Source organism: Eschrichtius robustus, chromosome 3 (genome assembly GCF_028021215.1).
Source record: "Eschrichtius robustus isolate mEscRob2 chromosome 3, mEscRob2.pri, whole genome shotgun sequence".
Taxonomy (NCBI): domain Eukaryota; kingdom Metazoa; phylum Chordata; class Mammalia; order Artiodactyla; family Eschrichtiidae; genus Eschrichtius; species Eschrichtius robustus.
In genome coordinates this window covers 91,519,984-91,808,341 of record NC_090826.1, presented here as the reverse complement: position 1 = coordinate 91,808,341, position 288,358 = coordinate 91,519,984, and the positions used below count along the sequence as shown (strand labels likewise).

At 34.6% G+C, this 288,358-nt stretch overlaps 2 protein-coding genes and 1 long non-coding RNA gene across 15 annotated transcripts; all 3 read right to left on the bottom strand.

Moving 5' to 3' along the window:
- Positions 1–137,038: 137,038 nt before the first annotated feature.
- On the bottom strand, positions 137,039–195,648 carry LOC137761188 (uncharacterized). Of its 4 annotated transcripts, none has more exons than XR_011073400.1 (5): positions 195,465–195,648; positions 163,103–163,249; positions 158,828–159,008; positions 155,226–155,405; positions 137,039–137,474 (listed from the first exon to the last, which is right to left on the bottom strand). It is a non-coding gene; the product is annotated as an uncharacterized lncRNA (long non-coding RNA). The 4 variants fall into 4 exon arrangements; XR_011073402.1 differs by lacking the exon at positions 137,039–137,474 and adding an exon at positions 152,910–152,990; XR_011073401.1 differs by lacking the exon at positions 137,039–137,474 and adding an exon at positions 172,933–173,005 and having other exon boundaries at positions 154,722–155,405; positions 195,465–195,614.
- Positions 195,649–198,728: 3,080 nt separating this feature from the next.
- LOC137762455 (pancreatic alpha-amylase) lies at positions 198,729–206,574 on the bottom strand. The gene is made up of 10 exons (XM_068540416.1): positions 206,407–206,574; positions 205,897–206,043; positions 204,858–205,055; positions 204,240–204,470; positions 203,348–203,481; positions 202,451–202,573; positions 202,273–202,372; positions 200,497–200,615; positions 200,265–200,390; positions 198,729–198,934 (listed from the first exon to the last, which is right to left on the bottom strand). Exons 1-10 carry the CDS (start codon positions 206,572–206,574, stop codon positions 198,745–198,747), a joined length of 1,536 nt encoding a protein of 511 aa, XP_068396517.1. The 3' UTR covers positions 198,729–198,744.
- Positions 205,986–276,878, bottom strand: RNPC3 (RNA binding region (RNP1, RRM) containing 3). Of its 10 annotated transcripts, none has more exons than XR_011073553.1 (18): positions 276,375–276,876; positions 275,166–275,213; positions 270,953–271,071; positions 269,694–269,777; positions 269,169–269,280; positions 268,053–268,121; positions 265,048–265,190; positions 262,069–262,194; positions 259,226–259,377; positions 257,105–257,266; positions 255,931–256,025; positions 255,784–255,842; positions 253,568–253,700; positions 252,786–252,857; positions 251,039–251,745; positions 250,138–250,216; positions 227,055–227,140; positions 205,986–206,043 (listed from the first exon to the last, which is right to left on the bottom strand). XR_011073553.1 is itself a non-coding variant. In XM_068540415.1 (15 exons), the coding sequence occupies exons 1-14, from the start codon at positions 276,564–276,566 to the stop codon at positions 252,798–252,800; spliced, it is 1,554 nt and encodes a 517-aa protein (XP_068396516.1). In that variant the 5' UTR covers positions 276,567–276,876; the 3' UTR covers positions 250,082–250,216; positions 252,786–252,797. The 10 variants fall into 10 exon arrangements, 1 of the variants encoding a protein (XP_068396516.1); XR_011073556.1 differs by lacking the exons at positions 205,986–206,043; positions 227,055–227,140 and adding an exon at positions 206,443–206,549 and having other exon boundaries at positions 251,039–251,116; positions 251,702–251,745; XR_011073554.1 differs by lacking the exon at positions 205,986–206,043 and adding an exon at positions 222,752–222,912.
- Between the last annotated feature and the right edge of the window lie 11,480 nt (positions 276,879–288,358).

Genomic DNA, 288,358 nt, shown 5'->3' with positions numbered 1-288,358 from the left:
TCCAACAGCATTTGTTTACTTTGTATTTCTGTATCACATTTTGGTAGTTCTCATGGTATTTCAAACTTTATTATTATTATTATTATAATTGCTATGGTGATCTATGATCAGTGATCTTTGATGTTACTATTGTAATTGTTTTGGGGCACCATAAACTGCACCTATTTAAGATGGCTAACTTAATTGATTACTGTTGTGTGTGTTTTGACTGTTCCACCAACCAGTCATTCCCCCATCTCTCTCTCTCTCCTCAGACCTCCCTATTCCCTGAGACACAACAATATTGAAAATAGGCCAATTAATAATCCTACAATAGCCTCTAAGTGTTCAAGTAAAAGGAAGAGTCATGTCTTTCACTTTAAATCAAAAGCTAGCTATGATTAAACTTAGTGAGGAAGGCATGTTGAAAGCTAAAAACAAGGTCTTTTAGAGCAGTTGTTGTAAAAGTTGTGAATGCAAAGGAAAAGTTATTGAAGAAAATTAAAGATGCTACTTCAGTGAACACACAAATGATAAGAAAGCCAAACAGCCTTCTTGCTGATATGGAGAAAGTTTTAGTGGTCTATATAGGAGATCAAACCAGCCACAATATTCCCTTAAGCCAAAACCTAGTCCAGAGCAAAGTCCTAACTCTCTTAATTCTATGAAGGCTGAAAGAGGTAAAGAAGCTGCAGAAGAAAAGTTTGAAGCCAGCAGAGGTTGCTTCATGAGCTTTAAGGGAAGACACCATCTCCATAACATAAAAGTGCAAGGTGAAGCTGCAAGCGCTGATGTGGAAGCTGCAGCAAGTTATCCAGAAGATCTAGCTAAGATCATTAATGAAGGTGGCTACACTAAAGAACAGATTTTTCAATGTAGATGAAATAGCCTTCTATTGGAAGAAGATGTCATCTAGGACTTTCATAACTAGCAAGGAGAAGTCAATGCCTGGCTTCAAAGCTTCAAAGGACATGCATACTCTTGTTAGGGGCTAATGCAGTTGGTGACTTTAAGTTGAAGCCAATGCTCACTTGCCATTCCCAAAATCCTAGGGCCCTTAAGAATTATGCTAAATTGGTTCTGCCTATGCTTTATAAATAAAACAACAAAGTCTGGATAATAGCATATTTGCTTGCAATATGGTTTACTGAATATTTTAAGCCCATTGTTGAGACCTACCGCTCAGGAAGAAAGATTCTTTTAAAAATATTACTGCTCATTGACAATGCACCTGGTCACTCAAGAGCTCTGATGGAGATGTACAATGAGATTAATATTGTTTACATGCCTGCTAACACAACATCTATTCTGCAGCCTTGGATCAAGGAGTAATTTCCTTCAAGTCATTCTTTAAGGAATACGTTTTGTAAGGCTATAGCTGCCATGGATAGCGATTCCTCTGATAAATCTGGAGAATGTAAATAGAAAACCTTCTAGAAAAGAATCACCATTCTAGATGTCATTAAGAACATTTGTGATTTATGGGAAGAGGTCAAAACATTAACATAAACAGGAGTTTGAAAGAAGTTGATTCCAACTCACATGGATGACTTTGAAGGGTTCAAGACTTTAGCAGAGGAAGTAACTACAAATGTGATAAAAAATAGCAAGAGAACTAGAATTAGAAGTGGAGCCTGAAGATGTGGCTGAATTGCTGTAATCTCATGATAAAACTTTAATGGATGAGGAGTTGCTTCTAATGGATGAGCAAAGAAAGTGGTTTCTTGAGATGGAATCTACTCTATGATGACAATACTGTGAAGATTGATGAAATGACAACAAATGATTTAAAATATTAAATAAAATTAGTTGATAAAGCAGTGGCAGAGTTTGAGAGTATTGACTCCAATTTTGAATGAAGTTCTACTGTGGTTAAAATGCTATCAAACAGTTTTACATGCTACAGAGCAGAAATCATTTACAGAAGAGTCAATTAATGCAGCAAACTTCACTGTTGTCTTATTTTAAGAAGTTTCCACAGCCACTCCAATCTTCAGCAGCCACCACCTGATCAATCAGCCACCATGAACATCGAGACAAGACCCTCCTCCATCAGCAAAAAGATTATCACTGGCTGAAGTTTCAGATGATAGTAAGCAATTTCTAGCAACAAAGTATATTTTACTTAAGGTATGTACATTGTTTCTTAGACATAATGTTATTATACACTTAATAGGCTATAGTATAGTGTAAATATAACATTTATAAATATAACTTTTTGGAAATCAAAAAATCTGTGACTCACTTTATTGTGATATTAACTTTATTGCAGTGGCCTGAAATCAAACCCACAATATCTCCAAGGTATGACTGTATGGACTTTATTATGTCGAGGTAAACTCCTATTCCTAGTTTTTTTAGTGTTTTTATCATGAAAGGGTGTTGAATCTTGTCAAATGCTTTTTCTGCATCAATTGAAATGATCAAATGATTTTTTTTTCATTCTGTTAATATGGTGTATTACACTGATTGATTTTCAAATGTTGAAACACTCTTGCATTTCAGGAACTAGTCCCACTTGGTCATGGTGTATAATCCTTTTAGTATGCTGTTGAATACAGTTTGCTAGTATTTTGTTGAGAAATTTTGCATCAATATTCATCAGACTTATTGGTCTGTAGATTTCTTTTCTTGTAGTGTCTTTCTTTAGCTTCATTATCAGGGTAATGCTGGCCTCATCAAAGAGAGTTAGTGAGTGTTCCCTTCTCTTCAATGTTTTGGAAGAGTCTGAGAAGGATTGACGTTCATTCTTCTTAAATGTTAGGCAGAATTCTCCGCTGAAGTCCTGGGCTTTCTTTTGTCAGGAGGTTTTTGATTACTGATTCAATCTCTTTACTAGCTATTGGTCTGTGCCTATTTCTTTTTCTTCATGACTCAATCTTGGTAGGTTGTGTGTTTCTAGGAATTTATTCATTTCTTCTAAGTTATCTAATTTGTTGGCATACAATTGTTCATAGTATTCTCTTATAATAATTTTTATTTCTGTGACACTGGTTGAAATGTCTCCTCTTTTATTTCTGATCTTAGCTATTTGAGTCTACTCTCTTTTGTTCTTAGATTCAATTTAGCTATGCGTTTGTCAATTATGTTATCTCCAAAAAATCAACCCTTAGTTTTGTTGATTTTTTCTATTTTCTATTCCATTTATCACTGCTCTAATTTTTATTATTTCCTTTCTTCTTCCAGCTTCGGGTTTAGTTTGCTCTTTTTCTAGTTCCTTAGTGTATATAGATTGTTGATTTGAGATCTTTATTCTTACTTACTGTATACATTTACAGATATAAACTTTCCTCTTAAAACTGTTTTTGTTGCATCCTATAAGTTTAGGTATGTTGTGTTTTCATTTTCATTTGTCTCAAGATGTTTTCTAATTACTCTTATTATTTCTTCTTTGACTCATCGGCTGTTTAATAGAGTGTTGTATAATTTCCACAAATTTGTAAAGTTTCCCAGTTCTCCTTTTGCTATTGCTTTCTAGTTTCATTCCATTGTGATTAGAAAGGATATGTTGTACAATTTCAATCTTTTTAAATTTGTTAAGACTTGTTTTGTGGTCTAACATATATGTAGTCTACCCTGGAGAATGTTTCATGTGCATTTGGGAAGGATGTATATTGTGCTCTTGTTTGGTGGAATATATATGTATATGTATATATGTATATATGTGTGTGTGTGTGTGTGTGTATATATATATATATATATATATGTATATATTTAGGTCCTATTGGTCTATAGTGTTGTTCAAGTCCTCTATTTTCTCACTGATATTCTTTGTGGCTGTTCTGTCTATTACTAAAAATATTGAAGTCTCCTACTTTTATTGTGTGGATATCTATATCTATGCCTATGTCTTTCAATTCTGTCAAAATTTGCTTCATATATTTAGAAGCTCTGATTTTGGGTGCATACATATTTATAATTGTTTTGTCTTCTTGTTGAACTGACTCCTTATCATAATACAATGTTCTTGTCTCTTGTAATAGTTTTTGACTTAAAGTCTATTTTGTCTGAAATTATTCTGCTCTATTTTTCTTTTTCCATTCTTTTCCATTCAGTATTTGTGTATCCTTAGATCTAAGGTGAGTCTCTTGTAGATAGAATATAGTTGTATCCTGGGTTTGTTTGTTTGTTTGTTTTCAATCCATTCAGAAATCGATGACTTTGGATTGGGGAATTTAATCATTTGCATTTGTGGAACTTACTGACAGAGAAGTAATTGCTATTGCCATTTTTTTCTAATTGCTTTTTGTGTGTCTTATAGCTTTTCCGTCTTTCATTTCCTTTCTCACTGCCTTCCTTTGTGTTTCCTTGACTATTTTTTAGTGACAAGCTTTTAGTACCTTCTCATTTCATTTTGTGTACACTCTATAAGTGCTTTCTTTGTGGTTACCAGTTCAATTATATAAAACATCCTAAATATATTACATTCTATCCTAAACTGATGATAATTTCAATCACATGGAAAAACTGGACCTCTTTATAGATTCACTCCTTTTTTTATGTTATTGATGTCACAAATTACATCTTTACATATCATATACCTGTTAAGATATACAGTTATTTTTAAGTTTTTTGTCATTTAAATTCTATACAATAATTAAAAGTGAATATATACAACAAAGTTAGAATAGTGCAGGTTACTATATTTTGTTCAGGTATTTACCTTTGGCTGTGTTGTTGTATTCTTAACTGTCTTATTTAATGAAAAATATTCCAATCCTTACAAGGCTACATTTTCCCATGTGTTCTTATAATAAATTCCCTCTTACTGAAATACTCTGAGAATATATTTAGTCCTTGAAAATTAAGCATTCAGAAAGTAAAATATTTCTTTTTTAGTATTTTCCCCCAAAAAAACTGGCTTAAAAAACAACAAATAACATAAATACACAAATGTTTTATTATTGTATAATTGTCATGGTCAAAATTAAATTTTATCCTAATTTTAAAACTTAACTCATTAACAGCAGTATAGGCTTTTGAGAAGGAACTAAAACAGAAAAACCCCTCGTTTAGAAGTTTAACTGATAGAAAAACAAACAAAGTGATCAATATTGACACATAGAATAGTAAAGCTTGGGAAGGGAAAATCCTTGAAATGCTACAGGTTTGATGTTTGTTTTCTTCTAGATAAAGTCTCTGATAGCTGTCAAGGTTTGGGTCCGGCAGAGGCAAAAAAAATCCCTAAGAAATACTTTAATCTTAGTGACTAACTTTAGAAGTAGGGAAATAATAATATACTTTAGAAAGTTGGGTGGTAGGGAGAGGTAAATCAACAGAAAAAAATTAACTCTGTGCAACTATGTTTTTATTTGTGAGTATTAATTTTTATTTTTATAGTCTTCTCCACTGAAAAAGAAGAATGTCCTGGAGCACTGCAGTTTGTGTTAGTTAATTGGATTTTTTCAATATAGTATTCAGAGGACAGTGTCTCGAAAATAAATTTTTATTCAGAATAGGCATCTTCCAAGTAGAAAATTAAAAGTATGTAATTGAGATATAAAACTGTCATGAATAAATACACCAAAATACCCTCAGAAAAAAATTTAATCTTTTTTGTGAATTTCTGCTTTAAAGATGAATGTATGTGACTTTTGATCTGGACTAGTAGAGTATCTACATGTTTGATCCAAATATCCAATTCTTTTTTTTTAATTTACAAATTTTGTCATTTTCAGTTGATCTAAAATACACTGAATAGGTCTTGAGGTAATTCCATGAAAGTGTAAAATAATTGACTTCTGTGTTTTAGACATGTTTGGGCAAGAATTTAACCTTAATGGACTGGACCACCTAAAATTAAAGGGAGAGATTGATAATACATCCAGATTCACTAACTCTACTGAAACCTCACTATAAATACAAAGACCTAAATAAGTAAAAACTAAAAGGATGGAAAATGATATACCATACTAACACTAATTTTAAAAAATCCTGTAGTGGCTATATTAATATCAGAAAAATATGAGGTTTCAGAAGAAACTGTATTATCATGGATAAGAAAAGTTTTTTATAATCATGAAAAATGAACATAATAATCCTAAATGTTTATGTGTCTCATAACATAGCTTCAAAACACATGAAGCAAAAACTGATAAAACTGCAGGGTAAATGCACAGATCCACAGTTATAGTCAGATTTCGATACCCTTCTTTCAATCATTAATAAGACAGAGAGAAATTCAGTAAAGGTTATACCCTTCTGCACTATCATCCAGCATGACCTAACAGAAATTTGTAGAACACATCACCTAACAATGGCAGAATACACATTCTTTACAAGTGCAATGAACCATTTGCTAAGATAGACCATCTTCTGTTCTGGACTATAAAACAAGCCTCCATAAACTGAAAATGACTCAAGTCCTATGAAATGTTCTCTGACAACAATGTAACTAAATTACAAATTAATAACAAAAATAGATCTGGAAAATTGCTAAATACTTGGAAACTAAAAAAAACAAAATTCTATATAATCCATAAGTCTAAAAATACCTGAAAAAGGAAATTAAAAAATATTATGAGCTGAATGAAAATGAATGCACAACATATCAAAATATGGGGTATGCAGCTAAATTATTACATAAAGAAAAATTTATAGCATTAATGACACGTATTAGAAAAGAAAAAAGATCATTAACCTCAAATCAGTAACTTTAGGGTAACTTCAGAAACTAAAAAAAGAAGAGCAAATGAAGCCCAAAATATTCAGAATGAAAGAAGTAAGAGCAGAAATCAGTGAAACAGAACATAGATACCGTAGAGAAAAATCAGTGAAATTAAAATCTAGTTCTTTCAGAAGATCAATAAACTGATAAAACTCTTGCCATACTAATCCAAAAATGATGTGCAATGACACAAATAACCAATATCAGGAATGAGAGGTTGTCACTCCAGATGCTACAGGTATTAAATGGACAATAAAAGAATGTTATGAACAACTTTATGATAATAAACCCCACAACTCAGATTAAATGAACAAATTACTTGAAAAATACAAGCTACCAAAGCTTACTCAAGAAGAAATAAATTACTCGACTAGCCCTATGACTATTAAAGAAATTGAATTTGTTATTATATTTCCCATAAAGAAACTCCAGGCTCAGATGGCTTTGTTGTAGAATTGTACCAAACATCTAGAAATAATACCAATTCCAGAAGAACTCTTCCATAAAATTGAAGAGGGAATACTTCTCACCACATTACAGGAAAAGAAAACTGTAGGCCAATACTCCTCACTACCATAGATAGAATATTCTTAAAATTTTGGCAAATTAAATACAACAGTATATTTTAAAAAGTTATGTGTTATGAGCAAGCAGGATTTTTCCAGGATACGAGATTATTCTATCATTTAAAAATCAATCAATGTAATTAAGACATTAAAATTTTCACATTTCATCAGATTAGTCCCTCTGTGACCATGATGGATCAGGACAAAAGCAATTTAAATCCTCAGTCATATCTGAACGTGGTGAGAAACATGAACATCATTCAAATCACAAAAATGATCAAACTTCTTCCTACTGCAGCTAATGTGTGTGACTACTGCTCCTTTACCACTTACAGATCTAACCTTGTTTCATTCATCCTGAATTATAGATAAAAAATTTTAAGATACCCAATCAGAGACTTGCCCCTACTCACTAGAAATTAAAAAATAAATAATTAGTATAATACCAATAAAAATTGTGTTGAGAGATTATTATGCAAACACGAACTCTCCGTATTTTTCCTTCTAATGTTATGAAAATTTTAGATATTATGTATATTACTCAGAGTAGGCTGAAAATATTACAAGGTCCAAACACAATAGACACTTATTTCCTACTCACATACAAACAGACAGGACCATTCAAGATCCTCTGCCAACATCAAATGGAATCTTCGAAGGCCTTGTTGGGTGTTTTTTTTCTTTTTAAAGAATTTCACTTTATTTATTTATTTATTTATTTATTTATTTTTTAATTGGCTGTGTTGGGTCTTCGTTTCTGTGCGAGGGCTTTCTCTATTTGTGGCGAGCGGGGGCCACTCTTCATCGCGATGCACGGGCCTCTCACCATCGCGGCCTCTCTTGTTGCGGAGCACAGGCTCCAGATGCGCAGGCTCAGTAGTTGTGGCACACGGGCTTAGTTGCTCCGCGGCATGTGGGATCTTCCCAGACCAGGGCTCGAACCCGTGTCCCCTGCATTGGCAGACAGATTCTCAACCACTGCGCCACCAGGGAAGCCCTGTTGGGTGTTTTTAATACAGTCATCTGAAACAAAGAAAAAGCATGGAGGACCATATTTAGGAAATATTTTGCGCCATGCCATGGAGTCCTACATGTCACGTCCACTCATATACTACTGGCTAGAATGCTGTTTTACACCCATCCTTAACTGCAAGCAAGTCTGAAAAATGAAGCATAGCTATTAACCAGAAATGAGAGAAAATGGGTTTTGCTTATCAACACCAGGTACGCTATGGATTTTTTAAAAATTTAACTGAAATATATATGCAGAAACATACATATATATATGCAAAGTTTAAAGATAAAGGGAATACTCATGTCACCACCACCCCATTTAAAAAAAAAAAAAAAGCAATGTCAGATATGCCTTCTGTTTATGCCTTCAAGATTACAAAATTCTCCCTCCTCACAAAGGTAAACACTATATTGGCTCCTGCAGTAATATTTTCCTTATTATTATTATTTTTTAATATGGCAGTGCCTATGAATGTGTTCTAACAAAATAGCTCTGCCCAGTTTTGAACTTTATATAAACAGCATCGTGACATATATATTTATACTTACACATTATTTTTATTTTTATGAGATTCATTCATGTTTTAGTGTATTATATGTCATATTAAGAATATAGCCCATTTTATTTCATTCTATCCATAAACCGTGATTGTTTCTAGTTTGGGACAGTTATAAACAAAGTGGCTATGGACTTCTTGTACCTGCTTCTGGTTCATGGTGAAAAGTTTCCCTACCCAGGTAAGGACTTGATGAACCATGTGGTATATTTACATTCAATTTTACTAAGTAATATCATACTAGTTTTCCAAAAACATTGTAACACTATGTGCTCCCATAATGGTATGATCATGGTATGAGGATTCCCATTTTGCCATATCACTGACAACAGTATCATTACATTTTCTTTTTAACTCTTGTACATCTAATAAATGTGTAATTATATCTTATGTTGTTTCAATGTGGATTTCCTTGATCACCTCTGTGTTTTCCTGGTGATCAATGAAGATGAGTATCTTTTGATAAGCTTATAGGCCATTTGGAGTTTCTTTTTATTCAAGTGCTTGTAGAAGTATTCTGAGTTTCCCAGTGGATTTTCTTATTCTCATTAATGTATAAGAATTCATTATATACTGTGGGATTTTTATCAGTGATATGTGTTCTGAATATTTTCCCATTCAGTGATTTGTTTTTTACTTATCTTTTGATTTGCTTTATAGTGTCTTTGGTGAACAGAAATTTTTATTTTTAATGTAGTCAAATTCATTATTTATTGCTTTATCAGTAGTGCTTTCTAAGCTCTGTTCCATCATTTCTGGCAACCAGTAAGGCAAGCGCAACCAACCTCTTCTTTTCTGAAGATTACTGGCTTTATATTAATTATTTTCTTTCTTTTAACATCTTTATTGGAGAACAATTGCTTTACAATGCTGTGATAGTTTCTGCTGTATAACAAAGTGAACAACTATACGTATACATATATCCCCATACCCCCTCCCTCTTGCGTCTCCCTCCCACCCTCCCTATCCCACCCCTCTAGGTGGTCACAAAGCACTGAGCTGATCTCCCTGTGCTATGCGGCTGCTTCCCGCTAGCTGTCTATTTTACATTTGGTAGTGTATATATCTAAATGCCACTATCTCAGTTCTTCCCAGCTTACCCTTCCACTACCCCATATCCTCAAGTCCATTTTCTACATCTGCCTCTTTATTCCTGTCCTGCCCCAAGGTTTTTCAGAATGATTTTTTTTTTTTTTAGATTCCATATATATGTGTTAGCATACAGTATTTGTTTTTCTCTTTCTGACTTACTTCACTCTGTATGACAGACTCTAGGTCCATCCACCTCACTACAAATAACTCAATTTCGTTTCTTTTTATGGCTGAGTCAATATTCCATTGTATATAGGTGCCACATCTTCTTTATCCATTCATCTGCCAATGGACACTTAGGTTGCTTGCATATCCTGGCAATTGTAAACAGTGTTGCAATGAACATTGTGGTACATAACTCTTTTTGAATGATGGTTTTCTCAGGGTATATGCCCAGTAGTGGGATTGCTGGGTCATATGGTAGTTCTATTTTTAGATTTTTAAAGAAACTCCATACTGTTCTCCATAGTGGCTGTATCAATTTTCATTCCCACCAACAGCACAGAAGTGTTCCCTTTACTCCAGACCCTCTCCAGCATTTATTGTTTCTAGACGTTTTTATGACGGCCATTCTGACAGGTGTGAGGTGATACCTCTTTGTAATTTTGATTTGCATTTCTCTAATGATTAGTGATGTTGAGCATCCTTCCATATGTTTGTTGGCAATCTGTATATCTTCTCTGGAGAACTGTCTGTTTAGCTCTTCTGCCCATTTTTGGATTGGGTTGTTTGTTTTTTTGATATTGAGCTGCATGAGCTGCTTGTATATTTTGGAGATTAATCCTTTGTCAGTTGCTTTTTTTGCAAATATTTTCTCCCATTCTGAGGGTTGTCTTTTCATCTTGTTTATGGTTTCCTTTGCTCTGCACAAGCTTTTAAGTTTCATTAGGTCCCATTTGTTTAATTTTGTTTTTATTTCCATTTCTCTAGGAGGTGGGTCAAAAAGGATCTTGCTGTGATTTATGTCATAGAGTGTTCTGCCTATGTTTTCCTCTAAGAGTTTTACAGTGTCTGGCCTTACATTTAAGTCTTTAATCCATTTGGAGTTTATTTTTGTGTGTGGTGTTAGGGAGTGTTCTGATTTTATCCTTTTACATGTAGCTGTCCAGTTTTCCCAGCACCATTTATGGAGGAGGCTGTATTTTCTCCATTGTATATTCTTGCCTCCTTTATCAAAGATAAGATGACCATATGTGTGTGGGTTTATCTCTGGGCTTTCTGTCCTGGTCCGTTGATCTATATGTCTGTTTTTGTGCCAGTACCATACTGTCTTGAGTACTGTAGCTTTGGAGTATAGTCTGAAGTCTGGGAGCCTGATTCCTCCAGCTCCGTTTTTCTTTCTGAAGATTGCTTTGGCTATGCGGGTTCTTTTGTGTTTCCATACAAATTGTGAAGTGTTTTGTTCTAGCTCTGTGAAAAATGCCATTGGTAGTGATAGGGATTGCATTGAATCTGTACATTGCTTTGGGTAGTATAGTCATTTTCACAATATTGATTCTTCCAATCCAAGAACATAGTATATCTCTCCATCTGTTTGTATCATCTTTAATTTCTTTCATCAGTGTCTTATAGTTTTCTGCATACAGGTCTTTTGTCTCCCTAGGTAGGTTTATTCCTATGTATTTTATTCTTTTTGTTGCAATGGTAAATGGGAGTGTTTCCTTAATTTCTCTTTCAGATTTTTCATCATTAGTGTATAGGAATGAAAGAGATTCCTTTGCATTAATTTTGTATCCTGCTACTTTACCAAATTCATTGATTAGCTCTAGTAGTTTTCTGGTAGCATCTTTAGGATTCTCTATGTACAGCATCATGTCATCTACAATCAGTGACAGTTTTATTTCTTCTTTTCTGATTTGGATTCCTTTTATTTCTTTTTCTTCTCTAATTGCTGTGGCTAAAACTTCCAAAACTATGTTGAGTAATAGTGGTGAGAGTGGACATCCTTGTCTTCTTCCTGATCTTAGTGGAAATGGTTTCAGTTTTTCACCATTGAGAACAATGTTGGCTGTGGGTTTGTCATATATGGCCTTTATTACATTGAGGTAAGTTCCCTCTATGACTACTTTCTGGAGGGTTTTTATCATAAATTGGTGTTGAATTTTTTCAAAAGCTTTTTCTGCATCTATTGAGATGATCATATGGTTTTTACCCATCAATTTGTCAATATGGTGTATCACATTTGTTGATCTGCATATATTGAAGAATCCTTGCATTCCTGGGATAAACCCCACTTGATCATGGCGTATGATCATTTTAATATGCTGTTGGATTCCGTTTGCTAGTATTTTGTTGAGGAGTTTTACATCTATGTTCATCAGTGATATTGGCCTGTAGTTTTCTTTCTTTGTGACATCTTTGTCTGGCTGGTATCAAGGTGATGGTGGCCTCGTAGAATTAGTTTGGGAGTGTTCTTCCCTCTGCTATATTTTGGAATAGATTGAGAAGGATAGGTGTTAGCTTTCCTCTAAATGTTTGATAGAATTCACCTGTGAAGCCATCTGGTCCTGGGCTTTTGTTTGTTGGAATATTTTTAATCACAGTTTCAATTTCAGTGCTTGTGATTGGTCTGTTTATATTTTCTATTTCTTCCTGGTTCAGTCTCGGAAGGTTGTGCTTTTCTAAGAATTTGTCCATTTCTTCCAGGTTGTCCATTTTATTGGCATATAGGTTGCTTGTAGTAATCTCTCATGATCCTTTGTATTTCTACAGTGTCAGTTGTTACTTCTCTTTTTTCATTTCTAATTCTGTTGATTTGAGCCTTCTCCCTTTTTTTTTTTTTTTTTTTTTTGATGAGTCTGGCTAATGGTTCATCAATTTTGCTTATCTTCTCAAAGAACCAGCTTTTAGTTTTATTGATCTTTGCTGTTGTTTCCTTCATTTCTTTTTCACTTATTTCTGATATGATCTTTATGATTTCTTTCCTTCTGCTAACTTTGGAGTTTTTGTGTTGTTCTTTCCCTGATTGCTTTAGGTGTAATGTTAGTTGGTTTATTTGAGATTTTTCCTTTTTCTTGAGGTAGGAATATTGCTATAAATTTCCCTCTTAGAACTGCTTTTGTGGCATCCCATAGGTTTTGGGTCATTGTGTTTTCATTGTCCTTAGTTTCTAGGTATTTTTTGATTTTCTCTTTGATTTCTTCAGTGATCTCTTGGTTATTTAGTAGTCTATTCTTTAGCCTCCATGTGTTTGTATTTTTTACAGATTTTTTTCCTGTAATTGGTATCTAGTCTCATAGTGTTGTGGTCTGAAAAAAATATTTGATACGATTTCAATTTCTTAAATTTACCAAGGCTTGATTTCTGACCCGAGGTATGAGCTATCCTGGAGAAGTTCCTTGAGCACTTGAGAAGAAAGTGTATTCTGTTGTTTTTGGATGGACTGTCCTATAAGTATCAATTAAGTCCATCTTGTCTAATGTGTAATTTAAAGCTTGTGTTTCCTTAATTATTTTCACTTTGGATGGTCTGTCCATTGGTGAAAGTGTGCTGTTAAAATCCCTTAGTATTATTGTGTTACTGTCAATTTCCCCTTTTATGGCTGCTAGCATTTGCCTTATGTATTGAGGTGCTCTTATATTGGGTGCATAAATATTTACAATTGTTATATCTTCTTCTTGGATTGATCCTTTGATCATTAAGTAGTGTCCTTCTTTGTCACTTGTAATAGTCTTTATTTTAAAGTCTATTTTCTCTGATATGAGAATTGCTACTCCAGCTTTCTTTTGATTTCCATTTGCATGGAATATCTTTTTCCATCACCTCACTTTCAGTCTGTACGTGTCCCTAGGTCTGAAGTGGGTCTCTTGTAGACAGCATATATATGGGTCTTGTTTTTATATCCATTCAGCCAGTCTGTGTCATTTGGTTGGAGCATTTAATCCATTTACATTTAAGGTAATTATTGATATGTATGTTCCTATTATCATTTTCTTAATTGTGTGGGGTTTGTTATTGTAGGTGTTTTCCTTCTCTTGTGTTTCCTGCCTAGAGAAGTTCCCTTAGCATTTGTTGTAAAGCTGGTTTAGTGGTGCTGAATTCTCTTAACTTTTGCTTGTCTCTAAAGTTTTTAATTTCTCTGTCAAATCTGAATGAGATCCTTGCTTGGTAGAGTAATCTTGGTTGTAGTTTTTTCCCTTTCATCACTTTAAATATGTCCTGCCACTGCTTTCTGGCTTGCAGAGTTTCTGCTGAAAGATCAGCTGTTAACCTTATGGGGATTCCCTTGTACGGATTCTCTTATTTGTTGCTTTCCCCTTGATGCTTTTAATATTTTTTCTTTGTATTTAATTTTTGATGGTTTGATTAATATGTGTCTTGGAGTGTTTCTCCTTGGATTTATCCAAGGAGTATTGGACTTTCTGCATTTCCTCGACTTGATTGACTATTTCCTTTCCCACATTAGGGAAGTTTTCAACTATAATCTCTTCAAATATTTTCTCAATCCCTTTCTTTTTCTGTTCTTCTTTTGGGACCCCTATAATTCGAATGTTGGTGTGTTTAATGTTGTCCCAGAAGTCTCTGAGACTGTCCTCAATTCTTTTCATTCTTTTTTCTTTATTCTGCTCTGCTGTAGTTGTTTCCACTAGTTTATCTTCCAGGGCACTTATCCGTTCTTCTGACTCATTTACTCTATTGATTCCTTCTAGAGAATTTTTAATTTCATTTACTGTGTTGTTCATCATTGTTTGTTTGCTCTTTAGTTCTTCTAGGTCCTTGTTAAATGTTTCTTGTATTTTCTCCATTCCATTTCCAAGATTTTGGATCATCTTTACTATCATTACTCTGAATTCTTTTTCAGGTAGACTGCCTATTTCCTCTTCATTTGTTTGGTCTGGTGGGTTTTTACCTTGCTCCTTCATCTGCTGTGTATTTCTCTGTCTTCTCATTTTGCTTAACTTACTGTATTTGGTGTCTCCTTTTCACAGGCTGCAGGTCTGTAGTTCTTGTTGTTTTTGGTGTCTGCCCCCAGTGGGTAAGGTTGGTTCAGTGGGTCATGTAGGGTTCCTGGTGGAGGGGACTGGTGCCTGTGTTCTGGTGGATGAGGCTGGATCTTTTCTTTCTGGTGAGCAGGACCACATCCAGTGCTGTGTTTTGAGGTGTCTGTGAACTTATTATGATCTTAGGCAGCCTCTCTGCTAATGGGTGGGGTTGTGTTCCTGTCTTGCTAGTTGTTTTGCATGGCGTGTCCAGCACTGGAGCTTGATGGTCGTTGAGTGGAGCTGGGTCTTAGTGTTGAGACGGAGATTTGTGGAAGAGCTCTCGCTGATTGATATTACATGGGGATGGGAGGTCTCTGGTTGTCCAATGTCCTGAGCTCGGCTCTCCTACCTCAGAGGCTCAGGCCTGACACTCGGCCAGAGTTCCAAGACACTTACATGCAGATGGGTTAAATTCTCTAGTCCAAAGGCACAGGGTGGCCAGCCTTCCGTACTCTGCTCAGTCCTCTAGCCAGGCGTTGTCCTTCAGGACTTCCATGTTCTGCTTTGTAATGGTGCCTTGCGATGGCATGCTGCTGGGGCTGCAACAGTAGGTCCCCCGGGTTCATTTGTTGTCGGTTCCCTGCTAGACACTGAGATTAAGGCTATATTAATTCTTAACTGCTAATGCTGTTACTCTCAGGCAACAGTTTTAGGATTCTTCACAGGCACCTATCAACAATTTTCTTTGCACCATTATGTAGCACAATTATCCAACTGGTTGCCTAAGACTCCACTAACTGTTCCTTTTTATGGCTCTAACCCTTGCTCTGGCAGGTCTGAAATTATGGGTAGGGTCCATTCAAGATAATCCATGCCCAAACACTCAAACACTTTCATAATATTTACTCTGGCCCATGAGAAAACATAGTACTTTTTTCTGCCAAACTCTTGAAGCTCAGTCCTTCCCTCTTGTTCTCCTAACAGGGGCAGTTCCAACTATTTCTGGCCTTTAGACTTTTCTACTAAGAATCTAGTCTTGGTTCTTCTGAATTCCAGAGAACAGATTTTATATTCTCAGAGCCATTCTCTTCAAACTCCTCTTGCCCCATTTGCTTTAAGATGAATGTCAGGTTGGGTAGTGGGAAAAAAGGGATACACACCTTTAAACTCATAGCATTCCAACCAAACTCTCCAAAGAAATTCTAATTATTTCTTTCTTCTTGATTATTCTTTCTCCCCTTATATAACCTGGAGGTGGGTGCAGGACTACAAGTCTCAGAAGCACTTTAGTGTCACCGCGATGGTAGATTATCTGAGACTTCTCTTTGGCATGTGAGGACATTTAACCCCCACTCCTCTTTGGAATCACCATCCAAAATCTTAAGGCACGAAAGGTCATATTTAGCAATATGTTTCTTTCTCTGTATCATTTGAAATTTTAATCAAAATCATTAACATATTACTTCAGATATAGTCAATTGAAACCAATTAAATCTATAAGAGGTCATAAACATTATGTTAAAAATAAACATGTTTAGTATAAACATAAAAATATTATATCCACTAACGTGAACCAATTCATTTGATTTTAATTACAGAAAAAAAATGGACACACTTTGTCTAAATACATAGCCAGCTATTGAATAAAAAGTAGTTTGAAGCACTTCACAGTCAAAGCAGTTTTTGTACAAATGACCTAAAATATTGTCTCTTTTGTAGCATAGCTCTAGCATCCAGTCAAATTAAAATAACTTGAAACCTCTGTTTTTCTTAGTGTCATCACTTCTTTGCTAGCCAGTTTTCCATCATTCTCTAAAATAATATGGCTCTTTTATAACCCCATAACTATAATATCCCTCCGCCCAAAAGTCTCTTTTTACTCCTTATTTACTACATATTTATGTTAACTCTAGCATAAATGTTATGGCTTCTATTAACCCTCTCCCAACTCACTAAAGAAGTGTTATCTACCCTATTGTTGATGTCACAGCCTTAAATTCATCGTCTATTATAGCACAGTAGAGATTGTATTATTAGTTATAACAATTTGATTGTTTCCCCTATTAAACATGGATGATATCTTCCCCAGAGCAAAGCTGCTGGAATATAATTAATTCCTTAATAAATATTTTATAAATAAATGACAGTGTCATATCTCCTCTATTTGAAGGCCAGAATTAGGGAAACTGCTATCAGGTTTTCACTTCTGGGTCATGCAGCATAAGACACAGCAGCTGAAAGTTTGTGAAACCAGAGAATATTGAGGAGTTTGTTTTAATTTGTGACTTTCAGGTCACAAGGAAAAATAGGTATACTCAGGTTTTTTCCAGTGATGTGGTTTATTAGTAGATAAAGACAAAATGTATGGAAGGAAACAAAGAAAGCGTATCAAGAGCCAAGCAGTTCTCATGAAGATTCAAAGCAATTGCCACTGCTATTTTGGATCCAACGGCAATTGTAGTGGATCAGCAGTAATTTCACTAACTCAGCCATGGCTCTGGTGACCCAACCCATTTGTCTAGTGGACACCTAGTGCTTACTACTCTAGTGACTTCGTGACCCAGCTCCTCTTACCTCTGATTTTTCTAAATCTGCTACGCTATATACTTCCTTTGCTTCAACTCTGGGTTTTTCTCTAATCTACTTCTGCATCATCTGTCCTCTTTTTGTGTACTTACATTCTACATTTTTCAAGATTGTATTTTAGTGAATTTTTTCTAATAGGTAGAATACTTAATACCAGGTCTCATATGTTACAGGACTTCTTGCACCTAGCCTGTAGATGGTTCTCTTTACTGCGTTATCATTGCTAATTCAATCAGTTTTGGTCAATATAACAAGATCATGAAACACTAAGTAGGCAAAATAAGGCATGATTTCTGTATGTATGATAATGAAAGTGTGGTTATGTTAAATACTCTTATTCTGGAGATATGTGTGCTGAAATATTGGGGGGATGCAAGGTTTAGGTTTCTGCAACTACTTTTTAATGTATCAGCAAAGATATATGTGTGAGACAGAGAATGTTAATTAGTAGGTGATATGCAGAGAAGTGTGTATTATTCTATTCATTTTTTTTCTGTATGTTTGAAATTTTGCATAATATAGTTGAAATAAAAAAGGAAAACGTTAAGGAAAAATGACTAAACTGGATTCTTTCCATGCCAATATTTTATAAACGTTGTTCTTTGTGTTTTAAGACATATATTGGAAGAAATTAAAAATGTAAGGTTATTGCTGTGGTTTTATCATGTCTTATATGAGTTTGGATCATTCCATTATTCTCTGTAAATATTGAACATTTGTTGCCTGTTCAGGATGTTGCCAGAATTAAGGTGTTAATATCTCCATAATTCTCTGAACTCCTTAGATGAGAAATGCTATGCAATTGAAACATATTGTTGTAATGGTGATCATCATTATTAACCTTGTATGGCACCTTGTATTTGAAAGTGCTTGGTAACCATTTTTATTAGTCATTATTAATGTCTTTTTTAGAGTGCACTTCAGATTGATTAATCACATTCCTGACCTGACTATTCAATTTATGTTCAGGATTTGCCTCTATGTTCAGTTACAATTTATTGTTTTAAGCCTTCTATTTGCTTTTTATACCCAGAGATTTTCAAAAGTTATCTCTGAGATCAAAATACTTTCAAGTAATTCCATTTTGTTCTCTACCAGATTTTTGAAGATAGCGTTATTATTTTTACATGAAGCAATGGTCCTTTAGAGGTTATACAATTCTGTTTGTGAAGAAAATTGCCAAATTGTATTCAAATTTTATTCATATCTTTCAAATCCATTGCCTTTTTTGCTATCCTTAAAGTGGTAGATCTAGTTTATTCATTTATTAAGTCCTTGATTATTGCTTTTACACAAAGTTAAAAAACAAAAGAGAATGTCTTTGGTGTAAGAGAGTTTGGTATGATTCCTGAAGCCATCATTACCTTACCATAACTCTGTAAATCAGCTTTGATGGTTCTCAGTTTTCTTATCTACAAAAAGGAGAATATCATTGCTTCATAATTTGTTTTGATGATTTAAGGAACTGTCCATTATAAATTACTGTTACAATATCTGACACATGGTAAATAATAATTAGTGCAAAACAATTTACCATATTTCTAGTTTTTTCATCCAAATTTGTGATAGGGTGCTCTTTCTAAACTGTAAATTCCAGAATATCACCTTTATTAATTATAATTAATAAGTTCCATTTTCTTTTTAGGAGACTGCAGAGGTCTATATGGTCTTATGTGAACCCCATATTCTACCATTTCTGCTTGTACTCATTTATTTTCAAAGAATTCTAAACTATATGGAACTAAATAATACTGGCCACTCTCTTGAGCAGTCATCCTAGGAACTGCCCATTTTCCTAAGCACTAGATACCTTGTAAAACCTTTGCACATGCCAAGTGTACAGAACTGCCAGAATGTCCTTTGCAAAACCTTATTTAGCCAGCATAGTTTAACTCAAATGTTACCCTTCAGCAAAAGCTTTCCCTGATAATTTTTTTCTTCATTGTTCTCTCACAGCAACTTGACCCCGTTCATCCCTTCAATTTCTATAAATACATATCTCTCTTCTCCTTTCCCTGTCTCTTCCCTTGACTATGAACTCCTGAAGGATAAGGCTATATTACATCAAACTTCAGTTACCAAAAGAAGTAGCTATCAATACCTGATTTCCCCAGTATTTATCTAAAGTCTACATTTCAAAAAGCATCACTACTCTCTAATTGTCTCAAAATATCTGTTTCATCATCGTGAGATGATGCTATCTATTTTCTTTTCCACGTTACCTGGAATTTCTAACAATGACCCCATTGACCAAAATGGGGGTATTTTCTTAAAAATGGGCTACATGCTTAAAATGTGCTGCTTGCTTAAAAATGTGGTATATGCTTTAAAACGTGCTACACGTTGCTGAAGGGTCTATTTTACTTCTTACTTTTTTCCAATCACAAATTAGTTTATCAGATTAGCCAGTTGTGACCTGAAAAGATGTAGAGAAATTTTCTCTAAAGTTAGAACAAGTTATGGAGAAAAATAATTATTTAATTGGAGGTAGAGAAGAAATATAAGAGAAAATTCAGTGCATATATTTTGTGTACAGCAAGGTAAAGAAATCTTCAGGGCTGCAGGTCAATGTTTATAAAAAGCTCATGTTTTTATATTGCATTCGTGAGTTTTCATTATGTACAGCATAGTGTTACAAGCATGGGCTTTGGAGTAAACTGGTCTAAAGTTCCATGTCTAATATTTACTAGATCTGTGACATGAGACAATGTAACTAACCTATGAGTGTCAGTTTTCTCATCCACAATGTGTGTGTAAAAAATACCATTCTTAACTCTCACAACATGACTCTTACAACGTACATAATTGTTGTGAGAGTTAAATAAGATGTGTAAAGTATTCACCACAGAGGCAGGAACATAATAAGATTGCATCATGGTAGGTATAAGTAATAATATAATTATCTCCCCATACAAAATTCGAAAAGCAAGTATGATTCCTTACAGATAAGGATATCAACAAATGTTAATGACTTGCCTATAACGTAAAGCTGTTATTAATTGAAGGACATATGATTCAAATTTAAGCTTTCTGATTCTCTTTACATCACACTTTACAAAACTCACACTGCTTCTAGCTTGTGAAAGTCTCAGGCAAGGGATGAATGAACATTAGTAGGTTCCCAAGGCCAAGTATCTGAGAAGAGGAGACAGGAAAGAATAACTCTAAAACAAAATTAATCTGTTTCCTAGATATGCCCTTTCTGATGTTATCTAAAATTGATGCTACTAAAAAACACCACTTGTAGGGCATCATGCTAAGAGTGGATGTGGAAAGACAGAAAAAAATTAAATTAATTTTTTTCTAATAACTTATGTCTAAGAAATAACAAAGCTCAAATAATGTATTAGTAGCATACATCCGTAACTGCAAAATAAGCATAACTGAAGATGCTTCTATAAGTTAAATGAAATTATTTTTAAGTTGACATATAATAAAAGATTTTATGAAAAAAAATTTTAAACCGAGTTTCCAAATTGTTATAGGAAAAGAGGAAAAGATAAGGGAGAATAGTCTAAGGAATGTGACTCTTCTTCCACTTTCCTTTTTCCGTTGGTTCATTACCATTTACCTTCCAACCATCTATCTTTATTCACATTCTGTCATTTTTCACAGTTGCTTCTTAAAATCCTAGCAACACATGTCCTATTCATTTCACTTTCTTAGCTATGAAGACAGGTGATAAAATCCCTGTAAAAACGTCCAGATCATTTTCTTCAAAAACAACCACTTACCACTGTCACTTTCAATATACTAACTAAATACATTTATTGATATTACAGTGTAACAATAATATTTTGTAGGTGTATAGGTTTCCATTTCAGTTGAGAAAATTCAAGCATTATATAATGAGTAGTTCATTGACTTGGTAATTTTCAGGTTTGGTAATAAGGAACAGAGACTAAATTAGTTGCCCCCAGTCAAAGCATGAATCAGGAGAAAGCCACTCACATAATCTCAGATATAGTAAGCCTACAAATAGAACTCTTAGAAGAAAACATATGAAAAATTTGACATAATATATCACTCTTTTAAATTATGTTAATTTACAATAATTACTTTAAGAAACAACCTATTTGAAAGCAGAATTGTAACAATTCTATGCAATTTACTAATTTCCTTTTCCATTCTCCACCCAGGATTTTGTTGAAGAAAGGAAAAATCATATTGTTAGACTCAAAAATCTTGCCATATTAATTCCGTATCTAATATGGTTTTGGTGAATACTTTCTTTGAGTAATCTTACATTCAAGTCAATCTGATTAACTGGTTAGATTATCATGTCCAAATCACTCTGCTAAATACTGAGGACAAGTGTTCAATAAGACCGCATCATTCAATGAGAATTTTACAATCTTCTGGAGAGAAAAATACACACATAATTGAAATCAAATGTGTTAAGTGTTAGAGCTACACAAAATGCCCTAGTTTAAACTTCATTATCTCTCAACTGGAAAACTGCTAGCATGTAATAATTGTTCCTCCTGCCTCTGGTCTCCTCCCACCAACCAGCTGTTTAATCTCTTTTCCATATTACTGCCAGAATAATCTATATAAGACAGATCTGATTTTGTTACACTAGATGTAAAGACCTTTGATGGCTCTCCATTATACACAGAATGCAGCCGAAGCTCCTTAGCAGGATACCGGAGACTTCCCTAACGTGGATGTGTTTTTCTCAACCCTCACCTCTACCACCTATTACCAATTTTTTGGTGATAGATCACAAGCATCATCGGCGCTACACCTTTCTGGCTTCCTCTTTCTGGTATGCCCTTCATACACTTTGCCTAAATCACTTTATTTTTGCTCTTCCTTCATGATTCATTTAAGGTTTATTTCTTCTAAGAAACCTTGCTAAACTGAGGATTCTTCCTTTGCTTTTTTATAACACACTGTGCCAATTTCTATTTTACCACCTTCCATAATATTTTTGGTTATGTTACATGCAAAAGTGTAAAATCCTTGTGGTGAATATGGTCCTTTTCCACCCCTTCTAGTGTATCTTCCTGCCTTGCAGACTTAGGTATGTTTCTGGATTCAGATTAGATTCTGCCACATTTTAAGTTGCATTTTCATGAAATTTAAAGGAAGATAAAGTAGAAATCGTCTTTATGTTTCTTTCACTATTTTCTCCTGGCAAGCAAGAAGTTACTGTGCAGCAGTGTTCTAGTTTCCAGTCTTTATCTTTGCAAGTGTTGAAATAGAGCTTTGGCAGAGGCAGAAGCCAGACTTTAAATCTCAGCTACCTATTCCATGGGATTGAGATGCAGTTGCAGCAGGATTGCAGTGGCTTCCTGATCCCAAATTCCTGATCTCTGGATCATAGCTACAACTGAGTGTGTTTGAACCCAAGTGTTCCAGGGCCAGGCTCCCCATTCCCCACCTTTCTGATCTTAGCAGAATGAACAGCAACCTGGCAGATCAGTTCTGTACTTTATCGGGAATCATTTCAGGAGGTGCAGTCTTGAGTCCAATCCTCCATCTTTCCAATGACTTTATAAGTGCCTGGTTTCCTATATTCAATTTCTCTTTTCGCATAGAATGCCTAGAGTTGTTTCTGTTTCCTGTACTATGCCCTGACAGAGTTTTTATAGCAGAAATGTTTGCAGACAACATATCCTCAAGAAAGGGAATCTTGGATTGGTTATCTAGCGACATTAAATTTAAAGACAGTGAAGATGAGAGTATGACTAGAGAATGGATGGTGGTGGTCTGAATAAAAACGGTAAGTCGGTAACTTAAGTTATCTGGAATGAAACACCTACTGAATAAAAGGGCTATTGTTTCCCGGAGTGAAACCTGACTGATACACTCTCCTAAAGGCAAAGATTCTCATCGCCATCTTATAGCCACAGCTCCTAACACAGAGCCTGACACATAGTCACATAGCATGTAACTGTATGGAACTGAAACGAGTGATACGTTCTGCCAAAGTTATCGTAGTATCTTCATGAAAGAACTTGTATTCGACTTTTTTGCAGTATTTCAGTTGTATTTCAGACAGAAGAGACAGCATGTTCACAGGAATAAAAGACAAAGCAGGGCTTCCCTGGCGGCACAGTGGTTGAGAGTCTGCCTGCCAATGCAGGGGACACGGGTTCGAGCCCTGGTCTGGGAAGATCCCACATGCCGCGGAGCAACAACTACTGAGCCTGCGCGTCTGGAGCCTGTGCTCCGCAACAAGAGAGGCCGCGACAGTGAGAGGCCCGCGCACCGCAATGAAGAGTGGCCCCCGCTCTCCGCAACTGGAGAAAGCCCTCGCACAGAAACGAAGACCCAACACAGCCAAATTAATTAATTAATTAAAAATGCAACTGCGGGGGGAAAAAAAAAAAACTTAAAAAAAAAAAAGGCAAAGTATGCTTAAGAAGTAGCAAGTAATTCAGTAATTATATCAGCAGGCTTTAGAAAGATGTGGTGAGAGATAATACTAGACAAATTCTGAAGGAATTTTTCTGAAAAAAACACAAAATTTGGAAGTGCATAGTATATCATCATACTTCATACTAAATCCACTACCATACTTAATAATTGTTATTATTTTTCCCAGAACTAACTTTTAAAAATCTCCTACTCTGTTATTTCCAATCCTATACTGGGAATAAAATTGTAATAACATTATTATACCTGTATTATCTATTTCAGAGCACTGCTATTTTTCATCTGTTGTCATTATATTTCAATAAATATAAAACAAAACAAAATTGAAAATGATCCTTTTCTCTTAAAATAAATCTTATTTAGCAATCATTTGTAACTTATTTTTCTTAGATAAAATATCTATATCTATTTTTACCTTGTCCTTTTGAATTATTAAATCAGAAATGACTTCTTCTTTCTATGACTTTGATCTTTTCTCAAATGTACCTTTAACATCACTATTTTAAAAGTCAGATAGGGAATTAACTTTCATACATCTACTTTCACCTATTAATCATAACACCTAGCATTTCCACAGACTAGAATATTTATCTAAATTTGAAGAAAGGTTTTTTTTTTCTTTTTTTGTTTTACAAATAAGATGATTATATTATAAAAAGATGAAGGAGTGAATATTCTTTTTTCTAAAAACAAAAATTCAACAAAGCAAGTGAAGTGTTCTAAATTCCCAGTTCTTCCACATGTGAAATACTAGATATAGTAGAAAATGAGACAAGTCTTCATCATGACTGCATCAAACCAGTACTACTCAGGAATCTATCATTTGGTATTCTTTAGATAATAAAAGTCACTCTTTAGGTACAGGGCTTATGAAATTTTAAAGTGCACTCCCTTTGGAACTTATTTCATGCCATATTCCTCAGTCATTCATTCAATAAATATCTATTGAGTGCCTACAGTATGCTTGGAAATATCAGCAAACAAAGCAAAGACCCTTGTCCTTGGGAGCCAATGTTCTAATATGGAGAGACAAAAGATACATAAAATACCTAATAAAATTGTTACTAATCTTAATAACCACTGTCTGGGATTAAGTGACAGATCTGTGAAAAGTGCCTTAGTTCTTAGAGGCTAAAATATGATATCTCCTCAAGTTGTAAATATAATTGCCCCTGACTTCTGAACTATAAATTCAACATATAAATAATATTCATGGCAATAAACAGAAATACATAAAGGAGCAGGATAACTCAGAACTAGCAGGAATCTAATAAACTTTATGTCTTACCAATAGTAGCCATTTTTATCAGCCACTATATGCCGGGTACTATGATAACCACTTTGCATGCATTTCATTCTTTAACAAAACATTTTTACAAAAATAAATAGGTCCAGTTACTATACCCAATTTATAGAAAAGGAAACAAAAGCAGAGAAGATTCCCATATTAAAAAGCTTAAGAAGTGGTCTGGGTGGGACTAGAGCCCAGGTTATCCACTCCTGAAGGTACTAGACTTAACTGTGACTAGAATGCAGTAATGATATCTACTTAAACAACAACAACTGTGTTAATCATAAAGAGACATTGGGAGCTATGGAGGAATTTTTTTTTAAAAAGTGAAATAACTGTTGCAGGGCACATCTAAATGCTATTTAGGAGAGAGCAAGCCTTAAACAAGGAAATTAAAGTTCTATTCTCAAGACCATTCTAATGTGTAGATGGTGTCTCAGGCTAATTTGATGTGATGAGAAATATTTGATTCATCTAATTAACTCTTTTTGTTCTAATTTACTTATCAATCAAATTGCTGATTATTATTTGGGGTTCCAAGTTTAATACCAAGAAAGAAGGTACTGGCCATGTCAGTGTGAGTTTTATGATGTATATATGACATTTATGGTTCCTTTGAAATATGATAAATTTGACTCTCGTTTTATTCATCTGTCTCATGATCTTGGCTAATAACTAATAGTATTTCATAAACTCTTTGATATGCAAAGGTCTATGCTAGAAATCTTATATGCCCTAAATATTTTTGGCCACAAATATTTATTGAATGAATTTACTCTCTCTAAATAGTATGTCATTTGTCAGTGACATACCATTTCGACAAAAATTTTTATTTTGAAAAGCAGTTTACCATACCCCTGTTAAAACTTGCATTTAGGATGAGCACTAAAACTAATGTTTGCTCAAAATAAGTTTTGCTTTATACCTTTTGTATTAGTTTCCTATGACTGCTGTTACAAATTACCACAACTTGGTGACTTAATAACAGAAATTTATTCTCTCACAATTCTAGAGGCCAGACGTCTAGAATCAGTACCACTGGGACACAATCAATGTGTCAGTAGGGGTCTTGTTCCCTCTGGGAGGAGTAGGGAAAAGTCCTTTCCTTGCTTCCTCCAGCTTCTGGTAGCTGCCAGGATTCCTTGGTTCATTCTTCTGATGAACAAGATTCTTATGTCAATGTGCAGATCATTGCTCTATTCCAAAGGCATGTATAGACCGTAAGCCTTTCCAATACTACTCTATAAATTACAGTTCAGACTTTATAATATTTAGAAAGAGTCTGGGATGTTTTTAACTCTAATATGAATTTTGCTATTATTAATGCCCATTTTAATAAAGTAAAATATTATTGGCAATTCAATGTCTTTATTTTTGTAAAACGAAAATGCAGGGTCTTAAGACATTGTCCTTCACTTTACAAATACTAGATTTGTTTTTGTGATAGCCATGAAAGCACATTGGTCAAATCTTCTGCTGTAAGGAATGCAATTTACTGATGACCTCTGCTGCTGTTCCTACGGATCGAAAACTATATTTGTGCTGATGCCACTCTTCCCAGGGACTGCTCCCAGGCAATGACTGAGCAGGATAGGGGTATTAATGCTGGCCCTTTTCTATCAAACAGGAAACTGTTCAACAAATTTGGCTTCTCATTGGTCTGGCTAAACTTTTCTAGGCACTCGTTATGGGCTAAATTGCATTCCCCACAATATGTTGAAATCCTAACCCACAGTACCTCAAAATGTCACTGTATTTGGACTTAGAGTCTTTAAAGAGATAATTAAAATAAAATTAGGTCATATGGGTCGTCCCTAATACGAAATGACTGGAGTCTCTAGAAGAAGAGATTAGGACACAGACACAGAGGAAAGACCATGTGAAGACACTGGAAGAATGTTGCCATATACAACTCAAGGAAAGAGGCCTCAGAAGAAACTAACTCTGTTGACACCTTGATTTTGTATTTCTAGCCTTCACAACTGTGAAGAAAGAAATTTCTGTTGTTTAAGCCAGTCAACCATAGTACTTTGTTATGGCAGCCCTAAAAATCTAATATAAAACTACACTGCAGGGGCTTCCCTGGTGGCGCAGTGGTTAAGAATCCGCCTGCCAATGCAGGGGACACGGGTTCGTGCCCCTGTCTGGGAAGATCCCACATGCCGCGGAGCAACTGGGCCCGTGCGCCACAACTACTGAGCCTGCGCGTCTGGAGCCTGTGCTCTGCAACAAGAGAGGCCGCGACAGTGAGAGGCCCGCGCACCGCAATGAAGAGTGGCCCCCGCTCGCCGCAACTGGAGAAAGCCCTCGCACAGAAACGAAGACCCAACACAGCCAAAAATAAATTAATTAAAAAAAAAAAAAAAAACTACACTGCAGTTCAGTAATCTTGTGATCTTTCTCCTTCTGACTCCTCTTCCACAGGTGTCAGACCTGAATCATGGTCTGAAATCTCACCCCAACAGCTTCTGCTCCCTCCCACTTTATTCTTCACAGATTTTTTTCCCCACAGTATATTTGCATGTGTAATTCCATTTTGGTTCTGTTCCTCATTGAAGCCAAACTAACACAATCTTCTAAATAGAATAAAATATTATTTCTAGTTCCCGTAACAGAGACATTAACTCATCATGGTTCAATTGTTCTTTTTTAAAACTCCAATTAAATTCTCATCTTTATTTCTTCTAAATATTTATGCTCCATTATCAGAAGGCATTCAGGGAGATGCCATTTTTAAAAATTCATTTAGTGGATTTTTTTCATCAAAATATGTTAAAAATAAATGGGAAATGAGAATCTTTACATTAAATTATTTATTGTAAAAAAATTTTAAGTGAAGTTTTCAGTGTTGAGTGCTACAAAGGAAACATAGCAGGCACTAAATCAGTGAACTGAGAACACATGGAAGGCATTTTATCACTACAAACCTTTTAATGTTCCCTAAAATATTTGCCGGTATTGTGTTACTAATGGAAAAGTTCAACCAGAAGATCAGGCTTATGAATATTCTATTTTCAAAATATTTATGCTAGAACAAATTTGAAACTTTGAAAAATATCCTACGTTTCCACTGTAGATATTTTTTAAGATCACGGAATTTTATTATTTGAATGAGATTATGACCCTACTAGTATATTTTCAGATTCTCGTTTTATTGCAAAAGGGGCAAAAAGGGAAACTTAAAGTGGGCATACCTTCCTCCACATCAACATCAAATATTTATCAAACCAGAAGCTTCTTTCTGCTACCAAATCTCCATGCTTACCTGTAACTGCAATCACTACCTTCTTTCCAAGATCCAAAAGACAGATACACGATTTTGTCTTTAAATGTTCTCTCATCTATTCTGGGTCCTTCTCCTCACTATCTAATTTTTTCAACTATTTCCTTTCTGTTCCTCTCTACTGACTCTTTTCTAACATTTTAAAATGTTCAAGTGTCTTTCATTAAAAAAAAAGTCATTCTCTCAAATCCTTTTCAAAACCAGCTGTCTCCCCCTTTCACAAAATTGCAAGAGTGCTATTTACCAGGGATCAGCAAAATTTTCTGTAAAGAGCCAGTGTGTAAATATTGTGGATACATGGTCTCTGTTTCGACTACTCTTCTCTGCCATTTTAGGGTGAAGAGTTATAGATAATAGGTAGCCAAATGAGTGTGGTTGTGTTTTAATTAAACTTTATTTTTGGACGCTGATATTTAAATTTAATATAATTTTCACATTTCACAAGATAGTCTTTTGATTTCTTAAGCTTTCAGTAAGTGGTTTCTCTATGTGTTGAATTTCTCAAGCCAAAACTCCATGAGCTATTTCTTTTCTTTCTCTCACAACTCTTCCCATTGATCAGTCAGCAAGTTTGTGTCAGGTATTCCTACAAAAGACTTCCTGAACCCATTTAAACCTGTCCAAGCCACTACGTGCATCCTAGCCCAAATCCTTATTGTCTGTTACTTCCAACTGCTCTCTCTTGCCCTTGTAATCTAATCTCCATTTTGCAGTTAAAGTGCCTTTTTAAAACATAAATTAGGTTACATCATTCCCTGACTTATTCTCTCTGATAGATCCTTATCACATTTAGAATATAATCAACATTCTCTACTTTGGCTTACAAAGCCCCAGGCAATCTGGCCCCTGCTTACCCGCTGTGACTTGTTTTGGCTCATCTACCATCATTTCATTGCACACTGCCACCATACTGGTTTTCTTTCTGTTCTTCTGACGACTTGCTCCCACGTTGGAATATTTCTGCTAGGTTTTCCTTCTCCCTTGAATTCTTTCTCCAGATCTTCATACTACTAGCTCCAGGTATCAGCTTAAACATCTTCTCTGCTTTGGGATCTGTGCTGGCCAAAACTCACTAATCTAATGTAGCTAACCCTTATACTGCATAGCACCTATAACTACCAGATATGCTTCTTGTTTACACATTTAGTTATTTTCCCAGCACAGGACAGTATCTAGTTTGATTATATAGTTTATCGTCTAAACTAGGACACCTTGGGAGTATAAGAAGGAACTATAACTAGTTATGCTAAGAGAACAGGCATGAAACAGGGCTGTCCCAAACCAAGAAAGGCAATAGTCACTCTACAAGTGCCTGACATAAAAGTGGTCTGGCAGCAAATGTTTTGAATGAATGATCTCTCCTGCCCCTTTTCTTCCAGAAACTACACATTCTGATAAAAATGAATTTAAATTATTCTGACCATAACATATAAGGAAGTTTCATTTTATGGGAAATGAGCAGGGATTGTGTTTTCTTATGTTTATGACCATAATTCTTTTTATAAATATTAGTCATTACATTATAAAGAAAAATAGAAAACAAGATTCAAGAAATCCTTCTTAACCACCAATTCTTTGTCTTACAAAAAGAAAATAGGTTTTGAAATTGAAATTTTTGACATTACCTTCATTACAAATAGATAATATTAATAATGTCATTTATGTCACTTAAGAATGATATACAGGGCTTCCCTGGTGGCGCAGTGGTTGAGAGTCCGCCTGCCAATGCACGGCACACGGGTTCGAGCCCTGCTCTGGGAAGATCCCACATGCCGCGGAGCAGCTGGGCCTGTGAGCCACAACTACTGAGCCTGCGCGTCTGGAGCCTGTGCTCCGCAGCGAGAGAGGCCGCGATGGTGAGAGGCCCACGCACCGCAATGAAGAGTGGGCCCCGCTTGCCGCAACTAGGGAAAGCCCTCGCACAGAACCGAAGACCCAACACAGCCAAAAATAAATAAATAAATAATAAATAAATATATGTGAAATTCTTAAAAAAAAATTTAAAAAAAAAAAGAATGATATACAGAAGTTTTAAGTGTTTAAATTTAGCATTTATTCTGCTAAACTTCCAGTTATCAATAGATGTATTTAGCTATCTTCTTTGATATACAATTTAAGTGGTTTTTAATATTTCAATAAAACAATGCACATTGATCACAAAAATTTTTATGTTCTTTGCTTGTGGTGATTTTCCTTTTTGTCTTCCATCCTCTAGAGGTATATTTTGTTTAAAAATGATATGAAAACTTTGGTTGAAAATTAATCTTACAAATTCATTAATACAACTGAGCAAAGCAAAAACTGAGAAAGCAACCCAGAGGGTTTGTTTTATTTTTCATGGTCTGTTTCTTGAGTAGTTCTGCTGCTGCTTCATTGCTAAATAGCTCAATTTTTCTGTGCCTCTCAGTCACATGTAGATTCATACATTTTTGCACTTTACATTTGTTTCACCCTGGTAGTTATTAAAATTTTAAAACCCAGGTGGTAATACCCAAGCTCTATAATTCATAAGATGGAATTCTTTTTCCTCTTCTTACTAAAACTGTGATTGAAAAAATACAATATTGTCTCAATTATTTTTCATTATTAATTTAGAATTATAATAATGCCATATTTATATAATATAGGTTAAATTTTAGAAAAATATTTAACAGTATTTCTAAAACAAACAAAAAAACTTTTTAAATGCTAATTTAGCCCGAGTTCTTCATAAAGTAGAGCCTGAGGCATGTGGCTTTTGTGTCATTACTTTATTGGGGAGTACCATCCCAGGAAACAGGAGCAAAGGCCAAGGGGAGTGAGATAGTGGATGAGGGAGGGATGCATTATCTAGTTAGAGGCCCCTGTGACTGACTGTTCTCTCCAGTGGGATCGTCATCCTAAAATATCGTATAAACTGAATTGCAGGCATCTTTATTAAGGGCAAGAAAGAGAATAGAATGTATCCAGTAGTTTCAAACTGTAGGCAGTAGTTCCCAAATCTTCATGGTTAGAGGTTTGCCCCATTGATATTTAGTTCTTTGCATGCTGACAGCAACACCAATAGGGAAAGCTTAGTGGAAGGAGATGGGCTTGTAGGCAAGGTGCTGTCCAGCCTCAGATGTTAGGTTTTGGTTGAAGCACACTCTGCTGGTCATTACATCCACAATTGGAATGGGAGACAGGTAGAACCAAAAAGCGACTTGACATTTTTCTGAACATTTTTAATGTATTCAATATTTTATCTTGAAAAATATACTTTGAAAATAATGAGTAACTAAAGGGACTTTATTTATCTGATACAAAATATATTATAAAACTATAAATTAAGTAAGAGCATAGTATTGACACGCAGGAACTGAACAGAAAGTATAGAAACAAATTTATGTATATACAATATTAATTCATATGATAAAGATATTTTTCAGGTGCAAACTAAAAATAGATTGTTAAATTAATCATGTGTTCACAGCTAGCTAATCTAAGAGGAATTAGTTTAAACTTTTAATTTACATCAAAATTGATTTCACATAAACTATAGATTTAAAAATAGGGGAAGAAAGAAAGCACAAAAGTACTAGAGGAAAATAGAGTAAATATTTGTGATATTGTGATTTATAATAAACATATATTTGATCTTTGTCCCTGTTTATGGCACAAACTTCAAAATCCTTAGGATTTTCTAAGAAATGAGAGCAAAAAAGCTGGCTTTTGTTAAGCTGAGGAGGTGACTTTTGGAACATACCTGAGGATGAAGGCTGGTTGTCAGGAGAACCAAACTGGAGAGTTAGAAATTTCAGTCCCAATCCAGGAATGGGAAAGGACCTGGAGGTTGAATCAATCACCAATGGTCCTTGACTTGATCAATCATGTTTATATAACAAAGCCTCCATAAAAACATACAAGGATGGAGTTTGGAGAGCTTCTGGGGTGGTGAACATGTGAAGATATGGGGAAAGTGGCTTGCTCCAAGAGAACATGGAAGCTCCAAGCCCTTTTTCCATACCTTGCCCTATACCTGTCTTCCATCTATCTGCTCCTGAGTTATCTCCTTTCATAATAAATCAATGATCTAGTGAGTAAACTGGCCCCCTGAGTCCTGAGAGCCACTCTCACAAATTAGCCAAATACAAGGAGAAGGTTATTGGAATCGCTAATCTATATCCTGGATCAGTCAGAAGCTCAGGGGACAACCTCGAATTTCAATTGACATTTGAAGTGGCGATGGGAGCAGTCTTGTAGTACTGAACCCTTAACTTGTGGAATCTGATGCTAATTCTGTGTAGGTAGTATGAGAACTGAGTTGAATTATAGGACAACCCAGCTGGTGTCAGAGAACTGATTGTTGGGTGTAGGAACATCTACCACCACATATTGGTACTATGATCAGAACCTAGTAATATATATATAGTCTCAGGAGTGAGAAACAGAACAGACTGATTAATTGAATGACATTAAAAAATTGTTCTTTAACCTCAAACCATCAGAAACAAAAGCAAATATTAAGGAAACTATTTGATCTGCATTATAAAACATTGTTATCCTTAATATATAAATAATTATTTTTATTTTTTTTTTTTATTTTTTATTTTTTAAAGGAATTCCTTATTTTTATTATTTATTTATTTATCCATTTATTTTTGGCTGTGTTGGGTCTTCGCCTCTGTGCGAGGGCTTTCTCTAGTTGCGGCAAGTGGGGGCCACTCTTCATCGCGGTGCGCGGGCCTCTCACTGTCACGGCCTCTCTTGTCGCGGAGCACAGGCTCCAGACGCGCAGGCTCAGCAGTTGTGGCTCACGGGCCCAGTTGCTCCGCAGCATGTGGGATCCTCCCAGACCAGGGCTCGAACCCGTGTCCCCTGCATTGGCAGGCAGACTCTCAACCACTGCGCCACCAGGGAAGCCCAATAATTATTTTTAAAATTAGGAAAAATTAAAAACATTCTCAAAGAAAAGTGAACAGAGAACTTGGGCAATTCTCAAAAAACTATACAAATGTCCAATAAACATGTAAATATGTTCACTATCACTAAAACAAAATAATTGCAAACTAAGAGCAAGAAATCCTTTTTCTAAGTAGACTAGCAAAACATAAAATAATGAAATATGAAATTGTAATGGGAAAGTACCCTAACAATATTTCTGAAGTTGGGTTTTTTAAATATATATCAAAGCCGGGGGGTGGGATGGATTGGGAGATTGGGATTGACATATATACACTACTATGTATAAAATAGGTAACTAATGAGAACAAACTGTATAGCACAAGGAACTCTACTCAATGCTCTGTGGTGACCTAAATGGGAAGGAAATCCAAGGAAGAGGGGATATATGTATATGTGTGGCTGATTCACTTTGCTGTACAGCAGAAACTAACACAACATTTTAAAGCAACTATGCTCCAATAAAAAAAAAACAACAACAAAAAAGAATAAAACAAATTGTACTAAGTAGTTAGGAAATCTAAACACTATAAAACTTGCTTCTTAAACTTTCCCCTGCATACAATATCCCCTGGGCATCTTGTTTACATACAGATTCTAATTCAGGAAAGCTGGGGCAGGGCCTGAAAAGAAAATTCATTTCCAAGCCATTAAAACGCAACACATTCTGATCCAGTAGCTTTCTTTAAAATATATGGGAACAAATATAAAATGATGATGGTACGTTCAGCTGGCATGTGCTAACCTGGGGATACCAGTTATATAAAAATATCACTTATTCTCCTTAATTACACATTTGTTTTGCTTAGTACATGTAGATTGGATGTTAAAAAGCTTTAAGTTTTGCCCCTTTTCATAAGGATACTTATTGTGGTGCTCTTTATAAAAGAAGAAAAGGTAAACAAACTGAATATGTAATAATAAATATTGGTAAAAATAAATTCTAATATATATCAAAATATATTACAATGCAGTCATTAAAGGCAATGTTATCAAACAAAAATAATAACATAAAATTATACATAATATTCTATTAAGTTAAAACTGTAAAATGGTATTTTGTAAAAGCAGTTCATACATACACAATACAAAGAAAGGAAAAATGTACACTACCATTTTATGACTAGCTACAGATCATGGGATGGTGGTGATTTTCATTTCTTATTTTCCTGTTCATGTTGTTTAAAATCTCTTCAGCGTACTACTTTTGAAATATTTAAAAGATCTTTTAAAATTGTTCTGACACATTCCCAACAGCATAATTATAATGTGATAGATAAAATGGTCACACAATTTTAGGGCTAGAGAGATCATCAATTCCAATATTAAATAAAGTGCACTAATTATAAAATGATTCCTTGTTTGTGCTGGATATCTTGCATTTGCCCCTTGAAATCCACTCTGTATATGTCTCTGTGCCACAGGAGACTTAACTGTAAAGATTGCATCAGCTACCATGCCCTCTAGTTGTGTTCTACCAATAGATAGCATCACAGGATGTCAAAGGAATACAATGTTTCCTAGAGAGATTTGGTTACAGAACTCTTTCTTTAAGCATTATCTTGTCCAGCTAACACACTCTGAGTAATTCCAGTCTAGTCTAGTATTATCCATGCAAAATGATTAAACCGGGACCGAACACCTAAGTTAGGTTTAATCAGAGCAGTAGAGCTATAATGAATAATAGAGAATAAGGGACTTACAGAGATTTGATTTTACACAGTTGCTAGAGAAGTCTATTGAATGCTGTTGCCTCTGCATCTGGTGACAATCTTAAAGCTGCTAAAAGTCAACTGAACTAGCAGCTGAAAGAGTAAGTAGGTGCCTGTGAAGTTAGGGAGAACAAGGACAAACTGGAATCAATGAGAACAAAGTGAAACTTGCATCTTGTTTTCACCATCTTCAATCTTGATGATGCAGGTGACTTGTCTAAACTGACATTCTAAGCTAGAGTGGCACATTTACTTAGTTCATGACCATTAGGTCATATGCAAATCTGGGGGGGGGGATTATTATTTTAATGTACATATAAGTACAAAGAATAAAAGCCATAATAAAATTTTGGCTATAAATTTGTTCTCAAAACAATTTTTAATGTTAACATTATTTGCAAATATGAGGAAATCTCCCAAATCTTACTAGGTAGAACTGAACTTTATTAAGCATAATGACAAAACTTTTTTATCCTTTATGAGATTTAAACAGCTGCCAATGTAAATCCTGTACTCAACTGCTAAAAGTATTCACCTTCAAATCTAAATAACAGGTAAATCTGAACATTAGTATTCAGGTCATTTTTCTCCAGAAATTAAGTATGCAGTTAAATTAACATGGTTCTCACTAAGATAATGAAACTTCATTAAAATATGCATTATATTTTTTCAGGGAAAGAGAAACTTGTATGTGCAATATATAACTTATCTGTAGTTTAAAATGATTCCACAAAACAATTAAACTTCATTGAATATTTTTTTCTATGTCATTTTTACTTTTGCTATTTATTTTAAGACAAATTTTGATTTTCAGTTTAAGTAAACTCTGCTGTAACAGAATGTTTCACATTAAAGATATTTGTTCTTTGGGGAAAATAACTGATTACTGAATACTTACTGTATACCTTGTACTATGTCAGATAGATTACCACATTTTCTTATTTAAATTTTTGTCAACCTAATGAAATACATTTTTGCTATTACAATTTATATATAAAGAAAGTTAAGCATGTTAGAAGTTAAATAACTTGCAAAATATTGCATAAATGGTGAAGATGGGAGTTGAAATATGAAATCAGATGATTCTACCTCAAAGTCAATGCCTTTAACAAAGCAATTTGATGAATTAGAAAGATAATGTAGGGATTAAAGGAAGGTCATGTCATTAAAACATTAGCACAGCATTTCTATACCCTATTTACAAATGTGTCACCAAATATTAATGAGGTACTACATTTATTTTTATTTGTAAATGTATGATTAAGAAATTGACTGTCAGAATACTGGACAGAAAAGTTGAAGTAGTGCAGTGTGGAAGAATTACAATTTCTAGACATATCAGGTCAGGATAAAATACAAATATGTTCATTGAAAAAAAAAAGAAAATTCTTCCCTAGTATGTAAAAGAAAACAGTCACAACATAAATTCATTCTACTCAATAGTGACAAAGAAAAAGATGAGCAAATGAATAGTGTAGATGCTTTTATAGGCTTTATAAGAATGTTTTGTGTGATATAAGTGGTCACATTATTATTATTATCAAAATTATTATGATTATGATTATTGACTTGTTTGGTATAATTTTCTTTCTTTTACTTCTTCCAAACTTGTAACATCCATAAATATGCTGTAGGTGTTCTGCTTCCAGTATGGAGTAGTAAGTACTTAAAAAACAGATTCTTTGGCATGTAAACTAGACTCAAAGTGATTCTAAAGTTTATTTGGAGAGACAAAACACCCAGTATAGCCAACACAATATTGAAGGACAGGAACACATCTAGAGGACAGATGCTACCCAACTTCAATAATTACTATAAAGCTGCAGTGAGCAAGATAGTGTGGAATTGGTGAAAGAATAGACAAATAGATCAATGGAACAGAATAGAGAGTTCAGAAATAGACCCGCATAAATATAGCCAAGTGATCTTTGACAGAGGAGCAAAAGTAATACAATGGAACAAAGACAGTCTTTTCAACAAATAGTGCTAGGACATCCACATGCCAAAAAGAAAGAAAAGAATATAGACAGAGACCTTACACTCTTCACAAAAATTAACTCAAAATGGATCACATACTTTAATGTAAATTGCAGAACTATAAAACTCCTAGAATATAAAATAAGAGAAAACCTAGATGACCTTGAGTATGGCGATAACATTTTAGATAAGACACCAAAGGTATAATCCAAGAAAGAAACAATTTATGAGCTGGACTTTATTAAAATTAAAAACTTCTCCTCTGCAAAAGAAAATGTCAAGAGAATAACAAGACAAGCCACAGACTGGGAGAAAACATTTTCAAAAGACACATATGATAAAGGACTATCATTCAAAATATACAAAGAACTCTTAAAACTCAACAATAAGTAAACAAACAACCCAATTTAAAAAATGGGCCAAAGACCTTAACAGATACCTCACCAAAGAAGATATATATAGATGGTAAATAAGCATATGAAAAGATGCTCCGTATCATATGGCTTCAGAGAACTGCAAATTAAAACAATGAGATATCACTACACACTCATTAGAATGGCCAAAATCTGGGACACTGGCAACACGTACTGACAAGGTTGCAACAGCAAGTCTCATTCACTGCTGGTGAGAATGAAAAATTATAGAGCCACTTTCGAAGAGATTGTTTGGTGATTTCTTACAAAACTAGACAAACTCTTATCATATTATCTAGTAATAACACTCCTTGGTATTTACTCAAAGAAGTTGAAAAGATGTCCACATAAAGCTGCAATACATGTTTATAGCAGCTTTATTCATAATTGCCAAAACTGGAAGCAGCCAAAATATCTTTCACTGGGAGAATGCATAAGTAAACTGAGGTACATGCAGATAATGAAATATTATTCAGCACTGAAGAATAAAAGAAATGAGCTATCAATCCATGAAAAGACATGAGAGAACTTTAAATTTATACTACTAAGTGAAAGAAGCCAATCTGAAAAGGCTACTTTCTATTTGATTCCATGTATATGACATTATGAAAAATGTAAAACTATGCAGACAGTGAAAAGATCAGTGGTTGCCAGGGGCTGGTGTCGGTGGGAGGTGGTAGGGATGAATAAGCAGAGCACAGAGGACTTTTAGAGCAGGAAAATAATCTGTATGATCACATAATAATGCATATGTGGCTTTACATATTTGTCCAAACCTATAGAATGTACAACATCAAGACTGAGCTGTAATGTAAACTATGGACTTTGGATGATGATGATGTGTCAATGTAGGTTCAACAATTGTAACAAATGCACCACCTTGGTGGGAGATGTTAGTAATGGGGGAAGCTATATATGTGTGGGGGCAGTAGGTATATGGAAAATTTCTATACTCTTCCCTCAACTGTGCTGTGAAACTTAAACTGCTCCACCCCACCAAAAAAAACTTCAGAAAGGCAAAAAAAGATAAAACTATGAGCTCCAAAGGGTACCCCCCTCAAAAAAAACTAAAGAAGACAGAACCAAATCATGTACATTTAAGTGGAAATCTAAAACTTAGAGGAAACAATCTGTGAGGACTAAGTTCACTATGTTTGTTGCTTTGATTTTAGAGCATCAGCAATCATCAACCACACTGGGTAGTTAAAATAAAAAAAGAAAGTCAATTTTTTTCTGGCTGGAAAAACCAAGGAAAGAATCCTGGGGCAAAGAAGGCATCAAGAGAATGAGGGGAAGTCCCAGAAAGGAAAGAACCAGAAACAGGGAACCAAAAATTATGTGTGCAATCTCTGCCCAAGGAACTGATTGATTCCTCAGCCACACACATGCAAAGCCAACCTAAAACCATTTGAACTGAAATCTGAGTGACCATCCACCACAGACTGGGTAGAATGTGGAGTTTGATTTTAATCAAGTTCAGTGCATGCTAAAACAAAAAAGTAAACTCCTTTCTGAGGTCTATAACAGAATCCAGAGTATGAACAACACTAACAAAGTCCAGAATACAATCCAAAATTATTTGATATATGAACAGAGGAAATGTGACCTATTATCAAAGAAGAAGAAAATCAACAGATAACAATGCAGAGGTGAACCTGATGTTGGAATTTTCAGATAAAATCTTTTTAAATGGAGGATATAAGCTGTTCAATTAGTTTAAAGAAAATTAGCTCACAATAAATAAAAAGGTAAGATACATGAGCAGAGAAATGGATATTATAAAAATATAACCCCCAAAAAATTAGAATTGAAAAAATATACAAAATAAAATAATTCACTATATGGGCTGAAATAGAAGAGTGTACATGAAAGAGGAAATAATAATTAGCATGAAAAATAAATCAATAGAAATTATCCAATCTAAATAAGAGAAAAAGAATACATGCCCTCAGTACCTTTGAGAAAATATCAAAGTTCTGAAAAATAGATCACTGGAGTCTCAAGAAAAAAGGAGAGAGAATGGAATAGAAAAAGTCTTCGAAGCTATAGTGACAAAAACTTCTGAAATCTGGTGAGACATATAAATTCATAGATTCTAAATCTCAGCTAACTTCAAATAGCATAAATATAGAGAAAATTATGCCAAGTCATCGTAGAGTCAAACTACTGAAACCACAGATACAAAGAAAACTTGAAAGAATTCAGAGGAAGATTACCTATCACATAAAGAAAAAAAAAATTAACATGACTGTAAAATGCTTATGAGACCATAGAGGCAAAGAGAGGGAAATAATATCTTTAAGTGCTGAAAAAATAAATTTCCAACCCAGAATTCTGTACCAACTGAAAATATTCTTCAAGAATGAAGATAAGGGTTTCCCTGGTGGCGCAGTGGTTGAGAATCCGCCTGCCAATGCAGGGGACACAGGTTCGAGCCCTGGTCTGGGAAGATCCCACATGCCGTGGAGCAACTAGGCCCGTGAGCCACAATTACTGAGCCTGCGTGTATGGAGCCTGTGCTCCACAACAAGAGAGGCCGTGATAGTGAGAGGCCCGCGCACTGCAATGAAGAGTGGCCCTCGCTTGCCGCAGCTAGAGAAAGCCCTTGCACAGAAACGAAGACCCAACACAGCCATAAATAAATAAATAAATAAATAAAATTAAAAAAAAAAAAAGGATGAAGCTAAAATAGAAACAATTTATGAAGAAGGAAAACTAAGAGATTTGTTGCTAACAGAAGTGCACTATAGAAATGCTAAAGGGTATTTTTCAGGATGAGAGATAGTGATACCAAAGGGAACCATTTATCTTCAGGAATGAATGAAGAGCATTAAGAATAACAAATATCTGGGGAAATATTCTTAAAAAACATTTTTTTGTCCTAAATATTTTAAAATAAAAAGAATTGTTCACATCTTAGGTGAAAATTATCTTGTAGGTATAATACATATGACAACTATATCATAAAGGATAGGGAAGAAAATAAACAGAACTTTATGGTTACAAAGTTTCTACATTTTTCATAAAGTGGCATAACATTATCTCAAAATACTGTGAAAAGATAAGTATAATTTTTTTAATCTCAGAGCATCCCCTAAAAGTAATGTAAAGAGATACAGCTAAAAAAGACAATAGACAAATTAAAACAAATTCTACAATATATTTAAATAATTTAAATACAAAGATGATTGTTCAGAATAAGAGACATTTTTGTAACATAAAGGTGCAAATTCATCAGGAAGACATAATATTCATAAATGTGCTTGTGCCTAAATAAGGGAGCCTGTAAGTACACAAATATATAAATGCAAAAACGGACAGAATTGAAGTCCGAAACACAATTCCACAAATAAAATAGGAGATACTATCATAGAACAACAATAATAAAAAATAATCAATCAATATCTAATAAATCTCTATCATACATACTTAATTTATATTTATAAAAGACTACTCCCAAAGAATGAAGTAGGACACTTAACACCATATACAAAAATTAACTCAAAATGGAGCCATGGCCTAAACGTAAGAACTAAAACTATAACTCTTAGAAGAAAATGTAGGGTAAAACTCCTGACATTGAATTTGGCAATGTCTTCTTGAATGTGACACCAAGGCACAGGCAACAAAAGAAAAAATAGGCAAATTGAACTTCATGAAAATTTTTTAAAAACATTATCAACAGACACTAGCAAAAGACACTACCAATAGAGCAAAAAGGCAGCCCAACAGAATGGGAGAAATTTGCAAATCATTAATCTGTTAAGGGATTAATATCCAGAATGTATAGGGAATTCCTAAAACTCAACAATAAAACCAAACAACTCAACTCAAGAATGGTCAAATGATTAACATAGACATTTCTCTAAAGATAATCAAATGGTCAATAAGTTCACAAAAAAATGATTAACATACCTAATCATTAGGGATGTGTAAATCAACACTACAATGAGATAATACTGCATACTCACTAGAATGGCTGTTATCAAAAAAATAAACAAACAAACAGAAACAGAAAATAGCAAGTGTTAGGATATAAAGAAATTGGAATACTTGTGCACTGTTGGTGGGAATTTAAAATGGCATAGCCACTGTGAAAACAGTATGGTGGATCTTAGTTCTGCAACCAGGGATCAAATCTGCGCCCCCTACATTGGGAGCATGGAGTCTTGACCACTGGACCTCCAGGGAAGTCCCTCTTTTGTCAGTTTTTATTTGGGTTATTTATCTTTTTATTGTTGAGTTGTAATAGTTCTTTATTATATTCTAGATACAAGTCCCCGATCAGATATATGATTGCAAACATTTTCTCCTGTTCTATGGGTTGTCTTTTTTTTTTTAACATCTTTATTGCAGTATAATTGCTTTACAATGGTGTGTTGGTTTCTGCTGTATAACAAAGTGAGTCAGCTATACATATACATATATCCCCATATCCCCTCCCTCTTGCATCTCCCTCCCACACTCCCTCTCCCACCCCTCTAGGTGGTCACAAAGCACCGAGCTGATCTCCCTGTGCTTATGAAGCTGCTTCCCACTAGCTATCTATTTTACATTTAGTAGTGTATATATGTCAATGCAACTCTCTCACTTCATCCCATCTTACACTTCCCCTTCCCCGTGTCCTCAAGTCCATTCTCTATGTCTGTGTCTTTATTCCTGTCCTGCCCCTATGTTCATGAACCATTTTTTTTTTTAGATTCCATATACATGTGTTAGCAAACAATATTTGTTTTTCTCTTTTTGACTTACTTCACTCTGTATGACAGACTCTAAGATCTCGCATGCTGCACAGCACAGCAAAAAAAAAAAAAAAAAAAAAAAATGGCAAAGGATCTTTACAGGCATTTTTCCAAAGAAGATATACAAATGGCCAGTAAGCATGTGAAAAGATGATCAACATCATTATCCGTCAAGGAAATGCAAAGCAAAACCACACTGAGATACTATTTCACACCCACAAGGAGGGCTGCAATCAAAAAGGCAAATGATAACAAGTGTTGGCAAGGATGTGGAGAAAATGGAAACCTCACACACTGCTGGTGGGAATGTAAAATAATGCAGCCACTTTGGAAAAAAAACTGGCAGTTCCTCAAATGGTTCAACATAGAATTACCATATGACCCAGCAATTCCACTCCTCAGTCTATACCTAACAGAAATGAAAATATATGTCCACACAAAAACATGTACACAAATGCTCATACAAGCATTATTCATATTGGTCAAAAAGTGGAAACAACCCAAATACCTATCAAGTAAAATGTGGCATAGCCATACAATGGAATATTATTTGGCAATAAAAAAAGGACAAAGTACTGATACATGGTACAACATGGCTGATTCTTTAAAGCATTAAGAATGAAAGCTAAGTGAAAGCAGTCAGTTACAAAGAATCACAAGGTGTATGAGTCCATTTACTTAAAATGTCCAGAATAGGCAGATCTACAGAGACAAAGTATATTATTGGTTGCCTAGGGCCATTGGGAGGAGGAGGTAAAAAGGGGAATAATTGTTAATGGGTATGAGAGTTTTTTCAAGGTGACAAAATATTCTAAAATTGTAGCGCCACTTTTATGGATTTTGTGAGTTAATAGCATTTGTCATCTTTTTAAAATGTATAATTTGTTGTGATTTGTTCTCATTCTAAATAAATAGTCTCTTCTGTATAAATAAATAAATAAATAAATTTCATCCACAAAATCAGAAAAAATAAAATAAATTTAAAAAAAAAAGAAAGAAATAGAATTAATATATGATTCAGCAATTTTACTTCTGGGAATACATTCAAAAGAATTGTGGCCAAGATCTCAAAGAAATATTTGTAGACCTATGTTCATAAAGTATTATTCATAACAGCTAAAATACAGAAGCAACTCAAGTGCCCATTAACAGATGAATGGATAAGCAAATGTGGTATACACATACAATGGGATATTATCCAGCCTTAAAAAGGAAAGAAAATCTGACAAATGTAACCACATGAATGAACATTGAGGACATTATGCTAAGTGAAATAAGCCAGTCATAAAAAGACAAATACTGTATGATTCCACTTATATGTGGTACTTAGAATGGTCAAAATCACAGAAACAGAAGGTAGAATGGTGTTTGTCAAGGGACTCGAGGGAGCGGGGATTGAGAATTATTGTGTGATGTGTATAGAGTTTCAGTATTGCAAAAGGAAAAGAGTTCTGAAATTGGATGGTAATGATGATTGCACAATAACATGACTTAATGTCACTGAACTGTACATTTGAAAATGGTTAAGACAGTAAAGTTTATGTGTTTTACCACAATTTTAAAAAATTGGAAATAAGATACTAGAACATTATTATAAACAACCTTATACCAACAAATTTGAAAACCTAAATGAAATAGAAAAACTTTGAAAAATGCAAGTTTATCAAATTGACACAAAATAAAGTAGAAAAGCATATAGTCCTATATCTATTAAAGAAAGATTTTTTCCAAAAAACATTCCCATCAAGAAAACTCTAGGTCTAGATTGTTTCGCTGGTAAATTCTAGCACACATTCAAAGAAGAAATAATGCAAAACTTATATAAAATTTTTTGAAAAATAGAGGGTGAGGGAATACTTTCTGTTTTTTAAATCAGTACAATATGATACTAAAATCAGACAAAAATATTACAAAAATGTTTTTAAATACAGTCCAAAAGATATAAAATCAATCTCAACAAGAAATAAAAAGGATAACGTATCATGACCAAGTAGGGCATTCTCTACAATACAAAGTAGTTTAATATCTGAATATCAATCAGTATAATTCTCCATATCAACAGAAAAAAAGACAAAGATCATTTTCATAAGTGAAGAGAAAAGCATTTAACAAGATTTAATTGCCAAAATGATAAAAACTCTCAGCAAACTAGGATTAGAAGGAAATTATTTAACTTAATAGGGGCATATATGAAAAACTTACAGCTGACAACATATTTAACAGTAAAATACTGACCACTTTTTCCTTAAAAAAAAAAAGAACAAAAGATCAAGATGCCTGCACTCACAACTTTTACTCAATATTGTACCAAAGAACCAAGCTAGAGCAATGAGGCAAGAAAAAGCCCCAAAGTTATACAGATTACAGAGGAAAAATTAAAATTGTCTACATTTGTAAATGACATAATTATTAATAGTAAATCCTAAGGAATAAACAAAACTATTATGAGAATTAAAAAGCAAATTTAGTAAGGTTGCAAAATATGTCTAATACACAGAAATCAATATATGTCTATATATTAGCAAATATTTGAAAAATTGAAGATATTACATTTATATTAACCTTTACAAAGGAGACAACAGCATAACATTCTTAGGAATAAATATAAGATGTACAAGATCTCTTCATTGAAAAGTCCAGAACAATAATGGTATTGAAATACTCAGTACTGTTAAAATGTCAATTTCCACTAAGTTTATTTGTAGAATCAATGAATCTCAACTTAAATATCAAGAGATTTTCTATAGAAATTGACAAGTCACTTAAAAATTTATATGAAAGTTCATGTGACCTAGAATGGCCAAATCAATTTTAAAAGAGAATGAAGTTGAAGAAATTACTACTGATTTTTCAGACTAATTATAAAGCTACAGTAATCAAGGCACTGTCATTTTAGTATAAAAGCAGATAAATAGATCAATGGACTAGAAGACATTTGCAAGAAATAAAAAATTGTGTGTGTGTGTAGATTTTTGTAGCAGATTGCTTTATTTTTTATGGGTTGATAAATCAATGTGGAAAGAAAAGTTTTTCAATAAATGGCACTGGGACACTGGATATCATATTGAAAAATGTACATCAATACTTGTTTCACCCATATATAAAAATTAAATCAGAAGTATCATAAATCTCAATGCAACACCTAAAAGTATAGTATTTCTAAAATGATACATAGAAAAAAAATCTTTGTAACTTGAGGTATTGTTGGAGGAGGTCATCAAGAAGATGTGACCACCAGTTTGACCCAGGAGCTGGAGCCACGTAATTGAGACCTCCCTACCCCTCCCCTGGTCCTTGAAATGTGCATTTTGTTTGTTATTCCTGCTCCCGGAAGCTGTCCCAAGGATACAGCCTTGAAATAATAATGTGGTACTGATACTATCTGGACTGTGTATGTGACTGAACCCAGTTAAGACCTCTATGTAATCTTTTAAGATTCTGGCCAGCTGGTGCAGAGATATTCTCATCTTGTGGCCACCCAAGACAAGCCTTGTAGTAAGTTCCCTCACCTATTAAACCTTCCACCTACCAATCTGGAGTGCTCTGCTTCCTTCTTTGGTCTCTCCCTGTCCTCTATGGATGAGGACCAGTTGTAGATTTCACCCTGGAAGCTCCCAAGGAGGTTGCAAATCCACAGGTAGGCAATGTTTTCTTAGATAAAACACAAAAAGTACAAACCATAAAATATTAATGAATTTGACTTCATTAATATTAAAAACTATTTTAGACATACTGTTAAGAAAGTAAAAATGCAAGCCACTAGATGGGAGAAATATTCCCCAAACATTTATCTGACAAAAGACTTGTGCCCAGAATATATAAAGAACTTAGGTTCGATAATAAAAAGAAGACAACCCAGTGAAAAGTGGGATAATGATTTGTAACGACTGTTTATACACTCAGGAAAAAGATAAACAATTGTCCAATAAGAACATAATTCACTAAAGGACAATGAATTCCAAATTTGGCAGTTTTACCTACCCCCGCATTTCAATACACACAAACACATACACACACACACACCCCTATACATCAGTGTTTACTGACCACATACATGTAGCCTACCCATTATACACCTACTGGAATCACTAAATTTTTTTAAAAAGACTGAAAATAACATGTGTTGGTGAGGATATGGAGTAAATGGAATTGCTATTTCGTATCTTACTTCAATATATCCAATTGCTGGTAGGAATTAAAAATTATATGACTGCTATGGGAAATTATTTGGCAATTTCTTAAAAAGCTAGACATACATCATCCTTACACCCATCCTTTCCATTCTAAGTATTTACCCAAGAGAAATGAAAATATATGTCCATTTGTAAAGGAATGTATATAATATAGAATGGAATATTACTTGGTAATACAAAAAAGCCCAGATTATTTATATCTTCATGGATTCATAAAGCATGGATGAATCTTAATAATGCTGATTGAAGGAACCCAGACATGAAAGAGTACATATTATATGATTTCAATCTTAGAAAATTCTAGAAAGTACAACATAATTCTACAGTGACAGAAAGCAAATCAGTGGCTGTCTGGAGCCAAGAGCAGAGGAAGAAATAGATGCAATGGGGCTTGAGGATGTTTTGAGAGTAATGTTCTGTATCTTGATTGAGGCAGTTGTTTCTCAAATGTATGTAACTGTCAAAACTCATTAAATAGTTCACTTTAGTGGATGCAACCTATTGTATGTAAATTATATCACAGTAATGTTAATTAAATGTAAAAATGAATACTGTAAAACCTAAAATGTTGAGAACATACAGCATGAAGAATATAGATGAAGGTACTTAGAAGTCCCCCAAATAACTTAATGTCTTGATGTATATTGTATGCATTCACTTGGTGAGAGAACTTAAAATGTCCTTGTTTGCCTGCTTACCACAAACGTTTTATGGTGAAACACTGACACAGTAAGCCAAAGACCACCAAAATGCTCTGCTTTACTTTAATAGATGTTTTTTTTTTTCTTTTTATTACAGAAAGTAGAATGATATAATACAGTGTATAAATTTTGTGATTTTTTTAACAAAGAGAAGTTGCCACAGATTCCTCATAAATGAATTTTTTAAAGTGTAGAATCTACCCCCTAAAAGGAACATAGCAAAAAATGTAAATAAATTAAAAATATTTAAAACTTAAACTCTACACCACTAAAACAGTTTATGTTGCAAGTATAGCCAATATATTTTAAAGTGTGTATAAATTATACAGAATATAGATCTCTGAAATAATAGAATGCTACCTCAGAAACCATAAAAATCTTCCCAATGTATAAAATCATATCCCAATAAGAAATTTGCTCATTATATCATTTTTGCAAAAAGTACTTTTTCTGTCTTCATATCTATGTTCTTTTCTTTTCCATGTATCATTTATTATTGATATTTGAAAAAGTCTTCCCTATGAACAGGCTCAACATTAGCAAGAAATCACTATTTTCTTCTTGCTCTGGAGGTTGGTGATCTATTTTTTGGTCCTGAAATCCTGCTACTTTCAAAGCCATTCAATTGTCAAAGAAATCTTTGTTCCACTCTGGGATAGAGTACCTATATCTGGTTGGGAATCATTGAAAAGATAACAAAAAAATTTTTCACAGGAAACATAGAAAATGATAGGTTTTTCTCCAACATAAAAAGTATACAATTTAGCAAAAATTTAATTTTTGAAATTTTTCATCTTAGTGCTGTTAAAATACAATATACATAGTGAAGAATTATACACTTTTTGTTAAAATATAATTGTCATTTGACATTTGTGCTTTACATTTATGTATACTTACATATGATATAATTACATATTGTATTATAAATAATATTTATAAAAATTATGCTTTATATGATATGATAATAACTAAAAAAACGGATATTTTTTCATTAATTTATTTTTACCATTTTTATATATTGATAACAATGTCCTGGATAACAAAAATTTATATAGGTAATGGAGATCATCGTAGAGCAAATATTTTATTCCACAGAAAAGGAGACTAACATGGACTACAAAAATAATGAGCTCAGTTTGAAAGATGGAGAAAATTTAAACCACCTGAATCTAAGTGGTTCTCTTTTATAGTAGACATGCCTCTACTATACTTCTGCTAAGCCAGAAAAGGAGGAAAGCACAGTAGTTGAGAGTACCAGGTTTGAAATCAGATGAATGCATCATCTGCTAGCTTTGAGAACCTGAGAAATTATTTTTACTTCCTTGAACCTCAGTTTCTTCATCTGTAGGATAGAAATAATTCTAAGTACCCCATGGGACCTGCAGGGACTCAGTATCATCATATATGAAAGAATTTAGCAGAGTGACTGCCGACTGTCATGTAGTAAATGCTTAATAAATGATGGCTTTTAGTTCAAAAATTACTCTCTCTACAGAATTGAAAATTGGTTCTAATCCACACCTCTCTAAAAATTTTGAAACTCAGTGTCAGAAGGAAGACCTTTGAACAAGTAATTTTACTAATAAATTAAGAAAAATTTGGTAGCATTGTATAACCTACTCAAGATAGAACAATGTTTTGAAAGCAAATATATAATTAAGTTCCAAAGAAGAAGCCCTTTATTCTATATTTGAATATTTTTTTGAACTTTGTAATGACTTTATTTCAGTAGTTAGGAATGAAATCAACTTCAGCATATGTCCAACTTCTTAATCTAGCTTCGTGTTCAGAATGTCTTTCTGTGAATTAATTATTAATCCAGTTGGTTCTGTCAGGTATCGTGATGAGAAAATTTGAGAAATGTAGGTAGGCTATACCTCTAAATGGAAGCATGCCATTTGTCTCTGCTTTATATAGTTTAGTGAATGAATAATTTTCTTGTTTTCATTTCATTCTAGAAACTTTATATCCTTTTATTGGGTCTAATGGTATCTTTTTAGGAATCATATCATTTTTTAGTGAAAAGTCTATGCCACTAAATAACATATACTTATTAATTCAAAAATGCCTTATTACTTCCTCTTTTTCCTAAAAGCAAACAAAGATATTGGAAATCCTTTTACCCTTCAGTAAGAAAGCTTAAATAAATTACATTATGTTTATACCACAGTATACTATCTAGTTATTAAAAAAGATGAAGTAGAATTATATTTATTGACATGGTTATGATTCCAAGATAAACAGTTGGGTGAAAATAGTATTATATACCATATTATATATAGAGAGAGGTTGGTTAGAAGATGATAGATTAGAAAGATAGATGATAGATAGATAGATAGATGATAGATAGATAGATAGATAGATAGATGATAGATAGATAGATCTAAAAATACACCATTTTTCTCAGATTTTGTGATAATAGATCCAAATGCAGGAATATAAGAAGTTCAATGACAGAGTGGATACAGTTACAGTTTTGGGAAAAGAAGAAAGGCAGATTCATAATTACTACAGTTTGTTTGTTTGTTTTGTGCTTTGTTTTGTTCTACCTAATGGCATTTGAACAAACCCATGAATACACAGGGATTACATATGCCTTAATGGGAAACACACTATCGTCAGTTTTTTGAGCTGGTCCTCTAGCCTGAGAAATGAGCTCTACACAGATCTGTGGGAGATTGCCACCCAGCTCTAGTGCTCTCCTCCATGCTAAATCTGATTATTTTGCTTAAAAACGTAAACAATATTTTCTTTCTGCAAGGGATGTTTCTTTTGCATCCAAGCCTTGGGGCATATTTGGATATGCCAGACCTCATCTTTATTACCATGAAGATTTCAGATAAATTCTTCAAATGATTCTAGCATTCATCTGGTACAAAAGATCTTAATGATTCTGTATCTTCAGTAGGATATTGCTTAAGCCATCTTTGTCCCTGAAACAAAATTCTTTACACTTCGAGATATGGTTATAAATCTTTATCTTATTCTCTAACCCACCAAGGTCCCTGGAAAACTATCTGAATTATTTTTCTCTGTATTGTAGGAAGATTGCTCCAAAGATATTTTTGCAGTAGGGTTGTGCACTCTACTAATTTTTTCATTGGACTTGCCAGAGTGATACTCATAATTATCTGAGCTCTGCATCATATTTTCTTGTGTACACTTTTTCATGTGGAATTCTCAGGCATTTTCAAGCTTGCCTGTGTACAACAAAGGACTGAGAAGAAAACTGTGGTAAGCTTCTCAACTATTTACTCACTTTTAACATTGGTCATCTCATTTTATTTTTTCTTTTTTTGGCTGCACTGCATCTTACGGGACCTTAGTTTCCCGACCAGAGATCAAACCCGGGCCCCCAGAAGTGGAAGCACAGAGTCCTCACCACTGGACCACCAGGGAATTCCCAACTCATCTCACACAACAGAAGTAGGATACATACTATTATGGACTGAATTGTGTCTCCCCCCCAAATTCATGTGCTGAAGTCCTTAACCTCTAACTCATAATGTGACTGTATTTGGAGATGGTATGTACAGAGTTGGTTTAATTAAAATGAAGTCATTAGGGTGGACCCTAATTCAATATGACTTATGTCCTTATAAGAAGAGGAAATTTGGACACAGACATAGAAGGAAAATGACATGAAGATGTAGAGAGAATACAGCTATGTGCAAGCCAAGGAGAGAGGACTAAAATGATTCTTCCCTCATGTTCCTCAGAAGGAACCAACCCCTAAGTGAAATAAGTCAGACAGAGAAAGACAGAAAGACTGTGATATATTCCATTTATATGTGGAATCCAGAATAAATGATCCAAATGAACTTATTTACAAAACAGAAATAGACTCACAGACATAGAAAACAAACTTATGGTTACCAAAGGGGAAAGGGGGAGGGAGGGATAAACTAGGAACTGGGGATTAATAGATACACACTACAATATATACAATAGATAAACAACAAGAACCTACTGTATAGCACAGGAAACTATAGAACTATATTCAATTTATTTTGTAAAAGAATCTGAAAAAGAATATATATATATATATTTGTGTGTGTATGTATAATTGAATCACTTTGCTGTACATCTGAAACATTGTAAATCAACTACACTTTAATAAAACAAAAGAAGGAACCAACCCTGTGAACACCTTGACCTTGGACTTCTAGCCACTAGTACTGTGAGATAATAAATTTCTGTTGTTTAACAAACAAACTCATAAAAAAAAAAAGATCAGATCTGGGGTTATCAAAGGCAGGGTGGTGGGGGTTGGGGGAGGGGGAATTGGACGAAGAGAGTCAAAAGGTACATACCTCCAGTTATAAGATAAATAAGTACTAGGGATGTAATGTACACCATGATAAATATAATTAATTCTGGTGTATGTTATATATAAAAGTTGTTGAGAGTAAATCCTAAGAATTCTCATCACAAGAAAAAACATTTCTATTTCTTTAATTTTGTATCTATATGAGATGATGGATGTTCACTAAACTTATTGTGATAATCACTTCATGATGCATATAAATACAAATCATTATGTTGTACACTTTAAACTTATACAGTGCTGTATGTCAATACAACAAAAAAGAGTATTTACCTTAGGGTGTCAGACTTACAAAGGAACTTAAAAGAACTGGAGCAGTGCATGGTAAGTGCTACAAGAAATATAGACATGGCGATGGATTTTATGCCAAACTTTTTACTTGCTTACATTTTTCTTTATGAAATAATTAATAACAATATTCATTATGAAGTGCTATAACATCCTGTTAGCAATGCTGAGAAAAAAAAAGTTGTGTAGGTAAAAGTGATGGACTAGAGGACTGATGAAATTCTTCCAGATCTGATTCTATGTAAGTGGAGACTAATGATGAAAGCTTATAGAATCTGAGATAATAAAAATAAAATTGCCCTCCTTATGAAAAAATAATTCTGCTGTTTAAGCTGCTTAGTCTGTTGGAACTTGTTATGGCAGCCCTAGAAAACTAATATAGTTACTATGTGTTTTTAGGACAGGAATGCCAGGGAGTGTTGAGAGCTGAATCAACATTTCTGTTTAATTTGCATGTAGGTTTGCTGTGATCTTCTAGAAGTCTTTTGTTCTCTGTGTATTCCTTGAAATTCCTTCAATTCCTTGAAGTGAAAAGCTCACTTCAACCATGGACATATCAATTGAGTGGTAGTCTTTTAAAATTGGGCCTACTGTAATTCTTTGCAAATTTTTCACCTTCACTTCTAGACAGCTCAGTTTTTCCCTTACTCTCCTTCATAAATATTATTTGAGGTACAGGATTTATGCAGCTACTTAGTCATTTTTGCTGTTCTCAATTGTGTTACAGGCACAAAATAATAGGATTAACAATTGAAGTAGGATTAACATTTGTAGTAGGTGTCAAAGAAGATGGAGTCTAGCTGATTGACTCAATACTTTGAAAATTAGTTTCAACAAGTGGTGAAGAAATTTAATTTAGTGGAGTCAGTGAGCTGTATGACTTAATGGAAAACAGCTTGAATTATAAATTTTGTAGCCACTGACAGCCTGTGAAAAAGGTTCAGCATTTACATTGCTATGAGCTTTACAGGAGAATCTTCTATCATCTGGTTTATGTTGTGAGCACAGGATTTCCTTAGATCCCAAAGGGAAATTATTTTGGATTTCAATGTAAGCTGATAATGACCAAAGGGTAACAACTTCCCTCTGCAAAATTTGGTAAAGTCTTTGTCTTTATCTTGCTCACTCTTCAGTGTTAACCTGAGCTCATGAATGTTCTACAAGTCCCGCTCTGAACTGATGACCAGATAAATAATTAGTACATTGTGTGGAGCCCTGGCAAGGTAGACAGAGACTCTCTGAATGGCTGCCAACCCTTGCAGGAAAGGATGAATTTGTCCTGGCCCCACTTGCACTACACTGATAACCTGGTTTTTAAAAGTTGACAATTGAATTTTAAAAATAAATTATCTCCAGATCAACACTGTGCAGACCAAACAAAATATTTTTGTGATCTATAATCATTTGTGAGCTGCTAGTTGACAATCTCTGATTTAGAGGAAATGACAGGTTCTGGGAAGGAAAGCACTTGTTTCAAATGCTGGCTTTGCCTCAGTATATGTATGCTTGGGCAACTGTACCTCAGTTCCATCATGTGGTAAAAGGGAATCATCTGCTCTATCTATGTCTTAAACTATTCTGTTTTGATTTTGTGTTCTTTTGAGAAACAAATGATAATTCTGACTGAATGGAGAAAAGGTAAATAATCTGGGGGAGCAAGTTCATCAGAGACCAGCTGAGCTTCAAGTCAATACAAGCACATTAAGCACAGGATTGTTTCAGGACACAACCATGGTACCTACACCAACACCAGCACGGCTAAAAGCACTTCGATTCTTTTGTAAGGCACACATTATTCTGTTTGCCTAATCTCCTGATTTTCTGAAAATCATAGTAGATGATGGACTGTTCATTTTGTACAATGTTATCTTGCTCCCCAAGCCACATGATTGGTTCAGGGATGGGCACGAGACCACGCTGAATTGAAGAGTCCATTCACCAGGATTCTGAAATTGGGAAAGAAAGAATATTTCTCTTGCAGTAAATGTCAGGAGCTGTTAAAAGTTCAGTGCTAGTTTTAGTCTAAAAAGGCCAAAGAGACCACTAAGCAAGGAAAGGGAGAAGAATGAGAGGAATATATGAAGTATACAGGCAAGTGATAGAGAATAGAGGATCTTTGTCACCTCAGTGTCTACCCCAATACCTGGAGCTAAGTAGATAGGCAACACATCTATTATAAATAAATGAACTATATAAATTAGATAATAAATTTAAAATTTCAAGTGCACAAGTTTTGGTTTATATCAGTGCAATCTCTCTCTCTTGTCATCTTCTTTAAAAAAATGTTCCCATACAGAACCTATTCCATATGCTTTAGGTGTGGTTGACACTGACCCTCAACTACTGTCCATCGGGGAAAGCACATGACCCAGGCCAAGTTAATGAAAAGATTTCATATACCTGTCAACAGTCATTTTGATTCAGGGATGGTTCTGGGTTCAGGATTGTTTCAAGACACACACAAAGCCAAGCAGAATTAGGGTATTCATTGAAATTTTATATGTGGATAGAAAACCATAAGGATATTGATGTTATAGCTACAATAATTAATCTTTACCTATGTGTAGATCCAGTTTGGAAATTAAGTCAATACAGTGTGAAACTGGACAAAATGATGGAGAAAGAAACTTCCTCATTTGAATCTCTGAATGCAGCTGTTTCTAAAGCTGGATTTGTTATCTAGCATGAATCAGTAGGTTTTCTATTAAACTAGTTTGAGTTGGGTCTCTATCATATGCAATAAACAAGGCCTTATTATACAAAAATTATTTTGAGAAACATAGAAGAATCTATACAAATGTCATTTATTATTTAGTAATTACTCCCCTTTGACTCTAAAAAAAGTCTCCAGATAAAATTTTCAAAGCATTCAGAATGCTGAAGTATGTTGTAAAATTGTTCATCTATTGCTCTCAGGAGAAAAGTACTGGTTCAAGGTATTTGAAAGATCCACCCTGCCTCCTCACATAACCAGTCCAAACAACATGCGTTCTAAGTAAAAGAAATGGACTTGCTATGAAACTGCAACTTTAGAGCAAATATTTATCCCACTCTACCAACCAGATCCTTTTATAAAGAGATTCTAGAGCCACATGGTGAATTCAAATGCCAACTTCTCCATGAAGATTTATTAATTAAACTATGAGTCAATGAACATTTATTGGTTCAGTGTCTATTGCTATCTGCCACACACTGTATGAAGCTCTGAAGATATAAAGAAGAAGAAACTCAAGCCCTGACTCATGGCACTTACAGTAAAATAAGAAAGGTATACAAGTAAATAATTTCAATATTGTGTAATAGAGACTCTGATGGATGTCTACAGAGGGTGCTTCAGAGGAAAGTGTTTCACCAACCTGCAGTGCAGTATGTGTGTGTGTGGGTCTGTGTGTGTGTTAAATAATGAGCCAGGCTTTCCACATATAATTAGTTCCATAGTTGTACATAGTTGCATATAGCTGCACATTTCCATAAGTTGTATTCATTCTTGATCCCAAATGATTGGATATTCCCTAAGGACCTAGAAGTCAAAAAATAACCAGAGAACATATGTTTAAAACCTGTTTATTGGGGATTAGGAACCAAGATGGCAGAGTAGAAGGACATGCCCTCACTCCCTCTTGCGAGAACACCAGAATCACAGCTAGCTGCTGGACAATCATCGACATGAAGACACTGGAACTCACCAAAAAAGACACCCTTCATCCAAAGACAAAGGAGAAGCCACAATGAGATGGTAGGTGAGGCGCAATCACAGTAAAATCAAATCCCATAACTGCTGGGTGGGTGACTCACAGACTGGAGAACACTTATACCACAGAAGTCCACCCACTGGAGTGAAGGTTCTGAGCCCCACGTCATGTTCGCAACCTGGGGGTCGGCAACGGAAGGAGGAATTCCTAGAGAATCAGACTTTGAAGGCTAGTGGGATTTCACTGCAAGACTTCGATAGAACTGGGGGAAACAGAGACTCCACTCTTGGAGGGCACGAAAAATGTAGTGTGCACATCAGGACCCAGGGGAAGGAGCAGTGACCCCAGGGGAGACTGAATCAGACCTACCTGCTAGTGTTGGAGGGTCTCCTGCAGAGGCGGGTGGTGGAAGTGGCTCACCGTGGGGAAAAAGACACTGGCAGCAGATGTTCTGGGAAGTACTCCTTAGTGTGAGTCTTCCCAGAGTCAGCCATTAGCCCCACCAAAGAGCCCAGGTAGGCTCCACTATTGGGTTGCCTCAGGCCAACCAACCAACAGGGAGGGAATCCAGCCCCACCCATCAGCAGTCAAGCAGATGAAAGTTTTACTGAGCTCTGTCTACCAGAGCAACAGTCAGCTCTACCCACCACCAGTCCCTCCCATCAGAAAACTTGCACAAGCCTCTTAGATAGCCTCATCCACCAGAGGGCAGACAGCAGAAGCAAGAAAAACTACAATCCTGCAGCCTGTGAAACAAAAACCACATTCACAGAAAGACAAAAAGGCAGAGGGTTATGTACCAGATGAAGGAATAAGATAAAACCCCAGAAAAACAACTAAGTGAAATAGAGATAGGCAACCTTCCAGAAAAAGAATTCCAAATAATGATAGTGAAGATGACCCAGGACCTCGGAAAAAGAATGGAGACAAAGATGGAGAAGATGCAAGAAATGTTTAACAAAGACCTAGAAGAATTCAAGAAGAAACAAACAGAGATGAACAATACAATAACTGAAATGAAAACTACACTAGAAGGAATCAATAACAGAATAACTGAGGCAGAAGAACGGATAAGTGACCTGGAAGACAGAATGGTGGAATTCACTGCTACAGAACAGAATAAAGAAAAAAGAATGAAAAGAAATGAAGACAGCCTAAGAGACCTCTGGGACAACATTAAACGCAACAATATTCACATTATAGGGGCCTCAGAAGGAGAGGAGAGAGAGAAAGGACCAGAGAAAATATTTGAAGAGATTATAGTCAAAAACTTCCCTAACATGGGAAAGAAAATAGCCACCCAAGTCCAGGAAGCACAGACAGTCCCATACAGGATAAACCCAAGGAGAAACACACCGAGACACATAGTAACCAAATTGGCAAAAATTAAAGACAAACAAAAATTATTGAAAGCAGCAAACGGAAGATGACAAATAACATACAAGGGAACTCCTATAAGTTTAACAGTTGATTTGTCAGCAGAAACTCTACAAACCAGAAGGGAGTGGCATGATATATTTAAAGTGATGAAAGGGAAGAACCTACAACCAAGATTACTCTACCTGGCAAGGATCACATTCAGATTCGATGGAGAAATCAAAAGTTTTACAGACGAGCAAAAGCTAAGAGAATTCAGCACCAACAAACCAGCCCTATAACAAATGCTAAAGGAACTTCTCTAAGCGGGAAACACAAGAGAAGAAAAGGACCTACAAAAACAAACCCCAAACAATTAAGAAAATGGTAATAGGAACATACATATCCATAATTACCTTAAACGTGAATGGATTAAATGCTCCAACCAAAAGACACAGGCTTGCTGAATGGATACAAAAACAAGACCCATATCTATGCTGTCTACAAGAAACCCACTTCAGACCTAGGGACACATACAAACTGAAAGTGAGGGGGTGGAAAAAAGATATTCCATGCAAATGGAAATCAAAAGAAAGCTAGAGTAGCAATACTCATGTCAGATAAAATAAACTGTAAAATAAAGAATGTTACAAGAGACAAGGAAGGACACTACATAATGATGAAGGGATCAATCCAAGAAGATATAACAATTATAAATATATATGCACCCAACATAGGAGCACCTCATTACATAAGGCAACTGCTAACAGCTATAAAAGAAAAATCAACAGTAACACAATAATAATGGGGGACTTTAACACCTCACTTACACCAATGGACAGATCATCCAAAATGAAAATAAATAAGGAAACAGAAGCTTTAAATGACAAAATAGACCAGATAGATTTAATTGATATTTATAGGACATTCCATTCAGAAACAACAGATTACACTTTCTTCTCAAGTGCGCATGGAACATTCTCCAGGATAGATCACATCTTGGGTCACAAATCAAGCCACAGTAAATTTAAGAAAATTGAAATCATATCAAGCATCTTTTCTGACCACAATGCTATAAGATTAGAAATCAATCACAGGGGAAAAAACGTAAAAAACACAAACACATGGAGGCTAAACAATACGTTACTAAATAACCAAGAAATCACTGAAAAAATCAAAGAGGAAATCAAAAAATACCTAGAGACAAATGACAATGAAAACACGACGATCCAAAACCTGTGGGAGGCAGCAAAAGCAGTTCTAATAGGGAAGTTTATAGCTGTAGAAGCCTACATCAAGAAACAAGAAAAATCTCAAATAAACAATCTAACCTTACACCTAAAGGAACTAGAGAAAGAAGAACAAACAAAACCCAAAGTTACTAGAAGGAAAGAAATCATAAAGATCAGAGCAGAAATAAATGAAATAGAAGCAAAGAACACAATAGCAAAGATCAATAAAACTAAAAGCTGGTTCTTTGAGAAGATAAACAAAATTGATAAACCATTAGCCAGACTCATCAAGAAAAAGAGGGAGAGGACTCAAATCAATAAAATTAGAAATGAAAAAGGAGAAGTTACAAGACACACCACAGAAATACAAAGCACCCTAAGAGACTACTACAAGCAACTCTATGCCAATAAAATGGGCAACCTGGAAGAAATGGACAAATTCTTAGAAAGGTATAACCTTCCAAGATTGAACCAGGATGAAATAGAAAATATGAACAGACCAATCACAAGTAATGAAATTGAAACTGTGAATAAAAATCTTCCAACAAACAAAGGTCCAGGACCAGATGGCTCCACAGGTGAATTCTATCTAACATTTAGAGAAGAACTAACACCCATCCTTCTCAAACTCTTCCAAAAAATTGTGGAGGAAAGAACACTCCCAAACTCATTCTATGAGGCCACCATCACCCTGATACCAAAACCAGACAAAGATACTACAAAAAAAGAAAATTACAGACCAATATAACTGATGAATATAGTTGCAAAAATCCTCAACAAAATACTAGCAAACAGAATCCAACAACACATTAAAAGGATCATATACCATGATCAAGTGGGATTTATCCCAGGGATGCAAGGATTCTTCAATATACCTAAATCAATCAATGTGATACTCTATATTAACAAATTGAAGAATAAAACCATATGATCATATCAATAGATGCAGAAAAAGCTTTTGACAAAATTCAACACCCATTTATGATAAAAATTCTACACAAAGTGGGCATAGAGGGAACCTACCTCAACAGAATAAAGGCCATATACAACAAACCCACAACAAACATCATTCTCAATGGTGAAAAACTGAAAGCATTTCCTCTAAGATCAGGAACAAGACAATGATGTCCACTCTCACCACTATTATTCAACATAGATTTGGGAGTCCTAGCCATGGCAATCAGAGAAGAAAAAGAAATAAAAGGAATACAAATCAGAAAAGAAGAAGTAAAACTGTCACTCTTTGCAGATGACATGATACAATACATAGAAAATCCTTAAAATGCCACCAGAGAGCTACTGGAGCTAATCAATGAATTTGGTAAAGTTGCAAGATACAAAATTAATGCACAGAAATCTCTTGCATTCCTATACACTAATGATGAAAAATCTTAAAGAAAAATTAAGGAAACACTCCCATTTACCATTGCAACAAAAAGAATAAAATACCTAGGAATAAACCTACCTAGGGAGACAAAAGACCTGTATGCACAAAACTATAAGACACTGATGAAAGAAATTAAAGATAATACAAACAGATGGAGAGATATACTATGTTCTTGGATTGGAAGAATCAATATTGTGAAAATGACTATACTACCCAAAGCAATGTACAAATACAATGCAATCATTATCAAATTACCCATGGCATTTTTTACATTTTTACATTGTACATTTTTTTTACAAAAAATCTTAAAATTTGTATGGAGACAGAAAAGACCCCAAATAGCCAAAGCAGTCTTGAGGGAAAAAAACGGAGCTAGAGGTATCAGACTCCCTGACTTCCAACTACACTACAAATCCACAGTAATCAATACAGTATGGTACTGGCACAAAAACAGAAATATAGATCAGTGGAACAGGATAGAAAGCCGAGATAAACCCACACCCCTATGGTCAACTAATCTATGACAAAGGAGGCAAGGATATACAATGGAGAAAAGACAGCCTCTTCAATAATGGTGCTGGGAAAACTGGACAGCTACATGTAAAAGGATAAAATCAGAATACTCCCTAACACCATACAAAAAAATAAACTCAAAATGGATTAGAGACCTAAATGTAAGACTAGACACTATAAAACTCTTAGAGGAAAACATAAAAAGAACACTCTTTGACATAAATCACAGGAAGATCTTTTTTGACCCATCTCCTAGAGTAATGGAAACAAAAACAAAATTAAACAAATGGGACCTAATGAAACTTCAAAGCTTTTGCACAGCAAAAGAAACTACAAACAAGACGAAAAGACAACCCTCAGAATGGGAGAAAATATTTGCAAATGAATCAACGGACAAAGGATTAATCTCCAAAATATATAAACAGCTCATGCAGCTCAATATTAAAAAAAAAAACTACCCAATCCAAAAATGGGCAGAAGACCTAAGTAGACATTTCTCCAAAGAAGACATACAGATGGCCAAGAGGCACATGAAAAGCTGCTCAACATCACTAATTATTAGAGAAATGGAAATCAAAACTACAATAAGGTATCACCTCACACCAGTTAGAATGGGCATCATCAGAAATTCTACAAACAACAAATGCTGGAGAGGGTGTGGAGAAAAGGGAACCCTCTTGCACTGTTGGTGGGAATGTAAATTGATACAGCCACTATGGAGAACAGTATGGAGGTTCCTTAAAAAACTAAAAATAGAATTACCATATGACACAGCAATCCCACTACTGGGCATATACCCAGAGAAAACCATAATTCAACAAGACACATGCATCCCAATGTTCATTGCAGCACTATTTACAATAGCCAGTTCATGGAAGCAACCTAAATGCCCATCAACAGATGAATGGATAAAGAAGTTGTGGTACATATATACAATGCAATATTACTCAGCCATAAAAAGGAACGAAATTGGGTCATTTCTGGAGATGTGGATGGATCTAGAGACTGTCATACAGAGTGAAGTAAGCCAGAAAGAGAAAAACAAATATCGTATATTAACGCATATATGTGGAACCTAGAAAAATGGTACAGATGAACCGGTTTGCAGGGCAGAAATTGAGACACAGATGTAGAGAACAAACGTATGGACACCATGGGGGAAAGCAGCAGGGGGTTGGGGGTGGTGGTGTGATGAATTGGGCAATTGGGATTGACATGTATACACTGATGTGTATAAAATTGATGACAAATAAGGACCTGCTGTATAAAAAAAATAAATAAAATAAAATTCAAAAAAATAAAATAAAAAAAATAAAACCTGTTTATTCACTAGGTTCCTTTTATCAGCTATTTAAGTTGAAATTAAGTTAATAGGCTGAGATTCAATAGGGTTTTTTTTAGAATTTTAAATGTATTAGCACAAAGATTTAAATATTGAGTATTTCTGTAGAAAATAAGAATTACAGTTGCCATATCACCAAATACTACAAGTTAGTTTTATTTTTAGAAGGAAATTTTTAAATGTCTATAAAGTCAACGTTTTAAGAAACATACATTTGTCAAGCACTATTTTACCTTAACATTAAAATAAATAATAATAATAATTATAAAAAAAATTAAACAACGCCCATGGGAATTAAATAGCAATTAGCATATGGTGAACAAAGGGGATTTGTTGAAGACCTGTGCCCCACTGGAGAGTCTGTGGATTTCCTGATGTAGTGATGTGGCCCAATGTTCTGATTTCATGGAAATAAGAGGAGTGTGCCCAAGATTAGGGCCATCTGTAACCACTGTGTCACAGGCAGTTTCTCCTTCTCCCAAGAGAGGTGAAGGAGTTTTTTGCATACAGCATGCATGACAGCAAGCATCAGCAAGCCTGACCTGAGGCCAAGAAAAAAGAAATTGTCCCTCCAAGATGAAGTGGCAGGGAAATTTATGCCCCAGAACATGCCACCTATTTGATTCTTCATCTGACAACTCTACTTTAGCAAATTATGATGTTGGAATACGTCCTCCTTGCTCATAGAGTATCAGTGTGCAGAATGCTTAAAACCTGTGAATATGCTGTCTGGGGTACATCTCACTGCATCTGTCAGAAAGCTCCATCTGTTTCATGCCACCATAGGCACTGACCAGTTCCTCTCAACTCCCCACACACCAGTTTCTTCTTGCTTGCCTTACAGCATTTCACCTTCCTTCATTCACCTAGTTAATTTCACGTGGCTCTGATGATTCCTCCACATTGTTTTCATCTGACTACGTAGCTTCTCTACTTGCCATCCTAAAATTATCTTTTAAAAATCCCATTCAATTCAGAATAGCCTCATTAAAGAATTTAAGACAATTTTCTAAATGTATTTTACAGAAAGAAATAGGAAGGAATATGAATATTAGCTTTAACAAGTAATGCTTATAACTCTGCTATTGCATGCTTCACTAGTACATAGAGCCCCAAAAGCTATAAGCAAAAATATAAATTGTATATATAACAAAATCCTAATATAAAATAGCATGAAAACAGACATTAGCCTATCTCTGAGAAACTCTGTAAAGTGGTTGAACTGCCTATAAATATAATGATAGAATTATAACCATGAGCAGTTGTCACTGTCTAGACCTAAGAAATACAGAGTTCCATTTGTTGGCTTTGCCGCTGACGAATCATACACAGTCAATTAACCTCTGTGAAACATTACTTGGTACCTTTCTATTTCACAGTAATGTTTTGAACATTTGGATGAATATGAATTAGTAAAGTTTTGTTTATTAAGTGGCTACAATCCAAAGCATGGAGAATAGAAAATAGAACAATACATACCCAGGTGTGATAATCAAATATATTGCATTGTTAGTACCTTTTATTTATTGATTATTTATTGATTGCAAACTTTCTTTTAGGTGTTGCAGTTACTTGTTTTTTGGTTTTTTTTTTTTTTTTTGGTTATTTGTTATTAGATCAATCTTTTATTTTTTTAAAGTCTTATTGAATTTGTTACAATATTGCTTCTTTTTTATGTTTTGGATTTTTGGCCGTGAGGTATGTAGGATCTTAGCTCCCCAACCAGGGATCGAACCCACACCCCCTGCATTGGAAGGCGAAGTCTTAACCACTGGACTGAAAGGGAAGTCCCGAGCAATTCTTTTAGAAATGACTGTACTTATTAACGTCATATTAAACACTAGAAATGTTATGTTGAATTTGAATGAATATAGCAGGAAAATAAATTTTACCTCAAAAGAATAAGCATGGATTTACCCTTATATTTAAATACATCTATTGATATAAATTGCTTGGCAGGAAACATATGTTGTGTTTAAAACTGATCTCACATTTGGAAATTTGAGCTGAGCTACCCTGAACTTTTTAGCTAGGTTAACTTATATTCTTCAAAGTTGTAAATGGTTTCTTTCCACATGTACAGTCAAGGTTACTGAATACAAAAGTAAGACTTTAGTATTATATTTTCTTCTACATTAAAAGATATAGGGGTTGAGGGAAAGATATTTATTTTAAAATACAAAACTTTAATTAAAGGTGGCCACAAAAGCTTTACTTAGAAAGAATTTGTGGAATGTTATTAAATGTTGCCACCTTCAGGACAAATTTTAAAATAACACTGAAAGGACAGGATTAAAGATACAGTATTCTTGCTATGATTAAATATTCAGTCTACAATACTGATGCAAAATTATCTACTTAGACTTTTTTAAGGCATCTAAACTTCTGACTTTTAAAAATTATTCTCATACTCAAATAAATACCTAAAAACTTCAGCTAGAGTATGCTTATCTAATAGTCACCCACTATAGATATTTATTTAAGAAACATTGGTTGATTATTATTATGCCTAATAGGCACTGTGCTAGATGTTGAAGATACAGAGATGACAAAGACATATATATCAAGTACACTCAAGGAGTCCACATTCTAGAGGGGGAAACAATACGTGAATGGAATATTCCAATATTGTGATAAATGTTCTGATAGAAGTAAACAGACTGTTATAGAACATGAGCCAAACACCTCACTCCAGAGGATAAGAAAGAAGCAGTGAGGAAAGCGTGATGGAAGTGGCAACTGAGCTTAGTCTGTTATTATAATAACTTTGTTATAATATGTCACATGTTATATCTATAATTAGATTGTTTCCCTTTTGCTTCTTTCTATTAAAATAGAGAAAAAAAGAATACTCAAAAATAGCACAGTTATCATGTCTACTGGTGTGTACCTAAAACAGAGATTATGTTCATTGAAATAAGTTATTTCATAGCTTATGTAGATATTTTCATACCTTTCAAATTTCTTTTTGGTAGTCTTTAACAAATTTCCTATGGAGTCTTCATGGAGCAATCTTGGGGGAAAAAATACGCTGTCATTTCTCCTGCTCATATTCAAGGTCTGGACAATACAAACGAAGTAAAGGTACTGGGTTGATTGGCAGAAGCTGTCTTTCTCAAATGGTCCACAAACAGCAAAGAAATCCTCCTAGAATTCACCATGCTGTCTGTATTCCTCTCCATCATGAGAGAAATTTTTGTTCTAATAAAAATCAGTACAAAATTCCCATTTCCATTATCCCACTTTCCACATAAATGGCCTCTGAGACAGCTCCTATCTTTAATTTAAATGTGTTACCATTGTTATATATATGTGCAATGTATATGAGATGTGTCTATAGAGCAGTAAAATAATGTGGCATATGAGCCAGTCAGATGTGTTCTACCTGAAAATTGGCTATTCCTCCATTACCCAAGGAGGATTTTGATCTGCTCTTGACTGTAATAATTTCTCCAAAATGTCACTGCAGGACTTTTAAGTAAAAATTATTATCATCACTACCTTTGGAAATAATATTATTTCAGTCAGAGAAAATTGAAATAGAATCATTGATTGAAGGAATTATACAGGTAGATAAGTATCAGTACTTAAACTCACTATAGAAAACAACAGATCAAATCAAAGCAATTTCTACTCGAGTTTGAATTTGAAAGAGAACAAAAAAAAAAAAAGAGTAGAGTGTTGAATTATGTCTTTTATTTTTGCAGAATAATAGAAAAGAATCCAAATCTGAATAAAATAGTTCATAGTCTTTCCTGATGAAATGTCATTCAGGTGCACTAATTGGACTACAAGAGTACAAGAGCTGGTTATTTTTTAATGTTACTTACGAAACTTCTCTTCAAGTTGGAACACTAATTATAAACTTAATTGCACATGTCAGCAAGCAATGTTCCTCTTGAGGTACCACCTCCAAATGAAGATAATGAATGGGTGGCTCTTTTATCCCAGACTTAGCTTGTCTTCTATGTGACTGCATCTTTCTTTCCAGAAACATTCACTACAGAGAGAGGTTGCGCTCCAGTTTTATATGATAAATTATGTAAACAATTTAACCTTAAAAGTCAGTTCATACTGAACCAGAAATTACCAAAAAAATTCTTCATAATAATATCTATTACTTTTCTAGTGAGGAATCAAAGTTCCAGGATTGAATGGGTGACAGAATCTGGTGGTTTTGAATTTGAATTTTTTTTAGTTCAGTAAAAATTTTTAAAAGAGGAACTGACAAGGGGTTTCCTTCTTTTATGTTGCCAAAACAAGATAAAGATAGACACATACATACATATAGATAGATAGATAGATATAGATAGAACAACCATGATTTTACAGAATAAAGAAATTTTTTGACACCAAAAGTCAAAGATATGTAATCTTAAATTAAGTTTATTACATAAAATTAGATAAACTGGTCTTCATTTAACACTCACTACATTCCTTTTATTTTCTACTAACTTTACCACAGATCGGCAAAAACTTTGTTACAGATAGCCTCTGGTCTGTGTCAGACCCATGAGAACTATGATCTGTTTCAAGTCTAATTCCTCCCTGGTAAGGGTTTATCCAACATTTCTTCTTAAAAGTCACTTGTGCTTATAACTGCTGCTAATTTTAATTCATGGAAGATGTTTAATTTTTTTAAATAACAGCTTAAAGTTATTGTAACTATTTCCCATGTTTGCTATTCAGAAGATTTAGTTTAAGTATCATTTGAAGGCTGAAATGAATAAGTTTAAAATACTCAAACTTCAGTTTGTCCATTTGAAAAATGTTGTTTCTTATTCAATGAGAAACAAGATGATGCAGATGTGGACCTAGAGTGAAATTACATAATTTCTGTCATCAAGATTACAGTTTAATAAGGAAGACAAAAATATATCTCAGAGCTTTATATAGATTAAATGCAATAAGATTTAAGAAGCAGTTTGAAGACTATTAACTCTGATTCAAAATTTTGTAATTATATTGCACAAAACATACATAACAATATGGACAACAACTTAAGACACTTGGAATATTCTATGAAGTTTGGTTACCGGTTAAAGCCAAACAAAGCATAAATACATTTCCTGCTCCCTTTTCTGTCCCTGTTTCTGACATGGACACAGGAAAAATTCTCCTTAGATTCCAAGGCCATCTCCTTTCCTCCCCTATAGCTACAGTTCACCGTGGTTACATGCTTTTGAAGTCTCTTGTGCACACAAAGTCACCCCTTCTGTTCTTGGGCTTTCAGAGTTGCTGACACCATTTCCTGACACTCACAAACCTCCCGTTACCACATCAGCTCACCAGAGCCCCACTGTGTTCTCACAAATTGAGGAGAGTCCCCTCCACCAGACTCCTCCTAAAGTCACTTACTTGGGCCTCAAAACCCTGATTTCTACACAGCCAAAGTCTTCAGGAATTCAACAAAGTGGCTCATTTCAATATTTATATATTATTATGTAGTTATTGTATTATATAATATATACAAAAAGTTATACAAGGCATAACTGCATATACGAGCAGTTTAAAAATGAAAATAAAAAAATATACCAGTCTCCTGCTGGTCATGCTTCCTTGCTCTGGAACATGTTCTCTAGAGCATTCTGCTCTGGGCCTGCTCTAGCTACTACCCTCCCCAAGAAGAAAGGATTTCCGGGGACTAAGGGAACATGCCTACCAGAAGCCCGAGGGCTGACTTCTCCAGGCACCAAGAACCCTAAAGTTCCCTGCCACATGTCCCTGAGCTTAATTTCAAGGCCTGATTTGACTCTTCCTCAGGTCAGACACCATTGGATGTGTCACTATAAACTCCAAGGGGGTTCAAGAGGCAGATATTTAGGGGAGTTGTGGGCAAAGCCTGGATAGAGGCGCTATGAGATGCCTTGAAGTGGCACAGGCCTAAGGGTGGGACCAGACAGGGTGAGCCAGAGGTCATGAGTCTATGTACGGCTTGGACTGACTTTTTCTGAATCATTATGATCTATTATAGAATTTCTGAATTCAAACTTATATTTTATTTAATGGATAAGGTATATTTTTCAAGTTAGGAACATAGAAGCTATTTTGCTTAACAGCTTGTTATCTTGATACTGTTAAGCAATAAAAAGGCATGCACTACTGATGCATGCTAAAACATGGATGAGCTTCCAAATAATTATGTTGGATGAACATGCCAGACAAAAAAACGAGGACATACCATATTCCATTATTTAAAATTCTAGGATCAATAGGCTTTCACTTTTCTTGAGTAACTTCCTAGGAGTAGAATGGCTAGATCTTATGGAATATATGTTAACTTTTTGAGAAACTGTCATACTGCTTCCTAAAGCACTGGTTTCATTTTAGATTCCTGCCAGCAGTGTATAAGAGCTCTAATGCCAGTTCTTCCATGTCCTTGACAACATTTGACATGTCAGTCATTTCATTTTACTAGATGTATAATGGGATCTCTCTGTGGTTTTAATTTGAATTTCTCTAATAACTAATGATGTTGAGCATCTTTGCACACACTACAATATTAAGAAAAAGTGGTGAATAATTTTATATTTATTGAGATTTTTATTAAGGCTCAAATGAGATATATCTTAGTAAATATTCTGTGTCCACATGAAAAGAAGGTGTATTCACTGTTGTTGTGTAGAATTTTCTACAATGTCACATGAGGTCAAGTTGGTTGTTAGTTTTGTTTAAATCCTTTTTATCCTTAGTGGATTTTGGTTTCCATGGTCTATCAATTATTGACAAAGGGGTATTGAACCATATCTCTATAATTGTAGATTCATTCATTTATCTTTGAAGCCTATTAGCTTTTCCTTTGTATATTTTGAAGCTTGTTTTTCTGTCCATTAAAAGTTTAGGATGGTTAAAACCTCCTGATAAATTCATTCCTTTATCATTGTTGAATGACCTTCTTAATCAGTGGTAATATTCTTTTCTGTGAAATATACTTTGCCCAATATTAATTTAGTCACTCAAGCTTCATTTTTTGATAAGTGTTGTGAGGATATTTTTTTGTACTTTTAGTTTTTTTTTTTGTACTTTTAGTTTTAATGCATTTGTTTCCTTTTATTTGAAGTGTGTTTTTTTTGTTGGCGTTACATAATTGTGTCAGTTTTTAAAAAATCCAATCTGACAACTTCTGTCTCTTAATTGGAATATTTAGACCATTACATTTAGTGTGTCATTGATATGGTTAGGTTTAAATCTATATTGCTCCCGGTTTTCTATTTGTACCAAATGTTTTTTATTTGCCTTTTTCTTTTTTTTTTTGCCTTCTTTGGATAAATTTGTATTATTATATTTTATCTCTTTGTTGGTTTATAAGCTAGTATATTTGTTTTGTTATTTAGTAGATGCTTTAAGGTTTATAGTATACATTAATTGTTACTTTTTAGTGATATTATACCACTTGACATATAGTATAAGAATCATAACATTTTATATTTCCAGACTCATTATATTCCAATGACTATTGCTCAAATGGTATACATGGCATGTGAAAAAAATTAGAGATAAATTAAGGCTCTAGATGTTAAATTCTTCCAGAAAGGATTTAAGCTAGGGGCATACCTCCTTAACCCAATGAGATTGAGCTGATTAGAAGTTGACTTGAAGGTAGGTTAGGGTCTATTTCTGGTTGGCTTTTACTCTTAGAGTAGAGACTTGTAGGGGTCTCAACTAAATGTCCGGGAAGCTTATCAGTCCTCTATTCCTTAGTGGACTCTAAACTCTAAATTTTGACCCTCTACTCCACACCCTAGCCTGAAAAACCAAGAAAAGCTCTGCTCAGTTTCTCAGTCCCTTGGCTTAAGAATTCCCAACTTCCTTAGTAGGAAGTTGGAGCCAAATGTCAGGAACATCTCACTGTGCTTCCCTTCCTTCTAGAATCTTCAGTCTTCAAGTCCGTAGTGCCTTAGTAGTTCTTCAATATGTTCACACTTAAGATTTATTTTTTGTTTTGTTATGTTTTATGTTGTATCTAGATTTTCTCTAGATGTTTTAATTGTGCTCAGCAGGAGGATTGAGCTAATGAAAGCTAAACTGCCATGACCAAAAGCAGATGTCCCCTTTGTTCTGAAACTACACGATGACTTTCATATTTCATCCATTATGCTGGACACTCAGTGGCCATTTCAATATGGAAACTCATAGCATGCCATTCTGAAATTTTCCTTGTATAATTTTTATAATAAAATCCTCTTCATTTTCTATGTTTTATCTTTGAGTCTTCTATAACTCAGATGTTGACATCTTAAGCAGATCTTATAGTTTCCCTATCATTTCTGTAGTTTCAATCTCCCACTCATTCCAGAGACCATCTCTTGAACTTTTTTCAGTTACTAAATCTTCAGTATTTTGCTGTGATTTATAAAGTGGAGAATGTAGGGATATAACTTCTTTCTTCTTATCTATTTTCTTGGAATGTCTTTAGCTTTTTTTTGAACCCTTTTTTGCTTTGTTTTATTTCCACATTTTTTATTAATTTCCAAGAGGATTTTTACTGTGCATTTTTTATAGTTTTTGGTTTTTTTTTTTTTTTTTTTTGGTCCATGAATGTAATAGATTGTTTTGTCTCTATAAAATATTGCTAATAGGTGTGCTTTTTCAGTTTTCTTCTCCCTGAATTTTGGGGTGTGTGTGTGTATGTGTGTGTGTTTCTTCCATATAAGAAGATTTATTCAGAGATTTCATAATACTTGGTTTATAACAAGGAGTGAGAGAATTAAAAGCTGATTGGTAGTTTTGAGCTTGCATTTGTAATGTCAATTTAAACCTTCAATAAAGTATAAAGTAAACATGTAAGTCATTATCTAAACTTTTGAGATTAAGGAGGCACTGTTTATAATATACAAATATTTCAAACATGAATGAGACTGTGCCAGACAAACCAAAATGTGTGTTTATCCATTTAATTAGAGAACTCCATATCTGTAAGTATTTTCTTTGAGACTGGTGAGATTCCTCAGACAATAATCTTTAAAACTCTGCCTGCACTCAAGGATAAGGTAAGAAAACCCAGCTGAGTGCCCTCTATATTCACATTCAGTATGCAAAAAATAATAATAATAACTGATTTCCCTGTTTTTGAAATGGTACCCACAACCTTAAGTCTTTATCACACTGCAATCCCCTCAGTTTATATACTACCTGTTGAACTTTAGTTAGTAAAGCGTCAGATTTCTGTTAGGGTGTGTAAAGTGAGAGAAGGTAAGGATCTGACTTCTCCAATATCATTCACCGTAGTCCTCGTATTTTAGCCCACACCTCAATTCATTCGCAGTGCCACAGTATTGGTTGTCTCGGTCTCTGAGGCCTTTGATTATTCTTCAGTGTAAATCAAAATGATTTCACTTTTCCTTATTGCCATCATAGGAGGTGGCTTTATGTGGATGCTAGATCAATTAACACGCTTCCATCTATACTTCCTAGATTTCAAACTGTTGTTCCTGTTTTCTTTGTCCCTATACTTCTATCCTCATTAATTTATGTCTTTTTTAAAAACAATGCCTTCACTGTAGTTTTGGTGGAGTTTCAAGAGGGAGGAAAGTTTGATGTGCTCTCAATCTATGACCTTAATTTGGAAATGTTCTTTCCATTTTCGCTGCTGACCCTGCTTCTCAGGATCTGGATATGGACTTGAGAGAAATGGAACAAACAGCAGCCTGATTAAGAGACAGAATAGAGTTCTTTATTAAAATATTCACAATCCTCTGACCTTGAAGCACTTCCTTGGACCCAATTGCCCTCCTTTTAGAATGAGTCCTTTCTCAAGTACTAATCTGACTTCTTGTTCAAGTAGCCATTTCGTGGGTATACTCCACACATCCACCAGACTTGTAAGAGACTAGGATAACACAGATTAGGTTAGAGAAAAGAACACTGTTTATTTTAACAGTGTGTAGTTATACCCATAACCAGGTGATTTTCCCACAGAAAATCATTAATTCAGCAAATATTTACTTGGAGTTTTCTGTGTGGAAAACATTGCATTGGTTTTCATAATTTACAGTGTTTCTTCATATATTAGCGAGTGAGCAAATTACCATAAAGCTAAGAATTAATTGGAGACAACTGCATCAAAGCATTAGAGCCAGAGAGACCTCAGGGACTATGTAGTCTTCATTTTGCAGGTGAGAGAACTGAAACACTGAATGGTTTAATGATTCAGAGAGCTGCACCCTTATTGGGGATTAATGAAGTGTCCTGAGGGATTTCTCATCTAGTGTACCCAAATTGAGAGTCAATGGAGTAAATTGGGGAATTTCTACATTAAACTAGAAAATCAATTTCCTATGGTACATTAGCTAGAATCTTGAGTAAAATATAATCCTTATGTTCAAGTGAGTTATCAAATCAATTTTGAACCCACTCCAAATGCCTTGGTCTCTAAGCTGCTGCAGTCTGTACTGTAATAGTATAACTTCTGTATTAGCCAGAATGCAAATGACCATTTGAAAATTGCTCATCCTTAGTGAAAATGGCGAAATGTTGAAAGTTACGTTGTACATTACACAGGCAGAGAATTTTACTGCAATTTTGTCTGATTGAAGATTTAGATACGACTATTTCTTCTTTTCTCTTGCAGTCTCTAAGTCAATAAGCTTCACACTAAATAGTACTCATATATCATTTTAAGATCACCTTCTGGTACATGGTACATGATGCTTTGCTGGATGACCATGGGGTCAAAGGTAAGCCACTCTTCAGAGAGGTGCACAGCGCCACGAAGAGTAGCTTCTTCATTAATATCCAGACAAATGCATATCATCAGGTGGGAGTGTTGTGCAGAATACACTGGCATTGAGTAGTGAATTTGAATTAGATAATTCCTAGCTCACTTGCAACTTTAAGTTATAGGTTTCTCAGAGAATGCTAAAAGAAATTAAGGACGTACTCTTCATTGATGCTTCATTAAAATGTCTTTACAGATATATCATATTGCTCTAGCACCTACATCTTTTGTTTTGCTATCATAATAAATTTATATTATACTATATAACCAATTATGTACTATATATCTACACAGCATAAGTATATTCAATAGCAATGTGACTTTAAAGTATGTTTTAACACACACATACATTCTATACATCGTATCCACACAGGGAAAAACAAGTTCTGATGACGTTGGGTCAATAAATAAATGTGACAATGTTTAGGGGAATAGAAGTGTCCCAGAGAATATTTTATTCACTCTAGACTACATTGACATAGAATGAAAAGGCCTCCACTTCTTTGTAAAACAGATCACTGGCTTTAAATAAAGACCATTTGACAGTAAGAAGTCAGTCCCTTGAGTGCACTCCACAAAGTCAAGCCCTCATGGCTGAGGGCTTGATAGATTCCAAGTCAGCAGGATGCAGGAGCTTAGTGACCTTTAATTCCACACACAGAAAGAATTTTCACCTGGTTCCCTATCTCCATCACTTTCAGAAATGAATTCTTGAGTACTCTTCTTTGTGTCTCAGTTGCAACCAGAGCCATTATCTGTCCCTAGAATACAGTTTTTAGGCTGATTGGAAAGATAGTAAGAAATACTCCAGATGTTTCCATTGTGATAGCTAAGAACCAGTTGGCAAGTGCCCATTTAAATTGCTTTTTGCTGCACTGAAAGTTTTGAGATTCTTGCTCTTATAAAACATCTGCAGAAAGAAAGTATCATATTTCCGTCTGTGAAGCACAAAACAACCAATCAATAAATGTTAGTGAATTAACTAATTGTCATGCACAAATTGTCAAGCTAGGCTCTCAGCAGGATAGAGTGCCATTTAGGAGACATGGGCAAAAGAAAATAGAATTAATGTCATAAAGCAATAAGTGCATTAAGTGGTGGTAGTTGCTCAGTGAAAGAAAATAGAAAAGAAGCAGTTTGAAAGATTGAACAGTGTGAAGTATCTGAGTTGTACTTTCCATAAAGGAGGAATATCACTAATGAAGGAAGCAGAGGCGAGAAAATACAAGGGCTTTTTGATGGTCAGAGAAGGGAGGAAAGGTAAGGTGAACGGTCATGATGGAGAGGACCATAGTCTCCATGCGTGGAAACAATACAAGATAAGAGCAAAAAGGAACTGTGAAATTGGATTGACATGGCCTTGGCCACACAAAGGAAGCTGGACATCTTTAGGTAGATAATGTGACACTATTAAAAGATTTTCAAAGAAAATTCAAGATGTGATCAGAGCTTTGTTTTAGGAAGATCATTTTATTAGTGGTATGCAGAGAGGAGTTGACAGGGGAAAGAATAGAAATGCATCTTAGAAGCCCTTGCAGCATTCCAGCTCTCTGGAAACTAGGGCCTAAACCAGATATAGTGTAAATGGGGGATGAGATATGTGTGAAGACACCCAAAGTTGTTGGTTAATGACATTGTGAGAAATCAGTGAAAATTGAAAATGACATTTTAAGTCTGGCTAATTTAGAGAAAATAGAATTCAAAAAGAAACTGTTATGAAAAGCAATGTAAAATAGTTATTACAGTTGCAAGCTCTAGAGTGTAAATGATTTGAGTTTGAATTGTAGCTTCACTACTGATCAACTTTGTGATCTCAGTGAACTTACATGACATCTGCCTCAATTACCACACCTGTAAAAGAGGGTTAATCAAGCACCTACCACAAAGGGATGGCATAAACACAAAATGAGACTACATATGCAAATAATATTGCTTTGCACATAATAAATATTAGACACTATTATCAGCAATGTTATAATATTTCAAACACATAGGATTAATTTTATGTATGTTGACTTTGGAATAACGTATTAATATCAAATAGGCAATTAGAATTGTGGCATTGGCGCTCTGGAGGGAAGCAGACAAGAGATGAAGAATCATGTTATTTAAGCCTATAAACATTTGAAACTCTCAGAGTTAACTAGAGAAAAATTATAGGAGTCTCACTTTCTAGTCTCTGAGACCAAACTTGTACCCATTAGGTGAGTCCCTGGTGCCTTGCAATACCATATATATTTCGGTTTCACCAGGCCACAGTTGATTTGACATCTAACCCAAGCTTCATCAATCAGAGTTTTAAAATAAAAATTCAAAATTTGTTTGAAATTGGAGAAATCTTTGAAAATTATAGTCAGCTGTACAGGAGTTCAACAACTAATGATAGACAAATGTATTAATTGTCAAAAGAGGAAGAACGTTGTAATTTGAGAGCTATAAATCTGTAAGTCTGATGTTCATCCTCAGGAAATTTTACAAAAGATAATTATATAGAGGATTATTAAGCCTATAAAAAAAGTGATCATTAGGAGCCTGCATGGGTTTACTAAGAAAACAAATACCAGAAACATAATTTGAGATTTTTTTTTTAACATCTTTATTGGAGTATAATTGCTTTACAATGGTGTGTTAGTTTCTGCTTTATAACAAAGTGAATCAGCTATACATATACATATATCCCCATATCTCCTCCCTCTTGTATCTCCCTCCTACCATCCCTAGCCCACCCCTCTAGGTGGTCACAAAACGCTGAGCTGATCTCCCTGTGCTATGCAGCTGCTTCCCACTAGCTATCTATTTTACATTTGGTAGTGTATATATGTAAATGCCACTCTCTCACTTCGTCCCAGCTTACCCTTCCCCTTCCCCATGTCCTCAAGTCCAATCTCTATGTCTACGTCTTTATTCCTGTCTTGCCCCTAGGTTCTTCAGAACCTTTTTTATTTTAGATTCCATATATATGTGTTAGCATACGGTATTTGTTTTTCTCTTTCTGACTTACTTCACTCTGTATGACAGACTCTAGGTCCATCCACCTCACTACAAATGACTCAATTTTGTTTCTTTTTCAATGAAGTTGTCCAGGGAGTTTGCAAAGATTTCATAAGTTTGAAGATTTGAAAGGATTCACTTGAATCCACAAGATATGTATTCATGTAAGGCTTTAATATAAAGGCAGAGGTTACTGTGCAGCAAGAAAAAGAGAGTGCAGATAAGCACTGGAGATCTAAGAGACATCCCATGTGCAAGCTCCAAACGGTTCTTATTAGCAAACCTCTCAAGAGTGAACCTTCAAGATCATGCAATGAATCCTGACCTCAGGAGATCTCAATTTATCAGAAGATAAATTCTCATTAGAACCTTTTACGCCTCTCTGGTCACACAGTCATGTGAGGTTGGCTAACTGGTTGTACCAAGTGAAAACAATCAGTAAACAAACTGGTCCTAGAAGTTACCAAAGTAGTTTTGGACTTTAAATCTCACTGCCCCATTTCAATTAAGAATTAAAGCCAGACATCCAAGCATCTCCAAAGATAAGGCTAGAGTTTTCCAGTCAGCTACAAATCAACTCTATCCTACACACAGATCAGAGGAGTTCATATATGTGAACTATTCTAATTTCAATGAGAAATTTGATCTTGTGTTATATGAACGGTTATAAGCAAATTAGAGAAAAATAGATGACTCTATGATTAGGTTGATTTATAGTTGGAGAGGGAACTTACGCAAATAATGTAATGTAATGGTAGTTTTAATTTATATTTTCTTTAATGTGAGGTACATGGATCATATTTTTTATATGTTTAAGTCACATTTGTGTCTCTCCTCTGTGAATTCTCTGTATCTTTTGCAGGGTTGGATGAACTGTAAGAGGCAAGTGAATAAAGGGGTAAGCTGATCCAGGCAGTGAGAAAAGCACAAATGAAGGCAATGTTTGTATGATGCAAAAAAATCACAAATAGGTCTATATGTTCATAGCATTAAATGGGTAAAAGAAGTAGTGGCAGGAAGTGAGGCTGGAGAGGATGATGGGCATCTTATCATGGAGTGTCTTTTGTTCCAAGTTATTAACTTGGACCTTAGATTTATTCTAGATCTTTAATTATAAGAAACACCAGACATCTTTTTAAAGTAGTGTTCAGGATTTTAGTTCTACAGGATTAATGTAGGAACCATGGGCCTAGGGCAAATAGTGATCTATCTGAAAGCAATCTGAAAATCAATTCAATGGGCCATAATACCAGTGTTGGAGGTTTTTTGTTTGTTTGCTTTTTATTAAATACAAATATAGAAGAGAAAAGAACAGGGGCTGAGAATAGAGGGGAAGAGACTGCAGGAGAGGAAAGCAGAAGAGAAGAGAGAAAACTGAAGAAGAGAGAATATCAAAATGCATTGCAGATTACGACTTTGATTTTCTAATTATGTTTATACATAGAGTGAGTACATATTTTTACGTATTTGGACTGGTGTTCCAGGAGGTGATGTAAAAATGTAAAATGTAATTTTTGCTCTAAGCCATGGTCAGAAAGTTTGAAAATCACTGACTTAGGCTAGGTGGTACCATTGAAGGATTTTAATCAGATGAATGGCATGATCAGATTGAATTTTAGATTCATCTGTTAAAAAGCCTACAGGGCAGACAGCTTCCTTTTCAACAGACTGTATGCAGGCAAGATCTGGAAGCCTCACTTGAATATATCTAAAGCAAAATCCTTTTATTTGACATGCAAATGAATGTGCATATTTTTAAAATAGAAAAATAAGTTTTCATGAAGATATTTTTTAATTCAACATTTCGTCCATTAATTTACTTAAATATGTATCTAGTACCTACATTATTTCAGGCACTTTTGGAGGTGCTGAAAACATAGTAGTAAATGAAACAAAGTCCCTGCCTTTATTGGGCTTAGAGTTTAGTTGGAAGTGCCACACAGTAGTAAACTGTCTGTGGAAGATTTTATTTTCCAAAGATGGCAGCAACAATACCTCCCATTTCATATTCTCTTCCAACAATATCACTTTGGTATTTCTCCCATCAATTAATGACATCTATGTCCATTCTCCTTGAAAACAGGCAGGCTTTTGTAATTTTTTTGGTCAATTAAGTGTGTTGGAAAATTCTTTCTTGAGGTTTTTTAGCACACTGGAAATGATCAGACTGCCCTGAGGCATCCATGCTGTGAGGAAGCCCAGACCAGCCTTGCTGAGAGTTCATGCGAAGAGGCCATGAGACAACATGGAAAAAAGAGAGATACCTGACCAATCCCAAGATACATCCCCGCTCTTCCAGCTGCATCCACTCAGCTGCTGCAATTGCATGAGAGACCCACAGCCAGAATGACCCAACAGAGCCCTTCCTGAAATACCGATGCTTCAACACCATGAGAATTAATAAATTCAAAATCCTTATCTTGAGCCAGTAAGTTTTGGGGTGTTTTGTTAGGCAGCAATCGATAAAGGGAACACTGACAAAGAAATAAATATACAGTTAGCCAAACGGGATTAATTGCTAAGAAAATAAATAAATGTATAAGTGTAGAGCTTAGGAGGATAGGAAGTAAAGGGGAGAAAAGTAGCATGTAAGCTGGTCAGAGAAGGCCTTACCCATAAAGTGATGTTCAAGCAATGAGAAGAAAGCGGAGGAACAGCTCTGCAGAAATGTGGGGAAGGATCAATACAGAGACAGAAAACAGCAGGTATTAAGACTGAAGTCCAGAATGCTTGGTATGGGCAAGGAACCCTAGAGCAGAGTGACTGAGAGAGTGGGGAGATGAGGTCATAGATGAGGGAGAGGATGGGGAAGAGAGCAAAGAAGCCTAAATAACGTAGAGTGCTGTAGGTTGTTTTAATAATTTTTATTTTCACTCTGGTGAGATGGGAAGGTTTAGAATGGTTTCGAAAAGAGGTGTGATTTTTCTTAAAGGACCTTTCTTGCTTCTGTGTGGAGATTAAAAGGAGTGTAGGAGCACATACAAATGAAAAACAAGAGGCTTAATTCTCTCTGTTGAAAATAGAGTCCCCCATCCCTTTTCTTAGAGAAACTGTAATTGTAAATTCTTTCACTGTCTCCTTGAAATGTATGTAAATCTTTTTAAAATCTAAATAAGTCTCCTGCCCACTTTACAACCTAAGAATATCTTTCTCAAGGGCCTGGGAGCCATTTCTTTGAAATGTAATCATCATCGAGAATGATAGCACCCCTATCTCCCAGTTTCTGCAGTAGGGCAGGAACCTAACTTCCATAGGCTCCTTACTCCAAGTTGTAAAACAGCCTCTTGCCATAAAGACATGAGATGGGTTTTTTTTAATCACCTTTGGATAAAGCCAATTTGCTAACACAAATGGTCACACCAAGTACCAAGTGAATTTAGGATGAACTATGTGTGACAAATGATGCTGTCAAGTCCTCTTACTTGAAAACTAGTTGTTATTTCGGAAACATGTATGTGATGGGGTGTATCAGCTTGGCTATATAAAAGGGAGAGATTTCTTCTGTCTTTGCAATCTCCTTGTGGATTGCTTGTGATGTACATCAAACTCTGGTTTAATGCTTATTCAATAATAAAATTGTTTCCTTTCTCTTCTACCTTTGTGAAGAGATTTGTGGGCAGGAAGGATATTTTGTTTTTAAGTATATCTTAAAATATGTTTTTAAGTATATCTCCCAAACAAGGACAAGGATAGAAACAAAGAAAATAGTTAAGAAATCGGTGTGGTGCTCCAGGAGATAAGTAATGGAGGCTGGCAGCATGTGCAGCAGTGGACTGAAATATGAGTTTTATGATGGCAGGGGCTTGGTATTTTTTGCAACTAACAATGGAAGTGTCATATGTGACCAAAGTTATTCTTTCTCTTATTCTTTCATTCATTCAACTCAAATGTATCTAGTTCTTTGTTATCTGCCAGATATGAACATAGACCCTAACAGAAATTAAAATAAATAATACTGATACTATTTATCACATTTGCAAGTCTTTTAAATTTTTTCTGATAAGTCAAATTGCATGGTTTTTAATTCTTCTAGGCTCTCAATTAGTGTACATGATGCAGAGCTGATTTATTCAACTTTATATGGATTTTTTGAGTGTTTTCTTTTATAGGCTATCAAATCAAAGAATAAACTTCACCATTATGAATAGCATATTCAATATTAAAATACGTGAAACCATATATATGTGACAATAAAAATGACAATATTAAAATAATGAAACGATCTAAAAATTGGTTTATTAAAGTTTGTGTCCCCACTATTTACATAGTAATTTTGGTAACACTTCTTTTTGATGTAGAGAGAGAGATGAAAGAGAAAAGAGAAAACAGTAATATAGTAAAATATCTGGCATGATTTTTCCCAAGGTAGGAAAAAACAGGAATACTTGGTGATTTCCAATTTTGGTCTCACACTTTCTGTTTAATCTCTCTGATATGAGTCAGAGGGAGGATATCTGTACTGAAGTTTTAAAGGAGTGAGGGGAATCTGTGCCCATTATTTGGAATTCAGAAGCATCCAAGTTTTATCTAAAAATAAAATCCCATTAAAATGAATACTAATAAGAGTATTAAGCGAGCCTCATTGAAACCAATTGTTATCCAAGATATACTTGAGAATTTTGTTTAGCATAATGATCATTCCAGACAGTTTCTGTGAGCGCACTTTTGATTGGTGACAATCCAGTATTACTGAACTTCTTCAAAGAAGACAATTTAATATTTTCAGAACAGGGAAATCAAAATATCCAAGTTCTTTCACTGACTTCTGCACCAGCACTGGGACCAGCTTTTGGCAGGTTGAGTTGTGCCAGACATAAGGGAGTGATTTTTCTCTTCCTAACTAGCTTTATTTTACTTTATTAGCATGGAACATATTAAGAAATAGCAATTCTAGGGCTTCCCTGGTGGTGCCGTGGTTGAGAATCTGCCTGCTAATGCAGGGGACACGGGTTCGAGCCCTGGTCTGGGAAGATCCCACATGCTGCAGAGCAGCTAGGCCCGTGAGCCACAATTACTGAGCCTGCGCGTCTGGAGCCTGTGCTCCACAACAAGAGAGGCCGCGATAGTGAGAGGCCCGTGCACCGCGATGAAGAGTGGCCCCCGCTTGCCACAACTAGAGAAAGCCCTCGCACAGAAACGAAGACCCAACACAGCCATAAATAAATTAATTAATTAATTAAAGTAAATTAAAAAAAAAAAAAAGGAATTCCAAAGAAAAGCGAAAGTAAACATCTACATAGCTAAACCCAAACCTGAAATAATTCAAAAATGCCATTTTGACCTAGGAAATTCCCCCACTGAGGAAATTAGTTTGAGTTCCTAAATTATGTAGAAGGGCTGTCTACACTAGTTGAATCCACTCAATGATTGTTCAACTTCTTCGCACATGTTGATAGAGCTAAAATAATTCCTTCAGTTAAACGCAATGCTTTGGAATAGAAAGAAATCTGTATTTGAAATCAGAATACCTAGGTCCTTTATTTCTAGACCTGTAAACCTAGGCAAGTGAGCTAACATTAAACTAAGTCTCTCTTCCTCTTCAAACTCGAAATAATAACGTTTTCCCCTGTCTAACACTATTAGTATGAGTCAAATGAGAAGATGCAATCATAAGAACCTTGAAAACAGTAACCTATTTCTAAAAGTAAGGCATATTATTACTTCCATTGTTGAAAATATTGATTTTAAAGTATCAAATAAAATTATAAATGTACAAATAGAATTTTTTTTTTTTTTACTTCTTTTTATTTGGCATTTAGGGATGTCGTGATAATCTATAAAATCATTTAAAATGTTGCAATAACCCAAGTAACAACACTCATTCCTTTTAGAAAAAAGAACTGGGTGGACGAAGGTCAGTGTTTATAGGAACAAAGCATGAATTATTAACAACACATAGCTAATGCCTGCATCCTAGTTTATGATAAATTCATGTGGAAAATTTAATAAGTAACATATTATAAACAGCACTTTAGTGATCATGAATGTATTACCATCTTGTCATGCCCTTGCTTAAAGGGATTAACAAAGTAAATTCTCTGCCTGAAGAGGAGGAGTACATTGAAGAAGGTAGAAGCCATATTCACACTCCTCAACTCATTCATTTATTCAACAAAATATTTATTGAGTTCCTCTTTATGGCTAGGCATGAGGTAGCCCTGATAGAATGCTCCATGTCTGCATGTCTGAAAAGAATGAGAAACTGGGAAAATGTCGAAGACATATTTATATGTATTCATTCATTCATTCAGTAAAAATTAATTGAATCCAGGACCATTCTAGTCAAAAGAGACACAGCAATAAGTAAGATAAGCATTATACTTGCCATCTCAGAATTTACAAAGTGATCATTAAACAAAGGTTTACAATAAAGAAAGCTGATTGTTATGATTGGGAAATGCAGAATAATATGGGAACATAAACCTAAACTTAGAGTCAGTGAAGTCAAAGGCAAGAACTGATTCATAAATTGACACCTGAAGAGTGATTAGGTAAAGTGAGAGGTTAGAGTGTCCCAGGAAGAGAACACTTCTTGTGCAAATTATGGAGATAAGATGGAAGGTCTCTCCCTCCTCCTCCCACCTGAGACTAAGAAAGTTTCTTCATTAAACTTCACCATAGCACCTTGCACTTCTATAACACTCTTCATATTTGTAATTCTTTATTTTAATGCCTATGTTATCAATCATTTTGTAATCTCCACAAGGACAAGGAAACTGCCTCATTCATCATTGTATCCCACCTCTTAGTACACGGATGGTTATTTAAAAGGAGATTAATAAATAAAGACTAAATAAAATTAAGTCAATGAAAGAAATTTAGTGAAGCTAGATGTGAGAATGCTAAAAGTAGCTTGGAGAGAAACGAGATTGGAAGTATGGCCAAAGGCCAGATCTTCATTCTAATTTATGAGAAAACTATTGAATGATTTTATGGAGAGCACTAAGCTGACTACACTTGTGGGTTTTGCAAGATCGCTCTGGCTAGAGAATAAAGAAAAGTTTGGAGAAAATCTCACCAGCAGAAAAAGACACCAATTAGGAAACTTGCAATATCCTAGTGATTGATAATCGTGGCCTGGTCTAAGATGTAGTGGTAAATATGAAGAGTAGTGAAAAGACTCCGGAAATATTTATAAAGGTTTAAAAAAAAAGACAAGAGAGGTGAATATCCCTACTTCAATTCTGCCTTTGTCAGTCTCTTTATACAATAAAAATAAACTGGATATCTAATACAAAGTCAACAGTGAAGATATAGAGAAACTCACAGACATAATAACAAACCATTATAATACCATACTATAAAAGTTATAACGGAATAAGTACCCAAAACAAACAAACAAACAAATAAAAACAGAAGCATAAGGAAACTAACATTTGTTCAACAAATACTGATTGATATCCATTGGGTACCAAGTACCATGTTTGGACCTACCTTCAAGAAATTAACAGTATCATGGGAAACTCAGATTGGAACAGTAGTTAAATGGCTAAAAACACCTAGCATTTACTGAGTTCTTACTAAAAGTCAGTCACAAGGTTAAATACATTTCTTGCTTTATCTTGTTTATCCCTCCTGACAAACCTATGATGATAATGATTCTTCTCACTATCATCTCCTTTGCTGATTTATCTTCTTCTCCACTACTGTTTAAGGTTAAAATGTGCTAGGACTCAGTATTTGGTCCTCTTCTCTTCTCCATCTACACTAATACCCAAGGTGACCTTATTCTTTTTAGTGATTTTAAATACTTCTGTATGCTGTGACTCCCACATGCATATCTCCAATCAGACCTCTCACCCAAATTCCAAACTTCTGTATCAGCTACCTAGTGGACGTCTTCTCACATGGCCACAATGAAGTGACAATACTTTCCCAAAGGTGCTTCATTAACAACATTTCCCATTTCAGTGGATGGTACTGTCCCCTTAAAGTGGTTTTGGGTCATCTTTGACTCCTCTGTTACTCTCATAATTCATATCCAATCTTGTCAGGGAATCCTGCTGGTTAAATCTTCAAAAGATATCCAGAATCTTACTGTTTCTCACCTCCTGCATGGCCACAACCTTGGTCTGAGCCACCATTATTTCTTACCTTAAAAACAACTAATAGCTTCCTAATTGGAATCTTAACCTTCACATGCCATTGCTTCCTCCCTTATAGTCCACTCACACCAGAAAAACCAGAGATAACTTTTTTTATATTTTGATATTTGTATATATTGCAAAATGATCACCATAATAAGTCTAGTTAATGTTTGTCACCACGTAGTTATATAATTTTTTTCTAGTGTTGAGAACTTTTAAGATTACTCTCTCAGCAACTTTCCAGTATGCAACACAGTATTATTAACTATAGTTGCTGTACTGTATATTACATCCCCATGACTTCTTTATCTTATAACTAGAAGTTTGTACCTTTTGACTCCCTTCACCCATTTCATCTGCTCCTCACCTATGGAAAACACCAATCTCTTCACTATATCTATGAGTTTGGGTTTTTTCTTATTTTTTTGGAAGTATTTTGTTTGTTTGTTTTTAGATTTCACATGGCATTTGTCTTTCTCCATCTGACATTTCACTTAGCATAATGCCCTCAAGTTCCATCCATGTTGTCACAAATAGAAAAATTTCATTTTTAAGGCTAAATAATATGCTATATACCATATATATATATATATATATATATATATATATATATATATATATATATATATATATACCGTATTTTCTTCATTCATCTGTGGATAGACAATTAAGTTGTTTCCATATCTTGGCTACTGTAAATAACACAAGGAACATGAGAGTGCATATATGTTTTTGAGTTAGTGTTTTGTTTTCTTCAGATAAATACCCAGAAGTGGAATTACTGCATCATAGGGTAATTCTAATTTTAATTTTTGAGGAAGCTCCGTTCTGTTTTCCATAGTGACTGCACCAATTTAGATTCCCACCAACAGCGCAAAAGGCCTTCCTTTTCTCCCAACACTTGTTATTTCTTGTCTTTTTGATAATAGCCATTCTAATTTTCTAATGTGAGATGATATCTCATTGTGGTTTTGATTTGCATTTCCCTGATGATTAGTGATGTTGAGCATCTTTTCATGTATCTTTAGGCCTTCTGTATGTCTGCTTTGGAAAAACATCTATTCAGATCCTCTGCACATCTTTCAATTCGATTGTTTGTTTTGTTTTTTTTTTTGCTATTGAGTTGTATGTGTTCTCTATATATTTTGGATATTAACCCCTTATAAGATACATGATTGGCAAGTATTTTCTCTCAATCAGTAGGTTGCCTTTTCATTTTGTTGATGATTTCCTCTGCTGTGCAGAAATATCTCTTGAAAATAAAAGTCAGATCATGTCACTTGTTTGCTCAATATCCTACCGTAATTTTACTTTCTTCAGAATGAAAACCAGAGTCCTCTGAATGGCTTATGTACTGGATCAAATAGTGTCCTCCAAAAGTATATGTCTATTTAGAACCACAGAATATGACCTTATTTGGAAAATATCCTTGCAGATGGAATCAAGTTAAGGTAAAGTCATAGTGGATTAGAGTGTACTCTAATCCAATGATTTGTATCATAAGAAGAAGGAAATTTGGACAACAAAACATACAAGGAGAACACCATGTGACTATGGAGGCAGAGACTGGAGTGACGTAGTAATAAGCCAAGGAATGTCAAGGATAAGGACTGCTAGCAACCACCAGAAGCTAGGGAGAGGCAGAGAAGGATTCTTCCCTACATTCTTGAGAGAGAGCATGATTCTGCTGACACCTTGATTTTGCAATTCTAGCCTTCAGAACTGTGAGAGATTAAATTTCGTATTGTTTTAAGCCACCCTGTCAGAAGTAATTTGTGACACATCCCTGGGAACTAATACAGCTTAGAAGGCCCTGCATGATCTGCACTCACCATCCTCCAACCTTATCTCTCACTGCTTTTCCTCTTGCCTACTCTATTCTAGTCACCCAGCCTCCCTATACTACTTCTTATATATAACAGGCATGATAGCACCATAGGCTAATTGCACTGCCTGACACATCTTCCTGGAATGCTTTTCTATTAAGTGTCTGCACAGCTAACTCCCTTATCTCTTTGAAGCCATTGACCAACCAGAAGGGTTTTGATGAAGCTTATATTGTTCACCTTATTTTATTTATTTTTAAAATTTATTTTATTGAAGCATAGTTGATTTACAATGTAATGTTAATTTCTGCTGCACAACAAAGTGATTCAGTTATACATGTATATACTTTTTCAAATTCTTTTCCATTATGGTTTATCACTGGATATTGAATATAGTTCCCTGTGCTATGTGGTAGGATGTTGTTGTTTATCCATTCTATATATAATAGTTTGAATCTGCTAATCCCAATCTCCCAATCCATTCCTCCCCCACCCACACTTTGGCAACCACAAGTCTGTTCTCTATGTTTGTGAGTCTGTTTCTGTTTCTTGGATGTTTGTTTGTGTCATATTTTAGATTCCACATATAAGTGATATCATTTGTATTTGTATGACTTACTTCACTTAGTACGATAATCTCTAGGTCCATCCATGTTGCTGTAAATGGCATATTTCATTCTTTTTTATGGCTGAGTAGTATTTCATTGCATATATGTACCACATCTTCTTTATCCATTCATCTGTCAATGGACATTTAGGTTGTTTCCATGTCTTGGCTATTGTAAATAGTGCCTCTATGAACATAGGGGTGCATGTATCTTTTTGAATTGTAGTTTTGTATGGATATATGCCCAGGAGTGAGATTGCTGGATCATATGGCAGCTCTATTTTTAGTTTTTTGAGGAATCTCCATACTGTTTTCCATAGTGGCTGCATCAATTTATATTCTCACCAACAGTGTAGGAAGGTTCTCTTTTCTCCACACCCTCTCAAGCATTTGTTATTTGTAGACATTTTAATGATGGCCATTCTGACTGGTTGATCAACTAATTTTAAATTGCAGTTATTCCCAAGTCACAGAAGTCACAGAATGTATCAAATTTCACTGATACATTTGGCTTACCATATTAGTCAGGAAATATCGACTGGAACGTCTTCCAAGAGATTAACATAAAAATGTTAGGCCCTGTTTTTAAGGAATACCAGGACCTCTCTCTTGTCGACATCACAGAGTATACATACACATACAAAGTATTCAGAGTTCAAGTACTAAAGCAAATAATGTGTTTCCTTCTGATGAATAATTCATAGACATGAAGATCTCAGGTGGAGCAGGACAAAGCCAAAAGACTGTTGGAATTGTGGGACTTTGATGGGTTGCTTAACTTCTCTGGATATATGTTCCTCGTATTGAGAATGAAGAAGTAGGACCAGATGATCTGTAAAAAGTGTCCCACCCCTAACAATTTATTATCAACACTTTACCTGCTTAAAAAAATTTTTGCATGTAGTACTTTCTCCAGTAGCTCACATTTTGTATTATAATAGTTAAATACCCATGCCATAGATCCTTTCCAACAATTGCCTTAACAGTTTAATGTCCTAATGAGTAGACATTGTTCTAAATGCTATCTTCACAGCACAACAATATGAAAACCACAAGCCCTTTACTTAAAAAATGTCTTCCCCATTTTTGACAAGATTATGGAAGTTTATTGGCAACCTTTTTGTTTTATCATATCCAGTCTAATTATAAAACCACCAAGAAAGAAACAGTGAAGCATGGAGCAGTGAAGAATACAATATTCCACTGGAAAAATAAGGTATAGTAGTTCTGATAGAAGAGATAAGAGACTGAAGAAATGTTCAAATACTGAACTAAGAAACCACTAAAATATATCAAATACATTTGTTTGTTTAAATGAGAAAACTAGAGAAAGCATATACAGCAGTCCCCCTTGTCCATGATTTCACTTTCCTTGGTTTCAGTTACCTGCAGTCAACCACAGTTAGAAAATATTAAATGAAACATTCCAGAAATAAACAATGCATAAATTTTAAATTGTATCATCCTTCTCCATCCAGACTGGAATATGACTCATCCCTTTGTCCAGTGTTTCCCGCCCATTAGCCACTTAGCAGCCACCTCAGTTATCAGATCAACTGTCAAGTTACCACAGTGCTTGTATCCAAGTAACTCTTAATTTTACTCCAAAGCACAAGTAGTGATGTTGGTGATTCACATATGCCAAAGAGGAGCCATAAAGTGCTTCCTTTAATTGTAAAGATGAAAGTTCTTAACTTAGTAGGGAAAGAAAAAAATTATGTTATGTTTGCTAAGATCTACAATAAGAATGAATCTTCTATTTGTGAAATTGTGAAAAAGTAAAAAGAAATTTGTACTAGTTTTGCTGTGGTACCTCCAACTGCAAAAGTTATGGTCACAGTGCTTAGTTAAGGTGGAAAAGGCATTAAATTTGTACAACAAGATATTTTGAGAGAGAGAGAGAGTGAGATCACATACATAACTTTTATTACAGTATATTGTTATAATTTTTCTATTTTATTGTTACTGTTAATCTCTCACAGTGCCTAATTTATAAATTAAACTTTGTCATAGGTGTGTATGCATAGGAAAAAAAAATGCAAACATGTATATGTAGGGTTCCATACTATCTGCAATTTCAGGTATCCACTGGATATGCCCCATGGATAAGTATCCCCCATGGATATCCATGGATAAGGAAGTATCCCCCATGGATAAGGGCACTACTGTAACAATAAAATTTAAAAGTGGGAGTTGGAGTAACAGTCTTTAAAAAAATTTTGGAAAACCTGGAATAGCAGCAGGAATCACTACAGAGAAGCAATTTAAAATAAAAACTTATAGTCTGCTAACTCAGATCCACTTTATTCTTCAATTAATTACATGTTCTTCAAAATGATAAACTAATGATCTGAGAGTGCCCAAATAATTGAGTGCTCTCGAATTACATGGAATAAGAAGATTACATTTTTTTATTCCTTTACCTCTTCTGAAATTGGTGTAATGCTTATAAAAAGATATTCACTTGACAGTTCTAAACATGTAAGCCCTCCATTAACCCAGAAAGCAAGCATGGAATGCAAAGGAGATTCCAACAGTTTCACATTAACTGTGTGTATGCTAAACGCTGCTCCTATTGGACTGCTTGTAAAGTAAGAGGCTCATTCAGTTCACAGACCATTCAGCCCTTTCTCTGTTGCTGGTATATTCAGGGAGGAAGCTAATTAACCATAGATTTGTCAAATTATTTCAGCTCAGAGAGAATCTCCAGAGATATGTTCCTTAGCATAATGGTGAATTTGCTTCAGGTGTTATGTTGGCTGAGGAATATTAACTTGCTTCACCCAAGTTAATAAAATAATTTGACTATTTATCAATCTACTATTCCTATTTTACCTTAAATGACATATCTCTATTTCCATGATACATGACTTCATTATTTCTATAATATATGCATGACCTAAACATATGGTATGGGAAAAAGAGGCACTCTAAGCTGAAAGCTCTTGTTCAAGTAACTGGCTTCTCTTCTTTTAAATACATTTTTAAAGGTTTTACACTTAACATCCATGAGCTACCATTGAGACCTGCAAAATGCAAGACATATTTGAAAATTATATCAAATAAAGATATCATATGTTTTTATAAACCTCATTTTAAAAATAATAGTTAATGTGAAAAAAATACACAATTTAGAAAAGCTCAGCACCAAATGCATTACACATTAGTATTTCCCAGGTACAAGCAATGTTCCCAGATTTTAAAATGTGTCCTTGAAATATAGTCCACACTGCTACTAGTAAGCCACAGACTGTGGAGAATTTTATAAAACTTGGGGATGGAGATTCACAGATAAGGAAAAGTCTCCATGGTATCAGCCTCCATTTGTCATTTTAATCCATGCCAGTTTTCCAAAATTTATGACCCAAAGAATTTAAAATCAGGAAAAAAATCCCATTGATGTATAACGGTATTAAGAAAAGTTTTACAAAATTTGGAAATCACAAGAGAGTACAGCATGCCCTTTCAATGTCGTACTAGGGGATTCTTTAATTATTTTAAAAAGTTTATCTGTGTTGATGAGTTATTTTTAGACTCTTCATTTAGAACTTAGACATGCAGAAGTTACAGGTTAACTTGTGGACTTATGTCTAATAGAAAAAATAATCCCAAGGATTATGCTTTATTGCCATATAGGAAATAAACTATTTAACCTTGTAATCTTATTTTAACATTATTCTTCTTCAAAATGTCTATAGATAGACAGCTTCTCAATATGATTTTGTCCTACCGTTTGATCTTAGTTGTTACATCATGAATTAATACATTAAATAAGACTGTTGCCATGTTCTTTTTTTAAGAATCATATTTTAGCTACTTGAAAATTATATTTTGACAATAAAATAAAACTTTCAGAATAGAGAGACTTGAGTTCTACCTTTTCCAAATCACCTTCCTAGTTGCATGATCCTGGGCAAGCTACTTAATTGTTGAATCTCACTTTCTTTATCATCTTAAAGAGTATAATAAAAACCAAAATAATGCATGAAACACAAGCTCTAATGCAACAGCAAGTAGAAAATAAGCTACAGCAAATTATCAATATTTTGACACTTCAGAGTTTAAACCTTAAATCAGAGCTTCCAGACTTCAAAGAGTTGTATGTCATCTTCACAGTTTGTCACGTTTATATTCCTCCTATAAGATTTCTTTACAATTATTAATTTTAAGTATAATAATTATTTTCACAAAATTAGACTTTATTTTACTACCATAAATGGAAAGCTAATCTCAAAAAATCAAAGTTAACAAGCAGACAGAAGATCAATAAGGACACAGAAGACTTGAACAGCACTGTAGAACAATTGTACCTAACACACGTACAGAACACTCTACCCAATAATAACAGAATGCATATTTCTCTCACGTGCACATAGAACGTTCTCCAAAATAGAACATATGTTAGGCCACAAAACAAGTTTTAATAAATGTTAAAAGATTGAAATAGTACAAAGTATCTTTCCCAATCACAATAGAATAAAATTAGAAATCAACAGCAGAAGAAAAAGTGGAAAATCCACACACGTGGAAGTTAAACAACACACTCTCAACAAAGAGATAAAAGAAGAAATCACAAACAAAATTAAAAATACCTTAAGACAGTTGAAAATGAAAACACAACATACCAAAACTTATGGGATGCAGAGAAAGCAGTGCTAAGAGGAAAATTTATAGCTGTTAATGCTTACATTATAAAGGAAGAACAATCAAAAATCAAAAACTTAACCCTACAATTTAAAGAAAAAGATAAAGAAGAACAAACTAAACTGAAAACTAACTGAAGGAAGGAAATGATAAAGATTAGAGCAGAGGTAAACAGAATAGAGAATGGGAAAACAATAGATAGAATCAATAAAGCCAAGAGTTGATTCTTTGAAATGATCAACAAAATAGACAAATCTTTCGCTAGATTAAGGGAAAAAAAGAGAAAACTCAAATACCTAACATCAGAAATGAGCAAGAGTACATTACTATTGATTTTAAAGAAATAAAAAGGAGTATATGAGAGTATTTATGAACAATTGTATGCCAATAAATTGCACAACCTAGATGAAATGGATATATTCCTAGAAACACAACCTACCAAGACTGAATCATGAAGAAAAAGAAAATCTGAGCAAAGCTATAAAGAAATTGAATCAGTAATCAAAACCTTCCAACAAAAGGAAGCCCAGGATCAGATGGCTTCACTGATGAATTCTTCCAAACATTTAAAGAATTAATACCAATCTTCCTCAAACTCTCTAAAAAAACTGAGGAGGAAGAAAAAATCCCAAGCTCACTCTCTGAGGACAGAATTAACCTAGTATGAAAGCCAAAGTCACTATGAGAAATCTACAGACCAATATCCTTGATGAATATCGATGCAAAATTCCTCAACAAAATACTAGCAAACTAACAGCATATTAAAATGATTATACAGCATTGCCAAGTGGGATTTATTCCTGGAATAAATTTTTAAATAGAAGCATAAGGTTGGAGGTTTCACACTTCCCAATTTCAAAATCTACCACAAAGCTACAGTAATCAAAACACTTTAGTATTGGTATAAAGACAGACACATATACCAATGGAGTAGAACAGAGAGCCCAGAAATAAACCCTCACAGATATGGTCAAGTGATTTTCAACAAGGTTTCCAAAACCATTAACCAGGGAAAGGACAGTCTTTTCAACTAATGGTGTTGGAAAAATTGGATTTCCATATGCAAACAAGTGAAATTGGACACTTACCTTACACCACATGTAAAAAAGTAACTCAAAACGGATCAGATACCTAAATGTAAGACCTAAAACTAAAACACTCTCAGAGGAAAAGATAGGACAGAAGCTTCATGACATTGGATTTGGCAATTGTTTCTTTGATATGACAACAAAAGTACGGGTAACAAAGGAAAAAATAGATAAATTGGGCTACATCAAAATTTTAAAATTCTGTGCATAAAAGTACATAGTCAGGCATAACCAGGAGGAGGTTCAAGATGGCAGACGAGTAAGAAACGGAGATCACCTTCCTCTTCAAAAATACATCAGAAATATATCTACATGTGGAACAACTCCTATAGAACACCTACTGAACGCTGGCAGAAGACCTCAGACCTCCCAAAAGGCAAGAAACTCCCCACGTACCTGGGTAGGGCAAAAGAAAAAAGAAAAAACAGAGACAAAAGAATAGGACAGAACCTGCACCTCTGGAAGGGAGCTGTGAAGGAGGAAAGGTTTCCACACACTAGGAAGCCCCTTCGTGGGCGGATACTGCGGGTGGCAGAGGGGGGAAGCTTCGGAGCCACGGAGGAGAGCGCAGCCACAGGGGTGCGGAGGGCAAAGTGGAGAGATTCCCGCACAGAGGATCGGTGCCGACCAGCACTCACCAGCCCGAGAGGCTTCTCTGCTAACCCGCCGGGGTTGCCGTGGGCTGGGAGCTGAAGCTCGGGCTTTGGTCGGATCCCAGGGAGAGGACTGGGGTTGGCGGTGTGAACACAGCCTGAAGGGGGCTAGTGCACCACAGCTAGCCGGGAGGGAGTCTGGGAAAAAGTCTGGAGCTGCCGAAGAGACAAGAGACTTTTTCTTGCCTCTTTGTTTCCTGGTGCATGAGGAAAGGAGATTAACAGCGCCGCTTAAAGGAGCTCCAGAGACGGGAGCAAGCCGCTGCTATCAGCACGGACCCCAGAGACGGGCATGGGATACTAAGGCTGCTGCTGCGGCCACCAAGAAGCCTATGTGCAATCACAGGTCACTCTCCACACCACCCCTTCTGGGAGCCTGTGCAGCCTGTCACTGCCCGGGTCCCGTAATCCAGGAACAACTTCCCCAGGAGAACTCACGGCACACCTCAGGCTGGTGCAACGTCATGCTGGCCTCTGCCGCCGCAGGCTCGCCCCGCATCCGTACCCCTCCCTCCCCGTGGCCTGAGTGAGCCAGAGCCCCCGAATCAGCTGCTCCTTTAACCCCGTCCTGTCTGAGTGAAAAACAGATGCCCTCAGGCGACCTACACGCAGAGACAGGGCCGGATCCAAAGATGAACCCTGGGAGCTGTGCGAACAAAGAATAGAAAGGGAAATTTCTCCCAGCAGCCTCAGGAGCAGCAGATTAAATCTCCACGATCAACCTGATGTCCCCTGCATCTCTGGAAGACCTGAATAGACAACGAATCATCCCAAATTGAGGAGGTGGACTTTGGGAGCAACAATATATTTTTTTTTCCCTTTTTCTCTTTTTGTGAGTGTGTATGTGTATGCTTCTGTGTGTGATTTTGTCTGTATAGCTTTGCTTTTACCATTTCTCCTAGGGTTCTGTCTGTCCATTTTTTTTGTTTTTGTTTTTTGTTTTTCTTTTATTACTTAAAAAAATTTTTTTCTTAATAATTATTTTTTATTTTAATAACTTTATTATCTCTTATTTTACTTTATTTTATTTTATCTTCTTCTTTCCTTCTTTCTTTCTTTTCTCCCTTTTATTCTGAGCAGTGTGGAGAACAGGCTCTTCATACTCCAGCCAGGAGTCAAGGCTGTGTCACTGAGGTGGGAGAGCCAAGTTCAGGACAATGGTCCACAAGAGACCTCCCAGCTCCACGTAATATCAAACGGCAAAAAGCTCCCAGAGATCTCCATCTCAACGCCAAGACCCAGCTCCACTCAACGACCAGCAAGCTACAGTGCAGGACACCCTAGGCCAAACAACTAGCAAGACAGGAACACAACCCCACCCATTAACAGAGAGGCTGCCTAAAATCATAATAAGGCCACAGACATCCTAAAACACACCGCCAGATGTGGACCTGCCCATCAGAAAGACAAGATCCAGCCTCATCCACCAGAACACAGGCACCAGTCCCCTCCAACAGGAAGCCTACACAACCCACTGACCCAATCTTAGCCACTGGGAACAGACACCAAAAACAATGGAAACTACGAACCTGCAGGCTGCGAAAAGAAGACCCCAAACACAGTAAGTTAAGCAGAATGAGAAGACAGAGAAACACACAGCAGATGAAGGAGCAAGGCAAATACCCACCATACCTAACAAATGAAGAGGAAATAGACAGTCTACCTGAAAAAGAATTCAGAATAATGATTGTAAAGATGATCCAAAATCTTGGAAACAGAACGGAGAAAATATAAGAAACGTTTAACAAAGACCTGGAAGAACTAAAGAGCGAACAAACATTGATGAACAACACAATAAATGAAATTAAAAATTCTCTAGAAGGGATCAAGAGCAGAATAACTGAGGCAGAAGAAGGGGTAAGTAACCTGGAAGATAAAAGAGTGGAAATAACTACTGCAGAGCAGAATAAAGAAAAAAGAATTGAGGACAGTCTCAGAGACCTCTGGGACAACAGTAAACGCACCAATATTCAAATTATAGGGGTCCCAGAAGAAGAGAAAAAGAAAGGGACTGAGAAGATATTTAAAGAGATTATAGTTGAAAACTTCCCAAATATGGGAAAGGAAATAGTTAAACAAGTCCAGGAAGCACAGAGAGTCCCATACAAGACAAATCCAAGGAGAAACATGCCAAGGCACATATTAATCTAACTATCAAAAATTAAATACAAAGAAAAAATATTAAAAGCAGCAAGGGAAAAACAACAAATAACACATAAGGGGATCCCCATAAGGTTAACAGCTGAACTTTCAGCAGAAATTCTGCAAGCCAGAAGGGAGTGGCAGTACATATTTAAAGCGATGAAGGAGAAAAACCTACAATCAAGATTACTCTACCCAGCAAGGATGTCATTCAGATTTGACAGAGAAATTAAAAGCTTTACAGACAATCAAAAGCTGAGAGAATTCAGCACCACCAAATCAGCTTTACAACAAATGCTAAAGGAACTTCTCTAGGCAGGAAACACAAGAGAAGGAAAAGACCTACAAACACAAACACAAAATAATTAAGAAAATGGTAATAGGAACATACATATCAATAATTACCTTAAATGTAAATGGATTAAAGGCTCCAACCAAAAGACATAGACTGGTTGAATGGATGCAAAAACAGGACCTGTATATATGTTGTCTACAAGAGCCCCCTTCAAACCTAGGGACACATACAGACTGAAAGTGTGGGGATGGAAAAAGATATTCCATGCAAATGGAAATCAAAAGAAAGCTGGAGTAGCAAATCTCATATCAGACAAAATAGACTTTAAAACAAAGACTATTACAAAAGACAAAGAAGGACACTACATAATGATCAAGGGATCAATCCAAGAAGAAGATATAACAATTGTAAATATTTATGCACCCAACATAGGAGCACCTCAATACATAAGGCAAATACTAAAAGCCATAAAAGGGGAAATTGACCATAACACAATCATAGTAGGGGACTTTAACACCCCACTTTCACCAATGCACAGATCATCCAAAATGAAAATAAATAAGGAAACACAAGCTTTAAATGATATATTAAACAAGGTGGACATAATTGATATTTATAGGACATTCCATCCAAAAACAACAGAATACACATTCTTCTCAAGTGCTCTTGGAACATTCTCCAGGATAGATCATATCTTGGGTCACAACTCAAGCCTTGGTAAATTTAAGAAAATTGAAATCATATCAAGCATCTTTTCTGACAACAACTCTATGAGACTAGATATCAAATACAGGAAAAAATCTGTAAGAAATACAAACACATAGAGGCTAAACAACACACTACTTAATAACCAAGAGATCACTGAAGAAATCAAAGAGGAAATCAAAAAATACCTAGAAACAAATGACAATGAAAACACAATGACCCAATACCTATGGGATGCAGCAAAAGCAGTTCTAAGAGGGAAGTTTATAGCAATACAATCTTACCTTAAGAAACAAGAAACATCTCAAATAAACAATCTAACATTACACCTAAAGCAATTAGAGAAAGAGGATTTAAAAAAAAAAAACCCAAAAGTTAGCAGAAGGAAAGAAATCATAAAGATCAGATCAGAAATAAATGAAAAAGAAATGAAGGAAACGATAACAAAGGTCAATAAAACTAAAAGCTGGTTCTTTGAGAAGATGAAAAATTGATAAAACATTAGCCAGACTTATCAAGAAAAAAGGGGGGAAGACTCAAATCAATAGAAGTAGAAATGAAAAACGAGAGGTAACAACTGACACTGCAGAAATACAGAGGATCATGAGAGATTACTACAAGCAACTATATGCCAATAAAATGGACAACCTGGAAGAAATGGACAAATTCTTAGAAATGCACAACCTTCCAAGACTGAACCAGGAAGAAATAGAAAATATGAACAGACCAATCACAAGCACTGAAATTGAAACTGTGATTAAAAATCTTCCAACAAACAAAAGCCCAGGACCAGACGGCTTCACAGGTAAATTCTATCAAACATTTAGAGAAGAGCTAACACTTATCCTTCTCAAACTCTTCCAAAATATAGCAGAGGGAGGAACACTCACAAACTCATTCTACGAGGCCACCATCACTCTGATACCAAAACCAGACAAAGATGTCACAAAGAAAGAAAACTACAGGCTAATATCACTGATGAACATAGAACAAATTGAAGGAGAAAAACCATATGCTCATCTCAATAGATGCAGACAAAGCTTTTGAGAAAATTCAAAACCCATTTATGATAAAAACCCTCCAGAAAGTAGGCATAAAGGGAACTTTCCTCAAGATAATAAAGGCCATATATGACAAACCCACAGTAAACATCGTCCTCAATGGTGAAACACTGAAACCATTTCCACTAAGATCAGGAACAAGACAAAGTTGCCCACTCTCACCACTATTATTCAACATAGTTGTGGAAGTGTTAGCCACAGCGATCAGAAAAGAAAAAGAAATAAAAGGAATCCAAATTGGAAAAGAAGTAAAGCTGTCACTGTTTGCAGATGACATGATACTATACATAGAGAATCCTAAAGATGCTACCAGAAAACTAGTAGAGCTAATCAACAAATTTGGTAAAGTAGCAGGACACAAAATTAATGCACAGAAATCTCTTACATTCCTATACACTAATGATGAAAAATCTGAAAGTGAAATTAAGAAAACACTCCCATTTACCATTGCAACAAAAAGAATAAAATATCTAGGAATAAACCTACCTAAGGAGACAAAAGACCTGTATGCAGAAAATTATAAGACACTGATGAAAGAAATTAAAGATGACACAAATAGATGGAGAGATATACCATGTTCTTGGATTGGAAGAATCAACATTGTGAAAATGACTCTACTACCTAAAGCAATCTACAGATTCAATGCAATCCCTATCAAACTACCACTGACTTTTTTCACAGAACTAGAACAAAAAATTTCACAATTTGTATGGAAACACAAAAGACCCCGAATAGTCAAAGCAATCTTGAGAAAGAAAGAAAGGAGCTGGAGAAATCAGGCTCCCTGACTTCAGACTATACTACAAAGCTACAGTAATCAAGACAGTATGGTACTGGCACAAAAACAGACATATAGATCAATGGACCGGGATAGAAAACCCAGAGATAAACCCCCGCACATATGGTCACCTTATCTTTGATAAAGGAGGCAAGAATATACAGTGGAGAAAACACAGCCTCTTCAAAAACTGGTGCTGGGAAAACTGGACAGCTACATGTAAAAGAATGAAATTAGAACACTCCCTAACACCATACACAAAAATAAAGTCAAAATAGATTAAAGACCTAAATGTAAGGCCAGACACCATCAAAATCTTAGAGGAAAACACAGGCAGAACACTCTATGACAAGAATCACAGCAAGATCCTTTATGACCCACCTCCTAGAGGAATGGAAGTAAAAACAAAACTAAACAAATGGGACCTAATGAAACTTGAAAGCTTTTGTGGAGCAAAGGATACCATAAACAAGACAAAAAGACAACCCTCAGAATGGGAGAAAGTATTTGCAAATGAAGCAACTGACAAAGGATTAATATCCAAAACATACAAGCAACTTATGCAGCTCAATATCAAAAAAACAAACAACCCAATCTAAAACTGGGCAGAAGACCTAAATAGACATTTCTCCAAAGAAGACATACAGATTGCCAACAAACACATGAAAGAATGCTCAACATCATTAATCATTAGAGAAACGCAAATCAAAACTACAATGAGATATCATCTCACACCAGTCAGAATGGCCATCAACAAAAAATCTACAAACAATAAATGCTGGAGAGGGTATGGAGAAAAAAGAACCCTCTTGCACTGTTGGTGGGAATGTAAATTGATACAGCCACTATGGAGAACAGTATGGAGGTTCCTTTAAAAGCTAAAAATAGAACTACCATATGACCCAGCAATCCCACTACTGGGCATATACCCTGAGAAAACCATCATTCAAAAAGAGTCATGTACCAAAATGTTCATTGCAGCTCTATTTACAATAGCCAGGACATGGAAGCAACCTAAGTGTCCATCAACAGACGAATGGATAAAGAAGATGTGGCACATATATACAATGGAATATTACTCAGCCTTCAAAAGGAACGAAACTGAGTTATTTGTAATGAGGTAGATGGACCTAGGGACTGTCATACAGAGTGAAGTAAGTCAGAAAGAGAAAAACAAATAATGTATGCTAACACATATATATAGAATCTCAAAAAAAAAAAAAAAAAGAAATGGTCAGAAGAACCTAGGGACAAGATGGGAATAAAGATGCAGACCTACTAGAGAATGGACTTGAGGATATGCAGAGGGGGAAGGGTAAGCTGGGACAAAGTAAGAGAGTGACATGTACATATATACACTACCAAACGTAAAATAGATAGCTATTAGATAGCTCGGTGCTTTGTGACCACCTAGAAGGGTGGAATAAGGAGAGTGGGAGGGAGGGAGATGCAAGAGGGAAAAGATATGGGGACATATGTATATGTATAACTGATTTACTTTGTTATGAAGCAGAAACTAACACACCACGGTAAAGCAATTATACTCCAATAAAGATGTTAAAAAAAAAAAGTACATAGTCAACAGGGTGAAAAGCCAATCCAGAGAACGGGAAAAAAGATTTGCATCTCATGTATCTGATAAGGGGTTAATATTGAGAATATATGAACCATAAATATATATATATATATAAATATATAAAATATCTTTAAACTCAACAACAAAAAAGAAACAACCCAATTCAAAAATGAGCAAAGGTCTTGAATAGACGTTTCTCCAGAGATAAACAAACGGTCAGCAAGCATACAAAAAGATGCTCAACATCCCTAATCATTAGGGAAATGCAAATCATAACCACAATGAGATACCATTTCACATCCACTAGGATGGCCATTATCAAAACCCTGAAAATAATAAATGTTGGCAAAATTTGGATTTGGAGACATTGGAGCCCTTATACCCTGTGGATTGGAATGTAAAATGATACAACTGCCATGGAAAACAGTATAACAGTTTCTCAAAAAATTAAAAATAGAATTACCATGTGACCTAACAATTTCAGTCTGGTTATATAACCTAGAGAATTGAAAGCAGGGACTTGAAGAGATATTTGTACACTCGTGTTCATAGCAGCATTACTAACAACAGACAAAAGGTAGAAGAAGCAAGTGTCCATGGACAAATGAATAAATAAACAAAATGTAGTTATAGACATACAATAGGAAGGAAATTCTGATACATGCAACAGCATGGATGAATCTTGAGGATATTATAATAAGCCAAGTATAATAAGCCAGTGACAAAAAGACGAATACTGTATTATTCCACTTATACGAGATGTACAGAGAAGTCAGTTTATAGAGATAGAAGGTAGAATGGTGGTTGCCAGGTGCTGGAGGGAGAGAGGAAAGCAGTCATTTTATAATGAGTACAGAGTTTTAGTTTTGCAAGATGAGAAGAGTTCTATGGATGGATGGTGATGCAAGCACAATAATGTGTATGTACTTAAGGCCACTGAACTATACACTTAAAAATGGCTAAGGTGGGAATTTTGATGTTATTTGTGTTTTATCAACATTTTAAAAAATAAATGCTAAAAAAGGCAAAACTATAAAAATAGATAAAATAAAATATAACCTAAATAAATATATCCTAAAATATCATCTTCGATCTGGCTTTTGAGGAACATGGTCCTAGTGAGAACTCTAACAACTGCAAACATGGCTTCTGAAAAAGTCCTACACAAGTTAAGCTTACAGATTTGCCCTGGTGATTCCTTCAGTTACACATCTTTTTTGAAGTATTTCTGTTTGTTTAGTGTGGCTTGAATTTTTCCTATAAGCATGACCAAAATGTTCTCTACTCCACCTCCACCTTCTCCCCAGCACTTCCTGGCACAGAAGTTCAGGGACATAATATCCATGCTCTGTTTTTATGATGGCCCCATAATTCTAACAAGCAACTCAGTGCATTTGGTCTGCAGTCCCAATCTTCCCAATCTCCTGCTCTTCTCTGTGAATTTCATCAGGTAAGAAAACTTTTTCTAGAGTGCTATGGACTGAATTGCGTCCACCCACAATTCATATTTTCAAGTCTGAACACCAAATGTGACTGTGTTTGGAAATAGGGCCTATAAAAAGGTGATAAATGTTAGATGAGGTCAGGATATAAGGGTGGTATCCTAACCCAACAGGGTTGGTACCCTTATAAAAAGAGCAAAAGACACCAAATCACTCTCTTTCTCTGCATACAAAGAAGTCATGCGAGCACACAGCAAGATGGTGGCCGCATACAGGCCAGGAATAGAGATCTCACCAGAAACCAAACCCTGCCAGACCTTGATCTAAGGAATTCCAGCCTCTAGAACGGTGAGAAAATAAATTTCTGTTGTTTAATCCTCCTAATCTGTGATATTTTGTCATGACAGCCCTAGCAGTCTAGTATACAGTTTTTCCTGATCTGAAATCTTACCTCCCAGAAGAGAATGTTCCTCTTTTCCTCACATACACCACAGAGGAAAATCAGACTCAAAAGATTTCTGAATTGCAACTTCAGAAGAATGGCGCTGTAAATGCTCCCTAAGCCTGTGTTCATAGAGCTCTAGTGAGAAACAAAGATCCTCTATTGTGTATTTCTACCTAAAGCTTGTGTGCTACAACCGAGCATCTTCCCAGGTTGTGTCTGGTGCAATATCAAAGACTCTTTTTTAAAGTAATTACATATTTTTTTGAGGTTCTGATATTTTCCTCAGAAATAGTGTTCTGCTCATTTAGCATACTCTATTATACCCTGTGTTCCTTGATCTAACAAAGGTTCTTAAAATTTTATAAGTAAATCTAATTCCTAGATACAAAAGACATTTCAATCTGGTGATAGAGATAACCATTAAACAAATTAATAAGTAAACATGTAATAAAATTATGTCACTTAGTGGAAAGAAACCTATAAAGGAAAACAGAGTAAGGGATAGAGAGAGAATGTATGAGTGCAACTGATATTTTATAAAGGGTAGAGGAGGGACAGTAGAGCAGACACTTAAGTTAGAGAAGGAATCATGGGCATATCAGGAGAAGAGCATGACAGGCAGTCTTGAAATCCAGAGTAAATAAGCCTAATGTATATATATATATATATAAATTACAAAACTTCACTTAATGTGCTCGTGGCCTTTTAGAGCACGTTAGTTAAATAAAAACATTTTATGGTGAATACAAAAAAAATCAGTACAAAATTGCTTATCACTGGTAAAGATTAACTATGTATCATACATATGCAGTAAGCAGTCCCAAAACCTAAAATCCGTATAATAATTTTTTAGACTATATAAAATGCCTTTACTTATAAAGCAATTGCATCATTACTGGGCATTATGTTAAAACATACAGGCTGAATAGTGGTTTTGAGGCAGAAAAATGTGAGCACAAATCCAAGTTCTGCTACGTCTCTTGTCATAATTCAGTGCAAGTAACTTAACACGGCTTCAGCTTCCTGGCCTGTAAAGCAAAGGAAATGATCTCTACCTTCAATTAGCTGTTTGTTTGTTCACGCATGCATGTATGCATTCATTCGTTTAATCATTCAACACATATTTATTAATTGCTTGCAATATGCCAAGCCTCATTCTGGCCATGGGAATACAGGAATGCTGTCGTGGACTTTAGAAAGAGACCACTAAGAAAATATTAAAGAAAGAAATTTGTAATGTTTCAGGTACTAATCACTGCTAAAAAGAAAATATAATAGAATTCAAAAGAAGTATTTGGGGCATTCTACTATTCGAGATAATGTAAGGAAAGCCTGTCTGCTAAAAATTCTCTGTAAAAAACAAAACGGGAAACAAACTTAAATAATATAAACTAAATTAAAAGTAAGTAAGTGTGCCCACACTCACAAGAAAAATTCTGGATCCAGGCAATTGGAGCCCAGAAAAATACAGATTAAGTTACGAAGGTAGAGAAGAGGGAGGAGATTGCCTAAGGCTTTCCATTAGTTTTAAGCATAAATGGAAGGAAGTAAGAAATCAGGAAACAAAATATGGAAGTTAGCAATCTCTGGAGTTGTCTTTATTATTAACTTTCAGTATTATGAAACTGAGATCAGATACTCATTCATATAAATATTAAACAAAGGATATTTGAACTGCATGTCTCCTGCTAAAGTCTGCATAATTACTCATATCAATCACCAAGTAATTACTGCTCATGTTCTAAGGTCTCTGCACTTTGTTTTTCTTCACAATGATGAGTACTCTAGAATAACTAACAGTATGAGAAACAGAGGCTAAATAAAATTCAAGGACATTTTGAAATTAAATTTCAAGAATATTTAGCTAGTACTTTAAATTATCCCAAAATACAGAGAAAAACATGAGACAACAGCAGGCCTCTTTTTTTCCCCCTAAAACGCTAACATTGTTCAACAGGAAGGCATTGCTGTTCAAAGCTCTATTATTAGATTTTCGGCTAATGGCACCAACCACAGGGTTACTGTGAGGATCAAACGGTGAGATCCATGTGAAGTGGGTTAGCATAGTACTTGTTCTATAGTAAGTACCCAATAAAAGTAGACTGTGACTATTATTATCAAGATATATGGTTTTCTTGAAATAGATTTTTGTTTCTCTCAAAAATAATAAAAATTTTGTGCTAAACATGTTTTATTAATATGAGAAGGCAATTTGATGCCTGTGTATCTCATCATTATTTTTTGGAGTTGAATGTTTTTTTATTTCCCTCACTATGACAAATAAAAGTTTCCTGTGTGTCCATCTTTTGGTAACATGTTGTTTAAGCTATAATGATTGTATTGTGTCAATAGTATTCTATAATATTGAGAGGGTTGTACGGACTAAGGTGAATATATTTCATTAATAAATATTGTTCTAAATTAAGAAGGACTTGGGTGCAAGAGTGAAGTCTTCTTTAAAAGAGTTTAAACTGTTCTGATAGCTTATATTAAGCATTTCCCCAGGTACTTAAAGCAATTTGTCTGTGGTAACTACTATGAGAATTTTTTTTCTTTTTTTTCTTTTTTTAATATCTTTATTGGAGTATAATTGCTTTACAATGTTGTGTTAGTTTCTGCTGTATAATAAGGTGAATCAGCTGTAAGTATATCTATATCCCCATATCCCCTCCCTCTTGCATCTCCCTTCCACCCTCCCTATCCCACCCCTCTAGGTAGTCACAAAGCACCAAGCTGATCTCCCTGTGCTTTGCGGCTGCTTCCCACTAGCTATCTATTTTGCATTTGGTAGTGTATATATGTCAATGCTACTCTCTCACCTCGTCCCAGCTTACCCTTGCCCCTCCCCATGTCCTCAAGTCCATTCTCTAAGTCTGCGTCTTTATTCCTGTCCTGCCTCTAGGTTCATCAGTACCACTATTTTCTTTAGATTCCATATATATGTGTTAGCATACGGTATTTGTTTTTCTCTTTCTGACTTACCTCACTCTATATGATAGGCTCTAGGTCCATCCACCTCACTACAAACAACTCAATATCATTTCTTTTTATGGCTGAGTAATATTCCATTGTATATATGTGCCACATCTTCTTTATCCATTCGTCTGTTGATGGACACTTAGGTTGCTTCCATGTCCTGGCTATTGTAAATAGCGCTGCAATGAACATTGTGGTACATAACTCTTTTTGAATGATGGTTTTCTCAGGGTATATGCCCAGTAGTGGGATTGCTGGGTCATATGGTATTTCTATTTTTAGTTTTTTAAGGAACCTCCATACTGTTCTCCATAGTGGCTGTATCAATTTACATTCCCACCAACAGTGCAAGAGGGTTCTCTTTTCTCCACACCCTCTCCAGCATTTATTGTTTGTAGATTTTTTGTTGATGGCCATTCTGACTGGTGTGAGGTGATACCTCATTGCAGTTTTGATTTGCATTTCTCTAATGATTAGTGATGTTGAGCATCGTTTTATGTGTTTGTTGGCAACCTGTATATCTTCTTTGGAGAAATGTCTATTTAGGTCTTCTGCCCATTTTTGGATTGGGTTGTTTGTTTCTTTAATATTGAGGTGCATGAGCTGTTTATATATTTTGGAGATTAATCCTTTGTCCGTTGCTTCATTTGCAAATATTTTCTCCCATTCTGAGGGTTGTCTTTTGGTCTTGTTTATGGTTTCCTTTGCTGTGCAAAAGCTTTTAAGTTTCATTAGGTCCCATTTGTTTATTTTTGTTTTTATTTCCATTTCTCTAGGAGGTGGGTCAAAAAGGATCTTGCTGTGATTTATGTCATGGAGTGTTCTGCCTATGTTTTCCTCTAAGAGTTTTATAGTGTCTGGCCTTACATTTAGGTCTTTAATCTATTTTGACTTTATTTTTGTGTATGGTGTCAGGAAGTGTTCTAATTTCATTCTTTTACATGTAGCTGTCCAGTTTTCCCAGCACCATTTATTGAGGAGGCTGTCTTTTCTCCATTGTATATTCTTGCCTCCTTTATCAAAGATAAGGTGACCATATGTGTGTGGGTTTACCTCTGGGCTTTCTATCCTGTTCCATTGATCTATATTTCTGTTTTTGTGCCAGTACCATACTGTCTTGATTACTGTAGCTTTGTAGTATAGGCTGAAGTCCGGGAGCCTGATTTCTCCAGCTCCACTTTTTCTTTCTCAAGTTTTTGAGTTTTGGCTGTTTGGGGTCTTTTGTGTTTCCATACAAATTGAGAAATTTTTTGTTCTAGTTCTGTGAAAAATGCCAGTGGTAGTTTGATAGGGATTGCGTTGAATCTGTAGATTGCTTTGGGTAGTAGAGTCATTTTCACAATGTTGATTCTTCCAATCCAAGAACATGGTATATCACTCCATATATTTGTATCATCTTTAATTTCTTTCATCAGTGTCTTATAGTTTTCTGCATGCAGGTCTTTTGTCTCCTTAGGTAGGTTTATTCCTAGATATTTTATTCTTTTTTTTGCAAAGGTAAATGGGAGTGTTTCCTTAATTTCTCTTTCAGATTTTTCATCGTTAGTGTATAGGAATGCAAGAGATTTCTGTGCATTCATTTTGTGTCCTGCTACTTTACCAAATTCATTGATTAGCTCTAATAGTTTTCTGGTAGCATCTTTAAGATTCACTATGTATGGTATCATGTCATCTGTAAACAGTGATGGTTTTACTTCTTCTTTTCTGATTTGGATTCCTTTTATTTCTTTTTCTTCTCTGATTGCTGTGGCTAAAACTTCCAAAACTATGTTGAATAATAGCGGTGAGAGTAGGCAGCCTTGTCTTGTTCCTGATCTTAGAGGAAATGGTTTCAGTTTTTCACCACTGAGAATGATGTTTGCTGTGGGTTTGTCATATATAGACTTTATTATGTTGAGGTAGGTTCCCTCTATGCCCACATTCTGGAGAGTTTTGATCATAAATGGGTTTTGAATTTTCTCGAAAGCTTTTTCTGCATCTATTGAGTTGATCATATGATTTTTATCCAACAATTTGTTAATATGGTGTATCACATTGATTGATTTCCATATATTGAAGAATCCTTGCATTCCTGGGATAAACCCCACTTGATCAGGGTGTATGATCCTTTTAATGTGCTGTTGGATTCTGTTTGCTAGTATTTTGTTGAGGATTTTTGCGTCTATGTTCATCAGTGATATTAGCCTGTAGTTTTCTTTCTTTGTGACATCTTTGTCTGGTTTTGGTATCAGGGTGATGGTGGCCTCATTGAATGAGTTTGGGAGTGTTCCCCCTTCTGCGATATTTTGGAAGAGTTTGAGAAGAATAAGTGTTAGCTCTTCTCTAAATAGTTGATAGAATTTGCCTGTGAAGCCATCTGGTCCTGGGCTTTTGTTTGTTGGAAGATTTTAATCAATTTCAATTTCATTGCTTGTGATTGGTCTGTTTATATTTTCTATTTCTTCCTGGTTCAGTCTCAGAAGGTTGCGATTTTCTAAGAATTTGTCCATTTCTTCCAGGTTGTCCATTTTATTGGCATATAGTTGTTTGTAGTAATCTCTCATGATCCTTTGCATTTCTGCAGTGTCAGTTGTTACTTATCCTTTTTCATTTCTAATTCTGTTGATTTGAGACTTCTCCCTTTTTTTCTTGATGAATCTGGCTAATGGTTTATCAATTTTGTTTATCTTCTCAAGGAACCAGCTTTTAGTTTTATTGATCTTTGCTTTTTTCCCCTTCATTTGTTTTTCATTTATTTCTGATCTGATCTTTATGATTTCTTTCCTTCTGTTAACCTTGGAGTTTTTTTTTTTTTTTTTTCTTCTTCTTCTTCTTTCTCTAATTGCTTTAGGTGTAAGGTTAGGTTGTTTGTTTGAGATTTTCTTTTTTCTTGAGGTAGGATTGTATTGCTATAAACCTCCCTCTTAAAACTGCTTTTGCTGCATCAAATACATTTTGGGTCTTCGTGTTTTCATTGTAATTTGTTTCTAGGTATTTTTTGATTTCCTTTTTGATTTCTTCAGTGATCTCTTGGTTATTTAGTAGTGTATGTTTAACCTCCATGTGTCTGTATTTTTAGAGTTTTTTCCTGTAATTGATACCTAGTCTCATAGTGTGTGGTCAGAGAAGATACTTGATATGATTTCAATTTTTTAAATTTTACCTAGGCTTGATTTGTGACCCATGATATGATCTATCCTGGAGAATGTTCCATGAGCACTTGAGAAGAAAGTGTATTCTGTTGTTTTGGGATGGAATGTCCTATAAATATCAATTAAGTCCATCTTGTTTAATGTGTCATTTAAAGCTTGTGTTTTCTTATTTATATTCATTGTGGATGATCTGTCCATTGGTGAAAGTGGGGTGTTAAAGTCCCCTACTATTATTGTGTAACTGTCGATTTCCCCTTTTAAGGATGTTAGCATTTGCCTTATGTATTGAGGTGCTCCTATGTTGGGGGCATATATATTTACAATTGTTATATCTTCTTGGATTGATCCCTTGATCATTATGTTGTGTCCTTCTTTGTCCTTGTAATAGTCTTTATTTTAAAGTCTATTTTGTCTGATATGAGAATTGCTACTCCAGCGTTCTTTTGATTTCCATTTGCATGGAATATCTTTTTCCATCCCCTCACTTTCAGTCTGTATGTGTCCCTAGGTCTGAAGTGGGTCTCTTGTAGACAGCATATATACTGGTCTTGTTTTTTTATCCATTCAGCCAGTCTATGTCTTTTGGTTGGAGCATTTAATCCATTTACATTTAAGGTAATTATTGATATCTATGTTCTTATTACCATTTTCCATTGTTTTGGGTTTGTTTTTTGTAGGTCTTTTCCTTCTCTTGTGTTTCCTGCCTAAAAAAGTTCCTTTAGCATTTGTTGTAAAGCTGGTTTAGTGGTGCTGAATTTTCTTAACTTTTGCTTATCTGTAAAGGTTTTAATTTCTCAATCAAATCTGAATGAGATCCTTGCAGGGTAGAGTAATCTTGATTGTAGGTTTTTCTCCTTCATCGCTTTAAATATGTACTGCCACTCCCTTCTGGCTTGCAGAATTTCTGCTGAAAGATCAGCTGTTAACCTTATGGGGATCCCCTTATGTGTTATTTGTTGTTTTTCCCTTGCTGCTTTTAATATTTTTTCTTTGTATTTAATATTTGATAGTTTGATTAATATGCGTCTTGATGTGTTTCTCCTTGGATGTATCCTGTATGGGACTCTCTGTGCTTCCTGGACTTGATTGACTATTTCCTTTCCCATATTAGGGAAATTTTCAACCATAATCACTTCAAATATTTTCTCAGATTCTTTCTTTTTCTCTTCTTCTTCTGAGACCCCTATAATTTGTATGTTGGTGCATTTAATATTGTCCCAGAGGTCTCTGAGACTGTCCTCAATTCTTTTCATTCTTTTTTATTTATTCTGCTCTGCGGTAGTTATTTCCACTATTTTATCTTCCAAGTCCCTTATTTGCTCTTCTGTCTCAGTTATTCTGCTATTGACTCCTTCTAGAGAATTCTTAATTTATTTGTTGTGTTTTCATCATTGTTTGTTTGCTCTTTAGTTCTTCTAGGTTCTTGTTAAACACTTCTTGTATTTTCTCCATTCTATTTCCAAGATTTTGGATTCTCTTTACTATCATTGCTCTGAATTCTTTTTCATGTAGACTGTCTATTTCCTCTTCTTTGTTTGGTCTGGTTGGTTTTTTACTTGCTCCTTCATCTGCTGCATATTTCTCTGTGTTCTCATTTTGTTTAACTTACTGTGTTTGGGGTCTCCTTTTCGCAGGCTGCAGGTTCGTAGTTCCCATTGTTTTTGGTGTCTGCCCCCAGTGGGTGAGGTTGGTTCAGTGGCTTGTGTAGACTTCCTGGTGGAGGGGACTGGTGCCTGTGTTCTGGTGGGTGGGGCTGGATCTTTTCTTTCTGGTGGGTAGGGCCACATCTGGTGTTGTGTTTTGGGGTATCTGTGAACTTATTATGATTTTAGGCAACCTCTCTGCTAATGGGTGGGGTTGTGTTCCTGTCTTACTAGTTGTTAGGAATGAGGCGTCCAGCACTGGAGGCTGCTGGCTCTTGGGTGGAGCTGGGTCTTAGCATTGAGATGGAGATCTCTGGGACAGTGCCTGCCGATTGATATTACATGGGGCCAGGAGGTCTCTGGTGGTCTAATGTCCTGAACTCGGCTCTCCCACCTGAGAGGCACAGGTCTGACACCAGGCCTGAGCACTAAGACCCTGTCAGCCACACGGCTCATAAGAAAATGGAGAAAAAAAGAAAGAAAGAAAGAAAAATAAAAATGAAAAATATAATAAATTGAAAATTATTAATATAAAAAATAATTTTTTTAAAAAAGAAGAGAGCAACCAAACCAATAAACAAATCCACCAATGATAACAAGCAGTAAAAACTAAACTAAGATAAACATAAATATCAGAAACAAATCAGTCACAGACAGCAAACCCCAAGTCTACATTTGCTCCCAAAGTTCACCACCTCAATTTTGGGATGATTCTTTGTCTATTCAGGTGTTCCACAGTTGGAGTGTTCATCAAGTTGACTGTGGGGGTTTAATCTGCTGCTCCTGAGGCTGCATGGAAGAATTTCCCTTTCTCTTCTTTGTTCGCACAGCTCCTGGGGTTCAGCTTTGGTTTTGGCCCCACCTCTGCATGTAGGTTGCCCTCAGGCATCTGTTCCCTACCCAGAAAGGAGGGGGTTAAAGCAGTGGCTGATTGCAGGGAAAGCCTGCAGTGGCAGAGGCTGGCTTGATGTTGCAATAGGCTGAGACACTCCACATGTTCTCCCGGGGAAGTTGTCCCTGGATCATGGGACCCTGGCAGTGACAGGCTGCACAGGATCCCGGTGGGTGGGGGGGAGTGGGCAGGTATCGATAGTGACCTGCGCTTTCACACAGGATTCTTGGTGGCAGTGGTAACAGCCTTAGCATTTCATGCCTGTCTCTGGGGTCTAAGCTGATAGCCGTGGCTCACGCCAGTCTCTGAAGCTCGTTTAGGCTGTGCTCTGCCTTTTGTTGGCAGACAGGGAAGGAATCCCCTCTCCTCATGCACTCCGAAACAATGGTCTCCTGCCTCTTCAGCAGATCCAGACTTTTTTCCAGACTCCCTCCGGCTAGCTGTGGTGCACTAGCCCACTTCAGGCTGTCTTTATGCAGCCAACCCCAGTCCTCTCCCTGGGATCTGAACTTTGAAGCCCGAGCCTCAGCTCCCAGTCCCCACATGCCCCGATGGGTGAGCAGACAAGCATCTCAGGCTGGTGAGTGCTGGTCGGCACTGATCCTCTGTGCGGGAATCTCTCCACTTTGCCCTCTGCACCCCTATTGCTGCGCTCTCCTCCATGGCTCTGAAGCTTCCCCCCTGCCCACTGCCCATCTCCACCAGTGAAGGGGCTTCCTAGTGTATGGAAACTTTTCCTCCTTCACAGCTCCCTTCCAGAGGTGCAGGACCCGTCCCTATTCTTTTGTCTCTGTTTTTTTCTTTTTTCTTTCACCCTATCCAGGTACATGGGGATTTTCTTGCCTGTTGGGAAGTCTGAGGTCTTCTGCCAGCGTTCAGTAGGTGTTCTGTAGGAGTTGTTCCACTTGTAGATATATTTTTGATGTATTTGTGGAGAGGAAGGTGATTTCTACATCTTACTCCTCCCCCATCTTGAAGGTTCCCCCAGAATTATTTTTTCTTAATGTGTTAAGGATCTCATGTGTTTTTCAGTGTATTATAAATAAAGAAAAACTTTTCTTCTGGAAATGACCCCAGAAAGAAGTTGAGCAATTCCCTTCAGAAGAAAAAATGTATAAAACTGGTTAAAATCATTAAAAACAAATTTAAGAATGCTGGAAAATGACTAAAGGCAGACAGCAACTCGAGAAGTGTTTACTTGGAAAAAGATTCCTACTCCATTGGATTAAAAAAAATGAGTCCGGTGGCATTCTTGAATGGAGGCATTCCCACCTCATCAGTTTGGTTGGTGAAATCCCACATTTTTACCTGATGCCAGTGGGGGACTCATATCAGGGGGGCTAGAAGAGCAAGTTGAAATTCAGAGGGAATTTCTCTTGGAAGCAAGAGAAACAGAGAAGAACTGAGACACTAAACTCTTCAAGTATTCTTCGCTGGCAGCTGATCTAAGAGTGGGCAAGAGATCCCAGAGAGCTCAGTGAAAATTGAAAGCCTGGAGAGACTGTGAACTTGCTGCACCTTTGCATATAATCCTCAATTCACACAGTACTGGGGTGGTAGAGGTGAAAAACTTACTGGCTGGAGGTGTCCGAGCATAATCTCTGTTGGAATCACTGACTAATCTCTAAACTGTGCAGACACACTAAGACCACAAGGGAATCAAGCTTAAAAAAAAAAAAAGAAAATTGAGCGGAGACATCAGTACTTGCATACCGTGATGAAGACATATTTCACAATGTGAGTGCAGATAAAAAACAAACAAACAAACAAAATGGTCTTCAGGAAAACAACAGAGAGTCCAGAATGGCTATAATGTATTGCCTATCATGCATAATTATCAACCATGCTCTTTATGAACTACACAAAGAAATAGAAAATTGTGAGCAATAATCAGGGCTTAAAAATAGCCAATAGAAATTGACTTCAAGTGAGTTCAGGTGTGAGATTTAGAGACTTTGAAGCAAAAATTCCTTTATTCAAAGAATTAAAGGAAAACATCCAAATAATCAAATTACTAAATTATTTATTGCAAATAATTTAAGGGAAATATGCTGAGAATAATCAAAGTGATCAAATCAATAAGTAGTCTCAGTGGAGACCTGGAAACTGTAAAAAAGAAACTAATGCGGGCTTCCCTGGGGGCACAGTGGTTAAGAGTCCGCCTGCCAATGCAGGGGACGTGGGTTTGAGCCCTGGTCCGGGAAGATCCCACATGCCATGGAGAAACTAAGCCCGTGCACCACAACTACTGAGCCTGCGCTCTAGAGCTCGCATGCCGCAACTGCTGAAGCCCGCGCGCCTAGAACCCGTGCTCCGCAACAGGAGAGGCCACCGCAATGAGAGGCCTGCACACTGCAATGAAGAGTAGCCCCTGCTTGCCGCAACTAGAGAAAAGCCCACACTTAGCAACAGGGACCCAACGCAGCCAAAAATAAATAAATAGATAAATAAATAAATAAAAGAAACTAATGAAAATTCAAGGACAGAAAAATTTAACAGTGAAAATTAAAATTTCTCTGTTCAACAGCAGACTTGAGATGTCAGAAGAATTAGTGAACTTGAAGATAAAGGTCTTCAAATACAAAGAACGGAGAGGAAAAAATGTTTAAAAAATAAATGAATAGATATTTGGAGGTAGGTAGGACAATAGCAAGTATTACAAAATGTGTGTAACTGGAGTTCCAGAAAAGAGAAATATAAAGGATCAGAAAAATATTTGAAGTAATAGTGGCCCCAAACTCAAAATTTGACCAGGAATATTAACTTACAGATCCAACAGCCTCAATGAAACTCCAATTAGTATAAATGAAGAGAGAACCACACGTAGATACATCAGAGTCAAACAGCTGAAAGCCAAAAACAGAGATGAGTCTTGAAAGCGTGTATCACATACATCACAATGATACGATTAATGGCTGACTTCTCATCGGTTATAATGGAGGCAAAAGGACACTGAAATAACACATTCAAGATCTGAGGGAGAAAAACCTACCAATTAAGAATTTAATATATAGTGAAATTATCTTTTATAAATGAATGTCAAATAAAGGTATTTCCAATTAATAAAACTTGAAATAATGCTAACACAAGTGCACTGCAAAAAATACTAACAGAAGTCCATCAGATTGAAAGAAAATGCCATCAACATGTAATTAAAATCAAAGGAAGGAATGAAGAACACTAGAAATATCATAAGGCAACACTACAAATATTATAAGGTAAATAAATATAATACAAATAAAATATTTTGTGTATAATACTCTTCTATAAATTTCTTTATAGGCATTTATTACTGAAGTCAAAAATTATAACACCCTATTACTGAGTTTATAACATAAAGTTGTAATGTATATGACAAAAATAGCACAAAGGAGTGGGATGTGGTACAAAATTTTTATATTTTATCAAAAGCAAGTCAGTACACATTTGAAGTGGTATTGACAAACACTAAAATAATATTGCAAAGAAATTGGATGTGCTATCCATTATGTGACTGTATACATTTGTCAAAACTCAATTAGCTGTACACTTTAAAGAAGTAGATTTTTTGTATGTAAATTATCTCAATGAAGCTGACTTTAAGAAAAGTAAAACAAGCTTTCCCAGATTTTTCTACAAACCAGGATGTGTTATTCGAATAAAAACAATCATAGGAACAACTCAAAATTGCCTAAAGTTGGGAAAATTTATAAATCTGTGAATGTTAAACATTTTCAGAATAGAAAAAAGAAAATGTTTTCTTTCCATACTGAACTGCATACTGAAAAACAGGAAGTTGAAGAAAGAAAGAGCATTAAAAAAAAAATAATGGGTGAAATTTGAGAATCCAATCTAAGCAAATAAAATATAGCTCTAATTTATCAATATCACAATGTCCTGAAACTTTTCTTTTTTATGAACAAACAATTTATGTGAAATATGATGGCAAAAGATTGTCAAAAGGCATCAAGGAGAGTGACAATGTTAACACTTTGACCTCTACAATGGCACTTAAGATTTTAATCTGAAACTACAGCTTTCACATATAAATCTGAATTTAGCAACAGTTCAAATTAAATAATTTAGTAAATGCGATGCTTTCTAAATCAGCATTTCCCCAAAGCAGCACCCATGACTTTGTTACAAGAAATCACCAAATGGTAAAATGTCAAGCTGCTTCCATGAGTGCATCTTTCCTCAACCCAGTAGGTATTCATAGCACAGATTTTTTTTTTCAGAGATATTTTATTGTTTTCCTACTTTTCATCAGGGTTGGGTTGCCATGGCAATAAAGTAGGCTATCTTGCTGGATTTCACCTTTGCTGTCTTGCTTCATGTGGTTCTCTCTCAGAGCAAACATGGCGGATGCTGCACACATACAGATGTCGGATTTCGTGTTTCCTTCTTGAGTGTGCTTGGCAGCTACTCTCCTGAGACAGCTGAAGCAGCACTTCACAGACTGGCATTCATCCTTCTCTCTAATGGCCACCATCATACGTCTCACTTGTTTTGTGATCTCTCTTTTAAAAAAGACACAGCTCCTCTTGAAAGATTTCCTTTTCCCATTGAAAACAGAGGACTTTTAACATTTCAGTTAACTTGGTTGTCAGATCAGTATGCCCTGTTTAATACATGCCCTGTTTAAAGGTACCCATCATTAAGATGTAAAAGAAAAAAAAATCAAAAGAGCATATAGGCTTATCACAAACACAGGTTACTGTTACTTAGTGTATAAACACATTAACTTTCAGTCAGTTTCTATTTATATGTAGCAATTACCAATTCTTCCAACTGTCTAAATGTAAAAGGTGATTCCTGACAAAGGATGCATTAGTTTTTGAAGTAGACTTGCCTCACTGACAAGAAAAAAATTTTTTTCCTTATTTCCTACCTATTTCTGATTTCCCAAGTTCAATTCTACAATATTTATTTGCATCTGATAGCCAGTGGCATCCAGTAGTATTTCTTCATCAGGTTATTTTGGCTTGGAATTCTAATTAAATGAAATTTGTTAATCCTATTACTTATAGTTCCAAATATGATTTTTATATATCATTTATAATAAGGATTCCTATACATTTAAGCAAAAATTGCAAGGCAAAACTTGGCAGTATTTTTAAAGATCTCATAAAGCTATTTTCTGATTCTATTTAATCATATGACTATAGTCAGCATTGTCTAGATAATGATATCTATCACATCATTATTATGGGTCTCACACTTTAAATGTTTTACTGTCCTAAAATTGATGTTTTGTCTTATTTTGGTAGCCATTTTTTCCCCATCCAGGGGCACAGAATATTTTTTCCATATTTTTAGATAATCAGTATTGTATATGTGGGACTTCAAGATATTTTCCTGCCTGCCATGATTTCCTTTTCCTCCTTTGTCTATTTCCTTTGCAGAATCCCTCTACTCACTTACATTTCCGAAGTGTCTCTCCATTATGGTACCCATTTCCAACTCCAGGAAAAGTCTATGACCCAAGTTGGTCAAAGATACCATCCACATGGTCCCAGTGATTGCTTCATAGATGAGCATATTACCCCTTCAGAGCTAGGATATTCTTAGAGAAAAGATCTCTTTCTGCATGGGGAATGTAGATATGAAGTAGCTAGTAGCCATCTTGCTCACAATATGAAGTGCTTCTCTACAGAATAATGCCCAATAGAGATAAGCTGAGCCAAAGGAGAAAGACACGAAGACAGCTTCATGCATACCTGAAACCAGCTTCATACATAAGTATTTCATTTATATGTCCTATTATAAGCCATTTTTTTAAGTTTGGCTCAAACATCAGTTCCGCAGAGGCCTTACCTGCCCACAGTAACAAAGTAATATCTTCTTTAAGAACCCATCAGTTACTCCTTCACTGCACACTTTCATAATAAGCATAACAATCTGAATTATCTTGTTTATTTGTTTCATTGTTTATAGTGTCTTTCTCCCATAAGAATATAAGCTCCACTATGGCAAAATCTTTGGCTTGTTCACTACAATAGCTCTAGAGCCTAGCACCATGCTTGGTTTTCAATAAATGTTTGTTGAATAGATGAATAAATGAATGAATGAATGAATGAAGCTAGTTTAAGTTTCTGTCACTAGAAACTGAAAGAACCTGACTAATGCATACTTTATCTTTCCAGATTATGAAAGTAACATAAAAATCTAGATATTAATGATTCTATTTTCTTAACTTATAATATCTTTTCTTCACATTATCATGGCATCTGTCTTATTTTAGGCACTCAAATGGGTTTTCAAAATAGACTACTAACAGGATTTCTTGCTCCTTAGTCTAATCCTTTCTTTCAGTTTCGCACTGTCACCAAAGTGATCTTTAGGAGAAAATGATTATGTTAAGTGCATATTCTGAGTATCAGAAGAGATCCTCCAGTGTTGAGGTGCTTTAGACAAGACCACCTCTCCCCTAGCTTCCACAAATCCATAGGAAGGAATTAAAAGGTATACAAACGCTCCATGTACTCTAAATAAAACCTTCCCTCCTACAAATTCCACATGCCCATTGGCAAGAGTGAACAAGAGACCATGGAACTTTATGATCCTTGCAAGACTCACCCCTTTTCATCCAATTCTCACAGACTCACCTTCACCTTGTTTGAGACCACCATTTCATTTTGTAATTTATGTTTCAAGATAAGCATCACAAGACATACAGAACTCTTAATTCAGCGTTTATTCTCTGGATTCTGAACAACATAATGTCTATATATAGGCAGAGGGACAACTCTCTCATCTCATCTCCACCCCCAATATTCTTTAAATCAATTTCCTGCTTTATTTTTCTGCTTAACATCTGTGTATATTATACATTCTCTTTCCCTTTTATGAGGACAAATATAAAGTTCCCTTTCATCTCTTCTCAATTTCTGTAATCCTGCCACTACCCTTCTATAACAGATATAGGCACCAGTCTGAGGCTTGGCTAATCATGGTAACTCCTTCTCCTTTCCATAAGAGATGGCCATGTGTGGTATCCAGTATAACGGCCTTCCAAATATGCCCATTTCCTAATTTCTGGAAACTGTGACTATGTTATGTTATGTGGCAGAGGAGAATTAAGGTAGCAGATGGAATTAAATTTGCTAATACACTGACCCAAAGATCGGGAGATTATCCCGGAACATCGAGGTGGGTCCAGTGTAATTGCAAGGGTCCTTAAACATGGAAGGAGGAAACAGAAGTGTCAGAGTGATACAATATGAGAAAAACTCCACTGGTCATTGCTGGCTTTGAAGATGAATTAAGGAGTCAGAAGCCAAGGGATGCAGGCAGTCTCGGGAAACTGAAAAAGTCAAGAAATATATTTTCCCTTACAGCCTCCAAAAAGGAATGCAGTCCCACTGACATCTTAATTCTAGACCAAGGAGACACAGTTCAAACTTCTGGCACCCCAAATTGTAAGTAATACATTTGTTTTGTTTTCGTTCACTATGTTTATGATAATTTATTAAAGCAGCCATAGGAAATATTCACCAGAGTTTCTTTAAAATACTTGTTATATTGATATTGGGAGAGAGAAAAAACGCTCTTCACAAAGATCCTAAGATTCAGGAAACTTGTAAGCCTGGAGACACCCGGAGCCTTCTTTCCACCACATGAAGAGAATGAAGGTAGCAGATGGAATTAAAAATTCTAAGAATCCAATCCAAACAAGGTGGCACATCTAAGACAGCAAACCCTAATGACATTATTTGTATCCTGGATTTTGCGTTTATGTGAATCAGTATATTCTTTTTTATCTTGAACTTGTTTTAGTTAAATTTTTGCAACCTTTAGCAGAAAGAAGCCTTTACAAAACACCATCTACAGTTCTTTGACTATGCCTTTACCTTCTGAAAAATGTCTATACATACTTAAAGTTTTAGCTCTACTCCCCTCCCTTGTTAAATGTTCTCTGACTCTCACAAGTAGAATTTTTGCCACTTCTGTGCCTACTATAAAGCTACATTGTTAAAGTTAGTATATCGTGAAATTATTTGAGTGACAAGGTAAATTAAGATTTTCCTTATGCTTTCCATGTCCTCACCCTTACTTGAAAATGATTCTTAATCATAAGAATCTTTTCTAATGTAACTCAGATAAAAGAGAGATAAGTGCTGCTTTAATGACTTAAGGCCAGAATACTAGTTCATAAGAAATAAAGCCAATGTCACTTTAATCAGAGGAATATGAATTTTTCAGGGAAACACAATGAGATATTTGGGAAGGAATTCCATCCATGCTTGATTAGATATTTTTGATTTTTGATGGACCAGAGTAAAAGTAGCTTTGATAGTAAATCAAATAACTTGTCTTCCTTGTCTCTCCACAAATCTCTTCATCAATGACACCATAGATTAGAACCTGTGCATTCATGGGTGCACACGTGCGTGCACGCACGCACACACACACACATCTTCCTGGATAAGCCAGTGGACTGAAATAATCCTCCTCTCCTTTCTGGGAAAATATGAAAAGACACTGAGGTATTTTTTTACCTAAGAGTTTTCAGTATATGGGAGAGGGGAAAGTGTTAAAAAGAAATAGTACTAGGAGGGTAGTGATAGAATAGGGAAGGTTCAGTTTCCTGGGTGGTCTTCACAACAGACCCTCCATTGTCATGAGGCCTACGTGAGGTACACATTTATACCTTTCGCATTTTGATAAAATAGGAAGCTATCGGGGATATGACACCTAGTTTCCTACCACCTCTCATATCCATACTGTGTAGTTTTTAAACAATCCTCCAAATCCCAAATTTTTTAAATAAATAACAAATCTTCAAAACTATTAGGAGCATATTAATTTCAAAAAATGGTAAATCAATATCGTTAAGTATATTCACATGATTATACAACAGATCTCTAGAACTTTTCATCTTTCAAAACTGAAACATTATACCCACTGAACAACTCCCATTTCCCCCTCCCCAAGCCCCTGGTAAACAGCATTCTACTTTATGTTTCAATAAGCTTGACTACTTTAGATATCTCATACTTAAAAGTAAAAAATACATGATCTCACTTACACGTGGACTCTAAACTAGTCCAACTTATAGAAGCAGAGTAGAATGGTAGCTGCCCAGGGCTGCGGGAGGGGCGGGGATTGCAGACAATGTTGGTCAGGAGGTACAAAGTTTCAGTTACACAAATTGAATAAGTTCTGGAAATCTAATGTGCAAAAGTATGCCTATCATTAATGATACTGTACTGTATAATTGAAATTTGCTAAGAGGGTAAATCTTAAGTCTTCCCACCACATACACACAAAGAAGGAAATAGGTAATGACCTGAGGTAATGGATCTGTTAATTACTTGCTTGTGATGATTATTTCACAGTGAATACATATATCAAATCATCAAGTTGTACACTTTACATACATGCAATTTTGCTTTTGATTGTTGATTATGCCTTAATAAAACTGAAACAAAAAAAGAGAAAGAAGTGGAAGAGAGACCAGGCCTCTCCTTCTCTCTGTCATGTGAGGATGCATCCATGGACAAGCCAAAAAGAGAGACTTCACCAGGGAGCTGAATCAACTGGCACATTAATCTCAGACTTTTAGCCTCAAGAATTGTGAGAAATACATGTCTGCTATTTAATAAATAAATAAATACAATACAGTATTCTAAAAATCCAACAATGTTAGAAGGAGAAGCCCTCTACTCCTTGTAAGGTAAGTATCAGTAGCACCACTATCACTGTAGAGTGAAGGGCTTCAGGGAGTTTCCTGACATAGCTGACTAGACCACAAGGGATGACGTGTACCTAACCTACTTGTCAAGGAACAGCTGGAGAGACCCTCATTTCAATGGGTTTTACAATTGTCTCCATTCTATCCACAAAGTATATTTATAGATAAATTCTAAGTTAAGAAAAGGAAGAGTCACTAACACCCAGGGACATTGGTTTATGTCTTTAACTACCCTAAAGACTATAGGCTCCTGGAGAAAAAAAAAAAAAAAAAAAAAAGGGCTGTACTTATGTAATACTGCTTTTAAGTAAATTTAAAATAAAAGTTTTGAATTAGTCTGCATGGGCTGCCGTAACGAAATATCACAGACTGGTTGGTTTAAACAACAAAAATTTATTCTCACAGTTCTGGAGGCTGGAAGTGAAATATCAAGGTGATGGCAGTGTTGATTTTTGGTAAGATCTTACTTTCTTAGCTTGTTGCAAGCTTCCGTCTCACTGTGTCTTTACATGGCCTCTCTTCTGTGTGCACGTACTCCTAGTGTCTTTTACTCTTCTTACAAGGACACCAGTCCTATTGAATTAGAGCCACATCCTTATGACCTGATTTAATTCTGATTGCAACTTTAAAGGCCTTATTTCAAAATATAGTCATATTGGGGGTTAGGGCCTCAACATATGAATTTGAGGAAGAACAATTTACTCCATAACAAGCTTCAATTAAAACATAAGTTGAAAGTTTAAAAACCACCTTTAATTATGAAGCTAGAAAAATTCCCATAAATGTCAGCTTTAGATTGACATTTAACAGATGTCTTTAAATGCCAAATATTTTCTTGTTCACTAATTTTGGGCTGTTATGAGTAAAGCAATGGGCTAGCCACCTTTGGTTAAAGCTTGGAAACAAAATTAGAAAATTAAATTTATGAAGAAGATTTTCAAAAACTGAATTGTTTCACAAGAAGGTGCAGGTGATATGAAGTACCAAATGTGAAGCAGAAGTTAGTACCATTATGTATGAAAATGCCTGAAAGAAAAGGAAAGATTTTGAAGTTTAGGAAAAGGCAAGTTTAATACCTTTTTCTGATGAACAGGCAAGGACAACTTTGTTGTCTTTTTAGTACCAATTGAGAAATTATCATATATTCTGATTTATACATATGTTATAGTGGGTGACAATCAAAAAAGCCTTATGGAGAATCATAAATAATTGTGTTCTCATTCTACAAAAATGCTAAGCCATAATCCTGTGAGTAGTTGCACTGAAAAATTTTTACATATCACTTTCTACTAATTTGGAACTAAAGTATGCAGATTTGTGTTAATCAACAGATTCATATAATATTATTAATTCAAGATAATATTGATTACATAAATTGCATATTGATATCTGTAGACTGAATTTTGCCCACTAGAATGTAAAAGCCAACAGAACAAGAATATTTGTCTGTTTTAATTTTATTTGTTATTGCTGTATCCATAGCACCTAAATCAGCATCTGACATATTAAAGGTGCTTAGTGAATATTTGTTGAGTGGAATATTTATTTAATTTATGCATGAGTACTATCAGTAATAAGATTTTATTATGTTGTAAACATCATCCCAAAGGAAATTAGTAGACCATCTAATAGTGATCTAACAGTGACTTGGCATGTATCAATGAAAGAAAAAGAAATGTCAGGAGAGAAAGAAAAGACAAATGATAAAATTGAGAAAAAAATAGGAAAAATTGGTAGCATCAAATAACACGATGGAGACTTCCATGTAAAAAGTAATATGCTGTGGGAGGTAAGGTAGAGGTGTTAGGAAAGCAACCTGATATCTTGTGGCTTGTTTTAGTTATTAGTTTCCACCTCAGAAAATTTTTAAGATTTTTCTCTTCTTTAAAACAAAGAGAAAAATGAAATGATTTACGTACAGCCATTTTCCTGGAGCTTAATATCTAGAAGGAAAGTAGTGAGAAGTGTCGTTGAAGAAGTGAGGGGAAAGCCACATTTCTTTTGATAGGATTTAACTAAAAAATCCAATCAATGCAAACTGGCATTCACTCATCCATTCATTCATTTCATTAATGTTACAGGTACATGCTGCCCTTTTATATTTTATTACCTAAGGCAATAGACATATTTATCTTATGTTGATATTATAATTACTATTAACAATCAAAGTATGCCACACTGAAGATAAATTGCAGACTCACCGAGTGCCTAGCAAACCTGTTTTCTCCATGGTTTATCTTGCACCGTGCACTATGTCCCATAATGCTGTCACCCTGCTCAGCTGCCTGTCTGAACTACTAGACAATGCCATGATGCAGTAGTCGTGTCTATTTTGTCCCCACTGTAGAACTTGCTCATGGAAAAGTGATTGTCACAAATTATATGCTTAGTAACTATGTGATAAAGGAATTGACTGACCATTTTGAGAGTTCTGCTTAATGGGTATGCTGTAGTTAGTTTGTGAATGGTCAAACCAATCATACCTTTTCTTGCGGTATCTGTGAGTCACAGACAATCAGTTGTGTGGTTGAAAGCATCAAAAGAAAATGTCAGAATATTAGAATATGAAACACAGATGCTATCATCTCTACAGATGGACAAAAACCAGAGTTGCTGTCAGGTTATTAGGACTACCATTGCAATCATGAGTAGTGTTCTGCTCTTCTTGCTGTGCATCTGCTAAGGTGAAAGTTTGTTTTACTTTCCTTTGTATCTTTAAATAATTCACCATTTACTGAGATTATATGAGTGTGCCTAGGGTCTCTATAACTTGTAAGACCCTAACTAGCAATTAAGTTTAACAAATATGCATCAAATGTTTTATTTAGTTTATTTTATTTTTACGTATTTTATTTAATGCCATTTTAAGCTGTGTGTGTCTGCTCAAGACTTACATACTTATTGTCATATAAATATAATATTTACCTTGAGATTTCTTTGCACTGTAATAAAATAGTTCTTGTACTCTTACTGGCAAGCTTAATGTTTGAAACCCTCGTAACTAATTATAGAACAGTGCTCCTGATAGGATATGGTAAGGTATGAGAGATGCTTTTATGTAAATAACATGATAGGTTTCTATTGGTGGACTATAGATATTGAAATTTATTAAAATGCCATTAAGCATAAGATTTATGTTTTGGGATTGCCCAATGGATGAGCTATTTTATTACAAAATATTTTTGGTACTCTGGTAATTTACCCATCACCCACTCCTTGGAGCAGAAGCTTCCTAAATTTCACAATATAATAAACAATGTAACAGAGAAGGTCTTGAGTAATTTCTGACTATGTTATTCTGTCAGACTGACTTTTAATTGGCAGTGGCTAACATTTATTGATTAAATTTATAGATACCAAACCATAGATCCTTAAATATAATAATACATTTTAATATAAGGATAACAGCATATAGTTTTTACTAGTTACTATGTATAGTTCTAATATATGCTCATCTCATTTAATCTTCACATGTCCTAGAACGAGTTGTTATGGGCTCCATTTTAGAGTCATTTTAATAAATACTTAGAGAAAAAAGTCATACCTTTAGTTAGTGATAAACTTGGAATTCAAATGCATGTGAGTCTAAAGGATTGCTCTTAATCATTGTTGTATGCTACCTACCTTAAAGCTTTTTAAAATACTTTGGGGTTTATGAAAAGAAGAGCTCTGTATTAAATCCCTTTTAAAAAGTATTTACACTTGGGATTATTCTTTCTTGAGGACTCTTCAAGCAGTGATTACCTGCATGATTGAAACTATTTAGATGTTGTTAGCTTCTAACTAACTTTTCCCTATTGTAGTGGATTCTGTTTTATATTCTTCAGAGCACTAACTCTGAAGAATTTTTTCAAAAAAGTCCTGAAATCTAGAAGTTTGAAAAATATTTTGATAATATACCACTTCTTAAATATTCACCATGCACATGTTTTTAAAAATTAAAGGATCTTATAGTAAGAAAACATTTAATTTTGTTTATCTCAACACTTCCAATTTAATCTGTTTTTGTTTAACTTATTGAAATTCTTAGGTAATATTTTCTTAGAGATACAATGACAAATGTATGTTAAATTTGTTTATTTAAGGTTAAAAAGGAAGGGGAAGAAAGCCCTGGGGTAGTTTCCCATGTAAAATGTAATTTTCTAAAAATACACAGCTTTATTTCCAAATGGATACACTGTATAAAAAAAATAGATCGATAGATATCCTTTAAAATCTCTCTATTGAAAACTTCAAGAAATTAAAAATAGTGATAAAAGAAAAAAAAAAACCCATTCATATTCTACATAAGAAAAATTTTCATTTGTAAGATGTGCTTTAAGTTTTTAAAAATAAGTACAGCTATTTATTTTCAAGTGACAATATATGTAACTTTTCTATTAAGGCTTCATGTGATGAATGATGTATGGATATAAAATAGTCATTACTCCTCCTTTAAAATCATATTTCTCCTCCTTATCTAAAATAACATGGATGTGAGGTGACCACATGAGTTAAATTACCAAAGGCACTATATACCATAAGTGGAATAGAGCGTTATTAAACAAACCCAAAAGGATATTTCCTTCTGCAGTCTCTTGTCAGCTCCAATGTCTCTCTCTGTTGCTTCTCCTTTTCTGCCCTTTCTCAAATCAATTCATTTCTATGCAAATGCTTGCATCTCTGTATGGAGGATATGTGATAAGAAACCAGACTTTTTCTATAGACAGGCTGCTTATTGAGTAATTCATCCATCATTTACTCAAACAGAAAATCTATGACTACCATCATTTATTCATTCCCAAGGGTGTTTTCCCACCTGAGGCAAGGACACTATTTTAATTTTGCTTTAGAGCAAGTGGGGACATCTCTGCTCTGTCATGGTCAACAGCTCCACTTTGCATGTAATGTTCCAGGGGCAATCTTACTTGAGAGACTTCTAAATATTCTTTTGTCACAGAATGTCACTCATCTTCCATGTTCTCTGATTTACCCAATCTTAGCCATCTTTTTGAAATGCAGCTTCCTTGGCTGCTGCAACGCATCTTTATTCTGTTAATCTATATCAGACCAGCTGTCACTTAAAAGTTCACCTTTGTCTTATAGTTTTCCTGAAACAAATGATAAATATCTTGAGCACAGATACTACTTCTAACATGTATTCTGTTCTCAACACTACAGTATTCTCAGCCCATAATAGATATCCACTAAAGATTTGCTGAATTGGAATTATTGAGGTTATTAAGAGAGATAATTACAGTGGGAGGAGGGTTACCTTAGTGAGAGGGAAGACCCAAAGTAAAATAATGAAGACCTGTTAAATTCATGAAGTTACATTATCTCATAAATGTATGACTTCAAAGAGTGTGAGAGTTTCTAGTTGCACAGTCTATTAGGAGCCTAGAAAGTTTCTAATAGGAGGATCAGATGAGTTAGTAAAATATATTGTATTTCAATCACACAATTCTATGTCTTACAAAAAATAGCCCTGTTTTTGTTTTTGTTTTGTTTTCCATCTCAGATTCTACTATAGTTAATGCTCCTTTCAAATCAGTTATTTTTAAAATGCTCACAACCTAATTCTTTATATGTCTAAAACAGTGTATCAAGCAGTTTTACTATTTGGTTAAATAGTATACTTTAAAATCGCAATTTAAAAATCTTTTCTGTGTATCCTCAAGATATGTCTATAGAGGTAAATGAATTACTTACAACTCTAGTTAAGTGAACAGGCATTATTATTTATTCCTTCTACACATATTAAGCTAGGCATTGGGTATGAAAAAGTAAGCAAAGAGATTTAGTCCCTTCCTTCTGGAGATTATAATTCTGTAAAGAATATATATAATAAATGATCAATCAAAAACAAAAAAAAGAAGGAAATCAAAAAGGAATATATAAAAAGAAAAAAAACAAGAAAAAATAATAACCAATCAGCAATATAATTACAAACTATAATAAATCCTGTGAAAGGAGAGTGAGGTGCTAAGAGATTAAATAGGGGGAACCTGTTTTGGACTATAGTGTTTTTCTAAGAGACTTATTTTAGGAGGTGACATTTAAGCTAAGACAAAAGATGAGAAAGAACCATTATATGAATGAAAGAACATTCCAAATTGAAGGGGGAAAAAAGTCTGTTAAAGAGAACCTAAACCAGGAAAGGATGTTTAGTATATAATACAAAGGGGAATAAGGAACAGAATAAAGCTAGAGAAATTGGCAGAGGCCAAATTGTAAGAGGATAATAGGCTAGGATAAGTACAATGGGGAGCCATTAAAGACTCTCAAGCAGGGAAGGAACAATGTTAGTTTAAGTTTTAAAAAGATAACAAGCTGCTATGTGGAAAGTATTAGAAAGGAACAAGTATGGAACAGACTTCATGTTCTTGAAAGCTTTCTCCATATAATGGAGAGGGTTCCCAGTGACAGTCATGGGCCCATATACTTCAGATTCAGCATCCATAAATCAAATGTCACAGAAGAGCCAATTAACCCCTTCCAGTTCCACCTCTGCTCTAGCACCCAATTGACACCTCCATCAATGTCAGGTAATTGCGGCAACAGTGGATAAGAACTCTTGATTTGTTTCCCTTAATTTTATTCTTTCTTGATTTTCATAATATCACTGTTTACTCAATTATTGTCATTCTTCTATATATTTCTATTCTTTATACTCTGAGTACCCTATGCTGACACCTTAAATATTGATGCTTTTCCACCTCAACCCACTTTTGCCATGCTCATTTTCAGTGTTTTTCTCTGAGTATGCCCATCTATTTTCACAACTTTAAATTTTCTCATATTTACTCAGTGAAATACTGTCAAGTACCAGGAACTATTCTAGGCACTATGGATACAATTAACTAAACATTCATTTAAATCTATCTATCCATCTACCTATCTACCATCTATCTACCTATCTACCTAATCTTTTCATCTACTGATGCCTCTCAAATCTAGATCTCTAGACTACAACTCTCTCATAAGAGGTTCTGTCTACTGGGCTTCAGACTTATATGTCCAGCTTCTTGCTATATTTGCCTAAACATCACACAGACACTGCTTAACTCAAGATAGCCACACAAAAATCCTCTTTTTCCTTAAATGTGTTCTTCCTCATTTTCCATCTCAGCAGTTGGTACAGCCATCCATTCAGACCCCAGGGAGAAATTTTTCTTTCCTCCCTCTCTTTCACTTTTCACCCTTCAATCGGTCACCAATATTTTCAGTCAAAATTAATTTTGAAGTTAATTCAAGCCTCCATCATCTATTGCTGTTCTATTGCTACAATTTCCAGACTTGTTTTCCTGATTCCAATTTCCTTTCCATTAAATCAGACTTCTTCATCACTGCCAGAGGGCTCCATCTAAAAGGCCCTGGCGGTCCAGTGGTTAAGGCTCCATGCTTCCACAGCAGGGGGCGTGGGTTCTATCCCTGGTCAGGGAACTAAGATCTCGCATGCCACTCGGTGTGGCCAAAAAAAATTTTTTTTAATCTTAAAATAAAAAGGGTGGGGGCAGATCTGATTACCCTATTCCTCCTCTTAAAACTATTATTTCGTCATAATAATTCAAGTAACTTAGTATGACATAGGTTATCTGACCACCACCTCTACCTCCTCTCCACATCTAGCCTCATTTCTTCCCAACTGCTCTCAAGCATTTTATGCTCAACATTTTCTCCTGACATTGCCTGGGCTTAGGATTTTTTACTTTCCATTACCCCTTCTTTATCTGAAGAACAATTTATCATGCTTTAAGACAGTTTCTTCCCAGAAGGCTTTTTTGAAACTTTGAGTGTGGATTAGATGCTTCTCCTCTGTGCACCTATTTATGTATTCATTCACTCATTCACTTATAACGTCCTTTACTTACTCTTCTGTCTGCTAGTACTTGACACCTGCCCATGTGTTATTTTTCTTGATAGGACTTATGAGCCATGAGAGGGAAGGAACCACGTCTTATTTATCTTCCTCTTTCTAGCACTAATTTAGTGCCTTACACAACATATGTTTACTTAGTGAGTGAATAATTTACATCTTCTCTTTCACGCTTAAATATTTCAAACAAATATCCATACACACTCTATTATAATGATAGTGTGTGTTTGAATACTCCTTTAAATTTATGAAATGCTTTTACATTTATCATGTTTGATCCAAGTCACTCTATAAAGAACATTAATAGGTTTTGATATTCCCATTTTAGTAACAGGGAAAGTTGAAGTTCAGAGAGTTTTATTCAAGGTCAAACAGCTAGTGATGAACTATAACTCTGAATATAATTTTTTTCCAACAGACCACGCTGCCTACTCACTGTAGTGGGAACACAGCCTCCTTGATCCCCTCTTGCTGAAACATGCTAAACACATTTCCTAACCCAGGAGAGCCTAACCTGGTGAACGCAGACACCTTTGTTCAAGTGAGTATGACCTTTTTCCCTTGAGCTCCAGACCTGTATTTCTAGCTACCTGCTTAATATCTCTCTCCTTGTACGTGCCACACCACTTCAAAAGCAACATGTCTAAATCAAAATATATCTTTCCTCTGCTCCCACAGCCTCTGACTCCCACCCAAACTAGTTTGTCCTTCAAGTTTTATGATTTCTGTCAATGCTATTTTGCCTTCAGGATTTGGAAATTAATGTTACAGCTGTATCTAGCTATTCATCTCTTGAAAATAAGCCTCTTTACTGATAAATTGTCATTATTTATTGAAAACCTGCCAGACTATCATTCATCCCTTCAGGGCCTTACTGAACAGAGACATTTTAGAGAATTAAATATGGCATACTGAAAATAGTACTCTCCCCTTTGCATAATTAGATTTAGGCATAAAAACATTTCAGAGACAACCTAAACTGATAAAAGGTGAAAATCTCTAACAATGAAGAGATTACTTTCATTATTTCAATGAATTTTTAAGTGAAAAGTATGGTACTATTATCTTTCATCTTGTTTTTATTTCAGTTAATTTTCTTTATAATGAGGAGGGCAATGATGCCATCTGTTTTATTTCTATTTATTCCTATTTTTGCTCCATGTGTGTCAGTCATTTAGCTACACTAATGGAACCAGGGCAAAAGAGATTCCCTTCTGGATTTACCAAGTTTTGTAGTGGTGAGTCAGCTCTCCCTGTATTCTAACAGCTTTCTTGTTATTTTAACATCTGCTTAAAACCATTCAATAGATTAAAATGTAGTTATTAACCTAAAATTATCTTTAAAAAACCAGAAAGTTTAAAATAAGTTCAAAATGTACATCAAGTAACCAACTCAGTAAAGCACACCTAAAATATATTGCTGTGTAAGTAAGGCATAAACTATATGAATCAAATTGTTCTTAAGTGGTCTTTGAGTTAGATTTTAGAAATAAAATCTGAAAATCACCTCAGTGGCTAAAATTGAAGAGAGAAGGCTGAAGATTCTAGGGCAGGATTTCTCATAACCTGGGTCAGATAGACATTGTGATGTAGCACACAGATCCCATTCATGGAAGAACTTGTCGCCCCAGCTGTTGGGAGGGCTGTCATCAACAGGCTTTAGCCATCAGTCCCTTCAGAGATTTCCTCGGCTGCATGGAGGCCTACAGCCACTGCTTCCTGGGAAACACATTCAATTTGACTGATCAATACAGAAGGGCCCAACTCCTGACAGGACTGAAGGGCCATTCTAGCTCCTGAGTGCGATCACTCCCATATGATTCTGATTGGCTGAAGCTCTGTTGGTTCTGCATCACAGCTCAGCTTCTCCCTCTGCCCTATCTTGCATCTTTACCTTCCTTTTCATAGATACTGCTTCCTAGCAAATACCCTGCATACTAAACTGTCGGCTTCCCCCATCACAACCCAAAGTGGAACACAGGGCTCCAAGGAATCTGTGAGCCCTCTCAGTTTACATGTACATTTTTTAATTTTGTATGTATATGTGAATTTTCCTGATAGTTTTTTCCTAGGTGGCCTTTGTATCAAAAAATATAAGCACGATTGTTCTAGTGTGTTGAAGATCATCTGATTACCAAGAAAAGACAAAATGTGCCAGTTTTAGCCTTTAAATTAATTCTAAGAAATTCTGCACAACTATTGCACACATATCACTCATTCAATATCTCTTACATTATGAATGGGCAAAAATGAAAATAAATCAATGAATGCTTAAAAGGCAAATACCACCCTGCTAGGGTAAAAAGAGAAATGATACACCTTGAAAAAACAGAAGACTATTTTTTGTGACCAGCAGACTGTTTCAGGCCACCATTTTCATTTTTATAATTTTTTAAAAGGATAGATGAAAAAATACCAAGGTAATGATGCCCCCTGAAAAAAAAATTTAAAGGATTGTGATACACTTTTGAAATTGTGTGCATGAGCTCTTGCCTAGAGCCCTGATGAATCTTTTTTCAAATTCATAAAGAAAGTCCCTCAGGATATTTCACAGTGTGAGGATACACAGTCTCCTTTCCTGACAGGTCATTATTGAATATCATGCTGGGTTTGAGTACAGGGCTGGTGAGAGGCTTCTCTCCCTGCTTCTTCTGTAAATGTATGTGAGGTTCAAGCTTTGGAATCTTAAATGTCCACGAGAGCTCAAAAGGTACCTGGTGATTGATTTGCACTACAGGACAGAGCTGACACAAGAATTGCAGTTGAGTTCAGCAGGATTGCAATCAGAGTCCTTGGCAAAAGTCACATTGGATGAGGTAGATCATCATGTGGTTAAGACCAACTGCTGCAGTTTTTATGACTCAGTTTTTTCTATGCAGTTTTTTTCATGTACTGGGTAAGGTTTTTGTGTTTCCCCTTTTAAATTTTGTAATTAAAAGCAATGTCTTCAAAAGGAAAAGTTTAACAGCAAAAGAACATATCTGACTAAAGAATGGAAACCTATTATAGGGTAAGTAAAACCATAGGGAGGCATATGTTGTGTGTCTAATTAGTCTACAGCCTTCTAAGTTGAGATACATCATAGGAGAGATTGTGCTTGCAGCAAAGCTCCTTCCTTTAATAACGGCATACTTTTCAATCATTAAAATATTAAAGTCCTAGAAAATGTTACACCACACAATTCATGATTTCACTTTATATAGTTACAAGGTCTCTGGGAAAAAAAAAAGTATATTTTTAAATTCACATTGTTTTAATAAATTTAATAACTTTTGTCCTCCTACTTTGCTCATTGTAAGAAAAATTTAAAATACAAAAACTATAAAGAAGTGAATGAAAATCACTTAAAACCTCATTACACAAAAGGGCACAATCCAGACTACTGAAAATGCGCTACTAGACCCCGAGGTAGCCTAAATCCACTGAAATTGTTATAAAACGTCAAAAAAATTTTAAATTGTTGAAGGCCAACAAAAATTTAGGTTAACTAAATTTTGAAATAAATTAACCACATTTTTTCAGAGTTACCTCACATTATTTTTTGTTTGTTTAATATGCAGCAAGCACAGGTAAGCAAAGATAGTTGTCTCAGAGAATTGATTTAAACTGAAACAAAAGCTAATCAAAACCAGATAATAAAAATGATTCTAAGGGTTTTGGTGTAAACATTCAAATTCAAAATCAAACTCTATTGACATTTCAGTCATATTTGAAGTTTATTAAAATCTTCATGGAGCTTCTTTACATTTGCCAGTAATATTTCTTGCTAAGTTTTGATCCCTAATATTGGCCTGGACAGGGAAGAATATGAGGACTCTGTGCTCAAAGCTCTTAAGTCTTGAAAAATTATAACCAAACCTTCTATACCTGATGGCTATGTGCTTCATTCCTAATATTGAAGGGGGTTTTGTGTGACTTTTTGTTTCATTTTGGTTTTGCTTTTTACCCTCAGGGTTGGTTTTTATTTACAGAAATGAATATTCAGAAGTTTAATCTTTAAAAAGTCAACTAATTAAATTTATAATTATAAAAACTTAGTTCATTTTTAGGCTTTTAATCTTAAAGTTTACTTTAAGTTTACTTTCAAGCTCAGTTTATTTACCTTATTCTACTTATAGGACTAGAAAATTCTCAAATTGTTTTAAAGGCCTTTCAATAATTCCTAGTCCCATTTACAAGCTTAGTTATAAACATTTTAGCATTTTAAATCAAAGTTAAAAGTTTTTAAATTTATTTTCTTATACTTTTGTTTTCTGACTACAATTTCCCAACTGCTAAATACTTTTTATAAAGCTAATAAAGTAAATTTATAAACAAGAATTCTCTTAAATATTATTTTTAAAAATCTAGTCAGGTCTCGACAATAACCAAAAAACCATAAGCCTAAAATGGTTGGTTAATTAGGCATCTTAATATGAAAATACAGGGTTTTAAAATGAAATAACATAGTTGACCCCCTGGGATTCTAGTTTTCCAATTTTCTTCAACACTAAAGGGACCAATAATAAATGTGCACCTAATTTTTACTAAAGAATATTAATGCTATGAGTTTTTAATCTCTTAAATGTTTCCCTATTCAATTTTAAATCTTTCTGGCATTGAAAAATGCTTTGCCCTCCATTCCTATTATTATTCTTCAAATTTGGAAGGTTAACTCTCCAAACCTACCATATTTATATATCAACTACATTTTAACCATGTCGTTGGATTCATCTACATCTATAGCTCCCACCTGGCTTGATTGGATTTTGCATTTCTTTTATCTCTGGAGGGCTGGCATGTAGACCTCGGCCTGTGGGATCACAGGAGGCTAAGCAACCCAAGCTGGGCAGCACAGTTGGGTCTATTCCTAGGCCCACCCCAAGTAGAAGGGATGAACTTGAGGGCCCATCAGAATCTTACCAAGTGGGGGATGTGGAGCCTAGCCCTGAGCAGCAAAGGCCGGCTCTCAGCTTTCATCTGCCCTCAGTCAACCACTCCAGGGACAGCTTCCTGTTCGAGTCCGACAAAGGGGGGAGAAAAACAGCAACTTACTTCTGGAGATAAGTAAATACAGTTGCTCCCCAAAGCAAAACATTTTTCTATTTGAATGGAAGGAAACTGCATTATTTTGTATACTTCCTAAGACTATACAACTCTTGGGATATTAAAATATTTGGCTCAAATGTTTCTTTGTACTCTATTAGGCCCAATGTATAATGTGTTTCCTCAGAAACAAGCATTTCCCATTTCTCTGATGTTGATGCTATACGAAGAGAGATAACAAAATATGACTGTCAGGATAGCCTTGCCTAGAACAGTCCATGCTGAGTTCCTTTCTTGTTTGAATAGACTACTAATTCAACACAGGTAGCTTCTAGGAGGGAGGTGGACTCAAAGAGGATAATAACAACATAGTTTTTACATTAGGATTTGAGATTCTCAGAGTTTGGGGTGGCTAATTGCTGGGAACTTTTTGACCCTGCATTGTGATAAATTATCCTGAAGATGAGATACAATATTGGTGGCAGCAGCACCAGCAAAAAACATAAAACTAGGGTTGCACAGCTTTTGGAAAGCCTCCTATTAATAGCTTCTTATTATCATCATCTTCTAAAATAGCATCTCACTTGCATATTAAACAGAGAAACAGTCCTTACAAATATGCTTTCTCTCATTTTTCTTGAAACACGTGTCTCTTTTGGTATATCTTTCATTCATCAATTATTGATAGAATACAGATAAATATTTCTCTTTTACCAGAAAAAACAAATAGTCCATGCTTAATGATAAATGGCAACTGACAATCCATCTCTGGGAAAAGGAGACGATAAGGTTCCATGGAGTCGGAACTAACTTGGAAAGTATACATCCCTCTTAACAAAGGACCCATCATGCAGCTCTAGACAACACTTCTCATGTTGGACTACAAACTCGACATTGTCAATGATTTGGATCTTTATGTAAAATTGCCCTATTTCAAATCATTAGTTCAAATTTTCAAAGAACTGTATTCAGGTTAAACCAAACACACCAGTAAGATTTATTAGGTCCTAAGTAGCTAGTTTGCCTTTGATTGCTAGTTTGTCCGATTCAATGTGTTACAGCCTTTCTAACACGCATTATCTTACTGCCAGGAGGGTCCACTTGCCTGAGTTTGTAAAATTCTGTAGTAGTCATTTCTCTAAGTTGGGATTTCAGCTTTCATGCTTTTGCTAAAACTCAAACCTTCTTCTCTCAGATAGTATAATAAATCATTTTAAGCTAATATAAATAATCTTATGCCTCATTATCAATAATTGGAAAGTTCTTCCCTCATTCTCTGATTGGCTAATTTTAATTTCCCATCCTTTAATACCCAGATCAAATGTCACCTCCTCTGTGAAGGGTTTTTAACATCAACATTAAGCATTTTTTTCTTCTTCTCCCCACACTCAGAGACTCTATATATCACCTCAACTATGGCATATTGCCATGAAATTAACATGTCCCGATCAGCCTACTAGTCCAAGGAGGAATAAAAACATGTGGAGCAGACCTGAACTCAACCTCAGCTTGAAGCCAAATCAGGCTGAATTCAGGCAAAATGAGCCTGCTCCAACCAATCTGCAGAAAGGTGACTGATGAAAAAGTTATTTTACATTTCTGTGTAATTTGTTATATAGCAGTATTATGGCAATAACTAACTAGTACACTTTATCATAATGGTTAAGGGATCTTTTGAGAGCATTGTGTTCCTGGATATGTGAACACTAAAAGAAAAGTCTAATTTTCAGAGAAGAGAAGGAAAGGAAACCAAAAATACTTTCCTCTTAATAATTTTACTTGAAGTTACTCTGAGAAGAAATAACTGCTCATTTTGAGCAGATATATAAGTAATCCTTGAAGTGTGTAAGGTTACTACTTATTACTCTGAAAGGAGTATTCGCAATTTAAAAAAAAAATCTGGCAATCGTTACTCACTTTCCAGATTGAACAAACACCTTTAAAAGTATGTAATTCCATCATGCAGTACACATTTTTGAGCCCCATACTAAACACTAAATATAAAATGAAATAAAGAGATCCAGAAATATGTTGTCGGGTACAGAGGAGATCATGAGTTCAGTTAAGTAATGTCCATGAATAGATTTTGAGTAAGCTTTGGCTATATGAATTTAGAGCACAGAATGTGACTGGGTATCTTTAGTAGTCAAATAGTAGCTGAAGGCAAGGGTTGGACATCATCTTCCAGGAAGAAATTATAGAGGAGAGGAAGATAAAGCTGAGGATAGAACTCTGGATAACACTAATATTTAAATGTTGGGCAAAAGAAGGTGAACACATACATGTGAGCAAGGACTGCCACAGAAATAAAAGGAAATTTGGAATAATTAGTGTCATGAAAACCAAAGAAGGAGAAAATTTCAATTAGGAGTAGTCAACAGTGTCAAATATTTAAGAGAAGATGGCTATAACAAGGGCAAATTTTCACTCGATTTGGAATTAGGAATTCATAGATGATTTCAATTACTGAAATTTCAGAAGAAAGAAAGGCAACAAGCCATATTACAGTGGGTTGAAGACTGAATGGACTGTTTAACAGCAAAAACTTCCAGTGCAGATAGCACTTCTGTAAGTTTGACTATGAATGGAACTGGGATTAAAATGCATCTGTTTAAATCCTACTTTGCCCTCACTTGTTCATGAATATTCTATTGAGTTATCTTAAGTGTCTTGATACATAAAATTTTTATTTTGTTTCTATACTATTTTTTTTAAGTATTTTTTATATAGACAACAGCAGTTTTTTGGAGAAATTCCTATAATTATCAGAATCACTCCATATTGCATCATATCTAAAGAACCTCATTCAAATTCCTGGGTCTACACTTAGTAAAATGTATGTTCTTAGATAAGTTACCTAAATTTTCTAAGCCTCCATTTCCTCAGATGATAAAAAAGCTAATATTTTCCACCTCATTGATTGTATGTAAGGATTAGATAAAATACAAAAATCTCATAGGACTAACACTAAGTAAATACTTAATAAATGGTGACTGTCATTATCATTGTTATTATTAATATTAACAAAGTGCAAAGAACATTATGCAACATTTGCTTACATTTTAGAGTCATAGAGTGAATGATTTTCTTTGGTAAGAGTAGCAGTGGAAATCACAGTCACCTAGACAAAAGTACAGATTATTATTTTTTCACAGACAAGAAAGTAAGAAGATATAATTTAATGAGTAAAATAATTAGTCTTTTAGTTTAGATAAAAACAGAGCAAGTGAACGTTTAATTTTAATTATTTAATAGCAATACAAATCGACTGAGCATTTTTCCTATTAAAATTATTTGCTTTATTAATTGAAAACTCTTTTAAAATTTTATTTTATTATGGTAAGAACATTTAGAAAGAGATCTGCCATCTTAACAAATTTTTTAGTGACAATAAAATACTGGTAATTGTAGGGACAATGTTGTACAGCAAATATCTAGAACTTATTTATCTTGCATAAGTGAGACTTTATGCCTGTTGATTAGCAACACTCTCAGTTTCTCATGCCCCAGCCTCTGGCAAGCACCATTCTACCCTCTGATTCTATGAGTTTAACGATATTTGATACTTCATATAAGTGGAATCAGGCAGTATTTGTCATTCTTGCACTGGCTTATTTCAGTTAGTAAAATGTCCTCAAGATTCATCCATGTTGTTGCATATTGCAGGATTTCCTTCATTTTTAAGACCAAATAATATTCCATTGCATGTGTATACCTCACTTTCCTTATCTATTCATCCATTCATGAATATATATGTTGTTCTCACACCTTGGCTATTGTGCTTCAGTGAACATTGGCATGCAAAACATTGGAAAGATTCTGATTTTTTTTTTTTTTTTTGGTGGGGGCAGGGGTAAACACCCAGAAGTGAGATTGTTAAATCATGTGGTAGTTCTATTTTTAACTTTTTGAAGAATCACTATACAGTTGTCCATAGTGGCTGCATCATTTTACATTCCCATCAAGGGTGTGCAAGGGTTTTCATGTCTCTGCATACTCGCCAAAATTTGTCTTTTTTTAAAAAAATATTTGCCATCCTAACAGATGTGAGGTGATACATCACTGTGGTTTTGATTTGCATTCTCCTGATGACTAGTGCATTGAATATTTTTTCATATACCTGTTGGCCATTTGGATGTTTTCTTTGGATAAATGTCTACTCAAGTCTTAGCCCATTTTTTAATCAGGTTATTTATTATTTATTACTATTGAATTATAGGAGTTCCTTATATATTTTGGAAATTAATCCCTTATCCAATATAATGTTTGTGAATATTTTCTCCCATTCATTGCCTTTTCACTTTGCTGATTGTTTCTTTTGCTGTGCAGAAGGTTTCTAATTTGATGTAGTTCAACTTTTTATTTTTGCTTTGTTATCTGTGGTTTTAGTGTCATCTCCATGAAATCATTGCCAAGACCAATGTCATGAAGGTTTTTCCTGTGTTTTCTTTTAGGAATTTTACAGTTTCAGGTTTTACATTTAGGTCTTTAATCTATTTTGAGTTGACTTTTGTGTATGATGTAAGATGAGTCAAATTTCATTCTTTTGCCTATGAATATCCAGTTTTCCCAGTACCATTTGTTGAAGAGACAATCCTTTCCCCGTTGTGCATTTCTGCCTCTCTTGTCAAAGATCAATCAACCATGTATGCATGGATTCATTTCTGGGCTGTCTATTCCGTTTTGTTGGTCTATATGTCTGTCTTTATGCCAGTGCCATACTGTTTTGGTTATTGTAGTTTTATGATATAGCTTGAAATCAGGAACTGTGATGTCTCCAGCTTTGTTCTTCTTTCCCAAGATTTTCTTTGCTATTCAGAATCTTTGTGGTCCAATATGAATTTTAGGATTTTTTTCTATTTCTGTTAAAAAATTTTTAAAAACCTGCCATTGGGATTTTGATAGGGATTGCATTAAATCTGGACCACTAAGTAGTATGGATATTTCAACAATATTGTCTTATCCATGAACACAAGACATCTTTCCATTTTTTTTTTTTTTGTATATTCTTTAATTTCTTTCATCAGTGTTTTGTAATTTTCAGTGTTTAAGTCTTTTACTTCCTTAATTAAGTTTATCCCTAAGCATTTTATTCTTTTTGGTAGTATTGTAAATGAAATTGCTTTCCTAGTTTCCTTTTCAGATAGTTCATTTTTAATGTATAATATACTACTGATTTTTGTATGTTGATTTTGTATCCCACCACTTGACTGAATTAGTTTATTAGTTCTAACATTTTTTTGTGGAGTCTTTGGGTTTTTCTATGTACAAGAGCATGTCATCTGCAAATAGGGACGATTTTACTTCTTTTTTCCATCTTAGGTGAATTTTGTTTCTTTTTCTTGCCTAGTTGCTGTGGCTAGGACTTCTGGTACTATGTTGAATAGAAGTGTCAAGAGTGATCAACCTGATCTTAGAGAAAAAGTTTTCAGTTTTTCCCCATTGTTTACAATATTAGCTGTAAGCTTTTCATATACAGCCTTTATTAACAGGGCATTTTTAAGGCACATTTAGATAATACTTAGAACAAAGAGAAAACTTGAAATTCTCCTAAATTATCCTCTGATTATTACTGATTAATAACTTGCATACATTTTTAATCTAAAGATAGAATCAGTCCTTGTATTGTTTTTTTTTTTCCCAAAGTCTAAAGCAAGATTTTTAAAAAACAGATAAGAGGCACCAGTCCCAATTTAACTAGAGATGGAAATGAAAACTGTGCTCTGCAAAAGGGCTTAGACTATAAAGTTACTAGCAGGTGCAAATATGAGGGCAAGCAGTTTTCTGGCATCATTCATTTCAATTCAATATTATATTAGTTAAATATTCTTTATACAATCTTTTAAGTAACATTTTCTTGTTTTAAACATTGATGCCTGTGTTTGTTTTCTATTGCTGTATAAACAATCTTAGCCACTTAAAAAATATACATTTATTATCTCACAATTTCCATGGGTCAGGAGTCAGGGCACAGCTCAACTGCATCCTCTGTTCAGGCTCTTATAAAGCTGCAATCCAAGTATCAGCAGGGGCTGCAGTCTCATCAGAGGCTCAAGTGTAAGTCTTAGTTTTCAACATATCTACAAAGATTAAATTGTATTCTTTTTGATTAGTTATGGTTTTTAGGAATTTATAAAAATCTTTCATAAATTTTAAATATTACAATTATTATTGTTGTTAATGAGAGAGAAACTTAACAAAACCATCATGTTCAAAATCACCTAACTCTTTGAATTTGTATTTCTTTGTTTCTTTATTTCATCACCTTATTCTTCAGTCATTAAAGTTTTGTCACCACTTTATATTCTCAGTCCAATTTCCTACTCTACTTTGAAATTATTCAAGGGACAGAGTTTCCACTATTTCTTGAGAAGCTATTTGGCACTGTAAAATAGCTCACACTTAGGAATTTTTCTCCTTATTCTGTCTAGTTTTCCCTTTGCTCTGTCTTGTCTCATTACATCTCCACAACTTCCTGCAATATCACATTGCAGGCTTTTATCTAATTTTCAATGCACTGTCATCTGTTCATCCTTTTTTTAGTTCTCCTGTTTATCAAGCAGTTCTTTCCCAAAGAATCACTTTGCTTTGGAATCTATGTGCCAGGTGTATGATACTAACTTGCAATGCTGCCAGATGAATCTTGTTTAATTTTCTTTTTAACCTTGCTTTAAATTTATAGAACAGCACATCAAAATGTGTTGAACAGCAGGAGTAAAACACTTTTTTTTGTGGAGAAAAATAGAAAAGCACATATATAACCTATTTTATTTATACATAAACATAGAGCTGCTCTTCTACAGGTGGTTGTCTTCAGATGATTACCAAGAGGAAGGTACTAGAAGATAATGGAAATTAATATACTCAGCACAGCAGGAAGCATTTAGCCTTTTAGATATACTTTAGGAAGAATCTCTTAATGGATGTGCTTGCAAAGTGTGATTCTGAACAGCAAAGCAAAAGCTAGCATCACCAGTATTGAGACAATGCCCCACTTCATGCATCCAAAAGCTAAAATCTAACAGATATAACTCTAACTCTTAAAATCACAAAATTCCTTTTCTAAATTTCCAAACATAGAGAAGAGTATTCTCTGGAAGAATGAGAAATTTTTTTCTGTTTGTTTTCATCTGAAACCTATTTTATATAATATTAGCCTTTGAAAATACCTTTATGCATACACATTTGAATAGTTTAAAATTTTTTAATAAATAAATAAATAGCTATCTGATACAATTCCCTTTGTTTAAAACCTGAATATTTTTAAAGCTATAATAAATAGCTATCTGATACAATTCCCTTTGTTTAAAACCTGAATATTTTTAAAGTTGACAGTAATAACAAGAACTAAATCTTATTTGTTATGAAGGCAAGAGTTTAAATATAATGCCTGGTGTCAAAAATCAGGTAAATTGTTCAAAATAAAAATATATATATATATATATAGTGTGTATGTTTTCTCCAGTGCCTGGTAATAATATTCAAGGACAATATGACCAATTTAATTAGGAATATGTTATAGTAAAACAGAATCTAATAAATTTTTATCCAAGAAAATAAATGTTCTCTGTCATGATTTTGGCAAGTTTATCCAGATCTGTTTAAATACTCCCAATGACTCAGATTCCCTTACTTCACAAGACCATTTCTTATAGTGTTGGGTTGTTCTATTTTTATATCTTATAAAATTTTATTTTTATAGAGAATAAAACTGCCTCTGTAGACAATCTATTCGTTGGCCCTACTTTCACCTTGGAACTATTAGTTATATACCTGTTTCTTACACATTACCTTCCTACAAATGTTTAAAAATTATTTTAACAAAAGAAATGTTCAAGTTAAATTCTAGAATTTTCTCCAGTAATTTCCAATATGCACACAATCTTCTGCACACAATCTGGTTGGCCATTACCCTGATTATGAGTAGAGCTTAAAATCATGCACAGTTGCATAGGCTAAGATTACAATGCATATTCTTTTATGTTTTTGTTCTGTCAACTAAAACCTTATTTTACTTTCTGATATAAAGCTCTCAAGATATGTCTTTTGATTGTGAAATTTATACTTGACATTTTTATAACCTTTGTGCTGAATTTATTTAATTATTAGTTGTATAACTACTAGTGCCAAGCACTACCCCAGGTTCTGGAGATGTATTGCTGAGCACAGACACTCTGATGACCATACAGTCTCTAGAAACAGTCAAACATTAATAAAACAGTCACAACAATAAATATACAATTACAAACTGAGATAAATGCTCAAAAGAGAAAACCCAGTTTATTTCATGTGTTTATAGTTATTTTAATTTGTTTTTCTTGTTAGATTTGTTCTATACATCCACTTTGAGGATGTTTTTGAATCTGTATTATTTTATCCAAATTTTTAGTTATTTCTCTTAGCTTTTTTTATTAATAAGCATATGTATTCCCATATGTCTTTAGGCAAATCATTTACCCATATTTACTTAAATAAAGATAATCACTTTATTAGAAAAATAAAATCAGTTTGAAAATCAGTTTCCATATCTAGTTAAAGAAAGATAATCACATTGTCCCAGCCTTCAGCACAAGGCTATGATGAGGATTAAATGAGAGCTCACAAATGAGCTCTTTGTGAACTATAAAATGCTATGCAATGTCAGGCATTATTATTATTATTTCTTTTTTAAAGATTGATTGATTGATTGATTGATTGATTGCTATGTTGGGTCTTCGTTTCTGTGCGAGGGCTTTCTCTAGTTGCGGCAAGCGGGGGCCACTCTTCATCGCGGTGCGCTGGCCTCTCACTATCGTGGCCTCTCCTGTTTTGGAGCACAGGCTCCAGACACGCAGGCTCAGTAGTTGTGGCCCACGGGCCCAGCTGCTCCGCGGCATAGAGGATCTTCCCAGACCAGGGCGGGAACCCGTGTCCCCTGCATTAGCAGGCAGATTCTCAACCACTGCTCCACCAGGGAAGCCCCAGGCATTATTATTATTCATCTGAGTTAATATACCAAAAACCAAAGAGCACCGTTTATGTAATTAAAGCTTGCATTAATCCATTAATCAATAAGCATTAGGTATATTTGCTCAACCAGTTAAAATGTACCCAAATGTGTTTGTATTTGGTCCAAGTTTCTCCCTTTTGGTCATAAAGATATTGTGACAGAGAGTCAAACGGCTTGTTGAAATCAAGGTATAAAATGTATATATTTCCCTGAATTTTCCATTTCATTCCTTATCATTCATTCAGTTAGTTGGTTAGTCAAAACCAGTAAACATTATTTTGGACCTCTTCTTTCACATCCTTCTCAGTAGTTTCACAACTCGTCAAAGAATCAATGGGAAAAATTCCTGCAAGCTTTACTTACTCCACTTTCTCTTTTCAACTTTCTTTACTTTATCTAATGTTTTTAAATTTTTTATGCAAATAGATAAGCACAGTACATGTTCCTCCTTTTTAGACTCTTTAAATTTTGTTTCCAATTTCAAAGGTAGCTCTTCTTTTTCTTTCATTTAATAGTGACTGCAGGTGAATTCTTCTCAACGAGCAAGAGGTATGGTATCACACTGAGAAGATATGAGGATTAAACATAGCTTTTAAATAAACTTTCATCTATCTAGTTTTTTCTCTTGGAAAAGGTGAGTTATAAAAGGTGATTTTATCAATTTTAATAAAAATTTATTTCTGATATATCCTGTAGCACCTATCATAATAATTACTCTCAAAAAATTAACATTCTTTGCTAATAATCATCCCTTGGACAGCAACAAATATATATTTTAAAAAAACCTAACATGTATTTTGACAAATGTCAAAGTTCTACTTACTGTCTCACTCAAAACTAAACTAAAATCATAGCATTAATTACAATGTTTGTGCTCTTTTAGCTGGAGAGTATCAAACTACTCTAGATGGGTAAAAAAAAGCAATCAAAACTTTGTAAACTAACAACCAACTTCAAATTCCATATTTTATCTAAATTGACATTTGTTGAATTTTTATTGTAGTGTGACTTGTATACACACAGTCATATTTAATGCTTCAAACGTAATTTTACCACTGGTTTAAAAATTCATTCACTCATTCTCCCCCCCAAATATTTATTGATTGCCTACAATGCTCCATGTACTATTTTAGGCACATGGAATATAGCATTAAACAAATTAGCAAGCAAATAAATACATAAAACTCCCTGCCCTGATGGAGCTTCCATTCCATCAGAGAGACACAGACAATTATAAATTAGCAAAATAAATTAGAAAAACATATATGCAAAAGTGGTAAATGCTATGAAGAAAAATAAAGCAGGTTGAGGAGGTGGAGTGTGTCTGAAGTGGGAAGGGGCAGGTTGTAATTTTAATTGTGACAGGATAAAGTAAGGTCACCATTGATTTCATTAAGAAAATGACATTTGAGCAAAACCTTAAAGAAAGTGAGAGAGTTAGCTATACAGATGATAGGAAGAGGAAGCTGCTAGAGCAGAGGCCCTAGGGTGGGGGCATTTTTGGCTTGAGGAGGGAGACTAGTGTGACTGGAGCCCTGGAGGGAGAGGAGCAGTGGAGGCGGGGTTAGAGACTTAAGGAGAGCAAAGTCATGGCAAGTCCTTTAGAACATTGCAAGAACTTTGGCTTTTACTCTGAGGGGCATGGGGAGTCAAGGAATAGTTATAATCAAAGGTTGTATTCATTTTCATTTCTACAGCAAAGGATTTCTCTGAAAACAGATTTAAGTGGGCATTGGTAGATACAGGAACACAATATTACAGACCATTGCAATAATGCCAATGAGATATGGTGATGACTTATACTAGGATAAAATCAGTGGGGGGGGGGGGTCAGAAGTAATCACAGACTAAGTGTTTTAAAATAATTCAAATACAGTAAAAAGTAAAAATAGTATTATTATGAACCTCATATACCCATCACCAATAAAGAAGAATTATCAATATTTTGCCATATTTGCTTTATCCTCTTTATCATTTTCTTCCTTACAAAGTGTTTTAAAGCAATTCCTAAGTATCTTGTAATTTCCCCCCTAAGTGATTTAATAGCATTTCCCAAAACTACAGTTATTATGACCAGAAAAAGTAATGATATTCCTTAGTATCCTCTAATATCATAATCAGATTTCCATAATCAAACTTCATTCAGTTGTTTTAAAACGTATTTATACAGTTGCTTTCTTGAAATCAAGATCTAAACAAATTTTTTACATGGCTTTTTGTTTTATTGTGTCTCTTAGATCTCTTTATTGTAGAACAGATGCCAGTTAACTTATTTTAAGTAAGTCTCTAGTAGACAACATGTAGTTGGATCATACTTATAAAAAATTTATTCTGACAATTTTTGCCTTTTAATTGGACTGTTTAATCCATTTAAACTTAAAGTAATTAGGGATAAGAAAGAATCTCTGCCATTTGCTATTTGTTTTGGTTGTGTCTTTGTTGTTGTTTTTCATTTTCTTCCATTAGTGCCTTATTTGCCCTTATTTGATTCTTGATTCTTTATAGTGTACAATTTTTATTCTGTTTTCATTTCCTTTTCTTTTTTTAAGTTATTTTCTTATTGGTTTCCCTGAGGACTACAATTAATCTTTTAAACTTATTACAATCTATTTTGTACTAATACCACCTTATCTTCAGTAGTGTACAAAATCTGCTCCTATACAGCTCTGTCCCTTCCCATTTATATCGCTGTTGTCACAAATTACATCTATATGCATTGTTGCCCATTAACATAGATTTTAAATTAATGTTTTATGCATTTGCCTTTTAAATCACATAGGGAAAGAAAAGGGAGTTGAAAAATACAATAATACTGGTTTTGTATTTGTTACATAGTTACCTGTACCAGTGTTCTTTATGCTCCATATGACTTCACATGGCTGTCCAATGTCATTTTATTTCATCCTGATGTACTTTCTTTAGCATTTCTTATAGGGCAAGTCTACCAGGGACTAACACCCTCAGCTTCTATTTTTCTGGAAATATCTTGGTTTCTTCTTCATTTTTAAAAGATAGTTTTGCCACATATGGAATTCATTTTTTTCTTTCAGCACTTTAAATATGTTATTCCACTGCCTTCTGACCTTCATGGTTTCTGCTGATTAATTGGCTATTACTCTTATTGAGGATTCCTTGTGTATGACAAACTGCTTCTCTCTTGCTTCTTTCAGGATTCTCTCTTTGTCTTTCAACAGTCTGATTATAAAATGCCTTGGTATAGATCTCTTTGTGTTTATCCTTCTTGGAATTTGCTGAGCTTCTTAGGTATAAAGGTTCATGTCTTTTATCAAATTTGGAAGGTTTTAGGCTATTACATTTTCAAATATTCTTTCTGACATTTGCTCTCTTCTCTCTTTCTGGGACTCACATTATGTTTATGTTGGTACACTTGGTGGTGTTGCACAGGTATCTTAAATTCTGTTCATTTTTCTTCATTCTTTTTTCTTTCTGCTCCTCAGAGTGGATAATTTCAGTCTTCAAGTTTGCCAATTCTATTCTGCTTGCTCAAATATGCTGTTGAAAAGCTCAAGTGATTTCTTCATTTTAGTTAATATACTTTTCAGCTCTAGAAATGTTTTTTTCTTTTTTATATTTTCTACCCCTTTATTGATATTCTCCATTTGTTAAGACATCTTTCTCCTGGCTTCCTTTAGCTCATTTATCATAGTTAACACTGAGTAAGTCCAATGTGTCTACTCCCTTAGGGACAGTTTCTATTAAATTCTCTTGTGAATAGATCATATTTTCCTGTTTCTTTGCATACTCTATAATTTTTGGTTGAAAATTGCACAATTTGACATATTATAATGTAGTAACTCTGGAGATTATAATATTCTTGTCCTCATGGTTTGTTTTTATTGCTATGTGTATTATAGCTCTTTGTTTAATGACTTCTAAAGTATTATTTGTAAAGGTTGTATTCTTTGCCATGTGTGGTCTTTGAGATCTCTGCTCCTTTAACTTGTGGTTAAGTTAGAGTTTTGACAGAAATTTCCTTGAACACCTGGAGTTAAAAAAACAAGAAACAAATAAACAAAAAAACTCTTCTAGTCTTTGCAAATTGGCTCGATGTTGGTGTACTTGTTTAATGTTTAGCCAGCCTGTTTACAATTATGCTTTAGCCTTCACTTACAGCTTTTACTGAGCCAGAGGTGAAAACTTAAGGTCTTCTCAAGGTCTTTCTTGAACATGAGTCCTGCCCATGACATGGACATGGCTTTCTAAATCCCCTAGTACTTAAATACCCAAGGAAACTTTTCACTGCCCTAATTTTCCAAAGAATATCTCTTCCTAGCTTTTATATTTTGCTCCAGATGGAAACAGGTTTTCTCTTTTCCTTTCAATGTTTTTGAGAAAGGTCCTCTGTGACCTGAGGGTGTTCTACTTAGGAAAATCAAAGACAGGTGCCTTGCATCAGTCCTTTAAGTAGCCCTCAGACAGATCAAACAGAGAAACACAATTCTTTGAGAAGGTCTGCTATGCTGTCTCTGGAATAAGGAAGCAGGATTCAACACTAGGAAGATTAACTGCCATCTTCAAGACCCCAGTAGACCCAAGGAAGGAGGTGGTGCAAGGACAAGTAAAATGACACAAAGGTCTTCTGCCATATCTTGGCTTCCTCTTTCTTCATTAAACCTTTGTTTGGTTGATGTGGACCTTTACCTATTTTTTCAGAATTTTAACAGTGTTGATTCTGACAGCTTTTGGAGATATCTACACCAGCATTTTTACTGACATTATTTCCTTCACTTAAAATTTAATTATATGTCTCTGATTATGAGTGAAATCGAACATCTCTCTATGTGTCTGAGGGTCTTTTTAAATCTTCTATAAACTGTTCATAATTTTTGCCCATTTATCTATCAGGCTGGATATATCTTTTTTTTTTTTTTTTTTTTTTGTATGGCTGTGTTGGGTCTTCATTTCTGCGCGAGGGCTTTCTCTAGTTGCGGCAAGTGGGGGCCACTCTTCATCGCGGTGCGTGGGCCTCTCACTATCGCGGCCTCTCTTATTGCGGAGCATAGGCTCCAGACGCGCAGGCTCAGTAATTGTGGCTCATGGGCCTAGTTGCCCCGCGGCATGTGGGATCTTTCCAGACCAGGGTTCGAACCCGTGTCCCCTGCATTGGCAGGCAGATTCTCAACCACTGCGCCATCAGGGAAGCCCCAGGCTGGATATATCTTGAAGAAGCAGGAGAGTGTGGCAAAAAAAAAATGCCAATTGTCCTCAGCCAGTGTCCAATCTTCCCTTCTCTGTCATAGTACAAGAATCCCTAATTTTTATTTATTTTTATTTTTTTCCAGTTTTTAATTTTATTCTATGGATGTTCACCTACAGTCAAAATGTACTTCTAATAATAATAATATTTTTTTTACTTCTCAATTAACCATGCCTTTTTTAGAAAACAAATATATTAACATAAACAAAGAGAAGAAAATAAAATCATCTACAACCTCACAACTTAGAGGTAACAACTATAAGCATGTAGGCGTAAAACACTCTATACTTTTTAACATGAAATATCAAAAAAATGACCATACTTGTACAGATTTGTAATAGAGAATGATTTTTTAAGATTGATATGCTTAATTGAGCAAAAATGTAAAAATATTCTATTTATAAAAACAGCACAAACATTTCAGCAAATGATGCTGGAAAAATTAGATACCCATAAACTGAAAAAGTGAACCTTGACCCATATATCTCATCATGTGAAAAAATTAACTCGAACTATATCATAGACCCAAGTGTAAAACCTAAAACTGTACAACTTCTAGAAGAAAATACAAGATACAATCTTTCTGACTTTGTCTTAGGCAAAGATTTCTTTTTTTATAGTGGTTAAATACATATAACATAAAATTTACTACCTTAATCATTTTTAAGTATACATTAATTAGGCCAAGGGCTGACTAGAATAAAGTCTAAATCTCCCAGCCTCTCTTGCAGCTAAGTTTAGAGTGATGATTAAATTCTGGGCAATGCGATGTTTGCAAAAGTAATGTGAGCACTTCTGAATTTTACCCTTTAAAGGAAGGGGTATGAATTTCTTGCTCCATTCTTTCCTCCATTCCATTGCCTGGAATGTGAATGTGATGATGATACATTTGGGACCATACAAGATAAGGGCAAGTTTTCTTTTTTTTTTTTCTTTTCTTTTTGTGGTTATAAACAAGAATATCTTTATTACTAAGAAATCCCACTGAAGTTTTTAGGGGTGAAGGCCATGATGTACGCAATTTACTCTCAAATTGTTCACAAAAAGGATACACTTGTTATTTGTGCTATTCTTATTTTTGCAGGATAAGGGCAATTTTCTATCATGAAGCAATAGCATAGTAAATGCAAGGCCCTTAGAAAACTTTATGGAGCATACCTGCCAAACCAGACTTTAATCTCTATTTTCCATTTCATTACATGAAAGGAAAAGATATTTCTATCTCATTTAAGCCACTGTTATGTGGGTTTCTTTCTCATACAACATATCCTATATCCCAACTACACAAGATCCACTGAGGATGGTTCTAGTTGTCAGCAGTTATTGACATTAGAAGATCAAGTAGACCTGACATCTAAAGAATCCATTAAGGACAACATGCAAAATGAATATATAATTACTCATACCTCTAACAGCATTTTAATTATTTATTAGAATGAAAGAAAAAAATAGAAAAGAAAGAAAAATCCTGGTGATAAGGACAATCTTGTTTTTATTTAAAATACACAGATTTTTAAGAAATGTGAATATTTTTTATTGCTGGCATGGCATAGTGGGAATTAGGATATAAGAGTAAAGAAGCAAAGTTAAAGCTAAATTATTTGCTGCTTAAAAAAAGAAGAGAGAAGGTGTCAGTAGTATGAAAGGTTAGAGCCAGTGAGGTTTGGAGAGAGAGTAGGGAAAAGATTAAGAAAGAATTTGTAACCAAGAAGTTACTCTGGGAAGAAACAGATGATAAAGATGTTTGGAGAAAAATTAATACATACTATATGATGCAACTTCTACCTTCTCACTTAATCTTCAGTAAAATCTAAATAGTTCACTATCATTATAGAAATCATAATTGCCATTTAATAATACAAAGACATATTGAATTCTGATTTAACGCTGTATAGATTGCATGAAAACACATTCTCTCTAGAGAGGTTCAATCAGATCTGTATTACATAGTACGTAATTACATACTGAATTACACAGTATGTATACACAGTTATAAATTCTAGGTATACAAATGTAAACAAGATAAAAATATGCATCCTCCAAGATTTCACAATCTAAAAAGTCATAAAATGAAGCAAAAAGTGACAAAACAATGTAACGAATGTTGGATACTAGGGATATGTAAAGGGTGCTAAGACAGTGCAGGAGAGAGAAAGACTAAATCTAGTCATAGGGTAGGGAAAGAGGAAGTATCAAATTATTTCAGGAGGTAATACTTTTGTGGAGGCAGGTTGGAATTCTTCATGAAGTGAAGGAAAAAGAACCCTAGGTAAAAGGAATAACAACTACTTACAAATGTATAGAAGTATGAGCCAGTCAGACACAGAAAGACAAATATCATATGATATCACTTATATGGGGAATCTAAAGAAAAAATGGGTATAATTGAACTTATTTACAAACCAGAAATAAACTCTCAGAAATAGAAAACAAACATGGTTACCAAAGGGGAAAGGAGGGGGAGGGATAAATTAGGAGTTTAGGATTAACATATCATCTACACGCTACTATATATAATATAGATAAACAACAAGGACCTACTTATAGCACAGGGAACTGTATTCAGTATCTTGTAAAAATCTATGATGTAGAAGAACCTGAAAAAGATGTATGTATATATTTGTATATATAGACCTGAATCACTTTGCTGTACACCTGAAACTGACACAGCATTGTAAATCAACCATACTTCAATACTTGTTTTCTTTTTTAATTTTTGGCCATGTTGAGCAGCATGCAGGATCTTAGTACCCCAACCTGGGATTGAACCTGCATCCCCTGCAGTGGAACTGCAGAGTCTAACCACTGGACTGCCAGGAATGTCCCCTGCAAAAATTTTTAAGGGGTATGAGCCAACATTTTACCTCAGTGGCCTACAAGTGGTTTAGTATTGTGAGAGTCCAGGATTTTTAAGGGGGACTGAAAAGAGATGCATTGAGAGAGTTATACACTTTTTCAAGACATCCTAAGGACTTTTTGAATTCTCCTTTCATGTGGAAGAATTAAAACAATAGCTTCACTTATTTATAAAACAAAGCTTTTCCTAAGCATCTATTTGTTCCAGATACTGTTTAGATAAAAACATATGGAGGGAGTAACCTCATATCTTAATGGGAGGAGAAAAATTTTTAAATAAGTAAAAAATATATTACAAATACATTAAGAAACATATATTAAGAAAATAAGATACTATGTTTCTGGGGGGGAAAATGAATTAATGTTATAGAGAATATGATGTGGGCAGGGAGGAGAGAGATTTGCTTTAGCTAGAGTAGTCACGAAATGCTTCTCTGAGGAGGTGATATTTGTTGAGACCTGAATAAGAAATAGAGGACCATGTAAACATTCACTGGAAGCAGTTTCAAAGCAGAATCAATAGCAAAGGCACAGAAATGAGAGTAAGCTTGAATGTTTGAGGGGTGGAAAGAAAGCCAGTGCTACAGACTGAATGATTGTGTGTCTGCAAAATTCATGCGTTGAAATCTAATCTCCAATATAATGAGATTTGGACGTGGAGCCTTTGAGAGATGATTAGGTCACAAGGGCAGAACCTCATGAACAGGATTAGTGTTTTTATAAAAGAGACCCCAGAGAGCTCCCTTTCCCGTTCTGCCATATGAAGACACAGTGAGAAGACCGTCATCTATGAACAAGAAAGTGGTCCTTCATCAGACTTCAAATCTGTAGCACTTTGATCTTAGACTTCCCAGCCTCCAGAACTGTGAGAAATAAATTTCTGTTGTTAAGACAGACTGAGTAGACAAGCCACCCAGTCTATGGTATTCTGTAATAGCATCCCAAATAGGTTAAGACAACTACTGGATGAACATAGTGAATAAGAAGTAAAAATGAGCTTAGAGAGTCAGGTAGGGGCCAAATTATATAGAAATATGTAAAATAGGTAAATTAATATGGATATGTTTGATTTCAATAGAAATCCATTGGAAGCATCTATGCATGGAATGGCATGATCTTTTAGAAAGATACTTCTGGCTTTTATGTGGAGAATAGACTGTACTTAGGCAAGAATGAAGCAAAGTATTCTAGTTAGGGAGCTATTTCAGAATCCTAGACAAAAGTAGTATGGAACTGCAATGAGAAATGGAAACAGTGAGAAATATTTGAATCTGGAGTATATTTTGGCAGAAGAGATGTGACAGACTATCCAGAACAAATAGGTGCGAGATGTGAAGAATCATGACTCATACTCCTGTCTGAGCAAAAAGGTAGATAGATAACTATGCCAATACCTGGGATGGGGAAGGTTTGGTAAGAGTGTATTTCAACAGGAGCAGTTTGAGGAAAGATGAAAATTATTTTTTGTGTTTTGGCCTTGTTAGCTTTCATATATCTACTAAAGAGAGTGGAAGTATTGATTAAGCACTGGAGCCTAGGAGAGGTCTCGTCTAGAAATATAAACTTTAGTGTCATTAGCATATTCTGATATTTAAATCATGGAACTAGAAAGATCATCTTAGGAGAAAAATTAGAAAGAGAAAAGAAAGAGGCTGAGAGCTGGAGTCCTTCAGCACTTAGACATCTGTCAAAAAAAGGAAGAACCATCAATGGAGACATCAAAGGAGCCACTAGGGAAGTAGAGGAAAACAAAACAAAAAACTGTCAAATGTTATGTCACTGTGGATTTCACGGAAACATTTCAAGAATGGACCCAGTGGTCAACTATGTCAAATGTTATTGATAAGTCAAATAAGATGATTTGCAATGAAACATTGATTTTGGCAAGATGCAGGTCATAATTGGCTTTGACAAGAGCCAATTCAGTAGAGTACTGGAGACTAAAGATTGAAGTGGTTTGAGAAAAGAATAGGATAGGTGAAGTAAGGGTACTTATAGAAAACTTTTAAGGTATATTGTCATAAAAAGGAGCAGAGAAAGGGTTGGTGAATGGAAAAGTTAAAGGTTAAGGGAGGATTTTAATTTTAGGTTTTATTTTAGTCCAAGTTACACATTCACATAATTCAGTTAAATAACTCAAAAGCCTTCACACAAATGTAATTGTCCCCTGCATATATCACCCCCCATTTTTCAACCTTCAGAAACCTTAGAATCAACTATTTTAGCTGATTCTTTTGGCTTCTTCTTGACTTCTGTGTCTGCACTGGCCTCCTTTGTCTACATTAGACTATTCCTATCCACTATTTTCCTTTTTTTTGTTTTCCTCTTTCCCCTTTTCTTTCCTTTTATCTCTCCTCCCAAGTCTCTTTAATCTTATTCTTATTATTTTCCTTTTTTAAAAAACTAAGCTCTACCTTTCTTTTCCTTTTCCTTCTCCATTTCCTCTTTATCCTCTTCATCTTCCTTCTTTCTATGTCTATCTCTTCCCCCCACCCCCCAGATACGGCCAGCCAAAGTTTTAAAATGCCATATATGTTACACTTCATGAATAAAGATTTTTAGGCCAGGTTCTTATATTTGAGTCAAACTAGCCAAACAATTGTAGTTCTCTTTCTAAGGAGGAAAAATGGGTTTTTTGAATGTCGTATTAACCTTATTTTGTTTCCTTCAGCATCAGTATTATTCAATAGAAATAATAAATAAATGATACATATAGAATATATTTCTAACTAGCTTAAAGACTTCTGAGAATAGGAGGTCTCCTTTACTCAATAGATATTTCCTTAAGATCAACTACTCTGCCTTATTCATCTATTACCCTAGCACCTAATACTGTGCCTGGTAGGTAATAGCTGCTCAAAAACCTTTATATAATTGTATTCATAATCCTCCTAGCAAGTAGACCACAGTGCTAACACATTGACAAACTCTGGAAGTGTCAACTTAAACAATTATAACATGGTTTTTCTTTGCATTTGACTATCTTCCATGTCAAACCTTAATCTTCAAAGTAAAATTATATTTTTAAGAAAACAATACCACCATTAAACTATATGGCATATGTTTTTCTTATGCTCCATTGCATATTTGATATGACATTCATGTTTACTTAGTAAAATATGTGCCAGATCCTTATGCTACACTCAGAGGCTAGAAGGAGTGGTTATAAAATAGTGTGATAAGTGCTACAAGAAACAAAAAAGAAAGTCACATTTTCCTGGGGGAGTCTTCATAGGTTTCAGAGAAGAGGTGACTTTTAATCTGAGTCTGAAAGTGTGAGTGGTAAGAGCCATTTCAATGAGCCCTGATACTCAACACAATCTTTATAACAAACAGGTGCAAGATAAAGTCATAAGTTTTAGTGAGACAAGTAATATATTTTAAAAATACTTCCTACTTTATTTGAGTGTACTGTGTAAGGAAATATGGACAGCAGAAAACATACCATCTAGAGACAAGAGCAATTAAAACTGAGCCCACTAAATGTGGGAACATTTTATTCAGAATTTTCACCTAATATCCTTTTGTTTAAACCATTATTAAGAAATATCTTCAAAAAAAAAAAAAAAAAAAAGAAATATCCTCCAACTTATCACATGTGAATTTTAAGCCTCAGTGGTATTATGTTTGACACAGACAGATCACTTCTGGGATTATATTAATTTAGGTAGTAGTACCTGTCAGTGAGCATTTGATTGCCCACAATGCAGAAGGATTTACTCATATTATTGATTTGTTGGCAAATATATTGGATGAAAATCCCCTGATATTGCTAGAAGTTGTGCAATCCAATCCAAATCTTATTGGATCTGTGAGCCATTTTCCTCTGTGTTTAGACTTGTGATATCTTTCTATAAATAGAAAAACTCAGATGTTAACTACAAAAGAACATTTACTGTTATGCAGGTGTACCCTAGGCTTGTGTCTCTGATGCTCAGTTATAACAAGTGCTTTGATTCCTTTTCAATTTAATTTTCTTTTGTCTTTTTCAAACCAGTCAATAGAAGAGAAAGTATAAAATGATTATAAGTATCTAAGCAAAGATAACCCTTTGACCTCTTGAAGACCAAAAGGGTTACATAATACGCTTGGATATTTTTAGGTAAACTATAAAATTTTCTTTCCAAATACATTGCCCTAGATTTGCCTGTGAAAACAAGGCAATTGTATTAAAATTTATTGGACATTTAATTTCAAACAATTTCACATGCTATAGTATATTTAAGCAAATTCTACCTCCAGAACCAGCCAAATCCTCATAAAATCTGTTTTGGTAAATCCCATACCATAGATTTTTTAGCCCACTACTAATGTGTAGCATCTGTTATTTCACCATGGTGGTAGAATCTTAATTCAAAATTAAGGGCCCAAAGTTGTCAAAACCTAAAGCTGCTAGCATTTACAATTTAGTGATCATGGCATAAGAAATAGAATTTACTTAGCCTTTGAAGTGTCCTTGGACATATAAAGTCCACAGAAATGTCCATCTTTGTACTTCATGAGAGACCACTGTATTTCAGGGTGAAAAAATTACTGCAAAAAGAAAAGGAAAGAAAACATACCACAGCATAATAACAATGGATGCCTCTTAGTCTTACTAAGAGGAAAATTATATATTTGTATATTTTACATTAGATTTCTAATGGCATGTCTTAATGACTAATGGTGGTGGTAGTAATTTTTCCCCCAGCCTAGATTTATTTTTCTATTTCACTATTTTTTTCCCTTAGGCATTAGAAGACAGAAACTTGGGAATAGGAGGAGTATCTAGCATGGAAAGTGACTTCAGAAATCATTGGGAAAGTATGAACTTGAACATTTGAGGCCATGGACTTAGAAAATAAGCACGCAACAAGGGAAGACAAGAAATGAGACGTAACCATAACTGTACACCTGTGTATATTTTCAGGTACATTTCTAAACACATATAGCAAAATTTCTCCTATTTCAAATGACATATATGCAATCAATTTTTCCCTAGTTGTATTTCAGGTAAAAGAAAGCACTGGTTTAGATACTTGTCCGAGTTCTACCACCAGATACCTGTGTAAGTTTTGACAAGTAATTAAACCTGTCTGACCCTTAGGTTACTCAGGCTTAATTCAACTTGGTGAATATGAATTGTTCTCATATTAGGTGTCAGTCCTTGTGTTCAATTCTGAGAGCCCAAAGATAAAAATTACTTCTACTTGAGTTACTGCAATTTCCAATTCCAATCTCACCTGACTCAATAACTTCTAAATTGTCCACACTGCTCCAAAGTGATCTCTTTATAATAGAAATCCCAAAGGTTTTTAAATGCTTCAATAACACCATGTGGCCCTCACAAAAAATCTTAAATTCCCTAGAAATGTACACCTGACCCTTTATGGTGGGTCCTTCTTTGCTTCTCCGTATCCATTTTTTATTCCTCCTCACTAAATAATCCCCCTGCTGCTCAGAAATGTTTTCTCTGTTTTCTGTTTTGTTCCTTTTGTAGTATGTGTATTTCTTTCCACCTAAAACTGCATCCTTATCACTTCTACTTATTCCTAACTTCTGTTAATCCTTTGTACTTCAGTACTTAAGTCTCTCTTCCTTCAGACAGAAGCCTCCTCTGATCCTGCTGATGTATTGTGGAATTTATCAAGCAGTATTGTAAATCTCTTTATGGATCTGTTTATCAACTATAGTAGAGATCCTAGAGTACCGATTAACAGTATGAATTATTGAATCAGATCGCCTAGTTTCAAATTCAGCCTATCTCAGTACTGCGTAACCTTAGGCAAGTTATTGAGCCTCCTCCATCTTCAATTGTTTTATGCGTGAGATGGGAATTGATTATTAGTACCTAGCTCTTGGGAGTGTTATGAGGATTAGAAAACAAACATAAAACCAAAAACACAAAAAATGAAAATCAAATCTATGCATGTAAAATGCTATACCCAGAGCCTGAAACATAATAAGTGCTTAATAAATGTAATTTATCATTTTATTATTGCTAAGATTGTCTCATCTCTGTATCTCTGATACCTTACACATTACCTGACATGACACATTTACCAATTCATTAATTAAGTGAATATCTATTATGCACCTCTGTGTCAACTATTATGTAATTGCAGGACATAAAAATACAAAGAGTAAGTATGATAACTGAATGAAGGAATGAATGAAAGAATGACCAAACACAAGTTCTATTCCTATTCATAAAAAGTGTTTGGTATCTAGTGAGGGAAAAACCATGTAAGTGAAGAATATAACAAAGAGTATGTAACAGTTCTGGTTCAGTGCAGGAAGTTAAATCTTTTCAAAGTGTATCAAGCAGAAAGGAAATTTAATTCAGGGAATCTGTAGCTTAGACAACTGTTGAACAAGCGAGGAATGGAAGTCAGGGTCAACTACTGGATTCCTGAATTTAAGGGCACATCACCAAAGTTGTAATCCAGGGGAATATAGGCTGCTCCTGCGGTCAAACTACCTCTCATCCACATAATACTGGTGACTCATGGCTGGGAAGCTGAGTGTGGGGCTCCTCAACTGCCTTTATTCACTCCAGTCTCCATGACTTTGCTTGCTATGCCAGCAAGAAGATGGCTTTCCCCTGTCTTCCACTGTCCAAATCATATGTTAGACCCTCTTGGGCAAGTCTGTGAAATGTAGTAGTTTTCACTTCCCAAACTCTCCAACTACATAGTGTCCATGTACTTTGTAGGAAAATGTTTTAGTTTTAAAAGTCTCTGCTTTAACATCTATTTTTTTAATATCCCCATTTTTAAAAAATCCTACCATTCCAAAGTCAGTAGCAGTCACTTCACAGGTTCACAGAGAAAAATATTATTCTGGATCTATCCAGTGGTCCAGTGATGGAATTATATTCTCAGGATTTTATGAAGCACAGAGTAGGAGCATGTAAACCAGGTCAGGATGGAGGGTGTAGGCTCAAGTGGACTTCCTGAAAGAAGAGCTCTGTGAAGAAGAAAGCAAGGAAGCAGTTAGAATAATGTGAATGTGGTCTTACATTTCAGGAGTTCCCTTACAAAGAGAGAACTCCCCGCTGAAGATATTTTCTTATTTGGAAGTAATGCATTTGTGAAATGCTATTAACAAAGTATCAGTAAAAAAAAAAAAAACTGGGTGCCAAACATAAGAACAATTTAGTCTATTCTTACCAAGTACTTATGGGGTTCTGATTGGACTTCTATGCATTGAGATCCCTGCAAAGAGATGGTTGTGCCTGGCACACACACCAAGCACTAGACTTTAAGGCATGATTTGGAATTGTATTTATACAGTCTTTCTTAAAGTTTGCTCTCTCTTTAAACTATACTCAGGCAAAACCGGAACTAGAAATGAGAACTTGAAAGTATCGAGGTTTTTGCATTTCTTATTAAATCAAACAAATTTTCATCATGGAAAAATTAGTAATCTTGTTTTTTTAGATATAAGAGGCAACTCTGGGCAGATAAACCTGATTAAATCCATTTGATTTTTGTTATATATGTTGTAGTTTGTTATATTAGGAAAGGAGATTTCATCACTTAAAAATGTTTTCTTTCATTTGCATTTCACATAATAATATTATTAACTGGTATTCTATAGTCTCCAAAGAGCTAAGAAATCCAGTTTTAGTTAGCCATACTCTAGATTAGTTGCAGTAGAGCTGTGGTCTACTGTAGGAAACAGGTAGGTAATTCATTAAAACCATTTTACTATAGAAAGCAGCAAATGAATTTTCAAAATAACTACCTAGCATTTTTTTTTTTCTATTTGGTTAATTTGTGACTATCTTGGCCCTCTCAACTCCTGAATTTTATTATCTCCTTAGCCACAGTGAAAGATATAAAAGTTATTAGGAATTACCTCTTAGATATTAAAAGTTCTAATTGATAGTATTTCTTAAGTACATTGGGAGTGGGTTTTTTTCAAATTAGCATTCAAACATTTGATATTTAAGCCATTTTATTTTTTATTCTCCTTAAAACAAGGTTTCTTTTCACTCCTCTCCAAACTTTAAGATAGGTTTACATAAGGTGAGAAGAAATTTGTTACCTTACATATCTTTGTTTTCTAGTATTAAAAATGTCCCTTCCTTATGCTTTTATGGTTGATAGTATATTGGCGCCCTTCCACTAATTTTTAAGTTAGAGATAAACTATCAAAGTAATACCATCTTATAAAATACAAATGATAAGTGATCTTCCTTTTCATCGTAAGTTGTCATAAGTATCTCTGCCTACCTCATTTTACTTCCTTTTATAATAATCTAAGAAATTTTAAAACTATTTTCTAGATTTAAGTAAAATTTTAGCAGACAATTGGATGATTATCAAACATACACAACATTTATCTTCAAGATTTATAATATTCTTTTAAAAAATTATTTTAGTGTTGAAAGTAATACATCTTATTGTATAAAAAATATTAACAATATTACGCAATACTGTAGCAGCCATTTTGTTGAATGGCACCAATGTGGTTTAGGTAACTGACTTGATCTCAAGGGGTGAGCCTGCTTGGTTGAATCATAGCATCGGTGTTGTCAGTGATTGGCTTAAGAATAATTATGTGACCAAATTTTGGCCTTGAAACACAAAAAGAGGATTGTTGGAATCCTTGTTCTTCAGTGGAAGAGAATCTCTATCATTCTTGAAAAAGAGTAGGGCCCTTTCTGCTATTGGCAGTTATCCCACTGTCCTGATGAGCAGTGATATAGACAGAAGATGACAAAGGGAAAGGAAAGAACACAGTTCTGCAATAACATAACTGAACGACTAATCAATCAATCCAGAAGCCTAGCTTCTTTCTAGCTTTTCTGTTAAATGGGATAATAAATTTTTTTGTTCCTTAAGCAAATTTTTGTTTACTTTTCTGTTACTTGTGACTGAAAACCGCCTGACTGATAAAAAGCAGAAAGCGAAGGTCTGGCTCCGTCTACCTTTTTAACACACTACCCTAAAGTAAACATCGTTAGCTATTGTATATGAAATCTTCCACATCTTGTCCCTATTCACACAAAAACAGATCCGCCTCTCTCATTTTCATTACACACAGAGAGAAAGAGAGCGAGAGATCTTTTTAAAATATTATTTTTATTATTCCTATTTTAACAAATGAGATTATAATGTACACAGTGATATGCACCAGGCTTTTTTTTTCCCACATAATGTAAGATGGACAATTTTCACATCACTATACATAAAAGAAGACCCATTCTTTGTAATAGTCACATAGTATATCATAGGGTGAGTGATCTTTTAATTTCTTTAACGACTGCCCTAATAATAGAAATTTAAATTGTTTTGAATTTTTTGTTATTATGAACAGTGTAATGAGTATTTTTATACATATATCTCTGAGTAAGTGTGAAAGTGTTTTCTTAGAATAGATTCATCACAATAAAAATGATGACATTATTTATTTTGATTGTCTTCTTTACTCAGTAGTGGTAACTATACTGAGGCACAGAGCTACGTACTTGCTTTTGGAAGTTTTAGAGTCAGTATTCTGCTCTGATTTTAGAGCTAGCCCTCTCTGAGATATATTTTGCCACCTCCTTTTTAAGATTTCTTTTTAGAATTGCATTGGATTTATGATTCAATTTGAGGAAATCTATCTTTCCACGTTTTTGTGTCTTCTTTTTGGCTTTTCGGAAGAAAAATTACAGTTTTTTTTTTTTTCCATATAGGTGAGACATTTCTCATTAAGCATAATCCTAAGCATCTCACACTTTATATTAGAAGTTTTTAATAAAAGATGTTAGAAATTAGATGTTTTGACCAGGGATCCCAAGAAAAAATAAAGAGGGAAAATCTCCCTAAAAGCATCAGTTTATCTTATGGAGAGTAATCTATACGATTTAGTTTATATTAAAATGGGATATAGGGATTCCCTGGTGGTGCAGTGGTTAAGAATCTGCCTGCCAATGCAGGGCACACGTGTTCCAGCCCTGGTCCGGGAAGATCTCACATGCTGCGGAGCAACTAAGCCCACGAGCCACAACTACTGAAGGCTGTGTGCCACAGCTACTAAATCCCGCACACCTAGAGCCCATGTTCCACAACAGAGAGGAGCCACCACAATGAGAATCCCATGCACATCAACGAAAAGTAGCCCCTGCTCACAGCAACTAGAGAAAGCCCACGTGCAGCAATGAAGACCTAATGCAGCCAAAAATAAAAAAGTAAATAAAATAAATAAATTAAAAATGGATTTCTATTTAAAAAAACAATAAATAAGGAAAAAGACCTGGATATATTATAAAAGAAAATTCAGAGCTCGTATGAAATTTTTTCATAAAATATAAGGAAAGGTATTTTGTGTCTATATACTAGTTAACTATTGACAAAGTGAATTGCCCAAAACTTGGAGCTTAAACCGACATTTATTACCTGACAGTTTCTGAGGGTAAAGTTTCTGGATGTAGCTTAGCTGGGTAGTTCTGTCTCAAGTCTCTCATTGGCTGTAGTCAAGCTGTTGACCAGGGCTGTAGTTATTTAGGGCTTAAGGATCTGCTTCTAAGTTCACTTACACAGATGTTGACAAGAGGCTTCAGTCATCCACCACGTAGCCCTGTAGTGATGAGAGAGATGCCGGCGTGAGGGGGAGGTGCCCAAGAAGGAAGTCAGAGGCTTTTATAATGTGATCTCAGAAGTGATATTCTATCGCTTCTGATGTTTTCTACTGCTTACACAGACCCACCTTGGGACAATGTGAGTGGGAACTAAACAAGGGTGTGAATACCATGAGGCAGGGATCATCAAAGGCCGTCTTGGAGACTAGATGCCAGAGGTCTTCTGGTGACTTGAACATCCTCCGCTACCATATGGATACCAAAATGAAAATGTTTGAGAAGCGCTGACCTATGGAATTTTATTTATAAAGAGTCTTAAGGCATGTAAGAAACCTGTATTTGTAAATAGTTTCACAATTTTTTCAAAGAACTTCATATATATATATATATATATATATATATATATATATATATATACACACACATACATTTTCGTTCCAAAACTCCAGTAAGTAAATTTTACCTCAAAAGAAGTAAAGACTAGACTAATCTGGAGGATGAAACCATTTCGCTGTTTTAGCCCCAGCTAAGCTCTCACTTTAATAAAGCCACACGAGTAATACCCATTTTGCCACGTGGAGCAGAGCAACCAATCAACTGATCTCAATCAACCCACAGAATCATAAGAAATAATAAGGAGTTGCTCTTATAAGTCAGTAAGTTTTTTGGAGCGTTTTTACCACAGCAATATATACCTGAAACAGAAATTGCTACTATATAGAAGTGGGGTGCTGGCATCATACAAACATAAAATATTGGCTTTGGGACTAAGCAGCAAATACCTGGTTAGAAGAGCAGTGATAAAATTGCTATTGGAAACTTGACAACCTAATTTATGTATTGATAGAAAATTAACGGGAATAATGACCTTGATAACTTGTAAGATAAAACATGTACCTAATGACTTTGTGATTCTGGCTAAGTAGATTTTCAGACAGGATGTTGAAAGTGCCAATTGGCTTCTTATAGTTGCCTAAGATATGGTTTTATAGGAAAGAGATGAATGAAAGAAGGAACTGTTTGGTTTCAAGCGGAGCTTAATGAAATGATTTCTAACAGAAGATTAGCTGAGTTAGAATATAAAATTGGTTTTCATTCCCAGCTTCTCCAGTGGACAATAGATTATCAAATTAAGAGGTGAAAATGAAATTCAGGGTAATAACAGTAAAATGTGGCTTCAAAATAAAGATCAAATCAAGGCTATGAATGTAAGACCCTTAGTTAAGACCTAAGAAAGATTCAAGTTGTTTCTTCTCAGACTCTCAGCCAGACCAAAGGCTCCTAAGAATTTTAAGGATGTTGTCTCAAAGCACATTAACCCATATTTCAAAGTAGAAAGAGATCTGTCTTGAAAATATATGTCCCTGTGACTTTTGTTTAATGGAATGAACTATAATATGTAAACAGTCCACATGATTTTAAATGGAATTTTAGTAGTGAAAGCACTATCAGCTTAGACTAAAAGGCACAGAGACAGTTCAAAACAATTTGGGCCGTCGACTTTCTACAGCAGGAAACAGCCTGAGAAACATACTGAGCTACAAGCAAAAGCAACTTGTTACTAAAAAGGGGGGCATAGAATTGAGCCAAGGGCCAGAGGGAGCCACTTGCAAATAGGAGAAGTGGGTATAATCAAGAAACATCCCCTGCCTCTGGAGCAGGACAACTGGTGGCATGTACATGACTGGATTCCAGAATTTCTATGTGTCTCTACTTCCTCCATCCTTTCTGAGTAGGAGTGTCTAGCATGATTATCTTCTTTCTATCTCACCATTTTATGAACTTACATAGAGGGTAGACTGGTAATTTACCTTTCCAGTTTATAAGTCTCTGCACCCAACAAATGAGCCCAAGTAACTGTACCTAAGGGATCACCCTGAACATTATTTAGATGTGGGCTCTTGAACTTCAAAGTTAGATCTGATGACATAATAGGATAAGACTTTTGGGTCTTGGAGAGAGCATGATTTTCTTTTGCATGTGAGAGGAATGGATCATCAGGGATCAGAGAGATCATGGCAAAATGTTAAGTGAGCCTTGACTCCCAGTGTTCCAGACCTTGTGTAGTCCCCTCCCACATTGAACCTAGGCTTGGTTCTGTGTCTTCTTTTGGTCAATGGGACATTTGCAAGTATGATGCAAGCAGAGGATTGATAGGCATATGTGTATTGGAGTTTGTCCTTTTGGAATGCTCCCACTAGGAATTTAGTCACTTAGCTGTAAGGTAGTACAGACTAGACTGCTGAATCATTAGAGATCACATGGAGATAAGCCTTAAAGGATGAGAAACCATTCTGGACCTTCCAGCCCAGACAAACTCCAGCTAAACGCAGCCACATGAGTTACCTCAGCTATATCACATGGAGCAGTAAAACTACCCAGATGAGCCCAGACAACACACAGAATGGTCAGAAATGATTAATCAGCATTTAGTCTCAAAATTTTGGAGTGGCGTGTGACACAGGAATAGATAACTGAAACAATTTATTTTGAAAGACTCTTAACATGGAAGTTTTGTTAGTCTCCAATATATTACCCTAAACTACGGTAAAGAAGTAAAATTAGGCAAATTCTTTTTGTTTTTTCTGCTAAGGTTTGAGTGCAAGTGCAATTCCTAAGGCTCTAAGGAGAATTTTTCTGACTTTTCTACGTAAAGAAATTCATTGATAAATGGAGTATTTGGCATGCAAATTTTTTTGCTAAATTCACAAATGATTTATGACCTATTTACCTATTAGAGGTGATCATCACAATACTAACAGTTGAGAGATAATGCTAGTTAACTAATAAAACATGTTAAGCATCCTGCCAAAATACCAGTGTCTGACTAATAATTTCAATCATTTTCAGTTTAAATTGTATTATCACCTTATGAAATCTCATTAGAAATTTATTTTTTTGTTTGAAAATTCTAAGTGTAACATAAGTCAATGTTGAAAGTGATACTAGAAACCAAAGAAATTGCATGTTTTAGAATTTATATCAATTTTATTTTAAGGATATTAAAAATATTGAAAACTATTTACTTTGATCTTATATTATCAAGTTGATATTTGATTTCATATAAATTCAGTTTTAACAGAAGAGTTATTTGAACTGTTCTAGTTTATTTATTGGTCTAGTTAAGTAATATAGCCCAGAAAAAAAACAAGACAATCCATCAGAAAAATACATCAGTTCTGCAAAATATCCCTGGAAAGTTTCATCTATAAAATCTATAAAATAATGTGATCATCCACAATAGAAGATTCACAGAATGTTTGGCACACCTTCCATAATGTAAGTCTCTATGGTTTCTAGTAAAGACTTGCTTAAATAAAAACATATTCAAGATTTAACATTTTTCAAGTTAGCCTTTATAAAAATACAATCATTTTAAATTATTAATAAAAAATTATGCTGGCTATTGATACAAATCCTTGAGTTGCCTACTGCTACATTCCAAACATTTTGTTAAGCTTAATTTTACTACTAATTATAAATAATTTTCAAAAATAATATGTAAATAAAAATCATGAGACAGTTAAACAAGAACAGAATATCTTGAAAAATCTGAATCTGGACAATCTGAATCTGAAAAAAGGTATCAATGGATATGTTGAGTATATATCTGAATGTTTTAAATTTGTGATATATTTAGATGTCTGCATTCTTATCTCCAAATTGGGAATAACATTACCTTGTCTGTAATTACTTATGCTAACTAATGAGAAAAGGGAAATGAAAGAGCTTTGTATACCACAAAAAGTCATTGTTCTTCAAGAGTAAAATATTATTACATATATAATTAATATATATGATGAAACTCCTTAGTGACTATTTCAAAAATGTTACTTGTTTGAATATTTTATAAGCCTCTTATCTTTCTGTGAATACCTCAAAGTAGTAAGCAAATCATTTTCTCTCAAGTGGCAGTTTACCTTATTTTATAGAAAGGAAGGAGGCAGTATTCAATTGAAAAAGAAGAATCAGACCATTTGATGTCAGAGCTCTGCCGCATTAATCTTGGGCAAGTTAACTACCCTTTTGAAACTTCATTGCACATACATAAGAAAGGAATGTAGAAGTCATATATATAGAGCATATCCAGCACCTGCTACAGAGTAGATACTGACTCAGCAGTTAATACTTCTTCATTTGCCCTTCCACATGAGATTCTGAGGTTCGATTTCATCATAGTTGTCTTTAATCATATCTTGAGGTTGAGATGCATCTAGCCGATCCACGTGGAGGTGTTACCCTGAAGAAAGTAATATTGTAGGTTTCTTTAAATATATTTGCCAATCATTAATTCAACTTTTAGCAGTTCTTCAGGACTCAACAGCTTTTCTTTCAGCCTTCCCTAATGCCTAAGGCCGTGTTAAGTATATTTTTTTATATTCTCATATCATTTTGTGTTTATTCCTAGAGAGCACTTTCTATATTGCATTATAATTACAGTCATCTCACAGTGTCCTGGCCCTGGAACCAATCCCCTGATGATACCAAAATACAAGGATGCTCAAGTCCCTTACATAAAATTGCATAGTATTTGCATATAACCTATGCACATTATCTGTATACTTTGTATCATCTCTACATTACTTTTAATACCTAATACAATGTAAATTCTGTATAAATAGTTGTAAATACAATGTAAATACCATGTAAACAGTGGCCAGCTCGTGGTAAATTCAAGTTTTGCTTTTTGGAACTTTCTGGAATTTTTTTTTTCAAATATGTTTGATTTGTAGTTGGTTGAATTCAAGGATGCAGAGCACAGGGATATGGAGGGCAGACTGTATTTGCTCTCTTTCCCTATTTCTCCTCAACTGTAAACTCATATGTTTTATGCATCACTGTACTCCAGTGCCAAGCAAAGAGAAATACATATTTGTTAAATGTATGGACTGGTTAAATTATTTTATCAGGGTTGTTTGCATCTCTGCATGAAGTCCAACTCCTCTCCTTCCATTTGTAACCAGATACAGTCTCTGTGCAAGGTAAATTTATTCAACCTCATTCTTTGCTTCATCCTACCTGAGGTGGTCAGGGCTTCTTTGGACTAATTTTAGACAGCCTTTGTTTGACTTTCAGATATAACAATCACTAGCTGTGCAAATTTGGGGAAGTTACTTAACTTCTTTGTGCATTACTTTCCTCATATGTAGAATGACTATAAGTTATGATAATGGCTAATAATAAGATTCTGTGAAAATTAAATGAGTTACATGGATAAATGAGCAAGTATAGTTAGGATGCTGCCTGTTACTAAATAAGTTGGCTACATCGGTTCCCACATGCTCTTTCAACATCACTGTTCTTAGTCTAAGTTAAATGTAAGTGGGACCATTTTAAAATTAATGATAGTTTTATTTATAAATCATTTAATACTAAAGTAATGACAAGTGATATATTTTGGCAAGAGGGTTCAATAGGTACAGATTTTCTTATGCATATATGTATGTGTCTGTGTGTCTGTATATATATATATGTATGCACTTTTTACTCAAGGACTTGGGAAATAGTATAGGTATGTTGAAAACTAGTATTTCATAGTTGCAAGACTATAGTCATAGAAGTCCACTAAGAAACTGATTTAAAACATAGTTTTGTTTTGGACAAACTAATATACACAGAAATAGTAATAAAATATGTATTTTTAAAAAAGGTTTAGTTTAATCATTCAATTCAATTTAATCAATTATAGATATTTCTATTAATCTCATTCTTACAGTGTTATGAGGATAAATTCTTTAGTGGAATTTTTATAGTATTGTGATTATAGCTTTACTATGCTTTCTACTTTTTCTATTTTTAAATAACACTTCCTGCACATGCAAAGTAAGGTGGATAACTGAAACAAGTATCTATATATTCTAGATTTTAAAAATCTTTTGATTTCAATTATCTAGGTCTGTGCTTTCCAATCCAGTAGCCACAAGCCACATGTGGCTATCTGAGCACTTAAAAGTGAAATGTGGCTGGTATGAGTTGAGATGTGCTGTAAGTGTAAAGTAACTATAGGATTCTGAAGACTTAATAGGAAAAACATGTAAAGTATCTTATTAATAGGTTTTATATTGATTAGATATTGAAATGATATTTCAATATATTAGGTAAACAAATGTATTATTTAAATTAATTAAAATTTTTTCTTTATATAGTTTTAATGTGACTACTAAAACATTTGGAATTACATATGTAGTTCATATTGTATTTCTATTGGACATCACTAATCTGGCTAGTTCAAATGAAAGTAATTTTTTAAAAATTTTGTTGGTCGAGAGAGAGAAACCTCTTTATCCATTTTACCTTGTGAGTATAAATACAATCTGAAATATTATATTTCTAAAGCTAATGTTTGACATAAAGTTAAATAATTATATATGTTTTTAAGCTGTACTAAATCTAAAAGAGCAAGCAGTCCACCCGAGATGTTTTTATATACTGTCCAGTCTAGTAGACAGTCCTCAGATTTTTACTCTGAATTTTCCCCCTAATTTCTAACCCATGATGATATCAGTACATAGATACATTACATACGCACATATATAAATACATACATACATATATATAAATGAAGGGAAAGGGAAAGTTCTTCCTTATGTAAGAATGACAGCTAATAAATGTATAAGAATTAGAAAAATCACAATTGGTAAATTATTATAATGATAATTTATTCAGGCAAGAATGAATCACTAATGAATACTAAAATGACTTGGTAAAATTTTGCTGAGGACAAAGATATTTAAATAGGTATACAAGTGGCAAAATATTTACTCATTATAAAGAGAAAAATAGTAATTTTACAATGGAGAATTCCGGCAAAACACTACCTTAGCCAAGTGATCGAAGGTAACATCACCAGTAATGCAAGGAATCAAGAATCATGTTGTTATGATGTAAAGAAAAACACAGAATCACCTCTTTAATATCCCAACCAAAATGCAAAAATTGAATTTAATCATGAGAAAATATCAGGTAACCCAAAATCAGGAACACTCTACAAAAGAACTGGCTTATACTCTTCAAATCTTAGAAGTCATGAAAGACAAGAGAAGGCTGAGGAACTATTGAAAGAACTCAGGAGACATCTCAACTATATGCAGTATGTAATCCTGGACTAGATCCTGAATATGGAGAAAAACCGTTTTTTTTTTTTTTTTTTGCTATGAAATATGTTATTGGGATAATTGGTAAAATGTGAATGGAGTGTGTGCTGATAGTATTATACCAGTGTTGATTTTCAGATTTTAATGATTGTACTGTGCTTACAGACAATAGTGTCCTAGTCTTTTAGGAAATATTGAAGCATACAAGAATAATGGGTTAAATGGCAATTTCCTCTCAATTGGTTCATATGAAAACATTACACACACACACCACACACATACACATACATACACACATACATACACATTTATATACAGGCACTCATGCATACAGAGAGAGACAAGACAGAGAATGGTAAGGCAAATGAGGTAAATTGTTTACATTTGACATTTTACCTGGATGAATTCTTTGTTCTATTTTTGTATCTTATCTGTAAGTCTAAAATTACTTCACAATAAAAAGTCTTTAAAACATGTTAAGTGGCATCCAAGGTAAACCTTGGGAAAGTGCTGGTAGTTCCTTCTTTGAGATAGGAAAGAAGCCATCTTTGGATGGACACGAAACATCTAATGACATAGACAAATATTCTGAAAAGTATTAGAACCACTTATTTACTTTGCTTAAGCTCCGCAATGCCCTTAGCTCTCTTCTTGTCTGATCATATGCAAAGGTGGGAAAAAGCTGCTCTTAAAATGTTTTTTCCTTGAGTTAAAAAATGAGAGAAAAGTCCTACTGAGTTTTGCTTTTTGATTAGCTCAATCAGTTCAAATAAGAAGAGCCGTTCCCAAGGCAAATAGCAAGCTCCACAGCCCTCCTCACTTCCTTAGTGTTGCCACCTGTGTTTTGCAGGGCTTCTCCACACCCTTCTTTCACATCTTTTGAAAAGGTTTGTGGGGCATGGAATTAATGTATAAGCACTCTTGGGAGACTCTCTTTTGCTTACTTTTAGATTTTGCAATTCTGGAACTATTTTACGTTTTTAAAATGTCCTTTCATGCAGAGTTTTTATGAACTCTGAACCAAATACTCAGGTATTTTAACTTTACCTTCAAAGCAATCTTTCTTTGTTATAATTCCATCACCAGAAAATAAAATTGCATCTGGAAACAGACACTAAACTAATAATCATAATAAAGTTATCAACATAACCCCACTAAGCATTTTATAAATTCCCTATTATTTTAAACCAATGACCATCTTCTCTGTGCCCTTTTGAGGCTAATTCATTTTTTGTTATCAAATGTTTTATTCAAAATGCTTCTCAATTTGCAGTATTAAGACAACAGTAACTTATGAAAAATTCTTCGACATACATTAAATTCTAATAAAACAACCAAAAATGTCCAGAAATGATTCTAAGTTAGATAATACAAAAATCTGTGTCCAGAAAGAATTTTAAAAGATAATAAAAGTACTGTGTCTGAGGACCACTTCTGACATTCCTTAACCTTGTGACACTAAACAAATCATTTTGTCTCTGAGCCTCAAACATAAAATAAAGAGGTGGAAATAGATTTAATACTTTGATTCATTGGCAAGTATAATTTGAAGGGTCTTAAACGTCTGGAAAATACAATGGTTTAATTCTAATTTATATTTTTAAGGCTCCAAATACTTTAAATGATAAATTCTCAGTAGATTTTATACAAGGCCTTTTCTTGAGCTTTGCTATTCAAGAAATGACTAATTATCAAACTACATTATGCTAGTGACACAAATAGAATTTTGTGACACAAATAGAATTTTATAATATGTTCTACATATAAAATCTAATAGAAAAAAGGCAGATGACTTACAGTTCCATCCTGGAAGTATACAGAATTCCCAGTGACCTATTTACTAAATAAAACTCTGCTACCATGATGTTCTCTGTATTGCACAGAACACTATAAACATACACAAAATGTCCTTTATTTCTAATTCATTTGAATCACCTTTTCCTCACCTTTATTCAACAGGGAAAAACAAAAATCCAAACCTATTTAATAATAATGTTATTCATTAGTAGATGCAAAAATAGTTTTGACATTTTTACCCCATCAAGGATAATAACAAATGAATGCTATAGAATCAAAAGAGATTGCCCATACTATATTGCTTCTTCCTGAAAGTAAAACAACATAGAAATCAGGTTTCGTTTTCAAAGGGAGAGATTTCTTATTGTCAGGGTTTTTTTTATTATTAAACTTTTTATTCTAAGATAATTATAGATTCATATGTAGTTACAGAAATAATACAGAGATCTGTATACTCTTTATCCAATTTTTCTCAAATGTAACATCTTGCAAAATTATAATACAATATCACAAGCAGAATATTAGTATCAATATAGTCCAGATACAGAACATTTCTGTCACCACCATGATCTCCCATATTGCCCTTTTATAGCCACATTCAATTCCCTCATGCCTTTGACATGACAACTATTAATCTGTTCTTCATTCTATCATATTGTCATTTCAAGAATGTCTCATAAAGAGCTTTTCTCACTTGGTATAATTCTGTGGAGGTTTATCCAGGTTGTTGACTGTATCAATAGTTTATTGTGATACATGTATCACAATTCATTTAACTAATCAACAGTTGAAGGACACTCTGGGTTGTTTCTAGTTTTTGTCCATTAGGAATAAAACTGATATAAATATTTGTGTACAGTTTTTGTGTAAACATAACTCTTCATTTCTCTGGGATAATGCCTAGGAGTGAAATTGCTGGATCATATGGTAGCTGCATATTTCATTTTATAATAAACTAACAAACTATTCTCAAGAATGGTTGTACTAATTTACATTCTCATCTGCAATATATGACTGATCCAGTTTTTCTGCATCATCACCAGCATTTGGTGTTGTCACTATTTTTTTGTTTTTGACATTTTTGTAGACATTTAGTGATATCTAATTGTGGTTTTAATATGCATTTCCCTAATGGATAATGATGTTAAATTCTTTTCCTGTGCTTATTTGCCCTCTGTGTATCCTCTTTGGTGAAATTTCTCTGCATGTCTTTGCCTATTTTCTAATTGGAGCTTCTTTTTAAAAAATCATCCAGGCCTTCCCTGGTGGCGCAGTGGTTACGAATCCGCCTGCCAATGCAGGGGACACGGGTTCGAGCCCTGGTCCAGGAAGATCCCACATGCCGCGGAGCAACTAAGCCCGTGCGCTACAACTACTGAGCCTGCGCTCTAGAGCCCACGAGCCACAACTACTGAGCCCACATGCCACAACTACTGAAGCCCATGCACCCTAGAGCCTGTGCTCCACAATAAGAGAAGCCACCGCAATGAGAAGCCTGCGCACCGCAACGAAGAGTAGCCCCCGCTCACCGCAACTAGAGAAAGCCCGCGCGCAGCAATGAAGACCCAACACAGCCAAAAATAAAAAAAAATTAAAAAATAAAAATAAAATAAAATAAAAAATCATCCAAACAGAGCTGAGATGAGAGGAAACCATTACAGAGAGGACAGAAATCCCTTCTTTTCCTCAAGGATAGAGAAGGTAAAATTCAATGGAAATCCATAAGAATGAGCACTTAAGGGTAGCTGAAGAATTCCTCAAATGCCCATGAGTGAGAGCAGATAAAGGGCCTAGCCATGCCACCTGTGAGTTTACCCATTTCCTATCTTGTGCTACTATTGCTGTAGCCTAAAAATCATACTGAACTTATGATCAAACTTGGCCTTTCTCAAGTAGGGGGGAAACAGGAAGAAAATGGCACCAACTCAGGAAATTGGAACCAACATCCATCCTTCGAGAAACTTAGGAAACATCTTTGACAACTTAGGAAACAATCGTTGACAAACATCATTGACAACTCTCTTTTCCTTATCAAATCCTCCACCGAAGCCTAAAGATTTTATTTCTTACATATCTATTTGAATCTATTGACCTCTCACTAACACCACCTACTGCTATTCTAATCTAAACCGCTATCATTCCTTGCTTGGACCACCAAAATAGATGACTAACTGGTCTTCCTGCATCAACTCCAGCCTTCCTCTATTCTGCAACCAAGATAATTTTTCAAAACAAATCCAATTGTCACCTTCTCAGCTTAATACTCTTCATTGTTCTCATAATATAAAGTCCTTAATATATTCCACAAGGCTCTGTGTGGCCATATATTGAAGTGATAAAGAAGAGAAACAAATAACTTTATATAAAATAAACTCATCTTTACAAAACTCTCTAAAAATTACACAAATATACAGACACACATGTCTAAGTATATATATATATGTATATATACACATATATATACATATAAAATGAGGAAATTATGTTTTATGTATCTATATAACACAAGCATATAGAAAGATGTGCAAAGCTATTTATTACTTAGGGTGGGGACAAGGTGAGAAGGTAAATAAAAGTAAAGAGTTGATTGAAAAGGAAAGGGAGGAAATAGAGAAAAGAAATAACAAAATAACCATTTTTTATAAAAGAACATTTATATATGACTCCACTTATACAAATTTATACATTTGTGTATGTGTTGAGGGAATTTTGCTAAAGAATGATCACTAAATTGTTAACAGTGGTAGTTGTTTGCTGATGGAATTTCACTATTTTTTTTTAAATTTTACATTATTTTCATTTTCTAAAAACACAGCGCATGGAGTCTGAAATCAGAATATCTGGATTCTTATCCCAACTCACTGTGTGTATTAGACAAATTGCCATATCAGGATGAGTACTGAATCTAATTCTTCCAGTTTCCTCTTCAGTAAATGGAAATAGTAAATAGTATCATCTATGTGGGGTCAGTGAGACAACTGAAGGATATAATTCACATATATCTCAGTACCGCATGTTGAAAGTAATCAATAAATAATAACTATTATTATTATTTTAAGATGGAAAAGAATTTTAGTAAGTGAGAAAAGCCCAATAGAAGTGACTGCATATGGGGAGATGCTGGTATGTGCCAGGCAGAAGGTAGAGGTTGGTTAGTTATTCAGACTGGTCTTCATGATTGTATTAGTTTTCTGTTGCTGCATAATAAATTACCACAAACAGTGGCTTAACACAATACCCATTTATTACCGTACAGTTAGGTAGGTGAGAAGTCCAAAAGAGTGAGGTTGGGCTCTCTGCTCAGCATCTCAAGTCAAAGCCACAATCAAGGTTTTAGCCAAGCTTCGTGCTCACCTGGAGCTTAGAGTTCTCTTCCAAGCTTGTGTGGCTGTGGCAGGATGCAGTCTCTTGCAGCAAGAGCACTAAAGTCCCTGTTTCCTTGCTGGATCAGCAAATGACCCCGCTACACTTCAGAGGCTTCCCACACTCTTTGCACATGGTCCCCTCCATCTTCAAAGCCAGCAAAGCCCGAGAACCTCCCTCACATCAAAATCTTTCTTCAAAAACTCAGTCGCTTTCAAGGGCTCACCTGATAGATCAGGTCTATCTCAGATAACTTTGCTTTCTTTAAGTCAATTGTCTCTTGTAAGATAACCTAATCATGAGAGTAACTACCCCATCATATCCAGAAGCCCCCGTGTGAGAAAATCTTGGGGGACCATGTTAGAATTTGACCTAACACAATGATGTTTCATTATCTTAGACTCTTATTTATTTGAGTGTCAGACATTCAGATTTTCTATTCCAGTAATTCTTTTGGTGGGATCTATACCATTTAGTAGAATTTGGTTTGGGTTTTATTAAACTAATCATAGTCTCTTGAGAGTACACTTGATCACACTGACTACATCAGTGTACTAGGAAAGGTGGGTGGGAGAAAAGGTGGTTACTTCTACCTAAGCTTAATTGTATGCTTATATGTTGGGTTACATTATCTTCATCATTTAAGACTACATAATATGGTACCCAAAATACCAACAATAATCTCAAGAAACAGCAATATTCCATATTTCAACATAATTTTACTCCTGTGATGTTCTTCCTTCTCTTCCTCACTTCTTCCACAAAGAAAGATGCAGATGTAGAGGGGAAGTTTTTGAAAGTGAAACATTTATTAATATTAACAATGACAAATATAAACCTAGTATACAAAAGTGACAGTAAAGTGCCACACAGGGCTTGAACATAAAATAATTTTACTCTCTGAAATTTAAATACTGTATAATCAGAGTAGTGATACACTCTGGTAAAATAAACTAAGATAGGAACATCATTTTTTCCTTCATTATTTGATACTTTTTAAACAGTTTAACATCTCAAATCTGGATCACCTTACAACTGATGGATACATTTAAAGTGAGTTCTGTCTTTCAGAAAAAAAAGAGCAGTTAATATATTGATAGAAAGTCTTACAATAAATAGAGAAAATACTAAATAACTCCTAGCCAGCAAGACTGAAGTATTAAATAACGAAAGAAAAAAGTGCCATTTAACAAGGTCAGACTTTTAATTGAAATGGAAAAAAATGGGGGAAGTAGACTTCAGCAATGTTCATTTAAATGTTTTCTAGGAATACTCTGGTTCAAATCCTTGATATAGCCATCATGGTAATAGGCATACCTCTATGTAAAGATGGATTTTGCAAATACACTTAATTTTTCTCTTCATGCCTCTTCTATTCTACTCTGTCTCTTCTGCTTGTTCAATCCTACTCATCTAGGAAGCTTGTCCTAATAAAATTTCCCTTATCTCAGGCTCAACTACTTACCACCCCCTCAATTCCCACAGCAACCTATGCCCACCTCTATCACTGAAATTACCACATTGTACTTATTTGTTTATTAGCTTGTTACTCAAACTTGTCTTGCTTATCTTTGTTTCCCAAGCACATGGCACAGTATTTGGCACATAATAGGTGGCTGAAATATATAAATGGATGAATGTTGGCTTAAATGGCTTAAACCACACTTACCAAGCTGAGTACTCTATTTCACTGTGTGTCAGTGGTATCTGAGTCCATATCCAAATGGCTTCACACACCCTTGCTGGGAGAGAAGAGCAACCCAGAGCATCATCTTCTGATATTAAGAGGGTCAGAATATTATTTTTATTTAAAAAGAAACATGGATATATTATGAAGTAAACTGTAAAATATGTAAAGATATTTAAGTTATATTCTTAGAATTCAAGGTTAGTTTTTTCAAGCTACATCCCCAATCTCCATCCATAGAAGCATGTAGAGAAAAATGTTTGGAAGCCCTGCTTAAGCTTAGGCCTAGACCAAAGCTCTCAGCCTCACTTTATCTGTACCTTTCTGCTCTCACCCCCATGGGAGTGGCTATGGCACTCAGCCAGCTATTCCCAGGAGGCAAGCATGCCCCAATTTGAGAAGTTCGGGTTGACTAAATTATCATTCAGGAAATATTATTATCTCCAGTAAGAAGACTGAATAAGAAGATTGAATGTTTGTCTGTCTAAGACTGAAGTCAGAACTAAAATATGATGAATTTACCAAGTAAATGCCACTTGGCAAGTCCCCTTTGTGGCCACAGCCCAAATATTCTGATTCCTCAAACTTCGACATATTTCTTATACGTTCTATGTTATATATTGATTAGAGAAAAATGATACAGGACATCCAAAAGTTTTAGTCAGTTAGGTAAAGCCAGATTTCAGGCATTGTCTAGTAATAGCACCCAAAATTCATGTTTAATAAATATCTACTACAGGTTGCTTACTATTATGAAAAAAAGCAACTATATCTGTATATCCATGATGTATGAAAATTCATTCATTTATTGAACAAATATTTATTGAGAGACCTATTATGTGTTAAGTGTCTGAAACCCTAAGGATGCAATAGTGAACAAAACAGTAATCCTGCTCTCATGGAGTTTATAGTCTAGTGAGGGAGACATAACACACAAGTCTATATCTGCCATGTCAGCGTACTGGGGGTAAAGAGGGAGGAGTAGTCAAGGAAGGGGCTCTCTGATAAAGTGACATTAGTGTAGGAATCTCTAACTGGAGGGACTTATGTTTTTGTTTAGTCTTATTTTCTTCTCTTTTTCCTCTTCCTTCTTCCTACTTCCAAGTAACTAATAATAAGAATATTCAGAGGACTGGCTTATTGCAGACTAACTGCAGAAGGTATACCTGCAAGCCTGGCATCCTTCCATGCACGCTAGCATGACCAAACCATGTGTTAAATCCAGAGACAAACACACAAGTTATTTACCTATGGCAAGCAGGTTCATTCAAGGTTTGAGCGGTAACTTAAATTATTCCTTAAGAACATACAATTTGTTGAGCTTAAAAGCTGTTATGCTATTCTTTCTAAAACTGTGCTTTTAAACTACTTCTATCTCTCTTGGTAACTTCAGGCAGGAAGGTTGTTTTTAGCATTATTCTTTTCTCTTTAAACTCGTGAAGGTGACTGTTTGCCTTTAGCAAACGTTTATTCTTATTAGTCTTTCCAGGCTGCTTAATGAGCATCACCTCTCACTTTTTGGCTTCTATAGCTTAGATACTTTATTCTGAAAGTACTGCATTCATGTAAAAAAGTGATACTCTGTATTTGTAACTACAGCTATAGAAATCATATGTACAGTGTAAATAAGCCTCAATGAATATTTCTCACAGAGAATGTAAGAGCGTGTGATGGTATTTTACTCAGTTCTGATTTCAACTTTGTGCATATGAGATGTGCTTTGGTAGTAAGTTCTATGACACTGCCTTCTTTTCAAAATACCAATTCAGAATCTTAAATCTTTTCTCTTTCCTAGAAATAATAGTAATTATTAACTTAATGGACAAAAGTTGATTGTCACACCCTAATAATGACTTTTTATGAAATTGATTATTTTCTTAACAAGTCAATAAAGAAGAGATGAAAGTCAAAAATAGAAGTATTATGGACTGAAGTATGTCTGTCTGCTTATTTTTTTCCCTTAGATTAGTATGTCTAAATTCAATCAAAGTTGGAGGTTTGAGACTGGGAATTTTACACATCTTGATGAAAAAAAAAAAAACCTGCAAAAATTGTAGCCAATAGGCAACACTAATTGTGGATGCTACTCTAAAAGTTTATCTGAGATCTAAACTCCTTAAGGTAATACGAAGTATTTTCAAAGCATTTTAAATATTTTAAAAGATCACCCCGAAGAAGAGAAAGGGTAGGTATAGCCTCATATTTGAAACAGCAGTGCCACCTTGTGACAAGCTATTTCAACATAATTCTGCTCCTTATTTCTTTATTCTTAACTGACTCTGTTTACTTACACCATATAATGATATGATGAGGAAAATAATGCACTTCGAGTTTTTCAGGGCACTTTATAAAATCACTTATTAAAGAGAAAAAAGTCAATTTTCCTTTATTTATTAATCATCAGACTAACAATCATCAACAATTTTAAGCAGTCACTATATTAAAACATTTTCCTAGGCTTTATAAAAATTCGTAAAAGAAATACTCATTGGTTCTGACTGCTGCTCTTGAGAAACACATAATCAGATAGAAAGACTGACAAAACCAGGCTCAAGAAACAAACATTTGGCAAATAAATTAAATAGCAGAGAATGGCACTTTTCAGAGTACTTCAAACCAGGAAGGTATTCTGGAAAAGAGAGAAAATGTCTATTCTCTCACAATTCTTACTAGACAATAAAAGGAATAACAAGTAACCAAAAAAGCAATCAGTAAGAAAGGATAGGAGAATTGGTCATAAAACTTTTCTTCTTTAAATTTAAAGCTCCTTGAAAACTGAGCATCTTCTTGTTCTCTGTGATCCTGTGAAGGCTTAACAATAACAATTATCCATTGAATTAATTTTTTTAATTCTTTCATCAATGCTCTTAATCTTAATATATTTCAAAATTCTTGGAGTCCTTTTATTACACTGGCAATATGCAATTTATCATTAACCCAAAAGATAACTGGGTTTTATCCTCTAAATAATTCTTTTATAGCAAATAGATATTTTTCAGACATTCAGTTGTTTTGTAAGTCATGTCTAGTTATAATCTTAAAATAATCTAAGAGGCTATTTCTCCCCTAAAGATGGCTAAATATAACCCCTTCTCTAAATCCACTGGTATTTTAACAAAGAAAATTAAAGTGTGTTTTTCCCCTAGGCTAATCTAGCGAAATGTGCAGACTTTTTGTCCATATTGAAAAATACTGATTCTTGCATAGAAGGTCAATTTATTCTCTTCCTTTGGTTTGTCAGGCCTTCCTCCACATGTCGTTACTACTTTACAAGAAAAGTATTTGTGTTACCGAGCCCAAGCTCGCTCTGCTTGCCACACGACGGGCCAATGAATCGGAGACGAGGTGTTGAGGCAGAAAGCCGGCAGACCAAGAGGATGGCAGACTAGTGTCTCCGAAAAACCATCTTATAGGGGTTTGGATGCCCGTTTCTTTTATAGCACAGAGAGAGGGAGGAGATGAGGAAGTAAAGTAAAAGGGCCATAGTTTTGCAAATATCCCCTGGGATGGCCAGCCTCAGGGAGGGGATGTGTTCATTTCGTCTTTCTTGCAGCCATCCACAGGAGGACAGGGTCCAGATATTTCCCTGAACAAAAGCACTTTGGTTTAACATTCAGGCAGAGGGGGAGGGTTCCCCGAGGCAGGCCATTATGTACAGACAGTATCCTTTTAGTGAACAAAAGCAACGGGAAGCAAAGGTTAAAGTAAAATAAACGGATCCAACCTAGAGTCAGATTTGGCTTTTCCCTGTTACATTTTCTTTGAATAATTTACCCTCATCATCTCTCCCTGTAATTTGTATATATATTAAATATATATATATTTATATAAATATAAATATATACACATATTCACATGCTTTCCTACCAAATTCTTACTTTTAAAGTTTACTTACTAGTCATTATTTAACAACATATTTACTGTTACTTAGAAAGTGGCTTTCATTTTCTGACAGAAGATGTAGCAAGTTTATAAATGACTACTTTTAATTATAAAAGGTATTTAATATGCTGCCATGAATCTAAAATATAATTTCATTGACATATCCTAGAGGTTAAGCTGGTAGTGAATATTTACTTTTTTTAGCTGGTTAAAGTTATGTTGACATGCAGAAATAACAAGGAACAGAAGATAAGATATCTTTGGATGCTGTTTCATAACGGGATCACTTTAGGTGACAGAGCAGATGGTCAGCAATGTGTAAACAGAGCACTGATTTAACCAGATAAATTCCAGCATAGGTATAACGGATATATTTCAGACTCAGTTTCATCATTTACTCTGCAAATTTCATTTCATCCCATTCCCTGTTTCATAATAACATTTTTCATAGAAAAATAAGTATTTGATAATTAAATGCTTATTTATGCTATAATCATTACTACATACTGTCTTATATACTGTTATTTAGCATTATAATTATGCCCAGAATTATGAATTTTAATTTCATTTACTTTAATCTTACATTGTATATATTTATATAACTCAATCATAGGTAATATATATGACACCATATTCTTTTATGTTAGTAAGTAGTCATGCAAAAAAAAATATTCAAGATTAAAGGACACCGTTGTATTGTTTTTGTCCAATTTTTTCTCTTACTTTCTGTTGCTACATTCGGTATGATTTTCACCCTCAAAAAATATATGAGGATTGCATATGACACATCTGATTGCTCATTGCTAAATTTTGAAATAAAAATCTAAAATCTTTGTTAATTTTAAACTGCTAAATAAATACTTCTCTAATTCCTTCCTTAAAACACATTAAAAATAAGCTGTAGTTTTACTTTAGCCTTAAGTTTTAAAATTTTATTCATTGTCCTTTCACATTTGAATTTTTATATTGACAGAAATAGAGCTAGATAGTAAATAAATATATTTTCTGGTATAAATGAAAACCAATTTAAAAAAACAGACACATAAATTATGGGGAAATCCAAATTGAAATGATTATGAACAGCCCTAATTCTTCACCCTTCATATTCATTCTTACTGTCTTCCCAGTTTGTATATATATTTTTTCTGCTTCTGGCTCATAATTGTCTTTTATTGTCAAAAGGGAACGTGGTTCATCCACATACAAGCTTCCAGGGGAAAATTTTTCTATTTTCTCACAATCTATGTAATGAGGAATTTCTTCTTTAATCTCTCCCATTTCCACTAAATCTAGCCTAGGGAAAAAACACACTTCTGTTTAATTTTCTGTGTTAAAGTATCAGTGGATTTAGAGAAGGGGTTATACTTAGCAGTCTTTAGGGGGGAAATATCCTCAGATTATTTTAAAATTACAATTATGAATTACAAAACTAATGTCTGAAAAACATCTATTTGCTACAAAAGAATTATTTAGAGGATAAGACCCAGTTATCTTTCAGGTTAATGCTAAATTTCATATTGTCAGTGTAATAAAAGGACTCCAAGAATTTTGAAATATATTAAGATTAAGAGCATTGATGAAAGAATTAAAAAATTTAATTCAGTGGATATTTATTATTGTTCAGCCTTCATGGGATCATAGAGAAAAAGATGCTCAGTTTTCAAGGAGTTTAAAATTTAAAGAAAAACAGTTTTTTGACTGATTTTCCTATCATTTTACTCTTACTGATTACTTTTTTTGGTTACCGAATTAGATATTGTAGGAAAAGATTAAATTACAATACTGTTGACTGGGGTGAGGAAGATAAGAACTAGCCATAGTTTTCATTGCATTGAAATCATCTGAAATTCAATAGCTAATATTGAGAACTCTAACTGCCACTTAATAAAAATATCTGGTTTGGAAATAGAAAATGCAACCCTGAAAACTCAACTCTTTCTTTTAATTAAGTTCTATCTGTAAGAAACAGTTGCTGCAACTTTTCCTTTTTGTGTGTGTGCAGAGGATTTATGTGAATATATCAAATGTTCAAAACTGTATTAGCCTCCTACATCTAGGCAGCCACTTCCTTCTACACTAACCCTAACTTGTCCAGGTAATGGCAAAAAGTAATTTTGAAAGTCATATTTCGTATAACTGGATGTAGTCATAGCACAGCAGCAAATCTCTTAAAGTTGTTATAAATCGTGCAAAACTACTTCCTTGTGACAGTTTGTTGAGCATTTAAATGGAAATCAGAGAACCTAAGCTATCTATTTCAATTCAGTCAGCAATTCTGCAAAGCTAAAAAATTTAAATGCCACAGTACTGTGAAAACACAAACTATCAAAAATTTATACAATTAAATTAAAATCTATAAAACTACTTTGTTTTCAAACATTTACTAATCTCCTTGTAAACATACATTTCTTTTACAAAATCACATACAATCTATAATTCCCATATTATGCATATTGTCTTCAAATTACTTTTATGTTCTGATTCTATTTAAGCTTTAGATTTCTAAACAGGGTTATTTGAAATTGTTAATCCTCCCCCATATGATTCTCACAGAGGAGGTTTCCAGTTGCACCACTCTACTGATACTACCAAGGTCACCAATGGCAAGGTAACCAGTTGTCTATCCAGCACTTCTGCCCCTATATGTTTCCTATGACTCTTTTCCTTATTTTAGTTCTTTTGTTTTTGTTACAGTAAGTCCTAGTTCTGAGCTCCATAGCTATTTCTTATCTTCTTTAAAGCTCCTTTTTCCAATCCTTCACTGTTGCCATTCCCATCTTTGCCATTCCTTTTTCTTCCCTTCCTTCCCTTCCTTTCCTTTCTTTTCACTCTATAAATATAAGTAAAACTCCACATAAGGCCTCAACTACCACTTGTATATTGAAGACTCCAAAATACATATATACAGCAAAGATTTTTCTTATAAAGCCTGAACCTATATGTTCAGCTGCCCACTGAACATCACTACCTAGAAACTCATGTGTTCAAACCTGAATTATCATCTTTATTCCATTTCATTCACCTCCAATTCTTTATTCCTTTTCAATTCTTTATCAACTCCTCTCCAATTCTTCTCCACTCATATTCACCATGTTCTCCTTTTTAGTGATGGCACCATCTATCTTCTATACTAAATCACAAATTTTAGAGGTTATTCTTAAATCATTCTTCACCATCTATATTACATTAATCAGGAAACATTCTTAATTCTACTTCCTGAATACTGTAAGGATTATTTCCTTAATTTCTATCTTTACAACACTGCCTATATTCAGTTTCTCCCCATCTTTCACTAGCAACATCATCCTGACTAGTTTCCCAACCTCATCAAAATCATCTTCCTCACTAAAAACACAATGCTTTCTTTCTCTTTACTTTTTTTACAATAGTACCTAGTTATAGATAGAGTAACTATATCGAAAACAAGTAGTCTCTCCAGAACTAACACAAATAAAATGGTCTTCTCTTCTTTCTGCTCATATATTGTCAAACATTTAATAGTGAGTCTTTATATTACCTAATCAGATATCATGCAATTGATGACAAAAACACCAACACTAGTGTCTCTGGGAGCATGTCTGATTTCTAATGGTGGGGCCTATAAATCTTCTATATTTATCCTTCACTTTTCATACTCCTAAGCATTCCACTCCTTCACCATTTTGGTGGCACTTTTACAAACATTCCCTAATTACTAGCTGCATGTAGTCTCTCCTGGGATTTCAATGCTCAACTATATTATAAAACACAATATAGATGGAGCATATTAGTGTCTTTAACCCATCAAATAAATCTGTTATGGACCACCTTTGAGCAAATATCCAACCTGTTAATAAACCATGTGTTATGTATAAATATTAGGATTGTTTTTCTCTTTCTGTGAAAATGTCATTGAAATTTTGATAGGGATCATGTTGAACCTGTAGATCCTTAAGTATTATGGACATTTTTAACAAAATTAATTCTTCTAATCCATGTACATGGGGTATCTTTTCATTTATCTGTGTCTTCATTTCTTTCATCAGTGTCTTATGGTTTTCAGTGTACAGGTCTTTCACCTACTTGGTTAAATTTATTCCTAAGTATTTTATTGTTTTTCATGCTGTTGTAAGTGGGATTGCTTTCTTAATTTATCTTTTAGAAAGTTTACTGTTAGTGTATAAAAATGCGACTGATTTTTGTATACTGATTTTGTATCCTACAGCTTTACTGAAATAGTTTATTAGTTCTGAAAGTTTTATTGGTAGAGTCTCTAGGAATTTTTATATGTAAAATCATGTTATCTATAAAGAGACAATTTTACTTTTGCTTTTCTGATTTGGATGCCTTGTATTTCTTTGTTTTGCCTAACTGTTCTGGCTAGTACTTTTAGTACTGTGTTAAATAAAAGTGGCAAAAGCAGGCATCCTTATCTCATTTCTAGTCTTAGAGGAAAAGCTCTCAGCTTTTCACCACTGAGTATGTTACCTGTGTGCTTATTATATATGGCTTTTATTATGTTGAGGTACATATTTTATATGTCTAATTTGTTAAGATTTTTTACCATAAAAGTATATTGAAGTTTTTCAAATGTTTTTCTACATCTACTTATATAATATTTTTTTTATCCTTCATTCTGTTAATGTGGTGTGTCACATTTATTAATTTGGTATATTGAACCATTGTTGCATCCCAAGTATAAATCTCACTTGACCATGGTGTATGATCTTTTTTAATGTGTGTTAAATTCAGTTTGATAGTATTTTGTTGAAGATTTTCGCATCTATGTTCATCAGGGATATTATTCTGTAATCTTACTTTCTTGTAATGTCATCATCTGATTTTGGAATCAGAATAATTCTGGCCTCATAAAATGAGCTCAGAAGTGTTCCTTCCTCTTTGATTTTTTTTTTTTTTTTGGAAGAGTTTGAGAAGGACTCGCATTAATTCTTCTTTTAATGTTTAGTAGAATTCAGCAGTAAAGTCATCTGGCCCTGAGCTTAGATTTTCTATTTATTTCAGATTTTCTATTTATTTTTTACCCAGTCTTGACAGGTTGTATGTTTTCCAGTCTTGATAGGTTGTATGTTCTACAAATGTATTACTTTCTTCTAGGTTATCTAATTTCTTGGCATATAATTGTTCATAGTAGTCTCTTACGATCCTTTATATTTTGTGTTATCAGTTGTAACGTCCCTTTCATTTCTGCTTTTATTTGTTTGAGTCTTCTCTCTTTATTTCTTAGTTGTTCTAGCTAAAAGTTTGTCAATTTTGTTTATCTTTTCAAAAATCAGCTTAGTTTCATTGATCTTTCTGTTGTTTTTCTAGTCTCTATATCATTTATTTTTGTTATAATCTTTATTATTTTATTCCTACTTCTTACCTTGAGTTTAGCTTGTTCCTCCTTTTCCAGTTCCTTGAGGTATGAAGTTAAATTTTTTATTTGAGATCTTTCTTTTTTCTTAATATAGGCAATTATTACTATACTTCTCCTGGAGAATTGCTTTTGCTGCATCCTGTAAGATTTCATGTGCTGTGTATCCACTGTCATTTAAAACAAAATTTTTATTGAAGTAACATTGATTTATAACATTATATGTTTCATATGTATAACATTATATTTCTATTTCTGTATACCCTACAATATGCTTACCACCAAAAATTTATTTTCCATCCATCACCATACAGTTGATCCCATTTACCCATTTCATACTCCACCCTGACTCTGCATCTGTTTGTTGTTGTTTGGTTTGGTTTGTTCATATATTTTGTTTTTGTGTATTTGTTTGTTTATTAGTTTTTTTTTATATTCCATATATGAGTGAAGTCATACAGTATTTTTCTTTCTCTGTCTGACTTATTTTACTTAGCATAATGCCTTCAAGGTCCATCCATACTGTTGCAAATAGTAATATTTCATTTTTTCCTATTTCTGGGAAAAATGTCCTTGGGATTTTTATAGGAACTGCATTAAATCTGTAGATTGCTTTGGGTAATATGAACATTTTGACAATGTTAATTCTTTCCATTCATGAGCACAGAATATCTTTCCATGTATGTGTCTTTTTCCATTTCTTTCAACAATGTCTATAGTTTTCAGTTTATAAGTCTTTCACCTTCTTGGTTAAATTGATTCCTAGGTATTTTTGTTGTGATTGTAAATGAGATTGTTTTTAAATTTCTCTTTCTGATGTCTCACTGTTATTATAAATAAATGCAACAGATTTTGTATATTGATTTTATATCCTGCTACTGTACTGTATTCATTTATTATTTCTAATTGTTTTTTGGTAGAGTCTAGGGTTTTCTATATATTAAATAATTTCATCTGAAAATAGTGACAGTTTTGCTTCTTTGTTTTCAATTTGGATGTCTTCTATTTCTTTTTCTTGCCTAATTGCTCTCACTAGGATTTCCAAAACTATGTTGAATAAGAGTGATAAGAGTGGGCATCCCTATCTTGTTTCTGATCTTAGAGGGATAGCTTTCCACCTTTCACCATTGACTATGACGTTGGCTGTGGGTTTCTCACATACGACCTTTGTTATTTTGAAGTACATCCCTTCTATACACACATTATCGTTTTTATCATAAATGGGTGTTGAATCTTGTCAAATGCTTTTTCTGCATCTATTAAGAAGATCATATTATTTTCATCCTTCATTTTGTTAATGTAGTGTATCACACTGATTGATTTATGAATGTTAAACCATATTTGTATCCCTGGAATTAAACCCACTTGACCATGGTGTATGATCCTTTTAATGTATTGTTGAATTTGGTTTGCCAATATTTCGTTGAGGATTTTTGCATCCATTTTCATCAGAGATATTGCCCTGTAACTTTCTTTTTTTGTGTGATGTCTTTGTCTGGTTTTGGTATCAGGGTGATATTGGCCTTGTAAAATGAGTTAGGAAGTGTTCCCTTCTCTTTAATTTTTTGCAATAGTTTGAGAAGAATAGGTATTAGATCTTCTTGGAGTGTTTGGTAGAATTCCCTTCTGAAGTCGTCTGGCCCCAGACTTTTGTTTTATGGGAGATTTTGATTACTGTTTCAATCTCTGAACTAGTGATTGGTCTATTCAGACTCTCGATTTCTTCACAACTCAGTCTTGGAAGGTTGTATGGTTCTGAGAATATGTCCATTTCTTCTAGGTTGTCCAAACTGTTGGTGTATAGTTGTTCAAAACGTTCTCTTACAGTTCTTTGTATTTCTATAGTATCCATTGTTATTTCTCCTCTTTTGTTTCTGATTTTACCAGAGCCTCCTCTCTTTTTTCTTAGTGGGTCTAGCTAACAGTTTGTTGATTTATCTTTTCAAAGAACCAGCTCTTAGATTCTTTGATCTCTTCTATTGTTTTTTAGTCTCCATTTCATTTATTTCTGCTCTGATCTTTATTATTTCCTTCCTTCTACTAAATTTGGGCTTCATTTGTTCTCTTTTTTCTAGTTCCTTTAGGGGTAAGTTTATATTGTTTGAGATTTTTTTTCATTTCTTAAGGGAGGTCTGTATTGCTATTAAACTTCCCTCTTAGTACTGCTTTTTCTGTATTCCATCGATTTTTATATGTTTTATTTTCATTTTAATTTGTCTTCAGGTAATTTTTGATTTCTCCTTTGATTACTTTGTTGACCCAATACTTGTACAGTATCATGTTGTTCAGTATCTATGTATTTATGACTTTTCCAGTCTTCTTCCTATAGTTGAGCTCTAGTTTCATTCCATTTTTATCAGAAATAATGTTTGATATGATTTCAATTTTCTTAAATTTATTGCAACTTGTTTTGTGTCACAACATATGGTCTATCCTTGAGAAAGTTCCATATGCACTCCAGAAGAACATGTAGTCTGCTGCATTTGGATGGAATGTTCTGTACAAATCTATCAAACCCATCTAGTCTAATGTTTCATTTAAGGCTGTTTCCTTGTTGCGTTCTGTCTGGATGATCTGTCCATTGATGTAAGTAGGGTGTTAAATTCCTCTACTATTACTGTGTTGCTGTCAATTTCTCCCTTTAGGTCTGTTAATAATTGTTTTATATATTTTTGTGCTCTTGTGTTAGGTGCATATATTAATTACTGTATGTACTTCTTGATGAACCATCCTCTTTATTTTTGTATATTGTCTCTTATTACCTTTTTTTGGACTTGAGGTATATTTTGTCTGATATGAGCATAGCTACACTAGCTTTCTTTTGGCTGCTATTTGTTTGGAACACTGTCTTCCATCATTTCACTTTTAGCCTATGTTTGTTTTTAGAGCTGAGTTGAGTCTCCCAGAGGCAGCACATAGTTGGGTCTTGTTTTTAATCCATCCAGACTCTCTGTGCCTTTGATTGGCAAATTCAGTCCATTTACATTTAAGGTGATCATTGATGGGTGAGGACCTAATACTGCCATTTTATCTTTTGTCTTCTGGTTGCTCTAGATCACCATCATTTCTTTTTCCTTGTGTTTCTGTCTGCCATTTTGGCTTGGTGATTTTCTATGATATTTTTCTCCGTTTCCTCTTTTTTATGCTTTGTGTCTCTGCTATAAGTTTGTTTTGTGGTTATTCTGAGTTTTGTGTTTAATGTCTCATAGACAAAATAGTCCCTTTTCTGCTGATAGCATCTTATCTTCATTTATATATATGAATTCTATCCTTTTCCTATTCCCCTTTTACGTTTCTGTTTCAAATTATCCTTTTTTTTATGCTGTGAGTTTGCTAACAAACTGAGACAGCTGTAGTTATTTATTTTTGCTTTCTTTTTTTCTCCCTTTAACCTTTATACTATAATAAAGTATTTAAAAACCTAATCAGATAAAGAGTTGCAATTTTCTAGTTCTATTTATCACCTTGCTCAAAGTTTTGTGTATTTTTACCATTTTGTTTCTGGAAGAACAACTCTTTTCAATATCTTTCATAAGGCAGATCTAGTATTGATGAACTCCCTCAGCTTTTATTTGTTTGGGAAAGTCTTTTATTCCTCCTTCATATCTGAATGATGTTTATTGAATAGAATATTCTTAGGTGACAGTTATTATCTTTCAGTATTTTGAGAATGCCATTGCATTCCCTCCTGGCCTGTAGGGTTTCTGTTGAGAAATCTGATGATAGCCTAATGGAGGCTCCTCTGTAGGTTACCATCCTTGTCCCTGGCTGCCTTTAAAATTCTTTCTTTATCATTGACTTTTGACAATTTAATATTATGAGTCTTGGAGAAGGTTTCTTTACATTAAGATAATTAGGTGTTCTGTTAGATTTATGGGTTTGTATATCCAGGTCCTTCCCAAAGTTTGGGAAGTTCTCAGCTATTATTTCTTTAAATTATCTCCCTGCTTCCTTTCTCCCCTCTTATCCTTCTGAGATAACCATTTTCCTAATGTTGTCCTTTGTAAAAGGGTTGAATAGCTCTTGTTAAATTTTCTCATTTTTCATATCTGTTTCTCTTTCCTCTCCTACTTGTGTCATTTCTAGACTTCTATCTTTGAGCTCACTAATTCTCTCTTCCCATATGGTCTGCTTTATTTTCAATGCTTTCTAATGAATTATTCATCTCATTTATTGAGTTATTCAGCTCCAGAATTTATGTTTCGTTCTTTTTTAGAACTTCAATCTATTTGGTGAAATATTCCTCGTGTCCATTAATTTTAGTCCTGAGCTCATTAAACTGCCTTTCTGAGTTTTCTTGTACCTTGTTGAGTTTCTTCATGACAGTTATTTTGAATTCTCTATCAGTTAGACAGCAATATTCCATGAGTTTAAGTTTGATTTCTGAAGAACTGTCATTTTCATTTTGTGATTGTTCATTTTACTTGACGAATTGCTCCTCTTTCGATGCATTTAAAGTTAAATGACGTTAGAAATTAGAGTCCTTTCTTTTGTTTTCCAGTAGGTGTCGCTGTGACACACGTTTTTGGTTTCTCTACCGTGAGCTGCCTCTGGTTACAAATATTTGAAAGTTCGCACTTTTCAGCCTCCATCTTCTGTGTAAGAGGTATGGCTCTGTGCCTTCGTTGTTGCTTCTTGTGACTCCGAGCTTCTTGCAGCCTTGCTTCCGCCAGAGCCCCTGTCGTCACTGGGATGGTGGGCTCCTTCCTCCTGTCCCTAATCCCTTGAGACACAGGCTCTGCCCTGGGGTGGGAGGGTGAGAGTTGGGGGAAGAACCAGGGTCGCACAGGCACCTCTACTGTGTCCAGTGTTGTAAGGTTTGTGGCCTGGGCCACAGCCAGTGGGGGGGTGTGGAGGTGTAGAATTTTGGGGCCCCTCAACAGCTGGAGGAATGGGGTTTCAGGCCACACTGCCATGCCTGCCCAGTTACCTGTGGCCACAGGCACTGGAGTGGTCTGGAGGCTGGAGTCCTGTGCACCATTTCCCCTGCTGTTGCTAAGGTTTCTGAAGCTGTAGGCTCAGCTACCATGGTCAAAGGGCTGGGATGGCAGGTACCAACTCCTCTGTTCCTTTAGTTCTGCCTCTTCTCTGTGTTCCAGTCCACTCACCTTTAAATATACAGATGTGTAGAATCCTCCTGCATCCTTTTGTCTTGGGTGGAGGTACCTTTGTTGAGTTGTGGGTATTTTATTGGTTGTAGATTGAAGAGGAGAGAAAAAGGTAGCTTTTCTCCCCACCATGCTTCTGACAACACTCCATTTGTGTTTGTTTCAAGTTATTTATTTATTTATTTATTTATATTTTTTATTCATTTATCTTTGGCTGCATTGGGTCTTGGTTGCTTCATGCAGGCTTTCTCTAGTTGTGGCGTGCAGGGGCCACTCTTCATTGTAGTGCACGGGTTTCTCATTGCGGTGGCTTCTCTTGTTGTGGAGCATGGGTTCTAGGCTCACAGGCTTCAGTAGTGGTGGCACACTGGCTCAGCAGTTGTGGCTCGCGGGCTCCAGAGTGCGAGCTCAGTAGTTGTGGCGCACGGGCTTAGTTGCTCTGTGGCATGTGTGATCTTCCTGGAACAGGGATCGAACCCCATGTCCCCTGCATTGGCAGGTGGATTTTTAACCACTGTGCCACCAGGGAATCCCCCTCATGTAATTTTTGATAACCCTTTTGATTTCTTCTTTGACCCAGTGTTATGGTATGGAACCACAAACACCCCAAATAGTCAAATTAATCTTGAGAAAAGAGAACAAAGATGGAGGCACCACACTTCTTGATTTCAAACTACATTACAAAGTTATGGTAACTAAAACAGTATGGTACTGGCATAAAAAAAGGCACATAGACCAATGCTACTGAATAGAAAACCCAGAAATAAACCCACACATATATGGTCAAATGATCTTTGACAAGGACACCAAGAACACCCAATGGGAAAGGCATAGTCCTTTCAAGAAATGATGGTAGGAAAACTGGATGTCCACACGCAAAAGAATGAAACTGGACCCCTGCCTTACAGCACTCACAAAAATTAACTCAAAATAAATTAAAGATTTAAACAAAGAACTCAAAACCATAAAACTCCTAGAAGAAAACAGAGAAAAATTTTTGTGACATTGGTCTTGTCAATGATTTCATGGACATGACACCAAAAGCACAGGCAAAAAAAAGCAAAAGTAAACAAGTGGGACTGTATCAATCTAAAAGGCTTCTGCATAACAAAGGAAACATTAAAAAAAAAAAGAAAAGAAAAGAAAAGGCAATCTACAGAATGGGAGAAAATATTTGCAAACCATGTATCTGGTAAGGGTTTAATATCCAAAAATATATAAAGAACACTTACAACTCAATAGCTATATATATATATCACAATTTAAAAATGGGCAAAGGACCGGAATAGACATTTTTTCATAAAGACATACAAACGATCCATAGATACATGAGAAGGTGCTCAACACCACTCATCATTAGAAAAATGCAAGTCAAAAACATAATGAGATATCTCTTAACACCTGTTAGAGTGTCTGCTATCAAAAGGACAAGAGATAACAAATATTCACAAGGATGTGGAGAAAAGGGAACCCTGTACACTGCTGTTAAGAATGTAAATTGGTACAGCCATTATGGAAAACAATAGTTCCTCAAAAAATTAAAAATAGAACTACCATATGATCCAGCAATCCTTCTGTGCATATATCTGAAAGAAATAGAGTCAGTATCTTGAATTGATACCTGCACTCTTACATTCATTGCTGCATTACTTACTATAGCCAAGATATAGAAATAACCTAAGTGTTCCTCAGTGGGAGAATGGATAAAGAAAACATGGTATGTCTCTATATAATGAAATACTATTCAGCTATTAAAAAAAGAAATACTGCCATTTGTGATGACATGAATGAAACTGGAGGACATTATACTAATTGAAATAAGCCATACAAACAGAGATAAAACTGTATGATCCCACTTATATGTGGAATCTTAAAAAAAAAAAAAATGGAGCTCGTAGAAACAGGTAGTAGAATGATGGTTGTCAGGGGCTGGGGGTGCTGGGGGAAATGAGAAAGTATAACACTTTCAGTTATAAGATGAATAAATTCTAGGGCTGTAATGTATCACATAGTGGCTATAGTTAATAATACTGTACTGTACACTTGAAATTTGCTGAGAGTCTTAATTTTTTTCTTAAGAGAGTAAGTCTTAATCATTTTACCACACTCACAAAAGAAAATAGTTAACTATATTAGGTGACAGATATGTTAATTAACTTAATTGTGGTAATTATTCCATTGTTTAAGGATCAACACAATTCTACTCTGTTCCATGTACCCAACACTTTGTTACTGCTGGCTCATTTTGAGAGTGGTGATTTAATTCAAGATGCAGTGGGGTCCAAAGTCTTAGTTCACATGAATCTGTATAGGCCCTCAAAATGAGGGCCAGATGTCATGTAGGGATTGCCTGCCCCTTGAGAGCTAGAAAGACTTGATAATATCCCCATCCCCACTTACTTTGGAAACCCAAAGCCGCCAAGATTTCTGTTGATGGATGGTAGGGAGGGAATGAGTTTATGTCCCCATGGTCATCTCACAATGTTTTACTGGCTTCTCTAACTCTTTTCCCTCTTCTGTTCCTAATTTTATGTCCTTTCCTAGAAAAAAAAAAAAAAATCCCCTTCTTTCTAGTACAGACCTAGAAAACCACATTTACACTCTTGGGGTCTTGTCTCAGAATCTCACTCTGTCAGTGGTTTTTCAAGATATCTTCTTAAAGGGGACGATTTTATCTATGAGATAATTCAGATGTCAGATACTAAAATAATATATTTTCACCTTCTAATAACTGTCTTATTACTCAACTTCTATGATTTGGGAATTTATTTCTTAGCTGTTTCTTTCTTGGCTCCATGGAAGGCAGGCCTGTTCAAGTACCTTAAATATCATCTTTTTCAGTATCCTGAGACATGTAGAGGAAAATGTCTTTCCCAAGATCACACTGCTATTTAGTATCAGAGCCATACTGCAGCTAAGAGCCTCTGAATTCTCATTCCAGTGTACTTCCTATCACTCCACACTGCACTGATATTCCAAATAAATGCAATCATTATATAGGTAACCTACTGAAAGAATTTTCTCATTTAATCAAATGAGAAACGTTCAAATTACTTAACGAGAAGATTTTAAATTTATATTTTCCTTTGAATATTGAAATTGATAGTAACCACTCCTGGACCAGATATTCTTTGTGACTTTACATTAGAAAAGCAATTACGTATTCTTACAATTTATTGCTCTTTCAAATATGCCATATAGTTCAAAATGCCATGTGGTAATACAATTACTAAATTAATCACTGCTGCAAAGTCAATTTTTATTTATTTACATTTTTAACTCAGACTATAGGCAAATGTAATTTTATAAAATTAAAAAATTAGAGATGTTTAAGTAGAGAGAATTGAAGTAATTAAATGAAATTGACTTGTATCTACTCAATTTATACAAATGCCTTATTTATTTATTTTTTCTAGTCAATATAAGGTTTTATTGGGACAATAAGTAAAACTTGGTGCACATTCATTGTGGCAGGCACTATGCTCTATATATTATGCTGTTTCTGTAACCTCTCTATGAGTTAGCTGTTATTTACAATTATCAGCTAGGAACATGAAGGTGCATGTGGAAAGGTTAAGTAAATTGCCCACAGACACACAATAAAGTAGTAGGAATTGAATTCAGACCCAAATCTATCTCACACTAACACCCACATTTTTACAGATGTGAAAATTGATTCTTTATTCACAATTATCAATATTATTTTACTATCTATATCTATTTGTATGTAGATTATTTTTCAGAGGTTGCATGTTAGTATCTAATGAAGAACTATATTCTTTCAATTACTCACTCATCAGTTAAGTCATTTAAAGCCTATTTTATGTCAAACAGCACGTTTGGTGCTAAAGGTTTAATGTATGCTTAGATGTAAATAAGTATTTGAATAATTATGAAGATTTTTCCTCCTAACATTTTATTAGCTTTTCTCAAATTACATATTTATTAAAATAGATAAAATACTATTAATGCAATAAATTTTGAAAATATTTTTCTAAGCGGTTTGAGATATTTTCACCCTGGGAATCCTTGCCAGTTCCTCATTTAAATTTTTTCCTCCAAAATCTTTGGAATAATGAGAATGCAGCTTTGCCTGACCTGTAAATGGACTCACTTTCCCAATTATATTGAACATATTTTCTTAGCTTTTTTGACTGTCCGTAACATAATGGTTCATACTCATACAGTATTCATCTTTAAGCAACAAAATCTAGGACAGGATTTTGATAAGAAGGCTATCAAAAGCCTTTTGGAAGGCTTAGGAAAGATATCAAAAAGGATAGGAAGGCTTTTGATAGGAAGGCTCACCCTAATTGGAAATATGTCGGCGTTTTTCTAGGTTACATGTAGTGATGGACTTGATTGCATAAGAGTAGGGACATACCTGACCTAGCAGCATGTAAAGCATTCGCATAACACAGATGATTTAACTCTATGAATATACAATACTCCCAACAAAAATCTTTTTTCTTCTCAAACTAAACCTGCCGTTTTTAAAGTTCAAAACATGTATTAAAATCCAGATTTGACTTTAATAATCTAACAAGGATGAACTAAATGACATAAACCTCTTCCAAAATCTAATATGACTTCAATCTAACTTGGTGGAAGACAGAAGATCAAGAGCAACAGACACCTTCTTGGACATACTTTAATTTGTACCTAAACTAGGAGATTTCAGAGAAATCCTTGGTTTGGGGAATGGTCTAGGACCTATACAAGGGAATCCATACTGGTCTGTGCACCTACTTCTATTTCAAAGACAAGATGATGTAAGGTATTATCTGAGACATGTGAGAGAAAGGGAGAATACAAAATCCTTATAAGGATAATTCTAACATACCTTGAAACATTAGTGTCACCACTTTATGGTATGTATGGAAAAAGAAGAGTTGCCTCACCTCTATCCCTGGGTGGCCCACTATATACTCATCCTCAATGCCTGTAAATCTGTGGTAAGCCACTACTCATGTTCTTGCTTGTCATCTTCCAGAATTCTTTCAAAGAATGCTGCTCCTTCCTCTTAAGTGGCAAGAAAGGGGACTGGCCATACTTGCATTTTCCTGCCCTGAACCTTTATCCTCCTGTGTATATGTCAATCATTACTGAAGTTTGGGAGAGATTAGAGTCAAACATAGCCTGGACACAGGTCATTGCCAAAGATTAAGCCCATCTTCAAGTCTACCCTTCTTAGGAGTGCCTATTTCTTCATAGTGCAGATTCTGTAACACTCATTATCCAACTCTGCCTGCCATGTTGGTCAAGCTGTACAATATATGTGTTCCCATATCTCCAATGTGAAGTGGGACACAGATTACTCGGGATTTTCGAAAGTCTGTTTAACACTGTGGGGAGACTACATCCGGACTGCCTAGGTTTTAACCTGAGATGGATCAGGCAAATTAGTTTATGCTTGTGGCTTCAGAAATAGGAAATAGGAAAAAAAAAAAAAATTCAGAAAAAACTTGTATTTATATTTTTAAAAAGAAAAACATTGAAATATCCTAATTCAAAACTCAGAACTTTGTTAGAATTTCTTTCATTTATAGAAAATTTAGAATTTTGTTTGTTTCTTTTTAAAAATTATTATTACAAGAGTGTGGATCCCAAATGGTTTCAGTAGTTAGTGACTCTAAAAGTTTGAAACTAGCACTGGCTTTGGCATTCTAATTCGAGTGACCATTGATATTTAGAAATGAATGTGAAATGAAAAGTAAAGTTTCTTTTATTTTTTCTAGGAGATATCTATTATGAAAGTCTGTCTCTCTGTCTCTCTCCCTCTCTATGTTATAGATATTATGCCTTGATTTCCAAATTTATAAGATTATAATTTAGTACTATAATGCATCCCTCACATATGCACATTTTCTGTTTCCCATCTTCCCCATATGGTTTTATTAATTAAATCCAAATTTACTGTTTTTAATATTATGTCTATGTAAACATTTTTCATTCTGAGCCAAGCATTATGACATTTTATTTCCTTTCTTAGACAAGAGTTTTTACTTTTCTAAAAGTTATTTATTTATTTTTATTTGCTTGGCATTCTTCAAATATCTACTTATGTTTTCCCAAACTTCCAACAACTCTCTAAAATGCTTCTCAATAAAATTATTCACGAGGTCAAACCCTTCAACTTTTTTATTTTATTTTTCTAAAAAGACCTTTCTCACAAATTCCACCAATGAACTAACCTCATATTTACTGGTTTATCCATAGCCTGCTGGAGTCCTAATCTCCTGGGACTTTTTTTGTTATTATATTGAGAATTCCCTTAGCCTCTCTTCTGCATAGGATTCTATTTCAGAAATCTTAATTTCCTCTTTCTGGGTTTAATTCCTCCTTTCTGTGAAAAAAGGTATATGGGAGTTAGATGTTTTTAGGTTTTTGCATGTGATAAATATGTATTCTCCCCCACAAATCATGGCTGATGGTACGGCTAGCTACAAAATTCTAAGTTGGAAATCATTTTCCTCAGGATTTTAAAGAATTGTTCTACTGTGCTCAAGCTTTCAGGGTTACTGTTAATAAGTTTTCTAAAATAGCTAACATTAATTTAGGAATTCCTATATACCATGTTCTATATTAGTCTATTTATTCCTCATAACAAAGTTATGAAAAAGTAATATTATCCATAAAGATAGTTGAGGAAATTGAGGTCCAAAGAAATTGAAAAGCTTGTCTCAGGTTACTTAGCAAATAAATTTTACAGTCAAAATCTGAATCTACACTCCATTGACTCTCTTGTACTGGCACTCTGGTGCTAATCTAATTTTGATCCACCATATGTAAACTAGTCATTTTCTTTCTCTGGAAGTTTTTAGCATCACTTTTTTCCCTTTGATTTTCTGAAATATTACAATATGCATTGCTTTTAACATTTCCAATTTTAATCTAGATACTCATATCCTTGAGCTCATAATTGACTCTTTCCTGTTTTCCATATAGTCTCTTCAAAAAATCTTTATAATTTGATATTTAAACTCCTGGAATAATCCTCTAATTTTTTAACCTATTCTATTTTATTTTCTGTCTCTTGCCATTTTCCTCTATTTTCTGGAAGGTTTCCTGAATTTTACATTTCAACTTTTCTATTGAATATTTATTGCAGTTAGCACATTTTATTTTCAGGAATCCAATTCATGTGTATAAATATATTTCCATTTCTTTTTTATGTGTCCTAAAACATTCTAGAATTTTTATAGTATCAATTTCCACCTTTGTTAGGTTTATTCTTAGGTACCTTATAGTTTTGTTGTTGTTGTAAATTATGTTTTTTAAATTACTTTTTCTAGTTATGTTTGGTGGTTTTCAAGAATGCCATTGATTTTGTACTGCTGTTTTTTATTTATATTCATTTTCTTCTTTTACAATTACTTAGCATGGGCCATATATAGTTTCCTTCTTGATTATTAATCATTTTATTATTAGTCTCTTAATCCAACAAAAGCTTTGTATGTGTATGCTGGGGTTTGGTGGCTGTGTGAATTGGGACAGCTTCATTTTGTGTACATTGTCTCAGAACACTTTTTCATCAATTCATCTGTGTCTGCTCTAAGATCATTTATTTTCTTTGTAGTACCTTTGCCTGTTTCTCAACATCTTTTCAGAATGAGCAGAAAATCTATATGGCTCCTTATGAAACTTATTATGTTATAGATTTCCTTTATGGTATTAGAGAGTGTCTTTTATTCCCCCAAGCTAACATGTAGAATTGGATTATCAAATCAGACAAAAGTGAATCAGCGATCCTATTCCGGCATCAAACTTTCATAATAATTTCAAGAATACAGTCAATCAAGATGTTCAGATAAAACAGAGAAAGGCCTGAGATATCAACAGCAGCACCTCAGGTCCCATTTTCCTGCATTGGACATTAGTATCTGGCTCAGAACAATAGATCAGGTTTCTAAATAAGGTTCATGGGGTTACCTCAGACAACAAGAGCAGTTAAGGTATAAAACATTTCCATTTATGTCTCAGAGAACTGTATAACTTACAAGATATACACCATACCGCATAGATTCTAGGTTATATTTATTATAGGTAACCCTGAGCCAGGAACACTCTATAAAGGGCATTTCAGAGATAAAGTTTCTTCCCCCAGCAAATATCAGTAGTCCCTTTTCCCAGAAGTCCAGCTGACAAGGAGATTAGACCAGGTCACCTACCTTCTATTCTTTCTCTCAGGGCATCTGACGGTAAACAGAGTGAACAGATTGCAGGTTAACTGCTTTAGTTACTTCTTTACACTCCCAAAAGGATTCTGTACAACTATCAAACTGATCATCAAATATGTTCCTTGCTAATACTTGCAACTCTTACTAACTTCTTCTGGAAAATATTGGTTTTCGTTGTGACTTTTAGAGTTTGTGTATAGTTCCAAGGCTCACCACATCCTGGTAGCTCACTGTTCAAATAAACAAGTCTTTAATTAGATCTTTAAGGTCAGAGACCTCCGTATTTCTAAGAGGTTTGGCCATGCTCAAAGTCTGTTGGTACTATTTCCTCTCTAGAAGAGTCCAAATTCCACTCTGTTGAATTTTCATGCTGGTCCTTATTGTTTATCATTTGGGCTGACAATCTCATAGTTTTATTAGAGATGAAGGGGATTATTCCCTATAATTTTTGTTCTTGTTATTTTCTCTTTTCATTAAGGAGGAGGTTGGAATGGAGATAACTTTACTCTGTAATCTTCAAACATAAGAAAATGAAACTTTTTTTAAAGACCTTCTACTGCTATAACTAAAATGTCTGTGATTTGAAGAAGTTTCCTAAAACAAGATTTACTTCAAACTCACGTGTTTGACTTTTTGTGAAAGAATCAGTTTTATAAATTCTAGAATTAACGAGGATCCTATATAAACTTTGAAAATACGCAAAAAGTTTTTGAAAAGCAAATGGTTAAATTTTGTGATAATTGTTTTTGGATTCTGAAAGTATATAATTGATACTGGTGAATGTAAGAGTAAATAAAGGAAAAACAGAACTAAAATTTAGACTCACTTTCAACTACTTTAAATCAGTACCTAGAGTGTCAAATTTTATCTGCAGCAATAAAGAATTTAATTTAAAGAATACACTGAAAGTATACTCTATGGTGCTGCTTTTTCCTATATTTTGGATTAGCCTTTTATATTTTGAATTAATAAGAGAATCAGATGCAAAATTCTCTGACGGTATAGGTAATTATTGACCAGTTTCCACTAAATGATAGGTCGAAAGAGTAAAGGCCAAACCTTATCTTTTTACCTCTCATACTTTAGCATTTTATCTTGCTCATGATAGTTAGTTTTCAAGTGGGTGTGCCCTGTACTTCTATCAATAATGTGATGAAAATATTTAAACAATATTCTTTTATTGCCACTTTTCCAATTAATTAATATATGTCAATAAAAATGTTGGCACTTTTTTCATAAGCACCATCTCATTTATTTCTAAGGTCTCTAAAGATTCTTTTCAATGAGTTAAAAGAGCACAAAATATTCTCTACTGGAAGGAGAATAGCAAACCTTCAGCAAAATAACATTTGTCAAAAAAAAAGATATATCTCTCATCAAAAAATCTACAAACAATAAATGCTGGAGAGGGTGTGGAGAAAAGGGAACCCTCTTGCACTATGTGTGGGAATGCAAATTGATACAGCCACTATGGAGAACAGTATGGAGGTTCCTTAAAAAACTAAAATTAGAACTAACATATGACCCAGCAATCCCACTACTGGGCATATACCCTAAGAAAACCATAATTCAAAAAGGGACATGTACCACAATGTTCACTGCAGCACTATTTACAATAGCCAGGACAAGGAAGCAACCTAAATGTCCATCAACAGATGAATGGATAAAGATGTGGCACATATATACAATGGAATATTACTCAGCCATAAAAAGAAATGAAACTGAACTATTTGTAGTGAGGTGGATGGACCTAGAGTCTGTCATATAGATTGAAGTAAGTCAGAAAGAGAAAAACAAATACCATATGCTGACACATATGTATGGAATCTAAAAAAAATAAAAAAGGTTCTGATGAGCCTAGGGGCAGGACAGGAATAAAGACGCAGATGTAGAGAATGGACTTGAGGACAAGGGGAGGAGGAAGGGTAAGCTGGGACAAAGTGAGAGAGTAGCATTGACATATATACCCTACCAAATGTAAAATAGATAGCTAGTGGGAAGCAGCTGCATAGCACAGGGAGATCAGCTCAGTGCTTTGTGACCACCTAGAGGGGCGGGATAGGGAGGGTGGGAGGGAGACACAAGAGGGAGGGGATATGGGGATATATGTATACATGTGGCTGATTCACTTTGTTGTTCAGCGGAGACTGGAACAGCATTGTGAGGCAATTATACTACAATAAAGACGTTTAAAAAAAAAGACATATCTCAGTCAAATTAAATTACAGAGAGTATTGACATTGATAGAATAAAAATTCCTAAGATAGAACTGGGCAGAATTCCTAAAGTAACACCCAGTTCTTACAAAATCTACCACTAGGAAACAGAGGTTTCATTTTATATCTCATTGTACCTGCACCAAGGAACCTTCTTTAGCAAAGTCCCAACATGCCTCTTCAATTTCAATACGACATTTTATTCTGAAGTTAATAGATAATAATACGTACAACCATAGAATATCAGCTAAATCAAGACACTAAATATAGAGAAGGTAATACTGTAGCTTCTGTTCTATTAGGACATAAGAACAGGACCCAAATCTGACCAGATGTAAGATCTTTAGACTCATTCAATCCAGTACTGCATGGCAGAGCATAGAGCAAGCCTCTCAGAGATGGTGTTGTACCAGAACAACCTTCCTGACTTAGTTTTCCTCCCTCACAGAATCAATTTGGTTAAGACAGGAAACCAAAGTCATACAACATCATCAAGTGAAAGCCATTGGAAAGAGAATGAAAAAAAGAATATAGAGAATGTAGGAGGAGATTCCTGTGAGCTCCAGATAATTATTATAGACTACGTAATATGTTTCTTTTAGTTTTTAACTTATTAAACATGAAATGGCCTTTATATTGTGAAAAGCACCCAAGTGTTATGACTTTGTATGGGAATCATCATTAAATCAGCTACCCCTAACTTAATTGTTAGAAACACCCTATGTAAGAAATACAGACATATATTAGAGATACATAGCTGGGCAAATGGTGTTAATGGCAACAAACATGTTTTTCAACATGCTTTTCTGAATTCTTAGAAATGCCTTTGACAAAAAGGTTAATGACAATCTTCTAAAACACAACAAAATGTTGATTGTAATGATATTATAATTATTTAAGTATACGTGTTTTTTTATGCCTTTCTGAGTTTTTCAAGTTGGTTACTTATTAGAGCTTTAACCAAAAATTAATGAATTATGAGAAGTTATAGATTACATATATATAAGAACAGAAACACCTTTTATTTCTCTGTGTGTACGTATTTAATTCAAACTTTATAATTTAGATTCAGCATGAATCACAATAAATGGATCTTCAGCAGAGTTACTAATAGAAAAATTAGCATTGCCATCGCCAGAAACATAGATTTTAATTCCTGTACAATCGCTACCAATTTTGTCTCCAGAAATGACATCACAATATGTACCAGCAGGAAGACCAGTTTGCAAAGTTGAATATAATGCCCTGTAAAATAAAATTTAAGATTTCACCACAATTAAAAGCAAGAATACAGACTATCTCTAAAACAAAGAGTTTAACTTTGTGCTGTAGAACTCTAAGCAGTCAAGGTCTCAATGAAAATAAAATCTAAATACAAAGGCCTCCCCAGTGGCTGTAAGTAGTTTTCTTAGGGCCAACAATATTCTTATAGAAGAGAAGACTTAGGCGTAACCTAGTCAAGAGTAAATATTATTAAAAAAAAAAAAAAAAAAGGTTGAAGAGTATCAGTGAAGATTTGGTTGAATTGGCTCCCTTAGAGAAAATTGATTCCTGTGGTAAACACACACATTTTAAAATTGTCTTCATCTGAACTTAAGAAAATACTGATTACTGTCAAGAATTTAAATATGATTATTTCTTTAAAAACCTTTTTTTTTTCAAGCGGGTCAAATAAATTTGGGCTGGAGATAAAAATAATCTCACATTTCTATGAAGAAGTATATGGTTTTAAAATACAAAGCTGTCACATAAATTTATTTTGACTCTCCCATCTACAAAAGACAGAAATTAAAGGACAGGCAATGGAGTCTTGGGGAAGAAAGAGATACACTTTATTTATTTTTTGTCAGTAAAATATAATTTGGGCTAGAGTGAGCTAAGCATGAGTGGAAGTTAGCCTTGGACAAAGGTATTTCAACTGCCTGCAAAGAGGTCTTCTGAGCTATAGTTCTCTGTGTGAGGGAATCAGTATACTTGAGACAGAGAATATAAGTGTCACAAATGAAAAGCCAGTAATGAGATGTTTCAGAACTAAAACTAAAAAATTTCCTGAGGTCAATCAATGACCATAACATATATGTTCTTTATATATATATATATGTATGCTTTAAAAAGTATTATTTGTCACAGAAAGACAGGACAGTGAAAAAAGAAGACCAAAGAACTAGATACCAGGGTAGGTGAAAAAAAAGAGACAGAAAAAAAGATATTTCCATCCTGAGGCAGTATTTTTCCATTATTTATTTTAAAAGTCCTAGAAGACAGTCTTCTACGGATTTCACAACCTTTATATTATGTGAATATTTATGTGAGGTGTATATGTTAGCATATATATGTGCATCATATCTGCCCATGATATGCACAAGTGTACAAAAAATAACTCTACTTAGAAGAGAAAGCCCTTATAAAGAGAGGAGATCAAAAGAATAAGAGTCATCATCATTTTTCTGCTGATCACTATGTTTTCTTAATCTGCTGACTAAAGGATTTTTCAGATATGAAAGAAGTAAATGAACAGGAAAAGAATAAACCAAGAACATGTTGGTACAATTATTTCTAATTGATGTCTACTTACCAGTCATCATTGTTAAAGACAATGAATCCTCTGTTTCCTCTTCCAAAAGCTACTTGGTTGCTACCATTATCCCACCAGTTTGTTAAAGGTTGGCCATCAACTACATTACGGAACACAACCATGTTCCTAAACACAAAATAACATAGGAAATGCTGATGAATATGTCAACAGTTTAAAACAAAATGTTAAGAAACTGTATTATTAGAGGATATCTCTAAATAAGTATTCCTACCTTATTTGACGCCATCGATGTTCACAGATCCAGTCATTGCCACAAGTAGTATCTGGATTAATAGTAACTTCTTTAATGACTCCATTATTATTTGGTGGCCCAATCCAATCATTAACATCCTCAATTAACAAAACGATATTAATACATTTTAAAAGCTCACATTATTAACATTACATGTGTCCTTATTCAGTCCACCAAACCCAGTCTGTCCCTTATGTGTCTCTGTATTGTCTTCATTGAGAATCCAACTTGTTTCGTATTTTTACTGAATTTATCTTCCCCCTAACTTCCCATTCTCTAGTGCCATATTTCAAACAAGGCTATGATTCTCTTACCCTCTCATTTTCTTTGCAAGGAATTGCAGTGACTTCTTAATATCACTCTAGGTAGTGCAATGTCACTGAAATGGCAAGGCCTTTAGTGTCAGAAGCAGCAGGACTAAAAGATAGGTTATATTAGTACTAGCTACAAAAACTTAGTTAATATACAAAACTTCGGTGCCTGCTTTTCCTCTTCAGTAAAGTGAAGATATTACTTAGTGGCTATAAAAATTAAACGAGGTATGTAAAAATGCTTTCCACATGATAATTGCTAAATAAATATTAGTTTCTTTCATTCTTCTTTGTTAAATAAATGTACTAATCAAAGCATCACAATATCCCTTACTAAATTGACCAAATTTTTAATATTGTGGTTTCTGATTGGTACTTTCAAAGATAATCATAGGAAAAAACAGATTATGTCTAGGAAGGTTATAAAGGTCTGTCTTAAATCCTGTTGTATGATGAATAGTGGACAAAACTAAGAGTTGTTAGCATGCACAAGTCCTGGAGAAGTCTTGGAAATGTTATGGGAAAAGGGGAAATGGACATACGCCATGACTCTGGCCATCAGAAATAAGACCAGTTAGTGGTAATTACAAGAAGTTGGCTCAATATAAAGGGACATCTTCTAAATATTAAGGCTATCTAACAATAGAATGAGTTGCTGTACAAAGTAGTGGACTTCTCAATTTGAAAATAATCTACTAGAAACTGGATAAATATCTATCTAGTTTGCAGCAAAGAGAATTTTCTACTTCAGGTATGAAGTTGCTGTATGATGTTGTATTTGAAATCTTCAGTTTGAAAACTGTCCACTAACTTACCAAATATATTCTTTAATAATCTTATTTCTCAGTTTTTTTTTAATTATTACTCAGATTATTGTCTTTACCATACCGCCCAAATTTTTTTCATCTTCAACATTCCCAGCAGAGTCAGCAAATGTCTCTTCTTTAACACATATACTTTCTTTCCTGTTATATCATACTTTCCCTATTGAACCTAGGTCCAATTGGATCATCTCTTTGCTTCCCAAAAAACTTCTTTTAAAAGTATTTAACAAATATGTATATTGCTCGTACTGTAGTGCATGTACTGTTTTAATTTTTTTGAAGTGTTAATTTGTAATCATCATATCAACTCTATGAAATAGGTACTTATGAGAAATACATATTTTACTCACTGTATCCTATTTTTAAGTGTGTTTTGTTTTCTTTGGTGAGGGGCTACCTTTGTCATATTTTGAAATAGCTTACATACTCTTTGTCCATAGAGATCATTAATTTAAATTTTTTTAATATCCACTGCATTGTTAAAAGAGTCCTGCATCAGGTCTACACTTAATAAATATTTGATACAAAAAATACCGGATGTAATAGCATCATGTGAAATTAAAACAAAATTAACCTCTTTTTCTTGAGGAAAAGACATTTTGGACAATACCAAAACTTACTTGTCCATTTTCAAAATGTCTTGGCCAACGGTAGCTTGACATTACTCGTGTAAATCCGTAGGGATGAGCGAGCATAAATCCAACTCCCATTTTGTACAGTCTATAACATTATAGAGGAAAATAATATTTTTAATATCAGTAAACTGTAGGTTTAAAAATGGGGAACTTTGTTTCTTACCTAGGGTCCCAGAATGTAAGAATAGATGCTCCCCCAGCTCCATGCCCTCGCTGATTGTCATGGTTATCAACAAAGACAAGTGCTCTGTCAGAAGGCATGAAACCCCAGCCTTCTCCCCAGTTCCTATTTAAAAAGAAAAAAAAAATCTTAAAAGCACCTATATGTATTCTTTTACAATAGCTTTAGAGTAACCTACATGTGTATTTCGTTCAGAATAGCACCCTCTAATGAAATTCTCTAATTAAATGATTATTCTGTAGGGCTTTCAAAATATAAACTATATAGATATATTATCTACAAATTCATTTCATGCATGTATATATGTAGGAATTACTTGACTTATATTCATGTTACAGGTATAAGATTTTTGTTATAAAAGTTATTTTAGAAGTTTCACTGAATTATAATTTAGATGGACTGCAGAAGGTTCAACATTATTATCATTTTATACACAATGGCAAACTGTTTTTAAATAAGGCTTCAATATTATATTGTTATAATATAAATATTTTAATATTTGAAATTAATTAATTGATTAATATATGTAAATTCTACAGTACGGCCACATTGTAGGGACTTCATAAAGTACAGAATCATTTTAACAATAACCTGGCCTGCACAATTTATGTGCAAACATTAGTCAAATCTAGTAGAGACGTATAATACCAGGATTAAAATCTCTATGTGATGTTTTGGGTCTCTAAAATTACTTCCTCGTGATTGCCGTTCTAAATAATGATGATCATTTGGCGTTTGGGGAACTCTGACACTTGCTATTAGTAAATGAATCCTTGGATGTTGTCTAAATAAGAAGGCTTAAAGAGGAAAATTCATGTTGGGGTAATATCACAAATAAATCTGTGAAATATTTCAAAGGATCAATTGTATTTCACTTACTTTAAGTAAGACATCTTCTCTCCATTCCACTTGCGCAGAACTGTGCCTAGTTTTGCACCATATTTAAATTCTGTCACACGGCCATTTCCAAAGTACTCACTGCTTTTAATTGGCTCACCACCCAGATCAATTACCTAGTAGAAATCAAGAAGAAAATATCGTTTTAAATAAGAGCTGAAAAGAATTTTAATTAATGAGTTACTATTATATAGAAAATAACTTTATACTATTTATGTTATGCGAAATGCCCCAAATGCTTTTGCTTATGTTAAGATTCTTATTTTCCTTTGTTAAAATCTATGCTACAATATTAAAAGTAACATGACAAAGTAACCTGGTGTCCTGTGAGAATGCTGACCTAATTTAGTCTTGCACATAAATGATAAGAATAGCTCACACTTACAGAGCACTTAATATCCAGCTGGCAATATTTCTAAGTGCTTGCTAAATATTACCTCTTTAATTCTCCAAAGAAAACAAAGACATAACCATTATCATTATTCTTTTCGATAAACTTTGAAAAAATTATTGCTCAGAGAGGTTAATCAATTTGCCTAAACAGACACAGCTAACAGCGCTATAGCCAAGAATTTAAGTCACATAGCCTGGCTCAAGACAACAACTATATTCTTATCTGTCTTCTATAATGGTCTCTGGGGAGATGATACATGACACAGAGATTTTTGGCAGCCTAAAAAAATTCTCGGCACTTGCATAAAAAAGCTCCTGTGATAGAGTCAGATGTGCTGTCTCTGAATCAAAGGAGTTTAAGGAACACTCCTCCGTATACATGAGTCAGCCACTAACCTACAGAAATTGCACTTTTAATGAAATCTGACATTTACTTTCTGATGAATCTTTGTTTTATCTGCACATATATGTATTGATGTACCTCCTGGTAAATGAAAGGTTTACTTCCTGCAGGGAACCATCTTGTGTTTAGATTATGCAGTTTATCCAAAATTGCCTTCATGTCTCCAGGCCACATGTGCTTAGAAGCATCAATTCTGAACCCTGCAACACCAATGTCAATGAGACGGTTCAGATATTCAGCAATCATGCAGCGCACATAATCTTTCTCCAGTGCAAGATCAAGAAGACCAACCAGACGACAATCTCGGACCTATTGAGGTAAAAAATGTTGTGATTGGTACATAAAGCATCATCTTTGCCTGAGAATCCATTTGATTATTCATTCATTTATTCATTAATAGATATTTCTATAGTGCCTTCTTTGCATTGGTCTCTGCGGATACTGACATTCTAGTATGGACATACCTTTGAAACATTTTCTAGTATAAAAATGGAGAATGTAGGAAATACAGTGGATGAGCTTTTTCATTGTGAACAATTTAATTGGGAAAAATGTTTTAAATATCGATTTAAGATTCTTTGTCTGAACAGTCAGGCTTGGAATCCTGTTCTAAGGAATCTCAACTAATATTTAAAATGAGATCAATAAGCTACATGTGGATAATAAAAGGCATAGACAGCTCTTTTTGCTAATTACCTGAGAAGCATCATTATAGCTCTCAATGTCTCCACTTCCAGTTTTACATTTACCACCATTAAAATCCCAACCAGAGTATGGGACTGCTGGAAAATCCTCAGTTCCAGGGTTGAAGTAACTCCCACAAGTACTGCTCGTTCCTTCAGCCACACCATTTCCACACATATGATTAATTACAGCATCCACATAAATACGGACCTGAAAGGCAAAATTTCTATTTCAATAGGACCTAGAGAGAGGTAGAAATTTATAATAGTATTAATTTGAGTTTATAGCACATTAATAACACTCCAAAATATTTCTTTGTTATTTTATAACTTACCTTCCTAGAAGAGCAACAGTCAAATGTTAAAGGAAATCATTGTGAACTAAAGCCCTACATGCATTCTAGCCACTTGGTGGAATATTTACATATATGACAAATTAAGAGAACCCAAAACTACCATAACTGTGAAAAAATGCAAAGGCCCTTTTTTTTTTGGCGGGGAGGGGTAGGAGAAAAGAATCAGATTAGGCAGGAGAGATGATTGGTTTTTGCAATTTCCATGGGTCATCCTAGGAAATAAAAAGCCAGTCTCTACTATCTATTTAGGATCAGTAGGTATTGTCTCTTGTTATGCTCCTCATCAAAGAGAAAATAATTATTTACCATCAAAGAACCTATGGGAAGAAAGGCCCAGGACTTATGGGTGGAGACACAAGTCACATAAAAGTAACAGCCAATACTGTAACTGGAATTTCCAATTCCTAACTGGAAAAGTGTTCCTCAGAAATGCATGCAGCCAGGAGGGTTAAAAGTTGGTATTTTGCTGTATGAGTAAGTTCATGGCCTTAAACTTTTACTTACATCTTCTTTAGTGCATAAATAAATATTTACAAAAGCTGAACATAAGGTAACAATTACATTTTAATTTATGGCTAAAGTATGAAGTAAAATTTTAAAATATATGAAAATCGTTGTGCTTGAAAGGAACAGGAGGCAAGAGAGAGAAATCCTTTTTCTATATAATACTTTTAAAGGGAAATTTAATTCACTTACACCAACGTTGTTACATCTAGTCACCATGTCTTTGAATTCATCCTCATTTCCTGATCTTGTACATAACTTGTAGCTAACTGGTTGGTATCTTTCCCACCAAGGTCTTGAAGGGTTATTAATTACCGCATTTTCATTGGGTGGGGAAACCTACAAATAAAACAACAGTAGTAAGTATCAAATTACAGCTTACTTTGTATCACTGAATATTCTAGAAACGACTCAAGAGTCTAAAATTGTTTCTGAATCTTTGTATTTGCAGCCACATTCCTTGACAACCATTAGAAAATATTAACTTCACATTGGAAATGTCCTGCTGAAAAAAAATATTGTATTAGAAATAAAACATGAAGTTGCCAACAATTTCAAATTTTTTTCTTCCTCAGAAAACTGTTTTACTTAGAGTACTTATTTGTGAAGTAAAATGTTGTCCCAGCTTCACAGACACAGAGCATAATACCATTTACTCTAAGCACAGCGAAGTCTGCAATTTATACCGTGAACAATGCCCACCTGAACCCCTCCAAATCCTTTGGGAGCTAAGTATCGCTCACATTCAAGAGCAATATCAACCCAGCGCCACTCAAACAGATGGACAATAGATGTCCGTCCAGATTCGGTATTTGGGGCATACTGAGCCCAGCAGAATCCAATGGCTGAAAGCAATAGAAAGAACTTCATTTTACTTTCAAGCTGTCAGTGTTCTTTCCAGCAACTATTTATATTCCTGTAAGAAGCATATTTTACAATGTAAATGTTAACATGAATAAACACTTAGAGCACAAACCAGTTATTCATAATCTGAAAAGAACTATCGATAATAATGTTAAACAGGTGAAGAACAGCCATAAAATCTCCCAGGAATGACACCTAAATGACCTTTTAGAACAATGTTTTCCTTTTTGAGGGAATATTAACCATTTTTAAACATCTGGCATTTTATATATCTATATGTATATAAAAGGTCCGTAATCATGTATTATTTAACTAGGATTCGATCATATTTCTGAAGTCCTTCACTAAGAGAAGGAGATTAACAATTAGGGCCAACTGAATTCACAGTGAAAATTTTGCCTGAACTATCTATTGCAAACATTTGTAATGTTTCAATTTCAAAAAGAAACAGAATATTCAATTCAGTTCTGGTTTCACCTTCAAAGAAAATTTGTAGTTATTTCAATTTCTGGATTAAGATTTAAGAAACTATTTGGAAGATGGATGCACATGCATTGAGGCAACAGACCTTTCCCCTCCTCCCTCCCCCCTCCATCAAATCCTGTGCTTAATGCATTGGCTATAGCAGTAGAGTGTGGCTTTTTTCTTTCTCTCTCTCTCTTATTTCTTATAACCAAATATCTCTTCTACCTGATCAAACACTACATCAATAAATTTGCATCCATTTTCCTTCTTAATGTACATGAAATCCTGCTAGAGAGAATATAGTACAGGCGGGAAGAAGTCCATTCATTCAACAAGCATTAACTGAGTGCCTGCTTTTTGCTAAGCACATGGATGATACTCAGGATACAATGATGAAAAAGATGGAGAAGATTTTGTTCTTGAGCAGCTTACATTCTAGTGGAAAACCAGAAAATACATGAGTTAATAATAATAATAATAATAAAACACTTCAAGATGGCAATAAGAACTAATATGAAATAACAGTGTAATGAAATAGAAAATGACTTCACCATCAGGGTATTTTAGACTGAATAGTCTGGGAAGGTATCTTCAAGAAAGTGATTTTCAACTAGAATTTGGAGGTTTAGAAGGAGCTAGTGATTTGAAGATCAGAGAAAGAGAAATCTAGATAGAACAAAGTACAATAGTAAAAGCCCAAGGCAGGAAAAAGCTTAGAATACTCAAGTCTCTCTCTCTCTCTCTCTCTCTCTCTCTCTCTTTCACACACACACACACACACACACACACACACACACACACACACAGTCAGCACAGCTAAACAGTGTGTGATAAAAGGGAGAGTCAAGTAAAACTGTATTCCTGTAAGAAGCATATTTTACAAAGTAAATGTTAACATGAATACATACTTAGAGCACAAACTGTTTATTTGTAATCTGAAAAGAACTATCAATAAAAATGTTAAACAGGTGAAGAACATCCATAAAATCTCCCAGCAATACCATCTAAGTGACCTTTTATAACAATGTTTTCCTTATTGAGGGAATATTAACCTTTTTAAACATCTGGCATTATACATATCTACAAAGTCTGTAATCGTGTTATTTAACTAGGATTAGATCTTTTTTTTAAGTCCTTCACTAATAGAAGGAAAATAACAATTAGGGCCAACTGATTTCACAGTCAAAATATTGTCTTAACTATCTAGTGCAAGCATTTGTAATGTTTCGATTTCAAACAGAAACGGAATATTCAATTCAGTTCTGGTTTCAGTCCCAACCAAAGTTTTTAGTTATTTAAGTTTCTGCCTTAAGAAATTAAGAAATTTCAATATGAGGACTTCCCTGCTGGCACAGTGGTTAAGAATCCGCCTGCCAATGCAGAAGACACGGGTTCGAGTCCTGGTCTGTGAAGATCCCACATGCCGCGGAGCAACTAAGCCCATGAGCCACAACTACTGAGCCTGTGCGCTAGAGCCCATGAGCTACAACTACTGAGTCCACGTGCCACAACTGCTGAAGCCCGTGCGCCTAGACCCCGTGCTCCGCAACCAGAGAAGCCAGTGCAATGAGACGCCCATGCACATCAAGGAAGAGTAGCCCCCGCTCGCAACAACTAGAGAAAGCTCATGCACAGCAACAAAGACCCAACGCAGCCAAACATTAATAAATAAATAAATAAATAGATAGATAGATAGATAAATAAATAAAGAGTAGCTCCCGTTCGCTGTAACTAGAGAAAGCCCAGGTGCAGCAACGAAGACTCAATGCAGCCAAAAATGAATAAATAAATAAGTAAACAAATAAATAAATAAAATTTAAAAATGAAAAAATAAAAAAAGAAATTTCAGTATGACACTTTATTCTGAGGTGAGTAGATATTAATAAAACGTACAACCATAGAATATTAGCTACATCAAGACATTAAGTTTAGAGAAGGTAATTCTGTGGCTTCTATTCCATTAGGACATAATCACAGGACCCAAATCTGACCAGACATAAGATCTTTAGACTCATTCAGTCCACCACAGAACATCTGAGCAAACCCCTCAGTGACGGTGTTGTACCAGAACATCTTTCCTGATGTCCTGGATGTTTTGGAAACTGTGGGTTTTACCATCAAAAGCAGTGTCACTGTGAAAGACTTTGAGTTCAGATATGATACGGTAAGGTCTTAAGTGCTAATGATCACAGTACTGAGATAAGGCATATTTCAAAATATAAGCACTGATGCATTTAAGTTGTTTTGCTAATCTTGTAAGTACATTAGGGTAACTAAGCGAAGCAACAAGTCTATTCTCAGTAGAATGATTCATAGGTAGGTTGGGCAGGAGGTTTGCAGCAGGATTAGGTGCCAAAGTGAGTCCAGAGTGATAATTCCAGATAATCAGAAAAGGAAACAAAAAATACATCTGATGATTGAAATAATTCTAATAGCGCTCTAATTTCTAACAGTGAATGATGGAACCATTGAGAATTCTAAAGTGTTTCTGCTTTTCTGCCTGGCTACAGGGTATGCTCCATTCTATTTAAGTGTTGAGCTTCTGTGATCTTAATTTACAGTGATATATTTGTTTGTTGCTTTTCTAAGAATAAGAGGAGATAATGGAGTGGTATTGTAGAATTCAGACTGTAAATTTAATGTCCATAAAAATCCATGAGCGCAGTGTATCCAGTCAGAAATGTTTTGTGGAGGGATTCTCAACATGATCAGAAGCTGTAATAATGACACAATTCAACCAATAAAAAAGGACTGAGAGAGACAAGACCTCTCTCTTTCCCAAGAAATCAGGAAATCTTGAAGAAAGAACTCATAAAGAAATAAAGGCAAAACCTGATCAAACGGTTAAGGGAAAGGAGGGAGGAGTCTGTCTCTCAGTTGGATTGTAGTCAAATTCCCACAGACTGATTGCTAAAGTATGCAGAAGGAACAAATGCATATACACTGAAATTCTTTGTGATACATTTGAATTAAAAGGCAACACTGATTTGAGACTTATGCAACATAGTGTTGCAGGAAAGAGATTCTTCCCAAACAGAAAAAGACTTTGGCACTAAAGAGCTCTAATAGCGGCTTTGGCGTGGAAGTGTGGCCTCAACAGCATGGTCTTTGCACAAGGAGAATTTGCATCAGCAGGGAAGGGGCTGGTGGCCTATATTAGTCAAAAGACAGTTTCACATGGTAGCTTAGCAGGCATCAAGGAAGCCACAATATAAAGGAGGAAGATGGCTGGTGCCACACGGTTCAGGAGAATACAATCATGTCTGAGATATGGCATCACATCTTCCAGATAGAGAATCTGGAAGACTTTGAGGGCAAGCTGTCAATGCCACAGGAAATGGGTGGAGTCAGAGTTTGAGACATACAATGAAACATGTGAATCTTCAGACACATCTTCACTGAGACCAGAGAGTTGATATGAAACCTAACTGAGGAAACAACGTTATTGGCTAAAGAACCCCTTTTATTCAGCAAATCTGCACTTTCAGGAGAAATAACAAATGAATTAAGTATCAGTCCAGGATATAGTGAAACATTAAGATGACATGGAGTACATGACCCTTGAAATGAGGGGTCATGTGTGTGCTAGCAAAGTGATATGACAAGTGAGTCCAGAAAGAGAGAATTTTGGAGAGAGACTGCAGAGCAAAAAGAAGCGTAGGTTTTAGTATGAATGCTTTGGATTTCAAGTGACAAAAACAATCAAGAACAATTTGTTAGCTTTGTCACTGGGAAGTTAAGGGATACAGATGGCTTTGGACTGGAATTAAAAGCTCAAAGAAACCTCAAGACATTTTCTGTCTCCATCTCTTGGCTCTGCTTTCCAGTGTCTTGGCTTCATTCTCAGGCAGGCTTTTCCCGCATAGTGGCAAAACTGGTCAAACGCAGTGTCAAGCTTACTTCCCAGCAGACTGGCAAACTCAGAGAAAAAAGTAAGCACTTCTTTCCCAACAGTGTAAGCCAAAGACTCAAGACTGACTCTTAATTGGTCTGGCTCAGCGTATAAACCCACCCCTGAACCAAACATTGCGACAAGGGAATGGAATGTCCTGACTGTTCCAGCATAGATCACATGCCTACCCCTGCAGGTGAGAAATAAGGCTAACTGTGCCTTAACAGAATGGGTGAAACATGGTCTCTGTGTAGTTTCTTACCAGGAAACTTATGTACTGTTACCACTAAAGGAGGAGGGGATGCTTGACAGGGATGAACAATAAATACTCATCACATGCACATGTTGGAATCTTCTGGTTCATGTGGATAATATCCTGGAAGGAATTATCACTAAAAGTTATTGCTAACTATAATAATTAACTATGAAAGGAAACTACATAATCTTAGAATTATGGTAGTGGAAAGTGTGCATGTACTTGTAAATATGTTGTCTAATAAGTACATTGTGGATTTAGTATACCCTATTTGTCTTGAAGTGTCCATGATAAATGTTGAGTTTGTTTTTTGTCTGTACTTGCCTTTGATAATTTTGGTCTGGATTATTATTCCAAATTCTGTAGTTTGTCAATGCTAAAGAAATATACATGCATGTCTTTTGCCATATGGCTTTGCAATTCTTCCTATTAAAGTATACAGAGTATATCTGCTTATTCAAATGGCATTACTTCTTACTCAAAGCCACTAATAGAGCTCTTAGGCTTGTCCATGTGTCTTGCTTTAATCAATGGAATATTTTCACACTGAGGCAAGCAAAGGCTTTAAATGTTCTTTCATGACAAGACTTGGTCCCTGTATTTCTGCTTTGCATCATGAAAAGAACATACCTTGAGCGGCCACTGACTGAAGAAAATGGATCAGACATGACTTTAACTCACAGCCTGAAGTCAAGCTCAGATAAACGACATCATGAAGCAGAGCTGTCTCAAACAAACTGCAGAACTCAGAGCAGGAAAATTCAGCATTTGTTGTTTTAAGCTCCCAAGATTTTGAGTTTCTTGATTATGTAGCATTATTGCAGCTGAAAATTATTCAGCTTTTCACACTCCCTGTGAGTTACATTCCACTTATTTTCAACATAATATTGTATAAAAATGCTGCTGTTATAAATAGTAAGAACATTTTGACATATTACAGATTATTTCATAATATTCTTTCGAACACTGTAACTTTTAAAGGTCTCAAAAACATTTTCCACAGAAGGTATTGAACTTAAAAATCAAAAATATAGCATTTACAAAATTTCTTCCTGTACTTAAGTTTAAAAGCAACATATCATGCCCCTATAGATGCTTTCAAGTGGTCCTGGACAAGGAGGGAGGAGGTGAGGGCAGGCAATCCAGCTCCCAAACATCCCACCGCAATTCCAAAGAGAGGAGCCTCATAACTAGAGTTTTATACATTGATTTTCCACAGGAGGTTTTAATTTTAAAAGGGGCAGGGGGAGGGGATTGTCCTGATAAGTTAAAAAACACGTTTGTAACGTATGTGACTACACGGTCATCCTACCTAGAAAATTACAAATTTTCTCCTTACTCCTGAAAGTAATTTGTTTCTGTATACCCAAATTACATCCACATATAAATAGCTAAAAAATAATCAATAATTATGCTAAATGATGCATCATAGAGGAAATATCCCTTTCCTACACAACCTAAATAATCACATTATAAAAAGTAAGTGTTCTTGGGGGCTTCCCTGATGGCGCAGCAGTTGAGAATCTGCCTGCCAATGCAGTGGACACGGGTTCGAGCCCTGGTCTGGTAAGATCCCACATGCCGCGGAGCAACTGGGCCCGTGAGCCACAACTACTGAGCCTGCGCGTCTGGAGCTTGTGCTCCGCAACAAAGAGAGGCCGCGACAGTGAGAGGCCCGCGCACCGCGATGAAGAGTGGCCCCCGCTTGCCGCAACTAGAGAAAGCCCTGGCACAGAAACGAAGACCCAACACAGCCAAATATAAATAAAATAAAAATTAAGAGCTTTGAGATATAATTTTTTTAAAAAAGTGTTCTTCTTATCACTCCTTTAGCCATGCCTTTACCAGAATACGTCCCATGTTAAAGGTCGCCAATTGAAGAGATCTTAGCTCCTTGTTAAGTGTACCCTTGAGAGAGGAAATGAAACATTCGCTCATTTGCACTCATAAGAGTACATCTGTGGAATATGTATGTTACTGCTAAATAGAAAACAAACATACTTCCACGCAGCTTTTCAGCTGATGTGTAAGTAGATTATGGCAGATTCTGACACTCGGAGCATTCTTTACCCTCTAGTGGAAAGCGACGTGGTAGTCAGTGACTGACATTTGGCGGTTGGAACACCGCTCAGAGTCTACCTACATATCCTCCCTGTTAGGTATTCCTACCACTGCAGTCACACCTCTGAGTAAAGACATTATCTCCAGGAGATTTTTTAAAATAATCATTAAAATTTAATTCAGTTAATATAAACTATCAATATATTAAGCCATTAACACCTACTAAGTTTTTGAGGCAGTAAGAAGGGATACATTTTATTTTCTTTGAGGACTCATTTCCTCTTTTCTTTTGATAGCTTACTAAGAAGATTGACTCCACAGGTCTGAGTGAGCTCAATGGAAGAACAGGGAATACCAGAGGCTGGACTCAGAAGCCATATTTTCTAACAAAGCCACTTATTGGCTGCTCCCTCCCATATTTATATTGCATTGGGGAAGTGGGGGTCTCTTGTCTGCTGAGCACTTTCTGTAGTCACCCAGTCCAGATGTACCAGTCAAAGCATCACTCTTTGTGGATTAATGAAACTGTGAAGCATTATATGTGTTGTGTTTGTAACATTCCCCAGTAAACCCTCTTTTACGTTTACTGTAATGAAGTTAGTATGTCCTTCGAGAGACAAACATGTTACTGGTTGAGATGAGTTAACAAAAAGAAAAAAAAGTTTTAAAGGAAGAAATTGTGAGAGTAAAATTGTGGGATGCTGTTCTTGTGAGTTTTCCATGACCAAATGTTGCATAAGGGTAGGAAGGCTCCAAAAGGGGGAGAAAAATCAAAGACAATCATGGGGCATGGATAGGAATTCCAGAGCAAATGAACTGTTAGAGAGAGCTCTGAATATTTATTACTGTGTCACTAGCAAGGAACAGTGAAAATATATAGAAAGAAACTATAATTGAGGTTCTTTATTTTTGCATATTATTTTTCTTCTTTAAAACTCTTGACTTCAACACAACATACTTATTGTCCTTTCAAAACACCAAAAAGTATGAAGGAGATTATTTTTCTCTATTCATCTTCTTTTTCTATTTTGAGGAATAGCTACATGTACCGAACACTCTGGCGTCTCTCTGCCACTTCACTCACTAGAGGAAGTGGGTAAAGTCTTTTTGATGAGTTTGGAAGGAAATATTGCACACATGTAGCCCGGCTCCTTCTCTTTCTCTTGGCGGTTGATAAAGGTATTCTGCTTTTTTCTTCTAGAGAGGCTCTGCCCCATCCAGGGGAGCCCTGCTCCAGTTCAGGCTCTTGAGTGTAAATGTCGATCTAATTCTTAGGTTCACTATTAAGAATGCCGCTCATCCGCTGATAAAAACTAGTCTCTTACATTATTAGCTTTTAAATAAAGGTAATCGTTTTGATTTGTATCTTCCTTACACTTTTGTTTGCTTTTTCAGTAAGTTTCACCCCAGGACTTGGGAAGATGGACTCTTATGTAGCGACACCTCTAAGCCTGCACACTGAAAATGTTTCCATATAGTACCTCTAAAATTAAACCTCTATAACATGAAACTGTATTTACACAAAATACTTTCTTTTACTCAGAAAAATTTCTGTATAGATATTAGTCCTTTTTATTTTTCTTCCCTTTGTTGGTTTTTTTTAACAACAAAAAAAAATGGATACCAATTTCTTAATTTGGTATCTTTAGACTATAAAGCAGAAAATCCTTTATACCAAATAATGCCTTTCCTTCTCAAATGAAAAAATTTTAAGTTTATTCTCATTGGAGGAGCGTTTTGCTGGATGTAAGTCTCTATTCTAATTTTTTTTAATATATTAGTACTCATTTTGGTACAGGAAAACATTTCGTAGCTAAACTTTCATCTTCTACAAAGCCAGTAATATTACTAAAACCATCCGTTTCTGGCAGATTGAGGGGCTTTGTAAAATGTTATAGTATGCTTGAGGTGTCACTGGACTGACAGTTAAATCAAGGGATAGTTCTGTTATTTCCATCCCCAGTGATATAAAAATAGTAAGCAGGAAGTAGGTTGTCATTCAAAATCAGTGATTTCAACACATGACAGTAGTAGCCTGGAGTGAGGATTGACAGATGTAGGTTTACACAAATCTGAAAGGATTCAAAGATTGGCAGACCTATGTGCAAGTGGACTACAAGTGTTGAATTCCGTTTCATTTAAACTACACAGCTCGGGGCTAGTAGGAGGAGTGAAGCAGACCACAAAATTAATGTAACCTAAAACTTAAGAAACTAACTCTGTATTACTATCAGTTTAAGGAATGATAGTTCCTAGAATTTCCCCACGGAAACATATAAAGGTCTTGCATAGAAAGTGATCTTCTACATAGTCAGAAATGCCATTGCTGGTATCGATATATCAAACCTATTAGGAAAGCCTTGACAGGAAATGTGTTTTTCTGATATTAGTCTCTTTCTACCTATCCAACCTATTTTCCCCTCGTATCCCAGAAATCTCCCTCTCCAGCCTCACTAATCAACTAATCTATTTAGTACCACCACACAGTCTCTTTCATTCCTCTGTGCCTCTTCACTACTTTTCTTCTTGGAATACTCCTCCCTCTTTTCTCCTCCTTACAAATCCTCATCTATATATCAAGCCCTTCCCTTTCCACAAAGCTTTCTCAACCATTTCAGAACAGGCATCATTTTCCTCCTTTGAAGTCAAACAACCTACTACCCATACTTCATTACGCACACTGTTACAATATTTTCCTCTATTTTTATTAATGTATCACATAGTTCTCTTTTGCTCTCACAACTAGACTCCTACTTAAACATGGGTAACATGTTTCAAAGTACCTAAAAGAGTCCTATGCACTTAATAAACATATGTTGGATTGATTGATATGCACTTTCATTGTAAGCTACAGAATTTACTTAATCTTTGCTTGCGGCCCTACAGCACATGGAAGATAATATACAAAGCTAAGGCTGACGTTTCTGATAGAGGCATTCCTGCAGATCCTATGACCTAGAACTGAATTAGAAGTACTAAACTCAAGACAGAGAGGTTTTCTGTCAACTGACTTTTACAGCTAAGGACACACAGGCTGACCCTAGCAAGAGTTCAAATTAGAGTTGAATGTTGCTTTCTGCTCCAGTTCCAATGCTCTGTGATTTTCTTTCTTCCTTGAGTTAGATTTTAGGAGAGTATTAGGCTGACAGACCTCAGCACTAAGAATAAGAAACACATCTTTATTGAGGACATGAAGAAATATGCGTTTAGGCAGAAATAATGATTAGTATATTATATACAATTTCTCATTTGATACATCAGACTAAAACAGTAGATATTCCTTTCATTTTACAGGTGAGGAAACTGAGCTTCAAAGAAGTGTTTCCAAAATGTCCATTCACTGAATTGATGCACATATAATCATTTTATAACAAATAAGACCTTGAAAAGTATCCCAAAATATCAGTTGGATTTTGCAGATTTGCTATTATAGGGAAATAATACATATTTTACCTTTTATTCTAGTGTAAATGGTGCTCTTTGTACCTAAACCCTTTCAAGACACCCATTTCTACCTAAAAACAAATTATGTGAGTGGCTCTTACCCACAGTTTTATTTCCCCAGAGTCTATGTTCAAGGACAAAAAGAGCAAACAGACTGCACATCTGCCCATCTGATCTGTTCAACTTCTTGTGAAAGACCTTTAAAGGTCTTTTAATCTATCACTTTCCATTCTGTTTTTTTTTTTTGAAGTATTGTTTTTATTGGAGCCCTTGAATGATTTCTTCTAAAACTTTATAATTTTCTGCAACAAATTCTAAGCTACATCTGATGGATCTAGATGTTTTTTCCTTTATCTCTAGACTTATTTTTTTTTTAAGAGGCTTGCAGTGGGAAACAAAAGAGAAGAAAAATTAAGTCAATTGAACTAGCCCTGAATAAAGACCCTGAAATTTTTTCCACACACTTTCATATTGGAAGGAAGGAAACTGCTTTGATACAGCCATAAGAACAAAATACAAATGTTCTAAAAACTTTGGTTTAAATATGTGAAGACTTTTCTATCCTTTGCAAAAACCATCTGACTTATCTCTACATACCACAGAAAGTAATCTCTTTAGAGATTTGGTTTATTGAACGTAAGTGTCTTTTTGGAAGCTTTTATCATATATTGGTTCAGCATCTAGGGGCACTCTATTTGGAAGCTGAATGATAATAAAAAATGATCCTGATCATCATAATATTGAGATTACTCTGCAAAGGCATGAGCTAATGTCCCAATCATTCTGTTATCCGTCATACTCTATGATGGTGTTTGTTGGTTCAGTTTTGAGTTACAAATGAAAGTCTAATCACAAATAATAATTCTTCAATACAAATAGTTACTTTCCCTTCCATGAGAAGAGAAATAACTCAGTATTCATAGGCAGAATTACTTCTGTAGATAAAATGAAACATCTAAAGGAAGAAAGTGTTAACAAGTTATTACACATGAGAAAAGGATTAGAAAATACTGTGAACAAAGAAAAAATAGATTTCAAATGTATTATATACCCAGACCATGTGGCATCATTTTGCCTGTTTAGGAGTACTTGGTTGATATAATAAGGGCATAGCGTACCAAAGAGTTGACAGCTCTTATGGTTTGAAAATCCTAGAAACGTGATGGGGTTTTGTGAAGGTACTTGACTTCCCCATGATTTTTTTCTAGCTTTACTGAAGAATAATTGACAAATAAAACTTTATATATTTAAAATGTACAATGTGATGATTAGATATAACACTAGCACTATGAAGTGATTGCCAAGAGCAATTTAGCTCACACATCCATCACCTCACATAGTTAACTCCTTTTTTAATTTTTTTATTTTGTGGTAAGCACTATTAAAATCTATTCTAAATGAATTTCAAGTGTACAATCCCATATTATCAACTATAGTGACCTCACTGTACAGTAGATCCTCAGGACTTATTCACCTTATAACTGAAGGTTTGTACCCTGTGGACTACATCTTTCCATTTGCCCACCCCCCCTCCCCCACCAGGCCCTGACAACTACCATTTCTGCTCTCTTCCTATGAGTTCAACTCTAATTTTTTAATGCACCACAAATAAGTAATACCATACAAGATTTGTCTTTCTCTGCCTGGCTTATTTCACTCAGCATAATGCCCTTCAAGTTGACAAATAACATTATCTTTATCCATTCACTGCTGATAGACTTTAGGTTGTTTCCACGTTTTGGTTATTGTGAGTAATACTGCACTGAACATGAGGGTGCATATATCAATTCGAGATATTGATTTTATTTCTTTCGAATCTATACGCAGGAGTGGGATTGCTTGGTCATATGGTAGTACTATGTTTAATTTTTTGAGGAACTTCATACTGTTTTCCATAATAGTTATATCAATTTACATTTCTACCAACAGTATACCTGGGTTACCTTTTTCCACATCTTTGCCAACACTTGTTATCTCTTGTCTTTTTGATAATAGACATCCTAACACGTGTGAGGTGATATCTTGTGGTTTTGATTTGCTAGTTCCCTGATGATGAGTGATGTTGAGCACATTTTCATGTACCTCTGGCCAGTTGTATGTCTTCTTTGAAAAATGTCCACTCAGTCCTTTGCCCATTTTAAAATTGGGTTATTTGGGTTTTTTGCTGAGTTGTAAGAGTTCCTTATCTATTTTGAATATTAACTCCTTAACAGATACACCGTTTGCAAATATTTTCTCCCATTCCATAGATTGCCTTGTTTATTTTACTGACCGTTTTCTTTGCTATGCAGATGCTTTTTAGTTTGATCTTGTTCTCCTTGTTTATTTTTGGGGTTCTTTTGTCTGTGATTTTTGGTGTCATATACATGAAATCACTGCTGAGACCAATATCCTGAAGCGTTTTCCTGTTCTCTTCTAGGAGTTTTATGGTGTCAGGTTCTACATTTAAGTCTTTCATTTCAAATAAAATTTTTTCAGTGATGTAAGACAGGGGACCAGTTTCATTATTTTGAATGTGGATATCCAGATTTTCCAACACCATTTATTGAAGAGACTATCTTTTCCCCATTGATGGGTATTGGCACCCCTGTCAAGCATCCTTTGACCATATATGTGAGGGTTTATTTCTGGGCTCTGTTGCCTAGTTTTGGGCCAATACCATACTATTTTGATTACTGTAGTTTTGAAATTTAGTTTGAAATAAGGAAGTGTGATGCCTCCAGCTTTCTTTGTTGTTCTCAAGATGATTTTGGATATTCAAGGTCTTTGGTGATTCCATATGGGAATTTTAAGATTGAATTTTATTTCTGTGAAAAATGCTATTAGAATATTGACAGGGATTGCACTGTCAATAATAGATCACTTTGGGTGGTACGGACATTTTAACAATATTAATTCTTCCAATCCAAGAACATAGGACATCTTTCCACTGGTTTACATCTTATTCAATTTCTTTCCTCAATGTCTTACAGTTTTCAGCACACAGATCTTTCACTTCCTTGGTTAAATTATTCCTAAGTATTTTATTATTTTTGGTGCGGTTGTAAATGGGATTGCTTTCTTACATTCTCTGATAGCTTGTTGTTATTGTATTGATTTTTTCATGTTGATCTTTTCCTCTGTAAATTTACTGAATTTGTTGATTAATTCTAACAGATTTTTGCTGGAGCCTTTAAGAGTTTCCATATATAAAATCATGTCATCTGCAAACAGAGACAAGTTTATTCTTCCTTTCTCATTTGTATGTCTTTTATGTCTTTGTCTTGCCTAATTGTTTTGGCTAGAAGTTCCCATACTATTTTGAATAGAAATGAGGAGAGGTGAGGTTCCTGATATTAAAGGAAAATTTTTCAGCTTTTCACCTTTCAGTATGATGTTGTCTGTGGGCTTGTCCTGTACGAGTTTTATTATGTTTAGGTACATTCCTTCTATACTTCATTTGTTGACAGAAGAATGTTGAATTCTGTCAAATACAGGCATACCTCATTCCTTGTTTTGTTGTGCTTTGCAGATATTGCACTTTTTACAAATTGAAGGTCTGTGGCAACCATGCACAGAACAAGTTTAAAGCCATCATTTTCCAACAGCATCTGCTCACTTTGTTACTTTGTCATACATTTTGGCAATTTTCACAATATTTCAAACTTTCTCATTATGATTATATTTATTACAGTGATCTTTGATCAGTGATATTAGATGCTATTACTGTAAAACTATTATGCCTCACTGAAGTCTCAGATGAGAGCCTCTTTTAGCAATAAAGTATTTTTTCAAACAGGCACGTACATTTTGAAAGATATAATGCTATTGTATACTTAACAGATTACACTATAAATATAACTTTCACATGCACTGGTGAAGCCAGAAAAATTCTGTGAATGGCTTTATTAAGATACTCGCATTATTATGGTGATCTGGAACTGAACCCACGATATCTCTGAGGCATGTCTACACTTCTTATGCTTCTATTGAGATCCCAGGACATTTATGATCTGAGAAATCAAGGTAATCAGGAATTGGTGAAATGTGGGAAGAATTAGACTGAGGATGAGAGGAATAACTCTATTCCAAGGCCTTATCTTTACTAAGTTTCTACTTCTCAAAAATTGACATATTTTTCTTTTCCTCTTCTCTTTCATTATGTCACTTTATTTTACAAATAATTATTGAGTTCTTAAAATATCTGCCAGACCCTGTCCTGTGACTGAGGATTCAATAAAGACCAAAATAGACACTGTTCTATAGATTTATGGTGAGTGGTGAGAAGAAAAGTACAGAAAGTCATGACAATAGTAGGGGAATTTGACCTAATCCTCGATAAATGACTTTATAGGAGTGGCCTTTGAACTAAGAATTGAATGATGAATAGCAGTTAATTAGGGAAAGAGGTGAGAAAAGATCCTTCCAAGTAGAAGAGGCAGAATTTCCCTGAGTTAAACTTGATGAGATAAAAGGAGCTCAGTGAATCTGAGTAACTAAAAGATTAGTATGGCTATAGGAAAAAAAAAAAAAAGTTGAAGAGGAGAGTTTGGGAGATGAGGCTTCAGATGCAGAAAGGTCTAATAGCCCTGCTAAGAATTTTGGCCTTTTATTCTAAGGTAAGTGGTAATCCATTGACAGAATTTTGGAAAGGTGGTGGTGCTGGTGGTGGTTTTCTGATTTGAGAAGACCATTCTGGATGCACAGTAGACAATGGAATGATTAGAGGAAGGGCTAAGGTAGATGCTGATGATGAAGTGAGCCCCTCCATAATCAACAGAACGTGAAGTTCTATCAGTTTGATATGCTAATAGTAACAATTTCAATAGATGGCCTTGATGTTTTATTCTCCTGGACAAGCTCTTTAACCTCTATACACATATGCTCCCTGTACAAATACTGCTATCCCATTATAGAATCCCTTTCAAATATCCTTTTTGAAGTTTGCAGCCTTAAGTCCATAATGTTCGTCTTCCCTTCCTGGACATACATACCTGATTATCATGGTTACCCTACTCCCCTGCTAACGACCAGGAAATTCTTAAAAGGGTTCTCTCTGTACAATCTTACCTAAAAGAAAGCATGTAATTCTGATGTGTTACAAAACTGCTGTGAGGTGTTCCCAGGCTGTGGCTTGTGTTTGGACTCCCTGCGTCCATCCTGCAATGAATTTGTTATAAACAATAAAGTCTGGTTTTAAATTGTGAGTCTGTGGTGTTTTCTTCATAATAATGTTGGTAAAATAAGAGATTTTAGTCATTTAACAAAACCATGACTAGATAGTGGCAGTGGAGAGAGAAAAGAACTTAGTCGAGAAATATTTAGAAGGTAAATTAGGAATGTGATGCTGAATGCATGATGGTCTGAGTGACATATGAGAAGAGGGTTTCAACAATGAGACCAGATTTCTTGCTTGCAGAACTGAATGACTGGTGATGCCAGTCACTGAGTTATGGGACCACTTATAAAGAACAGGAACCAGCCATACTAAAACCTGGGTTAGGAGCATTCCAAAATAAGTGGGGGTAAACATCCCCAAAAATCTCCAAGGTGAAAAATAACATGGCCCATTCAAGTAAAGTCCATCATGACTGAGGGTATGGGATTGCCAAGAGAAAGAGCAAAGCTGAGGTTGGAGGGCTAGGTTCATGCCAGATAGTGTATAGTACTGTAGGTTATCATGAGGAGTTGAGATTTTAGTCTAAATGCAATAAAAATGTAATAGTGTTAGGCATGTGAGTTTGTAATTTGACTTAAATACTATGAATATTATTTTGTGGTTTGTAGTAAAATCAGTTGAGGAAGTAAAACAGTACAAACAGGAGAAAAGTTGTTTTGGAAAACAGGCAAGACATAATGATGACCTGGATGAAGAGGTGGAAGAGGACACAAGAAAAGAAGTGCAAGGAATTAAGAGATAGTTTGAAGATAAAAATTCATAGATCATGCTAAGGTTTATATGAAGAAGTAGGGCAAGTTGTTCAGAGGAAAAAATCAAGGAAATACCTCAGGTATCTTAGTAAGTGGTGAAACAGAGCAGCGGGGAATACCAAAAGGCTTCTTGAAGAAACAAATTGAAGGTCACATTTTGGATATGTTAAGTAGGAGATGTCTGTGAAATAGTGAAGTAGAGATGTGAAGCATCTCTTGTAAATGTGAGGTTGAAGTCCAAGAAAAGATCTGCTTTCAAGATGCAGGCCTCCATGCCAAAGTATGCATTTTAAATCCATGGAAATGATGGCAAACACTTCGAAGAGAGGATTGAAAAGAAAGAGAATTAGATCCAAATGAGTTCACTCTCAAGAGTTCACTCTCATGACTTCACCTTAATGTAGTTACTTCTCAAAGGCCTCATAGCCTAATACCATTCCGTTGGGAGTTGGGGTATCAACATTTGAATTTTTTGGTGGGGTGGAACACAAACATGAAGTCCCTAACACCTATCCATTGCAAAACTAAAATTTCTTCATATTTTACAAGGAATTTTTTTCCTCCATGACTTTCATGCACTTTATTTAACTCTCTATGGTTCCCTTCCATCACCCCTGAATATCTAGTAACTTCTCTTCCTTTCAGATGCAGTTGAAAAAGCATCTTTATGAAGCGTACCTTGATATTCCCAGGAATAGTTAATAACTCCTCTGTAAGACAGCTTTTTAACTTATATGATATTATTAAGTGATATTTGATTTATATTGTAAAAAATAAGTATTTATATGGCCATCACTCTGGGACCAATCTTCTTAAAGGTAGACTTCATATTTAATATTCCTTGCAAAACAAATAGCATAATGGCTTACGTGATCAATAAATGGTTACAATATACAGACTCTAAAATCCAGGGATTGTGCAAGACATTGGTGTAGCTTGGGTCATGTCCACATTGATGTTTTTTTAAGTAAATGAACACCATGTCAGAAACTGTGTAATACAGTCAACTCTAATCCTTGCAAAAACTTTGTATACATAAAGGAACTAAGGCTAAGAGAGACTGAATAAATTGTTCAGGCTCATATAATAAGTAACAAGGCCAAAATTTGATAATCGTCCTACCATGAGTCAACATTCTCTGTACTACACCAATGTTTCTCATAGAATTCTCAGGTTGTAATGTCCAATATGGTAGCCAAAAGCAACGCTTTGCTATTGAACCCTTGAAATATGATTTATCTGGACAGAAATATGATATGTATGTAAAATACACTCCAGATTTTGAAGTTAGCATGAAAAACAATGTAAAAAATTAATTAGTATATTGTTTACATGTTGAGATAATATTTTGTGATACATTAGGCTAGATAAAATTTATTATTAACATTAAATTTCCTAGTTTTACCTTTTTTAATATGGCTACTAAATTTTTTTAAATTACATATGTGGTTTTCATTATATTTCTATTGGACAGCACTGTTGTAGCACCTTTCTCATACTAAGTCTGAGAAAGGACACGGCCATGCACAAATACAAATAACAATAATAAAATGAAGGATATGATCACTATCTTAAGAGAGAGATGAGTAACGTGCTTTAGGATTTCATTAATAGGAAAATCCTTTGTGACTGATGGGAATACGGGAAGGTAAAATTGACTTGAAGAATGGGTTTGGTTTTAATGAAAAGAGATAAGGTGAAATGGCTTTTAAGTAAGAAAAGAAATATAGCAATTGTAGGAATTGGGCAAGGAAAATAGCAAGAAATTAATATAGTTTTGTAGAACATTGAGTTAGAAGTAGAGGAGCCATAGGACTTAGGAAAGTTATATTGGGGGGCTCTCAAAGTCAGGGAGAAGAAAGCAGACTTTCTTCTGAAAGCTATGAGAAGTTATAGAAGGTTTTTATTCATTTGTTTGTTTTTAAAAAGGAAAGTAACATGATTAGAGCCTTTGGAGTATGGCAGATGGATTGGCAGGCAAAGATAACTGAGATAGAAACAATCGAAAACTTGTGCAGTAGTAAAACAGAGTAGTGATGAAAATGTGAACTATGATTTCAGCAGTAAAAATGAAAATTAGGAGACTGTGGTAAACTGTAACAATAAGTGCCACCCAATGAATGACACTTGACAGTATCCATATTTTTGTGGAATCTCTTCCTACATAGACTATGGAATTGGTTTATAACTTGTTTTGTCCAGAGGGATGTCAGCAAACAAACCACAAACACAAACAGAAGTTTGATTAGCATCTGCACATCTCTTGAAAATCTGAGACCATTGTGTTGTGATGATAACTGGGAAGACCACATGGAGAGATCTAATTGGCCCTAGCCATTCTAACCATGTGAGTTGACCTACCAGCTAACTGTTAGTTGAATGATTGTTCCAGAGCTAAATCAGAAGAACTACTTAGTCAACCATAGACATATGAGACATAATAAATTATTGTTATTCAGCAATAATGAATTGATATAGAGAGGAGAGATGCAATAGATTTGGTGGAGATAATTCTACAGAAATGGTAGCTAATCAGATGTAGGGGACTAGAGAAAAGGAAGAATCAAAGAGGACTCCATGATTTAAAGTTTAGTGAGTGGAACAACGACAATGGCATTTTCATGCATAGTGCAACCTAGAGGCAGATTGATTTAGGGAAACTGAAGAGCTAATATGGAATATACTGAGTTTGGGTCATAAAAAAATTAGATATGGAGAAAGAAGAAGAGAGACATGGCAGCTTTCAACAAAGAAATGATAGTTTCAGAAATGGCACACAAAATATTTAACAACTAATTTAGCACAGACACCAACCAGTCAGAACAGATACCATTCATAAGCAACTAGTATGTATAGGCCAGTTCACTCTGGTGGGATTATCAGGCCTGGAGAGCTGGACCCTTGAAAGTTGACAAGGTACCAATAGACATGTTGAATCCAATGTTATAACTCTGCAGTCTATATGATAGGGCAGGTAGTAGAACATATAAAGAGTTACCTTCAACATAGGGAGAGTTTAATTAACAAAGAAATGTATTCAAAAACAAATAGGAAGGAAAATTTGCAAGGAGGACAAGACTAACTGAATGTACATGAATATTAGAAAGAGAATAGGAGAGAAGACTGACTAAATAGTGGATGACATAGGGCTGATGGTGATAAAGAGTTGAGAGTTAGAGAACATTTGAACTTCACACTTGACCCAAGGTTCCAAATGTTAAAATGTAATGGTTAAGACTAAGACCTTAGGAGTTAGACAAAGCATAGTTTAAATCCTGACCTTACCATTTATCTGCTGTGTGATCCTGGAAAGTAACCTCTCTAAATATATCTGTAAACTAGAAAAAGTAGTATGTACCTCATAGAGTTGTTATGATGATTAAATGGATTAACACATATAAAGTGCATGGATACAGTAAAAGCTCAGTGTATTTGGTTGCTGTAATAGTGTTATTATTTTATTGCTATTTTTACTTCTGGTACTATTCAAACTGCTAGAAACTCAAGTTCTCTTCCCACTTTCACTTATCATTACTTGGACATTCTGTCTTTCCATTCCACTATTCCCAAATTCTAATAATACTTTCTACATCTCAGATGTATTTTTATCCCCCAGAGGAACAGATGGTGATAAGAAGGAACCAGCAATGTTTTCTACCTGCAATTTTTCCCCCATTCTCTTCTCTTTTTTTAAAACTCTTTAGAGCTTCTGGCAGTCTACATGTTAGTTTTGAAACAACTTCTCCTCATTGCCTCATCAGTTATCTCTGAACTGTTCTTTAAGCAACAAATAAGTGTTTTTCACAAAGCATTTAAAAATATTATTAAAATACAGGATAACTTGCAAACAAAATTTGGGGGATTTTATTAGCATCCTAGCATAGGTGGAGATATGCAAACATATAATAAGCTTCTACCAAGGATCAGCCATTGTCATATGTTTTCTCATGTAATCTTAATTTTCATCTCAGTCAATCTAAAGAGCTATAAACTTCACAGCAGAGGCATTAAAACAACTAAAGTATATTTATATCATGGGAAGGAAACAATGCAAACAAATTCTTGACATCTTTGGCATCAACAACAAAGTAAAAAAATAAGAACTTGAAATAGTTGTTATGTCTACTTCCCATTATAGTTTTCCTAAAATGGTTCTCCTCAGAGAAGCTATTCATAGTTAGTGATACTAATATCAATGCTCTGTTGCCCACACCTCATGTTTTCTGGATTGCTCTAAATAGAGGAAATTTCTTTTTATTTTAAAGCTCTTACAGTTACTATAATGTACTAAATGAGATGTCTTGGGAATTCCTAAATAATATTAAATAGGATATTTGGTAATAGCTTAACAACAAAGCAATACTTTTTAGGGAGTATTTATATTTGAAAATTTATATTTGAAGTTTCAATAAAACATATCCAATGTTAAGAAGAAAAAAATTGTTAGCTCAGACTTACCCATAAGGTTTATTCTCAGGATAGTAAGTCACATGTGAAGATTAGAGAAATGAAGGCAAAGATAATCAAGTTTGCATACCACGTTTCTGAAATGTGAGAAACATTTTGAGCCAAGCCTCAGACGCATTTCAAACACTGCTGGAAACTGAAACTTGAGTTGTCAACAAACCTAAAACAGATTGTGAGACTCTGAACTATATCAAAGCATATGACAGAAACCACCTATTTCAAGAAAAAAGGGAGGGGGGAACTATATGATACACAAAAACCACTAAAACAACTTACCACATCGACTTCCCTAAAGTCAGCAGTCTCTCAAATCCACAGTTCAGTCATTTCAATTATAAAACAACAAAGTCACACAGTTCTGGTTTTTTTTTTCTCTTCAATTAGGAAAAAAATGCTGAATTTAGGACTTTATAGATTTCCTATAATACTCTTCCTTTCAGTAGGTGGTCTTACAATCCTGCTCTAATTCTCCAAATCCAATTTGTACAAAAAGTCTAATCTGAACTCCACAATGGCACCAGATTGGCCACTATCACTCCTGTTTCCTGAGCAAACCACTGACTTCCCTCCGCCAGCTCAGTTGGCTGCCCTGCCACCTACTCTAATTACACTGTACCTTTTCAGTTGCTTGCTTTCTCTTTGTCTTCCTTTCTCATTCTCAATATCCTCTCCCAATCTCAGCTAGTCTTTTTTTCCTGAACCATTTATATCAATCTATAGGAAAAAAAAACCAACAACAACCTTTTGCTAAAATAACCTTAAAGACACAGATTAGAATATGATTGTGTCAAATTACTTAAATAAGTGTGACTAGAATGGAAACAAAATCTCTAAACCAAAAATCTAATTTTGAATCCAAGCTTTGCCATCTACTATGTGAACCTTAGAGAAACATTAAAGTCTATAGATTGCATTTAGGTTTTCATTTAGAAAATGGGAATAATAGTACTGTTGATAAATGATAAAAATACAAAAAATAATTAACAACTAGCAATATGCATTGAGTGTTACTGTGTGCCATTTCCATGTATTATCACTTTGACTCCTCACAGATATATAAATTCAGGATAGAATTACGATTATATTCAGTCCTAAAAGAAGGAAACTGAGGCACTGAGAAATTAAGTAATGCAATTTGTCCATGAACATATTTTAGTAAATGTTGAGACTGTAATTCAAAACCAAACGATCTAACTCTGTAGTGAGACTTTAGCCACAATTCAGTCTTTTTAATCTCCCTCACTGGGTTGTTCTAAAAAATCAAAAAAAAAAATTGTATGTGGAGATATTCTGATATCTGGAAATTTCTGTTTAGCTAATATTAATATGTTCAGAAGATTGGAGAAGTAATAAGAGTTATTCTCAAATTTCCTGTTTTTTTAATTTTCATTTTAAATAAAATTCATTTTTCTGTTAGCTTTTATTCCTAATATCATACTCACCCACAGAATATATTGTTGTTTATAAATATTCAGTGCTCCTCTCTGCAGGTGAAATATATATCCCTGTCCTATTGAATTCAGGAGTGCTCATGTGATTTGCTTTGGCAATGAGATGCAAACAGAAGTCATGTTTTACTTTGGGGCTTCTATATGGTAAAAAATGTGTCAATATGTTTCTGTGACAGAATGTAAAGTGACTGATACGAAGAATCCCTTGTTGATCTGAGATGAACAAGAGAAATAAACTTTGCTATTGTAAGGCACTGAGAATTTTTAGTTCTTTGTTACTGCAGCATAACTTATTCTATCCTGATTGATACAACCATTAAGTTCCCTTAAGATATTTGATTCATAAAACATTCTTATATGACATTTTCTTTCTCTTGGGATGTAAGAAGTCAAGGGAAGAATAAACTGTAAGATCAGAGAATGTTAACCTTGAGAGAGACTATTGGAATAAACTAGTCCAGTGGTTTCCAGATTTTAAGTAATAACTAAAATTTCAAAACATTGTATAAAAACATATTTTAATATAAAGTCATGAAATTGTAGCTTTATAAAAAATCTGCCATTAATTGTAATGTCCCTTTTTTTGGTAATTTGAAAACACATATCTAAATATAATCATCTTGTTTTATTGATACAGAAAATAAGACCAAAGAACAAGACAATTAGTATTTACATTAGAGAAATAACCACTCTAAAAAGTAACAAAACTAACATGACATCAGCATCATGGTGGTGTATGCATTGTTCCTTTTTTCTCTCCCCTTTGATTTACAACTAATTGGACATCCATAACCAAACAAAAGCCCTCTGCATTTTATACCAGGATACCTAGGAGATTTCTACCCCTGTGCATTCAAAGTAGGTAGACAGGACCTCAGATGGGGCTGCAGATTCAAAGGAGTGGATGAGTCTGCTTTACTCTCACTTGCTCCAATTGGGAGAAAGGGAACCTGAGAACACACAACTGGGTGGACCCTCACAGGAGACAGAGAATTTGTGGAGGTCCAGCCAGCCTGATGGGGGAACTAGAGCAGGACTGAGACAAGTTTGGAGACAGAGGAGAGGCAGGAACCTGCTGAGGCAGCCCCCCTCTCCAAGGTGACCCTAAACAACACTGGACTTTTAGCAGTGGAAGTAGCTACCTCTGTGTTAGAGGAGAAGGAAAGCCAAAGTGGTGAGTGACAAACTGCCCAGATGCAGGTGGGTCGCAGCTGGAGGGTCCCAATTCTCTCCAGCAGACCTGGAGTTCTGAGGAGGGACCTCCATGACTAGAGGGGGTGGGGAGGAAGAGAAAAGGAAAGGGGGCAGATAAGGGCATTGAAGGAACATGTTTCCTGCTATCTGCTTCAGGACTCTGGGATACCCCACTCTAGGATCCCCCTACCAGGCCATGGCACTTCCAAAGTCTCAGTTCCTAAGCCCAAGCCTCCCCCCATTCTGATGCCAGCTCTTTTTACAACTCCCAAGCACAGCCCCAAGAGCCAGCTTCTACAGGAGAAACCTAAAACTTGAGCTACAGCGCCACCTTCTGGAAAACAAAAGAAAGTTTTCTAATTGCCAGCCTGACGAGCTGTAACAGCCAAAGCAAACAAATCCTTAACTAAGAAAAGTGCTTGCTACTTCAACTGCGAAAGTAGAGGCACATATGGTCAAACACTATGAAAAATCAAGGGATATGGTATCACAAAAAGAAAATGATAATTCTCCAGGAACTGAACTCAAAGGCACAGTATACTGAGCTCTGATAAAGAATTCAAAGTAGCTGTTATGAAGAAATTCAATAAACTATAAGAAAACTCAGAAAGGCAAGTCAATAAACTCAGGAACAAAATTAATGACCATAAAGGATTCTTTACAAAAGAAACTGAATTTTTTAGGAACCAAACAGAAATTCTGAAGCTGAATAAATCAATGAATGAAATAAAGAACTCATCAGAGAGCAAAGGTAACAGAACAGATCAGATGGAAGAAAGAATAAGTGACTGGGAGGATAAGAATTTAGAAATGATTCAGTTAGAAGAGAGAAGAGAACTAAGATTTTTTAAAAATGAAGAAGCCCTATGAACCCTAAGGATTTGATCAGAAAAGCAAATATAAGAATAACTGGTGTACCAGATGGAGAAAAGAGGGAAAAGGGGAGTTTATTTAAAAAATAATAGCTGAGAACTTTCCAAACCTGGGGAAGGAATTAGACATAAAAGTCCATGAAGCTAATAGAACACCACGTTATCTCAATACAAAAAGTCTGTTTACAAGACACATTATAATGGAACTGTCAAAAAAAATCAATGATAAAGAAAGAATCCAAAAGGCAGCCAGGGAAAAAAAATGAAAGTAATCTACAAAGGAATCCCCATTAGGTTATCAGTGGATTTCTCAGAAGAAACTCTACAGGGCAGGAGAGAGTGACATGACATATTCAAAGTGTTGAAAGATTGAAAATTACCAGCCAAGAATACTTTACCTGGTGAAGTTATCCTTCAGACATAAAGGAGATACAAACAAAAGGTGAAGGAGTTCACCACCACTAGACCTGACTTACAAGAAATGTTAAAAAAAACTCTTCAAGCTGACATGGAAAGATGCTAATTAGTGACACAAAAACATATGAAAATACACAACAGTTTAGTAAAGGTGAAAAACAGACAATCACAATTAGAAAACTGCAACTCTATACTAGAATGGTGTGTTAACCATTTAATTACAGTACAAATGTTAAAGGAAAGAAGAATTAAAAATAACTATAACTACTACAATTTGGTAATGAATTCACAGTACAACAATAGGAAAATTTTGACATCAAAAATATAAAAGAAGTAAAAGGATGGAAACTTTATAGATGAAAAAAGAGAAGTTGTTATCAGGATAAAAAGGACTATTTTGTTCCTATGAGATGTTTTATGTAAGCCTCATGGTAACCAAAAAGCAAAAATCTACCATAGGGACACAAAACATAAAAAGGGGGGACTGAAAAAATCACTAGGGAAAACCACCAATTTACAAAGGTAGGCAGAAACAGAAGGAAAAAGAAAGAATTGAGATGAAAAACAAGCAGAAGGCAAATAATAAGATGACAGTAGTTAAGTCCTTACATACCAATAATCATTGTAAATGTAAACATATTGAATTCACCAATCAAAAGGCAGAGAGAGGGCTGGGAAAACCAAGACCCAACTATATGTTGCCTACAGGAGACTTATTTCAGGTCAAAGTGACATACATAGGCTCAAAGGATAGAAGAAAATATTCCAAATAAGTGAAAACCAAAAGAAAGTGGGGTTAGCTATACTTATATCAGACAAAATAGACTTAAAGCCCAAAACAGTAACAAGAGACAAAGAAGGTTATTAGATAATGACAAAGGGGTCAATACTTCAAGAAGATATAACAATTGTAAATATACATGCACCCAACATGAGAGCACTAAAATATATTAAGCAAATACTAAAAGATCTAAAGTGAGAAATAGACAACACTACAATAATAGGGGACTTCAATATGCTACTGTCAGCAATAGATAGGTCATCCAGACAGAAAACCAACAAGAAAACATTGGATTGAACCACATTTTAGAACAAATGGACCTAACGGACATTTATAAAACATTCCACCCAACAGCAGCAGAATACACATTCTTCTCAAGTGTACATGAACAGTCTCCAGGATAGATCATATAATAGGACATAAAACAAATCTTAGCAAATTTAAAAAGACTGAAATCATACCAACTATCTTTTTTGACCATGATGGTATGAAACTAGAAATCAACAAGAGGAAAGCTGTAAAGTCTACAAATATGTGGAAACTAAACAACACATTTCTGAACAACCAGTGAGCTGAAGAAGAAATCAAAAGGGAAATAAAAAATTATCTTGAAACAAATGAAAATGAAAATACAACATGTCGAAATGTATGGTATGCAGCAAAAGCAGTTCTGAGAGCAAAGTTCATTGTGATAAATGCAGATATTAAGAAATTAGAAAAATCACAAATAAAAAAATCTAACTTTAATATCTCAAGGAACTAGGAAAAAAGAACAAAGTAAGCCCAAAGTTAGCATAAGGAAGGAAATAATAAAGATCAGAGAGAAAATAAATGAAACAGATAGAGATCAGAAAAACAGTAGACAGGATCAATGAAACTATGAGATGGGTCTTCAAAAAGATTTTTTTTTAATGACAAATCGTTAGCTGGACTAACTAAGATGGAAATAAACTCAAATAAATAAAATTAGAAAGTAAAAAGGAGATGTTAAATATAATATTACAGAAATACATAGGCTCATAAGAGACTATTAAGAACAATCATGTGCCAACAAATTAGATAACCTAGAAGGAATGGAAATATTTCTAGAAACACACAACCTATCAACACTGAATCAGGAAGAAATAGAAAATCTGAACAGACCAAAAACAAGTAAAGAGATTGAATCAGGAATCAAACCCTTCCAACACAGAAAACCCCAGGACCAGACAGCTTCACTGGCAAACTCTACTGAACATTTTCAGAAGAATTAACACCAATCCTTCCCAAACTCTTCCAGAAAATTAAGCAGAAGGGAATACTTCCAAACTCATTCCATGAGGCCAGCATTATTGTGATATCAAAGCCAGATAAGGACACCACAAAAAAAGAAAACTGTAGGCCAATATCCCTGGTGAATATAGATGTAAAAATTCCCAACAAAATATTAGCAAACTGAATTCAAGAACACATTAAAATGATTATACATCATGACCAAGTGGGATTTATCCCTGGGATGCGAGAATGGTTCAACATATACAAATCAATAAATGTAACATATCACACTAATAAAATGAAAGATAAATATCACAGTCATCTCAATAGATGCAGAAAAAGCATTTGACAAAATACAACATCCTTTCACGATAAAAATACTCTACAGATTGGGCATAGAAGGAACATACTTCAACATAATAAAGGTCATATACAAGAAACACACAACTAACATTATAATCAATGGAGAAAAATTGAAAGCTTTTCCTTTAAGATCAAGAACAAGACAAAGATGTCCACTCTTATCACTCTTATTCAAATAGTAGAAGTTCTAACTAGAGCAATTAGAGAAGACAAAGAAATAAAAGACATTAAAATCTGAAAAGAAAAAGCAAAACTGTAGTGATTAGCAAGTGATGTGAGTTTGTATATTGAAAATCCCAGAGACTCAGCCAAAAAAAATATTGGAACTAGTCAATTTCAGTAAAGTTGCAGGATACAAAATTAACATACAGAAATCAGCTGTATTTCTATACACTAATGATGAACCATCTAAGAAAGAAAGAAATCTACCCCATTCAAAATGGCATCAAAAACAACAAAATAGGGCTTCCCTGGTGGCGCAGTGGTTGAGATTCTGCCTGCCAATGCAGGGCACACGGGTTCGAGCCCTGGTCTGGGAAGATCCCACATGCCGCAGAGCAACTAGGCCCGTGAGCCACAATTACTGAGCCTGCGCGTCTGGAGCCTGTGCTCTGCAACAAGAGAGGCCGTGATAGTGAGAGGCCCGCGCATGGCGATGAAGAGTGGCCCCCACTTGCCGCAACAAGAGAAAGCCCTCGCACAGAAACGAAGACCCAACACAGCCAAAAATAAATAAATAAATAAATAAATAAATAAATAAATAAATAAATAAATAAATAAATAAAAATTTAAAAAAAACAACAACAAAATATTTAGGAGTAATTTTAATCAAGAAAGTGAAAGATCTGTACAACAAAAACTATAATAATTTGCTGAAAGAAATTGAAGAAGACACAAACAAATGGAAAAATATCCTGTGTTCATGGATCAGAAGAATTAATACTGTTAAAATATCCATACTACCCAAAGCCATCTATAGATTCAACACAATTCCCATCAAATACCAATGGCATTCTTTACAGAAATAGAAAAAAAAAAAATCCTAAAATTTGTGTGGAACCACAAAAGACCCTAAATAGCAAAAACAATACTGAGGAAAAAGAACAAAGCTAGAGATATCACACTTCCTGATTTTAAACTATACTATAAAGCTATAGTAATAAAAACAGTATGGGACGGGAACAAAAATAGACACTTGGACCAATGGAACAGAATAGAAAGCCCAGAATTACAACCCCTGAATATACAGTCAACTAATATTCCAGAGGAGAGCAAAGAACAGCCAGGGGGAAAGGATAGTCTCTTCAACAACTGGTGTTGGGAAAACTGGATAAACACATTCAGAACAATAAAATTATACCCCTATGTTATACCCCATGGGAGCTCAATAAAGATTTATTGAATTTTTAAAAAGATTACAATATGCAATATTTCTATCACATCTCAGAATCCCTTTGTAGTCAATTCATCTACCCAGACCTGGTCCCTTGGGGCCCATTCATCAGGTAGCTGTCTTATAGTTTTGTTTTTATATTATTTTATAAAAATGTAGTCACATAGTATGTGACTTTCTGAGTCTGGTTTCTTTTACTGAACATGATACATTTGAGATAAAGCCATACTGTTCCATGTATCAGTCATCACTATTTTGTATACAGGTACTACAGTAGTTGAAGAACATTCGAGTTGTTTCCATTTTGGAGGATGATGAATAAAGCCACTGTAAATGTTTACATGTAGGTTTTTTTGTTCAAATTTTTGTATTGTTACACATATATCAAAATTTACCATCTTAATTTTCTAAGCATACAGTTCAGTGGTATTACATACAAACATATTGTACAACCATCACCACCATTGATCTCCATAGCTCTTTTTGTCTTGCAAAAGTGAAATTCTGTACCAGTTAAACACCCCATTCCTCCCTCCACTCAGCCCCTGGCAATCACTGTTCTATTTTATGTCTCTATGATTTTTATTACTACAGGTACCTCATGTAAATGGAATCATATGGCACTTGTCTTTTTGTGACTGGCTTGTTTCATTTAGCATAATGTTTACCCTGCAAGGCTTATCTCTGTTGTAGTATATCACAGAATTTCCTCCCTTTTTAAGGCTGAATAATATTCCATTGTATGTATATACCATATGATTCTTATTCATTCATCTGTCAATTGACACTTGTTTCTTCCACCTTTTGGCTGTTGTGAATATTGCTGCTATGAACATGGGTGTACAAATATCACTTTGAGATGCTGCTTTCAATTCTTTTGGATATTCACTCAGAAGTGGAATTGCTGGATGGTATAATTCTACTTAAAATTTATTTTAGGACTGCCATACTGTTTTCCACAATGGCTATACCATTTTAGACTCCCACCAGCAGAGCACAAGTTTCAATTTCTCCACATCCTTACTGACACTTACTGTTTTCTGTTTTTTTTTGATAGTAGCCGTCTTAGTGTGAGGTGGTATCTCATTCTTGTTTTGATTTGCATTTTCCTAATGATTAGTGATGTTAAGCATCATTTCACGTACATAAATTATGGGCTGTCTTCTTTGGAGAAAAGTCTATTTAATCCTTTGCCCATCTTTCAATTGGGTTGCTGTTTGTTGTTGAGTTTTAGTAGTTCTCTATGTACTTTGGATATTAATCCTTTATTAGATACATGACTTGCAAATATTTTCTCCCATTCTGTGGATGGATTTTTCCTCTATTGATAGTGTCTTTTGATGTACAAATTTCAAACATTTTCATGAAGTCCAATTTGCCTGTTTTTTGTTACCTGTGCCTTTGGTGTCATATCTAAGAAATCATTGCCAAATAAAACATTGTGAAGTTTTTGTCCTATATTTTCTTCTAAGGTTTCATTGTTTTAGCTCTTAAATTTAGGTCTTTGATCCATTTTGAGATAATTTTTGTATATAGTGTTAGGTAAGTGTCCAAATTCATTCTTTTATGTGTGGCTATCCAGTTTTTCCAGCACCATTTGTTAAAAAGAATCTTTGCCCATTGAATGGTCTTGGCAACCTTGTCAAAAACCATTTGACCATATATGTAACACGTTCATTTCTGGGCTCTCTATTCTATTTCATTGGTTTATATGTCTGTTTGTATGACATTACCACACTGTTTTGATTACTGTAGGTTTGTAGTAGGTTTTGAAATCAGGAAGTGTGGATACTCCAGCTTTGTTCTTCTTTCAAAAGATTGTTTTGGCTATTTGAGGCCCCTTAAGATTCCATATGAATTTTAGGATGGGTTTTTCTATTTCTCAAAAAAAGTCATTGGGATTTTGATAGGAATTGCATTGAGTCTGTAGATCACTTTCCATAGAATTTACATTTCAACACCATTAAATCTTCCAATCCATGAACATGGGATGCGTTTCAATTTATTTATGTCTTCTTTAATTTCTTTCAGCAATGTTTTGTAGTTATCATTGTACAAGTCTCTCATCTCCTTTGTTAATTCCTAAGTATTTTATTCTTTTTCATGCTACTGTAAATTAAATTGTTTTCATAATTTCTTTTTCAGATTGTTCATTATTACTGTATAGAAATGCAACTGAGCTGGTTCACTTTGTTGTACAGCAGAAACTAACACAACATTGTAAAGCAATTATACTCCAATAAAGATGTAAAAAAAAAAAATGCAACTGATTTTTGTATGTTGATTTTGTATCCTGATACTTTGCTAAATTTATTACTTCTGACAGTTTTGTGTGTGTGTGTGTGTGTGTGTGTGTGTGTGTGTGTGAAATCTTTAGGGTTTTCTAAGTAAGATCATATCTACAACTTAATAGAAAAAACCCAAATAACCCAATTTCAAAATAGGCAAAGGACCTGAAGAGACATTTTTTCAAAGAAGACATACAAATGGGCAACAAGTACATGAAAAGGCGCTCAATATCACTAATCACCAGAAAAATGCAAATCAAAACCACAATGAGATCACCCACTTCACACCTGTTAGAATGGCTATCATTAAAAAGACAAGAGATAACAAATGCTAGCAAGAACACGAAGAAAAGAGAAGGCTCATACACTGTAGGTAGAAATGTAAACTGGTAGTCACTATGAAGAACAGTATGAAAGTTCCTCAAAAAGTTAAATACATCTACTATATGGTCTACTAATCCCACTTCTGGCTATGTATTCAAAGTAAACAAAACCATTATCTAGAAGAGGTATCTGTACTCCTATGTTCATTGCAGTAGAACCAAAATGACCATTAACAAATCAATGGATCAAGAAAATGTGATATATGTATATATGTACATAAACACACACACAGATACATACACATACATAATATTCCATGGTGTGTGAATGAGCTTGGGGGTATTAAAGAAACCAGACAGAAAAAGACCAAATACTGCATGGTATCACTGTATCATTTCTATATCAAAAAAAAAAAAAAAAAAGTTGAACTCATATGCAGAAAGTAGGAAGAGTGGTTGCAGGGGCTGGATGGTGGGGGAAATACAGAAAGGTTGGTAAAAAAAAAGTACAGACTTTCAGTTATAAAATGAATAAGGACTGAGGACATAATGTATAACATGATGACTATAGTTGGTAACAATGTATTGTATAATTGAAATTTGCTGAGAGTAGTATGTAAATGTTCTCACCAAAACAAGATAAAACCAACAAAAAAATGTGATATGATGTATGTTGATTAAATCAATGTGGAAATTCCTTTCACAGTGTATACATATATCAAATCACCATGTTGTATACATTATCTTAGAATTTTGTCAATTATATCTCAATAAAGCTGAATAAAAATCATATTATCTGTGAACAGAGATACTTTTACTTCTTCCTTTTCAATTTGAACGTTTTTTATTTTTTTCTTGCCTGATTGCTCTGGCTAGAACTTCCAGCACTGTGTTGAACAGAAGTGGCAAAAGTGGACATCCTTGAGTTGTTTCTGATCTTAGAGGAAATGCTTTCAGCCTTTCAGTATGGAGTATGATGTTCACTGTGAGTTTTTCATATAAGAATATTATTATATTGAGGTAGTTTCCTTCTGTTCCCAGTTTGTTGAATGTTTTTTATCATAAAGGATGTTGAATTATGTCAAATGCTTTTCTGTGTCAATTAAGATGATTGTGTAGTCTTTGTCCTTCATTTAGATTTGATAGATTTTCATATGTTGAACCATCCTTGCATTCCAATATAGATCCCTCATGGTCGTGATGTATAATCCTTTTAATAGGCTCCTGAATTTGGTTTGTTAGTGTTTTGTTGAGTTTTGCATCAGTGTTGAACATAAGGGATATTGGCTTGTAGTCTTCTTTTCTTGCAGTGTCTTTGTCTGGCTTTGATATCAGGGTAATATTGGTCCCAAGGAATCAGTCAGAAAGTTTTCCCTCCTCTTCAACTTCTGTGAAAAGTTTAAGAAAAACTGGTTTTAATTCTTCCTTAAATGTTTGCTAGAAATCAATAGTGAAGCTATCGGGTTCAGGACTTGTCTTTATTCTGATCATTGATTCAATCTCCCTACTAGTTACAGGTCTATTCAGAATTTCTATTTCTTTGTAGCTTAGTCTTTAGTAGGCTTGTGTTTCTAGGAATTTGTCCATTTTATCTCGTTATACAATTTGTTAGTGGAGAACTGTTACAGTACTCTTATAATCCTTTTTATTTCTGTAGAATCTGTAGTTTGTCCCCACCTTCATTTCTGATTTTAGTAATTTAAGTCTTTTTCTTAGTCCCTGTAGCTATAGGTTTGTCAATTTTGTTGGTCTTTCTGAGCAATCAACTTTTGATTTTATTGATTTTCTCTACTATTTATTTTTTATTCTCTATTTCATTTATCTCTAATCTTTATTATGTTCTTCCTCTGCTAGCTTTGGGTTTAGTTTGCTCTTCTTTTTCAAGTTCTTTAAAAGTTGTAAAGCTAGCTTGCTGATTTGAAATCTTTGTTAATGTTAGTGATTGTAACTATAAATTCTCCTCTTAGCACCACATTTGATGCATCCCATAGTTTTGGTATGTTGTGTTTTTGTTTTTTTTAAGTATTTTTTTTTCTAATTTCCCATGTAACTTCTTTGACCCACTGGTTGTTCAAGCGTGTGTCATTTAATTTCCACAATAGTGTGAATTTTCCACTTTTCCTTCTGTTATTCATTTCTAACTTAATCCCATTGTGGTTGGAGAAGATACTTTGTATATCTCTTTTCACTGAAACTTAATTTGTGGCCTGACATATGGTCCATTCTGGAAAATGTTCCATGTGCACTTGAGATAAATATGTATGCTGTTGTTGGCTACAGTGTTCTGTATATGTCTGTTAGACACAGTTATTAAGTCCTCTATTTCCTTACTTCTGTTTGACTGAACTATCCATTATCGTTATTAGAGTCCTGAAGTTTCCAACTATTATTGTAGAATTGTCTATTTCTCCCTTCAACTCTGTCAATTTTTGCTTCATATATTTTGATGATCTGTCATTAGGTTTGTAAATGTTTATAACTTTTATATCATTTTGCTCTATTGAAACTTTCATTAATATGTTTTTGTCTCTTTTAACTTTTTTTTTTTAAAGAAAGCCAATGTTTTTTTTTAATTAATTAATTTATTTATTTTTGGCTGTGTTGGGTCTTCGTTTCTGTGCTAGGGCTTTCTCTAGTTGTGGCGAGCGGGGGCCACTCTTCATCGCGGTGCGCGGGCCTCTCACTATCACGACCTCTCTTGTTGCGGAGCACAGGCTCCAGACGTGCAGGCTCAGTAGTTGTTGCTCACGGGCCCAGTTGCTCTGCAGCATGTGGGATCTTCCCAGACCAGGGCTCAAACCCGTGTCCCCTGCATTGGCAGGCAGATTCTCAACCACTGTGCCACCAGGGAAGCCCTCTTTTAACCTCTTTTTGATTTAGTCTATTATTTTATCTGATATTAGTATAGCCACCCCTGCTCTCTTTTGGTTATTATTTGCACTGAATATCTTTTTCAACACTTTCACTTTCAATCTATTTGGTCTGGTCTTTGGATCCAAAGTGACTCTTGCAGATAGCATACAGTTGGATCAAGTGTTTTAATCCATTTTCTCAATCTTGGTGTTTTGCCTGGAGAGTTTAATTCAGTTATACTTAAAGTAATTACTGAAAAGGAGGGACTTACTTCTGTCATTTTGCTTGTTTTTTATATGCCTTATAGGTTTTTGGGGGTTTTTTTTGGTCCCTCATTTCCACCTTAACTGTCTTTTATGTTTAGTTGATTTTTTTGGTAGTAAAATGTTTAAAATACTTTCTCACTTCCTTTTGTGTTTATTCTGTAGCTCTTTTCCTTGTGGTTGCCATGGGGTTTACATTTAACATCCTAAAGTTATAACATTCTAATTTGAATTCATACTAGCTTAACTTCAGTAACATACAAGAAGTGCCTTTACAGTTCTGTCTCCAGTCCTTTCTCCCCCAAATTACATCTTTATAAATTGTGTGCCCCTAAACATAGATAACTATTTTTAAATGCATTAGCCCCTTAAATTATGTTGAAAACACATGTAGAATTAGACCACAGTTACAATAATATCAATACCAGCTTATAGACTAACAATTGTCTATTCAATGTATTAGTCTGTTAAATCATGTAGATAACAAGTGTAGTAACAAACCACTGTTACAATAATACTAGCTTTTATAATTGTTCATGTATTTCCCTTTGTTAAGATCTGTATTTCTCCATATGGTTTTGAGTTATGGTCTACTGTCCATTCATTTGACTCTTGCAAGAGTCCCTTGAGCATTTCTCACAGGCAGGTCTAGTGGTAACAAACTCTACTGCTTTGTTTATTTAGGAATGTCAATTTCTCCCTCACTGTTGAAAAATGGTTTTGCCAGATATAGGATTCCTGGTTGAATTTTTCTTCCTTTAGCACTTTGTATATGTCAGTCCACTCCTTCTGGCCTCCAAAGATTCTAATGAAAAATCTGCTGGTAATCTTATTGAGAATCCCTTGTATGTGAAAACTCACTTCTCTGTCTTTGTTTTTGTAATAAGTTTTATTATGTCTTGATGTGGATCTTTGAGTCAATCTTACTTGGAATTCGTTGAACTTCTTGGATATTTATATTCACGACTTTCATCAGACATGGGAAGTTGTCAGCTATTATTTCTTCAAATATTCTCTGTCTCTTTCCTCCTCTCTTCTGGTACTCCCACAGTGTGCATGTTGGTCTGCTTGATGGTTTCCCATAGGACTCTTATGATATGTTCATTTTTGTTCAATCTTTTGTCTGTTTCTCAAACTTGATAATTTCCATTGTCCTATTTTCATTGTCCTATGTTCACTGATTCCTTCTTCTGCATACTCAAATCTTCCTTGGAATTCTAGTGTATTTCTCATTTCAGTTATTGTACTTTCCCAGCTCCAGAAATTTTTGGTTTAATTTTAGATTTCCTATCAATTGATATTTCCATTTCATTCGTAAGTTGTTTTGCTTTTACTTCCTCCACATCTTCTGTTAGTCCCTCGAGCATCTTTAGAATAGTTATTTTAGTCTTTGTCTAGTATAGCTGCCATCAGATCTTCTTCAGGGATAGTTTCTGTCCATTTAGTTATTTCTCTTTGAATCACCCATATTTTCCTGTTCCTCTGTATGTCTTGTAAATTTTTTCATTGAAAACTAGACATTTGAATTTAACATTATGGTAACTGAAATCCATATTCTCCCCCTTCCACATGGTTTGCTCTTTTTTTATTGTTTTTGGTTTTTTGATTATTGTATGCTGTATCTGTGCTAAGGACCAGCCTGAGGTGTAAAACCCAAGGTCTTCTCAGACTTTTGAGCCTTTCCCTGGGATTAGTGGGCAATTTCTAATTTTCCCCACATGTGCAGTTGTTTTTGAATATCCTAGTCTTTAAGCATGTCTGGCTCCCCAAAGGGGGAAAGGAAAAATAAAGAGGGAGGGGAAAAGGGGGTGCCTGCCTTATTATTCCCCTGTAAGTCACTTCACTGGGGCAGCGGATAGAAGGGATAACTTACAAAAATGGGAGGAGGTACAACCACCTTGGCTGCCAACCTCTTTGTACCTCTGTGATCAAAAGCAGCAATTAACAATTAGAGCATAGATTCCCCAATATTTAGAGTTCAGGGCCCTTTTGCCCACCCTGACTCCTACAAGCTGCATGCAAGGTGTTCCAGGATACATACATGGCTGCCTGCCACATGGTTGGGGATGGGGAATTGGTAGCTGCTACTATGAGCTGAAATTAACCTGAATTAACTATAATTTATTGTCCAAGGCTTCCCCTGGAAGTTGCAAGCTTTTAATAGACTCCAGAGTTCCAAAATAGTGACATCAGGCAGATTCTGCTGGTGCAGCTGTCTAGGTGGGGAGATGGAATCCTGGTACTTCCTACTCCACCATCTTCCCAGAAACCTCTTAGGTATAGATTTTCATGTGAACAGTTTTTTTTTTTTTGTTCTTCTTAGATAAATACTTAGAAGTGTGGTGGATAGGTCACATGTAAGTGTTTGTTAACTTTATTACAAACTTCCCCAAACTGTTTTGCAAAGCAGGTGTACCATTTTGTACTTCCACCAGCAATGTATGAGAGCTGTAGTTGCTCCACATTCTTGACTGCTCTTAGTACTATCAGAATTTATCTTAAGCCTTTCTAATAGGTGTGTGGTCCCATCTTATTATGGTTGTATTTTGCATTTGTCTAATGGCTAATAATGTTTAGCATCATTTCATGTGCTTGCCATCTGCAAATCTTTGGTGAAGTGTCTTCAAATTTATTGTTCATTTTTTTGTTTTGTTCTTATTGAGCTTTTCAAGTTCTTTATATATTCTGGATACACTCCTTTGTCAAATATATGTTTCCCAAAGACTTTTCCTAGTCTGTGGCTGCCTTTTCATTCTTCATAGTGTCTTCTAAACAAATAAGATTTTTATTGGACAAAGTCCTATTTAGTTTTTTAATGGATCAAACTTTTGGTGTTGTATATAAGAACTCCTTATGTAAGCAAAGTCATACAGATGATTTTGCTAGAAGTTTTATAGTTTTACATTTTACATTTTGGTCTCTGATTTATTTTGAATAAATTTGTGTGAAAGAAATGTATTAAGGTTCACTCTTTTTCAGGGTGGGGGGGCAGATACAGGTGTCCAATTATTCTAGCATCTTATATTTAAATGACTACCTTTCTCCACTGAATTGTCTTCTCATTTTTGTCTACAATTAATTTACTATACATGTGGGTCTATTTCTGGACTTTTCTGTTCCAGTGATCTATGTATCTATCCTTCTGCCAAATACTGTTACTTATTCTAGCTTTATAATAAGTCTTAAAAGTATGTAATCTAAGTCATACAACTGTTTTTCAAAATTGTGCTGGCTATTCTAGTTGTTGCTTTTCCAAAGAAATTTGAAAGTCAGCTTAGCAATATCAACACAAATATCCTGCTAGAATTTTCAATCTGAAATGAATCTATATATCTGAGGTGACAAAATAATCGTGAGTCTTACAAAACATGTACACAGTGTATCTCTCCATTTATTTAGGTCTTATTTTTTTAACAAATAAAGAATAAAGGTGGAGTCTTCAGCATACAGGTCTAGTACACATTTTGGTAGATTTATACCTAACTATTTCATTCTGGAACTATTGCAAATGGTAATTGTAGAAAAAAATTTCAATGTCTAACTGCTCATTGCTAGTGTACAAAAGTATAATTGATTTCTACATATTTACTTTTAATCTTACAATCTTGTTTAACTCGATTGTAGGAGCTTTTTAATTCTTTGGGATTTTCTACATAAACAATCATATCATCTCTGTATAGGAATAGTTTAATTTCCAATCTGCATAGCTCTTCTCTTTCTCATTTTAAGCACTGGCTGTCAGTGAGATTTTGAATAGGAGTAGTGAGGGTGCCCTTCCTTGCCTTGTTTCCCCTTTCCTTAGGGAAAAAACATTTAGCCTTTAACCATGGAGTATCAGGATAGCTGGAGGCTGTGCAGACACTTTTCAGCTTAAGGAAGCTCTTTTCCTAGTTTACTGAGTTTTTATTAAGAATGGATATTTAATTTTGTCAAATGCTTTTCTTTCACTTATTAAGATGATCATATGCTTTTTCTTCTTTAGTCTATTGATAGGATAAATTACATTTACTGATTTCCAAAGGTTCAATAGCCTGCATTTTTGAAGATAAACTTCTTTTGGTCATGATTTAAATCCTTTTTATGTATTTCTTGATTCAACTTGCTCATATTTTGTTGAGGACTTGTACATCCATATGAGAAATAGGAATATGTGGTTTTCTTGTAACTTTTTTTTACCACCAGGGTAATGCAGGCCTCTTAATATGAATTTGGAAGTGTTCTGTTGTATAGTATTGTTGGTTTTTTCATTTAATGTTTGGCAGAATTCACCAGTGAAGCTATTCAGCCCTCCAGGGAGATTTTTAGCTACAAAGTAAATTTATTAGATGTAGAATTGTTCAGGTTACCTACTTAAAAAAGCTTTGGTAGTTTAACACTTTCAGGAAGTTGGCCCATTTCATCAAAGTTGTCAAATTTATGGAAATAAATTTGCTAAAAATATTCCAATATCATCTTCTTACAATTTGAGGGGGAGGAGGGGTTGTTTTCTTTGGCAGTAAGGCTAGAACTTTTTCCACTTTATTAATCTTCTCAGGAACTAGTTCTGTTTCCAATGATATTTTCAACTGTTTTCTGTCTATAAGTTCATTGATTTATGATTATTTTTATTATTTCCTTGTTCTGCATGCTATGTGCTTAATTTACTCTTCTTTTTCTAGTTCCTTAAGGTAGGTTAAACCTATTATTTTTCTTCTTTTCTAATATAGCTAATATAGCCAAATTCTCTTTAAACCCTCCTCTTAGCTGTATCCCCCAAATTCTGATGTTGTATTTTCATTTTCATTCAAATATTTCCTAATTTCTCTTATAAAAAAGTCTGCTTTGATCCATATATTATTTAGAAAATGTTATTTAATATCTAGGAACTTGAACATTTTTTTCAGATATTTCTTTTACCAATATCTGGTTTTAATCAGCTAAAATCAGAGAATGTACATTGTATGATTTAAAGTTCTGAACTTATTAATGTTTAATGTTTTGTGATACTGAATCATTTGTCTTCTAAATGATTCACTGTTGTTTAGTTCTTGGGGTTGGGTAGGAAGAAAAATCTTACTCTTTTTAAACAAAAGGATGGATACACACAGTTCAAAAAGAGACATACCATCATATTGTGGTATTAAAATTTCATAAAGGATGATTAGGAAAAAAAAAAAAAGTCTAAAATCCTCCTGGACGGGAGGAGGGCAAAAAATGGCTAAGAAACACTAGATTAGAGGTGTTTGACTATTTTGTTTTATTTTTCATTTAAGATGTAATATATTTGTCATACAGAAAAGTGTAAAAAAATATAACAGACCCCATATCCCAAGCCCCAGATTTAACAGATGTTAACATTTAGACAAAATAGTCTTCAGATATCTTTTTTAAAGAAAAATCCAATATATACAGAACTACCCAAAGTTCAATCTCTTTCCCTTCCACCTTTTTCTTCCATAGCAAGATAGTCAATGTCTTCATAAATAATATATAATATTTTGTGTATCTTATTAAGCTCTGAAAAGGTTTATACAATAAAGTAATTAATCAGTTGCTCAGATTTTCTTCTGGAATTCTTAGATTTTTCAAAGATCCTGGTATATAAGTACAATAGAAGTGGTATATTGATGCTACACCATAATTAAAAAAAATAAAATTTCCTGCGTAGTCAAATACCTTTTACTCATTTCTGATATTTATAAATATACACATATATTTTTAAAAGAATATAATCCCTTTAAATCTTTGTATATTAAATCATAGATACCTCGTTTGATCTCCCAGTTTTTCCCCATGGCATTAAAGCTTATGCTTAGTATGTAAAGGATCTCTCTTTCCTGGTACTTTTCCCGTATTCGGTGAGTCTTTGTTGTTTATTTTAGATTCCCTATACTGGCCTTTGTGTGACTGCTGTATCTCTACTACAGTTTGCTTTCAGGAAATGTCAGAGTAGAATATATAGTAGTTTAAGTTCTTGGGGTGGGAATTCTATTTCTATTTCTGAGAATCATCAGTTCTATCTTTTATGTGCCTAACACATGTAGTTAGCTCTCATCTCTACTGAACAGTCCTACTGAAGTCTCTATTTTTCGTTTTCATGCATTAGTAAAGGAAATTAAATGTAACAAAGTATCTTACTAATTTTATTAAACTTCTCCATTACTCACAAAGGCAAGTGTTCTCTTTTTATAGGGTGGTAAAGATCAAATTATTATACCTAAGCACTCAGTACTATGCTTTTTGAATTTTAGGTACTTAATAGGTATTGATTCCTTCCCCTTACTTCCTTTCAAAGACCTAATCTCTCTTGACGTTGATTTTTGAAGGAGTCTCATTTGCACAGCAAATACCTTCCAAATCATCTAAAACAGCAACTTGTATGCTACTACTTTTTATTTGGTGATTTACCTAATCAGAATTATGCTGATTCTGTTCATGACTAGGGTGAAGTTACTCTGAGAGCATATGCCTCCTTAAATTTTACACCCTAGGAGCCTCCCTCCCTATACACTAGTCCCTGCCCTTATAAAAGGCATAAATGGAAAACAACCACATGGCAATAAGAGTTTTATATACTGTATATTGTAGTAAAACATTTGCTTTTGCCTGCCTAATATCTAAGTTTCTCTTTTGATTTCATAGTGCTATGCTTTTCCTTTAGAGAACAAGTCCATTCCCAACTCTCCTTTCATGTGGTTTATATGAAACTTCACTTCTCACCTCAGAGGTGACACATTTGACCCACACTTGGTCAGTGTGCCAAATCCCTCCAGCAAAAAGAAAAAGGTACTTACTGTTTAAAGTAACTGAAAAATTCAATGACAGACTAGCTATTAGGGCTTTTGCTGTGGGATCAAATTATAAGTAGTTCTCCATTTCCATGACGAGTTTTTAAAAAACTCATGGGTTGGGGGCAGTTTCTGTACAAGTCCTAGAAATCTTTCTCATTTTACTTACTTGAGGCACATGCTCAGTTTATGAAGTAGTCATGGGGTTGGAATATACGTTATCCATAAAAAGGTTAATTCCTAGACACCAAAGATCCTAAACTTATCAAAATAGTCTCATGCTCCCTAAGTGTGGCAAGGAAGAATCTGGGCACCTCAGTGATAATCATGGTGGAAAGATGACTGAAGTTTTATCTAAGACCTCGGAATTTTTACATCACCTTCAGGACCAGGTGAGTTGAGAACCACCACAACCACCACCATGACAGCTAATGTTTATTGAAAACTTGATTATATATATAAAATATAAATACCAGATTTTATATATATATTATTATATGAAATATAAATGCCAGATTTTATATATATATTATATATATAAAATATATATATATACCAGGTTTGTTTTAAGTATTTTATATTCATCTTATCATCTTTACAACAACCCTGAGGTAGGTATTTTTACTAACCCCATGGAAACTGAAAAAAAGGTACAGAACTTGCCCAAGGCTGTAAAGCAATTAAGCTATACACACAAGATTTGAATTTAGAACCTATACCTGTAAAACCACTTTAATACACTATTTCTCAGAAAACTAGTTAGGCTAAAATTCCTGTCACTGTGGAAGGATAGGGACTCCAGAGTTTTATTTAGGTTGATTTAAAAAAATATTTTTTTTGGCATACCTGACAGATCTAAATGTTCTAAGGAATAATTTTTTTAGCTTTTGATTCACTACTCCTGTCGTAATTTTTGATAATTTCAAAATCCACTTAGATGATCCTTTCAATACCTGAGTTTCTCAATTTCTTCATCTCTTTCCATGACTCTGCTTTCATTCAACTACCATGTTCACGTTCTAGAATGTGAACTTAGTCACTAATTACTGTACTCTAATACTGTCAATTTCAGTCCCTTTCTTATTTCAACCTCCCAAATTTCCTATCTCTAGAAATTAACTACAACACATCTTCAACCACACTGCAATCTCAATGGATCATACCATTTCTCCACTGTGCCTCAAACTCCTTCATTTTATTAACTTGCTTGTTACCAGATTACTTTCCATGTCCCTCCTTTATCATCATTCTCTTGATTATATCAACACCTCTCCCTTTCTCCCTTTTTGTTGTATTCACCTGGGAAAATTCCAACTTTAATCATTTGACTCTGTGTCTACTCAATGATAGGACCAAGGCTAAACTTAACTGGAGAAAAACACAAAACCATGTTGACTGATCTCACTTAAATTAATAACCATGGACTTCAATTATGCATTTTAAGCAATGTCTAGCAATTCTTCTAAGAGTCTATTCATTCTCTCACTTTCCTAAACATCTATTTTACATCTTCTTTTCTTTCCTCAATCCAACACGTTTTTCCCCAACACTTCTTCCCTCTACTTCATGACCTTGCTTCCTATTTCACTGACAAAATGTGACAAAACTTTTATATGCTCCCACTATATGTACTAAACTGCAAATACCTAAACCTATATAATCTGTCCTTCTTTCCACCACTATTAATGAGCTGTTTACACACTCATCTTTAAAACTAACCCTTCTATTTGTACACCATATCTATGGCTCCAGCAATACTCCTCTCCTTCCTCCATCATGTTCTCTACTAGCGTAGTCCTATTAACACATAAATCTGCTATATCTTCAATCTTTATAAAATAAAAACAAAAACCTTTTTGATACCATACCCCCCTATATTAACAGTCCATTTCTCTACTTCCCTAGAGAGCAAGACTTAACAGAGTTGTCTTCAGAACTCATCTTTCTTGCATCATTAACAGACCTGACATATTTAATCACTCCTTCCTAGTTGAGATTTTTTCTTCATTTGGCTCTACCTATTCCTAGTCATTCTTCTTTGATGTTTTCTTACCACTTGACATCTAAAAGTTAACATGTTCCAGGGTTCACATTCTCATTCTTCTAATTCCTATCTTTAAGCTTCTCATTTACCTTATTTCACAAAGCTATGAGTAAAAGGGAAGAAGCTGTGATTCACAACATCATTCCAACAAAGATGTGACTCTAAGATAAAACTGTTATTACATACTCACAGGAGAGCATCAATCAGAGCAAATTAAATAAAACATATCAAAGTTTCATACTTAACATAGAGCTGAAATTAATTTCACTAAGGGAACAGAATAATTTTATATGAGAAACATTTACACCACTGACTGACATTCTGATAGACTGGGGGACACAAAACTGGAAGACTAAGGGGAAGGATACAAATTCCCTAAACTGTGAAAAATCCCCCACTACTAAAAAAACAAAAACAAAAACAAAAACAAAATCGACAACAAAAAAAATCATCAAAACTCATAGCCAATCAAAACCACTCCTAGAATAATTACAAGAAATAAGATTACTATAAAAAAAAATGTTAAGTGCATTAGTATCCAGGTAAGAATGAAAAAAGGGCAATATTTGTAATCATAAAAGAAAATTTACATTTAATATAAAACTACATAATAAAAAATTTATGTAGTTATCAAATTACACTTTCCTTGATATATAAAACAAAGAAAAATTAAGATCATTATTTTATTGGAAAGAAAATAATTTATTATATATGAGGAAGATGATTAAAATACATGTGATATATCTCTAATAAACTGATTTAAATGCATATAGTTTTAATTTTTAAATACACTTTAAAAGCTGTTACGCACAGTTCCATAGTCCAGGTGGTCAATTTCGTCTCCACAAAGTTGGAAAGCACTTGAGAGATATGAAAAATTCAAATGGAACCTAAAATACCATAAAAATTCATTAAAAGTAATCATGATTATAAAACAGTTCACTAGTTTTAAAATAACTAAAAGCTAAAACATTTATATTTAGAAAATTAGTGAATCATGTCAGTACAACAAAATTTTAATTGTCTAAATAAACAGCTTACACAGAAACTGATTTATAACATTAAAAAATAAAACATTTTAACTGTGCCAATAGAAAAAAGTAACAGCAATTTCAGTATCTCTAACTTTTTGTACTCAGTGACAATGATTAACAGAATTTTTCATTGGTTTCATCGTACTATTTATAGCAGGATTTGCAAGAAAGAAATGTAAAGGGCTCCAATGCTTTATTTTCCTACTTATAAAAGTTTAGATGGTTAGGTTGGTGTCTCGGATCCACCTTACCATTTTAATCTAACAAGTAGAATCTAAACTGGTCAGTCCTTAGAACTACTGAGGGACCTTTTTAAATTAGATTCTTGGTCCCGATTCCAGAGATTCTGATTTATTAGCTCTAGGGCAGAGTGCAGGAATCTTTACGTGTAAAAATTCTTCCTCAGTGGTTCTCAACCTTGGTTGCACATTAGAACCAATACTTTGGGAGATCTGAAAATCCTAATATGTATGCTGCAATCCAGACCATTGAATCAAAACTCTGGGGGAGAAACCCAGGCATCAGTATATTTTTTAGTTTATTATTATTGTTTTCTTTAGTCAGTATTTTTTTTAAAAGTTCCACAAGTCATTCCAATATGCAGCCAAAACTGAGAACCACTGTTCAGGTGGTTCTGGTTATCAACTAGTCTGGAAACCACTGCTCTTACATACCTACCAGAATTTTTCTTTCCACTTATTGAGCTACCCTGAGTCAACATTATGTCTTCTCTTCTCTGTTACTCTTTTCTTATTCCTTTTGTTTTACTTTGCTTAGAAAAAGAAAGAGGAAAAAAGATACTTCTACTTGCTATCTCAATAATAAAACCTCAGATGTAAGGTCTGCTACTCTTATTTGGAATTTACATTGAAATCCAGTTATTTAAATTTTCAACAAATGTACTTTTTAATAGGAAAAAAAAAACCCAATCAAATTTTACAACACATTATATATACAGAACACCTAAACTAGATACATCATGAAAAAGAAAACATATATGTTACTGAATTAGGTTTAGAAAATACATAAATAGAAGAAACAAGAATAAAATTTGTGTTAAAGCAAATGTATACCTTGTCCAAGTAAAAAGCTGACCTGATTCACTAACTTTCCCTGGCAAAACTACATAACCTAAAGGACAGCACAGAAAATTCAGCAACAAATCTAAAAACCATATAAAAGATTTGTTCAATCAACACAGATAATTTTAAAAATACTTCATTTCAATACATTGTAAAAAAATTATTGCTTAAACTGGATCAATGGGTTGGGGAGAGACAAAACACTTGCAGGAAAATCCAAAAAGCACTGCCCCAAAAAGGATACGACAAGAAAGGATACACTTTGTATGACAGTATTACAGCAGTATTTACGCAGGAATGCTTCTAAAGAAGAACAGCAGAATGCAATTTAATTTTTTTCTGATTTTTCATGTTAGATTTACAAATAAAATGATTTTTTTTAAACATACACTGAAAATGGTTTATTTTTATCTTTTCTTCTAAGCTATTTGTAAGACTTCTGACTATACCAATGTAGACACTTCACAACAAAATTCAAATATTCAAGGTGCCTCCCAAAAGGCATAAACATTAGGCAAAATTTTCTTTATATCATTTTTTCAGCTTAACCATCAGTAATTCGGGCTCACTTACTTCATGTTCTTCCAATATACTAAGGCAGAAAGATTTAAAATAATAAAAAACAAAAGAAATATATTTCTACTCATCTTTCTTAAATCAATGTGACATAAAATGCTTAATTCTACCATTTTTAATCATTAAATTACTTAAGTATGAATTAAAATTGCACATTTGAAAGATGAAATACTTGATTCCAAAAAAATATGTACCTATTTCTGTGAGGTGTACAATTAGTAATTAGCAATGCAAATTCTCAGGTCCCACCAAGGGTAACCAACTTGTCCTGGCGTGGCAGACACTTTCCCAGTGTTAGCATTAAAAAGTCCAGTATCCTGGAAAACCCCTTAATCACAGGAAAACTAGGGATGATTGACTACCCAAGGCCCAACCCCCTTGCAGACCGACTGAATCAGAAACTCTGGGTGGGGGTAAGGGGAAACCCAGTAATCTCTGTTTTATCAGGCCCTCTAGGTGATTATAATACATATTAAAATTTAAGAACTACTGCTTTACTCTATGAAGAAAAAGTAAATAAAGACTAATAAAGATACACTGCCCTTATAAAATTCATTCCCCAAATTTAATTTTTACATACAAACAGGTTTTATTCCATAGTTTTAATCGTGAAGTTTAATGGAAATTAACTGCACAGACAGAAAGAGTCAGAGGGAGGATCCTTTAAAAACGTTAGAAGGTACACGAATTACTATTCTCTCAGGCTTTTATCCTTAATTTTATCTCAAGAAAGTCTTGTCCTTTTATTATGTTATCTCCACACTTACCTTTACTAATTTTTAACACTTTCTTTTTCCTTCTTTAGAGTCTTGTTTTGGTCTAGCAGATCGAGCAAACTGCTAATATTTAAACATTAAGGTTTTCTTCACAAACATGAAAGTAATCTTTTCTAAAGAATTGTCAAGAACTTCCTAATGTAGGGTAGGAGTAGTTTTTAATTTATCTCTATATTTGTCTTCCTACTCAGTCATTCATCAAATATTTGTTGACTGCCTCCTAGCTGTCCATGATCTGGGGAAGAAGTAAAAAATTCACCTTTTCTTTTAGTCATTTTTTACACCTAGACCTTTGCTCGCTCCTTCATTTATCCCACTGATTTCTAGTTTGAAACTGCATTAACTACTGAAAGCAGGATGGTAAATCAATGATATATTTTGTTATTAAAATTCTCAAACATAAATATGGATTATAATACAATAAAATATACGATAATAAAACTACAACGAATCATATCTTTCTTTAACGATTCCAAATGTACTTCTGGATACTGAAGTATCTTAGGCTTAGCATGAGTATGTATATTTTAAGCTGTATTAAGTAAAATGTTTAGACTTGGCTGGATTTTAATAACCTCATGATGCTTATTTTCCAATAAAAATTTAAATAACATTACCATTTGACTCAACTAAATATATTTATAACTGAGTATTCTCAAGCTAGAATGCCAGCTGTTGAGATGAAGGATAATATAAAAATTGGTTTCAATTATACCCTTACTCCTAAAAACTATTGATCCATAAGTCTTGGAACAGACAGATTTGAAGGATACAACCACCATAGGTTTTCCAAAAAGAATGTATCCATTAGCTTCCTTTAATGCTTTTGCTGCTGCTTTTTCATTTGGAAGTCCAATGAAAGCTTGTCCTTTCATGCGACCTTCTTTCATCAAGCGTATATCAAACCTAGAAGTCATGGAAGAAAGAATGGTTTTGACTCAAAGAATTGTCAAAGAATTCTGATGAAGTCAATGGGAATGTATTCAACAATTTAAAAATTTGCTATTTCAGAATAAAAATGACTATACTATCTGATTAGCACATTACTCAGGCTTGCTAAAATTATATTTTATATTCTGTTCTAAAATTGATTCTGTAAGTAGGTAATACTTATAGAATTATTTTGATGATATGCTTATCTTTTTTTAGCTGTTATAAATATATGTGATTTAAAAATCATATTACTAGCAACTATAAAAGCAAACTTCATAAGTTTTTCTTTCATATCTCTATTTTTAAACAGTTTTATTCAGCCAATTTAACACTACTGATATTTACTCAAGTAAAAAAAACAACTATATGACCAAGAATAAAAGGGTTGACAGGAACTACAGAAAAGTAACATGGAATTTCAGAGTAGGAAGGGACTTTACTGATCATCTAGTCAAAAACCACCATTTTACAGATGGTGTGTAGAGACGGAGTGACTTCTTCAAGGTCACACCGATCACTAAAATTAAAGCCAAAAAACACAAACCAGAATTTGTATTCCAAGTGTAGTCTTCTATTATTCCCTAGTGTATTCATTTTTCAACATTTTGGGGGAGGAAACTATACTCAAAACTCTTAAAAAAACAGACTAATTTATAACTAAAGTACCTCCTAGCATTTAGTCTATTTGACTAGCAAAAGCATATAAAGAATGCTTAAAGTATCCAAAAATGCAGCTAAATCCTTTTCTAACAAATACACATGACTAGTCCCACAGGAGACAATTACTAATTCATCATTTTGATGTGTACAGCTTTCTCAATATAGAATTTTCTTTTCCCTTCAAATTTTAATGGCAGGCAATACTGGAAATAGAATGTATATACATGATATATATATATGTGTGTGCATATATATATATACACAGACACACAATACATATATTTATATATATCTATGTGACACATACATATATTTATATATACACACACACACATATTATCTATTTTTAAATTTTTTCCCCTTATAATCATGATTCAAAGGCGGCAACAAGAAAAAGGGCCAGTATTTTGCATGGCCAGCAACATAAACTTTTGGTATCCTGGTAAGACATATCTGTCACTAATGAATATAAAGTGGACATGGTTTTTAAGACATGGTGCTCACTGTGCATGCCTATATAAAAAGGTACACAGCCCAGATAAGACTTTAAAAATATTAGTTTCACATGAAGATTTAAGCAAAATTAACTAGAGTCATTTCTCTAATTTACCTCCATTCAAAAGTCTCTCTCCTTACCTTTTCTAATTTTCTTTACTTCTAATTTATATGGCCAAGGTCTTACATACTTTAGAGTTAACCAATTATAAAATTTTAAAGAATGAAATTCTAACTCCAAACGTTAGCTTTTATATCATTTACAAATCATATCCTTCTCTTTTGCACTCATAAAATTGGAAGCCTTCCCAACTGAACGAAGAGAAGTTACTGCCATGGTAAGAATCTAAAAAACTCTGCCTGACTGTTACATATTCCTGGATGAGTCATTAAAATGCTAGTTTTCAAAATGTAATCTTTGGACCAGCAGCTTAGTCATCATCCATACAGATTTTAGAAACACAAATTCATGGGCCCTATCTCAACCTAGAATATCAGACTGTCTAGAGATAGACCAAGGAAATGGTTTTAATAAGCTCTTACACAGGTTAAAGTTTGAGAACCACTGCTTTAGAGCTAGGGATTGAGGCCTGTTTCTATAAATAATGCTTTATTGGAACTCAGCCATTAATATTCATTTATGTATTGTTTACAGCTGCTTTAATGCCACAAAGACAAAACTGAGTAGTTGCAACAGACACCATAGTATTTTAGTATAAAAATATTAAATTTTTACTATCTGTCAATTTAAAAAGAAGTTTGCTGACTCTTGCTCTAGATGTCTAAAAGATAAACTTCTTCATATAATTTTAATCTCTAAAGGGGAACTGATGTTTAAAAAAGGGCTAATTCCTAACAGATTAAAAACAAAACACAATTTGAGAACATACATGCCACTTACATTATGCGTTGTGTTTCCGACGAAAAGTCAACGTATCTTCCAAAAATAAATTTAAGGTCCTAGAATTTCAACAAGGAAAAGACTAATAAGGAAAGCCAGGGGAAAAACATGTAAAATAATAAAACCAATTTATAAATTTCAACTTACCTTTTCTTGAACTTGTTTAGCTAAATTCTTTACATAAATTCTACAGTTTGGTTCACCAGGTTCATAACTTCTAAAAACTGAAAGTGTTTCCATTTCTTATATAAAAACAAAACAAGGATATAAAATTAAGACAGTTTCATCAATTTTTCAAAGAAAAACTATAATGGCATTGAAATATATCTGTTAAATAGACAAAATAAGCATTAAGAAAATGTTAAAACCATACAAATTAATGGCAATGTTACTAATGGGATAAAAATACCCATTAAAAATCTAAAGTGGTGATATGAAAATAAGTTTATAAATTTCAGGCATCAAGAATAACTAAAATTTATCAAATAAACTATTTCTGTTAAAATTCTGTAAAGCTTAACTTTAAGATGAGTTACTTTATTAAAAAAACTAAAGCAAATAAAGATGCTACCAAATATTTGTGTAATTATTTTGCTTAAAGTCAATCTCCCAAACTACCAGCACCAATATATTCAAATGTAAAAATAAAGTACTCAAATGTAATAATCAAGTATTTCAGGCAAACTGTGGCTTCTGAATATACGGCTACTCCTATTTAGTGACAATTACCATCTTTCCTGACAACTAGATGTTCTAGGCAAAAATATGTCAGTTGGAAGTCTGTTTCCCATTATTATGGGAAAAATTATAATGTGTTACATGTCAATCTAAAACCCCTAAATATTTTCCTAAAATACACTAAAACAAGAAAAATCCGTTAAGAAGTAAAAAACTATCACATTAGGATATAAAATTCATAAACACAGGCTTTTAATCACCAAATAGTTAAAACTATTTTTTTTTAGACAAATAATTGCTCTGCATACATCTCAGATATAGTACTGTGATGGTCTATCAACTGTATACAGAATACAGAATTCCAGACTGTGGGCCACACCGATTTAACACGTCATATAAGTTTCAGGAATGAAAACATTCTTCCAAATACATATAGACTGGAAACATTATACTGAGAGATACTTTCCTCCCTATAAAGTATGAGTACTAAAAACCAAAAGTGGTGATTAAAAACATTAACTGGAGAGAGATTTTGAAGCATGTGCTTTGAATAAAGTAAACAACATGAAGAGATTTGTTTTGCTTCTGAAGGGGCAAAGAAATGTAAAATGGAATAAATGCTGGTTTACTTCATGAAAATTACCTTCTCTAGAAATTCTGCCCTTTTCCAACTCCCTTCTAGAAATACATTCTGATGGCATTTCATCAGAGTCTTCTTTAATCTCCTCTGCGATGCTCAAATTTGGTTTTGGGAAGATTTTTCCAAATCCTATATTGGATGCATCAACTTCAGAAGCAGGTAAGTCTAAGAGTTAACAGTGACATCAGCCATTAAAAATCCCTCCCTTCAAAACAGTTTTTCTTTTCCATTTTTAATTTTTAAGATATATTCTAGCACTAAAACTCTTTGGTGTTTTTCTCAATACTCTGAAACAGGGATAAGCAAACTTTTTCTATAAAGGTTCAAACAGTAAATACTTTAGGCTTTGCAGGCCATATGGTTTCTATCATGACTACTCAACTCTGCCACTAGAACATGAAAATCATAAAATAAGACACTTCCATTTGAGGGTACTAAAAAAATATCCATTATACTTCTCACCAAAAAAAAAAAAGAGCCAATCCTAATCAAAGTCAGGAAAAAGAAGTATTTGCACACTTAATTACTTATTCAATTAGGAAAATTAAAAACCATTATAAATTTTAAATTTACAACATAGCAACATAATGGATTACATTCAGAAAACATGAATTTTAGCTTCAGCAAAAATTAAACTGACTTGGGGGAGAGGGTTGGGAAGGACAGGATTAAACATTCAGTAGAAAAATTCTAGTTATACTACCTAAAAAAACAAACAAAACCCTAAAAAAGCTGTGAAAATGATGCAAATAACATGCCATATTTAGGATTATAAAAGTCTCCTTATAACATAGAAAAGCCGTCGTACCAACAGACCTCCTGTGGCCTGAAGGCAACAGTAAGAAAAAAACTTTTAAAACTGTTTTTACTGTTAATTCAGCATTACTCTACGTTGATGCAGAATGGGACGATTGTCCCCCTCTCACAAAGGTCTAAGTCCTTGAGCAAATTAAACTTAAAAAAATAAAAATCTGTGTCAAGGGGTGACTAGCCATGAGATAAGAAAGAAAACCATACAAAAATACAAATATAAATACTGAAACAAACAAAAAAGGAGCTATCTGAAAAGGCAATGCATTCTCAGTAACCATCAGAGAGACAGGAATTAAAACCAGTTACAGTTTATCACTCAGTACATTTGCAATACTTACTAGAACTCTATCCTATATTCACACAAGTGCTCAAAGATATATGTACAAAAATGTATATTCCAGAATTTTCTGTAATAATAAAAAAAATGGAAACAACCTCAACTTCTATCAATAGAGTATAATTAAATAAAGATTGTTATAACTATACTATGGAGTGCTATGCAGCCATAAAAAAGTAACCCATGATGGCTATTTAAAAAAAGAAGTAAGGGAAAATAAAATGTTTATAAACAAGTATAGGATAAGATCTGGAAGGACTATTTTCATACCAAATTATTAACAATGGTTATCTCTAAGTATTGGGATAGGGAACAGTGGGGTTTGAGGTGTTAACTTTTTAAAACTTTATATGCTCCTGTTTTGATTATATTTTTTCTATAAGCTGGTATTATTTCTCAAATTTAAAAATTAAAGAACAAAGAAATGCCACTGTAGTATAATATCAAATTGTTTAAAATAAGCAGAAAAAAATCTGTAATTTCAATACATTATCTTCAAACTTACAAACAGTATCTTGTAAACAATCTTCCATGTCTTTTGGATTAAAAAAAAAAAAAATTTTACATGAAATCTACAACTCAAAAAATAATCACAGTTTGTTTCCCTAACCAAAAATACAACTGTACTAATAAAACCAGAGCATCACATATAACAAGCAATGAAAAAACAGATCAATACAAGAAACTTTTATCATATTTTTAGTGTAAACATCAGCAAAAACGAGACTAAACCTCACCCTAGAGTTCATTACTAGCAAAAGGTAACTGTGACAATCTTACCACTAAGCTCCAATTTTAGTTATATAAAAAAGTTTAAAATGGATAGTATTCTAAGACACTAACAAAGACCTAATTTCATATTTCAAATATATTCACAAATACTAAAAAACAAAAACATATAAAATTTAATTCTAATACAAAAAAAACTGAGAAGAATTTTTACATAGCATGTTAAAGAACTGGAATATGCTTACCACAACTTTGTTCTTCACAATTTTGTTCTTTTTCTAAATCTTTCTTAAATGCAGCTGACATGTCGGTAGATATATGGAATTCAATTTTTTTATTACCTACAGGTTGTGGTTGGTCAAATACATCCGAAGGTAACAACACTGGATGTAAACTGCTGTTTACAAACAATCACAGCATTACTTTGTAATTGCAAATAAAATTTTGAGTAAAACATTATTTCATATTTACTTTAAATTTAAAAAGCTAACACTGATAAAACACACTATAGGCATTGAACAAAGTAACTTACATTTAACTTCAATAAATCCTAACAAATATTCTCATATAGGTATTATTAAATTCCTAGTTTAGACAGATAAGGAGTTTGAGGCTAAAGGATGTTAAGAAATTGCATAAAGTCACTCAGTAAATGACAGAGACAGGACTTTAGGACTATTGATTCTAAACTTCAGGATATTTACCAATAAGCAAACAAGTTCATTCTATGTTTAATGTAAGCATTTTATGCACTGTATTCTATATACTATATATAATAAACCTATGCAGGTCAATGCAGTAGCCACAAGCCACATGTGGCTAATAAGAATTTGAAATGTTGCTGTACTTATGCTCTAAGTACAAAATATACACCAGAGTTTAACAACTTGGTGTGAAAAAAGAAATATAAAACGTTTTAATAACATTTTATATTAATTATATGTTAAAATAACATTTCAGATATAATCAGTTGAATAAAATATATTATTAAAATTAATTTTATCTTTTAATGTGGTTATTGGAAAATTTAATTGGTTCACATTACAGCTGACCCTTGAACAACTTAGGGGTTAAGGGCCCCAACCCTGCAGCGGTTGAAAAGCTGTATATAACTTCATCAGCCCTTCATATCCATGGTTCCTCTAGATTATCTATGGATCCATATCTAGGGATTCAACCAACCTCAAGTCATGTAGTACTGTAGTATTTATTGAGAAAAAGTCTGCATATAAGTGGACCCACACAGTTCAAACCCGTGCTGTTGAAGGGTCAACTGTATTAATTTTTAATTGTTTGGTGCTGCTACAGATCAAAAGCATGGGACTGTGGTGTCAAAACATACATAGGTGGGAAATATGCATCATATTATGTATACTTAACATGAAAGAGTAATTAAAAAAAACCCAAAGACCCATTCCTTTAAAAATGTAAAAAGATCATTTTAACAAACTTCTTCCTCAATTTATAAAGTTACTTACAAGTTCAAGGGAAATTTACCTTGTAGAAAAGCTGAATAAAATTAAAATTGCAATTAACGGCAATTTTCATCTGATTAAGATATTAAAATACATAGAATTCCATGGCAAAAAGGCAAGTAAAATTTCTGCCATAATTTCAAAGAAAATTTGTTAAGCAAAGTGTCAGATAATCAGTGAAAAAGGAAAAAAGGGACAATATATTTCAAACGAAATACACAGTAATAAGTACTATTTCATTGGCAATTTCTCTACTCTAACAGAAAGTTTAAGACATAGTCAGAAGTTAATTTATACCTAATAAAATTCTTTCGTACCCATAGCCCAGGCCATCACCCAACATCTACATAATTTTCCTGGAAAGTTTATTACAAGGTGACAAAGTCTGAAAGAAATTCTTAACTGTTTTTAATATCAATGGCATTACAATGGCTCCCTCAATGTATTCAAACACCATAACTTAACATTTAAGGCAGATATCTCCACATCCTTCTAGCTTTCCCCTTCATCATTTTTATTCCTATGCACCAAATTTTCCTACCTCTGGAAACTCACTTTTTCATTCACACTGGATATCTCTTCCCTGCCTAAGTTTTGCCTCTCATCCTTCAAGCCCAGCTCAAATGTCTCCTCCCTCTTAAAGTCTTTCCAGATTTCTTGACTGGCTGTGACCTCTCCTTCCTCACAACCCTTCATAGTTACATCTTCTTCTTATGTCATTTATTATAATTGCTAATGCAACAGTCATCTGCGCATATGACTTACTTACCCATAAGACTATTACCTCACTGTTTGAAAAGATACCACTGAGCTTTGGAAGAATGTTCCAAACCACATAATATTTAGCAGAGAACTTATCACATATTTGATAAATATTTAAAGGTGGGTCCTGTGTGCTAAGCCATGTGAACTTTTACCAGGTAGGGTACTTTGAAGTAAAATAATGTTTGATATCAGGTAGTGGAGTTAGGAGAAATTAACAAAATTTCATATAAACACACTGGTGATGGATGCCATTATCAAAACTGTGAATGCAGGAGGAGAAAGAGATAATGAAAGGAAAGTAAATGAATTTTGTTTTGGATAATATCTTAAGTGCCTACAAGACACTGAGTATGCAAATAGGAAGCTGGAAATGAAGACTTTAGATCTCAGGAGGTTAATTCTAGAGATGGAGATTTGGAATCTATTAGCTGCAACAGGTGAACTATAAAAAAATTAATGATATTAACAAGGAGTATAAATATATGAACAGAAAATGACAATGGACAGGAGTATATGGAATCCAGTATTTTAAAAAAAAAAAGCGAGTGAGTAAGAGAAAGTCACAAAAGAAAAAAGTAGGAAGGAAAAGAGGAAGAGAGGAAGTAAGATGAGAAATAAAAAAAGAGAATGTAAAATTAAGGGTGGACAATTTTGAAACCTGGGGTAGTCAATAGTATCAAATGCTGGTCAACTTTGAGAATTAAGGATACTTGTGAATTTGGCAAATAAGCAGTCACTGGTAATCCGGTGGACTGATGAAATAAAAGTCAGAGTGAGGAATGATTTGAGTTAAGGAATCAGACAAAGTACATACAGAACCCTTATCTTATAATCCAAAACAAAATTACCTGTGTGAAGCAGATGATGGTATATTCAACATATCCTTTATTTTTCTCTTTTTTCTCACATGGCGCTGCTTTATTGTTTTTGGTCTTTTGGGCTGAAGATTTGCTAGTTCCATTAGTTTGGTCATTCTACATTGGAGGAAAGAAAAGTAGAAAAGATTTCTTTGTGTAGAAGCATAGCTATTTACAACTCCTTTTGTTAAACAAATTTGTATTTGAGCTTATAAATTATAAAATGATTTGTACGGCATAAGTATAATTTCTAAGCCATCAAGTAAGATATAATCAATTTGACAAAAGCTCAAGTTACAAATCTCCTTGCTCAACTTTCATCTTAGTTTGAAGGAATTGGGAATTTACTTAATTGCAATCTGTCATTTTTAAAGATATGTTTTACTAAAAAAATTATTAGTTGCCCAAATGACTGAACTTCGATGCCAAAAAGTTAAACAAAATACACTAAATATAATCTATGTAACTTTATTGCTCTTTTCTTGACTAATATTCAAAAGACCTTACGAACACAGTAAAATTATTTTGATTCATATGCTAATTATTAAAGAGAACCTGGACTTAAGTACTTTTACTTAAAAATATTTTGTGCATAATTGTTGGAAAGCATATTATATAAACAAGATACTTAACTTGAGAACAGGGTTTTCAAATACTATACTCTGAAGTGGCTTAATCAATCAAGGGGTGACAATCGATACCTTATACATAGCTTATCTCCATTATGATTATGAATAATATTTAGAATAGATCTTGTTTAGGCTTTCTTGGATCTTCCACAGGATCAGATATAGTGCTTCCACAGAGCAAGTTCAAAAACCACTAGTCACAGCTCTACTTCCCCAGAGTTAAGTTTGTGAAATTTGAAAGCAAAACAAGCACAGTAAAATGTAGTGAAGAAGAATTTGGTTAAAATAAGTTTTAAACCTTTTTTCCTTAAGCGAGGAAAAATGAAAACGTATGTTATAAATTTTTAAAGCCTCTTAACAATCACGGTTTACCAAAAATTTTATGAATATATCCAGTTATACAAAATATATGTCTATATTCATAGATTGCTCACCCAAAGTATACTAAGGCTCTACACAGTGCAAGGCATATGTTAAGTAAGTAATCAATAGATATTTGCTGACAAATACATAGTGGCATATTTTATAATATTCCAGAAGATAACAGAGAAGCATGAAACCAGAGGTTAGTTCATGCAAAGGCTTTGTTCTCATGACTCAAGATGAATTAGCAGAATTCCTCACTACATCCCTAAATGGAAACCTAAATAAACAAAAACAAAAATGGTTTTAGCTAGCCTATTAAAGCATTTCTCATGACTATCATTATTTTTATAAAGAAAATAAAATTTACAGGTTAAGTAATTAGCCCATTGCAATGTTCTACATTCTTTATTGAGCAACAAGTTAGTCTATTAAGAACTGCCAGCCTTCCTTATTGTCTTTATTCAAGACAGATAGTCTATTCACTCCCATTTTAGTAGTTCCAACATAACTCCTTCCTTAGAAAGAGAATATATATGGAGCCACTACTCAAGTGGATGTTGCCTCAATAGTAGTCAAATTGCTGCTGATTACTTGTATATGTTGCTTAGATTCTCTGCTTGGATTTTGACTCCGGTCAACCACTCCTTCTGTATCTGGTTGCTTCTGTGCATATCTGCCTAAGATTCCCATCATTGGCCTACACAGGTCTTTTAGGCTAGGGGTTGACAAATTACAGCCAAAGGACCAAATCTAGTCAGTGTCTGTTTTTTTTAAATAAAAAGTTTTGTTGGAATATAGCAACATCCACTCATTTAGGTATCATCTATGGCTGCTTTCCACTACAACAGAACTCTTTGGCCCTATATAGAAAATGTTTAGCAATTCCTGTTTTAGGCTATGCTGTGGATTATATACCTGAACATTATTAACAATTTATTGCTCTTTGCCAGAATCTTTAAACAAAATATATATAGATCATCAAGAGCAACCAATAAAAGAATAATTCATTTGCAGTAATTTTTGTGAATGTTTTTGTATAAAACCCTATAGAATTGCTCTAGAAATTATTCTGAGGTGAATAAAGTCCAGGGGAATAAGCTGACAAAAACAGAAATACAACTTAATTTTGTTCTGTAAAGTCTCCACAAACACTGAATTAGTGAATAATGGATCACTGCCCCTAGGGCAGTGATGTTCCTGCAAGCACGTGCTCACATTTCATCAGTTGATCAATACATGCCTAGTTTTATGCGTGTTTCTGTTTAAGAACACCTTATTTAATATATATTGTTGATTCATTAACATTGAACTCAGAGTCAACAGTGCTATAACTCAGGCCTGAACAAAGTTTATTTAACACACAGCATTTTCTCCATAAAGCACATCACAACCTTCTTGATCTTGGAAACACTAGACAGCACTTCAACACTATGCTTGGAGACCATTTTAAACAGCAGAATCAACAACAAACAGCACAAAAATGTGCAAAACATGGTACAAATAGACAGTGAAAAAGACACTTGTTTACGGTATGAGAGCTGAAACAAAGGCAGAATGTCACCTTGTCTACCTCATCTAGGAATGTGCATGTCAAGAGACTCAAATTTTTCACCATTCTGCACATGCCCATGTCTTCAGAAGACCATAAAAGCACTGTAATTATTGACACTGAAGTCATAAATAAATTGTAACAAGTAGGCAAATTTGCAAATATAGAATCAACAAATAATGAGGATCAACTGTATACCATAATCATCAATCCAAAAAATTACTCATAATACAAAAATGTTCCCTTAGGTCTTGATGTCTAGTTTCAGGTCTTAATCTATAGCACGATGGGGAGCTGGGGATGGACAAATTCTAAAGACCCCGAATTATGAAGAAGTATATGCAAAACTTAAGAAGAGCAAGAGAATCTCTCCCCCATATTCTATGTTTCTTAGAATCTAAACAAATATTATTTGACATTGCAAACCTCTGACGGTCTTCATCATCACTGCTTTCATACTCTGATTCTTTACTAGATAATTCCTCATCCTCATCTGGCAAAGGAGGTTCCTCTGGTGGCTGAGGAGATGCAGGTGGAAGAGGAGCATGTAGTGGCATATAGTCTTCATACTAATTAAAAGAACAAAACAAAAATACTACGGTTATCTATGATGTTTAGAAAACCATTTCCATTCAGATACATGATTCTCACATCTCTCTACCTCATGATTTTCTTCTACACATTCAACATATATTGATGAAACACTTGTCTCAGCAGCCTTTAGCTGATCACAAAACTTGTTTCTTCTTCCTTGGCACTTAGCTGGACTAAATTTCCAAACCTCCTTTGCAGTTAGATTTCACCTGAAGTTTAGTCAATGAAATGTTAGCATAAAAAACTCCCACACATGTAATTCTCTCTTTCTTCTTGATCTGCAGCCTGCATGGTAATGTCCTCACCAACTTGGGAATGCACATAATGAAGATAACTTATCTTTTAAGTGACTCAGTAAAGGAGAACACCATTCTGCCCTACTTTTGGAATGAACTTGGCCTGAGCAAGAAATAACTTTTATTGTGTTAAATTACTAAGATTTGAGTTTTATTTGTTAATAGCAGCTAGCATAATCTTTGCAATGTGCCAGGAATTGAGGTGTTGGGGTTATAAAGAAAAATTATGCAGCTAATAGTATACACATTAGAAAAGCAACCAATACACAATACGAAAGCAAATTTTCTATTTAAATGTTAGCTCTCAAAATAATTTCTCATTGCTGTTATCTAAAAAAGTACTAAGGGTACATATATATAATGGAATATTACTCAGCCATAAAAAAGAACGATGTAATGCCATTTGCAGCAACATGGATGGACCCAGAGACTGTCATACTGAGTTAAAGTAAGTCAGAGAAAGATAAATATCATATGATATCACTTATAAGTGGAATCTAAAAAAATGGTAGAAATGAATTTATTTACAAAACAGAAAGAGTCACAGATGTAGAAAACAAATTTATGATCACCAACAGGGGGAAAGTGATAAATTGGGAGATTGGGATTGACATATACACACTACTGTAAATAAAATAGATAACTAATAAGAACCTACTGTATAGCACAGGAAACTCAATACTCTGTAATGGCCTATATGGGAAAAGAATCTAAAGAAGAGTGGATATACGCATATGCATAACTGATTCACTTTGCTGTATACACCTGAAACTAACACAACATTGTAAATCAACTATACTTCAATTAATAAAAAATAAATAAAAATAAAAAAGTACTAAGAGTACTATAGCAAAATATTGGGTTGGCCAAAAGGTTCGTTCGTTTTTTTCCATAAGATGGCTCTATTAGCGGTTAGTTGTCTTTAACTTCATTCGAAACAATTTTGTTAGATTGTATTGTGACAGCCTGTCATATCAACATGCATTAAAAAAAAACTTATCAAAACTGGTGAGTTTTTGTGTGGCCATTTTAATATCGATGGAAGAAAAAAGCAACATTTTCAGCATATTATGTTTTATTATTTCAAGAAAGGTAAAAACGCAACGGAAATGCAAAAAAAGATTTGCGCAATGTACGGAGAAGGTGCTGTGACTGATCAAACGTGTCAAAAGTGGTTTGCAAAGTTTTGCTGGATGATGCTCCACAGTCGGATAGACCAGTTGAAGTTGACAGCAATCAAATTGAGAAATTAATTGAGAACAATCAATGTCATAGCACGTGGGAAAGAGCCGACATACCCCAAATATCCAAATCGAGCACTGAAAATCATTTGCACCAGCTTGGTTATGTTAATCGCATTGATGTTTGGGTTCCACGGAAGTTCAGTGAAAAAAATCCTTCTTGATCATATCTCCGCATGCGATTCTCTACTTAAACGTAATGAAAATGTTCTGTTTTTAAAACAAATTGTGATGGGCAATGAAAAGTGGATACTGTACAATAATGTGGAACAAAAGAGATCATGGGGTAAGCAAAATGAACCACCACCAACCATACCAAAGGCCAGTCTTCATCCAAAGAAGGTGATGTATATATGGTGGGATTGGAAGGGAGTCCTCTATTATGAGCTCCTTCCAGAAAACCAAATGATTAATTCCAACAAGTACTGCTCCCAGTTAGACCAACTGAAAGCAGCACTTGACGAAAAGCACCCGAAATTAGCCAACAGAAGATACATAACCTTCCATCAGGATAACGCAAGACCACATGGTTCTTTGATGACCAGGCAAAAACTATTACAGCTTGGCTGGGAAGTTCTGATTCATCTGCCGTATTCACCAGACATTGCACCTTCGGATTTCCATTTATTTTGGTCTTTACAAAATTCTCTTAATGGAAAAAGTTTCAGTTCCCTGGAAGACTGTAAAAGGCATCTGGAACAAACAGTTCTTTGCTCAAAAAGATAAAAAGTTTTGGGAAGATGGAATTATGAAGTTGCCTGAAATATGGCAGAAGGTAGTGGAACAAAAGGGTAAATATACACTGTTCAATAAAGTTCTTGGTGAACATGAAAAATGTGTCTTTTACTTAAAAATTGAAGGCACTTTTTGGCCAAACCAATAATAACTAAAATTATTCAAGAGCAGACATAGCCTACCATTGAAATTATTGATAGATCTGCACAGTAAATTCTAATAAAAACTTATCAACCTTTTAATAAAACCAGAAAAATGGAAATTCTAGACAATTCAGTTTGTTAAATGTAACTATCCTATAGGATAGCACAACATCCTAGGTCAAAGGCCTGAACAACAACACTGGCAGAAATGATGGCCTCTATTACCAAAGCATCTCTTTAATGTTCTGGCTTTCTTCCACTTTCAATTCTCCACTGGACTATTATTACGTTAACTTTACACTTGTTCTTCATTTTCAATACAAATTAGAGGTCACTGGCATAACATTTGTAAAATTTAGCCTCAATAATTTCACCTCAGGAAGAGAAATTTTGAATCTTGAAAATTCTAAGAGCTTTCTTACCATGGGAGGCCTTGCAGTAATTGGTCCAAAAGGTGTGGGCAAATTCATTTTATTCATAAGATGAAGCACCTTAATAAAAGTGGTAAAACATTTAAAATAAAATAGAAAAAATGATGATTCAACTCATATCTGATATTTTATGTACTAAAAAACTTTGCAATAACGCTATTCATTACTTTAGTGCAAAGGAAGGACCACCTCTTGCCTTTATAATCCCAGGACAGGGCTAAACTAGTATATCTCAGGCACTGGTGTATCTCAGAAGATTAGCCTTCTTAAAATATTTGTCTATTCTACAAATACAATTATTCTCATAATTAAAAATGTCATGTTCTTACAACAGAAAAATTTACTGAACTGTTTTTTTTCCCTTGATTATTGTGAAATTATGAAACACAGAGAAGTACAACAAAGAAAATAAGTATCATCTATATTTTGTACTTAAAAGAATGTTTTATTGTCAGTGGTGTATGCTAAAGTAACAAAGAAACACCAGAAATTATATTTCCCAAATTAGCTTATGTTTATTAGTATTATTAATACTAAACATGTTAGTATTTTTAAGCTATAGTTTACAAAAGCCTTTACTTGAATGTAGTAATTTTTTATTACCTTTTGCAATGGACTGAATGTTTGTGTCCCCCTCCAAAATTCTTATGTTGAATCCTAACCCACAATGGGATGGTATTAGGACATAAGGCCTTTGGGAAGTAATTAGATCATAAGGGTAGAACCCCCATAAATGGGATTAGCGTCCCTTATAAAAAGCACGAGAGAGCTCTCTCACCCTCTTTCAGCTACATGAGGATACAAAGAGAAAACGGCCATCTGCAACCCAGAAGAGGGCCCTCACCAGAACCTAACCATGCTGGCACACTGATCTCCAACTTCTAGCCTCCAGACCGTAAAAATAATTTTTTATTATTTAAAAGCCACCCAAGCTATGATACTTAGTTATAGCAGCCCAAACTAAGACACCTTTAAAATACTGAAACATCACTGTCCCTATAGGAATCAGTCTAATACTATTATAAAAAAAAATTTGAGAATTAGCATGAAAACTAACATATAAGGTTGTACAAGTACTTACTTTGAGCAACATTTTATTCTACTTACCTGTACGTAGAACTTAGGCACACTTGCCAAAGCATTTACTATGTTTGCTAGAATCGTGCTTGAAGGTGGTGGGTACATATACTTGAGGCATGAATTTAGAGGAAAAGTCAGCCTAAAAAAAATATCTTAAAATGCTTATTGTGTTTTAATAAGTTTCATATCAATAACTCATTTTAGGTAACCTAATATACAAATTGCTCAAATGATTCAGTAAGAGTACTCTGTTCCTAACAGATCCAATTGATTACATTTAAAAAGAAACTTGCCTTCTGATTGCATTAGAGAAGAATACGGCATTTCTTATCAGAGAATATCTTACAACTTTGAACATTTTTATGGAACCAAATTCAGTGACAAACTCTTAGAGCTCAGTATGTTTAATCAACACATTAAAAATATGCACGATATATAATAAAATGTTCTTTAAAAAATTATCTTATTTGCAATACACACACATCCCACACACACACAACCTATCCAAAACAAAACCAAAAGAACAATGAAATACAAACAAAAAATGCTAACCCATGGTTTGGTGCAATTCCATTTTCTACGGTTAAACAATCAAGTTCTTTCTTTTCTTTATCATCTTCCACAGTATCATCAGACCTAAGAAATACAGAATCAAAGTTGATCTTACCTTTAGAAATAGAATGAAAAATTGCATACAAAAATGACATATTATCGGGCTTCCCTAGTGGCGCAGTGGTTGAGAATCTGCCTGCCAATGCGGGGGACACGGGTTCGAGCCCTGGTCTGGGAAGATCCCACATGTCGTGGAGCGACTGGGCCCATGAGCCACAATTACTGAGTCTGCGCGTCTGGAGCCTGTGCTCCGCAACAAGAGAGGCCGCGCTAATGAGAGGCCCGCGCACCGCGATGAAGAGTGGCCCCCACTTGCCACAACTAGAGAAAGCCCTCGCACAGAAACGAAGACCCAACACAGCCATAAATAAAATAAATAAATTAAAAAAAAAAAATGACATATTATCTTTTCAAACAGGGCGTTATGAAAACAGTTCCATAAGTAAAACTTTCAACTATTTCTTAAGTAAACACCAATGAAAAAGAGTATCTATTCCAGATATTATAGAAGGCATGGCACATTTTCATTTACTCTTCACAGCAACCCTATGAAGATGGTATGATAAATCTCACTGACACCCCCGCCTCACCAAAACTGAAATTCACATGGTATAAATCAGTGGCACACAAATTTCCTCAATGTACATCAACAAGGGTCTGTTAAAACGCAGACTGCTGGGGCCTATCCTCCTCCCCACCCCCAATACCCCAAATTTCTGATTCAGTAGGACTAGGTAAAGGCCTAAGAATCTTTCTTTCAGTCAAGATCTTAGACGATGCAGCTGGTACAGGGATTATACTTTGAGAACCACTGGTGTAAAGCAAATTTATAAAGGTTATATAACTACAAAGAATTACCACTGGGACCCAAATACCAGGCCATGCCTATTCATGACACCTTGCTATATCTAACACAAGGATTTTATACTAGTTACCTTCCCTCCACTTAAAGTTGAATGCTTTTCACCCTACTCTTTTCCCACTTCACATTGATTAATTCCTAATATTAAATCAATACTCAGGTTCCTAACGCACAATTAGAAATGAACAAATATATTGCTTTAATGTACTAGATTCAGTAGAGAGATATAACCATTTACTGTTTCAAATTATTTACTTGCTAGTCTGAAAACAATCCAAGAGCAATACAACGGATTAAAAAAAACACTTTTAAAATGTACGAAAACCTATCTACATACTTTTTCTTTTTTTCAGTGCTTGAAGAAGGACATGGTGAATGAACTTGATCTTGCTCTTTTGCAAATTCAACAACTAAAGTATGACCTAAAAGCTTCAGTTGATGAAGTCTTGTCAATGCCTTCAGTTGGAAAAGTAAAAAAAAAAATTAATAACTGTACCAAAATTATTTGTTAGAGACCATATATAAAATAATTTATACATGTTTTTTGTTAATGCTCTTAATATTTCCTTGGCTATTTCTTACCCACTTCTCATCTCAGGCAGCCAAGGCTTCATTACTTATTAAGCAACTGCTTCCAGTCACTTAGGAAAACTAAGATCTGGTTAAATCCAACGCTGCCTATACCCAGGCAGCTGAAAATGGTTAGAAAAACAAACATAATGAATTGGGCTAGTCTCACTTTAAATTCACAACCACAAATCTGAGGGTGACCCTTAAGGAAGCCACAGTCACTTATTATATTAGTTCATTTTTTTCTACCAATCTCTAAGACAATATTTTGTACCATTTCCTTCTTCCTCAACCTCACAATACTCCTGTCCCATTTTTTTAGCCTAGGATACTGTTTCCTACTTTGAGAAAAGTGAAGCAACAAGATGAGAACTTCAGATTTCCCACCATAACTTCCCATCTACCAGCTTCTGCATCCACATATTCTATCTTCTATCTGTTATCACATGTTAACAATCCATGTTTTTATTTAAATCTAGTTGTTTTACTTGTATACTAAATCCCAGCCTCTCTTCTGCTCTCTGGAACTGTACAGGGTGTGCTCCTACCTACATTGTTAATTTTCTGTCCTCTATTGGATCATTGACATCAGCATACAAACATAGTCTGATTTCTCCCATCCTAAAAAATATTTTTTCTTCATCTGTTGATCCAACTTATCACTCTCCCCCACCCGCCCCCACCCCCCACTCTGCTTTAAATTACTCTTGCAGTAAAACTCAAGAATTATCTATGCCCTCTATCTAAAATTCCTCTCTGCCCATCAGTCTCAAACTCACTCCAATCAGGTTCATGCCTTAATCAGTCCACTGACACTGCTTGTCATAAACAACAAATTCTGTACTGCCACACCAATGGTCAATTCTCAATCTTCATTTTACTGCATTTAACACAATCACTCCACTCTCTCCTTCATACATGTTCTTCACTTGGTGTCTAGACACTATAATTTCCTACAGGTTTCTTGCCAGCTCATTGGTTTCTACTCCTCAATCACTGTGGCTTATGCCGTCTCAAACTCTTAATGTTGTCATACTCCAGAGGTCTATTATTGGTCCTCTCTATCTAATCCAGCACCCTAATTTTAAAAACCATCTCTATGCTGATGATTTCCCAATTTATAATTTCAGCCCAAACCTCTGTCCTTAAATCCAGGAACATATATCCAAACTACTGGAAAGCTTCTCTTAATTTTAAATATTTTAAAATTAAGACTTCAGGAATTGAATCTTCTCTCCCTATCCCCCCTCAAATGTTCTCCATCTGGAACCTTCGGATGGTAACCCCCTTCTTTCATTTACTCATGTCAAAAATCTTGGAACCATCCTTAACACCTCTTTCCCACATTGCATATCCAAGCCACTGAGAAATCCTGTTTGCTTCTACCTACAAAATATATCCAGAATATGACTATTTCCTACCATTTCTACTGCTACCATCATGGTCAAAGCAACCATCATCTCTGGACTGAATTAACAGTATAACCTTTTAACAGATTTCCCTGTTTCTACTCTTCCCTGCCTTTCTACTCTCAACACAAAGTGATACTTTTAAATATAAGTCGAATTATGTTACTGCTTTGCTCACAATACTATAATGGCTCCCAATTTTACTCAGAGTAACATCTACGGTCCTTACAGTACCTACATGATATGGCCCTCTCTTAGTTCTCTGACCTCAAATTCAATATCTCCCCTCATTTTTTTTTGCTTTAGCCACAAGCTAGTGCATGCCAGCTATTCCTCTTACTGGAATGCACTTCCCCAAAATTCCCTTAGCTAACTTCCTTCACTTCCTTTAAAATGTTGCTCAAATATGACCATAACTACCTTAACTGTAGCTTAACCCTCCCAACCCAGCACTCCTGATCCTATTGTTCTTTTTTTATAGCATTTATCATTTTCTAAAATATTAAACTCATTAAGTTTATTATTTATGGTCTGTCTCCCCTTTGAGAATGTGAGCTCCGATGAGGGCATAAATCTGTGTTTTATTCATTGATATATCCCAAGACCTAAAGCAGCATCTAGCACATAGCAGGCACTCAATATTTTTTGAACAAATGGAACTTTAGGCCTTAACAGGGACTATAATTTTATTCTACCATCTTTATGCATCCTTATTTGACTCCATTATACAAAGCAAGTTTCTATATGTTTCAATAATTTTCAAGTCCTTAAATCAGCCTAGACCTCTTACTATCAGTGAGCCTTTGATTATCTGAAATACAGCTGAATTGCTTTAAGTTTCTTCCTCTCAAAATGTATGTCACACATTCTTTTCAAAGTTATGGCTTTTAATTTTTAATGTTAGACAATGACTGGTTCCATGCCCTCTCCTCCAAGTTAATCTTGACTCTAAAACAAGGTGGTTTTCATTACCATATTTTACTAAAAACTTTTTATGCTATATTTCAAAAGGCCTTTTCCGAAAAAAAAATTTTCCTATACTTTAATACATATAATGTGAAAGTCCTCTGTAATCCCATCCTTGGAGAAAGACATTTATTATTCAATTTGGTGTATAGCTCTGCTACATTTTGTTCTATGCATAAACTAACATACACAGTATTGATACTAGTTTTCCAAAATTCCAAGGTTACATATTATATAATGTTTTGCAACTTTATTCATGTACTCTATCTGGGCTACATTCCTTATTAATACATATTCATTTGAGCTCATTCTCTGAGGGTTGTAGTCCAGTGTATGGATATACTACAATTTAAAGTATCCTTTCCTCTTATTGATGAGAATTTGGGTTATTTCTATAGTTTCACAATAAAAATACTTTACTAATAGACTGTGTTCATTCTTCATCTTGTGTCATCACAGGATCTTATCTTCTTAAAACTCTCTTATCCTTGCATCCATGAGAATTTATTTTCTAGTTCTACTTCCTTTTTAACTTCTCCCTCCCAGTCTTCTTTGCCGGCTCTTCTCCCTTTGGGCAACCATATCCATTTACCTTCTTGAGGAAACTCCATTTTTAACCCTGCCTCAGCTCTAGTCCCGTATTTTTAATTGTTTTTAAAATATTTCCACAGAAGTAGCCCACAGACTCCTGCCCCTCATGTCAACTAATGTAATAACTCAGTCCAAAAATTTCCAAGTATTCCCTCTCTCTCAACCACTACATCTACAGGGATCACAAGACCAACAAACACAATCTCTACCAAATGTATATCTACTTTTTCCTTTGTCTTCTTACTGCCTTATTCAGATCCTTTCTCTTGCCTTAGCCATTATAACATTTCTCTTGTCTTCGCTTTCCATTTGGTCTTTCTAACTCTCATCTTTTTCGATATCCAATCCATTACATGAACTCTACCAGATATCTTTCACAGACCTGACCATACTACTGGTCAGCTCAAATATATCAAGTGCCTTAAGAATAACTACTAAACAAAATTCAATCCCTCCCTCCCTTCCACCCAAATTTAGACTCAACCTATCTTCCAAGTCCTATTTCAATTTCAAGCCTTAGTTTTTGCTCCACTTAGAACTTTCCTTGCCCCACAGCTTTATTTAGTGTTCTCTAAACCTGGAAGGTCCATCTCCCTTTGTTTTCTTCTCAAAATCTAACTAATCATTAAAGGTCTACCTCAAAGGTCACCTCCTTTGCAAATGATCCCCTAGGATTTTTTTTAATATATGTATTTTCCATTTAATGCTTAAAACATCTTGTCTTGCAACAGTTACAGAGATAGTTATCAATGTCTGCATCCTTTAGAACTTGTCATTTTTAATTACATATGAGATTACAATTCAATTTTAATTCATGTTCCAGTTAATCTACTAGTCTTATGTCCAAACATTGGGCAAAATCTGCCAAATGACAAACCAAATGTAGCCTATGGGGCAAACTCTGAAAATACAAACCCTTCTGCTTTTAAAAACTATAGTTTAACATTATGCTCCATTTTTGAACTAAAACTGGATAATAGAAAATTGTTAATAATAGAAAAGAAAAAGTCATACCTTTATAGCTGCTTTTTCATTAGGGAAAGTAGCAAAAGCTGTATGTTTCTGAAAAACAAGGTACAAATTATTTCAAATATAATTTCTCATAAGGAAGTCTGATATTTCACCAGCTGACAGTGATTTGACACATTAATAAAATCACAGAAAAGAACGGGAAATCCAGATCATTTAACTGATTACTAAATTCAGTACACTGCTTTTCAATCAGTTTAGGATCAGACTTCTTTGAGATGAAAGACTTTCTCATATAAAGGGGCACACACACACACACACACACACAGCGTGTTTTACATATATTTTCAAGTAGTTCGACAGTCCATAAGTTAAAAAACCCCTACTATACACAGAGGACCACCCTTAAACCATCCAAAAATATAAAATATCTTACATGTATAACGCATCTAAGATCTAAACTTTCCTCTATATAGCCAAATGCAAAGTTTAAATTGGTCTTTCTCCTAACTCAGTAATTCTCAACCCTGGCTGCATTATTAGAAACACCCGGGGAGACTTTAACCACTGATGTTTTGCCCCATCACAGACCATCTGGCAGAAACTTAACATCACCACTGCTATTTTAATGGAGAGAACTCATCTAAAACATCTTCAGGTATAAAGGAAAATAAAGTAATTGTGTACATCCCAGTGTTGGACTTGGAACAGTATTAAAATATTGCTCCCTGAAGGATTCCGTTGGAAATTTTTTATGAAGAACATCTTCGTCAAAAACTTAGTAGAAATCCTGTAACTAGTTTACTCAAGTTACCGACTACTGTAGCTTCTCCTCTATTTTGATGAATGTCTTAACGCTGGCTTATAAGTAAACCAAGATTTTTAAACAGTCCTTCGTTACATATTTCTGAGAGTACTCTTGAGCCTAAGAGAAATACCTCCAAATTCAGAGGAGTTTCGAGATTCCCAGGATGGGAAAATGGAACATAACTAAGCTTCTTTTTTCATTTTTTCTTCTTTGCCTTTCTCACTTGCCCTTTTCCGCAGCGCGGCGACTAACCTCGGCTCGAGCCAATTAAAACTTGACTTGGGACGCAAGATATTTTGATATGAAGGAGGAAAGACTGGGAAACCCCCACTACACAAGCGCATCTCCCTCACTCTTTTCTGTCTTCTTCCTTCTGTCAGAACTTCCCCTCCCCAGGTCAACAGCCAAGGGCCTTCCCCGGAGGCTCGGGACCGGCGCGCCCTTACCAGTCGCCCTTTATCGGACAGGACGCGCACGGACTGCGCTCCGAAATACTTCAGTAAGTCCTCTTTCTCCTCAGCGGTTAGCTCGGCTGGCAGGTGCCTCACTAGAAGGGTTCGGTCGCCCCGCGGCGGAGAAAGCGAAGCAGAGCTCTGGCAGCCTCTCGACATCGGCAGCGGCTGTTCTGGAGCCGCCATTTCTCACAGAGAAGCAGCAACAAGGAAGCCACTGAAGAAACTGCAGTGATCATAAAAAGCTGAGCTAAATGAGTGTTTTCCCACTTCGCGCTAAGGATTCTGGAAACAAGGAAGTAACGCGAGAGATGGTCGCCTTCTCGCGAGACCTGCACCACGGAAGGGTGCCAGCTCTTCGGAGACACGTTCCTCAGACTGAAGGGGAACGTTCCACAGTGATGGGAAAGGAAAATGATTCAAATTCCAGTAGTTGATGACGGCATTAAAAACAAAAATTCCCCCGAGAGAGGTGTAAGGATTTAAAAAAACTGTCAACGCGTAAGAGACTTCAGCCGCCTTTACGAAAGAGCAAGTAACCTCAAGGCCAGAAGGAGTCACTGCTGCGCATGTGCTAGCTGGGAGCGGGTCTGGGCGTGGCGCCAGGGAGGTCTGGAGTTGCGCTAGCCGGGTTTCTAATCCTGACAGATTGCAAAGTGCGTCTGATTGGCTGGCTTGGACTTGGTGTGGGAATACCGGGTCTGTGTCTACGCTCGGGATGATAATGCCTAAAGATTGAACATTCTTTCTTTGGCTCAGTAGCCTTCACGTAGGCAGGCGAACTCAGTTTTAAGGAACAAAAAGTTGAGACAGACACTTGTTTTCTTGAATCATCGGACACGTAGCAGCCGGATACGGTCAGGCCGTGGTTCCCTTTCACGGAATTAGCGGCCTCTAGGGAGAGATGCCCTAATATAAATCCCATCAACAACTCTAAGGTGTAGGTACTCCTCCCCATTTTACAATTGAGCACTCTGATGTACAATACAGGGAGGTGTAAGTCACACAGCTATTAAATGACCGAACTGGGATTTGACCCTGCTAGTGTGACTGGCCTTTATACTATTCTGCCCCCCTTCTGAATGGAGCGAGGCAGAGAAGTCTTCCTTATTCCATACAAAGAGGGCATTGAGGATTCTGGATAGAGGTATTATTTTAGGTGCAGCTACTACAGTCTGGAGGCCTAAGGTGCCTCTTAACTGTTCTTTTTATTTGCTACTTGATTATATGGTAACTGTATAGCAGTAAACAATATATCAAAGTTTGGCTCCCATGGAAAACGGGTTGGGGAACAAGGGAGGGACAGACATTAATAAAAACTAGAAAAACTATGGAGAACCCCTCCACAAAATGTCATGTATATAGAGCCAGACCATGAGGGCCCTGTGGGTTAGTTTGAAGTTTTGATTAACGGAAGAACAATTGGAAACTGACAGAGTTTTTAGTAGAGGTCTGTGTGTATGTGTATATGTATGTAATGATTAAATTTTAGATATGAAAATTTCTCTGGTTGCAGTGTGAAAAATGGAGTAGAAGCAGGAAGACCAGTTGGGCTCCTGCAGTAGCCCAGGCAAAAGACACTGCTAGAAATAGTTAAGTAACAGTAGACATGGAGAAAAGAAACAGGAATTGAGATGTATTTTGGAAGTAGAATTGATAGACTTGCAGATGAAGAAGAGTAATTAAGGATAAATTTTGAGGCTTTGGCTTGAGCCCCAACTGTCTACCATCTAGGTGGATGATGATGCCATTTACTGAGCATGAGAAGAGTTAACTAAAGTGTAGCTAGATTAGAGACTGTAGGGGAGGAAGGAACACATTAAAGTATCTATTCAGTATCCATGTTTCAAGTAAGCAGTTGGATGTGTAATTATGGCATTCTGGAGAAACATCAACACTAGATACATATGTAACATCAACACATATAATATTTATATCCAAGGTATAAGAGTGTAGGTAGAGAGAAAGGGGACCAGTATTGATCCATGGGGCATGCCAGTGTTGAGAAATTGAGAGGAGGAAGAACAAGGCAATACTTTTTCTCTTGGCACTTACATTCTAGTAATAAAGACAGACTAAAACATGTAGATAAGTAAGTAAATGACTTCCTTTTGGAGAGTAAATAAGTGCTTTGAGGGAAAAAAAACAGAAATAGACCCAGGGTAGAGGGATAAACTGATTGGAGAGGGCATGCTACTTTAAACACTCCTTTACAGGCTTTTCCCTGCATCTCTTATAATTATTATTATGTATGATTAGCATATAGTAGACATATATAAATATTCAGTGAATGAATGCATGAATGGATTAACTTTAATATTACCACTGCCACCTATGGTCAAGAATTGCTACATGGGTCATCAAGATAAATTTAGTGGTCTTTACTATAATTGAGATACCACAGCTCAGTGAAATAGGAACATGACAGAATTTTATTTTCTCTTAATTACTTTTAGTTGTACTCAATTAAATCCGCCTTATCCTTCCCTTGACAATAGCTCAGGCAGATTTCATAATGTCTTGGTCATTTTCAGTTACTAACAGTTCAAGTCGATTTGAAATGTCGACTTCAAACTCTAATAAGGTGACGCTTTTTACCCTCCCCTCATATAAGGCTTGACCTGAGGGATAGGAAGAAGATGTAATTTGCTTTCATCTCTGCCATGTTTAAGTGGAAGTGGGTGTGGTCTGCTTTGAGTTGCATTTTTCTCATTTCCTTTTCTTGGTATACCCCAGAGGTTCCCAAACTTTCTCAGCTCCTGGTGCCCTTATTGTCTCAGTAATTTTTTTCACAGCATCCCTAGGTGCCACCTTGTTTCCTGTTACCCCTTGATTTTTAAGAGGCACTGCCACCTGGGCTGACTCCGTAAGGTTCAGCAATTATTCCATATATTCCTCTACTTTTTCCAACTCCCAAGTTAGGTGCAACTGAGTGATTCATTCTGGTCAGTGGGCTGTTATGAAAGCAACATTTGTCAATTCCAGACTATAGTACAGAAGAGGGGGTGTGAAAGCAGTGATCCTGGAGGCCACATATTGAGGTCAAAGAGCTGTGAGGTAAACACTGCATAGAATACCTGGTCACCACATCAATGACAACTTCCCTACAAAAGTGCTTGACCCCCTCCAAACCTTGCATAAGTAAGAAATAACTTTTATTAACTTTTATTATGTAAATACACTGATAGTTTAGGGTTAATTAATTCTTTTTATTTTTTTAATTTTATTTTTTTTCCATAGCAAAGCCCATTCTTTCACCAGTAAAAATACACTCTGATGGTTCATTTTATGTGTCAATTTGACTGGCCACAAGGTACCCAGATTAAACATTATTTCTGAGTGTGTCTCTGAGAGTGTTTCTGGATGAGATTAGTATTTGAACTGTTGAACTCATTAAAGTAAATTGCCCTTTCCTATGTGGGTGGGCATCATATATCCATTGAGGGCCAGAATACTACAAAAGGTGGAGAAAGGAAGAATCACCCTTCTTTTCCTGCCTCACTGATTAGGCTGAGACATCTCATCTCATCTTCCACAATCAGACTGGGTTCTACACCATGAATTCCCCTTGGTTCTCAGGCTTTCGAACTTAGGCTGAATTACACAACCAGCTTTCCTGGATCTCCAGCTTGCAGATGGCAGATCATGGGACTTTTCAGGCTCCATAATCATATGAGCCAATTCCTCATGATAAATATCCTTTTATTTATATATATATTTATATTTTAAAAGTACATAAATAAATATATACATGTATAAATAAATATATGATATTTTAATGTATAAGTATATAATATTTTATTTTTTTAATAAAATATAGATATAAATGTAATATATACTTTTATTTTTATTTATTCATGTATAAAAATTATATACATAAATTAAAATGTAATTGTTATTTATTTTACTTTTATTTATAAATTTTTAGTTTATTATACATGTGTAATACTATATATAATATATTCTTCAATATGTTTTTATTACCACAGCCAGAATGATTCTATTATGCCCTCAGAACTCTCCAGTGGCTTTTCCTCTCACTTAGACTAAAAGCTAAAATTCTTCCTTTGATTTCTAAGAGCTTATATGATCTGGCTCCACCAATGTATTACTCTTGTGGCTTCATCTATTCTTTCCCCCTCCTTCACACTTCACTATAGACATACTAATCTAGCTGTTCTTAAACTCTTCAGACACATGACTCAGATCTTTGTAGTACTTGCTAAAACTTTGAAAAAATGCTTTTCCCACAGATATCTGCATTTTGGCTCCCTTTCTTCAGGTGCTCAAATGTTATCTTTTAACTAAATTGTTCATTGTCAGTCAACACCATCTCTGCCTCTTCTGTTCTCTGTGTTGCAGCGGCTGAAACACAGGAAACTAGATTTTTCATTATTTTTGTTGTCTATTGCTGTGTAATAAATCACCCCAAAACTTTGTAGTTTAATACAACCACTATCAAAGACTTTTCCTTTTCTCAAGGCAGAATTTGTCTTCATTACATTTATTTTTATACTAGAAATCATCATATATAAATTTGAGTGTGTATATAGTTTCCTTATTACTGGTAAGCTCCTTGAAGATAGGAATTGCTGTATTCATCTCTGTATCCTCCAAGCATTAACATAGTGCCATAGAAGTAGATTAGTAGTCACTGAATGTTAAAACATGTAAATTAATATTACTCACAAAAAACTAAAATATATCCTGCTGGCAACTAGCGATTGCATACTCATTGATTTGCATGATGACTTTAAGAAACCAGGCTAAAGAGTTCACTGAAAAATTATCACACTGGTCAAAGACAAAATGTCAGTATTATTCTGTGTTACTTATTGAGTGATGATTATGTGTGGATCTCACGGTTAGTCATTTGTAGATTTACTCCCTGTGTAAAATAAACAATTTACATAGCCATGAAATCTTATGTTGGTGTGCATATGAGGGCAAATTTTTGTCATCAGCTTTCAGAAAAATAATCCTTAATATTTGTTTAAATAACATGTAAACATGCCTTTTAACCCAGCAATTCTGTTTTCAGAATCTGTGTGAGACAGCTGGTGCTGCCATAACAAATACCATAAACTGAGTGGGTTATACAATAGAAATTTATTTTCTCATAGTTCTAGAGGCTGAAAGTCCAAGATCAGAGTGTCAGCATTGTCAAGTTCTTGTGATAGCTCTCTTCCCGGCTTGCCTTGCTGCTGTGTCCTCACATGGTAGAGAGAGAGAGAGAGTGAATGTTCTGGAGTAACTCTTATAAGGGCATTAATTCCATCATGAGGGCCCCACCCTCATGATCTCATCTAAACCTAATTACCTCCCAAAGGCCCCATCTACAAATACCATCACGTTGGGTGTTAGATCTTTAACATATGAAATTTGAGGGAACATAATTTAGTCCATAGCAGAATCTATCTTATACAAATAAAAACATTTGTATGTAACCAGCTGGCTCATTGGTTTAACTTACTCAAATCTCATGGAGCTACCAAATATATATTTTTTTTTTTTTCTTTTTTTTTGATTTTTAATTAATTTGATTTTTTTTCCTAAGACCCAAATCAAGCTTTCCTTTGAGACCTAACAACTTATACCTGTCACTGTACAGCTGAGTTGACTCGGTGGTAAGTAAGCTAGCTTTCTGCACATTAACCTTATGCATACATAATTCTACCAGTCCCTTTATGGATTTAATATTTCTCTTTTAGGATAAATGACTTCAAGTCTCTGGAAGTAATGTGGAATAAAACTGTCACTTAAAAAAATATTCATGATCTGTTTTTGCAAAACCTTTGGCTGATATAATCATCTATCTTTGTATTATGAATATGTGGGTACTGACAGCTGCTCATAATGTGTAAATCTACCGTAATCCCAGTTCAGTGACATAACACGGTTCTAAATAAATTTTACCTTCAACTTCTTCAAAATATAAATCACAGCAACAAGTATATGTATATTTTACAGCTTCAAACATGTTTTATTGGATCTCCCTTCCCTGACATGTTCCTTAACTTTCCTACTCATTTTGATTTTAAAAACAAACCATTATCTATCATTCAGTCCAATTAAAATACTAAGCTCACTTCTAAGCTGATACCCTTCTCTAAGGAAATCTGTAGTGGAGTCAGTACAGATTTCCTCAGAGAGGACTTTGCCACTGCTCTGGAAATAGCGTGCCTCTTCACCTACCCATCACTAATCACTTACTTGCCTTATTAATTTCTTGGCATATAACAGCCTAGAAATTATATATTAATTCTTATGTGTGTTTGTGTGTGCATGCCTGTATGTGTTTATAATATAAGCTCCATGACATTAGAGTGTCTATCTTGTCTTTGTTTTATTTGCTTCTTTATCTGCAGGCCAAACATAGTATCTGGTACATTGTAGGAGTTTGGTAAATATTTGTTGAATGAATGGATGTTGTCCAGTCCTAATATTATCTTGCTTGCATATATCACAGTTTCAGTTTTACATTCAGGGGCAATTAAAAGCACAGATTTGGGAGTGAAACAGTCTGAGTTTTATAATCCTGCTCTACTCTCACACCTAGGGGAAGTTACTTAACCTCTCTTCTTCTGTTTTCTGTTATGTAAAATGAAGATAATGTCTTTATCATTGAATTGTTATAAGTATTAAATGAATTATTCTGGCACAGAGTCGGTGCTATAGAAGTGGTTATATTTGTTATTTTTATATTTAATTGGTGATTATTTGAATAATTTCTATCTTTCCCACTACAGTTTTAGGAACCACATTAATTTTTTCCAATCATTGTATCTCCACATCCCAGCTCATAATAGGAACTCTATAAATATTTGTTGGGGGAAAAAAAAAAGAATGGTTGAAGTTTTGAGGCAATGCATGCATGTTTGTGTGCCCTAAGTGAGTTCCCGTATTCTGTAGTTACAAGTCATTGTCACTAGATGGCAAGCTTGTCCTAGGCAAGGCAAATGTTTGCATTAAGCCATCAAACTGAAGAATGAGGGTGCAAGGTAGGGGGAAATGTCACATATGCGTTTCTTAGGTTGGTGAGATGATAGGAAGATGAAAGTTTAAGCATAAAATAAAAATTACCTGTTTTTATTCTGCTTCATTTCTACCCTTCTGACTAGCTCATCTTTTGCATAGTAATGCATTTCTGTCATTCCACTGACCTCTTATTACTGTATTCATAATTTCTGTTAAAAACAATGTTTAAAAAGGTCTCTTATACTATTCATTATTAACAAGAGTTTCCTAATTTTTTCAACCTCAAACCCTTTCCCTGCTGTTTTCAAAATCTATTATGATTTTGGCTGGGACATAAGTTTCTCTATATCTTATATCCTCTATTCTTCATTCTTGAACAAGTCTTTCATTTATTTTTTTTCTGATTATTAGTCACTCAACATTCATGGGAAGCACATGTCTTTTTTAAGTATATAAATTTATTATTTTTTTCTCCCAGTTTTATTGAGATATAATTGACATACAGTTCTGTATAAGTTTAAGGTATACAACATAATGAATTGAATTACATACTTCATGAAACCATTACCACAATAAGTTTAGTGACCATCCATCATCTCATATAGGTACAAAATAAAAGAAAAAGAAAAAAACCTTTTTTTCTTGTGATAAAAACTCTTAGAATTTACTCTCTTAGCAACTTTCATATATAACATACATCAGTGTTAATTATATTCATCATGTTGAACATTACATCCGTAGGACACTTATTTATCTTCTAACTGGAAGTTTGTATCTTTTGACCACCTTCATTCAGTTCCCCCTTCCTCAACCCCCTGCTGCTGGTAACCAAAAATCTGATCATTTTTCTATGAGTTTGTTCTTTTGTTGAAGTATAATTGACATCCGACATCATGTTAGTTCCCGGTGCACAGCATAGTGATTCGATATTTCTATACATTACGAAATGATCACCACAATAAGTCTAGTTGCCATCTGTCACCATAAAAAGATGTTATATTATTATGACTATATTCCCCACAATGTTACCTTTCATCCCTGTGACTCATTTATTTTGTAACTGGAACTTTATACCGCTTAATTTTCCTCACCTATTTCATTCATCTCACCACCCCTCTCCCCTCTGGCATCCACCTATTTGTTCTCTGTATCTGTGACTCTGTTTCTGTTTTGTTATGTTTGTTCATTTGTTTTGCTTTTTAGAATCCACAATAAGTAAAATTATACAGTGTCTTTCTCTGGCTTATTTCACTTAGCATAATACCCTCTAGGTACATCCGTGTGTTGCAAATGGCAAGATTTCATTCTTTTATGGCTCAGTAATATTCCATTTTGTGTGTGTGTGTGTGTGTGTGTGTGTGTGTATCACAGCTTCTTTATTCCTTCATCTGTTGGTGGGCCTTAGGTTGCTTCCATATATTGGCTATTGTGAATAATTATGCAGTAAACATAAAGTTGCATATATCTTTTTGCATTAGTGTTTTCTTTTTCTTTGGGTAAGTACCCAGAAGTAGAATTGCTGGGTCGTATAATAGTTCTATTTTTAATTTTTTGAGGAAACTTCATACTGTTTTCCATAGTGCCTGCACCAATTTGCATTCCCACCATCAATTTCAAGGATTGCTTTTTCTCCACATTCTGGCCAACACTTGTTATTTATTGTATTTTTGGTAATAGCCATTTTGACACGTGCGAGGTGATATCTCATTGTGGTTTTGATTTGTATTTCCCTGATGATTAGTGATGTTGAACATTTTTTCATATGTCTTTTGGTCATCTGCATGTCTTCTCAGGTCCTCTGCCCATTTTTTAATTGAGTTGTTTGGTTTTTTTTGATGTCAAGTTTTTTTTATGTCTTGTATATTATCCCCTTATCAGATATATTGTTTGCAAATATCTTCTCCCATTCAGTAGGTTACCTTTTCATTTTGTTGATAGTTTCCTTCGCTGTGCAAAAGCTTTTTAGTTTGATGTAGCTCCATTGTTTATTTTTCTTGTGTTGCCCTTGCCTGAGAAGACATATCCAAAAAATATTGCTAAAACATGTCAGTGAACATACTGCCTATGTTTTCTTCTAAGAGTTTTATGATTTCTGGTCTTACGTTTAAGTCTTTAATCTATTTTGAGTTTCTTTTTATACATGGTGCAAGAAAGTAGTCCAGTTTGATTATTTTGCATGTAGCTGTCCAGTTTTCCCAATACCATTTTTGATCTCTTCCAGTTAGTGTACCATCTTGGGGAAAGAACAAGTTAGGTTCAATGCTATTATGCTTGTCTAACTTTACCTTTGTTTAGCAAAATTATCAGTAAGGACCTGGTGGAAAAGAAAGTGTTGAAAAGCCTACAAATTAGATAGTCAACTTCTGAATGATCAATTTTGGGGGGAATTCTGGAAATTAATTTTATAAATATCAATTAATTAAATTGATTAAATGTATGCATATTCTTTGGTGAATTAAATTTGCCCAAATAAATGAAAAATGTGGACATGTAAAAATGAATAATAGTACTTTGAGACAGTAGTAAAAGTTTTCATTATAGTAATATTTAGACAGTATAATTATTTTCTTGTTTATTTTTTGAAAAAATGAAATACTGAAAAAAGTCAACTTTTGTAAAAAATTATAAATAATAATTTATTTCTTTATAATCTTTTCCCTTTGTGCCTTTATGTGATGTATTATTGGCCAAAAGACAGAAAATTTGTGAATTTTCTTTCAACTGCTAAAGGAAAGATTTTTTCCTTCCTTCTCTCTACTTAGTAAGAAAAGTAATTATTGCTTAATTGTCTACTTGATTAGAATGACTTAAAATGAAAGGAATATAAATTATTTAATTGTTAACATTTTTTTTCAAGTTAATCCAGATTTGGTACAATTAGCAATGTTGGTAGAGATTCAGATATACTGATAGTCTTTCTCAGGTTAAATGGTTCAAAGTGGAAAAAAAATTCAGTGATGGTGATTTCCTATACCTTGGGAAGACTTACAGTATAAATTCCAAGTCTTGCATTGACTTAGACCTCCTCTCTATTCCCTCTACCCCATTCCCAACTTCTCTTGCAAACCAGACTCATAAAATTGTTTTACATTCAACTTAAGAGAGGATTTATGAGTTGACCTATTTTAGTGAGAAGGCATCCTCCAAGTAAATTTTCCAAATATATTACTGTCTCATAAATATCTTAGATTTAGTCAGTCTAAGAACTTACATTTTTAAAAACAACTATAACTTAGTTCAGATTAATATATTACTATTTTCCAAAAGTAGTATATATTTATTGTTGAAACTCTATACTGATTAGCAAATGAAAGAAAGAAAAAGTGTAACCCCACCAACTATTAATAATTAATAATTAGCATTTTTGTATAATTCCCTCTACTCCTTTATCTACCTATATTATACACATGTATTTGTAAAAATTGAATATTATGATTCATATGAGTTTGTAATTTTTAGTAATGTGTTGCAGACTTATTTTTGTGTGATTATACATTGTTCTTCAAATCATGTTTTATAGGATCCCAATACATTGATTTAACCAATTCCTTTATTATTTGCCTTTATTGTATCTTAAAATACAGTATTAGATGGATACGAAAGAATATATGTGACATAAATGTTTTACAGCCTAATAATAACAAAATGAACACCCATGAACCTACCGCCTCACTCCCAAACTAAAACATTGTCTGACAATGATCATTCTACATTGTTAAGTTTCCCAGTGTAGAATAATAACATGTGAGGAAGTTACAGGTGAACTGTCCAGGTTGGACTCCAGAACTCTTGGTCCTGCCCCATGTGCTTGAGGTCAATTTTTTCCTTCTTGCCTTTATCTAATATCTTGGTTTTATCTATCCCTTATGAGTAACTATTTGAATAAGGATAGGCAGACACATGGATATCACATCTTCCCCAAATAGTTTTCAGAGAAACATTATCTTAAATCCAAGTTTACCAAAGATCCATTTTCATGAAGGAAACAATAAACATTAATAAAGCGCCTCTTTTTAAACTTTTCATTCCAGAATAAAGCCTTTGCTTTACATTTTTATAATCAAAAGTCCAGGTAATTTTTCTCCACTTCTAGAAAAAAGGAAAGGCTAACTTAAAGATTTCTTCTGCTTCTATCCTATCAAGTTTTAAAAAGATTTATCTATTTTTATCAATAGATACTTTTAGATAGTTTTATCTAGATTGTTTATTACAGTTTATTAAGTCAGAGAAAATATATATTTTTTAAGATCAAAACCAATGTCTTATTCTCTTCTGGGTAATTTTATGGTATACCTAACTAATAGAAGTCTGGCATTTAGTCAACATTTGCTAAATGAATGATTGTGGTCAGTAGAATTATTCAATAATACCTCATCTGAAGCAAATTGGCAACCTATTCTATGTAAAATAAAGCTTAGCCACCCCTCAAAAAATATTTGCAAAAGTCTCTTAACACTCATATGGGGAACTTGCATTTCTCAGCCATGAGGTTTCAGTTGAGTTGCCCCTCTCTATTTCAGGGCTAAACTCATTGGCTTGAAGCAATCCTGATCTAGTCACTGAGCTTATTTCAGGGGTGAGCAGAAGTACTGGTCCAATTAAAGTACACTTCAAGACTTCTGCTATGAATGCCAGAGCAGATCTTCTCTTCAACACTGGTTATGATTATGAGTGGTTTGGAAATAGCGAAGCATTTTTGTTAATTGGAGGGGCATGGCATAAGATCAGGGCCTCCAAAGGGAGTAGAGCCTGAGAATTGATCCTGGTGCAGTTTTGTTTCTGACCTGAAGATAGATCTAACACTATATGTTTTTTCTGTATGTTAGCCAGTATCCCCTCCTTTTTTGCGACTTCCAACTTTATTGCATTTCCTGTCACAACCAAAAGAATTCTAACTGATTGATTTAGTTTATTTATAGGTGATTTATTTAGTTCTTATTTCAGATACATATCTTTAGTTTATGAACAATTTGAAAAATCTCCATTTTGTGGTTTTCAGG

What these genes read in the sequence shown, in the direction of transcription:
- LOC137762455 (XM_068540416.1), bottom strand. Translation starts at nt 206,574, where the DNA reads ATGAAGTTCTTTCTATTGCTTTCAGCCATTGGATTCTGCTGGGCTCAG. An exon ending in AACCTTTCATTTACCAGGAG is followed by an intron (nt 203,482 to 204,239) that starts GTACATCAATAC and finishes GATTTCTACTAG; the next exon opens with GTAATTGATCTGGGTGGTGA. An exon ending in GAGAAGATGTCTTACTTAAA is followed by an intron (nt 202,574 to 203,347) that starts GTAAGTGAAATA and finishes CTTTTTAAATAG; the next exon opens with GAACTGGGGAGAAGGCTGGG.
- RNPC3 (XM_068540415.1), bottom strand. Translation starts at nt 276,566, where the DNA reads ATGGCGGCTCCAGAACAGCCGCTGCCGATGTCGAGAGGCTGCCAGAGC. An exon ending in GATGATGAAGACCGTCAGAG is followed by an intron (nt 262,195 to 265,047) that starts GTTTGCAATGTC and finishes CCTCCAATGTAG; the next exon opens with AATGACCAAACTAATGGAAC. An exon ending in TCGGAAACACAACGCATAAT is followed by an intron (nt 253,701 to 255,783) that starts GTAAGTGGCATG and finishes CATGACTTCTAG; the next exon opens with GTTTGATATACGCTTGATGA.